Source organism: Pongo pygmaeus, chromosome X, assembly GCF_028885625.2.
Source record: "Pongo pygmaeus isolate AG05252 chromosome X, NHGRI_mPonPyg2-v2.0_pri, whole genome shotgun sequence".
NCBI lineage: Eukaryota > Metazoa > Chordata > Mammalia > Primates > Hominidae > Pongo > Pongo pygmaeus.
The window spans coordinates 151,662,365-151,950,722 of NC_072396.2; the positions used below are offsets into that span (position 1 = coordinate 151,662,365).

Genomic DNA, 288,358 nt, shown 5'->3' on the forward strand with positions numbered 1-288,358 from the left:
GGCAGTTTTTCATTTTTAAGGCATAATTATCTATGGATAATTAGCTGCAGGTGGCGAAATAATAGACACAGTTCACTACACATGAAATTAGCCAACTGTTGGCTTTCTGGGCTAGTTTACAGAGAAATTGACCACTTGAAAGTTATTTAGTGAGTTCAAGTAGCAAATTACACATAATTATTTGATGATCTAATTATTCCACATGCAGTTAATTTTGAACTGACAATTGTATGTGATTAATAGAATGGCTGTGTAAGCTCATTTATTATAAAGGTATCTTGTAAGCTTGCCTAGAACACTGAGGGGATAATGCAAGATCATGCAGATGTTACAAATCTTTCCAGACAGCCAGGAAGGTTTGGGAAATTAAAGAATCAGGGAACACATGTTAAGCACCTACTCTGTGCCAGGCACCATTCTTGGCACTGGGAATACAAAGAGAAACAAGATATAATCTTTGTTCTTTAGCCACTTTTACACAGATCTGTATAAAATCTGTCAGCCATTATGTTGTAATAGTTATGAAATTAAGTGCTATAGGAATTCTGATAAAAGTGACAACTTATTTTAAATCTGTCTACATACTCCATTTCTACTTTTAGTCTAAGTTACTGTAATTACATGTTCTAAATTTTTGCATGGCCAGCCACTCCTTAGTCATTTGGCTCTCTGCTCATATATTATATTTTCGGAGATACCCTGTTCGTCACTCATTTAAATGACGTCACCATTCTAATCCTTGGTCATTTGTTCTATTGTTTTATAGCTCTCATTATTACCTGACATTATTTTTTGTATTTAAATTTGTATTAACTATCTCCACAGAAGTCATTTGCAACAAATTGAATGGAACTGGAGATCATTATATTAAGTAAAATAAGCCAGGCACCGAAAGACAAACATTGCATGTTTTCACTTATTTGTGGAATCTAAGAATCAAAACAATTGAACTCATAGACATAGGGAGTAGAAGGATGGTTACCATAGTCTGGGAAGTGTAGTGTGATGCTGGGGATGGGGAATGGTTAATGTGTCCAAAAAAAAAAATAGAAAGAATGAATAAAACCTACTATGATAGCACAACAGCATGACTATAATCAATAATAAGTTAAAGAGTGTAATTGGATTGTTTGTAACTCAAAGGGTAAGTGCTTGAGGAGAAGGATACTCCATTTTTCCATGATGTGCTTATTTCACATTGCATACATGTATCAAAACATCTCATGTACCCCATAAACATATACACCTACTGTATACCTACAACAATAAAAATGTTTAAAAAATTGAAAAAAATTATTCCAACTGAAGAAGCATATTACAGCTGACTGAATGCAGAAATAGGAAAATCTAGTGTTTTCTATTTAGGCAGGCACCTAAGACTAGAAGTCCTCACTTCTAACTATTTTGAAATGTACAATACATCGTTTTTAAGTATAGTCAACCTACTCTACTCTCGAACATTAAAGCTTATTTCTTTTATCTACCTGTATGTTTGTAACCATTAACCAGTCAGTCTCTCTTTATCTCCCTCCACACACTCACATCCTCCTCTGCCTCTGGTAATTATCTTTCTAAAGTTTATAGGATAAACTTTTCCCTATTTTTTCTTATTAATGGCTTCACAAGGAACATATTTCAATTAAAACCTTTATTTCCTATTTGTGTAACTTCTTAGCAGAAATGGGCCATATTATGCCTCACTATTATGAATATACAAGATGAAATATGTAAAATTGCATAAGGCACAGGTGTACCAGTTAAAGAAGGCCACGGGTCTCAGGGAGAATTCCACGATCTGTATCCCCATATCCCATCCTGTATCAAACAAGATGATGGGCTGGTATTTCATGTAATGATTTTCAGTTTTAATCTCCTTAAGAGTTAAATATTGCTTCTTTCTACTTTACATTTTTTCTACTGTCATCTAATTTTTCTACTGAGTTTTAGCAAATTGAATGTGGATAGTCCCAGCTACTTGGTAGCCTGAGGTGGGAGGATCACTTGAGCCTGGGAGGTCAAGGCTGCAGTTGGCCGTCATCACGACACTGTACTCCAGCCTGGGCAACAGAGTGAGACCCTGTCTCAAAAAAAAAAAAAAATAGCAAACTGCAACTTTTATTTTAGACATGGGGGTACATGGGGGTACCCAGATTTGTCACATGTGTATATGGTACCCCGGTAGTGAGCATAGTACCCAGTAGCTAGTTTTTCAACCTAAGATTCCTGCCCCCTCCCCCTCTAGTAGTCCACAGTTTATTATTCCCATGTTTATGTCCATGTGTGATCAATGTTTAGTTCCCACTTATAAGAGAGTGTCTAAAGTAAGGGAGAGAATATTTTCTGAAAGCAGGCAAATGAAAAATCTTTTGAACCTGCCTTTTTCCTCTGCATGCCTGTTATATCTATGTTTATATGTGTCATGTGGAAGTGATATTTCACTATTATGCTATATGAAAGAGCTAATCAACTGACTTTAAGAAAAAAGGTAAGGGCTCATCAGACTGTTAGAAGCCAGCTCAGATACCTTTTGGTTGACATGACCTTGTTCTTCTTTGGTAAAATTTTAAGCTCAAAACTCTCTCTAGTAATTTCAAATCTTAAAGTCATGTTATGTTAAATTAAGTAATCTTTTTTTTTTCCCCTGAGAAATTGGGTTACTAAGTAAGTTAAAATAGTAGGCGTGTCAAAAGTCTTTTGGTAAAGTTATAAAACATAAAAATGTCAATTTTGCTTTAAAAATGTAGTTTTCTAGTAAAGAAAAAGAGTTGCTTTAAAATGAAGGAAAAATTATACAGATAAAACTAAATGGATTTTAAAAATTAGGCCACAGTATCAAGTTAGCTCTGAGAACTGTGGTTACCAAGAAGATAGTCGATGTGGGAGAAGGGCAAAACCAAGTAACTATTAAAACCAGAGAGTATAATGTAAAAGATTTGTTCCATTTTGTAGATTGGTATCATCAGCTTCTTGAGAAATCTTTACTATAATGGACTGTAAAGATAACCTCTTTAAAGACACAATTCTTAATTTTAAATACTGGAGAATAAAATAGTTTGGGTTGATGCAGAACCCGCAGCTCACTATTGAACAGTCACTGATGAGTATATGTGACCCAAATGCATGGGAGGTTATTCCTGAGAGAACAACCGGCCTAGTAGACCAGATAAACACCACTTTAATATCTGTTTGCCCTGAGAAGGGGACTGCCTGCCTCTTCCTATAAAATGCTAAGTGGAACACCCCAGATGAAGCAATGAATGTGCTTCATATGCAAGCCATGTGCAACTGACTTTATGATGACCACGATATTCTCCCACTGAATATGCCTGTAACCCAGGTCATGGTAAATTTTGGGGTTAAGGGGGCCCGTTTTACATGGGCACCCCTCCCATAGAATCATAGGACTGTCTGAGAAGACTTATCAAATTTGCCATCTCTCATGGATCTTACAGATGCAACTTTCTGCTGAGCGCCCAAACCCATTTTCACCAGAAAGGGTAAAATGGTCTGGGGATAGAAAAAAATAAGTTCCTGGGACCAGAACATAAAAACATACAGGTTAATAGAATTATTAAATTTACGATGTTTAAACAGGCTTTATGTAAGGTAGTTTTAACCCCTCTACCTAAATGTCTTGTGAAAATGGGTATTTGACAAGGGGAGGTTTTTCGTATCTAGTAGTATAAAACTGAAGGCATGTAAATCTTCTCTTTGAGAAATGTCAATTGGACACTCTGTGAACTAGTAAGATTGCCTGAGCTCACAGACTATAGGGTAAAAGCTAGATGGGTAGTGAGGACAAATCATCCACTTCATAGCCCTTTGTGGAGCATTTACTGGGGCTTATGGCAAAAGACTGCGAGCACTTCTCAGTGACAATTACCATACTAGAGAATTTTCACTTGAATGGCATTTACTGTCTTGCTATGGATTGTTAACTGAAGCTACCCTATGCTAATGGAAATAATGGTGCCCATAAGAGTTCCATGATAAAAATGGTTTATATAGGATCTTGCTACCTGGGGATACAAGGAGGAGATACCCATGACAGGAGGCCTTTTTTTTTCTCCCTAGGACTGACTCTAACTATGTGAGGAGCTGCTAAATTCTACAATACCTAATAGCTCCTATCTAACAAGAGCTGCTTAACATGTAAACGGCAGTCCCAAGGTGAACAAATGTCTTGTTTGGAAGGCTGCTATTCTGGTTAAAGGGTCAAGAAAATCATTTTCTTTTGAGTTATTTGGGTGAAGTATGTTTTTGTAAACAAATTTACCTTTCTCTCTGAGTTCTCCAAAATTTGGATTGTGATTTTATGAAAATATAGTTGTTACCAGAAAGGGGACCCAATCCAGACCCCCAAGAGAGGGTTCTTGGATCTCACAAGGATTCAGGGCGAGTCCATAGAGCTATAAAGTAAAAGTAAGTTTGTTAAGAAAGTAAAGGAATAAAAGAATGGCTACTCTATAGGCAGTGCAGAAGCTTGGGCTGCTGGACTAAGGATACTTATAATAATTTTGTGATTATACGCTAAACAAGGGGTGGATTATTCATGAGTTTTCTGAGAAATGGGTGGGCAATTCCCAGAACGGAGGGTTCCCCCCATTTTTAGAGCATATAGCGTAGCTTTCTGATGCTGCCATGGCATTTTGAAACTACCATGATGCTGATGGGAGTGTGTTTTAGCATGCTAATGCATTATAATTAGCATATAATGAGCAGTGAGGACCACCAGAGGTCACTTTCATCACCATCTTGGTTTCGGTGGGATTTGGCCAGCTTCTTTACCACAACCTGTTTTATCAGCAAGGCCTTTATGACCTGTATCTTGTGCCAAACTCTTCTCTCATCTTGTGACTTAAAATGGCTAACCTCCTGGGAATGCAGCCCCGTAGGTCCCAGCCTTATTTTACCCAGCCCCTTTTCAAGATGGAGTCGCTCTGGTTTAAACAACTCTGAAACAGTTATTTGCATAAGTTTAGTAAGAGTCTTTTAAAACAGAACAGTTGGAGACGCTGGTTATTTTATCAATATTTTGACTAAAATAGCATGTTTTTAGGTAAAGTTCCAGCAAAGCCAAATTAAAAGGAGTTTATATGGCTAATAAATTCTTGCTGCCTTTTATACAAATAATCAGGCCAAGTATGATAAGCTTATATTTATTTTGTACACAAATTGTTCTTACTATAATTTCTCTTTAATAGGATTGGAGGGCTCAAAAGAGAGAGAGAAATTGTTTCAATGAAAAAGTGTAATACTTGATACTAGATTACAGCCCTACCTTTCTTGTGTGTGTGTGTGTGTGTGTGTGTGTGTGTGTGTGTGTGTGTGTGTGTGTTTGAGTGCAGTTTGAATCACGAACTATTTCTTGGCTATAATCATCCTCTAAAGAGTACCAGGTTATAATTTTTCTTTGTATCTTTAGTTGGTGCCCTGATGGAATGTGTTCCTTTTTCTGTTCTAACATGCAAATATAAAAAATACTCTTTTCATTTTCAAAGTATTAATGTTATTTATTTCTTCTTGTTTTACTTCCAAGGAAACCAAAGTCGTGGTATTCTGAAGCCCAGATATGCAGATATTTCTCATTTAGCATCCCACTGGGACTGACCTGTTTTTTTGCTGCAAAGGCCTTGTTCATAAAACTATACAAACACCCTTCCTCTACGCCCAGGGAGTGTTTAAGAAGAGGTGAGCATTTGAAATTGTAAGGGCTGGTTTTGAGGGATAGAGTTAGGTTAAAGTCAGACCCTCTAAATCAAGGAGGGGTACAAAGATTCTTTGCCTTTGAAGCTATTATCTGTCACTTTTGCATCCATCCCAACCAAAAATAATTTTCTGCATCTTGTAAAATGAAAATAAAATATTTACTGACAGGATAAAGATACCTTGTTTAAAAAAAAAAAAACTCCTGGGTATAATACTTTCAGTTATGAGTTGTAAAGACAGAGATACATTTTTTAAATTATTTTTTAGAACAACACTTACGTTTTGTACAGCTAATTGCTGTATAAGTCTGTAACTACAACCAAGCTTATGCATAGAATTATGCAAGCTCAATGCATAGAATTTATAGATAAGTCACTTTTTGCCTTTGGTTTTTATTTGTTGGTTTTTTACTTAAAATAATAATAATTTTAATGGTTAATGAATGCCTGTCCACATCCATTCCTATCTGACCTAGAACATTTAATTGGCTGTACGTCTTTTGACTTTTAAGTCCCTCAGCCATACAGAGTCCCACCGAGGGACAGAATGGACATGGGGCAGGCAGCCATGCCACCTCAGCAATGCTATAAGACTGTAATACCTAACCTTGTTAGACTCTCCCTTAGCTACCTAACTTTGTTTTAATATGAAGAGACTCTCCCTTAGCTGAGAAAACCAGAGGGACTCCATTTGGCTCCTTCATTTGCAAGACATCAAGGACTCCTTACCCACCCCCTTCCTCAAGGAGTTAACTTGTGTAAACTGACTCTCAGCATATCAAAGAGTCCAATTAACTGATAAGGTACTGAGGCAAACTGGTGTCCGCAGTTCCCAACAATTTACTCAAAGATGGTACCATAAAGCCCCCGCATTTGTCCAGTAGATAACGCCCAGAGCCCCCTCACCTATCACTTTGTGATGAATTTAAAGCCCCTGCACCTGGAACTGTTTGTTTTCCTGTAACCATTTGTCTTTTTAGCTTTTTTGACTGTTTCTCTTCTGTAAAATTGCTACAGCTAGAATTCCCCTCCCCTCTCTAAACCAAAGTATCAAAGAAAATCTAGCCCCCTCTTCGGGCCAAGAGAATTTTGAGTGCCAGCCATCTCTCGGTTGCCGGCAAATAAAGGACTCCTGAATTTGTCTCAATGTGTGGCATTTCTCTCTAACTCGCTCGGGTACAACAAGACAAAATAGAGATTTGCTGTCTGTGGATGTTGCCTCTGGCAAATCTTGGCCAGAAGGGAGAGAGTGTAAACCAAAAATAAAATTCTAAGGCCCCCCAACTATCTGAATGGACTTCCTCATAGACCAGGGCATGCTAAAATTTAACCGGAAAGACTGGTTCAGACCATGACAGGAAGTAGGGGACCAACATGTCTCATTATAACTCTCTGGCATTAACATCAACAGAGACTTAAAGTCTGATAAACATTTACAATCTGTTTCCTCTGAAGCCTGCTACCTGGAGGTTTCATCTGCATGCTAAAACTTTGGTCTCCACAACCTCTCGTTGAAACCCAGATGTTTTTTTCTATTGATAATAACTCTTTCAATCAATTGCCATTTGAAAAATTTTTAAATCTCCCTGTAACAAGCAGCTCCTGCTTCAAGTTGACCCACCTTTCCAGACCAAACCAACGTGTATCTTAAATGTATTTGATTGGTGTCTCATGCCTCCCTACAGGCCACACACCAACCACTTTGGGCACATGTTCTCAGGATCTCCTGAGGGCTGTGTCCCAGGCCGTGGTCACCTATATTTTGGCTCAGAATAAATCTCTTCAAATATTTTACAGTTTGACTCTTTTCATCAACAGCCACTTGTATGTCTTTTTTTTGAGGAGTGTCTGTTCATGTTCTTCACTCATTTTTTAACAGGGTTGTTTCTTACTTGATTTGCTTAAGTTTCTTGGATATTGTGAATAGTAAATCTTTGTCAGATGGCATGGTTTGTGAGTATTCTCTCCCATTCTGTAGGTTATCTGTTTACTTTGTCAATAGTTTCTTTTGCTGTGCAGAAGGTCTTTAGTTTAACTAGGTTCCAGTTGTCCATTTGTTGTTGTTGTTGTTGCAATTGTTTTTAAGGAAATAGCCAAAAATCGGTTGCCAAGGCCAATGTTGGGAAGGTTATTTTCTAGGTTTCCTTCTAGGATTTTTACAGTTTGAGGTGTTACATTTAAAAATTTTAATCTTTGAGTTAATTTTGGTATATGATGAAAGGTAAGGGTCTAGTCTTATTCCGCTGAATATGACTAGCCAGTTATCCCAGCACCATGTATTGCATACAGAGTCCTTTCCCCATTGCTTGATTTTGTCAGCTTTGTCAAAGATCAGATAGTTACAGGTATGTGGCTTTAATTCTGAGGTGTGTTTTTTTTTTTTTTTTTAAGATGGAGTCTCACTCTGTTGCCCAGGCTGGAGTGCAGTGGTGCGATCTCAGCTCACTGCAATATCTGCCTCCCAGGTTCAAGCGATTGTTCTACCTCAGCCTCCAGAGTAGCTGGGACTACAGGCGCATGTTACCACACCTGGCTAATTTTGTATTTTTAGTAGATACAGGGTTTCACCATATTGGCCAGGCTGCTCTCGAACTCCTGACCTCGTGATCCGCCTGTCTCAGCCTCCCAAAGTGCTGGGATTACAGGGATGAGCCACCGTGTCCGGCCATTTCTGAGTTTTCTATTCTGCTCCATTGGTCTGTGTATCTTTTTTGTGTCAGTACCATGCCGTTTTGGTTATTGTAACCTTATAGAATAGTTTGAAGTTAGGTAGTGTGATGCCTCCAGCTTTTATTTCTATTTCCTTAGGATTACTTTGGCTATTTGGGCTCTTTTTTCGTTCCATGTAAATTTTAGAATAGTTTTTATTTTTATATTTCTGTGAAGAATGATGTAGGTAGTTTAATAAGAATAGTGTCAAATCTGTAAATTGCTCTGGGCAGTATGGCCATTTTAGCAATACTGATTCTTCCATTCCATAAGAATAGAATGTTTTTTCATTTATTTGTGTTATCTCTGATTTCTTTGAGCAGTATTTTTTAGTTCTCCTTTTAGATGCCTTTAACTTTCTTGGTTAGCTCTATTCCTAGGTATTTAGTTTTCTCTGCAGCTATCGTAAATGTTATCATGTTCTTTATTTGACTCTCAGCCTGTATGATGTTGATGTATATAAATGTTACTAGGTGTTTTACATTGATTGTGTATCCTGAAAGATTACTAAAGTTATTTATTAATTCTAGGAGCCTTTAGGATTTTCTAGGCATAGAATCATATTGACAATAAAGAGAGGTAGTTTGACTTCTTCTTTTATTTAGATGCATTTTGTTTCTTTCTCTTGCCTTACTGCTCTGGCTAGGACTTCTAGTAGTATATTGAATAGGAGTGGTGGGAGTGGGCATCCTTGTCTTGTTTCAGTTCTCAAGGGAAATGATTCTAGGTTTTACCTGTTCAGTATGATGTTGGCTGTGGGTTTGTCATAGATGGCTCTTATTATTTTGAGGTATATTTATTTGTTGCCTATTCTATTGAGGGTTTTTATCATGAAAGACTGTTGGATTTTATCAAATATTTTTTTCTGTATCTATTGAGATGATCATATGGTTTTCGCTTTTAATTATGTTTATATGGTTAACCATAGTTATTGACTTATGTATGTTGAGCCAACCTTGCATCCAAGGAATAAAGCCTACTTGATAGTGGTGAATTGAATTTTTGATTTGCTGCTGGATTCTATTTGCTAGTATTTTGTTGATGATTTTTGTGAATATATTCATTATGGATATTGGCCTGATATTGTATTTTTTATCATGTCTCTGCCAGATATTGGTATTAGGCTGATGCTGGCTTCATAGAATGTATTAGGGAGGGGTCCCTCCTCTCCATTTTTTGGAATAGTTTCAGTAGGATTGGTACCAGTTTTTCTTTATAAGACTGGTAGAATTTGGCTGTGAATTCATCTGACCCAGGGCTTTTTTGGGGTCAATAGGTATTTTATTGCTGATTCCATTTCAGAGTTTGATATTCATCTATTCAGGGCTTCAATCTCTTCCTGATTCAATCTTGAGAGATTGTGCGTTTGCAGGAATTTATCTATTTCCTCTATGCTGTCTAATTTGTGTGCAAAGAGTTGTTTATAGTATTCGCTGCAGATCTTTTGTATTACTGTGGGATCAGTTGTAATGTCATCTTCGTCATTTCTGGTTGTCCTTAGTTGGATCTTCTCTTTTTTTTTTCTTTGTTAATCGTGGTCTATTCATCTCGTTTAGTTTTTCAAACAGTCAACTTTGCTTTCAGTGATCTTCTGTGTGGATTTTTGTATCTCAAATTTATAAAGTTCTTCTCTAATTTTAGTCATTTATTTTCTTCTGCTAGCTTTGGGGTTGGTTTTGTTGTTTTTTTTTCCTAGTTGCTGTTGTCTTCTAGGTGTTATTCTTTTTATTTCATGTTTAGCACTCCTTTAAGGTCATCCTGTAAGGCTGGAATAAAAAATTCAGGTCATGTTTGTGAATAGTTTTGCATGATGTGTAGGTACCAACTCAAAGTGAACAGCTGCAACACTGCAGCCCCTTTCTGGGATATCCCTGAAGGACAATTGTAAAGGGGAATTCCCACAGTGGGCAGAAATTTGAGCAGCACACATGGTTGATCACTTTTCTTGAAAGGAGGAAGGGCCAGATACATAATTACGTATTAATTCATGGGCTGTGGCCAATGGTTTGGAACAACAATTGACCCATGTTCGTGGAATATGCTGGTCTTGCTATGTTTCTTCTTATCCTAAAATTTCTGGTTTGATAAAATGATAAAATGGCTTTTTGAAGGCTCGGTTACAGTGTCAGCTAGATGGCAATACTTTGCAAGATTCTCCAGAAGACTATCTATAATCTGAAGCAGCTTCCAATACAGGGTGTTATTTTTTTTTAATTGCCAGGATTTATTGGTTCAGGAATCAAGGGGTGAAAGAATGATTGGCACCACTCCGCATTACCCCTAGTCACCCACTGGCAGAAATTGTATTTCCTGTTCCCATGACTTCACGCTTTGCTAACATAGAGGTCTTAGTGCCAGAGGGAGAAACGCTTCCACCAGGAGACACAGCCAAGAGTCCACTGAACTAGAAGACTGACACCCAGCTATATTGGGCTCCTCATGTCTTTGAATCAATAGGCCAAGAAAGGAGTTATGGTGTTGGCTGAAGTGGCTGATCTTGACTAACAAGGGAAATTGCATTACTATTCCACAACGGAAGTAAGGAAGAATTTGTTTGGAATACAGGAGACCTCTTAAGGCATCTCTTAATATTACCATGCCCTGTGATTAAGGCCAATATAAAGCAGAACAACCCAACCCACGCAGGTCTATGAATGTCCCAGATCCTTTGGGAATAAAGATGTGGGTCACCCTGCCAGGTAATAAACCATGAACAGCTGATGTCCTTGCTGAAGGCAAAGGGAACACAGAATGAGTAGTAGAAAAAAGTAGGTATAAATACCAGCCATGGCCGGGTGCAGTGGCTCACGCCTGTAATCCCAGCATTTTGGGAGGCCAATGCAGGTGAATCACAAGGTCAGGAGTTCGAGACCATCCTGGCCAACATGGTGAAACCCTGTCTCTACTGAAAATACCAAAAAAAAAAAAAAATTTGCTGGTTGTGGTGGCAGGTGCCTGTAATCCCAGCTACTTGGGAGACTGAGGCAAGAGACTTGCTTTAACCCAGGAGGTGGAGGTTGCAGTGAGCCAAGATCGCACCACTGCACTCCAGCTCAGGCAACAGTGTGAGACTCCGTCTCTAAATAAATAAATAAGTAAATAGCAGCCACAACCATGTGATCAGTTACAGAATTGAGGACTATAATTGTCATGAGTGTTTCCTTTCTATTTGGCTAACAACCCGTTCTAATTGTGTGTGTGTGTGTGTGTGTGTGTGTGTGTGTAGCTATATATATATATATATATATATATATATATATATATGTATATATAGCAAATGTCCTTGTTTTCTTTACTCTTTTATTCCCTTGCCTCGTACCATAACATGTATTGACTTTATATGAATATTAAGGTATTGTTAATTTTGCGTCAGAGTATATAAATTATTGAATATCATGAAGAAAAGTAAATATCATTCAAGTACTTCACCTCCTCTTCTGAGATGGCTTTTATGCATTTTTATTTGTAGGGAAGATATTTGTTTTACCTTAGGCAGAATAACACCTTTGGAATAAGAAATACACATTGTTGTCATTTTATTTGGATAATTAAATATGGTTTAAGGAGATACGTATGAGTGCCAGTGTGACAAGGGATGGACTTAGGATAGTAGTCCAATTATACTCTTTTAGTTGTTTTATAAAGTACAATTACAGTACAATTAAATTATTATTTACTATAGTCATGCTGTTGTGCTATCAAATACTAGGTCTTATTCATTCTTCCCTTTTATTTTGTACCCATTAACTATTCACATTTTCTCCACTCCCTCCCACCCCCCATTATCCTTCCTAGCCTCTGGTAACCATCCTTCTACTCTCTATGAGTTCAATTGTTTTTATTTCTATCTTCCACAAATAAGTGAAAATATGCAAAACTTGTCTTTCTTTGCCTGGCTTATTTCACTTAACATAATGACCTCCAGTTCCATCCATGTTGTTGCAAATGATAGATTCTCATTGTTTTTCATTGTTGAATAGTGCCCCACAGTATATACGGACCATATTTTCTTTATCCATTCATCTGTTTATGAGTATTTAGATTGCTTCCAAACCCTGGCCTTTGTGAATAGTGCCGCAATAAACATGGGAATGCAGATATCTCTTTGATGTATTGATTTCGTTTCTTTTGGGTATATATGCAGTAGTGGGATTACTGGATCATACGATAGCTCTAGTTTTTTTTTTTTTTTAGGAACCTCCAAAGTGTTCTTCATAGAGGTTGTACTAATTTACATTGCTACCAACAGTGTGCAAGGATTCCCTTTTCTCCACATCCTTACCAGCAATCGTTATTGCCTGTCTTTTGGATATGAACCATTTTAACTATGGTGAGATGATACCTCATTGTAGTTTTGATTTGCATTTCTCTGATGTTCAGTGATCTTGAGTGCCTTTTCGTATACCTGTTTGCCATTTGTATGTCTTCCTTTCAGAAATGTCTATTCATCTTTTTACTCCATTTTTAAATGAGATTATTAGATTGTTTCCTATAGAGTTATTTGAGCTCTTTACATGTTCTGGTTATTTAGCCCATGGCAGATGGCTGGTTTGAAAACGGTTTTTTCTCATTGTCTGGGTTGTCCTGTCACATTATTGATTGTTTCCTTTGCTGTGCAGAAACTTTTTCACTTGACGGGATCCCATTTGTCAATTTTTGTTTTGGTTGCCTGTGCATGTGGGATATTACACAAGAAATCTTTGCACAGTCCAATTCCCCAATGGATTCTTTTTAGTAGTTTCATAATGTAAGAACTTAGACTTAAGTCTTTACTCCATTTCATTTGATTTTTATGTATGGTGAGAGAGAGAGGTCTAGTTTAGTTCTTTTTCATATGAATATTCAGTTCTCTCAGCACCATTTATTGAAGAAACACTCTTTTCCTCAGTGAATGCTTTGGCAACTTTGTTAAAAATGAATTCAGTGCTGATGTATGAATTTATTTCTGAGTTTTCTATTCTTTTCCATTGGACTGTGTTTCTGACTTTATGCAAGTGTCATGCTTTCTTGGTTACTATAGCTCTGCCGTTTAATTTGAGGTCAGGTAATGTGATTTTTTTCCAGTTTTGGTTTTTTGCTCAGGGGAATTTGGCTATTCCTGGTGTTTTGTGGTTCTATATCAATTTTAGAATTGTTTTTCTATTGCTGTGAATAATTTCATTGATATGTTGATAGGGATTGCAAGGAATCTGTAGATTGAACATTTTAATAATATTGATTCTTCCAATCCAAGAACACAATATATCTTTCCTTTTTTTTTGTCCTAATCTTTAGTTTCTTGCATCAGTGTTTTATAGTTTTCATTTTAGAAATCTCTTACTTATTTGGTTAATTTTTAGATATTTCATTGTATTTTGTTTGTTCACTGTTGGCATATAGAAATGCTGCTGATTTTTGTATGCTGATTTTGTGTCATGTAACTTTTCTGAATTTCTTTATCAGTTCTTATAGTGTTTTCTAGGTTATTTAGGCTTTTCTAAATATAAGAACATACCATCTGCAAACAATTATAATTTTACTTCTTCCATTCCAATTTGGATGCCCTTTAAATCTTTCTCTTGTCTGATTTATCTTGCTAGGTCTTCCAGTACTATGTTGAATAACACTAGTGACAGTGGGCATCCTTGTTGTGTTCCAGATCTTGGAGGAAGGGCTTTGAGTTTTTCTACATTCAGTATGGTCTGTCATATATGGCTTTTTAAAATATTTATGTACCTTCCCTCTAGCACCAATATTTTGATGGCTTTAATCATGAAGTGATGTTTAATTCTATCAAATGCTTTTTCCTAATCAGTTGAAATAATCATAGGGTTTTTACCCTTCACTCTGTTGATATGCTGTATCACATTGGTTGATTTGCATATATTGAATAATCCTTGCATCCCTAGGATAAATCTCGCTTGTTCATGAAGGATAATTTTTTTAATGTGTTGTTGAATTCAGTGTGCTAGTATTTTGTTGAGAATTTCTGCATCAATGTTCATCAGAGATATTGGCCTGTAGTTTTCTTTTTCTGGTTTGTCTTTGTCTCATTTTGATATCAGGGTAATAATGGCCTCATAGAATGAGTCAAAGTATTCCTTCCTGCTCTGTTTTCTGGAATAGTTTGAGAAGGATCGGTATTAGGTCTTCTCTAAATAATTGGTAGAAATTAAGAGTGAAGTCATCAGGTCCAGCTTTTCTTTGCTGGGAGACTTTTTATTATGGCTTTGATCTCATTACTTGCTATTGGTCTGTTCATGTTTTAGATTTCTTTATGATTTAATATTGATAGGTTTTAGGTATCTATAATTATATTTCTTTATTGTTGATTTTCTAATTTGTTAGCATATAGTAGCCACTAATGATCCTTTGAATTTTTGTGGTATCAATTATATTGTTTCCTTTTTCATCTCTGATTTTACTTATTTGGGTCTTTCTTTTTTCCTTAGTTTGTCTGGCTAAAGATTCATGAATTTTGTTTATCTTTTCAAAGATGCCCTACTTTTTTGTCCATTGTTCTTTTCTATTTATTTGTTTCAATTTAATTTATTTCTGCTTTGATACTTTAATTTCTTTTCTTCTACTAACGATGGGTATTTTTTGTGCTTGCTTTCCTAGTTCTGTAAGATGCATTGTTAGGTTATTTCTTTGACATTTTTCTTCTTTTTAATATAGGAATTTATAGCTATAAACTTCCCTTTCCATATCACTTTCATTGTATCCCATAGATTTTGTTATAATGTGTTTCCATATATCATTGTTTTCAAGAAATTATTCAATTTTCTTCTTAATTCATTGACCAACTAGTCACTCAGGAGCACATTGTTTAAATTTCATGTGTTTTTATGGTTTCCAAAGTTCATCTTATTATTGATTTCTACTTTTATGTCATTGTAATCAGATTAAGTGGTTGATATTATTTCAAGTTTTGAATGTTTTAAGACTTTTTTTTTTTTTCGCCTACCGTGGTCTTTCCTTTAAAGAAATCCATGTGCTGAGAAGCAAAAAAGTATGTTCTGTTGGTGATGAAAAACCGTAGTGTAACTATGTTTTGGGTACATTTGATCTACAGTGCAGATTAAGTGTGATGTTTCTTTGTCAATTTTCTCTCTGGATGATTTGGCTAATGCTAAAAGTAGGGTGCTGAAGTCTACAGCTGTTACTGTATTAGGGTCTATCTCTCACTATAGCTCTAATAATATTTATTATATATTATTTATAACATTATACTATACAAATCTATAGTAAATTAATATTGTATATATTATATAGTATATAAATTTATACATAGTAAGTTTATATTATGTACTTATAATATATGAATATTATATATAAATGATATATATAACAATATATGTACTATATGTAACACATAATACATTAATAATATATTATTTTAAATATATTTTTACCATATATATATTACTATATATATAAATATGTACCCAACCCTGGAGAAAATATATTTGTATGTTTGCTCTAGTGTTGGGTACATACATTTAAAATTGTTATATCCTCTTGTTGAGTTGACCCCTTTATCATTATATAATCACCTTCTTTGTATTTTATTACACTTTTTTTTCTTGAAATCTATTTTTTCTGATATAAGTATAGCTAATCTTGCTTTTGCTTTGGTTTCCATGTCATGGAATATATTTTTTCCATTCCTTCATTTTCAGTACATGTGTGTCTTTATAAGTGAAATGTGTTACTTGTAAGCAATCAGTCTTTGGATCTTGCTTTTATTATCCCTCAGCCACTCTGTGTCTTTTCTTTTTCTTTCTTTTTTTTTTTTTTTTTTGAGACAGAGTCTTGCTCTGTCACCAGGCTGGAGTGCAGTGGGATGATCTTGATTACTGCAACCTCCACCTCCTGGGTTCAAGTGATTCTTCTGCCTCAGCCTCCCACGTAGCTGGGACTACAGGCACAAGCCACCATACCTGACTAATTTTTATATTTTTGGTAGGGACGGGGTTTCACCATGTTGGCCAGGATGGTCTCGATCTCCTGACCTCATGATCTGCCCTCCTCAGCTTCCCAAAGTGTTGGGATTACAGGCGTGAGCCACCACACCCGGCCACTCTATGGCTTTTCATTGGAGGGTTTAGTCTATTTACATTCAATAATATTGATGATAAGTAAGGACTTAATATTGCTATTTTATTATTTGTTTTCTGGTTGTTTTGCTATATTCTCTTTTTTTTTTTCCTTCCTTCCTGTCTTCCTTTAAGTTAAAGTGATGTTCTTTTGTAGTATGACTTAGTGAATTTTTTTGTATGTTCATCCATTGGGATTTTGACTTGTGATTACTTTGAGGCTTGCAAATACTAACTTATAACTCATTGTTCTAAACTGATAACAACTTAACACTGACTGCCTAAACAACTGAATAAAAAAAAAAGAAAACTAATAAAAACTCTACAGTTTAAGTTCCCTCGCCATTTTTAACATTTTGTTCTTTCTATATATACTTTCTTCTATGTCTTGAAAAGTTGTCGTAGTTGTCATTATTCTTTGGTTTATCTTTTTGTCTTTCTACTTAAGAATAGTTTATACTCCCCAACTACAGTGTTATAATTGTCTGTATTTTTTGTGTGTACTTATTATAACTAGTGAATTTTGTACCCTCACATGATTTCTTATTGCTCATTAAAGTTTTTTTTTTCTGATTGAAGAATTCTCTTTAGCATTATTTTACGACGTCTGGAGTTGGTGTCTGGGAATGTTTTTATTTTATTTATGTTTGAAGGATATTTTCACTGGATATCCCTTTCTAGGATGTAAATTTTTTTCTTCAACACTATAAAGAGTTCATGCTGCTCTCTCCTGGCCTGTAAGCTTTCCACTGAAAAGTCTCATGCCGTACATATAGGAGTTCCATTGTGTGTTATTTAAGACTATTCACTTGCCATTGACTTATCACAGTTACCTGACAACCTAATTGTATACTAGAAAACCCTAAAGACTCTTCCAGAAGACTCCCAGATCTAATTAATGAATTCAGTAAAGTCTCAGGATACAAAATCAATGTATAGAAATCAGTAGCTTATACACTGTTGGTGGAAATGTAAATTGGTTCAACCATTGTGGAAGACAGTGTGGTAATTCCTTAAAGATCTAAAACAGAAATCCCATTCAACCCAGAAATCCCATTACTGGGTATATACCCAAAGGAATATAAATTGTTCTATTAAAAAAACACATGCCCACATATTTTCACTGAAGTACTATTTACAATAGCAAAGTCAAGGAATCAAAACCTAAATGCCCATCAATGGTAGACTAGATAATGAAAATGTGGTACATATACACCATGGATTACTATGCAGCTGTAAAAAAAAGAATGAGATTGTGTTCTTTGCTGGAACATGGATGGAGCTGGAGGCCATTATCCATAGCAAACTAACGCAGGAACAGAAAACCAAATACTGCATGTTCTTACTTATAAGTGGGAGCTAAATGATGAGAAAACATAGACATATAGAGGGGAACAACACACATTGGGTCCTATAAGAGGGTGGAGGATGGGAAAATAGAGAGGATTAGTAAAAATAACTAATAGGTACTAGGCTTGATACCTGGGTGACAAAATAATCCATGCAACAAACCCTCCCCCATGACACAAGTTTACCTATATAACAAACCTGGACATGTACCCCTGAACTTAAAAGTTAAATTTTTAAAAAAGAAATAGCATATCTATTCACCAATGACATTCAAACTGAGAACCAAATTAAGAACTAAGTCTCTTTTATAATAGCCACAAAAATATAAAATACCTGGGAATACATTTAACCAAAAAGATAAAGTATCCTTAAAAAAAGAACTACAAAACACTCATGAAAGAGACTGTAAATGACACAAATAAATGAGAAAACATTCGATGCTCATGGACTGGAAGACTCAATATCATTTAAATGACCATATTATCCAAATAAATCTGCACATTTAATACAATTTCTATCATATTATCAGTGTCATTTTCACAGAAATATTATAAAAAATTCTAAAGTTCATATGGAACCAAAAAAGCCTGAATATTCAAAGAAATCCTAAGCAAAAAAAAATAGCGCATCAGATTGCATGACTTCAAATTATACTATTAGGCTGCAATAACTAAAACAGCATGATACTGGTGCAAAAATAGTCACATAATTCAATGGTACAAATAGAGAACCCAGAAATAAAGCCACATACCTACAACCAACTGATCTTCAATAAAGTCATCAAAAATAAACAAATGGGATAAGACACTCTATGTCATAAATAGTACTGGGAAAACTGGCTAGACATATGCAGAAGAAAGAAATTGGACCTCTGTCCTTCAACATATAAAAAAAATTATCTCAAGTTGAATTAAAGACCTAAATTTAAAACCTGAAACTATAATAATACTAGAAAAAATTATTTTAGGGATCTTGTGGATATTGGCCTAGGCAACAAATCTATGACGAAGAATCAAAATACAAATGCAACAGAAACAAAAATAAATGGGACTTAATAAAACTAAAAAGTTTCTGCTCAGCAAAAGAAGTAATCAATAGGATAAACAGACAGCCTACAGAATGGAAGAAAACATTTATAAGTTATGCCTCCAACAAAGAATTAATATATAGTATCTACAAGGAACTCAAAACAACTCAATGACAATGAATGAACATAAATAATCTCATTAAAAAGTGGGTGAAGATTATTAACAGACATTTCTCAAGAGAAGAAATACAGGTAGTCAACAAACACATGAAAAAATGTTCAACATCACTAATAATCAGAGGAATGCAAATTAAAACCACACTACAATGACATTTCACACCAGTCTAAATGACTTTTATTAAAAAGTTAAAAACACAATAAATGTTAGTGTGGATGTGGAGAAAAGGGTATGCTCATACACTGTTGGTGGAAATGTAAATTAGTCCAACCTCTTTGAAAAACAGTATGGAAGGCCGGGCTCAGTGGCTCATGCCTGTAATCCCAGCAGTTTGGGAGGCCAAGGCAGGCAGATCATGAGGTCAAGAGATCAAGACCATCCTAGCCAACATGGTGAAACCCTGTCTCTACTAAAAATACAAAAATTAGCTGGGCATGGTGGCGCGTGCCTGTAGTCCTAGCTACTCAGGAGACTGAGGCAGGAGAATCGCCTGGAGGCAGGAGAATCGCCTGAACCCAGGAGGCGGAGGTTGCAGTCAGCCAAGATCGTGCCACTACAGCCTGGTGACAGAGCGAGATTCTGTCTCAAAAAAAAAAAAAAACAAACAAAAAAAAACAGTATGGAGATATCTTAAAGAACTAAAAGTAGGGCTACCATTTGATTGAGAAATCCAACTACTGGGTATCTACCCAAGGGAAAAGAACTTATTAAATAAAAAATGAACCTGCACTTATATGTTTATTGTGGCACTATTTACAATAGCAACATCATGGAACCTACCTAAATGTCCACCAAAAGTTGATTGGATAAAGAAAATATGGCACATGTACACCATGGAATACCATACAGCCATACAAAATAATGAAATCTAATGAAATCATGTCTCTTGCATCATCGTGGATGGAGTTGGAAGCCATTATCCAAAGTGAACTACCACAGAAGCAGAAAATAAAATATTACTTGTTCTCATTTCTAAGTGGGAGATAAACAAATGGTACACATGGACCTAAAAATGAAGAAAATAGACTCTGGGGGCTCCAAAGTTAGGGGACTGGGATAAGAGTTGAAAAATTACCTACTGTGTATATTTGGGTGATGGATACACTAGAAGCCCAATTCTCATTATTATGCAGGTAATACCTATGTAACAAAAAAATGTATCATTCTCCCTGAATCTACATTTGCAAAAAATTTGGAGTTTTATTATCAAATAAATTAATTGTCAAAACAGTATTCATTGTTAACCAGTAAGACTTACTTTTTCAGAAAATGCCTGAGTTGATTTTCTTCCAATTCAAATAAGTGTATTAATAGCATCTCCATGACTGCTTCTCACCTTTAAAATTTAAGATGGAAAATGCACAAGGCATTACCTTGAGTTTGTCACCTATCTGAAATAAAGCACCACCACTTTCCACATTTCTTAACAGTGTTCTATTTGTTTTGCTCTCACAAAATTCCACTGACCAGTGAATTCTTTGAAAATACTTGGGTTGTGAAGGTATAGTTCATTAAACAATATTTTTCTATCCTACCCCATGCCACAGTATATCTGAATTCGGAACATCCCCAGACAAGTCCACACACCATATTTCTACTGCCATTCTTTGTTTAAAGGAAGTTTTAATGATATTCCAAATTTCCTCTTTGCTTAGCACCTCGGGAGACTGTCAGTACAATCTAAGGCACTCAAGCAAGAATCCAGGTATGTTAGTTGGATGCCTTTTTTTTTTTGTAAATTGGAATAAGTATAATTTCGATTTTGAAGTGGACATGTGAAAGCAGAACCTGCACGAGGCCTGGACCAGAGGGGTATTCTGACAGGTGATCTTTAGAGAGTACATAAGGAAGCGGAGGATCAAATAACTAATGTTCTTAGATGTAGCATCTCTCTGGAACATTTGGAAATTTGTTACCTACAGGGGCATGTACTGTACATTAAAGGCCACTGGTTGAGCAGGCATTCACTGAACACCGCTGTGTTTAAAAACAGTAGGTTAAACATTGAGTTGTGGGAGGTTAGAGAGACTTCTGAGCTATAGTCTTTGTCCTGTCAGCTTAGACTGTATGCTCCAAGGGAGTAAAATCAAGGCACAGTGAATGTTCAGCTTGAGCAAAAAAATAAAAACAGACTTCTCTCAGGTTTCAAGAGGCAACACAAATACCATACTGTAAAGAGATTTTGCTCATTTATTTGTTTTATGGTTTTTCTTTTACTGGCCATATGTATGGTGGCACATCACTATTTAGGTCTTGTGCTGACTGCAGATATGGCAGCATTTTACGTATTCAAAATTATAAAATCTGACACTTTCCTCTTTCTCTGTGATACTCTGTCCCTTGACATTTTTTATTCCAATATATCCTTTTTATCAAACAATTTGTGATATAATTGATATACAAAAAAATTGTACATATTTAATGTATATAATTTAATGAGTTTGGATATGTGCATGTACCAATGAAACTGTCACCACAATCAAGGTAATAAATACATCCATTAGCTCCAAAGGTTTTCTTTTGCTTTTTTATGTTTTCTTGTTGTTGTTATTGTAAGAATACTTAATGTAAGATCTACTCTCTTAAAAATTGTTTAAGTGCACAACACAGTATTATTAACTATAGGCCCTATGTTGTATAGCAGATCTTTAAAACTTATGTATCTTGTATAACTGAAATTTTATACTCGTTAAACAACGTTGCATTCTCCACTTCCCTTAGTTCCCTTAGTTTCTTTCTTTTTTTTTTTTTTTTTTTTTTTTGAGATGGAGTTTCGCTATTTGTTGCCCAGGCGATCTCAGCTCACTGCAACCTCCACCTCCCAGGTTCAAGTGATTCTCCTGCCTCAGCCTCCCCAGTAGCTGGGATTACAGGCATGCGCCACCACACCTGGCTATTTTTGTATTTTTAGTGGAGACGTGGTTTCTCCATGTTGGTCAGGCTGGTCTCGAACTCCCGACCTCGGGTGATCCACCCGCCTCGGCTTCCCAAAGCGCTGGGATTACAGGCGTGAGCCACCACGCCCGGCCCACTTCCCTTAGTTTCTGATAGCCCCCACCACTTGCTTCTTATGTCCAATAAATGATTGTTTCACTCTAGAACAATGAGGGACCAGCTGTGTACAGCAGCAAAAGTGTGCTGCACGTTTCGTATTTGTAGAGCCCTGTGCTAGGTACATGGTCAGCTGAAAGGTAGAAGGCTTAGACACAAGAACATGGTAAATTCAACCCTAGTGGCATACACAATAATTACCATAAACTCTATGAGGTCTGAAGCCTGAGACCATCAAGGAAGCCTATTACAAGGAGGTAAAAATTGAACTGAGGAAACACATAATTTAAATAAGCAGAGAAAACTTAGAAAAGCACTCTAGGAAGAAGATCCTTTTTATGCCTGTGAGAGTCAATAGTTTTAAAGTAAAGAAACTCAAAAAGGGGAAGAATAGCCTGTAGATACCCAATAATAATTGGAGCAGAGGAATTAGTGCAGGTTTGGATGTTGACTTTACTAAATTTCTCATGACATGACTTGGGACCCAATGCTTATTTTATATTTCATTAACTTGGGAGACCCCAAATTTGCAAGTTTATCTTCATTTGCTACAGATGCCAAGGCCATATGTGCCTTTTGTTTTCGTTGTCTCACTTGAAGGCATCGATAAACATTCCTGTTAAATATTTGGAAAGTCACTAAAAATATGAACTTACATACAAAAACAACACTAATGAATGTTAATGAAAGCAATGAAGAGAATCTCCAGATCTTTCACATTCATCTTTGACATCTTTGACATAGGCTGTGAACATGTGTCAAGGAGATTGAATTTCCAGGTGATAAAATATTGGTAATGTGGAAACAAATATTTCCTCTCAGTGCCTATAATAAGGAGACATTTCTAGTTCTAAAATGTGTACTACCCACAATAAAGCAGAGGTTACTAATAACATTTTCTCTTCATTTAGTATCTCTTTGATTCCAGACAGTATTACACTTGCTTGTTTGTATGTGATTCATTTAATCATCAAAAGACACTCTCTCAGTTAGCTATTATCTCAATTTTATTAATGAAGAGACTGAAATGTTGACAACATAAATAACTTTGTGCACGGCTACTCAGGAAGTCAGTGGTGATGTAGTTTACAAACATAATGTTCGGCTCCAAAACCTGTTCTACTTCCATTAGGTTTTGCTTTCTCACAAATAGACAACCAGCACTGATAGCACATAATGCCTTTGGTAAAACTTGGTTGCTCTTCATGAAAGGCCATCGTGAGAGGCTCCTACTTTGTGTTTTTCGATTAATTAGACTTTGAAAGGGCCTCCAGGAAAGTGAATGTCTCTTAACAGTTTACATTTTGGTAGAATAGCTAAGAAGCAAAGGTTACTGCTTAGGCGAAACTAGACAAAGGTAGGATCTGATGCTTTCACTAGGTTTTGTTTTGTTTGTTTGTTTTTTATAAAGCAGAATTATTTTTGTTGAAGAGCCATAACCTGGTCTCAATATGCTCAGAGACACTAGATGAAGCAAAACAATTTCATTTATGACCTTGCTTTTGGAGACAAATTATGTTCATTGACTTAAGTGACCTTTTTTTGGTATATTGAATTTAAGTTCTAAGAGTTAATGGGATGTGGTGTGAGACATACCTTTTTCTTTTTTTATTCAAGTATTTCCCTGAGGATTTAGAAGGCTGAAGGCATGCAGCTTGAGCAAATACGCATTCAAATGTGTTCCTACTGTTACAAATATAGGTACAGAAAGGAAGATCAGTTAATAATAAAAAAAAAAACTCTTTTTAATCATAAAATACTCTAAGTTTTGTTATTACGGTTCGTCAACAAAAAGAGTCAGACTCTGTAAAATATTTGAAGAGATTTATTCTGAGCCAAATATGAGTGACTGTGGCCTGTGACATAGGTCTCAGGAGGTCCTGAGAACATGTGCCCAACGTAGTCAGGGCCCAGCTTGGTTTTATACATTTGAACAGGCATGAGACATCAATCAAATACATTTAAGAAATACACTGGTTTTGTCCAGAAAGGCAGGACAACTCAAAGCGGGGAGGGAGCTGGTGGGGGGGATCTTCCAGGCTATAGGTAAATTGAAACATTTTCTGCTTGGCAATTGTTTGAATTTGTCTGAAGACCTGGAATCAATAGAAAGGAAATGTTCAGGTTAAGATAAAAGATTGTGGAGACTGAGGTTCTTTTGAATCTTATAGCGGCTGCCCTCAGAGACAATAGATGACAAATGTTTTCTATTCAAATCTTTAAAAGGTGTTAGATTCTTACTTAATCTCTTTAGGATTGGAAGGGCCTGGAAGAAAAAGATCTGGCTATGTTAACAGAGATTCTTTAGGACAGCTTTGCAGGGCCATTTCAAGATAGAGAAAAGAAACATGATTTGGGGTAAAATATTTTGACTTTCTTCTTTGTCACATAATGTTGAGAGACAAGACTAGCTGGATTTCCTAGGCCGACTAAGAATCCCTAAGCCTAGCTGGGAAGGTGACTGCATCCACCTTTAAACACAGGGCTTGCAACTTAGCTCACACCCAACCAATCAGAGAGCTCACTAAAATGCTAATTAGGCAAAAACAGGAGGTAAAGAAATAGCCAATCATCTATTGCCTGAGAGCACAGTGGCAGGGACAAGGATCGGGGGATATAAACCCAGGCATTCGAGCCAGCAACGGCAACCCCCTTTGGGTCCCCTCCCTTTGTATGGGAGCTCTGTTTTCACTCTGTTTCACTCTATTGAATCTTGCAACTGTACTCTTCTGGTCCATGTTTGTTAAGGCTGAAGCTGAGCTTTCGCTTGCCGTCCACCACTGCTGTTTGCCGCTGTTGCAGACCTGCTGCTGACTCCCATCCCGCCGCTGACTCCCATCCCTCTGGATCCGGCAGGGTGTCCTCTGTGCTGCTGATCCAGTGAGACTCCCATTGCCACTCCCAATCATGCTAAAGGCTTGCCATTGTTCCTGCACGGCTAAATGCCTGGGTTCGTCCTAATCGAGCTGAACACTAGTCACTGGGTTCCATGGTTCTCTTCCATGACCCACGGCTTCTAATAGAGCTATAACACTCACCGCATGGCCCAAGATTCCATCCCTTGGAATCCGTGAGGCCAAGAACCCCAGGTCAGAGAACACGAGGCTTGCCACCATCTTGGAAGCGGCCGCCACCATCTTGGAAGTGGCTGGCCACCATCTTGGGAGCTCTATGATCAAGGAACCCCCCGGTAACAATGTTATGCCAGAGTCAGATTGGAAAGTAAGTCATGATATATAGGGTTAAATAAAACCCCTCTGATGAGAATTTATGGTTTGTAGTGCATGACTCTCCAGACCTCTCAGATAGGAATTTGGGCAAGATAAAAAACATCAGAGCTTAGTTCTCAGGTTGATGTTTAGAAATAGGTACTTTGTGACAACCACAAGGTAAAAGATGGAGAAAATATTTTTCCTGATACTCTAGATTCATAGTCCGTAACTAGTATTGTGGTAGAGTAGAAAGGGGGGATCTATTACTGGTTTTAGGTTTGCGACTGAAAATTATTTACCGATCAAAAAAAAAAATACAAGTATGATTCTTACCAAGCAAAAACTCTGACTGCAGCTGAAAACTTCAACTATGGAAAACTTTATAACCTATCCATGTAGTGCATTCCATTTTTTGGGTGACTGTAATCATTAGAGAGCTCTTGGAATAAATTTTCTGTCAGTACAGGGTACAGTGCATCATGACATGGATTTTTGTTTTACTGTATGCTTCTAGTAATGCAGTCCACATAGTAGTCCAAAAGACCTAGTGAGCCAAATCTCAACTCAGGTGTCACCATTTTATGCGATATAAGGGAATTCAAAAACTTTATGGAATAATGGAATTAAAAGATAAAAATGTAAACTCTGTTTCTCAACATAAGCTCCATCATGTTCAACACGTTCAAGACACTTTTTTTTTTTTTTTTTGAGATGGAGTCTCGCTCTGTCATCCAGCCTGGAGTGCAGTGGCGTGATGTCAGCTCACTGCAACCGCCACCTCCCAGGTTCAACCGATTCTTTAGTCTCAGCCTCACCAGTAGCTGGGATTACAGGTGCCCACCACCATGCTGGGCTCATTTTTCTATTTTTAGTAGAGATAGAGTTTCACCATGTTGGATGAGGCTGGTCTTGAACTCCTGACCTCAGGTGATCCACCCGCCTCGTCCTTCCAAAATGCTGGGATTACAGGCACGAGCCACCGCACCCATCAAGACACTTTTGAAAGCAATAATTCTAGCCATCTAGTCCATTCCTAAAGAACTGAAGTCCTGGAAATTTAACCATGCCAACGCAATCTTGCTTATAATATTAACTGATGAAAAATGAGTACCATTTAAAGATATATTAAGATTAGGAAACAAAAAGAAGTCAGAAGGATCCAAATCAGGATGTTAAGGTGTATGCCTAATGATTTCCCATCAAAACTCTTGCAAAATTGTCCTTGTTTGGGCCAAGCATGGTGGCTCATGCCTATAATCCAAGCATTTTGGGAGGCTGAGGTAGGATGATTACTTGACCCCAGCAGCTCGATACTACCCTGAGCAACATAGCAAGACCCTGTTCTGTTAAACTGAAAAAAAAAAAAAAAAAAAAAACTCTTGTTTAGTGACAGGAATGAGTAGGAGCACTGTGGTCAAGAAGGACTCTCTGGTGAAGCTTTCCAGGGTGATTTTCTGCAAAGCTTTAGCTAAGTTTAGCTAAGTTTCTCAAAACACTTTCATAATATATAGATGTTGTTGTTCTTTGGCCTTCCAAAAAGTATTCAAGCAAAATTGCTTGACCATCCCCAAAAAACTTTTGCCATGACCTTTGCTCTTAACTTGTTTTGCTTTGCCTACAGCACTTCTACCACTTAGTAGCCATTGCTTTGGGTCTGCTTTGTCTTCAGGATTGTACCGGTAAAGCCGTAGTTCATCTTTTTTACAGTTCTTTGAAGAAATGCTTCAGAATCTTGATCCCACTTGTTTAAAATCTCCATTGAAAACTCCACTCTTGTTTGCAACTGATTTGAGTGTGATGGTTTTGGTACCCACTGAGTAGAAAGTTTGTTCAACTTTGATTTTTCAGTCAGAATTGCGTAAGCTGAACCAGTTGAGATGCTATGGTGTTGGGTATTGTTTCTGCTGTTAATCATCAGTCCTATTCAGTTAGAGCATGAGCAAGATTAACTTTCCTAGCAAATTTTTGTGGAGAGTCTGCTGCTGTGGGCTTCATCTTCAACAATGCCTTGTCCCATCTTTAAACAAATTATCCATTTGTAAACTGCTAATTTTTTGAGCCATTGCCCCATAAACTTTTCATAAAACATCAATAATTTTACCATTCTTTTCCCTAAGCTTCACCATAAGTTTGATGTTTGTTCTTGCTTGAATTTTAGCAAAATTCATGTTGCTTTGATAGCTCTTTTCGAGCTAATATCTTACACTTCTTGGTACCTCAAACTGGATCCTATTCAGACATATAACAAGTTAGAACAGGTTTATTTTGTTGCAAAAAAATTTGAAATCCAGGCATAGTTTCTTCATAATATACATCATTGTTCATAAACTTTTTGAAGAGACACTGCCCAATTAACATTATGAATATATTTTGTGGCAAAGTACATACAAATTAAGAGGAAATATCAATTTGCACCCTAAAAAAATCAAATTTATGTTTTGAATCTTTACACTTGTCAAAGAAGAATTTCTGCTAGCTAAGAAAATTAGCATATAATACATGCTATTTCAACAATGTTAAATAAAACATCTAGATTTATGGATATTTTAAAACAAGAGACTGATGTTTCCACCTCATTACTTCAAATAGAAGAATAAAATACAGAAAATTTAACAATCTTATGGTCTTTGCCATTGCTCATTTGTTGAGTTTTGGATGCATTTTTCAAAGATTTACTGTACCATTAACTTTCATTCAAGATTTTCTTAAAACAAAAAGAATACTTGCCAAATATTTAATAATTCTGTGTTTTACATGTCCTCACTGATATGCCGTATCTTGATGAGCTAAAACTGAAGCTTCAAAAAAGAAAAAGCTTCTGACCTAGCTAGAAAGGTGCAAAGATTTATATGAAAATTGAAGCTTTTCATAATGAATATCAACAATAATGGAATCACACATTTTCCCATTATGAATCAGATGTGGAGGGTATTAATTTTAATTGACATCCCAGAAACTGTGAGCCAGTTTGGCAACGTGGATATCAATATTAAAGGAAAATGCTTTTTGGTGCCTGTTTTAATTATTAGAAAATATTTAAGTATGTCTGAGATAATTTGAATATATAAATCTGATTTTTCTATGGTAAATTGTACAAAATCTCAATGAAGATCAAGCATTCCTGAGGAAAATGGGCACCCAATTTGAGTTATGCTATAGGTGTAATATATATACCAGAGTTTGGAGACTTAGTGCAAAAAATGTAAAACTTGTCATAAATATTTTCTATTGATTACATCTTGAAATAAAAATCTGTTAGATATGTTGGGTTAAATTAAATGGTATTTTTAAAAATTGGATTTTTTTAATTTGACTTTTTATTTGAGATAACTGTAGATTCACACAAGCAGTAAGAAATAATAATGAAATTTTTCATGTACACTTTACCTAATTTTCCACAATAGTAACATCTTGCAAAATTATAATATTGCAACTAGAATATTGATATTGATAAAGTCAGGAAGCAGAACACTTTCATCATCCTTTATAGAAACATCTACTTCCATCTTGCCCTCACTTCCTTATTAAACCCTGGTAACCACTTAATCAGTTCTTCTTGTATCTAATTTTGTCATTTGAAGAATGTTATATAAATGAAATCATACAGTATTAAAACTTTTGTTATTGGCATTGGCATTTTTTCACCCAGAATATTTATCTAGATATCAGTAGTTTTTCTTTTCTTCTTTTCCCCTTTCCTTTCCTTTCTCCTTTCCTTTCCTTTCCTTTCCTTTCCTTTTTCTTTCTTCTTCTTTCTTCTTTCTTTTCCTTCCTTCCTTTCTTTCCTGCTGTGTAGTGCTTGATGGTATAGTGTGTATTTAAATATTCACCTATTAAGGGAAATCTGGGTTGTTTCCAGTTTTTGACTATCATGAATGTATCTGTTATAAACATTTATGTAGAGCTTTTTCAGTGAACGTGAATTCATTACTCTGTGATATGTGCTCAAGAGTACATTACTGAGTTGTATGATTTGTGTATGTTTAGTTGTGTGTTTTTTTTTTTTTTTTTTTTTTTAAAAAACAAACTTTTCCAGAGTGGTCATACCATTTTACATTTCCACCAGCAATGTATGTTTCCCAAGATCCATGCCAATATTTGGCGTTGTTGATAAGAGAGTTGTCACTATTTTTTATTCTAGTCATTCTGATAAATGTGTAGTATGTATCTTATTTTATGGTTTTGATTTGAATTTTCCTTATAATTATATCAAACACCTTTACATGTGCTTATATGCCATTTATATATCTTCTTCTGTGAAATATCTCCACATATCTTTTGCCTTTGTTCTAAGTGTTTCTGCTCCTTTTTTCCTAGTGTTGAATTTTGAAGTTCTTTATACAGCTTATATGTAGCTTTATATATAGCTTATACATTTAGTCTTTCGACAGGTCTTTCTCAGAGCCCGATTTTTAGATTTTGACAAAGTCAAATTTATCATTTTAAAAAATTTTATAAATTATGATTTTGGTGTCAAATCTAAAAACATTCTGGCTAATCCTACGTCCCAAAGATTTTCTCCTGTTTCTCCTAAAAGTTGTTACATTTAAGCCTGTTATTCAGTTTGAATTAATTTTGTTGAAGGCGTGAGACTTAGGCCTAGATTGTTTTTCTTTTATTTGCCTGTGGATGTCCAATTATTTCAACACTATTTGTTGAAAGGCTATATTTCCCTCCATTGAATTGCTTTTATACCTTTAAAAAATTAGTTGGACAGATTTGTGTACATATATTTTTGAGTTCTTAATTCTTTTCCATTGATCTATATGCTCATTTCTCCACAGATAACCACACACTCTTGATTACTGTAGCTATATCATGTCTTAAAATCTTCCTTTCTGATTTATATGTTTTATTGCCTTATTGCAGTAACTGGAACTCCTAGTACTGTTTAACTAAAAAATACTGGGAGTGAATGTCCTTGCCTTGTTTCCAGTCTTAGTGGGGCAAGTATCAAGTCTTTCACTATGAAGTTTAATGTTAGCTGCATGTTTTTCATAGATGTCCCTTATCATGTTGGAGAAGTTCCCATGTGTTTCTATATTCCTGAATGTTTTATTAAAAATATTAAACTGTGCCAAATAAGTTTCCTATGTCAATTAATATGATCTGGTGATTTTCTTTTTACTAGACTGCTACTATGGTGGATTACACTGACTGATTTTCAAATATTGACTCATCCTTGAATGCCTGGACCAAATCCCACATGGCATGGTGAATAATTATCGTTTTTATTTTGCTAGTATTTTGCTAAGGATTTTTCCATCTATAACCATGAAAGATATTGGTCTATAATTTTTTTGGTGCAGTCTTTAGCTTGTTTTTGTATCAGAGTAATATTACTTTCATAAAATGAATTAGAACATGTTCTGTCTTCTCTTCTTTGCATCGTATTATGTAGAATTGACGTCAGTTTCTTTTAAATGTTTGTTAGAATTCTCCAACAAAAATATATGAACTTAGAGATATTTCATGTTGGACTTTTTGAATTTTAAATTTAATTCCCTTAATAGTTTTAGAACAACTTAAATGATCTATTTTATATCAGTGAGTTTGGATAGTTTGCATTTTCTTTTGAGGATGGTGTGCAGTTTTTCTAAGTTGTTAATTGTGTGTATATAGAATTATATGTAGGATTCCCTCATATATTTTAGACGTCTTTAGAGTCTATAGTGATATTCCCTATTCCATTTTTCATATTGGTAATTTATGTCTTCCTTTTTTCTTTCTTTCTCATTCTTGCTGGAAATTTGTCCACTGTATTGCAGTTTTCAAAGACCAGTTCTTAGTTTCATTGATTTTCACTACAATTTTTGTTTCAATTTTATTGATTTCCACTGTAATCTTTACCTTCCTTATGTTTGCTTTGGGTTTATTTTGTTCTTCTTTTTTAAGTTTTTTTTTGGGGGGAGGATGGGGGGAGCTTACATTAATGATTTGAGATTTTAATTATTTTTTTAATGTACACATTTAGTGCTATAAATTTATCATCTGCATTGCTTTCACTATGATCTCATTGTTTTGTTTTTCTCTTTTTTAATCAATAAAAGGTTCCAATACTCCCTCTCTCACTCTACACACGTTTCCCCTATTATTAACATTTTACATTAGTGAAATGCACTTGTCACAGTTGATGAACCAACACTGACGCATGATTATAACTCAAAGTTCACAAAGTCCCCATTAAGGTTTGCTCTTGGTGTTGAACAGTTCTAAGATTTTTACAAATAAATGATGGCATGTATTTAGCATTACAGCATTATTCAGAATAGTTTCACTGCCCTAAAAATCCCTTGTACCCCACCTATTCTTCCCTTCCTTTCCCTGCAAGCCTGGAACCTGTTGCTATTTTTACAGTCTTCATAGTTTTCCTCTATCCAGAATGTCAGATTATTGGAATCGTCCAGTACATAGTCTTTTCAGATTGGGTTCTTTTACTTAGTGATATGTGTTTATAATATCTCCATGTCTTCTTATGGCTTGATAGCCTGTTTATTTTTTGTGCTGAATAATATTTTATTGCATGGACGGTACCAGTTTATTTATTATTTCACTTTTTGAAGGACATCTTGATTGTTTTCAATTTTGACAAATATGAATAAAACTGCTATAAACATCCAAGTGCTGATTTTTGTGTGAAGATAAGTTTTAATCATATTTGGGTAAATAACAAGAAGTATGAGTGTTGAATCATATGGTAAGATTAAATTTAGAGAGATTATAGATATTGCTGGATTAATATCAACCATTTTTGTATCTGTTTTCTATTTGTTCCTCTTATTCTTTTTTTCCTTGTTGTCTTCCATTTCTTTGCCTTTTCTGGTTTTGAGTATTTCATATGATTCTATTTTTTCTCACATTTTAACACATAAATTATACTTTTAAAAAACTTTTTAAGAGGTTTCTTGTAGTTCGCATTATACAAATCAAAGTCCACTTTCAAATAACTGTATACTGCTTCAAGTGTAGTGTGAGTACCTTATGACAGAATATTATTAATTTTATCCTTCCATCTTTTATAACATTACTGTCATTCATTTCTCTCAACCATATGGTAAAATTACCCAATATATTCTTGCTATTATGTTGAATATACTGTCATCTACTAGATCAGTAAGACAAAAAAATGAAATGTTTTATCTCCATTTATTCTTCATCTAATGCTCTACCTTTCTTTATGTGCATCTGAGTTTCTGACCTCTATTATTTCCCTTCTCTCCGAAGAACTTCTTTTGATATTTCTTCCAAGTCAGGTCTACTAGTGGCAAATTCCCTGCTTTTGTTTGATAAAGTCTTCGTTTCATTTTCATTGTCAAAGGTTCACTGGATACAGAATGCTAGGTTAATTGGGTTTTTCTTTCATGACTTTAAATGTTTCCCTCTTCCCTCTTATTGCTTCAATGGTTTCTGAAGAGAAGTCTGATATAATTCTTATCATTTTTACTTTATTATGCAGTGTTATCCCTCTACCTGACTTCTTTCAAAAAACTTTATTCTTATCTTTCGTTGGTCTTCTGCAGTTTGAATATAATATGCCTGACTGTATAATTTTTTGGCATTTATTTTGCCTGGTATTATCTGAGCTTACTGACTCTGTGGCTTGGTGTCTGTCATTAATTTTGTAAAATTCTCAGTCATTATTGCTTCAAATATTTAAATATTTCTTCTCTCTTTCCTTTTTTTCCTTGTGATATTCACATTATGCGTATGTTACCATTTCTGTTGGTTTCCAATTTGTTCACCTTTTTTTCATGTATTGTGGATGGAAGCAATGACTTTGAAGTGCCTTACATGCTGGGCCAGAAATCCTGACTTTCAAAAAATGTGCAGACATTAAGGTTTAGTCTTTGTGCTGTAACATTCTATGAGTTTTGACAAGAATGTGTGTCATGAATTCACTACTACAGTATCATACAGAATAGTTCCTTTGCCCTAACAAAATCTCTTTTGCTTCACCTACTCAACATTTAAACACCCTCTAAATCCTTGAAAAATCCTGATCTTTTTTATAGTCCTTGTATTTTTACCGTTTCTAAAATGTTTTATAATTGGAATAATAAAGCATGTTGCCTTTTCAGTCATGTTTCTTTCACTTAGCACTATGCCTTTGAGAGCCATCCATGTCTTTTTTGTTTGAAAGCTATTTTCTATGTATCACTGAATAACTTTCTGTTGTATGGATGTACCATAGTTTGTTTATCCATTCTCTTATTAAAGGACATCTTGGTTGCTTCAATTTTTTTTGCCATTATGAATAAAGGTACTATAAACATTCATATACAAATGTTTATATAAGCATAAGTTTTCAAATTAGTTGGGTAAATACCTAAAATCACAATTGCTCTTTTGCCTGATAAACTATGATTAGCTTTGTAAGAACCTAAAGTTGTGGTCAGAATGGTTGTACTAGTTTGCATTCTCTCCATAATGAATGAGAATTCTGGTTGCTTCACATCCTCACCAGCAATTGTTATTGTTCAGGTTTTTATTTTAACGATTCTAATAATAGTTAGTGGTAACTTGTTTTATTTTGCAATTTCATAGTGACATATAATGTTGAGTATCTTAACATGCTTATTTACCATCTGTGTACATCTATATATATTTTTTGATAAGGTGTCTGTTCAGATCATTTACCCTTTTCTTAATTAGGTTTATTTTCTTATTTCGAAATTTTAAAAGGTTTTTGTGTGTTTTGCATACAAGTCTTTTTTCAGATATTTGTTTTGTAAACATCTTATTCCAGTTTGGGGCTTGAAAGTTTTATTTCTTTAATTTTGATGAAGCCAAACTTATCAATTTTTTTCATTTATGGGTTGTGATTTTGGTGTTATATCTTAAAAACTCATTGCTAAGCTCAAGGCCATCCAGATTTCTCCTCTGTTTTCTACTAGAACTGTTATACTTTTGAATTTTACATTTGCATTTATAATTCAGTTTGAGTTATCTTTGTGAAAACTGTGAGCTGTGTGTATAGGTTTTCTTTCTTTCTTTATGTGGACATCCAATTGTGCCAGAACCCTTTGCTTAAAAAATTATTATTTCTCTATTAAATTGACTTGACTTTGATACTTTGTTCAACAGGATATTAATTATTCCAAAAATGCACTTTGGCAATGACCTGGCATGACTTCTCTGGAATCTTGGCATCATCCTCATGAAGCTCATTCTCACAGAGGTCAAAACTAGAGAACTTGATTAAAATTTGTCAGGCTAGTTCATGGCTGTGATTCATACTTTACTGAGGACTTTTTCTTTCTTTCTTTTTTTTTTTTTTTGTCATACATCAAGTAAATATTTATGTTTGCTTCTTTTTCTGGATACTGGTTTTTGTTCATTGGTCTGTTTATATCTCATGCAAGAAAACCGGGATTTCTTTTTTTTTTATTATTATTATACTTTAGGTTTTATGGTACATGTGCGCAATGTGCAGGTTAGTTACATATGTATACATGTGCCATGCTGGTGCGCTGCAAACACTAAATCGTCATCTAGCATTAGGTATATCTCCCAATGCTATCCCTCCCCCCTCCCCCCACCCCATAACAGTCCCCAGAGTGTGATGTTCCCCTTCCTGTGTCCATGTGTTCTCATTGTTCAGTTCCCACCTATGAGTGAGAATATGCGGTGTTAGGTTTTTTGTTCTTGCAATAGTTTACTGAGAATGATGATTTCCAATTTCATCCATGTCCCTACAAAGGACATGAACTCATCATTTTTTATGGCTGCATAGTGTTCCATGGTGTATATGTGCCACATTTTCTTAATCCAGTCTATCATTGTTGGACATTTGGGTTGGTTCCAAGTCTTTGCTATTGTGAATAATGCCGCAATAAACATACGTGTGCATGTGTCTTTATAGCAGCATGATTTATAGTCCTTTGAGTATATACCCAGTAATGGGATGGCTGGGTCAAATGGAATTTCTAGTTCTAGTTCCCTGAGGAATTGCCACACTGACTTCCACAATGGTTGAACTAGTTTACAGTCCCACCAACAGTGTAAAAGTGTTCCTATTTCTCCACATCCTCTCCAGCACCTGTTGTTTCCTGACTTTTTAATGATCACCATTCTAACTGGTGTGAGATGGTATCTCATTGTGGTTTTGATTTGCATTTCTCTGATGGCCGGTGATGGTGAGCATTTTTTCATGTGTTTTTTGGCTGCATAAATGTCTTCTTTTGAGAAGTGTCTGTTCATGTCCTTCGCCCACTTTTTGATGGGGTTGTTTGTTTTTTTCTTGTAAATTTGTTGGAGTTCATTGTAGATTCTGGATATCAGCCCTTTGTCAGATGAGTAGGTTGCGAAAATTTTCTCCCATTGTGTAGGTTGCCTGTTCACTCTGATGGTAGTTTCTTTTGCTGTGCAGAAGCTCTTTAGTTTAATTAGATCCCATTTGTCAATTTTGGCTTTTGTTGCCATTGCTTTTGGTGTTTTAGACATGAAGTCCTTGCCCATGCCTATGTCCTGAATGGTAATGCCTAGGTTTTCTTCTAGGGTTTTTATGGTTTTAGGTCTAACATTTAAGTCTTTAATCCATCTTGAATTGAAGAGAGAAGAATCAAATAGATGCAATCAAAAATGATAAAGGGGATATCATCACCGATCCCACAGAAATACAAACTACCAACAGAGAATACTACAAACACCTCTACGCAAATAAACTAGAAAATCTAGAAGAAATGGATAAATTCCTCAACACATACACCCTCCCAAGACTAAACCAGGAAGAAGTTGAATCTCTGAATAGACCAATAACAGGAGCTGAAATTGTGGCAATAATCAATAGCTTACCAACCAAAAAAAGTCCAGGACCAGATGGATTCACAGCCGAATTCTACCAGAGGTACAAGGAGGAACTGGTACCATTCCTTCTGAAACTATTCCAATCAAAAGGAAAAGAGGGAATCCTCCCTAACTCATTTTATGAGGCCAGCATCATCCTGATACCAAAGCCGGGCAGAGACACAACCAAAAAAGAGAATTTTAGACCAATATCCTTGATGAACATTGATGCAAAAATCCTCAATAAAATACTGGCAAACAGAATCCAGCAGCACATCAAAAAGCTTATCCACCATGATCAAGTGGGCTTCATCCCTGGGATGCAAGGCTGGTTCAATATACGCAAATCAATAAATGTAATCCAGCATATAAACAGAAGCAAAGACAAAAACCACGTGATTATCTCAATAGATGCAGAAAAGGCCTTTGACAAAATTCAACAACCCTTCATGCTAAAAAGTCTCAAGAAATTAGGTATTGATGGGACGTATCTCAAAATAATAAGAGCTATCTATGACAAACCCACAGCCAATATCATACTGAATGGGCAAAAACTGGAAGCATTCCCTTTGAAAAGTGGCACAAGACAGGGACGACCTCTCTCACCACTCCTATTCAACACAGTGTTGGAAGTTCTGGCCAGGGCAGTTAGGCAGGAGAAGGAAATCAAGGGTATTCAATTAGGAAAAGAGGAAGTCAAATTGTCCCTGTTTGCAGACGACATGATTGTATATCTAGAAAACCCCATCGTCTCAGCCCAAAATCTCCTTAAGCTGATAAGCAACTTCAGCAAAGTCTCAGGATACAAAATCAATGTACAAAAATCACAAGCATTCTTATATACCAATAACAGACAAACAGAGAGCCATATCATGAGTGAACTCCCATTCACAATTGCTTCAAAGAGAATAAAATACCTAGGAATCCAACTTACAAGGGATGTGAAGGACCTCTTCAAGGAGAACTACAAACCACTGCTCAAGGAAATAAAAGAGGATACAAACAAATGGAAGAACATTCCATGCTCATGGGTAGGAAGAATCAATATCATGAAAATGGCCATACTGCCCAAGGTAATTTATAGATTCAATGCCATCCCCATCAAGCTACCAATGACTTTCTTCACAGAATTGGAAAAAACTACTTTAAAGTTCATATGGAACCAAAAAAGAGCCCACATCGCCAAGTGAATCCTAAGCCAAAAGAACAAAGCTGGAGGCATCCCACTACCTGACTTCAAACTATACTACAAGGCTACAGTAACCAAAACAGCATGGTACTGGTACCAAAACAGAGATATAGATCAATGGAACAGAACAGAGCCGTCAGAAATAATGCCACATATCTACAACTATCTGATCTTTGACAAACCCGAGAAAAACAAGCAATGGGGAAAGTAGTCCCTATTTAATAAATGGTGCTGGGAAAACTGGCTAGCCATATGTAGAAAGCTGAAACTGGATCCCTTCCTGAGGACTTTTTCAACAACAAAAAACAAGATCATTGAATTACAATTGACATCAAATATATTACTTTCTTTGAATTTTTTTCTAAATGTTAATGTTGCCCTGTGAGTGATTTTTGCTATAGGTATGGTTTGAAACTTAGAATTAATCAGGAAAGTTGGGCCAGGCGTGGTGGTTCACGCCTGTAATCCCAGCACTTTGGGAGGCCGAGACCGGTGGGTCACCTGAGGTCAGGAGTTTGAGACCAGCCTGACCAACATGGAGAAACCCCATCTCTACTAAAAATACAAAATTAGCCAGCATGGTGGCGCATGCCTGTAATCCCAGCTACTCGGGAGGCTGAGGCAGGAGAATCGCTTGAACCCGGGAGGCGGAGGTTGCGGTGAGCCGAGATCGCACCATTGCATTCAGGCCTGGGCAGCAGGAGCAAAACTCTATCTCAAAATAATAATCAAAATAATAGTAGTTAGCAAAATCAAGTGTTAAATATGTTTTGACTTAATATGTCCTAGAAAGCCAAACTAAATTTTAGCTGGATAAATAGAATGGACATAGAAACCCATTTTTATTATCTTCTAGGTTCATTTTTCCCTCTCAGTTTTGTATTTATTATAAAATTTACAGTTGGAAACCCTTAAAACCTTGAAAACATGATATAAATGACAATAACATTGCCATTATTAAATCCGTTTGGGTTTTATTTTTCTTTTTGTATACTGTCTCTTCTTGAACAAGAGTTGTCCTATTAGTGGAATTTACAAATAGATTCAGTACAGGTAATTATGATTTCAGTGAAAATGCTCTTATGTGGAAATTGGTTAGTGGAACAGTACTTCATTTTAGTATAAATGAATAGATTCAATCACAATAGACTACATATCATAAACATCTCTAAAATGTATTTTGAATATCATCGTTAATTTAGGTTCAGTGATACTGAGCACTTAAACATCTGCATTCAGTCATAAATAATGGTGTTTTCCCCGACATCATTTTTATATTTTAAAAATAAACATCCTAGATTATTATTGGGATGAATTTGGCCATTTAACTGATAGAGGATTATTCCCTGTTGTCTTTCTCCTTCTATCCTCTACCACTTTGAAAGGCATGGGAAATTATTTTTTGAGGATGAACTCATTTTTCCTCCCAAATTCATATATGGAGTGAAACAGCAAGTAGAATCATTATGCTTGTAGAGCCTGGTAGGTCCACCTAAGGCATCAGGTTCTTTGAAATCTGCGTAACAGAGACAACCCAGAAGTCTTCCTCTCCTTGGAGTAAAATGAGAGTTGAGGGAGCAGCAACGGAAGAGGAGATTCACCTCTCTTTAGAGTTAAAACTCAAGGTTTCAGGGATTTTTAAAGAAGCCTCAGGCTATAAATTCCTCAAATAACATCTAAACTTCTATGTTTGACATTTTTTTTTTGTACATCGTATTGCAATTTTCATTTTGATCCCTGATGACACCAGTGAAATGAGTTTGGTAGGATTTTTCTGCACTGGGCGAATTGCTCTCAGTCCGTGAGGTTGACAGGGGCCTACAGCTATGCAAAAAGGCAGCCAGGTTTCAACATCAGAAAGAGGAGATCCAGGGGGCATGTATAGAAGGTGGTTCAAGAACAGTGCTCATGTCAGTGGTTGATTAGTATACAATAAAGCACATAAAAAGCCACTTTAACTATCTCCTTTTTGAATTCCACCATGCTGCCTTCACAGTGTTTTATCTAAAATTCTTAAGAGTTTTAAAAAAGATTGCATCAACTTACAGCCCATCATACATATTGAAAATAAAATTATTTTAAGGAATGTGCTCAAATGATCCTTTTCTTTTTAACTTCTAGATCTTAGTTTATATCTCCAAGAAACCTGGGAAAAGAACAGTAGCAATGTTTAATCCCCACTTCTTAGCAGGTTATCTAATAATTTGCCTATTCATGCAATGGTGACTCATAAAACCACTGCCTTCTACCACTAGATGGTGTTCCATTTCTAAATAAATAATAAATAAATAAATAAAATAAAAAACACACAAAAAGCTCTTACTTTTATGGATGCTGTGGGAAACACAAAACAATGCTTAAGTAATGAAAAATATAACTTACTTATAGGTTCTCAGTAACATGAGAGAAGAAATGCCATATAACCATAATACAGATGATCCCCATTTAAACAGATTAATGGAAGAGAGAGAAGTGAACTCTTAAAGGATGTGATTAGAATATATCAAACGTTTCTTTGGAACATAATTTTGAATTAAAAATTTCAATTGGCGAATTGAAAAGAAGATGATAAATATTGAAGACCGAAGTTAGTGGACTAAAAAATCAAGGAAAATCTCAAAATAGAACAAAAACACACAAATAAATCACTAAAAGAAAAATAAACTTAAAGGACAGATCTAGGGAAACAATTTCAGGAGAAGAAACTCAATCATATGAAAGAAATATATATAGCAAAAAAGAGAAGACATTTAGCTTCACCTAAAGACTTGAGTCTGGGAACATAAGCGTCTTGCTATGGTCTGACTGTGTCTTCATAAAATTTGTATATTGAAAGTTAATTACCAGTATGATAGGATTAGGAGGTGGGGCCCTTAAGAGGTTATTAAGTCATAAAATCTGAGCCCTTATGAATAGTATTAGTGCACCTACAAAATAAGTTGCAGGGAGGTGCCTTGTCTTTCTGCTCTCTCTTCTTTGGTGAAGCAAGCTACAGTAAGTTATCCAGAAGAAACAGCTAAGATACATGATTAGGGTGACTACACCAAAAAACAGATTCTCAATGTAGGCAAAATAGTATTCTTTTTGGAATACTATTTTTGGAATAGTGTTCTTTAGGAAGAACATGCCATCTAGGTCTTTTGTAGTTAGAGAGAAGACTTCAATGCCTGGCTTCAAATGAGCAAAGGGCAGGCTGACCCTTTTGTTAGAGGCTAGCACAGGGCTGGTGACTTTCAGTAGAAGCCAGTGCTCATTTACCATTCCAAAAATCCTAGGGCCCTTAAGAATTATGCTGAATTGTGACTCTGCCTGTGCTCTATAAATAGAAGAGCAAAGCCTGAATGAGAGCACATCTGTTTACAGCATGGTTTACTGAATATTTTAAGCCTACTCTTGAGATCTACTGCTCAGAAAAAAAGATTCCTTTTAAAATATTACTGCTTATTGACAATGCACCTAGTCATCCAAGAACTCTGATGAAGATGTACAAAAACAATGTGGCCCATGAATCAAGGAGTAATTTCAACATTCGATACGTATTATTTAAGAGATACGTTTTGGGCCAAGTGTGGTGGCTCACACCTATAATCCCAACACTTTGGGAGGCTGAGGCAGATTGCTTGAGCTCAGGAGTTCGAAGCTGGCCTGTGCAACATGGCAAATCCCCATCTGTATAAAAAACAGAAAAATTACCCAGTCCTGTAGTCTCAACTACTCAAGAGGCTGAGAGGGGGAGGATCACTTTAGCCCTAGAGCCAGAGGTTGCAGTGAGCCAAAATCACACCACTGCACTCAGCCTGGGTGACAGAGCAAGACCCTGTCTCAAAGAAAAAAAACAAAACACAACACAACAACAAAAAAAAAACAAAAACAAAACAGACATGTCATAAGGCTATAGCTGCCATAGATAGTGATTCCTCTGATATATCTGGACAAAGTCAAGTGGAAGCCTCTGGAAAGGATTCACCATTCTAGGTGCCATTTAGAGCATGTGATTCATAGGAGGAGTCAAAATATCAATATTAACAGGAGTTTGGAAGAAGATAATTCCAACCCTCGTGGATGAATTTTGAGATTTTTAAGAATTCAGACCTTTGTCTTTACCAAAATATACAAAATTTAGGTGGGTGTTGTGGCATGCACCTGGTTATTCTTTATACCACTCTTTACAATTACTTTAGAAATACTTCTTGTGGCTGCTTTGGAACTTACAATATGCATATTTGTTTACAGAATTTCATCATTGAAAAAAATTTTTTTCTTTATTTTTTCAGACTGAGTTGATTCAAAGAATCTATTTTGAGCTCTGAGATTCTTTTTTCAGCTTTGTCTATTATGCTGTTAATACTTCTGATTTTATTATATAATTATTGCAGTGAATTTTTCAGCTCTAGAATTTCAGTTTGATTTTTTCTTAAAATGGCCATTTTGTCTTTCAGCTCTTGGATTCTTTTTCTGGATTCTTTCGATTCCTTGGTTTCAGGTTCAAATTTCTGCTGAATCTTGCCATCTAGACTGCCATCTAAACTGGATTCTATGTCTGTCATTTCAATCACTTCAGACTGGTTAAGAAACATTGCTGGGAAGCTAGTGGACTTCTTTTGAGATAAGAGGACACTTTGGCTTTTACATTGCCAGAGTTCTTGTGCTGATTCTTTCTCATCTTTAAGGGTTGGTGTTCCTTTAACTGTGATGTAAGTTTAGTATAGTTAGTTGGCTTTATTTCTGGATTTTTTCAGAGGGCTAAGCCTCTGTGCAGGGTCTTTATTTGTGGCTGAATTCCTGCCATTGCTTTCTTAGGGGTGTATAATTGCAAAGTATTTTTGGTGTTTTAGTTTGGGCTGCAATCCAGTAGATTGTGCTTAAGAGTAGAGGCCAGTGGGTAGCCTCTTACTCAGCTGTGTCTCCTTTGTATTTCCTTGCTTTTATAGCCGTGCTCCTTGCTGTGGTAAGGAGGGAGGTGACTGGCTCACCACCTTCACTCCTGGGTCTCAGGAGAGCCCCCTCCCATCACGGGCACTGTGCTTTTATTTCTTTTGTTAAGTATCCTGAGCCACAGTTAATCCTCAGGAAGAAGACTCAATAGGGAGATAGGCCACAGCCTTTCTGGGCTGACCCTGAGGAGGGAGACATGCCTCGTTCCCACATCAGCCCACAAACCCACATGCCTCACCCCTTTCAGTGCTCAGGGAATGTGGGCTCCTCCCCTGCTTAAGTGCTGGCCACCAGTCTTGGCTGGGTAGTCCTGAAACTCAGAGTCAAGTTCTGGGTGTGCTGGGAGATTCAATGTGCTCCCAGTGAAATTGAGTGGAACAAAGCCCCCAAGCTGGGTAGTGGAGGCTGCACTGTGCAAATGCTTCTGCAGTGTATCTAAGAAGAGGCCCTGGTAGGGGCTGGTGTACAGGACTGTTTGCAAAACAGACATGCCCCAGGCCCTCTGGGAAGTTCACTCTGGTTTCTCCTGGCCTGATGATTAGCTGCAGCTACAGCTTCTGAGAGGAAGATGTGGAGTCCCCGGGGGATGTGTGTCTATGGCTGTGCTCTGCGAGAGTTGCCTCAGGCACAAAAGCCCCTGGCTGCACAGTAGATGAAGCCCTCTCTCTGCCTGCTCCCTAGGCAGTCCTCCTGCCAGCTCAAATGTCCGTGGAGGATGTGGGGTCCCCTGTAGCTAGGAACCCAAAGGTCCATGAGGAGAGTGGGCAGTCCCACCGTTCCTTCACTCACACCTTTCCCAGGAGCTGTTTGGGGCTGGGAACTAGCCCTAGCATTCAAATACCCAACACAGGGTTATGTGATTACTCTTTCTTACTCTTTAGCCTCAGTGTCTGTATCATGTCTCTACCCACTCTCAGTATTTTCTTTCCAATGATTTATTGAAATTATATTGGTTTATTTGAAATTTTTGTCTCAGTGGGAGCAGCACTTCCTGGCTATGTTTAGTTGGATACTTTGTCCTGCTCCTTTTTTCATTTTTACTAAAAAAAACTTTTAATGTAGAGAACAACGAGCCAGCTGTAGGTGACTGCACTCAAGTTAGGAGGTTTAAATTTTCTTTATAAGTTGGATTACTTGATAGGGATATTATATTTCATCCCATTCCAGTCTGTAAGACTTTGTTGTTTAGCAACATAATTTAAGCAAATTTTAGGCAAATTTTTATCAATATTTTTATCAAAATTCTGTAATTTTGTTTTATGAATGTAATTTTTATGCTTTTTTATTTCAAATATTTTGATTTTTTAACTTTTAATTTTTATAAGTACATAGTATGTGCACATATTAATGGGGTACACAAGACACTCTGAAACAGGCAAGCAATGCATGATAATTACATTAAGGAAAATGGGGTATCCATTTCCTCAATCATTTATCCTTTGCGTTGTAAATAATTTAATTGTACTATCTTAGTTATTTAAAAATGTACACCTAAATAATTATTCACTATAGTTACCTTGTTCTGCTATCATATGGTATGTCTTATTCTTTCTAATTATTTTTATTTTGTACCCACTAACCACCTCCACTTTCGTGCTAGCCCCTCAAAACCCTTCCAACCTCTGGTAACCACCCTTCTGCTCTCTATCTCCATGACATAAATGGTTTTGATTTTTAGCTCTCAGAAATAAGTGTGAACATATGATGCTTATCTTTCTTTCCCTGGCCTATTTCACTTAACATAATGACTTGCAGTTCCCTCCATGTTGAAAAATAACAGAATCTCAATCTTTTGAATGGCTGCATGGTACTCCATTGTGTATATGCATCAAATTCTCTTTATCCATTCGTTTGTTTTTGGGCACCCAGATTGCTATCAAATCTGGCCTATTGTGAACAGTGTTGCAACAAACATGGGAGTACTGATATCTTTTCAATATATTAATTTCCATCCTTTTGAGTATATACCCAGCAATGGGCTTGCTGGATCATATGGTAGCTCTATGTTAAGTTTTTTGAAGAACCTCCAAACTATTATCCATAGTGGTTGTAGTAATTTACATTTTTCACCAATAGTATATGAGAGTGCCCTTTTCTCCACATCCTCTCCAGTATTGTTACTGCCTGTCTTTTTTTTTTTTTTTTTTTTTTTTTGACACAGACTTTCACTTTTGTTGCCCAGGCTGGAGTGCAATGGCATGGTCTCGGCTCTCTGCAACCTCCGCCTTCTGGGTTCAAGCGATTCTCTTTCCTCAGCCTCCCAAGTATCTGGGATTACAGGCTCCCACCACCATGCCCAGCTAAATTGTGTATGTTTAGTAGAGATGGGGTTTCACCATGTTGGCCAGGCTGGTCTCGAACTCCAGACCTCAGGTGATCCACCCATCTCAGACTCCCAAAGTGCTGGGATTACAGGCGTGAGCCACCGTGCTTGGCCCTATCCTTTGCATATAAGCCATTTTAACTGGGCTAGGATGACATCTTATTGTAATTTAGTTTACATTTCTCTGATGATTCATGAATTTAAGCACCTTTTCATATGCCTGTTTGCCATAGGAATGTCTTCTTTTGAGAAATGTCTATGAAGATCTTTTGCCCATTTTTAATCAGATTATTAGATTTTTTATGGAGTGGTTTGAGCTTGTTATAGATCTTGGTTATTACTCCTTTGTTTGATGGGCACTTTGTAAATATTTTCTCCAATTCTGTAGATTGTCTCGTCACTAGCTGACAGTTCCCTTTGCTGTGGAGAAGTTTTTTTAACTTGAAGTGATTCTACTTGTTCATTTGTGCTTTGGTTGCCTGTTTTTCTGGGATATCAGTCAAGAAATTTTTGCCCAGACCAATGTCCTGGAGATTTTCCCCAATGTTTTCGTGCAGTAGTTTCATGGTTTTAAGTCTTATATTTAAGCCTTTAATACATTTTGTTTTGATTTTTGTATATGGTGAGAGGTGTGAGTCTCATTTCATTCCTTCTGCATACGGATATACAGTTTTCCCAACAGCATTTATTGAAGAAATTGTCTATTTCCCAGTATATGTTCTTGGCATATTTGTTGCAAATTAGTTCTCTGCAGGTGTATGAATTTGTTTCAGGGTTGTCTGTTCTGTTCCATTGGTCTATAGTACCATACCGTGTGGTTGTGTTTACAATAGTTCTGTAGTATAATTTGAAATCAAGTAATGTGATTCTCACAGTTTGTTTTTATTTTTGTTTATTATTCCCAGAATAGCTTTGGTTATTTGGGGCCTGCTATAATTCCATATAAATTTTAGGATTTTTTAATATTTCTGTGAAGAATGTCATACATATTTTAATAAGGATTGCATTGAATCTGTAGATTGCTGTGGGTAGTATGAACATTTCAACAATATAGATTTGGATGCCCTTTATTTATTTATTTTGTCTGATTGCTCTAGCTAGGACTTTCTGTAAAATGTTGAATAACACTGGTGATGGTGGGCATCCTTGTCATGTTCCAAATCTTAGAGAAAAAGGTTTCAGTTTTTCCTCATTCAGTATGATATTAGCTGTGGGTCTATGATATATGTCTTTTATTATGATGATGTATGTTTCTTATATAATCAGTTTTTGAGGGTCTTTATCATGAATGGATGTTGAATTATATCACATGCTATCAATTGAAATGATCATATGGCTTTTGTCCTTCATTTTGTTGATAAGATGTATCACATTGATTGATGTGATATGATGTGATATGATGATTTGTGTGATATGATGAATCATCCTTGCATCACATGGATAAATCCCACTTGGTCATGGGAAATGATCATTTTAATGTATTGTTGAATATGCTTAGCTACTATTTGTTGAAGATTTTTACATCAATATTCATCAGAGATACTGGCCTGCAGTTTTCTTTTTTGATGTATCTTTGACTGGGTTTTGATATTAGGGTAATATCGGCCTTGTAGAATGAGTTTGGAAGTATTCCCTCCTTCTCTACTTTTCAGAACAGTGTGAATAGAATTGGTATTAGTTTTTCATTAAATGTTTGGTAATATTCAGCAGTGAAGCTGAATATATATCATATATATCATATATATGATATATATTATATTAAATAATATATATCATATATATGATATATTATATTAAATAATATATCATATATATGATATATTATATTAAATAATATATCATATATATGATATATTATATTAAATAATATTATATATATTATATATTATATATATTATATATATTATATTAAATATATATATATTTAATATAATATATAAATATTATATATATAATATATATAAAATATTTAATAATATATAATAATAATATATATATAATATTTAAATATTATATAATTAATATTTATTTATATATATTTAATATATATTTAAATATTAAATATATAATATATAAATATATAATATATAAATATATATATAATATATATTTATATATTATATTAAATAATATATCATATATATGATATATTATATTAAATAATATATCATATATATGATATATTATATTAAATAATATATCATATATATGATATATTATATTAAATAATATATCATATATATGATATATTATATTAAATAATATATGATATATATCATATGATATATTATATTAAATAATATATGATATATATCATATGATATATTATATTAAATAATATATGATATATATCATATTATATAATATATTAAATAATATATGATATATATCATATTATATAATATATTAAATAATATATGATATATATCATATATTATATAATATATTAAATAATATATGATATATATATTATATATTCTATTAAATAACATATGATATATAGTATATATTATATTAAATAATATATTCTATATTCTATTAAATTATATATTCTATATGATATTAAATTATATATTCTATATGATATTAAATTATATATTCTATATGATATATGATATTAAATAATATATTCTATATGATATATGATATTAAATAATCTATTATATATGATATTAAATAATCTATTATATATGATATTAAATAACATATTATATATGATATTAAATAACATATTATATATGATATTAAATAATATATTATATATTAAATAATATATAATATATAATATATTATATATATATAATATATAATATATTATATATATTATATATATAATATATTATATATTATATATATATAATATATTATATATTATATATGATATTAAATTATATATTATATATTATATATGATATTAAATTATACATTATATATTATATATGATATTAAATTATACATTATATATTATATATGATATTAAATTATACATTATATATTATATATGATATTAAATTATATATAATATATTATATATGATATTAAATTATATATCATATATGATATTAAATTATATATCATATATGATATTAAATTATATATCATATATTATATTAAATTATATATCATATATTATATATTATATTTAATATATAATATATATTATTAAATTATATAATATATATTATATTAAATAAGATATTATATATTATATTAAATAATATATTATATTAAATAATATATTATATTAAATAATATATAATCTATATTATATTAAAGAATATATTATATTAAATAATATATAATCTATATTATATTAAAGAATATATTATATTAAATAATATATAATCTATATTATATTAAAGAATATATTATATTAAATAATATATAATCTATATTAAAGAATATATTATATTAAATAATATATAATCTATATTATATTAAAGAATATATTATATTAAATAATATAATCTATATTATATTAAAGAATATATTATATTAAATAATATATAATCTGTATTATATTAAAGAATATATTATATTAAATAATATATAATATGTATTATATTAAAGAATATATTATATTAAATAATATATAATATGTATTATATTAAATAATTAATATATAATATATATATATACACACATACATACACATACATACAATAATAGGGTTGCTAGGGCAATTGGTCTTTAGGTCTTTGAGGATTTGCCACTCTGTCCTCCACAATGGCTAAACTAATTTACACTCCCACCAACTGTGTGTAAGCGTTCCTTATTCTCCACAGCCTCACCAGCATCTGTTCCTTTTTTACTTTTTAATAGTAGCCATTCTGACTGGTGTTAGATGGTAGCTCATTGTGGTTTTGATTTGCATTTCTCTTATGATTAGTGATGTTGAGCTTTTTTTCACATAATTGTTGGCCTCATGTATATCTTCTTTTGAAAAGTGTCTGTTTAAGTCCTCTGCCCACTTTTTAATGGGGTTGTTTGTATTTTGTCTTGTAAATTTGTTAACATTCCTTATAAATGCTGAATATTAGACTTTTGTTAGATGTAAGTTTATAAAACTTTTCTGCCATTCAGTAGATGGTCTGTTTACTCTGGTGACAGGTTTTTTTTTTTTTTTTCCTGTGCAGAAGTCCTTTAGTTTAATTAGATCCCATTTGTCAATTTTTGCTTTTGTTGCAATTGCTTTTGGAATGTTTATCATAAAATCTTGGCCCATGTTTATGACCTGAATGGTATTTTCTAGGTTTTCTTCCCGGGTTTCTATAGCTTTGAGTTTTACATTGAAGTCTTTATTCCATCTAGTGTTAATTTTTATATATGCTTTAAGGAAGTAGTCCAGTTTCAATCTTCTGCATATGGCTGGCCAGTTATCCCAGCACCATTTATTGAATTGGGTACCCTTTCCCCATTGCTTCTTTTTGTCAAGTTTGTCAAAGATCAGATAGTTATAGGGGTGTGGTCTTATTTCTGGGTTCTCTATTCTGTTCCAGTGTTCTATGTGTCTGCTTTTGTACCAGTACTGTGGTGTTTTGGTTAGTGTCACCCTGTAGGATTGTTTGAAGTCGGGTAGCATGATGCCTTCAGCTTTGTTCTTTTTGCTGAGGATTGCCTTGGCTATTTGGGCTCTTTTTTGGTTTCATATGAATTTTAAAATAGTTTTTTCTAGTTATGCGAAGAATGTCAATGGTAGTTTAATGGGAATAGCATTGAATCTATAAATAGCTTTGGGCAGTATGGCCATTTTAATACTATTGATTCTTCCTATCCATGAGCATGGAAGGTTTTTCTGTTTATGTCACCTCTGATTTCTTTGAGCATTGTTTTGTAGTTTTCCTTGCAGGGATATTTTACCTCCCCAGTTAGCTGTATTTCTAGTCATTTTATTCATTTTGTGACAATTGTGAATGGGATTATAATCCTGATTTGGCTCTCAGCTAGACTTTTTTGGTGTATAAAAATGCTAGCAATTTTTGCACATTGATTTTGTATCCTGAGACATTGCTGAAGTTGCTTATCAGCTTAGGAAGCTTTTAGGGTGAGACTATTCTAGATATAGGATCAGGTCATCTGAAAATAGAGATAGCTTGACTTTCTCTCTTCCTATTTAGATGCTCTTTATTTCTCTTGCCTGAATGCCTTGCTCAGAACTTCCAATACTATGTTGACTAGGAATGTTGAGAGAAGACATCGTTATCTTGTGCTTGTTTTCGACGGGAATGCTTCCAGCTTTTGCCTATTCAGTATCATGTTGGCTGTTGGTTTGTCATAGATGGCTCTTATTATTTTGAGGTATGTTCCTTCAGTATTTAGTTTCTTGAGAGTTTTTAACATGGAGTGGTATTGAATTTTATTGAAAGCCTTTTCATCGTCTGTTGAGATAAGCATGTGGTTTTTGTCTTTAGTTCTTTACATGTGATCACATTTATTGATTTTTTTGTATGTTGAACCAACATTGTATCCTAGGAATGAAGCCTACTTAATTGTGGTAGATTAGCTTTTTGTTGTGCTGCTGAATCTGGTTTGCAAGTGTTTTGTGGAGGATTTTTCCCTAGATGTTCATCAAGGATACTGGCCTGACTTTTTTTTTATGTTGTTGTATCTCTGCCAGGTTTTGGTATCAGGATGATGCTGGACTCTTAAAATGAGTTATAGAGAAGTCCCTCCTTCTCAGTTTTTTGGAATTGTTTCAGTACTAAAGTTACCAGCTCTTTCTTTTTTTTTTTTTGATTTTTTTAAATTATTATTGTTATTATTATTATTATTATTATACTTTAGGCTCTATGGTACATGTGCGCAACGTGCAGGTAAGTTACATATGTATACATGTGCCATGCTGGTGTGCTGCACCCACCAACTCGTCATCTAGCATTAGGTATATCTCCCAATACTATCCCTCCCCCCTCCCCCCACCCCACAACAGTCCCCGAAGTGTGATGTTCCCCTTCCTGTGTCCATGTGTTCTCATTGTTCAATTCCCACCTATGAGTGAGAATATGCGGTGTTTGGTTTTTTGTTCTTGTGATAGTTTACTGAGAATGATGATTTCCAATTTCATCCATGTCCCTACAAAAGACATGAACTCATCATTTTTGATGGCTGCATAGTATTCCATGGTGTATATGTGCCACATTTTCTTAATCCAGTCTATCATTGTTGGACATTTGGGTTGGTTCCAAGTCTTTGCTATTGTGAATAATGCTGCAATAAACATACGTGTGCATGTGTCTTTATAGCAGCATGATTTATAGTCCTTTGGGTATATACCCAGTAATGGGATGGCTGGGTCAAATGGAATTTCTAGTTCTAGATCCCTGAGGAATCGCCACACTGACTTCCACAAGGGTTGAACTAGTTTACAGTCCCACCAACAGTGTCAAAGTGTTCCTATTTCTCCACATCCTCTCCAGCACCTGTTGTTTCCTGACTTTTTAATGATTGCCATTCTAACTGGTGTGAGATGGTATCTCATTGTGGTTTTGATTTGCATTTCTCTGATGGCCAGTGATGGTGAGCATTTTTTCATGTGTCTTTTGGCTGCATAAATGTCTTCTTTTGAGAAGTGTCTGTTCATGTCCTTCGCCCACTTTTTGATGGGGTTGTTTGTTTTTTTCTTGTAAATTTGTTGGAGTTCATTGTAGATTCTGGATATTAGCCTTTTGTCAGATGAGTAGGTTGCGAAAATTTTCTCCCATTGTGTAGGTTGCCTGTTCACTCTGATGGTAGTTTCCTTTGCTGTGCAGAAGCTCTTTAGTTTAATTAGATCCCATTTGTCAATTTTGGCTTTTGTTGCCATTGCTTTTGGTGTTTTAGACATGAAGTCCTTGCCCATGCCTAAGTCCTGAATAGTAATGCCTAGGTTTTCTTCTAGGGTTTTTATGGTTTTAGGTCTAACATTTAAGTCTTTAATCCATCTTGAATTGATTTTTGTATAAGGTGTAAGGAAGGGATCCAGTTTCAGCTTTCTACATATGGCTAGCCAGTTTTCCCAGCACCATTTATTAAATAGGGAATCCTTTCCCTATTTCTTGTTTTTCTCAGGTTTGTCAAAGATCAGATAGTTGTAGATATGTGGCATTATTTCTGAGGGCTCTGTTCTGTTCCATTGATCTATATCTCTGTTTTGGTACCAGTACCATGCTGTTTTGGTGACTGTAGCCTTGTAGTATAGTTTGAAGTCAGGTAGTGTGATGCCTCCAGCTTTGTTCTTTTGGCTTAGGATTGACTTGGCGATGCGGGCTCTTTTTTGGTTCCATATGAACTTTAAAGTAGTTTTTTCCAGTTCTGTGAAGAAAGTCATTGGTAACTTGATGGGGATGGCATTGAATCTGTAAATTACCTTGGGAAGGATGGCCATTTTCATGATATTGATTCTTCCTACCCATGAGCATGGAATGTTCTTCCATTTGTTTGTATCCTCTTTTATTTCCTTGAGCAGTGGTTTGTAGTTCTCCTTGAAGAGGTCCTTCACATCCCTAGTAAGTTGGATTCCTAGGTATTTTATTCTCTTTGAAGCAATTGTGAATGGGAGTTCACTCATGATTTGGCTCTCTGTTTGTCTGTTATTGATGTATAAGAATGCTTGTGATTTTTGTACATTGATTTTGTATCCTGAGACTTTGCTGAAGTTGCTTATCAGCTTAAGGAGATTTTGGGCTGAGACGATGGGGTTTTCTAGATATACTATCATGTTATCTGCAAACAGGGACAATTTGACTTCTTCTTTTCCTAATTGAATACCCTTGATTTCCTTCTCTTGCCTAATTGCCCTGGCCAGAACTTCCAACACTATGTTGAATAGAAGTGGTGAGAGAGGGCATCCCTGTCTTGTGCCAGTTTTCAAAGGGAATGCTTCCATCAGTGTGCTGTATTCAGGAAACCCATCTCACGTGCAGAGACACACATAGGCTCAGAATAAAAGGATGGAGGAAGATCTACCAAGCAAATGGAAAACAAAAAAAGGCATGGGTTGCAATCCTAGTCTCTGATAAAACAGACTTTAAACCAACAAAGATCAAAAGAGACAAAGAAGGCCATTACATAATGGTAAAGGGATTAATTCAACAAGAAGAGCTAACTATCCTAAATATATATGCACCCAATACAGGAGCACCCAGATTCATAAAGCAAGTCCTGAGTGACCTACAAAGAGACTTAGACTCCCACACATTAATAGTGGGAGACTTTAACACCCCACTGTCAACATTAGACAGATCAACGAGACAGAAAGTCAACAAGGATACCCAGGAATTGAACTCAGCTCTGCACCAAGCAGACTTAATAGACATCTACAGAACTCTCCACCCCAAATCAACAGAATACACATTTTTTTCAGCACCACACCACACCTATTCCAAAATTGACCATATACTTGGAAGTAAAGCTCTCCTCAATAAATGTAAAAGAACAGAAATTAGAACAAACTATCTCTCAGATCACAGTGCAATCAAGCTAGAACTCAGGATTAAGAATCTCACTCAAAACCGCTCAACTACGTGGAAACTGAACAACCTGCTCCTGAATGACTACTGGGTTCATAACGAAATGAAGGCAGAAATAAAGATGTTCTTTGAAACCAACGAGAACCAAGACACAACATACCAGAATCTCTGGGATGCATTCAAAGCAGTGTGTAGAGGGAAATTTATAGCACTAAATGCCCACAAGTGAAAGCAGGAAAGATCCAAAATTGACACCCTAACATCACAATTAAAAGAACTAGAAAAGCAAGAGCAAACACATTCAAAAGCTAGCAGAAGGCAAGAAATAACTAAAATCAGAGCAGAACTGAAGGAAATAGAGACACAAAAAACCCTTCAAAAAATAAATGAATCCAGGAGCTGGTTTTTTGAAAGGATCAAGAAAATTGATAGACCACTAGCAAGATTAATAAAGAAAAAAAGAGAGAAGAATCAAATAGATGCAATAAAAAATGATAAAGGGGATATCATCACCGATCCCACAGAAATACAAACTACCATCAGAGAATATTGCAAACACCTCTACACAAATAAACTAGAAAATCTAGAAGAAATGGATAAATTCCTCAACACATACACCCTCCCAAGACTAAACCAGGAAGAAGTTGAATCTCTGAATAGACCAATAACAGGAGCTGAAATTGTGGCAATAATCAATAGCTTACCAACCAAAAAAAGTCCAGGACCAGATGGGTTCACAGCCGAATTCTACCAGAGGTACAAGGAGGAGCTGGTACCATTCCTTCTGAAACTATTCCAATCAATAGAAAAAGAGGGAATCCTCCCTAACTCATTTGATGAGGCCAGCATCATCCTGATACCAAAGCCTGGCAGAGACACAACAAAAAAAGAGAATTTTAGACCAATATCCTTGATGAACATTGATGCAAAAATCCTCAATAAAATACTGGCAAACAGAATCCAGCAGCACATCAAAAAGCTTATCCACCATGATCAAGTGGGCTTCATCCCTGGGATGCAAGGCTGGTTCAATATACGCAAATCAATAAATGTAATCCAGCATATAAACAGAAGCAAAGACAAAAACCACGTGATTATCTCAATAGATGCAGAAAAGGCCTTTGACAAAATTCAACAACCCTTCATGCTAAAAACTCTCAAGAAATTAAGTATTGATGGGATGTATCTCAAAATAATAAGAGCTATCTATGACAAACCCACAGCCAATATCATACTGAATGGGTTACCAGCTCTTTCTTATACATCTGGAAAATTCAGCTGTGAATCCATCACGTCCTGGGTCCTTTTGGGTTGGTGGACTATTTATTACTGCCTCAATTTCAGAACTCATTTTTGATCTGTTCAGGGATTCAATTTTTCCTGGTTCCATCTTGGGAGGGTAAGAATTAATCCATTTCTTCTAGACTTTCCAGTTCATATGCATAGAGATGTTTATAATATTATCTGATGGTTGTATTTCTGTGGGATCAGTGGTAACATCCCCCTATTGTTTGTGAGTGCACTTATTTGAATCTTCCTCTGTTTTCCTTTATTAGTTTAGCAGTCTATCTATTTTATTGTTTTTCTCAAAAAAAAAGTCTTTGACTTATGGGTCTACTGAATGTTTTTTTTTATGTCTCTATCTCCTTCAGCTCAGCTCTGATTATTATTATTTTTTGTCTTCTGCTAGCTTTAGGATTTCTTTGCTCTTGGTTCTTCAGTTCTTTTAGTCAGTCCTTTTAGATGTTAGTTTGCTAACTTGAGATCTTTCTTACTTTTTTGATGTGGGCATTTAGTGTTAATAATTTCCCTCTTAACACTGCCATAGCTATGTCTCAGATATTCTGGTACATTTTATTTTTGTTCCTATTACTTTCAAGGAACGTCTTGATTTCTTCCTTAATTTCATTATATACTCAAAAGTCATTCAGGAACAGATTATTCAATTCCCATATAATGCTACGGTTTTGAGTGAATTTGTTAGTCCTGAGTTCTAATTTGATTGTGCTGTGGTCTGAGAGACTGTATGTTATGATTTCAGTTCTTTTGCATTTTCTCAGGATTGTTTTACTTCCAATTATATGATCAATTTTAGAATAAGTGCCATGTGATGATGAGAAGAATGTATATTCTGACGTTTTGGGTGGAGAGTTCTGTAGATATCTATGTTTATTTAATGCAGTGCAGAGTTCAAGTCCCAAATATCTTTGCTTACACAGAATTTAATGGCAAAATATTTCTTGGCAGACAAGAGTAGTCATACGAGTTAGAATAATCAGGATCAGAAATTTGGAAAAGTTTGACAACAACCTGTTATTAATCATTGCATGTTGAAGGAAATCCAAATAAATTATGAAGAACATAAGCAATGTAGAAGAATTAGTTTCCTACTTCAGTAGTACAAGTTTCTTTAAATAGGTTGCTGCATTCACAATTTCTGTTTTCTGTGGAAAATATTTAATTGTATATTTTAGGTATGTGGCTCACTTTCTGTATTCCTCAGTTGGCTATAAATACCAATATTTAAAATGTATTCATTATTTCAATTAACATTTCTATTATACATTTATATTATGAATTATATTTCTCCAATTTTAAGTATAATGTACATGCATTTAATTTTTTACATATGTTTTAATAACTAAGTAGTTAAAACTGTCTTTTCAATACTTTCGAGTATATACAAAACATAATTACCACCAATATCTCTTTGATTTACAGTAGCCTGATCTTCAATTATCTCTATTTTCATGATAATAACATCCAGGTCCAAACTTGTTACAGTATCATTTTTAATCTTTGATAGAGTATCTGTGTATAAGAAACAATTATTTTTTAAAAGTGTGATTGTATCCACAATCTAAGTGTACCCTCCCTCCCACACACACACAAAAGCCTAAGGAAGGACTCAAAGCAAAGCTCGTTTCTCCAGCATCACTCTTACATATAAGATTTTTTTTAATCAATCCAACACTGACATTGGGTTTAGAATACTAAGAATAATGATATTAAAGAAAATTTCAGTGTTGAAAATGAATTGCAATACATGTATTGCTTATATAATTTAATCAGCCTTTCTGGTCTTAGCAACTTTGCTGAAAAAAACTGGTAATGTTGTTGTAATACTAGTTAAAAAGCTATTATAATTAACCAAGTGATGGATGATTTTGGTAGCAATAGCAATAATTGAGAAATGGTGGGAATCTGTAAAAGTTTGGAAATCAGATCCAACAGGATTTGCTGTCAGTTTGAATTTGTGGTGTGGGTTACTCACCTTATTTGACACACCTATGATCATAAATAGGAATAGAACCAATAATAGTTTATCTGTGATGGGGTTATTTTTATGATTATGAGAGCTAGTACACTTAAAATGTTTCATATAATGATTGTAACATAGTGAGTGATCAACTAAAGTTTGATGTTCTAAAAGACTTTAAAAAGGAAACTTACAGACACAAAGACAGTAGTTTCATCAAATTCAATTCAATTCAATTATTTAACCGTCAAGAAGGCCAGAAGTTATTTTGACTTTGTAGCTATGATGCGGGTAAAATAAAATATCAGAACCTTTTCTTCAGTCTTTCCTTTTGCTTTGTCAGTGAGGCTTCATTCATGCTAAAAAAAAAAAAAAAAAAAAAAAAAATGCCATTTTACATCAGTGACATTTTGAGGTCAAGATCATTTCTTTGCCTTAGTAATACTGGCCTAAACTAGGGAGTGTAATTTCAAATATCTGGCTCATCGCTAAGATGTTTTGATTTTATATACTTAAGTGGCAGAACGCCACTAACAAGCTTCCCTTCCTGATTCCATTTAAAGAGACTTGAAGATAATAGAAGTGTATGCATCAGTACTAGTCATAAAAATAAGGTACTTTCTATGCATGATATGTACTTTTATATGCTTACTTTTCCCCATCAGTGCTAATAAAGTATTGCAGTTATGTGTAAACAGCCACATCTTTCTCTACTACTTCAGCCTCATTCATTCGGTGACATTGTAAAGTTTCATAATGGTCTGTCATATCACTTTTTCTTGCATGCATGTTCTTGTTTAAAAGTCCCCAAAGGCCCATAAAAGCTATATATTCTCAATATGTTTCACAGATATGTAAAATATAAAAATTCAGTCCTTGGCAATTGTCTGCAATTTCACTGCACCATTCTTATTGATGCCTTTGTTAAAAACCTCTTCTAACCAAGTGATTAGACGCATAATAAAATCCAACTTAGACTGTTCCACAAGAAATTAGCTTGAGTCTCTCATTCAGCAGTCCTTGATTTCCACCTAGCTTTCTGCTATCCTTTACTGACCACAGGCAACATGAGCCTACCTTGAAAACAAATTAATCCTTCGTATACTGGAAGCAATTGCCCAGAATAAGCCTCAGTGCTGCCTGGGCTTGTTGGTAGTGTGCATATGGATATGCATGTGCGTTTTGGGTGGGAGAATAATATTATTTCAAGGAAGAAGGGGAGAGGTTACTTTATAATATTCAATAATGAACAACATAACCTGTTCTTATACTTGAATCCTCTTAAAATTCATAGACAAAATTATGCTTTAGAAGAGAATCAATGTTTACTTAGTACAGTTTCTGAAAGCTTCACATAGAAAGTAAATGAAGACATTTAAGGTAGAAATGAAAAGAGTGTATATTGACAATATGAATTATTCTTTTTATCAAAAATAATTTGTACAAGAGTGCAAAAGTATAAAAGTCTCAACAAATATGATGCTGAATAGGCACATACATTTGCAAAACAAAAATCTCAAAAAGCAACATTGGAATCAAGATAATGTAGCCCTGAATTATAAATTATGAAGAAAATGCATTTTGAAATTGATGTGGTTTGGCTCTGTGTCCCCACCTAAATCTCATCTCAAATTGTAATCCTCACATGTCGAGGAAGGGAAGTCATTAGACTATGGGGATGTTTTCCCCACGTGCTGTTCTCATGACAGTGACTGAATCCTCATGAGATCTGATGGTTTTATAAATGCTAGTTTTTCCTGAATGCTCACACTCTCTCCTGCTGCCTTGTGAAGAAGGTGCCTGCTTCCCTTTTGCCTTCCACCATGATTGTAAGTTTCCTGAGGCCTCTCCAGCAATGCAGAACTGTGAGTCAATTAAACCTCTTTCCTTTATAAATTACCCAGTCTCAGGGAAGTTCTTTATAGCAGCGGGAAACAGACTAATACAGTAAATTGGTACTGGGAATGGGGCACTGTTATAAAGGTAACCTGAAAATGTGTAAGTAACTTTGGAACTGGGTAACAGGCAGAGGTTGGAACAGTTCGCAGGGCTCAAAAGAAGGCAGCAAGATGTGGGAAAATTTAGAACTTCCTAGAGACTTCTTGAATGGTTTTGACCAAAGTGCTGATGATGATTTGGACAATTAAGTCCAGGTTGAGGTGGTCTCAGATGGAGATGAGGAACTTCTTGGGAACTGGAGCAAAGGTCACTCTTGCTATGCTTTGGCAAAGACCCTGGCAGCATTTTGCCCCTGCCCTAGAGATCTGTGGAACTTTGAACTTGAGAGAGATGATCTGAAGTTAGAACTTATGTTTAAAAGGGAAGTATAGAATAAAAGCTTGGAACATTTGCAGCCTGACAATGTGATAGAAAAGAAAACCCCATTTTCTAGGGATAAATTCAACCTGGATGCAGAAATTTGCATAAGTAACAAGGAGCCAAATGTTAATCACCAAGACAATGGGGAAAATTTCTCCAGAGCATGTCAGAGACCTTGGCAGCAGCCCCTCCCATCACAGACCTGGAAGCCTAGGAGGAAAAGATGGTTTCATGGGCCCAGGGCCTTGCTGCTGTGTGTAGCCTTGGGACTTGCTGCCCTGCATCTCAGCCACTCCAGTCTAGCTGTGGCGAAAAAGCACCAAGGTACAGTTCAGGCAATTGCTTCAGAGGGTGAAAGCCCCAAATCTTGGACTTCCATATGGTGTTGGGCCTACAGGTGCACAGAAGTCAAGAATTGAAGTTTGGGAACCTCCACCAAGGTTTTGGAAGATGAAAGGAAATGCCTGGAAATCCAGGTAGAAGTCAGCTGCAGGGGCAGAGCCCTTATGAAAAACCTCTGCTAGGGCAATGCAAAAAGGTAATGTGGGGTTGGAGCCCCCACACAGTGTTCCCACTGTCACACTGTCTAGTGGAGCTCTGAGAAGAGGGCCACCATCCTCCAGACTCCAGAATGGTAGATCCACTAACAGCTTGCACTGTGAGGCTGGAAAGGCCACAAGCACGAAACACTGGCCTGTGAAAGAGGTGCTCAAGCCTGTTGGAGCTCACTCCTTGCATCAGCATGCCCCAGATATGAGACCATGGAGTCAGAGCAGATAATTACAAAGCTTTAAGATTTAATGACTGCCCTGTTGGATTTAAGACTTTTCTGGGGCCTGTAGACCCTTTGTTTGGGCCAATTTCTCCCATTTGGAATGGGAGCATTTATCCAATGCCAGTACTCGCATTGTATCTTTGAGGGATAACTTATTTTTTATTTTACAGGCTCATAGGTGAAAGGGATTTGCCTTGTCTCAGATGCAACTTTGAACTTGGACTTTTGAGTTAATACTGAAAAGAGTTAAGACTTTGGGGAACTTTTGGGAAGTCATGATTAGCTTGAAATGTAAAAAGGATATTAGATTTTGGAGGGGTCGGGTGGAATAATATGGTTTGGCTCTGTGTCCCACCTAAATCTCATCTCAAATTGTAATCTCCACATGTCAAGGGAGGGACCTGGTGGGAGGTGATTGGATCGCAGGGGCATTTTTCCCCCATGCTATTCTCATGATAGTGAGTTCTCACAAGATATGATGGTTTTATAAGTGTTTAACAGCTCCTCCTTTGCATGCTCTTTTTCCTGCCACCCTGTGAAGAAGGTGCCTGCTTCCCCTTTCACCATAATTGTAAGTTTCCTGAGGCCTCACGTGGAACTCTGAGTCAATTAAACCTCTTTCTTTTATAAATTACCCAGTGTCAGAAAAGTTATTTATAGCAGTGCGAAAATGGACTGATCCACAAACTGACCATGTCTCTGGCAGACATTCAAGGCCTGCTTAAAAGTGCGGGTCTGCCAGACGTTTTGACCTTGATGAGCCCTACGCTTTCCAGGGCTCACAGTGACTTCATACACTGACTTTCCCTGCAGGGGTCTTATAAACTCTCAGGGAAACTGAAAACAGACACTTCAGCTTATCTAATTCTTTAAAGTGGCAGTGTTACCCTTTTCTTACACAGGTAGATTTGTACTTTCTACTAATTTATTCAACAAAAAGCAAGTTATTATCTAGCAATACATACTCAAATTGCAGAAGTATGGAGGAAATCAAGAGAGAAAGCCATGACCCCACAGATCTTGCATTCTGTGTGCCTATATCATTGACACCATTAGATGGTACCAAGGATCACTGCTTGTGCTCTCTGGAAGGGTGGCCTGTGTCACACCTGGGTCCTTCTGTGCCACAGCTGAAGTGGGTAAGAAGTACTGCACAGGAATTCAGGCAGTAGATACTAGAAGTACCTTGAGCAGCAAGCCCCAAAGTCTCATGGGCACACTGGGGCTCTCTTTGGAAACCTTCTTTTCTCAAGGTCTGTGATGTGCATTAGAGCCTGAAAAATCTCTGAAATGCCTTCTGTGTTATTCTCCCATGTTCTTGAAGAATACCACCTGGCTTACTTATATCCATACTAATTTCCTCAGCAAATTGTCTCTTAGCCACACTCTTAGTTTCCTCTCAGAAACATGATTTTTATTCTTCAAATGGCCAGGTTTAGAATTTTCCAAATCTTTACATGCTGCTTACCTTTTGATTATAAATTCTGTCTTTGAATCATTTCTCACTCCTTGAATTTTACTATAAGCACTTAGGAGATGCCATGCAGTTCCCTGAACGATTGGCTGCTTAGAGATTTTGTCCACCGAATATATTAGTTTATCATTCTTAATTTTTTTCCTTCTACAAAGTCCTAGGGCACCGACATAATTCAACCAAATTCAAACAAAAATGGCCTTTCCCCCTGTTTTCAATACCTTGTTCCTGATTTCCCTCTGAGACCTCATCAGAATAATCTTCACTGTCATGACTACTTAAGATACCTCTAAAAAAAAATGAGGCTTTCTCTACAGCTTTTCTCTTCTTATCTCTCTCTAGAATCAGCTTTAACACTCCCTTCACAGCAATCTAATGTTTTTCCAGCATTCATTTCAAAACTGCTCCAGCCTCTACCCATTACCCAGTTCCAACCCAGCTTCCACATTTTTGGTTATCTGTTATAGCAACACTCTACTCTCTTGGCATTAATTTCTGCCTTAGTCTGTGCTGCTATGAAAAAGTTCTACAGACTTTAAAAGCAATATAAATATGTAAGCATTATGAATTGATTTTTTCACAGTTTGTGAGGTTGGGAGTCTAGGATCCAGTTGCTAGGCAGGTTCAATTGTTAGGTGAGGTTTGCTCTCTGGTTTCTAGATGGTGCCTTATTGCTGCATCCTCCCAAGGTGAGGAAGGCTGTGTCTTCACATGGCAGAAGGCAGAAGGGCAAGTGACCAAATGCAGCATAAGCTTCTTCTGTAAGGACATTAATCCCATTCACATGCGAGGAACCCTAGTGGCCTAATCATCTCTTAAAGGCCCCACCTTTTAATATAATCATATTAGCAACATCTGAATTTTGAAGGGGACACATTCAAACCATGGCAACAATTTTGTCTTATTGAAAAATTTTCATAAAGACATAATCACTAGGAATGGTTCAATTTAAATTCACAGTGTTCAGAGTAAAAATAAACATTCTGAAACTATTTAGCCGAATTGGGATTAAGGAATGACACATTTTCATTATTAAACAAAACAAAAAGTGTTCAAGATTTCCAAATCCTAGATTTAACTGCAATAAACCGAGCATATTATAAAATATTATTCAAAACTGAGTAAAACTCATTCCTATAAATTATCTACTGTTAGTATAATAAAGGCAAATTCTGATGTTTTCAAGATTCAATATGAAGAAATGCCATTTTGATAATGTGTTCAATATGAAAATGGGGGTTTGCATAATATTCATTGTTTCAGATTCAATTTCCCAACACCTACAACTGAAGAAATGCATTTATCATTACCTTCGTTAGAACTCCAAATAACAAAAAAACTTTATTCTGAACATATTCTCCACTTTTCTCTATTATTCTATTATCTTCCATTAAAAATATTTTATCTATTCAACTCAATTGTAACCATAAAGATGTATGAGTACCCATGAACATCTTTCTCAATTGCTTTGAAACATAAAAAAATACTAATTTCACTGTCCTCAATACTGCTATTATTAGAATTGCATGATGTTTAATATATGTTGCCTTCTGAAGCATTATTAAATTTTCTTTTTAAATAATCTCATTCATACAAGAATCTTACAACATAATTTGGAAATAAATGGTTCCTTCAGTGGGATCAGCAGGAATATTATTAAATAAGTGATTTTCTTTGGTTATAATTAATTGGTCTGGATGACACTCCATGTTCCAGAGAATTTTTTTTTACTGTTCTCATTTGTGATGACAGAAATCTCAAACTTAGTCGTACAGACATTGTGGGGAACAATTAAAGAGGATAAGAAATCTGCTCAGTGCATTTTGATATAGACTAAATCACAAATGAATTAAATGATGGTTCAGAGGTTTGTCAGTCAGTCTGTGGCTTTTGGAGGTTGCTGTTTTCCTACCACAGTAAACTTTATGCCCCTCCAGTGCTCCATAACCTAGGTACAAAGAAGAAATAGAATTCCCAAAAGTTAATGCTATTTTATGTTAGTTCTGCTGAACAATTAATCAACACCTTACCAGGACTAAGGACTACATTAGATACTAGGAATACAGAAACCTGGTCTTTGTCGTGGAGATTAAGAGAGTGCAGTCAGAAAAAAGAAAGTGGCCATTATGGAGGCTGAAAAATCTCACAATTTGCCATCTGCAAGCTGGAGATCTAGGGAAGCTGGACGTGCAGCTGTGAAAATCAGAGAGCTTGTGATATAAGTCCCGTTTGAGGGCAGGAGAAGGCTGATGTTTCAGTTCAAGCAATCAAGCGGAGAAAATTAATTTCTCCTTCTTCCACCATTTAGGACTTCAACAGATTAAATAATGCCCATCCATACTGGGGAGGGCAATGTGCTTTACTCAGTTCACAGATTTAAATGCTCATTTTATCATGAAATACTTTCACAGGCACATCCAGAAATAATGTTTAAGGACTTACTGTCCCAGTCAAGTTGACATAAACTTAACCATCCTAAGTTCACCCTGCATCAACTTAAATAATATAACATATTTATAATGTATATTATCTAAATATAAATAATGAATTGCAATTCAGCAATTAAACATAAAAACTATCTTTTGCTATAACGTGGAACAAACTGGAAGCCATTATCTGAAGTAAAGCAATTCAGAAACAAAGACAAATGCCACGTGTCCTCACTTATAAGAAGTAAATAATATGTATGTATAGACATAGAGTGTAGAATGATAGATATTAGAGACTCAGAAAGATGAAGCAGTCATAGGGAGTTGGATGATTACTAAATGGGTACAATAAATATTATTTGACTAATGGATACACTGAAAGCCCACACTTCACCACTATACAATATATCCATGTAACAGTGTTTCATTTGTACCCCTTAAATTTATACAAATCAAAATTAAAAATTTTTAAGAGAACAAAATGCCGTTCCTTTCATTATGGAAGTAGTCCAATATAATCAGCTTGTCACTAGGTAGCAGGCTGATCACCCCAGAAATAAATGTCATATCATGGATTCAGCGTTGGTCTGTCATGCTGGCAGATTAGACACTCAGCAGTGGCCATAGCCAGGTCAGCCTCAGTGAGTGTAAGTTCATGGTGGTGAGCTCATGCATAAGCCTCGTCCCTGCCACTATGGCCATTGTTTTCGTGAGCCCATTGGGCAATGACAGCAGTGACTGCAGAAAGAGGCTGAGTGCTAGCCACAAAACAAGTCATCCTTTCCACCTGACTATTAAAATCTTCTGAGATCACCCTTTTGTGAGAATTCATATGGAAGACAAAGATCTTCAAGGTAATTTTGCCCATTCAGAGAGATCTTTTCATATACCCCTTTCCTTATTTTCCTTTTTTCCAATTTTTCAATCACGTTCCTTGGCCACAGTCTGTGAATTGGTAATAATCACACATCTGGCCATTTTCATTCCAAGCAAAGTAAACAACCAGTTAACACTTCTCGAGATTCTGTCCACTGGAAAGATTTTTCTTCACTGCTGTCCTTTAGAAATATCCCAGAAAGAGGCTGAAGTGCTACAGCTGTCCACTTTATGATGGTGCCTGCATGTCATCCAGCACTGTATGTAAAACCATGCCTAAGTCTCTTCTTCCTCCGTCTCAAAAAAAAAAAAACAAAAACAAAAAAACAGCTAGGCATGGTGGTGTGTGCCTGTAATACCAGCTACAGGAGGCTGAGGTGGGAGGATCACTTAAGCCCGGGGGCAGAGGCTGCGGTGAGCCGAGATCATGCCACTGCACTGCACTGCACTCCAGCATGGGTGACGGAGAAAGACTCTGTCTCAAAAAAAAAAAAAAAAAAAAAAAAGGTACAAATACACCACAAAATTACTACGTAACCAAAGAAAGAATGAAATCATTTCCTTTGCAGCAATATGGATTCAGTTAGAGGCCATTATCCTAAGTGAATTAACACAGAGACAGAAAACCAAATATCACATGTCCTCACTTGTAAGTGGTAGCTAAACATTGAGAATACTCTTCATGAGGCCGTAGGTACAGGCTGGGAGAGAGAAGGCAGGGTAGCAGGAGTGGGGATCATAGGACCAGGAGTTGGGCCATTTCTTCATGTAACTTACTTGTACCTTTAGGGCTTGCTAAGGTGTGATCATGTGTGTGCTATTTCCATTTCGTGATGCAGTTTTGCTGTGTATACCTGATTTTTTTGCTTAATGTGCCAGAATCCTCAGTTTATCATGGGAAGCCCAGGTCACATGGTAACTTTTTGGCCCAAGGTTTAGCATTCAGTCTCTACTAAGATGCAGTAGCAGGCCAAGATCTGTTTCTTAAAACAATTAAAAAAGTAATTATTGTTACAGAATAATAAGACTTTGCTCCAAAATCCTAAGGGCCTGTGCTATGATCCAAAGGGGCCTGCTGTAGGCTCCAAAGTGCCATCCTATTTGACATTGACACTTCAAGCACCATTGGACATGCTGAATCGTATGACCCAAATGGCAGAGCAGATTGCACAACAGTCTGGATGTTTTGCAGAGCCTTCTCCTTTTCTGGATCGTATTCAAAACCAGCACCATTGGGGTCAGTCTGTATATGGGCTGGAATAACACACCCAAATGAGAAATATGTTGCCTACAAAATCCATAGAGGCCCACTAGGTGTTGTGCCATTGTTTTCGTTGTAGGAGGAGCCAAGTCCAGTACAATTACTTATTCTCCATCTTAAGAGAGTTGTCTCAATATGGTCCATGCCATTGGCCTCCTAGAAATTTCACTTGGGTAAGAAGGCCCCTGATTTTTTGTTGGATACATTATTGACCCTCGGCTTTGAAAATACCTGACCATAAGTCCAGAGTAGTTGTTATATCTTGCTCACTAGGTCCAATAAACATAACGCCATCAGTGTAATTGAGAAGTGAGTTTTCCTGTGGAAGGGAAAAGCAATCAAGATTTTTGAGAACTAAATTATGACATAGAGATAGAGAGTTGATATATCCTGAGATAGGACAGTGAAGATGTATTGCTGGTCTGGCCAGCTGAAAACAAATTGCTTCTGGCGAGCTTTATTAATAGGTATGAAGAAAAAACAATATCATTTGCCAGATCAGTAGCTGAATCTCTGGTACCAGGGAATGTGTTAATTTGCTCAAGCAAAGGAACCACCTTTGTTACAACAGCTACAATTTGAGTCACCTCCTCATTAAGCCTATAATAGTTTATCATCATTCTTCAAGATCCATCTGTCTTATACAAAATCCAAATAAGCAAGTTGAGTGAGGATATGGTGGAAACTATTACCCTGTGTTCTTCAAATTTTAATGGTGCCACTAATTTCTTTAAACCCTCCAGGAATATGGTATTACTTTTGGTTTATTGTTTTTCTAGGTAGAGTAATTTCTAATGACTTCTACTTGGCCTTTTCTGCCATAATGACCCGCAATCCACTGGTTAGAGAGTCAATGTAGAGATTCTGCCCCTTGCTGAGTATGGCTACTCCAATTATAGTGGGTAGGCTACTTCCACTGGAGGAGGAGAGGCAGATTCCACTGGTGGTTGGGAGACCTCTTCCCGTAACAAAAACTCATCAGAATATAGAGGTTCATTGACCCCACCTCGTCAATTTTATCTCACATGAGGAACCTGAGCTGACTCTTACAATCTTGCTCTCTTACTATGTGATGCATTCTGCCGTGTTGTGATGCAGGAATAAGGCCCTCAGCAGATACTGGAGCCATCCTCTTGGACCTCCTAGCTTTGAAAACTATGATCCAGGGCATGAGTTTGCCCAAGGCCTTGGGGGTTCACCCTCTACTCTAGTGTTCCAGAATGGAGCCAAAAGAAGACAATACCCAGCCTTAAGACTTAATGTTGTTTTCCCTGTTGGATTTTGGACTTACTTGTGACAAGTTCCCCTTTTTTTTCTTGCTTCTTTTCCTTTTTTTGGAATGGGAATCTTCTATCCTATTCCTGTCTCACCATTGTATTTTGAAAGTAGATAACTTATTAAATTACACAGATCACAGCTGGAGAGAAATCTACCTTGAGAGGAATCATGCCTTGATTGTCACCCATATCTGACTTAGACGAGACTCTGGACTTTGAAATTTTGAGTTGATGCTCAAGTGGGGCTGGGTGGAATGCTATAGTTTGAATTTTTTCCCCAAATTTCATGTGTTGAAAATGTAATTCCCAAATTCAAATATTGATTGACAGTGAGGCTTTGGGAGGTAAGTAGAATTAGATAAGGTCATCAAGGCGGGGCTTCAATGAGAGGACCAGTGACCTTATAAGATGAGGAAAGGAGGCCTGACTGACATGCATGCTCTTCCTCTCTTGCAATGTGACGTCCTCCTCCATGTGAGGATGCAGCAGTAAGGCCCTCACTAGATGCTGGTGCCATACTCTTAGATTTCCCAGCCTTCAAAACTGTAAGCCAAATAAATTCAGTTCTTTATCAATTACCCAGTCTCAGGGATTGAATTATAGCAACAGAAAATGGACTAAAACACAGTCCTGGGTATTTGCCTAAGGAAAATCAAAACATATGTAATTCAAAGGTGTACACACATGTTCATAACTTTATTTTTAACAATCAAAAACCTGAAATAGGCCAGGCATGGTAGCTCATACCTTTAATCTCAGCACTATGGGAGGCTGAGGAGGGAGGATCGCTTGACCCCAGGAGTTCAAGACCAGCCTGGGGCAACATGGTGAGCCTGGCAAGATCTCATCTCTATAAAAAATAAGACAAAATAAATTTGCTGGGCATGGTGACACACACCTGTGGTCCCAGCTACTCAGGAGGCGGAAGCGGGAGGATTGCTTGAACCCGGGAGGTAGAGGCAGCAGTGAGCCATGTTCATGCCATAGCACTCCAGCCTGGCTGACAGAGCAAGTACCCAAGTACCTGTCTCACAAACAAACAAACAAGGAAAAAAAAACTGGAAATAAATAAAATAAATATTTCTAATGTCTAACTTGGGAAATTGATAAACAAATTTTTACATATAGTTAACATTTGAATCTACTCGGCCATGAAAATGAATGAATTATTACTTAAAAGAATATGAATGGTCCTGAATGGCATTATCAAGTCAAACCAGACTCTAAAGGAGACACTTTTAACAAGATAAAACTACAGGGAAAGTAAAGAGATCAGTGGCTTCCGGGGCATGGGGCTGTGGGAAAATGTTTACAAGGAGAATATGGGAATCTTTTGAGTGCGGTCATAGTTACACAATGCATAATTATATCTATTTGGGAAAACTCACAAAAATGCACAACAGAACTAAAGTATACCTTCATAAAAATTCAGATAATATAGAACTGCCTGTACGTCTGGGGTATGAAAAAATACTAGTATATAGCCCTTATATCAAAATGTGAGGAATTTAGCTAAAATATTATTTTCCTCTTTCATCAGATTTTTGTTCCTCCAACGGTACTCCTCTGTTTAATTCAATCACTGTCTTTTTCCACCGAAATGGAAGTTTTATTTTATGAAATTCATACATCTGTTGTGTAAGACATTTTATGAGTATCATAAAATATTAATATTAATGTTTTCTAGAATAGTAATGCTGAGAAAACAGACTCACACATTAGACTAAGATACAGAAAATTTGTATTTTATTCCTGTCTCAGTAGCTATTTCACAGGTGATCTTGCCCAATCACCTTCCCTCTCAGAGCCCCATAAAGAAAGAACTTTGTAAAATGAGAAAGGAGGACTAGATGATCTCTAAGACCCCTTCAAATTTCAATGCTTTGTGATTCTATCTAGAAATCAGAATCAACATATTGAAAATTAACTAGCAGCTTCATAATTTCTAAAGTCATGTTTTCATCCAAGAATCCTGTTTTCTAATTCATTATTATGGATTATTCATGCAAATTAATTTTTTCAGACTTTTTTTTTTGGTTTTCATTAAGACTTTATTCAGAACTTTGATCTTTGTGAAAATAACCTTCTTTAGCAGAAAAGCTGTCTAAAGGCAGAGCCAGTTATTTGATGATAACTTCATAACAGCAAGTCATAAAGTTCATCTGAAAGTAGAATACTAATTTTTATGATAATACTTTCTACATTCAGTTTTCAATGTTGAGTTTAGCAAATGATTATTAAGCTCACTGTTTGCTTCACATCTATATACTGCAATTTTAACGTTATTTTTTGTGCACAGTAAAACTCATATTTCATTCATTAAATGGTTAATGAACTTCTACAATGTGCAAAGCTAGTAATTTACATTTTGGGAGGAAATAGACGCATTAAAATCCACTGCAATTTACTTTTTGCAAATTACAGAAATGCCCTCTTGCACAGAGATTCTGCTATGCTGTATAGCAGTAATTCCCAAACCATCTCATATCATGTTCCTCATAGAAAAATAGTAACTGTAAAGCCCACTGGGATCAACAGAAAAGGCAGCTCAGGGTACTGAACCGTCCTAGTACATCCAGTTGCTCTAGGTGTCAATCAGCTAACCTGGTTGATATCGCCATACACCTGTAACCCATTTGCAGCATCTCACTCTGCCCTGCACTTTCCTATCACCCACAGCTAACAGGTCACTATTATCTAATTATCATACCCCGGAGGTATATGAATATGGGTAAAAGATAAATAGCGTACTATAGTTAAAAGCAATATGCTGGGTTCTGAATATTACAAAGATAATTAAATGTAGCAGCTGCTTTAATCATGATTGTGGACTACTGGGAGAGAGGGTAAAGATATTATTTTTAGCATATAGTATGATTAGTACCATAAAAGCATGCACACTGTGTAATTGGAGCACACAGAGTATATTAGTTTAGGTCCTCTGAAAGCAGACGCCAAGAAATCTTTAGATTTGTAGGAGATCTGTTGGGGAACATGATCAAGTATAGGCGAGGAAGTTTCAGATGGCAAAGCAGGTATGACTTCTGTGAAGAAGGGGAAGGAAGAGTTTTATCCTGTGGTACATTTATAAGAAAGGTTTTTCTGGGCCAATGAGGAGTTCTCAAGCCAAAATGACCTATTAGAGGTATCCACAGGAATGGGCCAGCATTAATGCCCAGTTATTGGCTAGGAGCCAAAGACCTTAACTGCATCTGTAAAAAATGAGTGTCCAAGTAAGGTGAAATACAAGTTTTCTCATTTTGTTTTATTTGCCGTGGATCTCTGTTTATTTGTATGGCTCCATAACCAGGAAGAAAACTGCTCATTTCAGTAACTGAACATAATTATAGAGTATCAGGTTAACAGTGGATTTTTCATGTACTCCCTTTATCATGTTTAAGGAAGCTCACTACTATCCCTACTATGTTGAGTTTTTTTTAATCACAAAACCTTATTGGATTTCTTCAAGTGTTTTTCCTTGAATCAATTAAAATAATCATTTTTGTAGAAAATAGGTGATAGACTGGATTAAGAAAATGTGGCACATATACACCATGGAATACTATGCAGCCATAAAAAATGATGAGTTCACGTCCTTTGTAGGGACATGGATGAAATTGGAAATCATCATTCTCAGTAAACTATCGCAAGAACAAAAAACCAAACACCGCATATTCTCACTCATAGGTGGGAATTGAACAATGAGAACACATGGACACAGGAAGGGGAACATCACACTCTGGGGACTGTTGTGGGGTGGGGGGAGGGGGGAGGGATAGCATTGGGAGATATACCTAATGCTAGATGACGAGTTGGTGGGTGCAGCGCACCAGCATGGCACATGTATACATATGTAACTTACCTGCACATTGCGCACATGTACCATAAAACCTAAAGTATAATAATAATAATAATAAAAGAAAAAATAAAAATAAAAAAAATAAAAAAAAAAAGAAAATAGGTTTATTAAAAATGCTTGACATGGCTAATAATCAGGGAAAAATAAAACCACAATGAGGTATCACCTCATACTTGTTATAATGGCTATTATAAGAAAGGTTAAAGATAGTAAGTGTTTTCAAGGATGTAGAGAAAAGGGAACCCTTGCACACTGTGGGTAAAAATGTAAATTAGCAGAGCCATTATAGAAAACAGTATGGAAGTTCTTCAGAAAATTAAAAATACAACTACCATATAAACAGCAATCCCATTTCTGGGTGTGTGTGTGTGTGTGTGTGTGTATATGTGTATATATACATATGTGTGTGTATATATACATATATACACATAAATGTACATCTATACATATATGTACATTATACATATATACACATATATGTACATATATACATATGTGTGTGTATATACATATATACACATAAATATATATGTATATATATTTATGTGTATACTGATATATATACATACATACTGATTTCAATTACATATATAATATATATAAAATATATATATAAAAATATATATAAAATTGAAATCAGTATGTGAAAGAGATATCTGCACTTTTATGTTCATTACAGTATTATTTACAATAGCCAAGATATGGACTCAACCTAAGTGTCCATTAATGGATGATTGATGAAGAAAATATATGGTACATATCCATAATGGAATACTACTCAGCCTGAAAAAAGAAAATTCTGTCATTTGTGACAACATGACAACATGGATGAACATGAAGGACATATAATGCTAAGTGAAGTAAGCCAGGCATAGAAAGGCAAATACTACATTATCTCTTACATGTGGAATCTCAAAAAAGTCAAACTTATAGAAGCAGAGGGTAGAGGGTAAAATAGTTGTTGACAGAGACTAAAAATCCAGTGGGGAATGGTGAAATGTTTGCCAAAGAATAAAAAGTTTCATTTATTCAATGTCTATTGCACATCACTATCATTATTCATTATTAACAATGGTTAATAATAATGAATCATATATTTCAAAATTACTAAAAAATATTAAACATTCTCACTATAATAGTAAGTACTGAGGTGATAGATACATTATTTATCTCGATATAATCATTTTACAATTATACATATATCAAAACATCACATTTTACCCCATAAATACATACAATTATTTGTCAAAAATAAAAATTTAAATGGAAATAATTATTTGTGCTTTTTCTTCTTGATTCTGTTAACCTGGTGTATTATTTCGATTACTTTTCATATATTGATCCACCACTGCATTGTTGGGATAAATCCCATTTAGCTATGTTGAATAATCCTTTGAATATACTGCTGAATTTGGCTTGCTAGTATTTTCTTGAGGATTACTTTATCTATATTTATAAGGATTATTGGTCTATCATTTTCTTGTGTATGTGTGGTACTTTTCCTTGTTATGGAACCAGGGTATTGATGACCTCATGGAATTATTTAGTAGGTATTTCCTCATCTTATATTCTTTTAAGAGTTTGAGAAAAATTGGTGTTTATTCTTCATTTGTTTGGTAGAATTCACCCAGTGGAGGCATCTGGTCCTGGGCTTTATTTGATGGGAAGTTTTTGATTACTGACTCAATATTTTTACTTGTTATAGGTCTCTTCAGATTTTCTACTTTCTCGTGATTCTGTGTTGGTAGTTTGTGTGCTTTTAGTAATTTTTTTTGTCAAATAAATTGTTGATATACAATTGTTCACAATATTCTCTTATGATCCATGGATTTCTGTAAGGTCTGTAGTAATTTCCTGACTCTCTGAATTTAGTAATTTCAGTCTTCTTTTATTCTGAGTTATTCTAGATCAAAGTTTGTCAATTTTCTTTGTCTTCAAGAAACCAATATTTTTAAAAAAATATCTATTGTTTTTGTATTCTTTACCTTGAATACTGTGCTCTTTACTATGCTCTTTTTGAAATGTGTATCAATTTAAGGGGTACAAGTTAAATTTTGTTACATGGATATATTGCATACAGTCCTTCAAGGTCAGCAGAAGTTAAAAGAATAGGGCCATCGCAGGTTTTTCTTGTACATGTGCAGAGCTCTCAGCATGTATGTGACCTTGTAGATTCCTAGGAATATATTTGATCTTTTCAAAGCTCTTGGGGATATCTCACTTCACACCCTTTCCTCCCAAGGTTTTTTATTAGTGTATTATTTTACCCAACTGTTATCTGCCACCTCATGCAACAGCAACCTAAAATATTAGCTTATAAATGTGCTTGACAAATACTCCTGGGAAGCAACATCAGCATTAGACCAATTCCCAGTTAAGTGAAATAAAGATGTACTTTTCGAACAGCTCTTCCAAGGAGTCACCAGAGAAGTCAGAACAAATAATTACAATTCTTTGTGAATGATGTCTGTTTTGCTCCCTCCAGTACTGGGCACTAGTACCTGGAATGCAGGCTGTTATTTTCATGGTTATGGCTGATATGGGGAACAGAGGATGAAACTTGTATAAATTAAAATGTCACAAATTTTACTGTTCTTATGAATAATGAGCTTTTTTCGAATAAGCATTTCCAACGTCATGACAAGCCATTTGTCAGTTGCCAGAGCTTGGAAGAAGTTGATTCTGATAGTTTTTGTGTGTTCTTTTTTTCTCTTAGGGAAGAGTGGAATTCATAGTTCCTCACTCTGCCAATTTGACTGATGTCACTCTATAATTTGTATACGTTTGTTTTGTATTCTGCAATGTTGCAAAACTCAGGTATTCTAACAATATTTTAGTAGATTCCTTGAAGTTTTCTATATACAAATTTATGTAATATTTGAAAACAGATAGTCTTACTTTCTTTACAATCTGAGTGACTTTACCCTTTTTTTTCTTGCATAATTTCCCTGGCAAGAACCTGCAGTATAATTGTAACTGCCCAATAGGTTCACCTTGCCTGCTGCCTAGACTCAGCCGATTTATCAAGACGGAGGAATTGCAGTGGAGAAATAGTAATTCACGCAGAGCTGGCTGTGCAGAAGACTGGAGTTTTATTGTTACTCAAATCAGTCTCCCTAAGCATTTGTGGATCAGAGTTTTTAAAAATAATTTGGTAGGTAGGGGCTTGGGAAGTGGGGAGTGATGATTGGTCAGGTTGGAGATGGAATTATAGGAGGTCAAAGTGAGTTTTTCTTGCTGGCGTCCGTTCCTGGGTGGGATGGCAGGATTGGTTGGGCCACATTACTGGACTGTGTGGTGTCAGACGATCCATCAAGTACAGGGTCTGAAAAATATATCAAGTACTGATATTAGGTTTTACAATAGTAATGTCATCCACAGGAGCAATCTGGGGAGGTTCAGACCCTTGGAGTCAGAGGCTTCATGATCCCTAAACTGTAGTTTCTAATCTTGTAGCTAATTTGTTAGTCCTGCAAAGGCAGACTGGTCCCCAGGCAAGAAGGGAACCTTTTTGGGAAAGGGCTATTATCAGTTCTGTTTCAGAGTCAAACCATGAACTGAATTCCTTCCCAAAGTTTGTTCAGCTTATGCCCAAGTATGAACAGACAGCTTAAAAGTTAGAAGCAAGATGGAGTCGGTTAGGTCTGATCTCTTTCACTGTCATAATTTCCTCAGTAATTTTGCAAAGGCAGTTTCACAATGTAAAGTAGAAGTGTTGGGAGTGGACATCCTTGTTCTGTTCCAAAACTTACGGGGAAAGCATTTAGTCTTCCACCATTTAGAATGATGTCAGATGTGGAATTTTCATAGATGCCATTTAACAGCCTGAAGAATATTTTTTTTCTATTCCTGGTTTATTGAGTAATTTTTATCATTAAAATATGTTAGATTTTGTTAAATACTCTTTCTGCAACCATCAGAATAATCATGAGTCTTTTTTCTCTTTGTTGTATTAATGGGGGTATATTATGGTAATTGATTTCAGTATGTTACAACAAATTTGCATTTCTAGTCCAGATAGCATTTTATAAACATTTATGATCATTTTTGTATGTTGTTGTATTTTATTTGCCAGTATTTTTGTTAAGGAATTTTGCAGGTATTTTACCGTAATCTTTATTATTTCCTTGCTCATGCTTGCTTTGTCTTTAGTTTGCTCCATTTTCCAGTTTCTTTTGTTGGAAAGTTACAGTAATGATTTGGAATGTTTTTCTTTTTAAAGATAGATTTAAAAATGCTAACTTTTTTTCTGTAAGCATTACTTTGACTTAATCTCCTATATTTTGGTATGTTATTTTAAAAAATTCATATCAAAGTATTTTTAAATTCTCCTCTTCATTACTTCTCTGATTGGTTATTTAAAAGTATGCTACTTAATTTCCACATTTTTTTAATTTTACAAATTTCATTATCTTGCTTGTTTCTAATTTAACTTCAGTGTCTTCAGAGAACATTCTATTATCTCAGCTCTTTAAATCTACTGGTGCTTATTTTATGTTGTAACATGTAGTCCATTTTGAAGAATGTTTCGTGTGCATTCGAGATGAATCTGTATCCTCCCGTGGTTGCATGGAATGTTCTGTAAATATCTTTTATGTCTGATAGGTTTATGGTTTTATTTGTCTTTTAAACATTTGTCTATCTTCTCCCTATTTGTCTTATACATTATTGAAAGAGGTTTATTCATATTTTTTGTTTTGTTGTTTAATTTTCTATTTTTCATTTCAATTCCATAATTTTAATATATTTAATTATGACCTTTAAATACCTTCCTTTGCTTCTGGATTTGTGTTTACTTTGGGGAACACATTCCAATTCAGGCAGTTAATAAATCTGTTCTGGCTTTTACTTAGTGTGTGCTCAAAGTCTCTCACTTATTCAAAAATAACTATCTGGTTAGAGTCTTCTCTAGTCTTTCCTGGGCATGCACAGTCTTGCACAAGTGTGAAGGCTTCTAGATCCCTGAGTATATTCTAAAGTTTATCAAGGCCCATCCTACCTGTCTTGATTCATGTAATTCCTATTTAATTTTTGGCTTATTTCCATGTGTACTGTGCTTGCCTTAGCCAAGATTTCATCTTCAGTCTTGCCATGATGTTGGACTTCTCGGATAGTTTGCTATTGTTCCTGGATTGTCCTGCTATTGTTGTCAACAACATGCATCAGCAGCAAGCCTCACTTCTACCCCAAGCTCTGGCCCATATTAAACATGTGCCTTCTTATAAGAAAATTAAACATCCTCATAGCCTGTCCCATCCTGGTTGAACTACTATACTATGGAGATGGGCTCCATGATGAAAGCATTTCCAGTCTAAAATGCCACAGTCTTCCACTGTTCCTACTGAGTTTCAGTAGATTTTTTTTTCCATGAAAAAGCACTTGTCAAATTTTTGTATGACTTTGTTGAATTTCTCGAGTCAGAAGTCTAGAAGTAATTGTCTTTGACATTTTTATTGAGTTGTATTATTATTTGTCTTGAGGGAGAGCACTTGCCAAGCTCCTCACTTGTGTGTTCTGTAAGTGAGATCTGGAGTATTCCAATGCTTTCTTACAGGTTATACTTCCACTCTCAAAGGCAATGTACAAAGGTTCTGTTTTCTCCACCCCTTCATTAAATGTCAAATCTGGACATGTTCCTTCCCTGATTTACAAGGCTTCATTGTGCCCCAGCCCACCCTGAGTTTATTTTATAATTCATTTCATGATCGGATCTGGGTTTCCTTGCTATTGCTACCCTCTATCCCACACTTAGCCTTTACAATTTCTAAAATGTGACATGTTTCATTATGCCTCCAGGCTTTTGTTCATATTACTCCATCAGCTTGGAGTATTCTTCCACCTGGATAATGTCTCTTAGTCTCTAAAGACCTAACATAAAAATCACCACACCTAGGAAGGCGCACTCTACTAACTTAGGCAGCTTTGGTGACAGTCACCATTGCTCTAATAGCATACCTATTATTGCATATAAATTTTGCATTGAAATAACCTGTTTCATATTATTAATTTTCCCAATTGACCATGACTTACTTTGAAAAAAAGAGAACTACTCGTTGTTTTAATTCCAATGTCTAGAAGAGTGGTTAGCACATAGTAAGCAATAAATAACTACTGAATTGAAATAAACTTTAAATGAATCAATGGGAAACAGAGACAGATGATTGCAAATCCAGAAGTCATAGAAATTACTTTCCATTGAGAATAATATATACCTGATTATGTGCAAATAACAATAATAAAGCCATCAGCAATAACAACAGCTTCCTTTTATTGAGTTGCCAAAATGAGTCAGGTGTAGAATAAATGATTTATGTGTATTCTCATTTTATCTGCACAACAATTATAAGAAATGCCAGCATTTTTATCTCTTTCAGTTTGGGATCAAGGCCATCTGAATATGAGATTTAATCAGCATGCATTTTATACTTACTAATATGATTTTCACTCATTTTTTTCTAATTTCTATTCATGTTATGCTTTGGATAGACTCTCCAAGCACATTTGCTTGCCAGTGCCTTCATAATCCTCCTATAGTTCTCATCCTTTACAGGTTTAATGAAGTAGGTAGATTTTTCCCTTAATTAGTAGATGAGAAAATGGGTAAATTGTTTAAATTTACATGTTTTAGGCAGGTAATATGTTTTATCAAAACTGTTTAGAGATAATTGGTAGAAGATTTAATTTCCTTCATTTTGAAGTGCAAAATATTCTTTCTACGAATTCTAATGTTTTAAAAGGGAAAAAACACCCTGCCCTTTCACTTATATATAGAAGACTGTTCTAGCTTTAGTTCTTCACTAATTTACTATATTTTATTAGAAACTGCTTCCATTTTTGGCCTAAGTTTGCTCAGCTTGACAACTAAGTCATTGAACTAAGTATTCTAAGATTGAGGTTCGGTATTCTGTGAGTGTCTAACACACAACAAATATATGTGTTGAAAAAATGAATGTATGACTTTATTACCAAGGCTCCCAAAATTTTATCTTGTAAACATCTTATCTTAGTCCCTTTTGTGTTGCTATAAAGGAATACCTGAGAATGAGTAGTTTATGTAGAAAAGAAGGTTTATGTGGCTTTTGATTCTGATGGCTAGAAAGTTCGAGATTTGGCATCTGCTTCTGGTGAGTGCCTCAAGCTGCTTGCATTTATGACAGAGGGCAAAAGGGAAGGTGCAGTGTGTGGAGATCACATGGAGAGACGAAGCAAGAGAGAAAGATGGGAGAGGCCATGTTTTTTTTTTTTTAACAACAAACTCTTGTGGGAACCAATAGAGTGAGAACTCACTCATCTCCTCCCCCAGGCTGAGCATTTATTTATGAAGGATCTGCCTGCCCCATGACCCAAACACTTCCCCCCAGGCCCTAATCGTAACATTGAGAATTAAATTTCAATATGAAGTTTGTAGCAGACAGAACTCCAAATCGCAGCACATCTTTTGAACCTCCTTTCTCTTCTTTTTTTAACTACCATTTTTGAAACCAGACTTGAACAATTGCAATGGTCTTTGAAATAGTTTTGCTGCCTCCAGTCTCACAGTGCTCCAAAGTTTTTCCGTGTACCAGTGTACCACTCCCTTAATAAAAACTCCTCAGAAGAAACCTACATGATTTAGAAAAAGTTGAAAACTACTCATCATGGACTAAAAGACCTTTCATGACCTGGTTTCAAGCAATGCTCAATAGAGCGTTATTTAACATTCCATGAAAGTATAAATTTTATACGCTAGAACTTTTGTACACCTTAATTCTAATTTCTGGATCGATCCCTCTCTCTCATTCTCTCTCTCTCTATCTCACCCCACTCCTCTAAGCCCAAGGAGACACTGAATATCTCAATTTGTATCAACTATCTACCTCCACAAAAAACACTATGATCATAAGCATAGTGATACACAGCAAACATATTGTTGTTAAAAATCATCCTTATTAGTCAAGTAGGCAATCCTCAGAAGAGAGGGGCTATGCAAATAATTCAAATGAGTGTCTATTATATTTATGATTTCAGACTATGAGTGATCATTATGTATGAGAAACAGCTTTAATAATACTGCTCCAAGCCCCCAATTTGGGGAATTTTTATCAAGACTATAAGTAAATAATACCCTCTTCCCTGACCAAGTTATGAGCCAATTAAGAGACAAGACAAATAATTCACAGAAGCTGGCCAAAATATCACCTTCATTATTAGTAAAGCTCTTATTAGATAATGTACCTTATATCTGCAGTAAAAAAGACTACTTAATCCTAAATCCCATAACTAGGCAGATTTGTCTACCCTGTCATTGGCAGCAGTAAATTAGGAAAGGTATTCCAATGAGGGGAGCAAATTCCCCATTGTATTAGTCTGTTCTCACGTGGCTATAGAGTACCCAAGCGTTGGTAATTTATAAAGGAAAGGGGCTTAATTGACTCACAGTTCCGCATGGCTGAGGAGGCCTAAGGAAACTTACAATCGTGGTGGAAGGGGAAGCAGGCACCTTTTTCACAAGGCGGCAGGAGAGAGAGTGTGCAGGAGAAAAAAAAAAAAACACCATTTATAAAACCATCAGTTCTTGTGAGAATTCACTATCGTCAGAACAGCATGGGGAAGAATGTCCACATAATCCAATCCCTTCCCTTCTTCAGCACATGGGGATTACAATTTGAGATGAGATTTGGGTGGGTGCACAGAGCCAAACCTTATCATTCGTTAAGATTTACAATATAAAAGGAACACATGAAAATAGATGCTTCCCGTAAAATACTCTTCAGAGAGACTGGAGAGGAAGGGGCAGGGCTATTCATGTCCAGTTCCCCGTCTGACTCATTCATTAGTAGACAGGAAATACATTTACAAAGACTGAGTAAGTTTCCTCTACATGAAAACAGCATCAGGAGAGAGAATAAATCCATAAGTGTTTCCCCATAATGCCACCAAAAACTTACTAAATCACTGAGTAATTTACAGGAAACTGTCTTTTCAAAGCCTCAGAAACGTCAGTTGCTCCTAACGCACAGGCAGGTTTGGGAAATTCTATACTGCCTCATGGAATTAAGTTTGTATTGTATTCCGAGAGAACCCTGAAAAACTCTTAAGGGTCTTGATTAATTGAATAACAAAATTTTATTTTGTAAAGGATCAATGTACATTTGTGTGAAAAACCTGTATCAACGATATTAAGTGCCTATGATCTATTGTCATGGTTTTTAAACTTTTCCACATCTCAGTAAACATAGAAAATGTTAATAATTAGTGTAAAATAGTAGAGCAAATAGATATAGCTGCCACAGACTAGATGGACCACCGTAAGCACAAAATGGATTACATCGTGTCAGTTATAATGACCTGTTAACACAGAAGTTAAGGGTGTCTTACGTAATGCAAGTTTTGGTAAACTGGGATAAAAGTAAATACTTGCAGCAGTGCCGCTCCTGACAGAAAGCATTCAGGTTACTTTAAAGGGTTATGTCATTGCTATTGTAGCATTGATCCATGTAAATCAGAACTTTTTGTTTTAACGGCTATGAGTATGGAATCTAACAGAGATTCTTCAATAATATATGAGGTAACATGACATTCTTTCAAACAGAGATTTGATTATCAGGTTTCTTATAAATCAGAAGATTTATATGGGTCAGTGCTTTATATGGGTCAGTGCTGGAATATCAATGACATAAACCCTCAAGATTACAGTTAGAAACTACAGACGTTAAAATCAATATTGTATAAATAAATAAATAAAATTATTGTAATCACTAAAAAGAAAAGGTCAAGTGCACAAATATGGCATGGTAGATAACCCGATATATATGAATATATGCTAGTCAAGCAAAAATGAAAGGAAAATGTGCCAGACTCCAATAAACAGCATTTGTAAAAAATCTGAGATAAGAACTTAACCAGTTTGAGCAACTAAGAAATGTCTCATGTGATTTAACTATTGAGAATGGAGAGGACTCACATAAAACGAAGGTAAGAAAGACAAGGGCCAGGCCATGCAAAGCCTTATAGGCAAAGTTAAAGAGTTTGAGTTTTGTCCTAAACCCAATGGAAAGCCATCAGAGGACGTTAAGAAGATGAGTGGCATGGTATAATTTACATGTATTAAAGAATCGCTCTTTGGTAGTGTTGACTGGCCAGGCCAAGAGTGCTAGTAAGAATTTCAATTAGAAGGCAGTTGCAGTTATCCAGATGAGACATCATATTAATTGGGCAATAATATTACAGGAGAAGGTAGAGCAATAGTGACACTAAATATATATTTTGTTGGTAAAATGTATAGAATTTTACAAGATATTGTTTGTGGTGGTAACAATGAGTTAGTCATGTAGTTTACGGGAAAAGCGACAACACAGAAAGTGGTTGTAAATTTCCTTTAATGTCTATGATATGGAAGGTAACAGAGATTCTTCATTAATATATGAGGTAACCTGGCATTCTCTCAGACAGAGATTTGATTATCAGGTTTTTGAAATTTTCTCATAAATGTATACAGTTATAAATCATAACATGTGTATACATATGTATACACACACACAGACACACACACAAAGAATTATCTTATGTGATTCTGGGTGATGGCCTGGCCCCAGGTAGAATTTCTTCTCTCTTAGAGGATCCTCAGCCTGGCTTTTGAGGCCTTCCAAATTATCCAGTTAGGCCCACACAAATCATGCAGAATAATCCTCCTTCCTTATGGTAAACTGATTAGAGGCTTTAATTGCATCAGCAATTTTTTTTTTCCCCAGTATCACCTAGATTACCATTTGACAGAGTAACTGGGGACTATAGCATGGCCAAATTCACCCATCAAAAATACCATTATTGTACCTGCAAAATCATTGTTGCTTGAAACATTTTATTTGTGGCTCTTAACTTGTGGGAAATCTACAACCCTACAATTGATGTTATCTGTCATGAGAGTGATATAATTGACATTTCAGCCCACAGACTGGGCAATTAAAAGATCTCACTGAATTTTCTGCAGAGTTCTCTGGCTAAACATCTATACCTTGTCTTTAGGCACCTGCTTTCTTTTTATTTTTATATTTTCTCAATTAAATTTTGAAATTTAAACTTTAAGGGAAGGTAATAACCTGAATGGAAGTGGAGGGAGAAGAAAATATGGAGGGATAAGAAGATATGCAACATTTATCTCAAGAAATTTAAAAGTAAACTCAAGAAAATTGTAAAACACTGGCTGAGTGGTGATAAGCAACTTTCTGAAGTTGCACTAATTGTATTCAGGCTCCAAAGTAGTTGACATCCATAACTCCATTTTATCTCATTGAATTCTCACATACCCTAAGGGTGGTCATTTTACCCCATTTTATAGGGGGTCTGAATGTTAAAATTATAGATCTAGAACTAGAAATTCCATTCGACCCAGCCATCCCATTACTGGGTATATACCCAAAGGACTATAAATCATGCTGCTATAAAGACACATGCACACGTATGTTTATTGCGGCATTATTCACAATAGCAAAGACTTGGAACCAACCCAAATGTCCAACAATGATAGACTGGATTAAGAAAATGTGGCACATATACACCATGGAATACTATGCAGCCATAAAAAATGATGAGTTCACGTCCTTTGTAGGGACATGGATGAAATTGGAAATCATCATTCTCAGTAAACTATCGCAAGAACAAAAAACCAAACACCGCATGTTCTCACTCATAGGTGGGAATTGAACAATGAGAACACATGGACACAGGAAGGGGAACATCACACTCTGGGGACTGTTGTGGGGTGGGGGGAGGGGGGAGGGATAGCATTGGAAGATATACCTAATGCTAGATGACGAGTTGGTGGGTGCAGCGCACCAGCATGGCACATGTATACATATGTAACTTACCTGCACATTGCGCACATGTACCATAAAACCTAAAGTATAATAATAAGAATAAGAATAATAATAAAAGAAAAAAAAAAGTGAAAAGAAAAAAAAAAAATTATTTCTCTAAAGTCACAGTATTTTCAACTTAAACTCACCTTTGATTCTCCGTCCAATTGCTTCAACTCTGTAAATTCTCAACTGGGCTTTGTGGAGCGTTAGAAATTCTGTGGAGACATGTCAGTAACCACTATGGAGAAGGAATATGGGGAAGGCTGAGCAGTTTTTCTCTCACTTATTTTGCATATTGGGCTCTTCCATTTGGCCTGTGTAAACCCTCTCATGTACTTTTGAAAATTGCCTCCTACTCCGTCCGTCGAGTCATTATAGTGCTGTCATGTTAGTAGCACATGATTATAGTCGCGTGTCACTGTTGCAGGACTTCCTCTTTAGTTCAGCTAAAAACAGTCCTTGTCAAATGACCAGGAAGGATTAGGTTCGCAGACACATAGAAGGGTGAGAAAAATGGAATTTATTGGGTGAAAAGGAAAAAAACTCAGGAAAGCGACATAGATTAGTATTAACAGTCCCCCATCTCACAGATTGAATTCCAGGTTACTACCCTGGAACGGGAGAGACCAGGCTCCTCCCCGCTGAAAAATGAGGAAAATCATGGAAAATGTTTTTCCATGGCTACACCCCAGTGTGCATTTCTCCCAGTGCACAGGCCAGTGGGAGGTTCTGCAGGGACTCTTTTATACTTGACTGTCTCATCCCTTAACAATAAATTTAGCTTCTGACAAATGTGGCTGGGTGTGGTGGCTCATGTCTATAATCCCAGCACTTTGGGAGGCCAAGGTGGGTGGATCACTTGAAGTCAAGGGTTCGAGATCAGCCTGGCCAACATGGCAAAACCCCGTTTCTATTAAAAACACAAAAATTAGCTGGGCGTGTTGGCACACACCTGCAGTCCCAGTTACTTGACAGGCTGAGGCATGAGAATTGCTTGAACCCGGGAGGTGGAGGTTGCAGTGAGCTGAGATCACACCACTGCACTCCAGCCTGGGCAACAGAGCGAGACTCTGTCTCAAAAATAAAAAAAACAAATTCTTCAAAATGTAACATTCGGTCTAAATTTTGTCATTGGGTGAACATTATGGAGCATATTTACACAAGCCTAGATGGGGTAGCCTACCACACACCTAGGGCATATAGTTAGCCTATTGCTAGTAGGCTACAAACCTGTAGCCTGTTACTGTACTGAATATTGTAGGCAACGATAACACAGTGGTAAGTATCTGTGCATCTAAACAGAAAATATACGGTAAAAATGTGATATGAAAGAGAAAAGTTCATACACCTGTAGAGGGCACTTACCATGAATGGAGCTTGCAGAACTGGGAGTTTTGTTGCACTGGTGAGTAAGTGGTGATGAGTGTGAAAGCCTGGGACATTACTGCACACTACTGCAGACTTTATAAACACTGTACACTTAGGCTACACTAAACTTATAAAAAGTATTTGTCAATAATAAATTAACCTTAGCTTACTGCAACTTTTTTATTTTATAAACTTTTTAATTTTTTTAACTTTTTGCTCCTCACATTTAGCTTAACACATACATTGTATAGCTGCTCAAAATATTTTCTATCTTTATATTTTTATTTTATAAACTTTGTTCTATTTTCATTTGTTTTTACTTTTTAAACTTTTTTTTTGTTAAAAACTAAGGCACAAATGCACACATTAACCCAGGGCTACACGGGGTCAGGGCCATCAGTACGACTCTCTTCCACCTTTACATCTTCTTCCACTGGAAGTTCTTCTGGGGCATTAACGTACATGGAGCTGTCTTCCCCTATGATAACAATGCCTTCTGGAATATCTCCTGAAGGACTCATCTGAGGTTCTTTTTCATCAATGTTTTAAGAATACATAAATGGAAGTTCGCTTCAGTTATCTATTTTTTCGTCATAGATTTGCTTGTAAGCAAATAATGCACGATGCATATTCCTCTCTATTAATGAAAGCATTTTGATGTTGGGGTCCATGTTTTCAAACTTTTTAAGAAGGTTGTTGAGGTCTGCAAACTTTCTGTTAAACCCTTCACTGTGATTTTTCCTGGGGATTCTTCTTTTTGTTCCTTTGAAGTTTTCTTTTCCCTTGTCTCTTCTTCAGCTAGGCATTCCTGTTCCAAGAAATCATTAGTCAACTACTTAGGAACCATCTCTAGGGGCTTCTCATTGTCATTTTCATTCACACCCAGGTATAAGTTGCTTGCTCTCTCAACTACAGCCTTCTAGACTTTTGCAAACTCCATCGCATATGTGGTCTGGACTGTTGCTGACCAAACTTTGTTATGCAGTGCATGACTGTATACCCGTGGCCAGTTTATAGTACCAAAGGTGCGTACCAACCATACCTGTCCAAACACTTTTTTCCTTAGTTCTTCATGCAATTGAAAATAATAGATTTGTTCAGTGGTGCAGTCATTTCTCCTATAATGTGCAAATCAAATGTCTTTATCAGATAATTTTGATTTGAAGTTGATGGAATCAAGTTTTATTTTTTAGACACTGGGACTCTGGAATACGAGGAGCCTGAGTAGCAAAGGGTGGTCATTCACCTCACAAAGTGAAGCAGTCAGAATTAAGCAAGAAAAAAGACTGAACGTTCTGATACCATTTCTGCCCTGAGTTACGGCTGTGGCCAGGGGATGATTGCATTATTGTCCTTGGTTTCTATGATACGACCCCCAGGTTTCCTTTATAAGCTATTTTTTTTTCCTTAAGCTACTTCATGACAAGTTTGTAATAATTACAAGTTTCTAAGCAAATGTTCTCTGTAATAAAAAGAATCAATTTATCTATCATCTATCCATTTAAAATTTTAAAATCACTGAACTTCATAGAACTCCATATAAAATAATCCAATATTTCTAAAGCTTTATGTATTCGAACACTGTAGCCACTGAATATAAATTCAGATTTCCAGGCTCCACCTGCAGATGGGGGATAGAGAAAAATAAATTTTAATCAACTACCTAATTCAATGGTGGTAAATGACTTAATTTTGAAATAAACACTGCCATTATTTCTTTCTTGAATTTTGTGCAATATATTCAATATTTTCAACAGCATTTGCCTTATATTATTTATTTGATTGTTATAACAAAATTGGTCAGCATTTCTCAAAGTTTATTCTGTATAACATTAGTTCCCTGCAATGTTCTACAAAATTATAGTAAGATGAAAAGATCTCATGGCCAAATACATTGGGAAATGCTGCACATTTATATTTCTTTAATGGACAGTCACAATACATTTTGTACTTTAAGAGTATAGGAACCCCTGAGGCAAATAAGCCTATTTATTTTTGCTTAGTTTAGCATTTTTAAAAATTCAGTTGATCACTTAACACACTTTAGCAAATGCTGGAAGAATATTAACACACAGATTTAGTGAGCAGAAATCAATCATAAATCACTATCCTTTGAGCCTCTGCATATAATAGCTGAAGGTACCGTAGTTTCTCATGGTCACTGGGAGCTCATCTAAAAAAATGTGTAGGTTATAACATTGTGCTAAGAAGCAGAAAATACCTGATTTAGCTCTGGAAATGGAACAGAACTGAGAGTCTACAAACTGCCTTAACATATATGTGAGGACTTGAGATCAAAACCATGTTTTCGTGAGTCTAATTTGTACAATTTTTGGATTTAAACTGCACAGAAATAGTGATTTTTTATATGTTCAATGGCATGCCATTGACAATTATGTTTTTTGTTTTTCTCTCTTAATAGTACTTCCCTGAAATAAAGTACCTATATCAAAGCCTTTCTGTCATACTCTGTTTTATGTTTTCTTGGATGGGGAGTTGGAGAAGGGACCTAAGCTTAGAAATATCTGAAACAGAAGATAGGGAAAGATTGGAGATGATTTTTAGAATCTGAATGATAGGTATTATGATGATTAATCTTAAGTGTCAACTTGACTAACCTAAAAGCTTCCCAGATAGCTGGTAAAACATTATTCTTGGGTATGTCTTCGAGGTTCTTTCAGAAGAAGATTAGCAGTTGAATCAATAGACTGTATAAAGAAAATCCCCCTCACCAAAACAGGTGGCCATCCAATCCATTGGGACCAGAATAGAGCAAAAAAGTGGAAAAGTGGAAGAAGGGTGAGTTCCTTCTCTCTGTTTGAACTGAGACATCCATGTTCTCCTGCACTTGGACATCAGTGTTCCTGCTTTTTCAGGCTTTTGGATTCCATCCAGGACTTACACCATCAGCTTCCCAGGTTCTCAGGTCATGGTACTTTGTCAAGAACTTACACCATCGCTGTCCCTGTTTCTGAGGCCTTGACTCTGACTGAATTATACCACAGGTTTTCCTAGTTTTCTTACTTACTGCCATTAGATTGTGCAGCTTCTATACTTCAATAATCACATGAGCTAATTCCCATAATAAATGTCATCATATCGGTATCTATCAATTTATCTAGATACATAGATACATGCTAGATAGATAGATAGACAGACAGACAGACAGATATCTCCTGTTGGTTCTGTTTTTCCAGAGAACCTTGTTACAGGTACATCATTTTATTTTGTCTAGTGAGGAAAATGCTCACTTAACCTCTTTGTATTAATATTCATCCAGCATTTGCTAAAGTGTGTTCAGTGATCAAATACGTTTAAAAATGCCAAGCTAAGCAAAAATAAATAGGTTTATTTGCCTTAGGAGATACTGTACTCTTAGAGTAACAATTATTGATTGTGAAAATACATGAAAGAAATGTAAGTGTGCAGCATTTCACAATATATTTTGCCGTGGGTGGGATTTTTTTTTCTTACAATTTTACAGAACATTGAAGTAAACCAATGTCCTATAGAACATATTTTAAGAAACTCTGAGTAATACAGTTATCTCTACCATTTTGTATGTTTAAAATATTTCACGTATCTCACAAAAAATAAAAATGAACTTAATACTCTATAACTCTGAACCTAATAGTAGAGGTTCTGGAGTCAGGTTGCCTTGGTTTAAGTTAGTTCTGCTATTTATCAACTATGTAAACTGATAATTAAATTAACTTCTCTGACTCTGTCACATATAAAAATTGAGATTATAGTAGATAATACTCACATAGCGTTTATTATGTGCCAGACCCTGTTTAAGACTTTTATATATGTTGTAACCAAATCAATCCTCATAATTCTACCAGGTAGGTACAATTACAAGCATAGTCCATTGTTTAAAGACAAGGACATTGAAGTTAAAGGAGTTCAGTCACACATCAAGGAAGTAACCCAGAAAAGACTTAACCCAGTCTGGCTCCAGAGTCTATGCTCTTAAGCACCATACACTATGCTACATTTCTAATTAAAAAAAAAAACAACAAATAATTCACGTAATACTCCATAAAGTATGCAATTATTGTTTGCCATTTTTAAAAAGAACTCGAATCAAAGATTCCTTAAATTTACTAAACGAGATAATACTCATTAAAGCACTTAGAAATGTTGGCACATTAACACTCACTAAATAAATTTCACTATTTGTCATTATTACTGTTTTTTTTTTTTTTTCTTGAGACAGAGTCTCACTCTGTTGCCCAGGCTGGAGTGCAGTGGTGCAATCTCAGCTCACTGCAACCTCTGCCTCCCATGTTCAAGTGATTCTCCTACCTCAGCCTCCCAAGTAGCTGGGACCACAGGCGTGCACCACCATGTCTGGCTAATTTTTGTATTTTTAGTAGAGACAGGGTTTCACTATGTTGGCCAGGCTGGTCTAAAATTCCTGAACTTGAGAACTGCCCGCCTTGGCCCCACAAAGTGCTGGGATTACAGGCTTGAGCCATGGCATCCAGCTTTATTACTGTTTTTATTGTTACTATTATTTATGCTGACCAGAAGCAAGTACACTACCTCATGAATATAATGAGTTTGGGGAATCAGTTGAAAGTACAAGGAGCAATATATTCGTTTTCCGCTTTAAGCGTAGAGTGCTCCTTTTCAGTAGTTTGGATGAAAATATGATGACAGGACATTGATTTATTGAATATTCTCATAAGCATGTTCATGGAACATTCTTCAAAATGCACTCTGCACAATTTTAGCAATTATCTTACGTATTTACTACCAAAGAGTAATCTTGGAGTTAGGCAATTTAAGTGTACCTGGAAGTAGTAAATTGCATTGCTGTAGAAATGAATTTTTCTCGAATTTGCAGCCATGGAGTTAGTTGAAATATATGCTGTAATTATCAAACTATGTATGATGTTTGGAGATAACTTGAAAGAGAGAGAATTATAATTTCTCACCACAGGAAACAACTTCGGCTTTGATTGCTCACTCGCTCATTTTGATTGCCACATATCTTCTCAGAGCATTATTTTGTACAATAACATGGGCAGCTAAAGTAATTATCCGTGATCACTTCTTTTTCCGTTCAACGTCACTTTATGCTTTAATCGTTCCTAGTAAGGAGTTGAAAATATTTTCAAAATAATAATCTTGTTTATTGTATTGTATCTCTTTCCCTGAGCTACGTGGGATATACATTTTAGTGTGTGTGTGTGCATGTGTGTGTACACACACAGATGTGTATTACAGTGCACATTCTCCATCCTTAACTCAGTTGTAACTCTCAATATGTATGGTGCACACATTCATGTAAGCATGTCCGTGTGTGTGTGCATGTGTGTGTGCGTGTGTGTCAGTGTGTGTGCATGTGTGTGTGCGTGCGCGCATGTGTGTGTGTTTTAAGGAGAAAGGTGGCATGCAACAGGGTAGTTGTTAGCTAATCTGTTTTCGATTGCTGCCATTTGCAGATAAACTAGGATCCTGAAAGGGCTTACATTATTTCTGTTTCAACTACTGTTTTTTGTTGTTGTTGTTGTTGTGTTGGGCTTATTTGTTTTTGTTTTTGTTTGTCCAAAATATGCTTAGACTAAATAGAACAAGGACCATGGGCAGATTGCTGAGTAAATATACCTTTTAATTTTAAGACCATTGTTATTGTCAAAGAAAATCACTCTAGGTTTCTTTAGGGTTAGAATAGAAGAACCTCAGTTACCTGCAGAACCAATCTCTTACAAATTCCACTTTGTTATAAATACATGACCAATCCTTCAGTCATTCATTTGGTTTTATTGTCATTGTTCTAAATGGTTGATATTTAGTCTCTCCAGTATGAGATAAAAATTTCAAAACAGATGAGTAAGCATTATTTTAAGGTCTTTATATCGGTTATTAATTATAGCATGTAAAGCATATTAATGTCTGGAATCAGAGAACAAGAAGGAAGTTTGGATTTCTGATACAATAATTACTAATGTGGGTGCTCATTAAAATCACCTGTAGGACTTCTTAAAACTGTGCAGATCCTAGTTTCAAACCTCCCAAAACCTACTAAATTAGGATCTCTGAGGAGACAAGGCTTGGGAATCTGCATTTAAAATACAGTCCTCCAGATGATTCTCCCAGTCTCCTTGGTAAAGAACCTTTGATCTTGACAAATCCCTTTATAACATAGGTGAGGAGACTGAGGCTCAGAGCAATTAATTCCCTGGTCTAATGTTATACGGTGAGTTAATGACAGAGATGAACTAAAATTTAGCTCTCTTGTTTCTGGACCTCTCTCCTGCACTTTCTCTACTCTGATATATTCCTGTTTCAGCAATGAGAGCTCTGCTTCCTTTACAACGCATATGTAAGCATGACATTAATATTGATTTTCTAAACTGCTGAAATTTTACAGAACTACTTGTACAGGACAAGTGTTGAAAGATAATTAATTTGTAAATAATTTTATAAACCTAATTTATTTTTAACAGCCCTCAAACTCTTGGAGGATATAGATTATGATTTTTCACTTCTAGAACTATTTTCACAACCAGATCGTGTTATTTATGCATTATTTTTTATTTAAGTAGGTCGCATTGTACGAATCTTATTGTTCTATTATTTGAAAAGTTTTGCAAACTAAAAAATACTTATTATTGTGCTCTTCTAACCAAAGGAATAATACAGTGCATTTGGGGACGTATAAAATATACAAAGATAATGAAAACCAATATAGTGTATACATAGAAGAGGAGAAACAGATCACCCTTGAAGTATTCACTATGCACAATTTCAATACGTCACTTAGTATATACAAAGAATATGGTAGGTGCTGGGGTTGCAGAGCTTACCTAAAACAATCTTATCATCTTGGTTGTGGGGCAGACAAGCACATGTATGAATACTAATAATATAAAATATGTCTAACAGTGTCTTAAAGTAAGTCACACTGAGGTAGCACTATTTTAAGGTAGCACTGTTACATAGTTGAAAGGGCATGAGCCTTGGAGATGAAACACTAGATTTTATCTCCAGAGAGTTGCAAATGAACAACTTAGATTCTAATCAATAATAGGTTATTTTAAGTCTGTGTATTTTGTATCTTGTTTAAAGAAGCTTTTGCTACCTCAGGGTCTAATATATCTTTACTATATTTTTTACTAAGAGTTAGAAGTTTTTTGATAATTACGTCTGTAATCCATCTGGAATTTTTTTATATAGTGTGAGCAAATAATCCAATTTAAGGGGGGTCTCCCCATGCAAAATTATTTTGTCCAGTTCAGTTTGTTGAACAATCCATTTTGCCCCCGCTGACATGACAAGCCAAATATTAATACCCCATCCCACCACATACCTTAATCATCTTGGTATTCTTTAGGTCTGAAAAAGCAAGACCTTCAAACTAATATTGGTGTACAGCCTCACACACAAAAAAGGTTTTACATAGATCATTTCATCCTATAATCATACTATAACAATAATGATGACTTATTTTTTGTTTTTGATATTTCCCAAGATATAGATGGATATAATCAGAAAAAGATTTGGAAAAGGAGAACAAGATAAAAGTTAATTTATAACAAGATTTTTAATAAGATTTTGCATTCTCAAAGCAGATTAATGAGAAGTGAGGTGAGTCTGAATCTAAACTCATGAAGGAAAGTTATTCAGAAAATTGGGCTAAAATCCCAAATAAATAGTTCATATGGGAAGCTCTGCAGATATGTTCAATAGAATTCTGTGAAACATGTTTGATAATAAATGGCAAATAACTTTCATTTCTTCTGATAAGAGATCTGTAATTGCTTTTTTTGGGTTCTTTACACTCATGATAAGAGTCCTAAGACCTTGCAGTTCACCCAAGGAAAGAGAGTGATGGTTATGTAGCAATGATTACTGATATTGTTTGGATATGTGTCCCTTTCCAAATCTTATGTTGAATTGTAATCCCTAGTGTTGGAGGAGGAGACTGGTGGGAGGTGATTGAATCATGGAGGCAAATTTCTCCTTTGCTGTTCTTGTGATAGTGAATGACTTCTCACTAGATCCGGTTGTTTAAAAGTGTATTACCTCCCACTTCTCTCTCTCTTTCTCTTTCTCCAGCCATGTAAGACATGCCTTCTTCCTCTTTACCTTTTGCCATGATTGTATGTTTCCTGAGGCCTCTCCAGCGTGCTTCCTTTATAGCCTGTGGAATCATGAGTCAATTAAACCTCTTTTCTTTATGAATTACTAAGTCTCGGTGAGTTATTTATAGCATTGTGAAAACAGACTAATACATTTGGGAGCAGAGAAGTGGGGCATTGCTATAAAGATAACTAAAAATGTGGAAGCAACTTTGCAACTGGGCGGTGGGCAGAGGTTGGAAAGCTTGAAGGTCTCGTAAGGTAGGAAGATGAGGGAGAGTTTGAAACTTCCTAGAGACTTGTTGAATGGTTGTGACCCAAGTGCTGATAGTCATGTGGACAGTGAAGTCCAGGCTGAGGTAGTCTCAGGTGGAGATGGGAAACTTACTGGGAACTGGAGTAAATGTCACTCTTGCTGTGTTTTGGTATCGAGACTGACAACATTGCTCCCCTGCTCTTTGGGATCTTTGAACTTGAGAGAGATAATTTAGGGTATGTGGTGGAAGAAATTTCTAAGCGGCAAAACGTTCAAGACACGGCCTGGCTGCTCCTTACAGCGTCAGCTCCTATTCGTGAGCAAAGAGATTTTCTGAACCTGGAACTAACATTTAAAAATGAAGCAGAGCATAAAAATTTGGAAAATATCAAGCTTAACCATGTGGTAGAAAAGAAAACCCAATTTTCTGGGAAAGAATTCAAGGCTGCAGAAATTTGCATAAGTAAAGAGAAACTGAAGGTTCATAGTTAAGACAATGGAGAAAATGTCTCCAGGGCATTTCAGTGACCTTTGTAGCAAACCCTCCCATCACAGGACTGGAAGCCTAGGAGGGAAAAAATGATTTTCTGGGCCAGACCCAGGGCCCTGCTGCTCCGTACAGCCTCAGGACATGGCGCTTTGCATCCCAGCTGCTTTAGCTTTAGCTGTGGCTAAAAAGGACCAAGCTACAGTTTGGTCCCTGGCTTCAGAGGCTGCAAGCCCCAAGCCTTGGCTGCTTCCATGTAGATTAAGCCTGTGGGTGTGCAGTGGACAAGAGTTGAGACTTGGGAGCCTCCCCATAGATTTCAGAGGATGTATGGAAATGCCTGGATGTCCAGACTGAAGTCTGCTTCAGAGGTAGAGCCCTCATGGAGAACCTCTACTTGGGCAGTGCATAGGGGAAATGTGAGGTTGGATCCCCCACACAGTTTCCACTGAGACACTGCCTAGTGGAGTTGTGAGAAAAAGACCACTGTCCTCAGAACCTAGAATGGTAAAACCACAGACAGCTTGCACCATGCACCTGGAAGGGCTGCAGACACTCAACACCAGCCTGTGAAAGCAGATACAGGGTTTGTACCCTGCAGAGCCACAGGGGCTGAGCTGCCCAAGGCCATGGGGAGCCCTTCCTTCTTTGTATCAGTGTGCCCTGGATAGGAGTCCTAGTGTCAAAGAAGGTTATTTGGGAGCTTTAAGATATAATGACTGCCCTGCTGAGTTTCAGACTTGCACGGGGTCTGTAGCCCCTTTATTTTGGCCAATTTATCCCTTTTAGAAAGGGACTATTTATCCAACGCCCATATCCTTATTGTATCCTGCAAATAACTAACTTGTTTTCTATTTTACAGGCTTATAGGCATAAGGGACTAGTCTTTTCTCAGATGAGACTTTGGACATTAACTTTTGAGTTAATCCTGAGATAAATTAAGACTCAGAGGACTGTTGAGAAGGAAGAATTGTATTTTGCAATATGAGAATAACATGAGGTTTGGCAGGGGCCGGGGTGGAATAATATGATTTGAATTTGTTTCCCCACCTGAATCTCATGTTGAATTGCCATCCCTAGTGTTAGAGGAGGGTCCTGGTGGGAGATAATTGGATCATGGGGGTGGATTTTCCTGTTGCTTTTCTTATGATAGTGAGTGATTTCTCATGAGATCTGTTTATTTAAAAGTATACCTCCTTCTTCACTCTCTCTTCCTCCTTATCTGGCCATGTAAGATGTGCCTCCTTCCTTTTTGCCTTCTGCTGTAAGTTTCCCAAGGCCTCTCCAGCCATGCTTCCTGTACAGACTGTGGAACCATGAACCAATTAAACCTTCTTTCTTTATAAAATACCCAGTCTCAAGTACTTGTTTATAGCAGTGTGAGAATGGACTAATGAAATTACCATGAGCATGGGAAATGGTGGTAGAGCTGAAATGTTAGGTATTCTGGCTGATGGAAAAAGCATACATATGAAGCTCTCAGTTTATATCTTTAACAATATGAAGAATGACACACTATATCTTTGATAATCTTAGTTCCATACTTTAGAAATATCACTTCAATTTGTGTTAAACTTAGAACCTATTTCAGGACAATAAGACATCAGAAGCATGTAACAGAAATAGAGGTTAGGGTAAACTGTGCCTACAATGTTTCTAAAAGTTCTCAAACCAATGAAAACAGCTGGAATGCTAAAATTAGGAATTATAATGCTAATAATTTCTTTAATAATCACTGCTATCACTAGAGATATTACAATTCATAGTGAAGGTAACAGAGTATAGCAGTTAGGAGAGGGTTGATTAACGCAGAGTGTCTGTGTTCAAATCCTAGTGTTTTAAATGACTGCCTGTGTCACTGTGGGCAAGTTATTTAACACCTCTTCATCTCAGATTTTTTAAATCTGAAAAAATGTGGATGTTGATACCAGACCCTCAAAGCTGTGAGGATTAAATAAGATACATGAAGAGTAATCAATATCGAGCACTTAGTAAGAATGCTGCTACTACCAGTGTTATTGTTGTTATTGCTTTTCTTATTATTATAATTACTATTAGGGAAGGCTGATGCAAAGAAGAAATAAAATGTTAGCTAAACTGGGAGTTAAGAATATGTGTGGTTATAGGGAAGCTAAATTTAAAGTACCAAGTGAATTGTTAATGGTCCGTTTAAAACAAAACAGAAAGCAATGTTAGAACCATTTGGCATTCCAAGTTTTCCTGGTATATGAGTGATGAGCAAGGAATCAATTATGCTAGCACAGTTAGTATTGAGACTAGGAAATAAGTGTCTAGGATTTTGTGGCTAGCAAGTAACAGGCACTTAGTAACTTTTTAAAAATGAATTGAAGAACAAGTAAGCAAAACAAAAAATGAAGTAAGACTACTCAAACATAAATGCCCATTTTGAGGAGTAGTGAAAAAATTAGTGAATATGAACTCTATTTGAAACCAGAGCAAGAGAAAGAAATAAAAGGCATCCAAATAGGAAAATAAGAAGTCAAACCATTTTTCTTCACTGATGATGTAATTCTTTACTTAGAAAACTCTAAAGACTCTGCCAGAAGTCTACTAGAACTGATAAATGATTTTAACAAGGTTTCAGGATACAAAATCAGTGTACAAAAATCAGTATAATTTCTTATTTAAATTTTATTTTTATTTTTAATTTTTGTGGGTACGTAGTAAATGCACACATTTATAGGGTACATGGGATGTTTTTATACAGGCATGCAATGTGAAATAAGTGCATTGTGAAGAATGGGCTATCCATTCATCAATCATTTATCCATTGAGTTGCAAACAATCTAATTACACATTTTAAGTTATTTTAAAATGTACAGTTAAGTAATTATTGTGTATAGTCACCATATTGTGCTATAAAATAGTAGACCTCATTTATTTTTTCTATTTTTTGTACCTGTTAACTATCCCCACCTCCTGCATAAGCCCCCCAATACCATTTCTATGCACTAATAACATCCAGACTGAGAGTCAAGTTAAGAACACAATTTCATTTGCACTAGACACAAAGAAAATACCTAGGAATACAGCTGATCAAAAAGATAAAAGATGTCTACAAGGAGAACTATAAAACACTGCTAAACCTTAACTCCATGACCTCACTTTTTAAATCTTGTTGTTTTTAATTATATCTTATTGCACTGACTGTGTCTTGGAAAGTTGTAGCTATTATTTTGGATTGGTTCATCTTTTAGTCTTTCTAATTTGGATATCAGCAGTTTACAAACCACTGTTATAGTTACTATATTGTGTTTTTTGGTGTATTTATTATTACCAGTGAGTTTTGTACTTTCAAGTGATTATTTATTGTTCATTAACGTCCTTTTCTTTGTGGTCGAAGTACTCTCTATAGCATTTCTTATAGGACAGGTTTGGTGTTGATGAAATTCCTTAGGTTTTGTTTGTCTGGGAAAGTTTTTATTTATCCTTCATATTTTAAGGATATTTTCACCAGATATAGTATTCTAGGGTAAAAGCTTTTTATTCTTCCGTATTTTAATCATGTCATGCCACTCTCTGCTGGCCTGTAAAGTTTCCACTGAAAGTCTGCTGCCAGACATATTGGAGCTCTATTTTATGTTATTTGTTTATTTTCTCTTGCTGCTTTTAGAATATTTTCTTTATCATTAACCTTTGGGAGCTTTATTATTAAATGCCTTGAGGTAGTCTTCTTTCTGTTAAATCTGCCTGGTGTTCTATAACTTTCTTGTACTTGGATATTGATATCTTTCTTTAGGTTTGGGAATTTCTCTGTTATTATCCCATTGAATAAGCTTTCTACCCTATCTTTTTCTCTGCTTCCTCTTTAAGGCCAATAACTCGCCCATTTACTTGCTTGAGGCTATTTTTCTAGAGTCTTCAGGTATGCTTTCCTTTTTTTTTCTTTTCTTTTCTCTGACTGTGTATTTTCATATAGCCTGTCCTCAAGCTCACTAATTCTTTCCTGTACTTGATCAATTCTAGTATGAAAGGGCTGTGATGCATTCTTCAGTATGCCTATTGCATTTTTCAGCTCTAGAATTTCTGCTTGATTCTTCTTAAAAATATTTTGATCTCTTTGTTAAATTTAACTGTAGAATGTGGAATTCCAGAACTTGGTCTTCTCCTTCAAGGCAGTGCGTTTTCTTCTGGCCCAGGGTGTGTCCCGAAACATTGTCCAGGAGGTAGGGCCTGCAAATTATTGTCTGAGAGCTAGGGCCCCATGGGGGCCTCGTGACTCTCATAAGTGCCCTATCCTGCTGTGACTGAGCTGGTAACTTATTTGCAAGACAAAGTCGTCCTCACTCTTTCATCTCCTTCCCTCAAGGTAAAAAAAAAAAGGGGTCTCTTTTGGATTCGCAGGCTGTGCATCCTGAGAGTCGTGATGCCAGTACTCCCTTGGCTGCCCCAGCTGGCTAGTGTCTCAGCATGTCTGTCCTATGCCTACTCAGTCCACTGTCTCTGGGCCTAGTTTAGCACTAGGAATAGCCTAAGAATTGCAGTCCTTATGGGCTAGACTGCCTTTCAAGTTTAATTGAAGACACATGTTGATGTAGCCCTCAGTGTCAAGGTTTGCAGACACTCAAGTTTAGACTGGATTTAGAAAGTTTATCAAAAAATGCAGAGACTCATGATCACCTAGCTAAAGACTGCTGTTATGCCTGGAGAAGAGGAGTTAATGGGCCAGAGAAAATTACACAAGGGTCTCCACTGAATCAATAACATTTTATTTCTAAATAGTAAAACAAGATAAAATAAAAATTTTAGTCAATTATGGCTAAATGACAATATATATCAAAAGTGTGGGAAGAGGATGAATGCTCATTAAAATATTATCTATGTCCCCTGTATGTCTCAAGTCGTTTATTACTATGGAAACTAATTTTTTTAATATAAAAAATCTACATTATCATTTTAATTAAAAAAAATTAAACATTATTGACTGTGCTATGGACTGAATTGTGTCTCCTTGCTCAAATTCACATGTTGAGGCTGTAACCTCCCCCTCCATTCCACCCATGAAACTATATTGGAGGTAGGGCCTTTAAGGATGTTAAAGGAAGTTTTAAGGGTAGAGCACAAATCCAGTGGAACTGGTGCCCTTATGAAAAGAGGAAGAGACACCAGAGATCTCTCTCCATTATATGAGGACACAGCAAGAAGGTAGTAAGTCAGGAAGAGGATCCTCACCCAAACCCAACCTTGCTAATACCCTGGTTTGGGACTTCCAGCCTCCAGAACTGCTTCAGAACTGTGAGGAATCAATTTTTGTTGCTTAAAACATCTGGTATGTGATACTTTGTTATGGCAGCCTGAGCCAACTAAAACAGACTGTATGGCCACTATATATATATATACGTATATATATATATATACGTATATATATATATACATATGTATATATATATACATATGTATATATATATATGTATATGTATATGTATATATATGTATATATATGTATATGCATGGCACAGGTATAGATATTTGTGTTGATATGCTTGAACACATACAGGTACTTCTGCATGCTTTTCTGCATCTGTATATATGCGCATGTGCGCACACACATATATTCAACTGTAGTACTATATAAAAATACTGTACACACACACACACACACACACACACAGATATTGGTTAAATCTGGTATAAGAAATTTTCTGGAGTAGAATGTGTTAGTATTTCCTTACACCATCATGATTATTTCACATTCTCTCCAATGAATGCATATTGGTTTTATAAATCAGAATAACTTTTTAAAAATTATCAATTTACTGATATGGATATTTTGCTTATACTAACTAAACATTCAGATAGCAATGGCAAATAAGAAACTGAGCTCACCTAGTTACTGAAGTGACAAAAATTATAAAAGATCAACTGGATATTAAGTAGCTATGGATTCAGTTTGTGGATAATGATTATACTTATGAACCTTAGTAAGGAGTGAAAATGAGACTTTTTTTTTTCTCCCTAAGGAAAGAGGATAGATGATTGTTTGCATGAAAAAAATCCTCTGAAACTTTTTGCATTAAATAATGAAAGCATTATTTCTGGGATTTAGCAAGCAAATTAGAAAGCCTATTACATAAATGCCTTTCTCTGATAAGGCAAATATAATAATCTTCTTTATGAGAATGGCTCATCCTGAGCTTGATTTCCAAAGACAATATCAGAAAGAATTCCCAAGGGCTAGACGCTTTTTATTTTGTAGGTTGACCTTCCTACCTACTCGTGTGTGCTCTGGAATCTCTGCTAAAGTAAGCATCTCTATTAATAAACTTAATTTCCAATTAATATAGCCGACTGAGCTGACACAGAAAGTGATCCTCACCCTATTACTGAAAGGACAGAAAAATGCAGAATAAATTATTATATTAAATAGTAATCAGCAGATCCTGAAAGGAAAGGACATATCTGTGTGCCAGGAGAAAGGAAAAAAAAAAAATTAAAGCCAAAGTGTTGATTCCAAAGTGGTGAACCCTAGCTAAAAGTGGAAAGTCTGCATCAGATTAGAATGATTTTTTTCAGTACAGGTTTGAGGTCGTGACACCCTTGTCATGACCAAGGTAGGGAATGCTCTGGAGGCTGTAGGTCCAGGTTCTGGAGATCTGGAATTGTGCTCTCTGCATAAAACCTTGAGCTAGGCAGGGCTGCCCTGTGAAATGTAAAACAAAACTTTAACCAGATGGCCTTTGGATACAGGAAAGCGACTGATTGCCCTTAGTTATTAATGTGGAAAGGGTAATTTATTAGTAGTCAAAATCACAAACCTCTCCCATACACAAGCAATGAGGTCCAAATACTCACTACCCACGAAGTGTGAGAACTCAAAGACTATAAGATCAAAACCAGTCCATAATAAGTGAAATCTGTTCAGGCCCAGAGAAGCAAATATGGAACTGTCTCATACAGTTGCCTCCCTAGCTAGGGCAGGAAATATTCCAATCGAAAACAACTCCCACTGAAATACAACTCAGAATTTTAAAAATGCAAAGGAAAGCTGGGCATGGCGGCTGGTGCCTGTAATCTCAGTTACTCTGGAGGCTGAGGTGGGAGGTTCCCTTGAGTCCAGGAGTTCCAGACCAGCCTGAGCAACATAGTAAAACCCCATCTCTCTCAAAAAAATATTAAATTTCAATTTAAAAAATACAAAGGGAAAAAAATCGCCATTAGAGTTAGTGGAGAAAACCCACAGGAGAGTTCACATGCTGGGAAACAGACGTTAGTGTTCTATGAAAGATACTAAAACACTCAAAGAGATAAATAAAAAAAAGATTTAGTTTAACTGACTAAAGATTTTTTAATATGAAACACTCTATTTACACTTGTGTCTGCACCAGGTGATATAAAAGGTTTTGTCTTTTTTATTTTTATTTTTAACCTGAGATATAGTCACAGACAGTAAGACACTTAAAATTTACTGAAGGAAAAAAATAACTCATATATCTGAAATGTATTAAAGTTTTCTCTATGTATCTTATCTAACTATTCACAACATATGTACAAATATGTGTAAGTAAAAATGTATGTGTGTACAGTGTGAAATTATATGTGTCTATTTCTATCTATCTTTATTAACCTCTATGTATCTTTGTGTCTACCTATGAATCTATTGATCTCTCTGTCTGCGGGATATAGTTATACTGGGGAAGAGAGAGTGTGAGACAGAGAAATAGGAAGACAAAAAGGAGATAGAGATGAGATGCAAAAAAAGCAGGAATAAAAATACAGAGAAAGTAAGACATAAGTGTGAAAGGAGGGAGGGAAAGTAAAATATTTAATTTTGTCTAATTAAAACAAGAACAAAATCATAAATCATGAAAGTGTGCAATATTACTCAGCTAGTCTACTCATATGGAAAATAAGAAGCCATTTTCTTTAGATTAGGCAGTACACTATGTTTCGCGTAAATAAATAGAACTTCATACACAAGAAATATGTGACGTTACTAGCGGTATTCATTCAGCATACCATCTTTCTTCTTTCTCTCATTCAAGATTACTGTCATATCAGATGGACTTCCACCAATAAAATATCAATTTCTCTTTCCCTCTTTTGTATTTCTTGCTCCAGTTCTTGAATTGTAGTTGACAGAATCAGGTCTCCGAGCAATATAGAAAAATTACAATGGAATAAAAATCACATTACATGCTGATAAGATGTTTATACTAATTTTTAAAAAAGAATTCTAAAGCATTTAGAAATGATCACTATTTGTATTTTTTTTTTTTTTTTTTTTTACTAACAGAATGGTTAACTTTGCTTAGACATTTTGTACTTGCATGGTTGCATGTCTATCAACATAAGGGAATACATTTTAAAAGAAGCTGATAACATTAAACAGTAAATGTTGTTATTTAAAAGCAACTGCAAGTTGGGTGTGGTGGCTCATACCTGTAATGCTAGCACTTTAGAAGGCTGAGATGGGAGGATTGCTTGAGGCCAGGAGCTAGAGACGAGCTTGGGCAACATAGCAAGCCTTTGTCTACACAAAATTAAAATTAATTAATTGGACATGTTGTCCTGAACCTGTAGTCCAGGTGCTAGGGAGGCTAAGAAGGGAGGATCACTCAAGACCAGGAGTTCAAGGCTGCTGTGAACTATGATCAGGCCGCTTCACTTCAATCTGGGTGACAGAGCAAGACTCCGTCTCAAAAAAAAGCAATTTCAAAATGAGACTGTGAGTGATTGATTATATTTTGATAGATTTCCAAGTTAAAACATAAGTATCCTATTTTTAAAATAGCACACTACTAGTGTTGGCATCTAAACAAGACAGTAGTTTTATGATACAATTTTTATATTTTTATAAATTAGTAGATTAATAAATATGTCCAGTAATTATAAAATAAAAGATATAACTAGAAACAATGGTTCAGTAAGCCATCTGGTTAAAAATATTTTGTCATCTTTATTACAATTTTGAATATACCCTATCTTTTTCTGGAAATGGGAAAATGCGATTTCTAGAAGAGGACCACCTATAAAATGAAGTACCATAACTTCCTCTTTTCTCAATGTCTTTTTTCTTAATTCAAGGGCAAAAAGAAATTTTATAAGCAATATGTTTCACCATCCACTTTCAGCCATTTCATTTAAACTATGAGCTTCTGATTTTTATTCATTAAAGAAAAAGGATATGTCCAGAGGAATACAGCCAAAAAAAAAAAAATCGGAACTTAATTGTCTATGTTTCCTTTTAAAGTATTGTTTTATCTTTTAAAGTGAAAAGGTGTTTTATATAAGGAATACTCCAGATGTGAGACAAAGAGCAGAGTAAATATCAGGGGAGGAATATACTAATATAGATTTCGCATTTAGGATTGTTTGAAACCCATTCTACAGGCAGAAGGAAAGGCCACTTAGCTACAAGATGCTCCAGCATATTAGGTGTGTACGTTTATAGAATTAGAAGCATATGATGAAGAGTGTGGAATCATTTGGGCAACTTCTCTGTACCCTTAGTTCAAGATTGAGTGTAGAGAAGCAGCTATGTGAGTGGAGAAAACCTGGCCTGCCAATGAGTAAATATTCAATAACTCTTCTCAATTTCACCTTAATCAGGTGCAATGTAGTATTTCATAAAAGTCTCTTTCTACACAGTTTCTGTACAGATAAACTTTCCAAGCAAACAAAAGAAGGAGGAATAGAAGAAGGCAGAAATATGCTCAAAAAATACCACCCTGGATTTCTTTTTAAAAAATGTGTGTGTGTGTGTACATGTGTGTATTATATTACAGCCTTCCACTTTTTAGGAAGAAATCCAGGATGGTATTCCGGGGCTAAGAATATCTATATATATCTATATATATCTATCTGTCTATCTATCTGTGTGTGTGTGTGTGTGTGTGTGTGTGTGTGTGTGTGTTTTCCTTGGCTTAATATTATGGCACAAAGATTACTCTTGGCTTAACGTACCAGGTCCATATATTATATATAATATATATGTGTATGTGTTTATATATATATATATAATATCTATATATATCAGGTCTATATATATATATATAATATCTATATATATCAGGTCTATATATATATATCAGGTCCATATATATATATATATGGACCCAAGATATATTCCCAAGAAAAGATGGGGTATATTCAAAATGTAATAAAGATGACAAAACATATTTTTTAACAAGACAGCTTACTGAAATTTTATATTATGTGTTTATATATATATATATTCTATATTCTATATATGTATTCTATATTTATATATATATATATATATTCTATATTATACTTATTTAGGATCATCCCAATAAAGTCTACAAGGACGAGGTCAGATAAGGAGACATATTATCAGGTTAAAGTACACAGACACACACACATACACACACACACCAACACATACATACACGCAAAGAAAGTGAATCAATGCTTTGAGATAACATAAAATAACTCAGCATTATTCAATATTTTATCATCTCTGCTCTTTCCCCCAGTATTTCAGTCCTTGTGACAGAGTACTTACTTGGTAGGCAGGGAAAAAAGAGGTAATATCTTATTTCTGTCATCTGGTGATTAAGCAGTTAAGAAAATTTTTCAATTAATCGATTGAACATTAATTATATGTGAATCTTGCAGATTCATTGGTTAGTTCTGTTTTACCAAACATGTACAAAATAGGAAAACAAAGAACAATAAAACATCAAGGTAGCCAGTTAATCACTTTACTTATCCATTCAGAAACTATTGAGAATTTCAACTGTGGTGTTCAAAACATGGTCCTAGGATCTTTGTGGTTGTAAATGGAAAACACTGATAATTTAAGCAGGATATAATGTGTCACATGTGTATGTAGGATCATTCTGTCTGCTGTGTGGTGGATGGGTTGATGAGTACCAATGTGTGTGACAGAGAAAGAATGGATGTAGGAAACTGATTAAGAGGTAGTCATACTTGTGAAAATAAGAAATAACCCTAACTTGTATTAGAATAGCTTTTCTAACATAAACACTATTGACATATTGAGCCAGGTAATTCTTTGCTGTGGGAGGTTATACTGTCCATTGCAGGATGTTTAGTAGCAACACTGGCCTTCATTAAAGGGCATTACTTGCCAGTAACACCCTCTCCACATGTGACAACCAAACAATGTTTCCAGATTTTGTTAAATATTCCCTGAATGGGGGCAAAAACATGTCTTAGGTGACAGCCACTGGATGAAAATAATGACAGTGGGATGCCATAAAAGTGAATGGATTCTGCGTGAGATTTGATGATAGAACTGATAGGATTTTCTAATTAATTATATATAAGAGTAAGGAAAATAAAGAAATTAAATTTAAGACAACTTGGGTTTTTGGCCTGGGCAACTGGACAAAGGAATATTCTATTTAATAAGAGGAAAAAGTGGGGAATGGTAGACAAGGTTTAGCACTTACCAAATTATACTGAAATGATATGTCTGCACTTCTCAATGGACTAAGTTTCCTGAGAGAATTTTTATATAGCATTCTAATGATCAAAACAGCACCTAGTGTCAGCATGACTTCCAGATGTATTGCACATGGTAAAAAAGAAAGATTATTCAATTTTTAACTTGGGATATTGAGTGATGGTTATGTTTCCTAAGATGGAGCCAACTAGAAGTAAACCATATTTGGGATTACGGATTGATGAGTTCAGTATTACACATGTTGATTTGGAGGTTCCTCTTTTTCATATATTGAAAATGTTTAATATGCAAATAGATGTGTTTGAAGTTCAGAAAAAAAGACGTCAGCTAAGAATAGATCTGAGAGTCATCGGCAATTAAATTCTAATTAAATCTATTTGAATAACTGAGGTACCCCTGAGAGAGTATAGAGAAGAGAGTAAAAAAAGTAGTCCTAGAGAATACAGACTTTTAAAAGATGCATAAATGTTGTCCTTAGAAGGAAACTAAGAAGAGACAGAGAAGAATAAATGTATATGTGAATGTGTGCATGCATGCATACACACACACTGTAATGAGATACAGTAGAATAATATTATTATCATGGAAAATATTCATTGAGTACATGTTATATGTCAAGAGGGCTCTTTATATGCATTACCTCATTAAATCTTTCCTGATAACCCTAAGAGTTGGATAGGTACTATTTTCTCCATTTAACAGATACGGACAATGAAATGCAAAAAGGTTAATTAATTTGCCCAAGGTTATCTTAAGTGAAAGCCTGAATTCAAATGGAGTAACTTAGAAGCCTATTCTCTTAACCACGGTGCTCTGGACAAGTTAAAAGAAAAGAGTGTCTTGGAGGAGGAAGTGTTCAATAGTGTTTAGTGCTAAGAATGTAAGTTACATGAGAACTAAAAAGTGCTCACAAGACTTAGCAAAAGGAGCTCTTTAGTGAGACTGCTGTTGGACTTACAAAGGTGCTATATAAACAGAGTGAGCTTGGAGTTCATTCAGGTTAAATGAAAGATGAGGAACTTGAGTTAGTGACCGAGGAAAAGTTCTTCAAGAAGCTTTACTGAGAAGGTAAGGGAAGAGAAATGGGGTGGGAGACAGATTCCTCAAGATGGAAGGGAATTAAGCATGTTTACTTGTCAATGAGAAAAGAGTCAGGAAAAAGGTAAAAAGTTGAGGAAAAAAAAGTAAATGAAAGATTCAGAAAGTCCTCCAAGAGTTAATTTAATCTTCTGTTGCCAGAAGACAGGGACCCCACATGGAGGGACTGGCTGAAGCCGTGGCAGAAGAACATAAATTGTGAAGATTTCATGGACATTTATTAGTTCCCCAAATTAATACTTTTATAATTTCTTACGCCTGTCTTTACTGCAGTCTCTGAACATAAATTGTGAAGATTTCATGGACATTTATCACTTCCCCAATCAATACTCTTGTGATTTCCTATGCTTGTCTTTACTTTAATCTCTTAATCCCATCATCTTCGTAAGCTGAGGGTGTACGTCACCTCAGGACCCTGTGATGATTGCATTAACTGCACAAATTGTTTAAACAATATGAAATCTGGGCACCTTGAAAAAAGAACAAGATAACAGCGATGTTCAGGGAACAAGGGAGATAACCATTAGGTATGGCTGCCTGAGAGCCAGGCGGAAAGAGCCATATTTCTCTTCTTTCAAAAGCAAATAGGAGAAATGTCACTGAATTCTTTTTCTCAGCAAGGAACATCCCTGAGAAAGAGAATGTGTTCCTAGGGGTAGGCCTCTAAAATGGCTGCTCTGGGGACGTCTGTCTTTTATGGTTGTAGATAAGGGATGAAACAAGCCCTGGTCTCCTGTAGTGCTCCCAGGCTTATTAGGACGAGGAAATTCCCGCCCAATAAATTTTGGTCAGACTGGTTTTCTGCTCTCAAACCCTGTCTCCTGATAAGATGTTATCAATGACAATGCGTGCCCGAAACTTCATTAGCAATTTAATTTTAATTTCACCCCAGTCCTGTGGTCCTGTGATCTTGCTCTGCCTCCATTTGCCTTGTGACATTCTATTACCTTGTGAAGCACGTGATCTCTGTGACCCACACCCTATTCGTACACTCCCTCCCCTTTTCAAAATCACTAATCAAAACTTGCTGGTTTTGCAGCTTGGGGGCATCATGGAACCTGCTGACATGTGACATCTCTCCCGGACACCCAGCTTTACAATTTCTCTCTCTTGTACTCTTTCCCTTTATTTCTCAGACCAGCCAACACTTAGGGAAATAGAAAAGAACTCACATTGAATCATTGGGAGTGGGTTCCCCCGATAATCTTCAACAGGAGGAACTTTTTCTTATGTTTCTTTGAAAGTGTCAGGTTGATGTTGTTTCTCCTAAACACCCACTGCCCTTTTCTAAATCTTTGGTCTTCAGTCTCACCTCCATTTGCCAGACAGAGAGAGACAGAAGGACACATATGTATCCTCTCTCCCACCCACACAAAATCTCTGTTGGAAGATAAAGTATTTCTTTTTTCATTGGGGCACATGGAGGTGGAGACGAATAAACATTTGGGTCTCTAACTCTCTGCTCAACTAAGCATTAAATAATGAGGTGTTTCTACCCTTAAGGGTGGTTATAATCATGGCCTTCACTTCTTTCAGAGGCCCTTAGAAACTTTCAGCTAGTATGTGTTTGCAGTGAGCAAGCAATCCAATTTTTTAGGAAGAACAATAAACAAAGTCATCACTTTCCTGATCATTTTGTCACAAAATATAGTATGAGATAAACTCAGAATGAAATGTGACATTTGTTTAGTAACCAGTGGGATGAGTTTCACCTTTTGTATAATCCTTGAATAGAGGAAGGGGCAACAGTAGCTACACAGTCCATCAAAGATTCATGAAAATTAGATGTCAAACCTGCTTAGGGGAAGCCATGGAACAACATTGCTATGGGTCACTAGAACAATGCAGTATCTATCTCAAAAGATAAGCTTTTTCTTTATCATAAAGAGACAGATTTATTTTCATAGAGCATAGGAGAATTTAGATCTCAAAGCAATCCATGCCCATAGTAGAGTGACTGAAACTTCCAAGTTTAATAGCTGAAGGTCATAAGCTTCAGTCATGAAAGAAAACGGCCAGGTCTTTCTCACTAAGTGCTCAAAGAAATTACTGCCTCAATCCTGCATGAAAATGGTAAAAGGAATCTAGCAAATTCAATAATTTAAATTATCTATTGTTTAGGTCACTTGCGGACATCTTATAATAAAGGCACATTAGCTGAACTGAAGAATACTGAGACATGAAAAAGCATTCCAAAGATCAACAAATCCAGGAGCTGGTTTTCTGAAAAAAATTAATAAAGAGATGGACTCCTAGCTAGAATATAAAAGAAGAGAGAAGATTCAAATAAACACAATTAGAAATGACAAGGTAGATATTACCACTGACCCACGGAAATACAAACAACTATCAGAGAATATTACGAACACCACTATGCCCATACTAGAAAATCTATGGCCGGGTGTGGTGGCTCACACCTGTAATCCCAGCACTTTGGGAGGCCAAGGCAGGCAGATCACGAGGTCAGGAGATCAAGACCATCCTGGCTAACACAGTGAAACCCCGTCTCTACTAAAAAAAATGCAAAAAAAATTAGCTGGGCGCAGTGGCAGGTACCTGTAGTCCCAGCTACTTAGGATACTGAGGCAGGAGAATGGCGTGAACCTGGGAGGTGGAGCTTGCAGTGAGCTGAGATAGCACCACTGCAGTCTGGCCTGGGCGAAAGGGCGAGACTCCATCTCAAAAAAAAAAAAGAAAAAAGAAAATCTATTAGAAATACATAAATTCCTGAACACATACACTCGTGCAAGACTGAGCCAGGAAAAAATTGAATCCCAAAACAAACCAACAATGAGCTCTGAAATTGAGTCACTAATAAATAGCTGATATGAGTTCACTAAAATCTCATGTCAAATTGTAATTTCCAGTGCTGGAGGAGGTACCTAGTGGGAGGTGATTGTGTCATGGGGGTGGACTTCTCCCTTGCTGTTCTCGTGATAGAGTTCTCATAAGATCTGGTTGTTTGAAAGTGTGCAGTTCGTTCCTTTGTGTTCTCTCTCTCTCTCTCTCTCTCTCTCTCTCTCTCTCTCTCTCTCGGCAGATCCACTGACAGCTTGCACTGTGGATCTAGAAAAGCCACAGGCACTAAACACCAGCCCATGAAAGCATGCAGAGCCACAGGGGCAGAGCTTCCCAAGGCCTTGGGAGCTGACCACTTCGATCAGTGTGCCCTGGATGCCAGACAAGGATTCAAAGGAGATAATTTTGGACCTTTCAAATATAATGACTGCCGTGCTGGGCTTCAGACTTGCATGAGGCCTGTAGCTCCTTTGTTTTGGCCAATTTATTCCTTTTGGAATGGGAGGATTTACCTAATCCCTGAATCCTCATTGTGTCTTGGAAGTACCTACCTTGGTTTTATTTTATAGGCTCATAGGCAGAAGGTACTTGTGTTGTCTCAGATGAGACTTTGGACTTGGAATTTTGAGTTAATGTTGGAATGAGTTAAGACTTTGGGGGACTCTTTGGAAGGCATGATTTTGGTTTGAAATGTGAGAAGGACGTGAGACTTGAGAGGGTCCAGGGTAAAAATGATATGTTTTGGTTCCGTGTCCCCATCCAAATCTCATGTCGAATTGTAATTCCCAGTGCTGCAAGAGGGTCTGGTGGGAGATCATTCTATCATGGGACAGAGTTCACCTAGGCAAAAATCTGTTTGTTTGAAAATGTAGAATCTCTGGCTTCTGTCTCTTCTGCTGGCCATGTGCAGACATACTTGCTTCCCCTTTACCTGCCACCATGATTGTAAGTTTTCTGAGGCCTCCCCAGAAGCAGAAGCCTGTACATTTACAGAATTGTGGGCAAATTAAACCTCTTTTCTTTATAAATTACTCAGTCTCAGCTATGTCTTTATTGCACTGTGAGAATGAATGAATACAATAACTTACCAACCAAAAAAAGTTCAGGACCAGATGGAGCCACAGCTGAATTCTACCAGATGTAGAAAGAACTGGTACAGTCCTGCTGAAACTATTTGAAACAATTCAGAAGTAGGGCCTTCTCCCCAACTCATTCTATGAAGCCATCATCATCTTCATACCAAACCCTGGCAAAGAACAACAAAAACATTTCAGACCAGTATTCTTGATAAACCTCAGTGCAAAAATCCTCAACAAAACACTGGCAAACCAAATGCGACAGCGCATCAAAAAGCTTATCTACGTGATCAGCTGGGCTTTATCCTTGGGATGCAAGGTTGGTTCAAGTTACCTAAATTAATAAATGTGGTTGATCACCTAAACAGAACTAAAGACAAAAAAAACACAAGATCATCTCAATAGATGCAGAAAAGGCTTTTCATAAAATTCAAGATGCCTTCATATTAAAAACTCAATGAACTATGTATTGAAGGGACACACCTTAAAATAATGAGAGACGTCTATGACAAACCCACAGCCAACATCATACTGAATGGGCAAAAGCTGGAAGCATTCCCCTTGAAAATCGGCACAACACAAGAATACCCTGTCATATAACTCATATTCAATGTACTGCTGGAAGTCCTGGCCAGGGGCAATCAGGGAATAGAAGGAAATAAAGGCATTCAAATAGGAAGTGAGGATTCAAACTATCACTGTTTGCAGACCACATGATCCTACGTCTAGAAAGCCCCACACTCTCTTCTCAAAAGATTCTTAAGCTGATAAACAACTTCAGCAAAGTCTCAGAATACAAAATAAGTGTGCAGTAATTACTAGCATTCCTATGCACCAATAACACTCAAGATGAGAGCTAAACCAGGAATCCCACTTACAATTGCCACAAAAAGAGTAAAATACCTAGGAATACAGTTAACCAGGGAGGTGAACGATCTCTACAAAAAGAACTACAAAACAATGCTCAAAGAAATCAGAGATGAAACAAACAAATGGAAAAACCTTCCATGCTCACTGATAGAAATAATCAATATTGTTAAAATGGTCATACTGCCCAAAGTGATTTATAGTCAATGCTATTCCTATTAAACTAATATTAACATTCTTCACAGAACTAGAAAAATCTATTTTAAAATTCATATGAAACAAAAAAAAAATGGCACAAATAGCCAAGGCAAAGGTAAGCAAAAAGAACAATGCTGAAGGCATCACACTATCCAACTTCAAATTATACTACAGGGCTACAGTAACCAAAACAACATGGCACTGGTACAAAAACAGCCACATAGACCAATGGAACAGAATTAAGAACCCAGACATAAGGCCCCACACCTACACCTATCTGATCTTCAACAAAACTGAAAAAAGCAAGCTATGAGCAAAGGATTCCCCATGCAATAATTGTTGCTGGGAGAATTGGCTAGCCATATGCAGAAGATTGAAACTGGACCCTTTCTTACACCATACAAAAATTAACTTGAGATGGATTAAAATCCTACACATAAATAAAATCCCTGAAAGACAATCTAGGCAATACCATCTTGGACATAGGCACAAGCAAAGATTTCATGACGAAGACACTAAAAGTAATTGGAACAAAAGAAAAAATTGACAAATGGGCTATAACTAAAGAGCTTCTGTACAGCAAAAGAGTGAACAGACAACCTACAGAATCAGAGAAAAGTTTTGCAAACTATGCATCTGACCAAGGCCTGATATCTAGAATCTATAAGAAACTTTAACAAATTTACAAGTAAAAAACAAACAACCCTATTCAAAAGTGGGCAAAGGACGTGAACAGAATCTTTTCAAAAGAAGACATGCACACGGCCAAAAATCAGATGATGAAATGCTTAACATCATTGATCATTAGAGAAATCCAAATCAAAATTGCAGTGAGATACTATCACACACTGGTCAGAATGGCTATTTATAAGAAGTAAAATAATAATAGATGCTGGCAAGGTTGTGGAGTAAAAGGATAACTTATACACTGTTACTGGGAATGTAAATTAGTTCAACCATTGTGTAAGACAGAATGGTGATTTCTCAAAAAGCTAAAAACAGAAACACCATTGAACACAGCAATCCCATCACAGTGTACATACCCAAATAAATATTATTATAAGGACACATGCATTTGGATGTTCATTGCAGCACGATTCCCAATAGCAAAGACATGGAATCAACCTAAATGCCCATCAATGGTAGGCTGGATAAAGAAAATGTGGTACATACACACCATAGAAAACTATGCAGCCATAAAAAAGAATGAGATTATGTTATCTGCAGGAACATCAATGGAGCTGCAGGCCATTATCCTTAGCAAACTAATGTAGGATCAGAAAACCAAATACCACGTATTCTCACTTATAAGGGGAAGCTACATGATGAGAATACATGGACCCATAGAGGGAAACAACACACAATGGGGCTTATTGGAGGGTGGATGTTGGGAGGAGGGAGAGGATCAGGAAAAATATCTGATGTGTACCAGGCTTAATACCTGAGTGACAAAATATTCTGTACAGTAAACCCCCATGACACAAGTGTACCTATATAACAAACCTGCACGTGTCCCCTGAACTTAAAAGAAGCACATTATTTTGCGAAGACAATAGACACAACAGTGAAAACAGTAAAATGACATAGGACTCTGGGGGAGAGAAAAGGCATTTTTAGAAATTCATAAAATGTCAGAAGAAAACCAAGTCATAATGTAAGTGGTGCTTTGGAGGTTGTATGATTAATTTCTTTTGATAGAGTTGTCACAAACATGTGCCTACTAATAAAAAAAAAAATTTGAATAGGGAAATGTGGAAACTTTGGCATGAAAGTCATTCCAAAACTGAAGCAGTGTGACAATCCACAGGGGTCAGCTATTAAGATAATTGAGTTAAAATTTTGAGATGAATACAACAAAAAGGAGGGAAAACAGGCTGATATAAAGAGTTGATTTTATGGCAAATGAGAATCTTTGAAGGGACATATGGGTTAGAATTACTAATCTTAGAAAATAAAAGTAACAAATGAAATATAAATGTGTTGCAGACCACCTGATCAAAGACAATGTGATTTAAAAAGTAAAATCTTGTTAAAAGCAAAGAGTATTTGCCATTAATAATTATAATAGTCAAGTGGAAAGAATAAAATAGCAGATTTTTGGTGCTGGTATAGCATTCTTAAAATCACCAAACACAGAAAGTACAGGTTTTCACAAATCATATCAAATACTATGCATGTTACCTTTACAAGCATAAAATAGGTGAACATCTGGACAACTATACAAATTTTTGGCACTGGCTTTGCCAATCAATGGATATTTAGACTTTAAATTTTTCATTAAAAAATCTGTCCCTACACCATTACCTAACAAAATTGAAATATCTTTCCAAATTAGGAATATATATCTAAATGTGAAACTTTACACTGTATTCTACAAGTGATAATGCATATCTCCTGTCTTCGATACCATCTGCCTCTTACACTGATATTTACTGATGAAGAAAACAGGATCCTGCTGGGCATGGTGGCACATGCCTATAGTCCCGGCTACTTAGGAGTCCGAGGCAAGAGGATTCATTGAGCCCAGAAGATTGAGACTGTAGTGCACTAAAATCGATCATGCCTGTGAATAGCCTCTGCACTACAGATCGGGCAACATAGTTGTTAAAAAACAACAACAACAACAACCCAGGCTCACTGATAATTGGTAATATATCTGTCATCTGGGTTTAGATGCAACTGTTTCCCCTGACTTCCTGTTATCAGGAAAGGAAAATAATATGCCTTTGTCAGTCTTAAATTAATCCAGGCTAATGTCATCATTCTCATACTTTTGCCACAGTTTTTGGTGAAAGCTTATTAAAATGTCAAGCTAATTAGTTTTCAGTACTATTACCTAAAGCCTCTTGATTTCCCAATACTCATTATAAAGTCGTGATTCATGATGTACTGAGAAAAACTTACAGGCAACCTTTTCTCTGATAGATTTCCCATCATATCCTGAGCAGACACGTCTATCATTCTATCACAAATTCCCCCTATAGTCATACTTAAGCAAGTTAACTTCTGGCAGCTGATAAAATGTTGCATGTGATTTTACATTTTTCACAAGTGGCATTGCATTTTATATTGAGCAATCTTCCTTTAATGGTTTGATGGTTTAGATGGTTGTTAAGCTAGTGAGTGAACTGTCCATTTTCCCCAAAGCTAGTAATAGAAAATTTATCGTAGTTTGTGCTGTGTGTGTGTGTGTATGTGTGTGTGTGTGTGTGTGTGTAAAATTAAATAAGAATGTATATTGCAATCATTCCCAGTCTGGCTAGAGGTTTCTCTAGAACAGTATTTTGGTTTCATTAATTGTCTCTATTGCTTTTCTGTTTTGATCATGACTATTTCCTTTCTTCTGCTAACTTGGGGTTTATTTTTTAAAGGTTTTTTTAAGGTGGAAATTTTGATCACTGACTGAAGGCCCTTCTAGTTTTCTAATACAAAAATTTAGTGCTGTAAATTTTTCCCACTAACTATTGCTTTGGTGGCTGATACGGTTTGGCTGTGTCGCCACCTAAATTTCATCTTGAACTGTAGCTCCCATAATACCTGTGTGTCATGGTGGGACGGACCCAGTGGGAGGTAACTGAATCGTGGGGCGGGTCTTTCCCATGCTGTTCTCATGACAGTGAATAAGTCTCACAAGATCTGATGGTTTTATAAAGGGGAGTTCCTCTACATAAGCTCTCTTGCTTACCACCATGTAAGATGTGACTTTGCTCCTCATTTGCCTTCAGCCATGATGGTGAGGCCTTCCCAGCCATGTGGAACTGTGAGTCAATGAAACCTCTTTCCTTTAAAAATTACCCAGTCTCAAATATGTCTTTATCAGCAGCATGTGAATAGACTAATACAGTGGCATTCCGCAAATTCAAATAAATTGTGTTTTTATTTTTTCATTGCTAAATACATTGGAATTTTAGTTGATTTTGTCTTTGACCCATGGATTATTTAGAAGTATATTCTTTATTTTTCAAATATTTAGTGATTTTTCTAGATAAATTCATATTGCTGATTTCTAATTTAATTCTATTGTGGGGATATAACATGAAAAGGATATGCATTCTGCTATTGTTCAGAGTGTTCTGTAAATATCAATTATGTCAAGTTGGTCAATACTGTTAACCAAATATGCAATTTTTTGATGATTTTCTGACTACTTGCTTTATCAGTTATTAACAGTATTTAGATTTCCAATGTAATTCTGATTTTTGTCTATATCTTTTGGATTTCTGTCAGTATTTTCTTCCAGTGTTTAGAAGTTCTGTGTTTAGGGGCAGTGTTGATAAAAATTAAGATTGTTATGTTCTCTTGATGAGTGTACTTCTTAATAATTATACAATGACCTCTATTATCTGTGGCAGTATTCTATGATATTAGTATGGCCTCCTATCTTTCTTTTAACTAGTTAGCATGGTATCACTTTTACTATGATTTTACTTGTAACCTATCTATCTGTGTCTTTTAAATTTATCTGCATTTATTGTAGATGGCATATACCTCCTTTATTTGCTTATTTTTTCCACTTTGTTATATTTTTAACTATACTTTTGTTTTCATTGTAATTTTAATGCTGACTTTCAGTTTATAGCATACATTTTTAACTTTGATCTATTTTCATCATATTACGCAACTTCACATATAGTATAAAATCTCACAATAGTATACTTTCATTTCTTCCCTCCTGAGGAGAAACACACACACACACGCACTCACACACATACACACACATACGCATATACTCCTACAGCACATTCTTATTGTTGTTTAATCAAACAATTATTATTTAAACAGATTGAAATAATGATTAAAAACCTCACATATTTATGTATTCTGTTAGCATTTTATCCGTATAGGTGCCACTTCTGATGTTCCTCCTGCCTTCCTACCAGATTTCTATGGGGTACTGTTTCCTTTCTCCTTGAAAGACTTCTGTATCATATCTTCTAACATAGCTTGTTGCTGATGCATTCTTTCCACTTTTGTTTGTAAAATTCTTTATTTCAACTTGGAATTTGAAAGATGTTATTGTTGGGTATGATTTTCTAGGTTTACATTGCTTTTTTTTTGTACTTTAAGTATTCTATAGATGTCACTCCATCATCTTCTGTCTTGCAATGTTTCTGCTGGCAAAACTGTTGCAATACTTATCTCTGTTCCTCTATACATAACAGGTCCTTTGTCCTTTTGCTACATTCAAGATATTCTTTTTAGTTTTTGAAAATTTGATTATGATATGCCTTCGTGTCATTTTCTTCATGATTCTTGTGCTTGTGGTTCTTTGAGGTTCTTGAATGTGTGGTACTATAGTTTTTATCGCATTTTTGGAAAAAAATAGTTATTATTCTTTCAATATTTTTCTGTCCCCTCCCTTGTTTACAGGACACAAAACACATTTACATTGAGCCCATTAGAACTGTTCCACAGCTGACTAATATTCTTCATTTTTAAAAATTACATTTTTCCTCCTTCATTTTATATATATTTTTTTGTGTTAGATGTACTCAGTACCATAGTGACATATATAGTATGCCATCTTGTGTTTCTTTTTTTTTTTTTTTTTTTTTTCCTTTAATGTTTTTATTTATTTTTTTTTTTTAATTTTATTTTTTTTTTATTTTTTTTTTCTTTTATTATTATTTATTATTATTAAACTTTAGGTTTTATGGTACATGTGCGCAATGTGCAGGTAAGTTACATATGTATACATGTGCCATGCTGGTGCGCTGCACCCACCAACTCGTCATCTAGCATTAGGTATATCTCCCAGTGCTATCCCTCCCCCCTCCCCCCACCCCACAACAGTCCCCAGAGTGTGATGTTCCCCTTCCTGTGTCCATGTGTTCTCATTGTTCAATTCCCACCTATGAGTGAGAATATGTGGTGTTTGGTTTTTTGTTCTTGCGATAGTTTACTGAGAATGATGATTTCCAATTTCATCCATGTCCCTACAAAGGACGTGAACTCATCATTTTTTATGGCTGCATAGTATTCCATGGTGTATATGTGCCACATTTTCTTAATCCAGTCTATCATTGTTGGACATTTGGGTTGGTTCCAAGTCTTTGCTATTGTGAATAATGCCGCAATAAACATACGTGTGCATGTGTCTTTATAGCAGCATGATTCATAGTCCTTTGGGTATATACCCAGTAATGGGATGGCTGGGTCGAATGGAATTTCTAGTTCTAGATCCCTGAGGAATCGCCACACTGACTTCCACAAGGGTTGAATTAGTTTACAGTCCCACCAACAGTGTAAAAGTGTTCCTATTTCTCCACATCCTCTCCAGCACCTGTTGTTTCCTGACTTTTTAATGATTGCCATTCTAACTGGTGTGAGATGGTATCTCATTGTGGTTTTGATTTGCATTTCTCTGATGGCCAGTGATGGTGAGCATTTTTTCATGTGTTTTTTGGCTGCATAAATGTCTTCTTTTGAGAAGTGTCTGTTCATGTCCTTCGCCCACTTTTTGATGGGGTTGTTTGTTTTTTTCTTGTAAATTTGTTGGAGTTCATTGTAGATTCTGGATATTAGCCCTTTGTCAGATGAGTAGGTTGCGAAAATTTTCTCCCATTTTGTAGGTTGCCTGTTCACTCTGATGGTAGTTTCTTTTGCTGTGCAGAAGCTCTTTAGTTTAATTAGATCCCATTTGTCAATTTTGGCTTTTGTTGCCATTGCTTTTGGTGTTTTAGACATGAAGTCCTTGCCCATGCCTATGTCCTGAATGGTAATGCCTAGGTTTTCTTCTAGGGTTTTTATGGTTTTAGGTCTAACATTTAAGTCTTTAATCCATCTTGAATTGATTTTTGTATAAGGTGTAAGGAAGGGATCCAGTTTCAGCTTTCTACATATGGCTAGCCAGTTTTCCCAGCACCATTTATTAAATAGGGAATCCTTTCCCCATTTCTTGTTTTTGTCAGGTTTGTCAAAGATCAAATACTTGTAGATATGTGGCATTATTTCTGACGGCTCTGTTCTGTTCCATTGATCTATATCTCTGTTTTGGTACCAGTACCATGCTGTTTTGGTTACTGTAGCCTTGTAGTATAGTTTGAAGTCAGGTAGTGTGATGCCTCCAGCTTTGTTCTTTTGGCTTAGGATTGACTTGGTGATGCGGGCTCTTTTTTGGTTCCATATGAACTTTAAAGTAGTTTTTTCCAATTCTGTGAAGAAAGTCATTGGTAGCTTGATGGGGATGGCATTGAATCTGTAAATTACCTTGGGAAGGATGGCCATTTTCATGATATTGATTCTTCCTACCCATGAGCATCTTTTGAAGTGTTTTTGCTGTTATTGGCTCCCTGTTGTTTTAATAGTAACTTGTCAAGTTCCACAAGAATACCTATTGGAAGTTTTGATTATACTCTTACTAAATATTTAGTTTAATGAAGGAATAATTAAAAATTTATAGGTTTGATTCTTTCAGCTATTTTACTACATTTTTAATACACTCAGATCTTCCTTCATGATTTTAAATAAAATTTTGTTATATTATCCATAAAAATCTTGTAAATCTTGTTATTTTTTAAAAAGGTACCTGTAGTTATTGTTTACCAAAAATGAAATTACTTCATTCTATTTTACCTTGTAATCACTTTGTTTTTGTTTTTGTATTGAAAGAATGTCATATTTCTACATTTTTTGTATCTAGCATCTTTGCTGAATTGCCTTTCTAGTGTTAATAATCATTTTTATATTCTCATGGATTTGCTATGTAGACAATTACATCATCCACAAATAAAGGCTATGTTGTTTATTCTTGCATTTTTTATTTATATTATCGCCCTAATGTATCGGCTAGGGCTTCTATTACATAATTAAATGGAGTAAGAAATAATGAGCTTCTTTGTCTCATGTCTTACTTTAGTAGGATTGGTTCTAAAATCTTCCCAATCATCTCTTTTTCTGGCTGGATTATCATAATGCATTGCAGTCTGTTACATGTTCTTTCCCTTGATTTTTTTTGTAGTACAAAATAGAACTGTTTGTCTTTTAAGCTATCAATGCAAAGAAAACCCATATTATTTAATAAGGCAGTAAATATTTAGAATAACTTAATCTTTAAAACCTCCAAAAGTGCCAACTTGCCCAGAAAACCCGTTTATATTCTCCTAAAAATCTGTATCTATAGTCTCATCATCCTGTAAATTGACTCATTTATCTTTCTATACCAAGCTAAATGAAATACTGGTTTATTATTTGTTTTACAATTTGAATTAAATGCTAGAATTGCAAGCTTTTAAAAAATACTTAAGATAAATATATAAATATATTTCAATGAACATATAGGTTAAATATATTTTCAAAGATAACTGTGTAAGAAACTTATCATTTAGAAGATTATTTCTAAAGGAAAATGCCGTATCTCCAAACAAGTAATGTACAAGTTAGCATTTAGAACTCAACCACTTTGTAAATAGGGTAATGTGTGTTGTCAGTACTGCAGAGACCTGAGGTCTAGTTAAGTAGGTCATTTAACAAGGTCAAGTGCCATCAGCTGATATATACCCAGATTGCAGAAGAAATTTTTAAATAACCAGGTTTTGAAGGGTATGTGTACCACAGAGCCACCCAACTATTTCTATGATTTTTTAAAAGAAAACATGGACCCAGTAAAGAAACCAGCATTTTCCTACCACAGTGCAAGGACACATACTCTTAGGTACATAGAAGCCTGAGACATGCTTTGCAGTAAGATTTATTGCTCTCTAAGCTATGATAACAAAGAATATATAAATGTAAAATATTCTTCTGAGAGCTACATGAGATAAAGAACAGATATAATTTTGACAAGTGATTGAAGTTTTCCTATTCTTATTTTTTCTGAAAGCTGTATTTACAATATTCTTAGAAAAAAATTTTTTAAAGTTTCTCATTAAAGCTTTCAACAGTCCCCATTTCTACAATAGTTAGACATTCCGTCCTCTGTGCTTCCATAACATCATGTAGATGTCTGATTAGAATAGGATCTGCTATGGCTAGTCCAACCTGAGCACTCGTTGGTCTGTTGGCCTCCCCGGGCCCCAGTCTGACCACGCTTGCTTACAAGGCAGTCTCGGGTACCCTGGGGCTCACACCATAGCTTCTGTTCCTGACTGATGGAGAGCTCCAGCAAGACAGCTCTTACTGCCATTCCCTAGCCTGCACGTTCCCTCCCCGTACTGCAGATTCCCATGAGCCCACAACAAGCTCCCACATCACTTTGCTGGTGCAGGTCTGCATGGATGGGTTGGTTATGCTTTACTTGCCAATCCAGCACGTGGAAATGCAGTATTCCCCCCGACCCCTGCCGACTGCCATTGCAGACAGAGCCTTGGCAGGCACAGAGCCTGAAAGCCCCACCCCCACCAGCACCCCATCCTTATGCTAACCCTATGAAGAGAATAGGAGATCCTCTCACACCCTGAGTTAGCACTCCTTCTTGCAGGACACAGAGAAGGCACCCAGACATGAACCCATCAGAATCCCACCCCAAGCTAACACCAGCTCCAGTGCAACAGCACGCACAGTCTCCAGCAGGGACACACCACTCTCTCCACCCAGCTGCTTTGCCCCCACCACTGTGGTGAATGCCCACAGGGAAGCAGCCACCCCTGTATCCACTAGAACTCTGTTGTAGCTGCTGCACCTAAGCCCCCGCAGTGCAGTGGACTCCAAATCCTGAGGGGACGGAGAAAAACACTGGGGCCCAATTCAAGTCCCCCAGAGTTAGAATACAGTCTTGGAGTTGGGAGCTGAGCATTGGTTCCTAAAACCTCCCAGAAACAAAGACAGTTGGCTGAATCCACCTTATACCATAACCAAACCCTCAAGGTCATCAAATACGATAAAAGAAACCACCCCTCCACGCACACACACACGCCCACACACAGACCAGCAACCTCAAAGTTTGAAGGTAGATAAGCCCACAATGATGAGAAAGATTCAGCACAAGAACAATGAAAATTCAAAAAGTTGGAGTGTCTTTCCTCCAAATGACCACATCAAATATCCAGCAAGGGTTCAGAAATGGCTGAGGCTGACATAGCTGAAATGACAGAAACAGAATTCAAACTATGGATAGGAACAAATGTAACTGAGCTACAGGAGTACGTTGTAACCCCATGCAAGAAAGCTAAAAATTACGATAAAATATTGTAGGACCTGACAGAAAAAATAGCCAGTATATAGAAGAATGTAACTGACCTAATAGAGCTGAAAAACATACTGCAAGTATTCTACAATGCAATTACAGGTATTAACAACAGAATAGATGAGGCAGAGAAAATCATCTCAGATCTTGAAGGCTGGCTTTCAGAAAAAAAAGATAGGCAGACAAGAAAACGTTCATGAAAATGAACAAACAACCTCTGATAAATATGGGATTACATAAAGAGACAAATACTAGGACTGACTGGTGTCCATGAAAGAGATGAGGAGAGTGGAACCAATGTGGAAAACATATTTCAGGATATCATCCATGAGAACTTCCCCAGCCTAGCTAGAGAGGCCAATGGTCAAATTCAGGAAATGCAGAGAACCCCAGTAAGATACTTCACAAGAAGATTATCCCCAAGACACAGAATCATCAGATTCTCCAAGGTCAAAATGAAAGAAAAATTTTTTAAAAAGCCCACCAGACTAACAGTGGACCTCTCAGCTGAAAGCCTACAAGCCAGAAAAGATTGGGGGCAAATATTTAAAATTCTTAAAGAAAAGAAATTCCAACCCAGAATTTCATATCTGGCCAAAGTAAGCTTTATAAGCAAAGGAGAAATAAGATCCTTTTCAGACAAGCAAATGTTGATTGAATTCATTACCAACAGACCTGCCTTACAAGAACTCCTGAAGGAAGTACTAAATATAAAAAGGAAAGACTATTACCAGCCACTACACAAACACACTGAAGGATACAGACCAGTGACACTATGAAGCAACCACATGAAAAAGTCTGCAAAATAACCAGCTAACTACATGATGACAGGATTATATCCACATGTATCAATACTCACCTTAAATGTGAATGGGCTGAAAGCCCCAATTAAAAGACACAGAATGGAAAGCTGAATGGAGAACCAAGACCAATTGGTATGCTGTCTTCAAGGCACATATCTCACATGCAATAGTATACATATGCTCAAAATGCAGAGATGGAGAAAAATCTACCAAGCAAATGGAAAAGAGAAAAAAAGCAGGAATTGCAATCCTACAGTAGTAGTGGGAGACTTTAACATCCCACTGACAAGACAGATCAGGACAGAAAATTAACAAAGATATTTAGGACCTGAACTCAGCACTGGATCAAATGGACCTGATAGGTATCTACAGTACTCTACACTCAAAAACAACAAAATACATATTCTTCTCACTTCCACATGGAACATACTCTAAATTTGATCACATAATTGGAAGTAAAACACTCCTCAGAAAATGTAAAAGTGCTGAAATTATAACAGTCTTTCAGACCACAGCACACAAAAAAATAGAATTCAACACACAAAAATTCACTCAAAACCATACAATTACACGGAAATTAAACAACATGCTCTGAAATGACTTCTCTATAAACAATAAAATTAAGGTAGAACTCAAGAAGTTCTTTGAAACTAATGAGAACAAAAATACAGCATACCAGAATCTCTGGGACACAGCTAAGGCATTATTAATAGGAAAATTTATTGCACTAAATGCCCACATCAAAAAGTGACAAAGATTACAAGTTAACAACCTAACATGGCAACCAAAAGAACTAGAGAACCAAGAGCAAACAAATACCTCAGCTAGCAGAGGACAAGAAATAACCAAACTCAGAGCTGAACTGAAGAAGATTGACACACACACACACACACACACACACACACACACACACACACACACACAACATTCAGAAGATCAACAAATACAGGAGATGGCTTCTTGAAAAAATAAATAACATAGATAGACCACTAACTAGACCAATAAAGTTAAAAGGAGAGAAGATTCAACTAAACACAATCAGAAATGAGAAGGGTATCATCACTGATATCATAGAAATACAAACAACCATCAAAGAATATTACAAACACCTCTATGCACATAAACTAGAAAATAGAGAAGAAATGAACAAATTCCTGGACACATACACCTCCCAAGAATGAACCAGGAAGAAATTGAATCCCTGAACAGACCAATAATAAGCTCTGAAATTGAGTCAGTCATAAATAGCCTACCAACCAAAAGAAGCTCAGACCAGATGGATTCACAGCAGAATTCTACCAGATGTACAAAGAAGAGCTGGTACTTTTCTTTCTGAAACTATTCCAAAATATTGAGTTGAAGAGGAAGAACTCCTCCTTAACTCACTATGAGGACAGCATCATCTTGATACCAAAACCTGGAAGAGATACAGCAAAGAAAGACAATTTCAGTCCAATATCTTTGACGAACAGCAATGCAAAAACCCTCAATGAAATACTGAGAAATCGAATCCAGCAGCACATAAAAAGGCTTATCCAACACGATCTAGTGGGCTTTTTCTCTGGGATGCAAAGTTGGTTCAATATATGCAAATCAATAAATGTGATTCATCACATAAACAGAACTGAAGAAAAAAAGCATATGATTATTTCAATAGATGCAGAAAAGACGTTTGATAAAATTCAACATCCATTCATTTTAAAAAACTCTCAAGAAACTAGTAATTGAAGGAACATACCACAAAATAATAAGAGCCAACTATGACAACCCCACAGCCAACAACATACTGAACGGGCAAAAGCTGGAAGCATTCTCGTTAAAAACCCGCAAAAGACAAGGATGCCTTCTCTCACCACTCCTACTCAACATAGCATTGGAAGTCCTGGCCAGGGAAATCAGGCAAGAGAAAGAAAAAATAGGCATCCAAATAGCAAGAGAGGAGCTGAAACTGTCCCTGTTTGCAGATGGCATAATCCTCTAGCTGGAAAACCCTACAGTCTCAGCCCCCAATATTCTTAAGCTTATAAGCAATTTCAGCAAAGTCTTGGGATACAAAAATCAATGTGCAAAAGTCACTGACATTCCTATACACGAACAACAGTCTAGCTGAGAGCCAAATCAGGAAGATAATCCCATTTACAATTTCCATAAAAAGAATAAAATACCTAGAAATACAGCTAACTATGGAGATGAAAGTTCTATACAAGGAAAACTACAAAACACACTGCTCAAAGTCATCAGAGATTACACAAATAAATGGAAAAACCTCCCATGCTCATGCATATGATGAATCAATATCTTTAAAATGGCTATACTTCCCAAAGCAATTAATAGATTCAATGCTATTCTCATTAAGCTTCCACTGATATTCTTCCCAGAACAAGAAAAAACTATTTAAAAATTCATATGGAACCATATAAAAGCCCAAATAGCCAAGGCAATCCTAAGCAAAAAGAACAAAGCTGGAAGCTTGTTGCCTGACTTTAAAATATATTACAGGGCTACAGTAACCTAAACAGGATGGCACTGGTACAAAAACAGTCACATAGACCAAAGGAACACAGTTGAGAACCCAGAAATAAGATCCCACATCTACAAATATCTGATCTTCGACAAACCTGACAAAAAAACAAACAATGGGGAAAGGATTCCCCATTCAATAAATGGTGCTGGGATAACTGGCTAGCCATATGCAGAAGATTAAATCTAGACTCCTTCCTTACAACATGTACAAAAATGAACTCAAGATGAATTAAAGACTTAAATGTAAAACCCAAAACTATAAAAGCCCTGGAAGACAACCTAGGCAATACTATTCAGGACATAGGCATGGGCAAAGATTTTATGATAAAGACACCTAAAGCAATTACAACAAAAGCAAAAATTGATAAATGGGATCTAATTAAAAGAGACTCTGTACAGGCAAGGACACTATCAACAAAGTAAACAGACAGTCTACAGAATGGAAGAACAATTTTGAAAACTATGCATTCAACAAAGGTCTAATATCCATCACCTACAAGGAACTTAAATTTACAAGAAGGTAAAAAAACAATCCTGTTAAAATGTGGGCAAAGGACACGAACAGGCACTTTTCAAAAGAAGACACACGTGCAGCCAACAATCAGTTGACAAAATGCTGAACATCACTGATCATTAGAGAAATGCAAATCAAAACTGAAATGAGATACCAGTTCACACCAGTCAGAAAGGCTATTAATAAGAAGTCAAAAAGTAACAGATGCTGGCAATGTTGTAGAAAAAAAGATCACTTATACACTGTTAGTGGGAGTGTAAATTAGTTCAACCATTGTGGAGGACAGTATGGAAACTTCTCAAAGAGCTAAGAACAGAAATACCATTCAACCCAGGCATCCCATCACTGGATGTATATCCAAAGGGATATAAATCTTTCTATTATAAAGACATATGCTTGTGTATGTTTATTGCGGCACTGTTCCCAATAGCAAAGACATGGTATCAACCTAAATCCTCATCAGTGGTAGACTGGATAAAGAAAATGTAGTAAATATACACCATGGAATACTATGCAGCCATAAAAAAACAAAATCATGTTCTTTGCAGGGACATGGATGGAGCTGGAGGCTGTTATTCTTAGCAAATTAATTCAGCAACAGAAAACCGAATGCTGCATGTTCTCACTTATAATTTGGAGCTAAATGATGAGAACATATGGAAACAGAAGGGAGCAACACACACTGGGGCCTATTGGAGAGTGGGGTGAAGGGTGGGAGGTAGAGGATTAGGAAAAATAACTAGTGGGTACTAGGCTTAATACCTGGGTGGTGAAATAATCTGTACAACAAAGCCTCATGACACAAATTTACCTATGGAACAAACCTGCACATATACTCTCCTGAACTTAAAAGTTAAAAAAAATAAAAGAATAGGATCTGCATCAATAATTTGATGACTTCATTTTTAAGGAATAAAAATTGCTTCACTTGACTGTCTATTTTTCCTGAAACGTTTACATTTTACCTAATCTCTTAATATTTCCTTTGACTCAATATATAACTAGGTTGTTAAATAATAATTGGCCCAAAGAGAGTATATACCAGGATGTCAGAAGCATAAAGAATAATGGTTTTGTTTAATTGTTTATCCACATATATATCTGTGATGTTTGTATTTTGAGATCTAGTCTGTTCACCTAACTGTAGTTGGTAGCATGGTTATTGTCATGACTCACAATTGCACAGAATTGATTATGACCTTAACACCTAAGCATTAAATCTTTTCTTCTCCCATGTATCAAACATGGATGTTCCATCTTCACCTCATACAACATTATCAATTATTAAACTCTTTTATCATTATTCCTTAGTTATCATTTCCATGCAAGTATTTACAGAATGTTTAAGAGGCTTAATACAATCTCTTCATTTTACAGAAGGAAAAACAAACCTCAAAGTGAATGTGACTTGCTTAGGTTTACATACGTAGTTAGTGAAGGAACCAGACAAGAGTCAACTGGTGTTTTTCTCACTATACAATTTCTGTCTATGGCATTTTTATTCATCCTTCATTTCAACCTTCTATTCATTTCTATGGATCTAAAATATTATAAAAGTTTTTCATTAATTGAATAATTTTTGAAGCATAGTTTTTTCTCAGCTACTACTAACATCACCCCAACCTAGGTTCCACATTATCTTATGTCTGAAGAAATGCGATAGTTTTTTAACTGATCACCTTGAAGACAGTTTATTTATGCACCCCCACTGTGACAAACATAAAGATTTAAAGATTGTTTTTGTGGAATGTCATGCATTATTCTTCACTCTACTTTAAGACCTATAATAGCTACAAATAAAATTAAACTTCCTCATGCTTTTAAGCATAAGATTGATTATACTTTGCTAAGCTAGCTTTACCTACCCCACCCAATCTCAGATTCTGCCACTCCCCAGCATGTGCCCAGTATTCCTGGAAACATCATCTGCTAATTCCTAATGCCTGTGACATTTACTCTTGCTTTTACCTCTTGGCACTTCTTATCTCCTTAACTGGAAATACTCTTTCCATCTTTGCAAAGATGATCATGTCAGTTTCCATACCTTTCCATGAATTGTTTTTTTCTCCTTCCTGTTCAACCCATAAACTTTTTAAAAAATACTTTTGATATTTTACTATATCAAAGTTAGCACTTAAATATTATGCAATGTTGATCACTTTTCATTTAGCACGGGTCATTCTTTTTATACTCACTATATAACATCAAAGTTTATGGCTCATTCCTCTTTTATATCTGAAGAGCACTACAGTGGCATTCAATAACGGTAAATATTCAAGATACACTGCCTTAAACACATTTCTTTCTGATGCTCAGACAGAAAACATGATGTAGCTAACTTATAAAGATTTTCTCTCTAAAACATGTCATACTGCTAGGAAAATTTTTGAAAAGTTAGTGTTTTAGATAAATAAGTAGAAATGCAAGGCTAAACATCCACTCTGTGACTATACATCTATGAAAATATTTACTGATTATTTTTTACATCTAGTTTTCCTGATTGTAGTAGGAATACAATATTTCCTTTTAACATTATAGGCTGAGTTAATTTTAAAATAAAAACTTCTTGAGATAAGTAAAATAATGCATTTAAATTACCCAACACAGTTTCTGGCACAATGGAGGGTACTCAAGAAATGATAGTTTCTTCTCTGCTCTCAAGTGAAGTAAAGAAAAAAGAAACAGCATTCAAAATGTGATATATTTTTCCAAATCTGTGTATACTTAACACGTACTACTAAAGTGTATTTTTTTCTGCCTCTGTTTAAATCTGTATATTTTATATAAAATGATTCTGCTTGTTTTCCGATTTTTGTCTTTTATGAGATGCTTAAGAGGCTACTTGGTTTCTGATATATTTTGCAAAATTTAAGTTGAAGGTACTGTTCCTTTTAGGTACCAGAGTCTTTTCATGATATTCAAAATTTTCACTTTATTTTATTGTCCTATGGTTACACTAAATCCGTGTTTATTGTAACTTTTGGCACACTGAAATGTTTTGGAGATAAAGAATGTCTTTTAAGATTTCCACTGAGTCTTTCTATAAAGTTTTCTCATTTATGGTAATCCTTCTTTTAGATTACATGGAAGGGATTTGCAGTGCATTGTTTGAACAGAATAAATATAAGAGTCTTGTTCTTTGCAAGTCAGCTTAATCCGTCTAAAGCTGACATTTTGATGCAACTCATAAAATGTCTGTTGAGATATACACACACACACACACACACACACACACATCTATCTATATAGTTAGATACATTAGAGGTAAAGTACTGGCCACATTTTGTCATTGAGAATATCCTACCTCAATTATCTTAAGTGTTGAAACAAAACAATCATTAAACAGTTTCCATATTTTGCATTAAAATATATTTCTAAAAACATATTTCCTTACCCTTTTGTGCAAAAGTTTTACCTGCCTATTCATTGAAGAAAATAAATGCTATTGACCAATATGTAAAGGCATTTTTCAAACTTGTTTTACCCAATAACCTGGACCTCTGCAGCTGCATATAAATATTTGAGGGCCTATTAAAAATCTCAAATTTTAATTTCCCCCAAATTACTGGCGCATCAAAACATAACCAAATTTTAAATGTACGAATCTGATTCAAAGTAATATTTGTTGCCTACACTGATTTTACATGCACTGAAATTATCTAAACCAAAAAAGACCATCAAAAGTGCCTCGTTGACACTCTAAATTTGCCTCATCCTACTGTTACTAAGAATTAGAAGCAGCACAAGAAAATGCTGACAATTTTTTTTTTTTTTTGCATATTTGGCTATCTTCACATCAAGTAAAATCTGCTAAAAAAAAAAAAAAAACTCCCAAAGCCAAGTGTTAGCTATGAGCTTTAAATGTGTGAGGACTCATCTTCTATCTAATAAAGAAAAATACAGTGGAGGTAGCCCTGCATCTACAGTACACGTTAACACACAAAAAAAAAACGCTCAAAATTCCAATTGATTTGTTTATATTAATTTTAGTCAAATACAATTGTAGAAAATCATCAAATTGACAGAGGGCTCTCTTCCAATCAAGATTTTCTGGATATTTTCCTCATTTCCCTTTTCTAATTATTCAGTCACGTCTATAAATCTAGAATGTACAAAAGCAAGGAAAAAAAAATCCTGAAAGAAGGAAGTCTGTTAATTTATTTTTATTCTTACCATTTTTTCATTTATAATATTTTATAAGTCTCCAGGTAATTTGGAAAACGTCTTTCTTATTGAGATATCTTTTAAAATATTACTTAGATAAAGATGACCATTAGTTATGAGTTTTCTTTGTCTATGCAGATTAAATATAAGTCCCTTGTCCTAAATAAGGCCATGACCTGTACATAGGAATTTTAGAAGCTGTACTGATTGTTAAATGTTTAGCTCATGGATTGATTTTGACCATGTAATCAAATCAAGAACTTCGATTTTGAGAGTTAGTAATCAACACAGTAGTCTCAGGAACTACTCAGATTATATCTTCACTTGAATTATTTAAATTTATTATGTTACAAGAAAAAAACCACAAAGAACATTTTAGAAAATTTGATTAAGTCATCAGATCCTCTCTCTCTCTGTCTTTCTTTCTCTCTCTAACCCACTCACATGCACACAATGCACAATGAATGTATAAGTTTGAGGTAATATTTAGTTAATGAAGGCCCTCCCTGTAAAAATCTTATTTTTTCTATTCAAGATGCTTTTACAATATGTATTGTTTGTTTCAAAACACACCATATTTTAAAGAGAAATATGAAACTTTCTCAGGAACAGCCAGATCTATATGATGAGTGAGTGTCCTAGAAAATAAAGGAGTTGATAAGTAATAAATACAGAAAATATTTATACTAGATATGAAAGAACAGGAATGAAAACAGATGGAACTTGGCCCTGTCTTTCTGGAAGATATAAACAGTTGCAACAAAACAGTTGCTGTCATTATAACAATGAGAGCAAGAAAGATAAACTACAAAGTAAAGATATTTTTAAAACTAGTTAGGGGGAGGCAGAGCAAGATGGTGGTAAGTCACATAAGTTAAAAGAGCTCCTGGACGAGGTGGACAGTTCTTTCAAAGGGCTTATCAAAACACTAGATACAGAACAGTAAATAATGAAGTTGAAGACAGATAAATGCAGAAAACATGTTTGATAAAATCTAATATTAATCGCAGATAGAAACGTCTCAGCAAACTACAAATAGAAATAAGCTGGTAAAGGTTATATACCAAAAAATGCATAGCTTGCATTATACTTTATGATTAAGGAATGAATACTTTCTCTCTTAGATCAGGAAAAATGCAAGGATGTTTCCTGTTATCTATCAGTTTAACATTTTACTGGAGGTCCTATACGATGTAATAAACTAAAAAAAAAACAAAAAACGAATTCATATGAGAAACAAGTAAAACTGGCTTTTTTCCTTGATCCTTTATGTAGATAATTAAATAAAATATCAATAGAATAAATAAAATGTCAAAACTTACTAAATTGTATACTTACAATATGTGCAGTGGACTGTATGCTAATCATACATTGGTAAGGTAGTTTTAAAAAATTAAAGAATTGAAAATTAAAACAACAGTATGTAAAAGAAACAATTAAATTTAAAAACAATCAGAAATCACTAACACTGGAAGTGAACAAGATCCACTAAATAAGTCGCATTCATTGTCTATTGTTATGTAACAAACCATTCAAAAATCTAGTGGCTTAAAACAACACATATTTATCATCTTGTAATGTCTGTGGGTCAGCAATCTGGACATGGTTTATCTGGGTCCTCTGCTTCAAAGCCCTTCAGAAGGCCACAACCAAGCTGTCAAGCCAGGTTCTGTAATCTCTCAAATCTGAAGGGTCAGTTGAGAAAGTATTTGCTTCCAAGCTTGCACATGTGGTTGATAGCAGGATTCAGTTTCTTGAGGAATATTAGACTGAGGGACTCAGTCTCTTGCTGATTGTTGGCTGAAAGCTCCTCCTTGCCAGGAAGCCCTCTCTATAACAGCAAACATAGAAGACTCAGAGAGAGAGAATACCAGCAAGAGAGAGGTGAAAATCTTTTTAATCTAATTACAGAAGAAACATTCCATCATTCCTGCCATATTCTATGCATTAGAAGAAAGTTACTAGCTCTAGCCTACAATAGTGGAATGAGAATACCACAGGGATATGAATACCAAGAAGCAGGGGTCATTGAAAGCCACGTGCGGAATATCCAAATTATCAAAATTGACACAATAAATAAAAATTTAGAATAGCCATGTAGCCACTTAAAAATGCTTTACTGTTGAATTCTAAATGTTTAAGAAAGAAATAGCATCAATCTTTTGAAAATCTTTCCAAAATAGAAAAGATTACTTTCCTACTCATTTTATGAGGAAATTATTATTCTGAAACTAAAACCAAAGATATTCTAAGAAATTATATATATATATATATGTAATCAGCCTGTATTCCTCACTAATATGCAGGAAAAACTCATTAATAAAATAACACCAAATTTACTGCAACTAGATATAAAATTATCTCATCACCAAGTATGGCTAACTATAGGGATGCAAGTTTGTGTTAATATAGGAAAATCAATTACTCATGTAATATTTATTAAAATACTCCCGTGTCATTAAATAGTCCTCAATAGTTATGAAAGAATGAATGAAGAGTATCTCTTTATATGAATATAATATGACCAAACCCATATTTATGCATATTTTTTGACATCTCAAATTTATGGTAGTGTGAAATAACCTTGTGATTCACTCTCCATACCTATTTTTTTATTAAATACTGCTTTATTTTCAGAATTTAAGTGAGTACAAATAGTTCCCAAACTCAACTGAATGCATGTTTTATGTCTTGATAAAAAAAAAAAAAGTTTATAAAAATTTGGCCTAGATGATACTATATATCCAAATTTGAAATGCTTCTGCTGATCAAAACAATGAGCAAATCTCTAAAAATTATATAACATTAAAAGACATATACTCAAAAAGAAAATTAAAATCTCTATAAAATGGAAATTAAACATAAATACAAAGTGGTAAGGAAGATAGGATGAGAACTTTATGAGATTAGTGAAGGGGAACAAGTCAAGACAACCAGACATTTAAGTACTAAGAGATAGCAGAGGCTAATAGTGCAGCAAACATGTGCTGGGACTAATGCTTGTTCAACCAAAAATATAGGCAAGAATCAACCACCCATGAAAGGATACCAAGAAAAAGCTATAAGCTCATACTGAAGCTAGGGTTTAACAGGGGATGCTGGAACTGAGAAGCCTATCCTTGCGGCTAGGAGCTTGGCTAAGCTGCCTGCTGGCTTAGAGACTGCATCTGTGACAAGAAATCAATGTATGATAATATTTTCCTTTGTGGTTCTGTTCTAGGGATCAAACTAAAGCAATATCAAGTCCATTTGTCAGGGAGATTTGAGCACATGAAAAAATAAGGAAATAAAATAGTACTACTATAAATAAATCAGCAAACCAACTTGCAAACAGTTAAGAAAAGTTAACATTAAAAACACCATAAAGTGAAAAATATAGAAAATGTGTTAACTTCGGAAGAAATGGAAATTATAAATAAATCCAACATCATTTTTAACTTAAAGATGACTACAAGGTTCAAGAAGATAAATGAAAAAATTTTATGCATAAAACAAAAATGAGCCGTGTGCAGTGGCTCACGCCTGTAATCCCAGCACTTTGGGAGGCCGATTTTAATTTTCGGGTGGATCACCTGAGGTCAGGAGTTCGAGACTAGTCTGACCAACATGCAGAAACCCCGACTTTACTAAAAATACAGAATTAACCTGGCATGGTGGTGCATGCCTGTAATCCCAGCTACTCAGGAGGCTGTGGCAGGAGAATCACTTGAACCTGGGAGGTGGAGGTTGCAGTGGGCTGAGAGTGCGCCATTGCACTCCTTTGGGTTAAAAATCAGCATGAATTGAAATGGGAAGTGGTGCATACGAAAAATTAGAAATTCTTGAAATTAAATGCATGTTCATTAGGAATGTTTTAAAAGTCAGTGGACAAGTTGTAGATAAGACACAGCAGAAAAGAGTACAATGAAAGGAAGAAACAGTTTTTTCCTAATAATTTTTAAAAAGTGTACAAGTTTTAGATTTACAGAAAATTGCAAACATAGTACAGAGTTTCCTTACAAAGTACAGAATTCCCATACAGTTTTCATTATTTTTAATAGCTCACATTAACGTGGTACGTTTGTTACTGTTAATGAACTATAATAATAATGACATTATTAACTAAATTCTACTTTTCATTTAGGTTTACTTAGGTTTTAACTTAGTGTCCTTTTGCTATTCCAGGATATCATCCAGGGTATATATTATTAAATGTAGTGATGTCTCCCTAGACTCATCTGGACTCAGAGTTACTTAAAGATTCTTTTTGTTTTTGGATCACCCTGATAATTTTGAGGAGTACGGGAGAGATATTTTATTGAATTCCCTTCAGTTGAAATGTATCTAATGTTTTCTTAGGTTGGAGATGGGATAATCTTCTTTTGGGAAAAAGACTAAAGAGGTAAAGTGCCATTTTCATCACATAGTATAAGAGTACATACTTACGTGACTTATCACTGTTGATATTAACTTTGGTCACCTGAAGTAATTTTTTTCAGGTTCTTCCAATGGAAAGTCATGCTTATTTATTTTTTTCTTTCTTTCAATGTTATATCCTTTTAAAGGAAGTGACCATATGTAGCCAAAACTTAAAAAGTGGGGAGTTATGTTCTACCATCTTGATAGTGGAATATCTACATAAATTACATGAAATCATTCTGCAGGAAGATTTCTCTTCTATCTATTTACTTATCGAATATTTTGTTTATAGTAGGATGGACTCATTGATATTTATTTTATACTTTGAGTTCTAATTCAGTAGTACTTTATTGTTCAATATGTTCCCCCTCTGTCTATTGGGAGCTGTTTCAGTCTATACTTGTACCCATTTGACATACCCTTATCAATTTAGATTTTTTTGTTTTGTTGTGTTGTGTTTTTCTTTTGCATTTGCTTATTTTATTGTATTACAAGACGCTCCAGGATTATCTTGTATGTTTTCCGATTCATTCCTAGAATCATCCATTTTTCCGAGGAGCCCCAGGTCCTTATGCTGGAGAGTGGTTTTGGAAACGAAGATGTGGGCTAGCTAAATTTATATGTTTTTTTAATTTCAACTTTTATATTAGATACAGGGTATACATGTGCAGGTTTGTTACATGGGTATATTGCACCCAGGTAGTGAGCATAGTACCCAATAGGTAGTTTTTTAACATATGCTCCCCTCCTTCCCTCCCCGCTCTAGTAATATGCAGTATCTGTTGTTCCTATGTTTATTTCCATATGTGCTCATCATTTAGCTTCCACTTATAAATGAGAACATATGATATATTCTTTAGTACAAAAGTATTATTGATTCTAGGTGGTCATAGCTAATAGAAGAAGGACATAAATAGGTGTATACTAACCAATATATACACACATACTATAGTTGGTTGTTTGTCTCACCAAACCTCATTTCAAAACCTGATCCTCAATGTTGGAGGTGGAGTCTAATGGGAGGTGTTTTGGTTATAGGGGCAGATCCCTCATGAATAAATTGATGCCCTCCCTGATGGGGAGGGAGGGAGTGAGTTTTTGCTCTGTCAGTTCCTGGAAGAGCTGGTTGTTAAAAAAAAAAAGAAAAAAAAAAGCCTAGCACCTCTCCTCTCTCTCTCTTACTTCCTCTCTTCCCATGTGATCTATTCACAATGGCCCCCCTTTGCCTTCCATCGTGACTAGAAGCAACCTGAAGCCCTCAACAGATGCAGACTTGGGCACGATAGTTTTTGTACAGCCTGTGAAACTGTGAACCAAATAAGCCTCTTTTCTTTATAAATTATCCAGCCTCAGTTATTCCTTTATAGCAACACAACATATATCTTTAAATATTTCTTTATGTAATCATTTGTCTCTCTATTAAGCTAAATATGTGTTCATACTGATGTCACCAACTTCAGTGCACTACCATAGGAGCCATTCTAGTCTTATCTCTCGTTTGTCTGTAAACACCCACTGTAACAATGAGAAAACTGGCTCCTACCATTCCCTATGCATTTACCTAACTGGTCAATCCTGGTATATATTTAGAGTGGTTTTCAGAATTGTTAGCCTCTACTCTCACAGGAAACAACTTTCTCAACTAAAGTATAGTACTTTTCTCTGGTTCATTTTTGTCTTTATTTTTTACAGATTCCACTTACTTTCAAAGTTACTTTGCTCAACACTCTTCTCTCTCACTTCTTCCATGAGGTTGGTTCATACATTTGTAATACAGAGTAGTCAGGTTATTTTATCAGATTTGCCATTACATCCCCAAATCTCCTGACCTCCCGAAAGGTAATTTTGTAATGTGCATACACTGTTTCCCTCTTTTTTTTTGTAACGTCCAGTGGATTTTGACAAATGCCTAGTGTCAAATGTTTACTATTACAGAATCATAGAGAATAGTTTCACTGCCCTCAAATATTCTATTTACATCACCTATTCAACCCACTCATGGTCTCCGAGCCCCTGACAACACTGATGTATTTACCATCTTCAGAATTTTGCCTTTTTTCAGAATGTACTATAATTGGAATCATCCAGTACACAGCCTTTTCAGACTGGCTTCCTTCCACTGAGCACTAAACATACACATAAGTTCCCTCCATAATTTGACATAGCTTGATTGTTAATGCGTTCTTTCCTTTAAAGAGTATTTCATTGTATGGATATACTACAGTTTATTTGTCTGTTCACCTACTGAGGGACATTTTGGCTATTTCCAAGTTTCAGCAATTATGATTAAAGCTACTATAATAATCATCCACCTGCAGGCTTTTGTATTGGCCTAATTGTCTAAATCAAACGAATACGTAGGAACATGATTGCTGGTAAGACTATGTTTGACTTGAGAAGAAAATACCAAACTGTCTTCCAAAGTGGCAGAACTGTTTAAGATTCCCATCAGCAATGAATGAGAGCTCTTGTTACCCCATCTGCTCACCAACATTTAATATTTTCAGAGATTTAAAAAATTATGTTAGAGCCAGGCACAGTGGCCCACCCCAGTAATCCCAGCGCTTTGGGAGCCGGAGGCAGGCAGATCACTTGAGGTCAGGAGTTTGAGACCATCTTGGCCAACGTGGTGAAACCCTATCTTTACTAAAAATACAAAAAATTAGCCAAGTGTTGTGGCACATTTCTGTAATCCCGTCTATTCGGGATGCTGAAGGACGAGAATCACTTGAACCTGGGAGGTTGAGGTTGAAGTAAGCCGAGATATCATGCCACTACATTGCAGCCTGGGTGACAGAGTGAGTCAGTCTGTCTGTCTATCTGTCTGTCTCTCTCTCTATATATACATACGTATATATATATATGCCATTCTAAGAGTAGGGGTGTCTTATTGTTCTTTCAATTTGATTTTCCCTACTTAGAAAGAATGTTGATTGTTTTCATATGCTTATTTTATACTTGTATATCTTCTTTGGTAAAATATCTGCTGAGATATTTGCTCATTCTTTCATTGGTTGGTTTGTTTTGTTATTGCTGAATATTGAGTGTTCTTTGTATATTTTGGATAAAAGTCTTTTCACAGATAGATGTTTGACGGATATTTTCTCCCAGTCTATGGCTTGTCTTTTCGTTATTTATTTATTTATTTCTATTGATACATAATAATTGTACATATGTATAGGGTACATGGGATATTTTGATACATGCATATAATATCTAATGTTCAAATTAGGATATTTAGGATAGCCATCACCTCAAACATTTATCATTTCTTTGGGTTGAAAACAATCCAAATCTTTTCTTTAGCTATTTTTGAATACATAATAAATCATTGTTAAATATAGTCACTCTACTCTGCTATCAACCATACAGTTAGATAAAATAAATATCTTCTTTATTCTAACAGTCTTTCACAAAGCAGGAGTTTTTAATTGCTATAGTTTAGCTTATCAATTTTTCTTTCATCATTTTTTATTGTTGTATGTAAATATTTATCACCAAGCTCACTTATAGTTCCTTTCATGTTTTCTTGTAGAAGATTCATACTGTCATATTTAGATTCGTAATCTATTTTAAAGTACTCTTGTGAAAGCCATAACTTCTGTGTCTAGCAGAACAATTAGTTGAAATAACTATCCTTTCTCCATTGAATATTATTTTTGCTCCTTTGTCAAAGATCAATTGGCTATATTTGTGTGGGTCTATGTCTGGACTCTTTATATATATATATGTAATATTATATATATATTATATATAAATTTATATTATATATTATATATAATAAATATATTATATAAAAATTTATATTATATATTATATATAATAAATATATAATAAATATATTTATATTATATCTAATGAATATATTTATATTATATATAATAAATATGAATATATTATATATAATAAATATGAATATATTATATATAATAAATATATTTATATTATATATAATAAATATGAATGTATTTATATATAATAAATATGAATATATTTATATATAATAAATATAAATATATTTATATATATATTTATATATATATTTATATATTTATATATATATTTATATATTTATATATATTTATATATATTTATATATATTTATATATATTTATATTTATATATATATATTTATATATATTTATATTTATACATATATTTATATATATTTATATTTATATATATATTTACATATATTTATATATAAATATATATATTTATATATATTTATATGTATTTATATATAAATATATATTTATATATATTTATATATATTTATATATATATAAATATATGTATATATACATATATAAATATATACGTATATATACATATATACGTATATATACATATATACGTATATATGTATATATACGTATATACATATATATACATATATGTATATATACGTATATACATATATATATGTATATACATATATATAAATATATGTATATATACATATATTTATATATAAATATATATGAATATTTATATGTATTTATATAAATATTTATATATATTTTATATATATATAAATATTATATATATATATTTTATATATATATAAATATTATATATATATATTTATGTATATAAATATTATATATATATATTTATATATATAAATATTATATATATATACACACTTAAGTTCTGGACTACATATGCAGAATGTGCAGGTTTGTTACATATGTATACACGTGCCATGGTGGTTTGCTGCACCCATCAACCCGTCATCTACATTAGGTATTTCTCCTAATGCTATCCCTCCCCTAGCCCCCCACCCCTGGACAGGCTCCAGTGTGTGATGTTCCCCTGCCTGTGTCCATGTGTTCTCACTGTTCAACTGTCACTTCTGAGTGAGAACATGCAGTGTTTGGTTTTCTGTTCTTGTGTCAGTTTGCTGAGAATGATGGTTTCCAGCTTCATCCATGTCCCTGCAAAGAACATGAACTCATCCTTTTTTATGGCTGCATAGTATTCCATGGTGTATATGTGCCACATTTTCTTTATCCAGTCTATCATTGATGGGCATTTGAGTTGGTTCCAAGTCTTTGCTATTGTAAACAGTGCTGCAGTAAAAATACATGTGCATGTGTCTTGGGTTTCAAGCACAAAACTGGGTGGTCATTTGGGCAGACACTGAGCTAGTTGCAGGAGTTATTTTTCATAGCCCAGTGGCACCTGGAATGCCAACAAGACAGAACCTGGGACACTCGAGCTTGGTGGGGGGGAGGGGAGTCCACCATTACTGAGGCTTGGACTCTTTATTTTGTTCCATTGCCCTATGTATCTGTACTTTCACCAATATCACACTGCTCTAATTACTGAAGATTTATAATAATCCTTGAAATCGGCTAGTGACAGTCTTCCAACTTTATTGCTTTTAAGTTCCTTTTAAGTAATGTGACGCCATTTAAGGTCTTTTGCTTCTTGGTATAAGCTTTAGAATCAGTTTGTAATGTCTTTACTTGGTTTTATCATTATGGTTATCCTGGCCTCATATAATGAATTAGAAGATATTTCCTCTGGTTCTCTTTTTTGGAAGATGTGGTGGAGAAAAGATAACATTTCTTTCTAATATATTTGGTAGAATTTACCAGTGAAAACGTACTGGACTGGTGCTTTTGTTCTTGTAAGTTTTTACTTATTCAATGTTTTAATACTTATATAAGTCTATTCATATTATTTATTTTTACTTGTGTGCATTTTGGTAGTTTATGCCTTTTAAATAATTTCATTTCACCTATGTTATGAAATTTGCAAGCAAAGAGTTGTTTTAATATTGATATGTTATTATCCCTTTAGTGACCATGGGATCAATAGTGATAACCCAAACATAATTTCTCATATTGGTAATTGTGTCTTCTCTCTTTTTTACTTGGTTTGCTTTTCTTTGAGAAGATTTTTATTAATCAATAAAAATCTGTTCAAGAAAAAGATCTTTATCTTTATCCTCCAGCTCCATCCATGTTCCTGCAAAGAACATGGCCTCATTCTTTTTTATGGCTGCATAGTATTCCATGGTGTATGTGTACTACATTTTCTTTATTCAGATTTATTAATAAAGAGCTTTTAAAAGAACTGTTCTTTTGATATCATTTATAGTGTCTATTGTTTTGTGGTTTTGATTTCATTGATTTCTGTTGTAATTTTTATTTATTTTCTTCAGCATACTTTAAGCTTAAATTTAACTTCTTTTTAGGATTATTATAAGGTGGAAACTTGGAATATTGACTTTAGGTATTTCATTCATTCTGACACCTGCCCTTAATGCTACTGACTTCCATTTAATCACTTAATACTACACAGTTTGAAAAGTTATATTTTCCTTTTAACTAACTACAAAATATTTTAAAAATTTCTTTTAAGACTTCTTATTTGGTTCGTGTGGTATTTAGAAATGTGTTCATTAATTTTCAAATATTTCAATAATTTTCAGCCATCTTTCTGTTATTGATTTCTAGTTTAATTTAAATGTGATTTCAGAACACATTTGACTTATTTCTATTTTTTAACCTAACTTTTATTTTACGTTTTGGGTACATGGGCAGGTTTGCTAAATAGGTAAACTTACATCACGGAGGTTTGTTGTACAGGTTATTTCATCACCCAGGTATTAAGCCATTAGTTAACCCATTAGTTATTTCTCCTGATTGTCTTCCTCCTCTAGCCTTTACCTTCAATAGGTCTCACTGTGTGTTATTCCCCTCTGTGTAGCCATGTGTTCTCATCATTTAGCTCTCAATTATAACTGAGAACATGTGGTATTTGGTTTTCTGTTCCTGCATGAGTTTGCTAAGGATAATGGCCTCCAATTCCATTCATGTCCCTGCAAAGGACATGGCCTTATTCTTTCTTATGGCTGCATAATATTCGTGGTATATAGGTACAACATTTTCTTTATCCATTCTATGATTGATGGGCATTTGGGCTGATTCCATGTCTTTGCTGTCATGAGTAGTGTTGAAATGAACATACGTGTGCATGTGCCTTTGTAATAGAAAGATCTATATTCCTGTGGGTATATACCCATTGATGGGACTGCTGAGTTGAATGGTATTTCTTTAATGAATGGCTCTTTTGGGAATTGCCACACTGTCTTACAAAATGGTTGAACTAATTTACATTCCCACCAACAGTGTATAAGTATTCCTTTTCTCCACAATCTTGCCAGCATCTACTATTTTTTTTTTTTGACTTTTTAATAATAGCCATTCTGACTTGTGTGAGATGGTATCTCATTGTGGTTTTGATTTTCATTTATATAATGATCAGTGATGTTATGCTTTTTTTTTCATATGGTTGGTGACTATATGTATTCATTTGAAAAGTGTCTTTTTATGTGTTTTGCCCACTTTTTCATGTGGCTGTTTCTTTGTTATTGTAAATTTGTTTAAGTTCCTTATAGATACTGAATATTAGACCTTTGTCAGGTACATAGTTTGCAAAATTATTCTCTCATTCTGTAGATTGTTTACTGTTAGTGTCATTTGCTGTACAGAAGCTGTTTAGTTTAATTAGATCCTATTTGTCAATTTTTGCTTTTGTTGCAATTGCTTTTGACATCTTTTTTAATGAATTGTTTCCTGTTCCTATGTCCAGAACAATTCAAATTAGGTATTGTCATATATTGATTGATGTTTCATGTCTCCCTAAAATGTATAAAACTAGGCTGCACCCCAACCACCTTGGGCACATGTCTTCAGAACTTCCTGAGGCTGTGTCAAGGATGTGCATCCTCAGCTTTGGTAATATAAACTTTCTAAATTAACTGAGACCTGTATCAGATTTTCTGGGCTTACATTTTGTTAACCATGGGGGGATGCTGAGTGGAGATGCCCCGACCTTTGACAAATCTCCTATTGGTGCTTGGTTCCAGCATTAGCTAACTTTATGGCTCGAATCAATAGGACAATTTGCTGAGGTCTGAGAGCACCCCCTCCAGAGATACCTGATCTCCCAAAATTTGGTTGAGATCTAGTTTATTATGCTACACAACTCTATTTTTGGAGTTCTACTTGCTTCCAACACAAGGAAGGCAAGATTTTCCTGCTTTCATGATGATGGAAGACATGTAACTCCTTTATGGAGTTTGAACTCTCTTCCAACAGGGAAGATGAGGTGGTTTTTTTGTTTGTTTGTTTTTGTTGTTGTTGTTGTTGTTTTTTCTGCTTCTAGGATGGTAGAGAGAAGTCTACAGCCTGAGACCCATCACTAGCTAAGAAACTGGTTAGGGATTTTGTCTTGCAAATTCTTTTTAAATGACTAAAGTTAGCATTAACAACCAGCTGGTGTTAATTTCTGCTTTCACTTAGAGTGCTCAGAAATTGTACAATTTGTGTGATCATTGTTTAGCAGCATTTTGTCCTAGCTGAAATATGGTAATAAGATTAAAAAAAAAAATTTTTTTAAGGCACTCAGTGGTTAAAAGTCAGCTTAATTAAATGGCTAACATCCAAGATGTGTGTGAGTGTATGTGTGCATGTTTGTATTCAAAAGGCCTTCATCTTTTTTGTTTTGTTTGTTTGTTTGTTTGTTTTTCTCTCCTAAGACCTTGTCTTTTTTTTTTTTTTGAGCAAAAGTTTTATTTTCTTTTTCTTCTCAGTTGACTGAATTCTGTTTTTACTTGATTTTCTTTTTGACCAAAATAGTTATTGCAAGAGAGACTACTTCTTGGGGTTTTAAGGAAGAGTGTAGTTTAATTTTATGTTTAATTTGGCTCAAATAAAAATAAAGGTGTCTCCCTCTAGCACCACCAGACTTTTTCTCTTTGTACCTTATGATGTAAATTTTGCTATTTGATTTTCACCTTAGTTGTTTCCTTTAATGTGCAAATTTGAGGCTATTTGGCTGACAACTGCCTTGAGTTGTGAAACAGGTTATTAAGAATCTGAAAGTCTAAGTTAGGAAACAAAAAGAGGGTGGTTTTTATAAATCTATAAAATGTACTTCCGTTGGCATGCCTAATATGCCTTTATATGTATTTATGTGTTGTGTACAAAATGTTTCACTACTAAAAGTATATAAAAGAGCTCTAGTTAACTGGCTTAAAAAAATAAAAGTGCTTAAATCAGATACTAAAAAAAACTACTCAAATGCTTTGTTGAGTTTATGTAACTTAAGTAAAATCTTTAGTAAATAAGCTAGCTTTAAAATTATTGGTAAAGTAATATTAGAAATGTCTTAAGAACTGCCAGCATACATTTTTGTTTGCATTTATTAATCAAGCAAATTTCATACTTGTCCCTGTCAAATACTATAAGGTGTCAAAATTTGGCATAGGGGTTACAAAACTATAAAGTGAGCCCCAAACAGAATGATCTCTGCTTGTGTAATTTTTAATCAGTAAGACATTGATATAGGTTTAATGAAAATAGCTGCATCTTGAATTTAGTAAGATTACTATAACTTCTAATCTTATGGCTTTAGGCAGTCTGGTCCACAGAAAATAAGGAGGTTTATTTTGAGAAAAGACTGTTACCATCTTTGTTTCAAAGCAAAACTGTAAACTAAGTTTCTCCCAAAGTTAGTTTGGCATATGTCAAGGAATGAACAAGGACAGGTTGGAGGTTAAGAGCAAGATGGAGTGAGTTAGGTCAAATCTTTTTTCACTGTCTCAGTTATAATTTTGCAATGACGGCTTCATAACTACTATCACAGTTTTCATAAATAATCTAGGTAAACAATTAAAATAATTAGGTAAATGTAATGGGATAAATACTTGTAGACTGGTCATAATTTAGAATATAAAGTTAAATTAAATAATAGATATTTCATTATTTGTGTATTTTCCAATAAATATGTATTGTAGATTTCACTCATGTCCCTGTGAAGAGACCACCCATCAGGCTTCGTGTGAGCAACAAGGCTGTTTATTTCACCTGGGAGCAGGTGGGCTGAGTCCACAAAGAGAGTCAGCGAAGGGAGATAGGGGTGGGGCCATTTTATAGGATTTGGGTAGGTAGTGGAAAATTACAGTCAAAGGGGGTTGTTCTCTGGGCGGCAGGGGCGGGGGACACAAGGTGCTTAGTAGGGGAGCTTTTGAGCCAGGATGAGCCAGAAGAAATTTCACAAGGTAATGTCATCAGTTAAGACAGGAACAGGCCATTTTAACTTCTTTTGTGATTCTTTAGTTACTTCAGGCCATCTGGATGTATACCTGCAGGTTACAGGGGACATGCTGGCTTAGCTTGGGCTCAGAGGCCTGACATTCCTGTCTTCTTATATTAATAAGAAAAATAACATAAAATAGTGTTGAAGTGTTGCGGCAGCAAAAACTTTTGGGGGTGGTATGCAGAGATAATGGGCGATGTTTCTCAGGACTGCTTCGAGCGGGATTAGGGACAGTGTGGGAACCTAGAGTGGGAGAGATTAAGCTGAAGGAAGATTTTGTGGTAAGAGACAATATTGTGGGGTTGTTAAAAGGAGCATTTGTCATATAGAATGATTGATAATGACCTGGATGTGGTTTTGTATGAATTGAGAAACTAAATGGAAGACACAAGGTCTGAATAAGAGAAGGAGAAAAACAGGTATTAAAGGACTAATAATTGGGAGGACCTAGGATATCCAACTAGAGAGTGTCCAAGGGGGTTCAGTGTAATTACTTGTTTGGTTGGTGAGTTTTGGGGCTCTATTCTTGACAGAGTCCTTTTGCAAGAGCAAGGACTCAAGTGAAGGAAAAACAGGTATTAAAGGACTAAGAATTGGGAGGACCCAGGACATCCAATTAGAGAGTGTCCAAAGGGGTTCAGTGTAATTACTTGTTTGGTTGGTGAGTTTTGGGGCTCTATTCTTGACAGAGTCCTTTTGCAAGAGTGAGGGCTCGAGTTAAGGCAATGAGTTTGGCTTGTCGAGAGGTAGTGGAGCGGGGCAGAGCCATAGCCTCAATGATAGGTGTGGAAGATACTATAGCATAGCCTGCCTTTGCTGGTGAGTGGTGATTAGGCCTGGTGGAGCTGCCATCAATAAACCAAATGTGTTCAGGGTGAGGAACAGGAAAGAAGGAAATATGGGGAGATGGAGTGAGTGTCAGGTGGATCAGAGAGATACAGTCATGGGGGTCAGGTGTGGTATCCAGAGTAATATGGGAGGCTGGATTCAAGTCTGGGCCAGGAACAATGGTAACTGGGAGACTCAACAAAGAGTGAGTATAGCTGAAGGAGCCAGGGAGCAGAAAGTATATGCATCAGGTGGGAGGAAGAAAATAGATTTTGGAAGTTATGAGAGCTTGAGGGAAGAGAGAGACCTTCCCGTATTGTTTTATATTGTTTAATACTCAGTACCTGTTTTAAGAAAAAACAACAAGGAAGTAAAACCAAAGACAGGCAGCCCAGCGCCAGGCCCAAAACCAGGCTTGGGCCTGCCTGGCCTAAACCCAGTAGTTAAAAATCAACTCATAACTTAGAAACCAATGCTATTCATAGATTCCAGACATTGTATAAAAGAACATTGTGGGACCTGGCTCGGCCTGGCGAGGAGCAGCCTGGGGAGGAGGGGAGAGGTCAGATGGGTCTGTAGAAGAGGAAGATTGGAAAGACTCAGCAACACTTGGGGTTGGGACTGAGGAGACAGGCAGGAGGGAAAGAAGCAAGATTTGGGACAAGTTGCATTGGGAACAGAGACTAGGGAGGGACCAATGTGTAAAAGAATGCCTGGACGTCAGGCACCTCAGACCCATTTGCCCATTTTTTGACAAAAATCATCCAGGTCCTCTAGGATGGAAAAATTGAAAGTGCCATTTTCTGGCTATTTGGAACCATTGTCGAGTTTGTATTGGAGTTAAGCGGCATTGCAGAAGAAAATAAGGCATTTAGGTTTTGGGTCAGGTGTGAGTTGAAGAGGTTTTAAGTTTTTGAGAACACAGGCTAAGGGAGAAGAGGGAGGAATGGAGGGTGGAAGTTTGCCCATAGTGAAGGAGGCACAAGGTGGGAGGTTCTTGCCCCCCAGGAAAGTGGAAAAGGGGTAGGAGGTGCTTGCCCCCCAGGAAAGTGGAAAAGGGGTGGGTAGAGACACGGGGAGAAGGGGTTCGGTGAGCAGCCCTGGGCTGCAATGCGGGTGAGCAGCCAAAGCAGGCGTCCCCGCAATTGACTTGCCACCAAGGGAATGTGGGTGAATGACCAAGGCAGGCATCCCCGTGGTGATCAGACACCAATGAAATGTGGGTGAATAATCAGGCAGGCGTCCTCACGTGATTAAACACCAAGGGAAGACTGTCTTCCCGAGTCCGTGACTGGCGCCAGAGTTTTGGGTCCACGGATAAAACACGTCTCCTTTGTCTCTACCAGAAAAGGAAAGGAACTGAAATTAAGAGATGGGAAAGACTGAATTTAAGAGAAGGGAGAGATTGAAGTGTGGTGCCAAGATTGAAAGGAGAAAGAGGTTGAGGGATAGTGAGAGAGGTTGGAGAGGAGAGTAAAAAGGGGCCGCTTACTGGATTTAAAATTGGTGAGATGTTCCTTGGGCTGGTTCTGAGGACCAGAGGTTGTAGGTGGATCTTTCCCATGGAACAAAGAGCAGGAGGACAGGGAATTGATCTCCCAAGGGAGGTCCCCCGATCCGAGTCACGGAACCAAATTTCACTCATGTCCATGTGAAGAGACCACCAAACAGGGTTTGTCTGAGCAACAAGACTGTTTATTTCACCTGGGTGCAGGTGGGCTGAGTCCGAAAAGAAAGTCAGTAAAAGGAGATAGGGGTGGGGCCATTTTATAGGATTTGGGTAGGTATTGAAAAATTACAGTCAAAGGGGGTTTTTCTCTGGTGGGCAGGGGCAGGGGACACAAGGTGCCCAGTGGGGGAGCTTTTGAGCCAGGATGAGCCAGGAGAAGGAATTTCACAAGGTAATGTCATCAGTTAAGGCAGGAACAGGCCATTTTAACTTCTTTTGTGATTCTTCAGTTACTTCAGGCCATCTGGATGCATACCTGCAGGTCACAGGGTATATGATGGCTTAGCTTGGGCTCAGAGGCCTGACAGTAGGAAAACATTCTTGCTAAAGAGAAAAAAACTGTGTGTGTGTGTGTGTGTGTGTGTGTGTGTGTGTGTGTGTTTAAAGGTGAACAAGTTTTGTCTGATTCAAAGCTTATTTAAGGTTATACATAAAACAAGGTAAAAGGAACTAGGAATAAAAAAGATGTAAAGAAAGTCAAAAGTATAAAGAGGTTTTTTTTTTTGAGGTAAAAAGGCTTACAGAGAAACAATTTTAAATAAGAAAGAATCTTGTATGGTAAATTTCATCCTAAAATAAAATAACTGGTTGTTTAAAAAGGAGGGATGTTCAGGACAAACCAGAAAGTCTGAGCATGTCATGAACAGTCGGTGTAAGACACAATAAGAGGATTTATATATTAAAAAAAAACTATGATCGAACATACGCAAATCAATAAACGTAATCCTTCACATAAACACAACCAAAGACAAAAACCACATGATTATCTCAATAGATGCAGAAAAAGGCCTTTGCTAAAATTTAACATGCCTTCATGTTAAAAACTCTCAATAAACTAGGTATTGATGGAACATGTCTCAGAGTAATAAGAGCTATTTATGACAAGCCAACAGCCAATATCATAGTGAATGGGCAAAAGCTGGAAGCAAATGATACAAGACAAGGATGCCCTCTCACCACTCCTATTCAACATAGTATTAGAAGTTCTGTCCAGGGCAAAGAGCCAAGGGAAAAAAAAGAAAGTATATTCAAATAGGAAGAGAGGAAGTCAAATTGTCTCTGTAGATGACATAATTCTATATTTAGACAACCCCGTATCTCAGCCCCAAAACTCCTTAAGCTGAAAGCAACTACAGCAAAGTCTCAGGATACAAAATCAACATGCAAAAATCACAAGCATTTCTTTACACCAACAATAGACAAGCAGAGAGCCAAATCATAAATGAACTCCCATTCACAATTCCTACAAAAAGAATAAAATACCTAAGAATACAGCTAACAAGGGATGTGAAGGACCTTTTCAAGGAGAACTATAAACCACTGCTCGAGGAAATAAGAGAGGACACAAACAAGTGGAAAAAAATTCCATGTTCATGGATAGGAAGAATCAATATTGTGAAAATAGCCATACTGCCCAAGGTAATTTATAGATTCAATGCTGTTCCCATCAAACTACCACTACATTCTTCACAGAATTAGAAAAATCTACTTTAAATTTCATATGGAATCAAAGAAGACCCTATATAGCCATGACAATCCTAAGCAAAAAGAACAAAGCTGGAGGCATCATGCTACCTGGTTTCAAATTATACTACAAGGCTACAGTAACCAAAACAGCATGGTACTGCTACCAAAACAGACACAGAGTAATGGAACAGAACAGAGACCTCAGAAATAACACCACAAATCTACAACCGTCTGATCTTTGACAGACCTGACAAAAACAAACAATGGGGAAATGATCTCCTATTTGATAAATGGTGCCAGGAAAACTGGCTAGCCATATGCAGAAAACTGAAGCTGTACCCCTTCCTTATACCTTATACATAAATTAACTTTAGATGGATTAAATACTTGAATGTAAGTCCCAAAACCATAAAAACCCTAGAAGGAAACCTAGGCAATACCATTCAGGACATAGGCATGGGCAAAGACTTCATGACAAAAACTCCAAAAGCAATTCAACAAAAGACAAAATTGATGAATGTGATCTAATTAAACTAAAGAGCTTCTGCACAGCAAAAGAAACTAGCATCAGAGTGAACAGGCAACCTACAGAATGGGAGAAAATATTTGCAGTCTACCCATCTGACAGAGGTCTAATATCCAGAATTTACAAGGAATTTAAACAAATTTACAAGAAAAAACGCCATGAAACAGTGGGCAAAGGATATGAACAGATACTTTTCAAAAGAAGACATTTACATGGCCAAGAAATATATTTAAAAAAAAAAACTCAACCTCACTGATCATTAGAGAAATGCGAATCAAAACCACAATTAGATGCTATCACATGGCAGTCGGAATGGCAATTATTAAAAAGTCAAGAAACAACAGATGATGGCGAGGCTGTGGAGAAATAGGAAAGCTTTTACGCTGTTGGTGGGAATATAAATTAGTTCAACCATTGTGGAAGATAGTATGATGATATCTCAAGGATCTAGAACCAGAAATACCGTTTGACCCAGCAATCCCATTACTGGGTATATACCCAAGGGAATATAAATTATTCTGCTATAAAGACACATGCACACGTATGTTTATTGCAGCACTATTTACAATAGCAAAGTCAGGGAACCAGTCCAAATACTCATCAATGATAGACTGGATAAAGAAAATGTGTTGCATATACACCATGGAATACTATGCAGCCATGAAAAGAAATGAGATCATATCCTTTGCAGGAACATGGGGGAAGCTGGAAGCCATCATCCTCAGCAAACTAGCACAGGAACAGAAAACCAAACACTACATGTTCTCACTCGTAAGTGAGAGTTGAACAATGAGAACACATGGACACAGGGAGGGGAACAGCACATACCAGGGCCTGTTGCGGGGTGGGGGACCAGGGGAGGGAACTTAGAGGACAAGTCAATAGGTGCAGCAAACCACCATGGCACAAGTATACCTACGTAACAAACCTGCACGTTCTGCACATATATCCCAGAACTTAAAGGAAAATAAAAATAAAATAAAATAAAATAAAAGGGCTTGTTAAAGGGAGCTTATTTCTTTTTGCCCTTCTGTCTTCTGCCATGGGAGGACACAGTGTTCCCACCCTCCAGAGAGTGCGGTGTTTAAGATACCATCTTGCAAGCAGAGAGCAGCCCTCACCTGACACTGAACCTGCCAGCACCTTGATTTTCGACTTCCCAATCTCCAGGCCAGTAAGAAATAAATTTCTGTTCTTTAAAATTTACTTAGTCTCAAATAGTGTGTTATATAGCAGTACGAAATAAGCTAAGACAATGGAAGTGATGCTTCTATAGCCAAAGAACACAGAAAACTACAGCAAACCACCAGAATCTGGGAGAAGGGAATGGAATAGGTTCTTCCTTACAACCCTCAGAAGAAACCAACCTGCTGGTACCTTTATCTCGGACTTCTAGCATCCGGAACTAAAAGGCAATACATTTCTGTTATTTAGGTCAGCCAACTTGTGGTGCTTTGTTCTGAGAGCACTAATACAGTTGGGGGAAATGGACTATCAATAAATGGTGCTGAAATAAGTAGCTGATCATTTGGATAAATTAATCAGGTATTTACCTCGAAGAAGAAGAAGAAGAAAAAATAAAGAAGAAAGAAGAAGAGGAAGTGTCAGGCCTCTGAGCCCAAGCTAAGCCATCATATACCCTGTGACCTGCACGTACACATCCAGATGGCCGGTTCCTGCCTTAACTGATGACATTCCACCACAAAAGAAGTGAAAATGGTCTGCTCCTGCCTTAACTGATGACATTACCTTGTGAAATTCCTTCTCCTGGTTCTTCCTGGCTCAAAAGCTCCCCCACTGAGGACCTTGTGACCCCCACCCTTGCCCGCCAGAGGACAACCCCCCTTTGACTGTAATTTTCCTTTGCCTACCCAAAGCTTATAAAACGGCCCCATCCCATCTCCCTTCGCTGACTCTCTTTTAGGACTCAGCCCGCCTGCACCCAGATGAAATAAACAGCCTTGTTGCTCACACAAAGCCTGTTTGGTGGTCTCTTCACACGGACACGAGTGACACAAGTGAAAGGAAGAGGAAGAGGAGGAGAAGGAGGAGGAAGAGGAAGAGGAAACAACTATTAGGGTTATTGCAGGTAAATCCCATGAAATCAATAGTTTTCCTAGAAACATAGGAGTTTCTTACTCTCAAGAGTCCACACTCAGCCTCCAGAAATGCAGCAAAATCACAGTTGAAGTGTTTCTGACAGTGTATCACTTCAGCAGTTTCTGCTTCAGGTAGCCATATCTCAGTTGTTATTCTGGATTCACTTCTCTCTCCAAACATTGGAGTGGCGCTTTGCCCTGCAACTTCAGTTCTGGATGGATCTGAGTAGTAATAGATTTTTAGTTTGTTCAGTTTTTTTCTTGTACAGATGGTGGTAACAACTTCCAATCTCTTCGCATGTCAAAGATAAAACCAGAATATTAATATTTTATGCAGGTCTATGGTTTCCTATTGTGTAAAAGATCATGTCAAAACTGAGTGGCATTTAAAAAAATATATTGTATTTGTTACAGTTTTATGGGTTGTGTGCTCAGGAATGAGAGAGCAAGATGGCTCATCTCTGCTCTACAATGATTGTGGCCTAAGCTGAGGTGGTTCAGATGACTGGAGATGGCTAGCAGAACTTCACTGAGACCACATATCTCAGGCCTCAGTTTTAGACATTGGCTAGTGTCCTTACTTTTTTTTCAAGTCATGTCTGCTGGGTCTGGAGTGACTTTGATGTTTTTTTTTCACTCACAATTCTGGTGCCTGAGCTAGACTGGCTGGATGATAGATCTGTCCGGGATTTTCTCTCTCTCTCACTCCATCACCTCTTCACACGATTCATTTGAAATTCCTAACAGCATAATAGTCTCAATGCATTTGGACCTCTTACATCCCGGTGGCCAGGTTCCCCAAGAGAAAATCTCCCAAGAGATCTAGAGAGTTATAAATATTCTCATTGCTTAGCCTTGGATGCCCCACAGTGTGATAGTATGTGGTCTAGATTCAAGGGGAAGAGCATTAGTCTCTATTTCTCAATAGAAAAAGTAGCAAAGAATTTGGGACTTTGTGTAATTAGAATCCAGAACAGAGAGATAAATATGTGAAAAAATTGTTCAGTGATATAGACAGTAAGTTGAGTGACAAAACCATGTTTGCAACTGAAGTTTCAGGAGCAAATTTAAAAGAGCTAATGATTCATAGTTTTTTAGAATTTAAAAACTGAGCATTTTTACTGAAAATATACAAATATTAAGGTATATAAAAATAAATATAAATTTATACCTTAGCCCATTACAGTGAAACTCCAAATTGCCAGGAATAAAGAAAAATTTTCAATGACCAGACACAAAAGACAACCTACAAAAAATGTTAAATTGCAATAAACATGGATGTGCAGATATCTCTTCAATATATTGATTTACTTTCTTTTGGATACATATCCAGTAGTGGGATTGCTGAATCACATAGTAGTTCTATTTTTAGTTTTTTTGAGGAGCTTCCATATTGTTCTCCGTAGTAGCTGTATTAATTTTCATTGCCACCAACAATGTATGAGGATTCCCCTTTCTCCTTTTTTTGCATCCATTATTGCCTGTCTTTTTGATAAAAAACATTTCAACTCAGGTGAGATGATACACATTTTGAGTTTGATTTGCATTTCTCTGATGATTAATAATTTTGAGGATTTTTTCATATACGCATTGGCCATTTGTATGTCTTCTTTTAAGAAATGTCTATTCAGATCTTTTGCCCAATTTTTTATCAGTTATTTTTTTCCTATTCTTTGAGCTCCTTATATATTCTGCTTATTAATCCCTTGTCAGATGAGTAGTTTGCAAATATTTTCTTCTAGTCTGTAGGTTATCTTTCTACCTTGTTGATTGTTTTCAGTACTATGAAAAACCTTTTTTGCTTGATGCAATCCTATTTTTTCATTTTTGCTTTGGTTGCCTGTGGTTTTGAGGTTATACTCAAAAACTTTACAATTATTTTATCGTCTTGTTGAATTTATCCTGTTATTACTATATAAGAACTTTGTCTCTTTATAGTTTTTATCTTGAAATCTAAGTATAGCTATCCCTGCTTTTTTTCTGTTTATATTTGCAGAGAGTATTTTTTCCATCCCTTTGTTTTCAGTCTATGTGTGTCTTTATAGGTGGAGTCAGTTTGATACAATTCTTTATTTATTGTTTCATGTAATTACTTTTAAAATCTGTTAATAAATGAAAGAATAAGAAATATGCAATTGTACCATATTTAAATTTACCTACATAATTACCATTACTGGTGTTCTTTATTGTTTCATGAAGATTTTAATCACTGTCTGGTGTGACTTGCTTTCAGCCTCAAGAACTTTCTTTAGTATTTATTGTAAATAGATGTCTGCTAGCAACACATTCTCTCTCTTTCTGTATCTGGAAACGTATTTATTTGACCTTCATTTTTCCAGAATAGTTTTGCTGAATATAGAAACATTGATTTAAAATCTTTTTCTTTCACACTTGAATATATTATCTCACTGCCTTCTACCCATCATGGTTTCGGATGAGATGTCAGTATTAATCTTATTAAGGTTTTCTTGTGCATGACAAGTAGTTTTCCTCTTGCTGCTTTCATGATTATCCTTGCTATTTCAGAGATTGACTATTATGTATCTAGTTGGGTATCTTCTTCATTCAATATTTCTTGGGGTTCTTAAGCTTCTTGGATATCTAGACAGTGTTTTTCATCAATTTAGGAAGTTGTCAACCATTGTTCCCTCAAATATTATTTTTCCCCTTTTCCCCTTTCTTCTCTTTCTAGTATTCTTATTATACATATGTATGTGCACTTAATGGTACTTTACATTTCTCTGTTCATTATTCTTTGTTTTCTTCAGATTGCATATGTTCTATTATCTTTGATTTGCTTTCCTTTAGTTCTGGGAGCATATTTATAGTAGCTGCTATGAAATCTGTTTTATAAACCAAACATTTATGCCCCTCAAAAGCAGTTTCTGTTGTCTGCTCTTCTTGTGTGCGTAGATCACATTCTCCTCTTTCCTTTAATCTCTCATACCTGTTTATTAAAAAGAGGACCTCTCAGGTAATATATTGTAGAAACTCTGGATACTTAACTCTTTCCACCTGGGAAGATAATATCGTTGGTTTTTTGTGCTTGGTGATTTATTTATTTATTTAGTGACGGCTGAGTTAATTCTGCGAAGCCTATTTTCTTTACAGTGTGCAATCTGCTGTTTGTGCTCAGATTTTCCTCCCTCATTTTTGAATTTTAGCCTAGTTTCCTAGGGGTTGTCCCTGGGCTGGTATAGGTCACTTAAAGTCAAAGTTTGCATTAAGCACTCTTGGCCAGTTAGATTATTTTTTATTTTCTACCATCACATGCATATTTGTTTTTGTTGCTACTGTCACTGTCAGGGAGTTTATGTTATTACCTCCCATTAAACCAGGAAAAAGTATCTTGTACTTTCTCTCATCACTCCTAAGAGAGCATAGCTTTGGGCATGGACACAGTCCTCCACACTGCCAGAGATGTATGTGACTTTAATTTTAAGCCCGGCTTCCTAGGAGCTGCCTTGAGTCAGTGTAGCTTTTACTCTATAAAATAGCACCCTGTGTTGTAAAACTTAATGGGAAGCTATTGATGCTTAGATTAAATTACTATGACATTAGCTTGTGTTTATACACTATTTTTGTTTTCTATAGCAAGGGAAAATAGAGAGATTATTAAACTAAATTACTTAAAAGGTTCCGGCGTTGTTAAAATATAAACAAAAGATTTATGTTATATAAAGTTTGTTTAAACATTTTACTCCCCACAAGTACCCACGCAAACGTTTTGTATAATGTTAAGGAAAAAAGAGGGAAATCCTTTAGGGAATGAAAACAAATGCACTTTATTTCACAACACTAATTCAGGGCCTTGTTTCCTAACTTCTTTAGAAGAATGCATTTGACCATATTTCACTTATATTTTATTATCGAATCAAAGAGTCATAGTAAGACTTTCTGTAAAAGCTTAGAAATATATGTGCATAAAATCTAGGTACAATACATTTGCCAGTATATGAGAACAACTTTTAAATATTTTACTTTAGGTAAAACAGCTTGTTTCTTTCATGGATTAGAAACACAGCAAAAGTAATTTTAACTTCTACATTTATATGCTGAAAAGCAAAGAATGATAAGATATTAAGCAGAAGAGCTTTTTATGAGTAAGAAAGTTAGCCTTCAGTACCAGTTAGGAAAATAATGAACACTTTCTTCTTGAAGAGCTTGCAAACAATGCTTTATATTTTCTCAACTGTTAATAACACCCCAAAAATGTAACAATTAACATTTATGAAGTACTTACAATGTACCTCGGACTAAGGTAGATAAGCAATATACATAGGCTTTGCTCTCAAGTTGTTAATAGAGGAGGGGAAACTAACTTGTTATAGGAATATTAGGAAATAATTTATTGAGAAAATAGTGCTTAAGCAGGAGTTTAGTAAATAGTTCAATTGTATGCATATCTTATTTACGCATTCATCAGCTGTTGGACATTTGGGTTACTTCCACTTTTTAGCTCTTATAAATTTGCTGATTCTATAAACATTTGTGTACAAATTTTTGTATGGTTATGTGTTTTCAGTTCTTTTCAGTAGATACCTAGGAGTGGAATTGCTGTGCCATATGGTAACTTCATTTTGAATCTTTTGAGTGACTGCCAATTTATTTCCAAAGTGGCTACACTATATGACATTCCCACCAGTAATGTGTAAGGGTTTACATTTCTACAAATTTTTTGCTGCTTATTTTTTTTTTTACAGTATTTGTTGCCACTATTTTTGCCAATACAGTATTTTCTGTCTTTTTGTCATAGCCACTTTAGTGTCTCTGAAATGATGTCTCATTCTTAGGGTAGTTCTCTCCCAGCCTTCATTAAAACAAAAGTCATCAGAAAAAGCTATGAATATGCCAACTGTCTAAGACAGTTTGGATTGATATAGCAAAATATCATAAATGGAGTGGGTTATAAATAACGGGGATTTATTTTTAACAGTTCTGGATGTTGGTTGTTTGAGATCAGGGGGCCAGCATGGTCATGTTTTGGCAGGGGTGCTCTTTCAGGCTGCAGACAAGTGTGACTTTTTCTTGTATCTTCACATGATGGGGAAAAACCTAGCTATCTCTCATACCTTTTTATATAAGGGAACATACCATTGATGAAGGCTGCACCCTTATGACCTAATTGTCTCCTAAAGGACCCACTTCCAAATACCATTACACTGGGATTAGGGTTTTAACATAGGAATTTTGGGGGCACACAAACATTTAGTACATGGCACTAGCCAATTAAATAACTGAGATTAAATTGACACATTTATAGAAATACACATGTAAAGTGAACTTAATGAAATTAAAAATTGTGTGCTACAAATGATATCCTTAAGAAAGTACAAAGATTACCCACAAAATGGAAGAAATGTTCATCAGTGATATATTTGTAAGGGACTCTTTTTTTTTTTTTTTTTTTTTTTTGAGATGGAGTTTTGCTTGTGTCACCCAGGCTGGAGTGCAATAGCGCAATCTCGGCTCACTGCAACCTCCGCCTCCTGGGTTCAAGCAATTCTCCTGCCTTAGCCTCTCAAGTAGCTGGGATTACAAGCATGTGCCACCACTCCCGGCTAGTTTTTTTGTATTTTTAGTAGAGACGGGGTTTCACCTTGTTGGCCAGGCTGGTCTCGAACTCCTGACCTCAAGTGATCCACCCTCTTTGGCCTCCCAAAATGTTGGGATTACACACGCAAGCCATCAAGCCTAGCCTGTAAGGGACTCTTATACAGAATACATAAAGGACCTTATAACTCAATAATAAAAAGACAAACACCCCAATTGAACATTAGCAGAGGATCTGAATAGACATTTCTACAAAGAAGATAAGAAAAGCCAGTAAGCACATGAAGAGATGCTCAACATAATTAATCATTAGGGAAATAAAATTCAAACCCAAATGAGATAACACATTACTCTTACTAAGATGGATATATTTTTAAAACAAAAATACATTGCTGGTGAGAATTTAAAATCATGTAAACCAACACATGCACATAAACGTCAGGATTCCTTGCATACGTCAGGGATGTCAAAAGGCTCTCTAGATCTTTCTTTTTTAAGTTTTTGGCCTGGCTCTTGATCACCCTAACTAACTATTATTTCAGGTTCAGGCAGCTGTGATGTTTAACTGAGTCAGTAAAAAAAAAAAAAAAATACCCTGCTAATAGAGTTTTTCTAGGGAGCTGCAAGACAGGTCAAATGGGAACAATGATCTGTAGAAGGTACGTTCTGTGGAGTTCCAAACTTCGTCTTTCTCCTCTGGTAGTTGTTATACTGCTGATTTTCTAAGCTACTACAGAGCTTAGAAAGAAGAATGTGAGTATGTCAAGTTTAATTTTACCAAGGCATAGCAGAATTTCTTTGATTTTCTTGAATACTTGGATAAGTATTCATCACATTGTTGTAAGTCTTCGGTTAACTTTCAAAACTATAAAAAAGTTGATCTTGTCAATTTTTTCAGTGTTTTTATTATCTTCATGGAAGAGATGATTTACTGATTTCTTCAGTCTACCATTAGGCCACCTAGTTCATGTTGCATGTGATGCGTAGTCCATATATAGAAGAAAAGGCCATCTGGGAACCTATTTATTATATAATTTGATGAAACCTGATGAATGAACTCTGTTTTTTCAGCAATTATCCACTTTGAAGATTTTTGTGTGTGCTGACTTGATAGCTTTTTTTTTCCACTCAAAGAGCAAACTGCACTCCATTTTACATATCATAATAGCTAACTAATGGCTAAGGTTTTTACATTGCCCATTTACAAATTCTCACAGAGACTTTCATAAAGTGGGTAAAAACAAATAATTCAGAAGATTATTGGAGTATAAGTTTATTCTACTATTAAGTTTCTCTGAACCTATGCATCCAAAAGAGTCCAAAAATCCTTCAAAGCATGGAAACTAAACATACTCACACTATACTACCAAACCACAAACATTTTACTCCATTTTGTTTAAAGGCACCTAGCTTTTTCCTATTTCAGTCAAAATTATTCTAGTCACCTTAACTACCATAGTTTAGCAAAACCTGGAAACCAATTGGTCTTTGGACACTTATAAAAATTAACTCCAACATTATATTATGAAGGCTTGGTATCGTTAATGCTATGTGAAAAATAATGTGGTAAATTCAAAAAGGAATTATTAAGAAAAAATTCCATGAAAGACTTGACTTCTAGCAGCATAATGAAAATAATAATAAATATTCCTATGGAGATGGTTTTGAGTAACTTCACTCACTAAACGTTTTATATATATATATATATATGTATACATATATATGTATACATACACATATATACACACATATACACATATATACATATATACATATACACATATATACATATACACATATATACGTATATATACACACATATATGTATATACACACATATATACACATATATAAACACATATATGTATATACACACACATATATACACATATATATACACAGATATACATATATACATACATATATAATCTATTGCTCTGCTAATTAAAAATTCATTATTTAATCGTCTTAACTATGAGAAACAGCCACAATAAAGTGACCTATCACTGCAAAATTATAATTTCTTTGAAATTCTTGCTGTAGTTATAATTCCATCTTTTTGTCCTTATATACATATATCTCTATATCCAACTTATCAAAAGTAATTATTTGATTCCCCAAACCAAAACTGGACTACAAAATTTACAGCATAGTAAGTCTTAAAGTAGCAAATATTCTTAAATTGCCAATATTGAACTTATATGTTTTAAATACAGTTTTACAGTTAGTACTTGAATTTTCTTTCTGAACTTCTCTCTCCGTGGAGTAAGATAAGTACAACTTTAAAAGATAGTTTATTTAAGTAACATGTAACAACTTCCAGAAGGCTTGTTTTTTGTACGTTTGGTTACTTTTATCATCTAAATTATAGAAATGTCATTGTTTATATTAGCGGAGATTCTCTAAGCCCTGGAAATTAAAGTTTCACATGGGTGGCAGGAAAGTCTAGAGACACATAGGCCACCAAAAGATAAAAAGAACTGGAGTTTTGTAACCCTTTGATTTACTCAATTTCCTGAGTACACAGAGATAATTAAGCTTCATAATAGCTACCTCATGATTAAGCCCTCTTATCATTAATAGTTCTATTTTAAAGAATTACTTTAAAGAGGCATAGAAAGCCTAATGATCAAAAGTTGGCTTTATTTTTAGGACTGCCAATGGGCATCAGCAAGTGTTTCTAAAATTTCTCAACAAAAATGTTCTTACTATATTTGAAATATATAATAGTATTATATAAGAATATCTAAATATAAAGACATACATACACATATGAATTTTATATATATATATATATATATATATATACATATATAACCATATAGAGGCATTGAGTTGTTTCATAAAAATGCAGAATCCAGAAAAAACAAGAATGATTTCTGAAAGTTAACCTACCAAAATCCACTTACTACACACTTTGTGAGAATCAACAAGATGTGTCTAAAATATACAAAACAGAACTGTGGCAGTACCCCTGAAATTCTTTCATGCTGTTATTGGTGTAATCTCAGTGAGAACTAATTATTTTTTATTTTAGTTAGAAGAAACCTAATTAAGAGGCACTGTACAAGTTTGGATCATGATGATGATAAATGATGGTGATAAAAACAATAATGAATTTTTGAGTGCTATGTGCTAGGCACTGAATTCATAGTTTAATTCTGGAATAATAGCTCTCCTTATACAACTGTGTCTTTCTATATAAAAATGTATTTCTATTATTAACCATTTATTTTTTGTTTCTTAGTAGATACTAAAAATTAACTTTATATACATTATACACATCATACATTCATAGGTGCTTGCTTCATGAGGTTTTGCCATTAATCTTACTTTTAATAGATGAATACTACATGATTAGTCATGGAACATGTTCATAAATATATGAGACACATCTTCTATAGACTTTTGAAATACATGGAGATAATTTTGCAGGGATGCTGCTTGGCCTTTAGCACTACCATGAAAATGATGAGCCAGCTAATATGGGTCACAAGCAAGTACTCAGAATCATTTAGTCATAAATGACTACTTCTAATATGAAGCCAGTTTAACATGATCATCTACAAATGCTAAAGGCTGTAGTTATCTAATTCATTTTTTGGTCAGATCAATTTGTGACTAGTCCTCCACAAAATAAATGGAATGAAAATATCTAATGAGTGTTACAGTTTGTCAACTGTGATAATTCCAGGGAAGTTCATTTCTTTTCTGCGCATCGTAGAATCAGAAGAAATGATGGTAGAAATGAGCACTTCAAAGGAAGCAGTCATGTTTTACCTAATTTAGACTGTATATACAAAAACATTTTTTAAGAAATCTTTCTTTTGTAGTTATTCTGTTGATTTCACTTTTCATATAGAAAGTAGTAGAGGCTTTACATAAAAATTTCCAGAATGCAACTGTGCTAACTGAAAAGAAAAATTGTGTAAGAAAAACGAAGTCAATGATAAAAACATATTTAGTTGTTGAAAGTCAAGCTAAATAATAGTATTTAAAAGCATAGTTTTTTAAAAAATAAAACAGTCTTAAGACTTCTGTCTCCCAAAATTAGCTTTGTGACTTTGACAAATTTACTTCCATGATTTCATTTCTCGATGCTGATCTTTAAAATGTATAATAGTACCAAACTCATAGAGTGGTTACAGTGATAGATAATGTAATGCATGTGAAGCATAATGATTAGCACATAGTGAGTATTCAATAACTCCTGTTGTTATTGTTATACTATTATACACAAGTAATATAATAGTATACACAATATACTATTGGCATTTATTCATTTTAATAACACCAAAGTGTGTCAGAATTGAGAGGTTAGAAATTGTAGGTGAGTTATTTGGGAATGTTTTCTCAATATACAAGTAAAGTCTTCTGCATAGGTTGAATTCCATACAGGGCATGAGATATTTGAATATGTTGTAGAAATTCTATGGGAATATTTGCATTTTAATAGCTAATTTTAAAATTGTTGGTGATGCCAGCAAGATGGCAGAGTAAAAGGCCTTGGACTCTTATTTCTTTCACATACACATCAATTCAGCAACAATTCAGAGACAAATTCCCTTGTGAGAAATCAGAAACCAGTAGAAAATCTCCTGCACTCCGGGAGAATGTGAAGTCAGACTCCCTGTATTAAGTCAGGGTTCTCTAGAGGGCCAGAACTAATAGGATAGATATATATACACAAGGGAGTTTATTAAGGAGAATTGACTCACACGATCACAAGGTGAAGTCCCACAATAGGCCATCTGCAAGTTGAGGAGCAAGAAAACCAGTAATGGCTCAGTCTGAGTCCAAAAACCTCAAAAGTAGGGAAGCCAACAGTGCAGCCTTCAGTCTGTAGCCAAAGGCCCAAGAGCCCCTGGCAAACCACTGGTGTTAAGTTCAAAAGTCCAAAAGCTGAAGAACTTGCAGTCTGATGTTCGAGGGCAGGAAGCATCCAGAACAGGAGAAAGATGAAGGCTGGAAGACTCAGAAGTCTGGCTGCTTTTTCTAGCCATGCTGGCAGCCAATTTGATGGTGCCCACCCAGATTGAGGGTGCGCCTGTCTTTCCCTGTCCGCTGACTCAAATGTTAATCTCTTCTGGTAGCACCCTCAAAGACACACCCAAGACTCCACGAGGCTCTGTCTGTCAGACTGAAGGCCTTGGTGGAGTGGGTTTATGAGGAGATCTTCTGACCTGAGGATTGCAAAGATCCATGGAAGAAGTATGGGTTTCTAGGGTCACGCATTCAATCACAGCCTTCCTGGGTGGGGGAGGTTCCCCTGGCTCAGAGTGACAAGCTGGATAAAAAAGCAAGATCCAATGGTATGCTGCCTTTCAGAGACCTATCTCACATGTAATGACACTCAATGACTCAAAATACAGGGATGGAGGAAAATCTACCAAGCAAATGGAAAACATAAAAAAGCAGCGGTTGCAATCCCAGTTTCAGAAAAAACATATTTCAAACCAACAAAGGTCAAAAAAGACAAAGAAGGGCATTACATAATGTTAAAGGGTTCAATTCAACAAGAAGACCTAACTATTCTTAATATCTCTGCACCCAGCACAGGAGTACCCAGATTCATAAAGCAGGTTCGTAGAGACCAACAAAAACACATAGACTCCCACACAATAATAGTGGGGGTGACAGTATTAGATTATTGAGGCAGAAAATTCACAAAGATATTCAGGACCTGAACTCAATACTGGACCAAATGAATCAGATAGACCTCTACAGTATTCCTCATCCAAAGGCAACAGAATATGCAGTTGTCTCATCATCACATGGCACATACTCTAAAATCAACCACATAATTGAACATAAAACAATCCTCTACAAATTCAAAAGAAACAAAATTGTATCACATATACTGTCAGATGACAGCACAATAAAAATAAAAGTCAAGAATAAGAAAATTGCTCAAAACCATGCAATTAGATGAAAATTATACAACATGTTCCTGAATGACTTTTGTTAATAATGAAATTAAGGCAGAAATCAAGAAGTTCTTTGAAACTAATGAGAACAAAGATACAACATACAAGAATCTCTGAGACACAACGAGGCATTGTTAATAGAAAAATTCATAGCACTAAATGCCCACATCAAAAAGTTAGAAAAATCTAAAATTAACAATCTAATTTTACAAGTAAAAGAATTAGAGAAGCAAGAACAAATCAACCCCAAAGCTACTAGAAGACAAGAAATAACCAAAATCAGAGCTGAACTGAAGGAAATCAAGATATGAAAAACTATTGGAAAGATCAACAAATCCAGGAGTTTTTTTTTTTTTTTAATTTAATAACAGATAGACCTCTAGCTAGACTAAGAAAAGAGAGAATATCCAACTAAACGCTATTAGAAATGATTAAGAAAATGTTACCACTGACCCCACAGAAATAAAAACAAACCCCAGAAACTACTACTAACACCTCTATGCACACAAACTAGAAAACCTAGAAGAGATGAATAAATTTATGGACACATACACCCTCCCAAGACTGAGCCAGGAAGAAATTGATTCCCTGAACAGACCAATAACAAGCTATGAAATTAAATCAGTCATAAATAGCCTACTAACAACAATAACAACAAAAACTTAGAACCTCAAGGATTCACAGCTGAATTCTAAAACATGTAAAAAGAAGAGCTGGTAACATCCTTACAGAAACTATTCCAAAATGTTGAGGTGGGGGGACTCCTCTGCAACTCATTTTTTAAGGCCAGTATCATCTTGCTATTGAAACCCAACAGAGACATGACACAAAAGAAAACTTCAGGCTAATATCCTGGACGAACACTGATGCAAAAATTCTCAACAAAATACTTGCAAACTGACTTCAGCAGCACATCAAAAAGCTAATCCACCATGATCAAGCAGGCTACATCACCAGAATGCAAGGTTGGTTCAACATACACAAATCAATAAATGTAATTCACCACATAAACAGAACTAAAGACAAAAACCACATGATTATCTCTATAAATAAATAAAAGGCTTTCAATAAAATTCCACAACCCTTCATGTTAAAAACTCCAAATAAACTAGGTATTGAAGAAAAATACCTCACCCACAGCCAATATTATACTGAATGGGCAAAAGCTGAAAGAATTACCCATAAAAACTGGCACAAGACAAGGATGCCCTCTTTCACCACTTCTATTCAACATAGAAGTGAAAGTCCTAGCCAGAGCAATCAGGCAAGAGAAAGAAATAAAGGCATTCAAATAGGAAGAGAGGAAGTCAAATTATTTCTATTTGCAGATCATATAATTCTGTGTCTGGAAAACCCCAAACTTTTGGCCCAAAAGCTCCTTCCACTAATAAAAAACAATTCAGCAGTTTCAGGATACAAAATCAATTTACAAAGATCACTAGCATTCCTATACACCAACAACAGCCAATCTGAGTGCCAAATAAAAAAGGTAATCCCATTCATAATTGCCACAAAAAGAATAAAATAGCTGGGAATACAGCTTACTGGGGAGGTGAATGATATCTACAATGAGAATTGCAAAACACTGCTCAAAAAAATCATAGAAGACACACAAAAAATGGAACAACATCCAATGCTTGTGGATAGAAAGAATGAACATCATTAAATGGCTATATTGCCCAAAGCAGTTTATAGATTCAATGCTATTCCTATTAAACTACCGACCACATTCTTCACAGAAGTAGAAAAAACTATTTTAAAATTCATACGGAAACAAAAAAGACCCCGAATAGCCAAGGCAATTCTATGCATAAAGAACAAAGCTGGAGGCATCATGTTACCAAACTTCAAACTACCATATAGGCCTACAGTAACCAAAACAGCATGGTACTGGTACAAAAACAGGTACATAGACCAATGGAACAGAATCGAGAGCCCAGAAATAAGGCTGTACACCTATGACCTCCTCATCTTCAACAATAAAAAGAGGACATTTATGTGGCCAACAAACATACGAAAAAAAGCTCATCATCACTGGTCATTAGAGAAATGCAAATCAAAACTGCAATTAGATACCATCTCATGCCAGTTAGAATGGCAATCATTAAAATGTCTGGAAACAACAGATGCTGGTGAGGATGTGAAGAAACAGGAACACTTTTACACTGTTGATGGGAGTGTAAATTAGTTCAACCATTGTGGAAGACAGTGTGGCGATTCCTCAAGGATCTAGAACCAGAAATTCCACTTGACCCAAAGGATTATAAATCATTCTACTATAAAGACACATGCACGTGTATGTTTATTGCAGCACTATTTACAATAGCAGACTTGGAACCAACCCAAATGTCCATCAGTGATAGACTGGATAAAGAAAACGTGGCACGTATACACCATGGAATACTATGCAGCCATAAAAAAGGATGAGTTCATGTCCTTTGCAGGGACAGGGATGAAGCTGGAAATCATCATCCTCAGCAAACTAACACAGGAACAGAAAACCAAACACCGCATGTTCTCACTCATAAGTGGGAGTTGAACAAGGAGAACACGTGGACACAGAGAGGGGAACATCACACACTGGACACACACTGCAACAACTCAGACAATACTGCACATGTCAACCTTTTTACATTTAATTTTATTCTAAGGAAGGCAAAATATTTAAATACTCTCAAAGTTTATAAAACACGTTCAGCAAAATCTAACTTCTATCAATGCTCTCTTCCCCTTTTTTCTCTCTCCTTCTACAGATAATACTTTTCTTAATTTTATGTTTTATTCTTACATTTTGGGGATATTTTATCGATATAACTGTACATGTATATGGGGTACATGTGATATTTTGATACATGTATATGATGTGTAATAATCAAATCAGTGTAACTGGGACATTTCTCACCTCAAATATTTATCTTTTCTTTGTGTTGGGAAAATTACAATTCTTCTCTTCTAGCTTTTTTGAATACATAATGAATTATTGCGAACTATATTTTCCCTAATGTACTATTGAGTACTCAAACTTGTTCCTTCTATATAACTGTATTTCTTCACCCATTAACCAACTTCTCTGTATTCTTTCTTTCTGCTTCCATTTCCAGCCTCTAATAACCACGATTCTACTCTCTACCACCATGAGAACCACTATTTTAGCTCCCACATATGAGTGAGAACATGTAATATCTGTCTTTCTGTGCCTGGTTTACTTCACTTTACATAATAAACTCCAGTTCTATCTATTTTGATGGAAACGACAATTTATTTTTTACGGCTGAATAATATTCCGTTATGTATATATACCACACTTTCTTTATCCATCCATCCATTGATGGATGCTTAGGTTTCTTCCATGTTTGGCTATTGTTAACGGTGCTGCAATAAACATGGGAGTGCAGATATGCCTTCAAAATACTAATCTCCTTTCTTTGGGCTATATAACCAACAGTGGAATTATTGAATTATATGGTAATTGTACTTGTAGTTTCTTCTGAGAAATCACCATACTCTTTTCCTTAATGGCTGTATTGTTTTACATTTCAACCAACAAGGTACAAATGTTCCTTTCTTTGCATACTCTCCAGCATGTGTTAGTTTTGTCTTTTTGATAATAGCCATTCTATCTGGGTAAGATAATATCTCATTGTGGTTTTAATTTGCAATTCCCTGATGATTACTAATATTGAGCATCTGTTCATATACTTGACGTCTATTCATATGTCTTCATTTGATAAATGTCTATTCAGGTCTTTTGCCCATTTTCTTGTTAAATTATTTGGGGCTTTTTGCTATTGAGTTATTTGACATCCTCATATAATATAGTTATTAATCTCCTGTCAGATGGATAGTCTGCAAATAATTTTCCCATTTTGTAGGTTGTCTCTTCACTTTGTTAATTGTTTTCTTTGCTGTGCAGAAGCTTTTTAGCTTGATATAATCCCCCTTGTCTACTTTTGCTTTTGTTGCCTGGGCTTTTGAGGTCTTAGTCATAAAATATTTGCTCTGACCAATGTCCTGGAGCATTTTTCCAGTGTTTTCTTTTAATCATATAATAGTTTTAGGATCTTACGTGTAAGTGCTTAATTCATTTTGAGTTTAATTTTTTTAGGGTGAAAAGATGAAGATCTAGTTTTATTCTTCTATATATGGATATCTAGTTTTTTTTTTCTGTGTCACTTCCTAAGGGGACTTCATTTCCCATTATATGTTCTTGGTGCCTGTGTTGAAAACCAATTGGCTGTATGTGTGTGGATTTATTTCTGGGTTCTCTATTCTGTTCCATTGGTCTATATGTCTGTTTTAATGCCAGTGCCATCCTGTTTGTTTTGGTTACTACAGCTTCATAGTACAATTTAAATCCAGTTAGTGTTGATGTCTCCAGACGTATTCTTTTTGATAAGGATTGCTTTAGCTATTAAGGGTATTTTTTGGTTCTATATGCATTTTAGGATTTTAAAATTTTTTTGAAGAATGTCACTGGTATTTTAATAGAGATTACATTTAATCTGTAGATCAGTTTGTGCAGTATAAATATTTTAACAGTATTCTTCCAATCCATGAGTGTGGGATATTTTTTCATTTTTTGTGTCTTCTTCAATTTCTTTCTTGAGGGTTTTACCATTTTTCCTATAAGGATCTCTCATTTCTTTGGTTAAATATATACTTAGGTATTTTATTTTTATAGCCATAGTAAATGGAATTGCTTTTATGATTCCTTTTTTGGATTGGTTGCTCTAAACATGTAAAAACACTACTGATTTTTGTATGTTTCTTTTGTATCCTGCAACTTTAGTGAATGAATTTATGAATTTAAAGAGTTTTTTGGTGGAGACTGGGGTTTTCTAAATAAAATATTATATCATCTGAAAACCAGGATAATTCGAATTCCGTCTTTCTAATTTGGTCTTTTTTTCTCTCTTTTGAGTAATTGCTCTGGTTACAACTTCCATTACTGTGTCAAATAAAAGTGGTACAAGTGAGCATGCTTATCTTGCTCGAGATCTTAGTGGTTAGGCTTCAGGTTTTTTTTTTTTTTTTTTTTTTTTTCATTCACTATGATGTTAGCTGTGGACTTGTCATATATAGCCTTTATTATTTTGAGTAAAGTTTCTTCTATTTCTAGTTTATCGAGAGTTTTTCTCATGAAGGGGTGTTTAATTTTATTAAATGCATTTTCAGCATCTGTTGATATAATTATACAATTTTGCTCTTGATTCTGTTGGTGTGATGTATCACATTTAGTAATTTGTATATGTTGAACCATCCTGGCATCCCTGCTAAGCATCCCAATTGATCATGGTGAATAATATTCTTAACATGTTGCTGGATTTGGCTTGCTAGTATTTTGTTGAGGATTTTTATGTTCATATTTATCAGAGTTATTGGTCTGTAGTTTTCTTTTTTTGTGCTATTTTTGTCTGGTGTTGGTATCAGGGTAATGCTGGTCTCATAGAATCAGTTAGAAAATGTTTTGTCCTCTTCAGTTTTTTTGAAATAGAGTGGAATTAGTGTTCTTCTTTTAATACTTGGTAGAATTCAGCAGTTAATCCATTAGGCCTTTGCTTTTCTTTAATGGGATATTTTAAAATTACTGCTTTCTTCTTATTGCTCATTATTGGCCTGTTTACATTTCCTATTTCTTCATGTTTCAATCTTAGTTGGTTTAATATGTCCAGGAATTTATGAATTTCTTCTAGATTTTCAATTTTTTTAGCTTACAGTTTTTTACATTATTCCCTAATGATTTTTTTTTTTTTTTGCATTACTGTGGTATCAGTTGTAATGTTGCATTTTTTAATTTTGTTTTGGTCTTCCATTTTGTTTATTTGGGTCCTCTCTTTTTTCCTAGTCTGGCTAAAGGTTTGTCATTTTGTTTATGTTTTTAAAAAACCAAATTCCTATTTTGCTGATGTATTAAGTATCGTTTAGTTTATTTCTTTTCCAGCATTATTTATTTTCTTCTACTAATTTTAGAATCAATTTGTTCTTGCTTTTATTGTTACTTGAGTTGCATCAGACTGTTTATTTGGAGTCTATTTTTTGATGTAGGTATTTACTGATATATAAACTTTCAGCTTAGTACAGCTTTTGCAGTTTCCCATAGGTTCTGATAGGTTGTGTTCCCATTTATATTGATTTTAAGACATTTTTGAAATTTCTCTATAACTTCTTTATTGACTGGTCATTTAGGAGCAAGTTTAATTTCGATGTGCACAGATATCAAAACTCCTCTTCTTATGGATTTTGCATTTTATTTTATTGTGATCAGAAAATATTCTTGATATAACTTCAACATTTTTGGCTTTGTTGAGACTTGTTTTTAGGCCTAACATATGGGTCTATCCTGGAGAATGTTCTTTGTGCTGATGAGAAAGAATTGCATATTCTTTAGAAGTTGGATGAAATCTTTATTTCAGTGTCTGTTAGGCTCATTTGTTCAAGCGTATAGCTTAACTTTGATGTTTCTTTGTTGATATTCTGCCTGGATGATATTTCCATTGCTGAAAGTATATTGCTGAGAGTGGTGTTTTGAGGTCTCTTTCTATTATTATGTTGCAGTCTATCTCTCTTTTAGATATATTAATATTTGCTTTATATATTTGATTGCTTTGCCATTGGGTGCATATATCTATCTAGCCATAGATAGATAGATATATTTATAATCCTTATATCTTCTTGCTAAATTGACCACTTTATCATTATATAATAATCTTCTTTGTCTCTTTTTACAGTTTTGACTTAAAGTCTATTTTTATCTGATGTAAGTATAGCTACTTCTGCTCTTTTTTTGGTTTTCATTTGTATGGAATCACTTTTTCCATCTGTTCATTTTCAATCTATGTGTGTCTTTATAGTGGAAGTTTCTTATAGGCAGCATATAGTTGGGTCTTGTTTTTTAATCCATTCCTCTCTATGACTTTTAATTGGAAAATTTTGTCCATTTACAATGTTATTTTTAGTAACTAAGGACTTACTCATGTTATTGTTCTACTTATTTTCTAATTGTTTAAGTTGTTTTATTTTCTCTTCCTTTTGAACTGTCTTCTGTGGTTATGTAATTTTCTAGAAGTATGTTTTAATCCACTGCTTTTTATTTTGGGTATATGTATTATAGGTTTTGTTTTGTGGTTACCATGAGACTTAAACAAAATATCCTATAGTTATAGGATATTTTTTAAACTGATGAAAATTTATTCTGGTTACCAATCAAGAAAATAAACAAACCAAAAAATACTTTACACATTAATTTCCTTCTCCCCTGAAATTCTGAATTTTTAATGTAAGAATTTACATCTCTTAACAAATCATTGTAGTTATTAATATTTTCATAGTTTTATTTTTTAGTCTTCTTACTAAAGATACATGTGGTTTAAACATCATGGTTACAATATAAATAAACAATCACATTAGCATCTTTTTTCAGTTTAAATCATTCCCTTTATCATTTCTTGTAGGACAGGTCTTATAGTCATCAAGTCCTTCAGCATCTGTTTGTCTGGGAGTCTTTTTATCTCCTTTATTTCTGTAGGATAACTGTGCTGGGTACAGTATTGTTGTTTGTCAATTTGTTTTTTTTTCCTTCTGCACTCTCTATATTTTGTTCCACCACTTCCTGGTATGTAGGATTTCTGCTGATAAGCCTGATGCCAGTCATATTGGATCTCCCTTATATGTTATTTTCTTATTTTCTCTCTCTCCTCTCAGCATACTTTCTCTATCTTTGACTTTTGAAAGTTTGATTATGACATGTTTCAAAGTATTTTTATTTGGGTTGAAAATATTTGGTGACTTTTGACCTTTCTATACCTGGATATGTATGTATTCCTCCAGGTTTGGACCGTTTTATGTTATTATTTATTTTGAAAGACTTTTTACCGGTTTGTCTTTCTCACTTTCCTCCTTTACTTAACAACTCAACTGTTTGCTCTTTTTATGTCATCCTATAGATCCTGTAAACTTTGTTCATTCCTTTTCGTTGTTTTTATTTCTCCTCTGATTTTTATTTTCTAAGATTTTCTTCAGGCTCACTGATTCTTTATTCTGTTTGATCAGTCCTGATGTTCGTGTTTTCTGTTACATTTTTTATTTCATTATATTTTTCACCTTCAAAATTTCTGTTTGATTTTTTAAATTATTTTATTCTTTGTGTTAATGTTTTCATGTGCATGTCTGAATTAATTCTCTGTGTTTTCTTGAAGTTTGGTGAGCTTCCTTGTAATAGCTACTTTGAATTCTTTGTTTAAAATACACATCTCCACCACTTTATCATAAGACCTTATTGTATCCCTTTGATGAGGTCACATTTCTTTCAATGTCGATGCTATGGAAGTTTGATGATGTCTACTTATTGAGGAATTCGATTTTCTTTTCAGTCTGGCTCTGTTTATGCCTGTCCTTCTTCAGAGGACCTTCCAGGGATTCTAAGCCAACTGGCTTTTTGTGTCCTGAGTCTGTGACCACCTCAGCCATCTCAGAACTAGAAGAGGCTTTAAGCCCAGACTTGCCATGAATCTTGTTAGGGCTCCAAGTTTATGTGGCTTCCCAGTGCTGATGGATGTGGGGAAGATCCAGTGAGGATCCTGGGGTTATGTGGAAATGCTGGCCAGGGGCTTGAGTCCAGAAGACTGTCCCCATGGCCCAGATGAGTATACATCTTAGAAGGTCTCTGCACAGGTGTGATGGGTCCATGATTGCAAGGAGAGGAGCCGGAATTGAGATTGGGCCCCTTCAGCATCTGCTGTGGGAGGGGGGCTGATGGGCCTGCATCATTGGCTTAGATTGGCACGTGTCACACAACAGATCCCTATGAAAGTGTGGTAGTTCTTTGATTAAAACAGGAGGGGCCAGAGCTGAGACTGGGCTTTCTTAGGATATGATTTATGATGGAGGCTGGTGTGCCTCTCATATTAGCTCAGCTGGATGCACATTTCCTAATCGTTCTTCATATAGATAGGATAGTTTCCAACTGCAGCAGGAGAGGCTGGAGTTTAGACTTGAATCCCAAGGGAACCAAGTATTGGGATCTACTGTGTGAACAGAGGTTGAAGAGTCTGGTCTCCACTCAGGGGTGGACATTACTGCAGTGGGAGGAGCTGTAGCTGAGACTGAGCCCCTTTAGGATCTGTCGTGGGACAGAGATCATCAATCCTGTTAGACAGGCTCAGATTCCCAGGCTGTGAGATACTGGTGAGTCTCCCTATTGATTCATATGTATGCTGCTCTGACCGAGGATCTAAGCTGAGGAAAGCTGGAGTAGTGCCTCAAAGCAACTTTCAGGTTCTCTGCTGGATTATTGTCAGCAGGCAGGTGAACATTTCTGCCAAGGCACTACTATGTGCAATTCCTTCTGGACTCCTTGGCCGATAGTTTTGTTTGCAGGCTCAAGGCCCAGTTGGGCTGTGACCAAGTTCCTTGGGAAACTAGGCTATTTCCCACCTTAAACCCAGAGGCAAGCTTGGTGGGGTAGATCGGCCAATTGGTTGTCAGTCTTCACTCTCAAAAAGATGCTCCTAGGTCTTGGGCTCTACCAGGGTTTCACAAGCATCTATTCCAATTCTGAGTCTCCCATAGAGACAGTTTTGACTGTGAATGCATGCAATATTCTTGTTGTGGGGAGATATGAGAGGGTTATCTTCTATTTTGACATCATGGTGACATTATTCTCTTTATTCTTCTATTATTTTTAATATAAGTGTATAGATATATGATAGATTTATAGACTGATCAATAGATGCATATATGCATATCTACTCATTATCTATCTGCCCTACACACGTTCACAAATACAAATCGTGTGCTAAATACACTGCAGTGGCATATATACATTTTTATCTACCTTATTTTTTAATTTAAAATTATGTATTCTAGTGATCACTGAATAGTAACATGTATATATGTTTGAGATGTTTAGCTCCAATAATGTAATAAATTTTATTATATGGATTTTGTACAAAATGCCTCAGTATATTTTTGATATTTAAGAATGTTTTATTTTTAATTGTTAACTATATATTAATATCCTTTTATTATATCTCTAGTCTATTTTTTGGCTCTTCTTAATTGGCTTTCTAATATGGCCAACACTGAAATTGCCTAGTTACCTCCTATTTTCTCAGCACTCTCTCCCATTCAGCATTTCATTGAAAGTATAACCCTTTTCCTACTATCAGTGAATAACAGTATGTCAATTAGTTATCTTATACTTTTCATATACACTCCCGTTTATACCCAGTTTTAATGGTTGTTCTATATATACATTATTAAACAAAATGGTCATTATATTGTATTCTGTGATGTGGTTTGGATTGCTGCTCCTTCCTAAATCTCATGTCAAATTGTAATCCCCAGTGTTGGAGAAGGGGCCTGGTGGGAGGCGATTCGATCATGGGGGCAGATTTTTCCCTTGCTCTTCTCATGATAGTAAGTGAGTTATCATGAGACATGGTTGTTTAAAAGTGTGTAGCACCTCCCCCTTTGATCTCTTCCTCCTGTTCCAGCCATGTAGGACATGCCTGCTTCCCCTTTGCCTTCCACCGTGATTGTAATTTTCCTGAGGCCTGTCTAGCCATGCTTCTTGTAAAGCCTGCAGAACCATGAGCCAATTAAACCTTTTTTCTTTATAAATTACCCAGTCTCAGTTCTTTATAGCAGTGTGAGAATGGACTAATATATTCTGTACCTTAGTTTTACAGGTAAAATTGAATGATCACCAACAATCCATAAACCAATATCTCTCCAGTAATTTTCCCTTTCTGAATTTCTTCTTTGTTCCTTAAGAAGTTTACAGAGAAGTTCTCAAGATGACACTTGATCTCACTGTACTTCATAGCCAGAAAATTATCAATAAATGTTGGCATCATTTTAAAGGGATTTAGGAGCAAACTTGAGGAATCTCCCATTGCTCAAATATGATACGATTTAAATGCCAATAAAGTAATAACTATGATACATATATACCTCAATATGTTTAATTCTATGAACTAAAAATGATACTCAAAAAAATCCATCATTGGTGAACTTAGGAAGATGCTAGTTATTTTAAGCTGGCTTGGTGTATTTTTTTTCTATATTTTTATTTTAAACAACTATAATATTATATTTAAAGTTTATTTCTTTTAAATATAGTTATATCATTTAAAAATAATTCTGCCAATCTCTGCTTTTTAACTGGTATGTTTAAGCTATTTATAATGTAATTATTTGTATATTAGGACCTAGGTCTGCCATTTTTGTTTGCTTTGTGTTTGATCCCTTCGTGTTGCATTCCTCAGTTTCACATTTCACTTCTTCCTCTAAGTGCCTTGAATATTTTTTAGAGTTCCCTTTTGTCTCATCTGTTTGTTTAAGATTTTTTAATAGTATTTTAGTGGCTTCTTCAGATATTGCATTATACATATATAATTTACGATCTGCTAGTGTAAGCTTTTCAGCAGCCTAAGACAAATGTAGACAATTTATCTCCACTTCAATCCCTTTATCTTCATGTATTCAGCATATAAATTTTTTTAAATGTGTTTCTCTACATAGATTGAAAAACTGCATTAGACAGTGTTAAAAGCTTTTGCTTCAACTTTTTAACATAAAACTCAAAAGAAGGAAAGTATATTGTATATGATACAGACAGGAGACAGGGAAATACTGGATAGGAGAGGCTGGTTCCCTGGCAAAGGCCCCACCCTCAAGCCTGGAAACCCACAGCCCTAAATGGGAACAGGCATTCACATCGACTTTTGGCCTGCTGCGCCCCCTCCCCTGTACCCATAGGAACCCCAGCTCCAAGAGCAGATAAGCAGATGAACAGAAGAGCAGAATGGCAGAGAAGGAGAGAAGAGAAGGAGTGTCTGAATGTCAAGAGGAGTTCGGCTGGGGACGGTCGGAGAGGAGATTGGCTGTGTAACGGCCAAACTCCAGGGGAAGATCATCTTCCCACTCCATCTCCTTTCCAGCTCCCCATCCATCCTGTGGAGAGCCATCTCCATCACCCAATAAAATCCCCACATTCACCATCCTTCAAGTCCATGTGTTACCTGATTCTTCCTGGATGCCAGACAAGAACCTGGGTACCAAGAGGGCACTGAGCTGGTTAACACTTAAGCTGTCTGTAGATAGCAGAGCTAAAACAGCACTGTAGCATGCCCAGTGAGGCTTTGGGAACCACAGGCACACACCCCTAGATGCCACTGTGGGGCCGGAGCCCAAAAGCGCTCGCTCCGGCTCCTGCACCTGCTTGTCTGCATGCTTGCCATCTGGTAGGGGGTTTAAGCAGCCATGATGGCCAAACAGACAAGCCACACCCCTGTCACATGTCCTGTGAGGATGGTCTGGGAACTCTCTTGTTTCATATATACAGATACTATTGATGTTTTCATTGTTCTTTCTTTCTTCCTGATACCCCATGATCCCTTCTGTAATATTTCTTTTTTGTTCGAAGAACTTTTATTAGACATTTAACCACTCTTTATTTTCTCCTTCTGTGACAGCAATGACACAGATGCTAGCTCTTTTGTTACTGTTTTACAAGTATGTGAGGCTCTGTAATTTTTTCATTCTATTTCCTATATGATGTTTAGATTTGTAAAGTCTAGTTCTTGCAGTCTATTATTCTCAAAGGCTATCTTTAGGTTCACTTTTTATTGCCTCTGTCATTTCCAATCATTGTTGAGCCCAAGTAGTAAGGTTTTTAAAATTATTTTGGTTTTTACATGTTTCATAATTCTAATTTGATTTTGGTTCTTTTTTATAATTTCTATTTATTAGGTAAAATTTTCTTTGTTTACTAATTCAAGATAATTCATAATTGATTTACTGGGTATTTTTATTATGGCTGATTTAAAATTCTTGTCAGATAATTGTAGTATCTGATTCATCTCAGTGTTAGCATCTGTTTATTTATTTATTTATTTATTATTATACTTTAGGTTTTAGGGTACATGTGTGCAATGTGCGGGTTAGTTACATATGTATACATGTGCCATGCTGGTGCGCCGCACCCACTAACTCATCATCTAGCATTAGGTATATCTCCCAATGCTATCCCTCCCCCCTCCCCCCACCCCACAACAGTCCCCAGAGTGTGATGTCCCCTTCCTATGTCCATGTGTTCTCATTGTTCAATTCCCACCTATGAGTGAGAATATGCGATTTTTGGTTTTTTGTTCTTGCAATAGTTTACTGAGAATGATGATTTCCAATTTCATCCATGTCCCTACAAAGGACATGAACTCATCATTTTTTATGGCTGCATAGTATTCCATGGTGTATATGTGCCACATTTTCTTAATCCAGTCTATCATTGTTGGACATTTGGGTTGGTTCCAAGTCTTTGCTATTGTGAATAATGCCGCAATAAACATACGTGTGCATGTGTCTTTATAGCAGCATGATTTATAGTCCTTTGGGTATATACCCAGTAATGGGATGGCTGGGTCAAATGGTATTTCTAGTTCTAGATCCCTGAGGAATCGCCACACTGACTTCCACAATGGTTGAACTAGTTTACAGTCCCAGCAACAGTGTAAAAGTGTTCCTATTTCTCCACATCCTCTCCAGCACCTGTTGTTTCCTGACTTTTTAATGATTGCCATTCTAACTGGTGTGAGATGGTATCTCATTGTGGTTTTGATTTGCATTTCTCTGATGGCCAGTGATGGTGAGCATTTTTTTCCATTTGTTTTTTGGCTGCATAAATGTCTTCTTTTGAGAAGTGTCTGTTCATGTCCTTCGCCCACTTTTTGATGGGGTTGTTTGTTTTTTTCTTGTAAATTTGTTGGAATTCATTGTAGATTCTGGATATTAGCCCTTTGTCAGATGAGCAGGTTGCGAAAATTTTCTCCCATTTTGTAGGTTGCCTGTTCACTCTGATGGTAGTTTCTTTTGCTGTGCAGAAGCTCTTTAGTTTAATTAGATCCCATTTGTCAATTTTGGCTTTTGTTGCCATTGCTTTTGGTGTTTTAGACATGAAGTCCTTGCCCATCCCTATGTCCTGAATGGTAATGCCTAGGTTTTCTTCTAGGGTTTTTATGGTTTTAGGTCTGACGTTTAAGTCTTTAATCCATCTTGAATTGATTTTTATCTAAGGTGTAAGGAAGGGATCCAGTTTCAGCATTCTCCATATGGCTAGCCAGTTTTCCCAGCACCATTTATTAAATAGGGAATCCTTTCCCCATTGCTTGTTTTTCTCAGGTTTGTCAAAGATCAGATAGTTGTAGATATGCAGCGTTATTTCTGAGGGCTCTGTTCTGTTCCATTGATCTATATCTCTGTTTTGATACCAGTACCATGCTGTTTCGGTGACTGTAGCCTTGTAGTATAGTTTGAAGTCAGGTAGCATGATGCCTCCAGTTTTGTTCTTTTGGCTTAGGATTGACTTGGCGATGCGGGCTCTTTTTTGGTTCCATGTGAACTTTAAAGTAGTTTTTTCCAATTCTGTGAGGAAAGTCATTGGTAGCTTGATGGGGATGGCATTGAATCTGTAAATTACCTTGGGCAGTATGGCCATTTTCACGATATTGATTCTTCCTACCCATGAGCATGGAATGTCCTTCCATTTGTTTGTATCCTCTTTTATTTCCTTAAGCAGTTGTTTGTAGTTCTCCTTGAAGAGGTCCTTCACGTCCCTTGTAAGTTGGGATGCAAGGCTGGTTCAATATACACAAATCAATAAATGTAATCCAGCATATAAACAGAACCAAAGACAAAAACCACATGATTATCTCAATAGATTCAGAAAAGGCCTTTGACAAAATTCAACAACCCTTCATGCTAAAAACTCTCAATAAATTAGGTATTGATGGGACATATCTCAAAATAATAAGAGCTATCTATGACAAACCCACAGCCAATATCATACTGAATGGGCAAAAACTGGAAGCATTCCCTTTGAAAACTGGCACAAGACAGGGATACCCTCTCTCACCACTCCTATTCAACATAGTGTTGGAAGTTCTGGCCAGGGCAATTAGGCAGGAGAAGTAAATAAAGGGTATTCAATTAGGAAAAGAGGAAGTCAAATTGTCCCTGTTTGCAGACGACATTATTGTATATCCAGAAAACCCCATTGTCTCAGCCCAAAATCTCCTTAAGCTGATAAGCAACTTCAGCAAAGTCTCAGGATACAAAATCAATGTACAAAAATCACAAGCATTCTTATACACCAACAACAGACAAACAGAGAGCCAAATCGTGCGTGAACTCCCATTCACAATTGCTTCAAAGAGAATAAAAATACCTAGCATCTGTTAATCACTTTTTTTTCATTCATGTTTTGATTTTACTTGTTTGTGGTATGATTTTTTTTTTTTTTTTTTGTATCTGGACATTTGGGGTATGATGTTAGGAGACTCTAGATCCTTTTTACATCATCTATTTAGCAGGCAGTCACCCAGTTTAGGTTTGGCAAATGGGGCCTGGCCTAGTTTTGTGGGCTGTGGTTCAAATGGCATTTAGTTTTGAGAGCCCCTTCAGTGCTATTTTGGTATGATTTCATTTTATGCTGCATAGAGGCCACTCTGAAAACCTGGGTGGTATTCCAAACTTTGGTTCAGTTATAAAACTTTTTGGCATATTTTCTTCTAGTAGCTATTACGTGTGAATTGGTCAGGGGTCTTCTTAGTGTTTTACTTAAAGTTTAAACAATTCCTTTATTTGTTCAGCTCTTCCTTTCTGGGATTTTCTTCTCCTTGTATTTGGGCAGGTGGTGGGTACTGCCTCCCATTCATTTTGGGGTGAGAAGTGGCTAAATTTAGATACCTTGCTCTGTTTTTGCTATAATCGCTGGCAATGGAGCAAAGTGTTTCTGTGGGCTGACTTCTTACACTGACTGAAAGTCGAGGGTCCAAATTCCCCATTTTGTCTGTACTGACATCGTGGAGGGAATAGAAACCCTCCCCAGGCCATCTTATATTCGGTCCCTGATTACATGGTGTTTGAAACAAAGGAATATTTTAGTTCATATTCTGTTCCTATAATGGAATATCATAGACTGGGTAATTTAGTAACAGAAGAGATTTATTTGGTTCATTGTTCTGGAGGCTGAGAAGTGCAAGATCATGGGGCTGAGGGCCTCCTCCTGATATCTCATCATACCACAGATTACATAATATGGTGGAAGGCATTACATGGTGAGAGAGTGAATGAGAAAAAGAAAACTAGGTTGAACTCCTCCTTTCATCAGGAGCCTACTCCTGTGATAAGTAACCCACTTCCACAATTATGAAATTTCTCCATTCATGAGGTAAGAGCCCTCATGACCTAATCAGTTCTTAAAGGTTGCATAGTAACAGCAATTAAATTTTAAAGTTAGTTTTGGAGGAGACATTTAAACCATATCAAGAAAAGTGACTTTCTGAGCTACCTTCTGCTGCTGGATTGGAGTTGGAGATCACGTTTTCTATTAGGTCTCCACTGACACCAGCAGTGAAGTAGGAAGGCTCATCTCTGGACCGCCTGCCTGCTGCTAGCATGTCTACAGGGGTTTCAGGAGGACATCAGTCATAGTCAGTCTCCCACTGACACCTCTGGGATGCAGAAGTTGCCCATGGTGTTTAGGGGTGGTAGCGTGGGTATTTAAAAAAAAAGAGTTTCCATCCTGTTGAGCTGCTACTTTCTTAGTTGTTAACTCCCATTTATAACTCGTCTTTGAACATATGCCTTAACCACTGAGCTTGTCTTCATGTTTACTGAGGACAGACTTTAAATCTGAGTGACCAGATTTTAGAGAAGTAAATACAATTGTTTAATAAATGTGAGTATCTTGGGTGTCACCACTCTGTGGCCCAACTTCACATAACCAGCTGCTGATTTGACTCCAGTTGATCAAATCAACCAGCTGATTAACTCCAGTTAATTCAGCCTGCTTCTGAGTTCTAACACTGCCATTGCACATACCTGCTCTGTGATGCCTACTTAGCCTTCCCCCACACACAAACCCAGGCACTATATCTCAGGCACAGGAATGTCTGTATTATTATCGTGCCTTGGCCCAAGACTTTTATCCACTTGTTTGGCTTCCCTGACACCAAAAGCAATGTGATCACTCTCTCTTTAGTAATGCTAATGGAAAATGCTCATTGAATGAGCAGCTGTCCTGAGACACAGCCTATTCAGCTATCCCTGTTTCTTCGCGAAGTTCAGTTCTTAATGGTTTGTAATTCTTTAAGTTTGCTTTCAGCACACATCCAGTGTGAAATTCCTATGGTAATGTATAATACATGTAACCTATATTAAAAGAGTAGATGCTAAACAGTGATAGCACAGTGATTTGAAAGACAAAACAAATGATGTTAGTTAATTCTGTCATTCAATGTGATGTTATATTGTTTTCATATCTAAGTAAGCGAATGTATTTGTCTGTGAAGCAGTCTCTTACCACTTTAAAAATTTCTCTTATTTTTTTTCTCCTTTGCCATTTTTTATTTGCTTATATTTGCTAGTTCTCCTTTCTTTCTTCATAATGGTAGGTTGTGGCTTGTTTATATTTGGGTTTTTTTTTAGATGTTTCTTTTGTGTAAAGCATATAATTCAGCCTTGATTTGTGGGTAAATATGAAAAAATATTTTTATTTTTAGAGATGTGTTAACCTTATTTATATTTAATAACATGACTAATATATTTGGTCTTATATTTGTCAAATATTTATAATTAAGTATATTTTAATATCTTTATGAGGTGTATATTATTTGCTTTTTTGGTAGTCAATGATTTATTCATTTATCTAAGAGGTTGTATTTTGTTGTAGTGGATATCTTTTTTTCTTATAACTTTCTAATGTACTATTTTCTTATTTAAACTTTATTATCTGGATTGTGAATCACTAATCATGATGTTTAATACCTATTTATAGCTATAAAATGATGAGTTCATCTTGTTTTTTTCCTTTCTTCTCATTTAAAAAATTTCATTATTTTTTAATTATCATAACCTGTAACAATTGTACTTTATTATTCCACCTCTGCTCACGTTTGCTTTAGTCTTAGGTTTATAATTGTAAATATTAAAACACTCACTATTAGGTTTTTTGGTGGAATTTCCTTGGTCTTCTCTTGTGTGGATGAAGCTCATGCTCTAATAAAAGCCTCAAAAAGGTTTCATGAGTACAGAAATCAAAAGTTCTTGTATGTTGAAAGCTCTATTACTAAGGCCTTGATATTTGAGTGATAGTTTGGCTGAATATATAATCTCACACTCAATTTATTTCTTAGATTTTAAAATGTAATTCTGTTTCTTTATTCTTTGCTTTATTTATTGTAAAGCCTAATGCTAGGGTTGATGAAAAGTGTCAAACTCTGTAAAATATTTGAAGAGATTTATTCTGAGCCAAACATGAGTTACCATGACCCATGACACAGCCCTCAAGAGATCTCGAGAACATATGCCCAAGGTGGTCGGGGTGCAGCTTGCTTTTATACAGGTTAGGGAGATAGAAAGGCATCACAACTTGAGGGTGGGGATCCAGTTTATAGGCAGATTTAAAAATTTTCTGGTTGACAATAGAAAGGAATATCTGGGTTATGATAAGAGATTAAGGAGATCAAAGTTTTATCACGTACATGAAGCCTCCAGGTAGCAGGCTTCAGAGAGAATAGGTTGAAAAATGTTTGTTATCAGACTTAAAGTCTGTGTTGATGTTAATGCCAGAAAGGTATAATGAGGCATGTCTGACCCCCACTTCCCATCATGGCATGAACCAGTCTTTCAGGTTAAATTTTTAAAAGAGCCATGGCTAAGGAGGAAGTTCATTCAGATGGTTGGAGGCCTTAACATTTTATTTTTGGTTTACAGTAGGAAAGACTCCTTAACATTTTAATTTTTCTTTCACCTGGAGGATTTGAAGATATTTTTTCTTCTTTTCTATTTGTTTTACTATGCGAGGTCTTAGATTCTATATTATTTAAAGTTAATTTACCCAAATAATAGGCAATCACTCTCATTATATATTTTGAGATTTTATTTTGGAAAGTTTGAAAATTCTATTTTGGAAATTAATTTACTCCTCTTGATTGTTTTATTCTTTTTATTCAAGGACTTCAATCATATGAATATTCTCCCTTCCTTGTTTATTTCTATTTCCACCATTTTCTCTCAGACCATTTTTTCTTTTAATCTCCTTTTCATTTTTCATTGTCTTATTTTTGTTATGACGTTGTCATTTGATCTTAAATTTCATTGAACACGTTGTGATTTTTGTTTTTGTTTATTATTATTATTGAGAAGGGACTCTTGCTTTGTTGCCCGGGGTGGAGTACAGTGGCAGAATCATGGCTCACTGCATCCTGGAACTCCAGGGCTCAAGTGATCCTCTTGAAGCAGGAGATGCGAGGGGAAAAACAAATTTTCTTTCTTTTCTTTGGTATGAACAGCTTCCCTCGTGAATCCCTCCCCCGCTCCGTGCAATTGTGCCCTGCTCTGAAAGTTTTTTTGAGTTTATAGATTCCTGTTTTCGGTAACTAGTGTCTGTAAGTCTCTGTAGCACCACTGAGATCATGAGACGTGCTTGAGCAAGCTTAGATTGCAGCCATCTGGGCACCATAGCGAAGGACACGAGATAAAACTGTGCAGGCATCTTGAGCAAAGCTAGATAACAGCAACCTGGCCCACATAGCTAGAGTCACATGAAAGCCTGAGTTATGAGCCTGTCACTGTTTGATAAACTGCCTTTGTTCTGCTTCTGTAAAACCTGCTTTCACGCCACTGCAAGCTTGTTTCAAACTAGCCAACCACCCTTCAGATGCATGTATAAAAGTCAAGCCCTGTCTTTGTTCAGGGCTCAGCCTCTGGATATTAAGCCGCTGGCTTGGTGGCCACCTAAATACAATCCTCCTGTTCCACCCATTGGCTTCTCCAGTTCCTTGTTTCCCACAACACTCTGACCTTAGCCCCCAAGTATCTATGATTACAGACATGTGCCACCTCACCTGGCTAATTTTATTTATTTATTTATTTTTATTTATTTATTTTTGATACAGAGGAGTCTCACTCTGTTGGCATGATCTTGGCTCACTGCAACCTCCACCTCCCGGGCTTAAGTGATTTTCCTGCCTTAGCCTCCTAAGTAGCTGGGACCACAGGCGCCCACCACTACACCCAGCTAATTTTTTGTATTTAGTAGAGACAGGGTTTCACCGTGTTAGTCAGGCTGGTCTCGAACTACTGACCTTGTGATTTGCCCACCTCAGCCTCCCAAAGTGCTGGGATTACAGGCATGAGCCACCGTGCCCAGCGTATTTATTTATTTTTGTAGAGATGGGACCTCCCAATGTTGCCTAGGCAGATCTCAAACTCCTGGCATCAAGTGATCCTCCCTCATTGCTCTGCACCTTGTGATTTAATGTTTAATTCTGTAATAATGTTGTAGGAAAATACGGGTTCTTGTCACGTGACAAAAAAAAGATTAGGTATGCAGACAGTTTGAATGGGGGCAGGGCAGGGTTTATTGGATGAAAAGGAAAAAAAACAAACAAAAAGGAAACAGGGACTGTCAGCAAAAATGATAGTCCTGCTAGTAGGATTCCTGCTTCTTCACATACTGAATCCCTGGTTACCACCCAAGAACAGGAGAAGCCAGGCTCCTCCCCACTGCAAGTGGCAGGAACTTCCCAAGGCTCCACCCCATCCTCCCACTGAACAGGCCAGTTTGAGATTCTCTGGTACTGGCAGTCTGGTTTTTCAGCCTTCAGGCTGTTTTAGGCTTAAAGGAGGAGTTTCGCTGGGGGATGTTTGGCTGCCTCTTGTCTCTATCAATAATTTTGTCTTTTTCATCATTTTTATTGAGTTCAAGCAAATCTCTTTTCATTGGTCACAGTTTTTGTATATATCTATTCTTAGATACTGAATTTCAGAATCAAGGAAGTTTTTTTTTTCATATACCCAAGTGTTTGAGTATATTTAGTTCACTTGAAGACGTTATCGTACAGGTTTTTACTGCTTTATGGTTGTTTTGTTGAGAGAGGTTGCTTCTTAGTTTAAATTGAATCAAATATCAGCTTTTTGAGTTTAAAAATAAGTTTATATTGATTTATTCAACTATATATAGTGTGTATGTGTGTGTGTGTGAGTGAGAGAGAGAGAGAGTGTGTGTGTTTATAGGACCATGTTCTATCAGCACAGCAAAATCCAAGTTCTGTTCTGAATTTTTGGAGATTTGTTGTGCTTCTTTCATTTATTCTCTTGCTTATATTTAGCTAGCATGATCCTAAATTTCTCCTTTTTAAGTAAGTATTTTTCCTTTTCCAATGCACTTGTCAAAAGGCACCTCTTTCTTCCTTTTTGCTGTTTGCTCTCTCAAAATGTAAGTCTTTCCAAGACTGAAAATTCATATTACATACCTCTTTTACTCTCTTCCATATAGTTGATATTCTACCCAAACAAAACACTTTTTTAGTATTTTATCTGGCAGTATAAACTTATTTTTTCAGGCTATAGATCTTAATAAATTTTAGCTCTGTCACTAGTACTCCTTTTTCTTCATCCTCACAGCTTTGTGGGTTTTTTTTCCCGGACCATCCTCACTTATAAGATAGGTTTACAGTCTAGGATTTTATGTGTTTTTTGCCTGTTTGCTTGCTTAATATTATTCCAAACTATGAGAAATCTGTATCTCAAATTATCCTGACAAGATTGGTTTGGGGCTAGTTTTATTTCTTTGTTTTTTTGATTGCCACTAAAGTTTAGCAAATAATGGTAGAAGTAAAATTCTATATTGTCTTTAACTTCCCAATCCAACTAATTATCTTTCTTTAATTTGACTTAAACCGTACACCTTGCATGGCTTCAATTCTTCCATCCCTTCAAATAATAGAACACAGACTCTTGAGACAAGGATGTATTCACTTGCCCTTGATAGGCAATCAGTTTACAATGTGTTGTTGATTCTCTTCATAGTGGTCCATAATTATTAGTATTTATGTTCATTATACTTTCATATCATTTTTGTTACTTCTTTGTAGTGTAAACCAAAATGTATCGGAGACTGGTCTCAATCACTTTGGATGTTTGTTTTGCCAAGGTTAAGGAAAAAAACCAGGAGAAAAATACACAATCACAGAAACAGTCTGTTGTCTGTGCCTTTCTCCAAAGATGAACTGAGGACTTCAATATTTAAAGAGGAAAAGCATGCTGGAGGGGAAAGAGGAAGGGTGTGGTAATCCACATGTTGCAAGAGAAAATGAGCAGGTACGGGAATAGTCATATTCATCTCATGCTCAGTAAATTAGCACTTTACATGCAATGAGGTGAAGATAGAGTAGCTACCTGTGGGAAATTTTAACATTTCATCTTTATTAAAAATCAGAATAACAACTTTTGATCAGAACTTGTCTAAATATATTTATTCAAACTAATATATAGATAGATAGATATATAAATAGATTTAATCTAGGTTTTGTAAAATAGTTCTGACTCAATGCTAAACATAAAAAAATTAAACTACATTTAGCCAGGTTTGGTGGCTCATGCCTATAATCGCAGCACTTTGGGAGGCCGAGGCGGGTGGATCACCTGAGGTCAGGAATTCAAAACCAGCCTGGACAACATGGTGAAACCCGTCTCTATTAAAAATACAAAAATTAGGCATGGCGGCGTGCGCCTGTAATCCCAGCAACCCAGGAGACTGAGGCAGCAGAATCATTGGAACCTGGGAGGCAGAGACTGCAGTGAGCTGAGATTGCGCCACTGAACTCCACCCTGGGTGGAAAAAAAAAAGATCAAAGTACATTTACCACTATATGTTTAGGTTTTACTTACATCTGGTATCTAAGGTGAACTCTTTCTGTGAATGCTCACACTCAGACTCAATGACTATATTCATGAAGCACTTTCATTAGACATACACTGATATAATTTTTACAGTCTGCCTCACAAAAGTGGTTTTTCTATCAATTGTTCATAGAGCACATATCTTTTAGAAACACGAACTTTGACATTTATAAGACCTAAATCTTAGTTCTTGGAGAAGAATAAGACCGTGATTTTACCTTTAAATTGCCAAGAACTGTAAGCTACAATATGTTTAAACCATATTGTTACAGGTAGTTACGCATTAACGGAGCAGGAGAAGGCTCTCCCCACACCCAATAGAAGTTACTGGTGATTTCAGGCAATTATTGCATTGCCTCTCTAAAAATAATAATTGGGCAGCACCAGGGAGAGGCCAGTCCCTGGTGGTCCACACCTGTTAACATCAAAATGTTAACTGAATGCAGGCCCCAGGGAGAAGCAACTTCCTGAGCATGCATATTAAGAGACAAAAAGGGTGAACTATGATCTTGGGCAGGGGAGGGCTCTCCCCCAACACTCATGCCTAACTACCTGTAACAATATAAAGACCAACTTTTTTTTGTAAGACACATTACTGAGAAGTAATTTATGGAATATAAAATCAGCAATTTAAAGTGCAATTCAACAATGTTTAGTATATTCGTGGACTTATGCAAACATCCATAGAATATAAATATAGAAGATTTTACTCAACTCATAAAATCACCCCAAATAGGGCTGGGAGCGGTGGCTCATAACTGTAATCCCAGCACTTTGGGAGGCTGAGGCAGGCAGATCACCTGAGGTCAGGAGTTCGAGACCAGTCTGACCAAAATGGAGAAACCCAGTCTCTACTAAAAATACGAAATTAGCCGGGTGCATGCTTGTAATCCCAGCTACTCAGGAGGCTGAGGCCGGAGAATGGCGTGAACCCGGGAGGCGGAGCTTGCAGTGAACCGAGATCGCGCCACTGCACTCCAACCTGGGCAACAAGAGCGAAACTCCGTCTCAAAAAAAAAAAAAAATTTATCAGTCTATTCTCAATCACCTCAACACAATCCTCCAGTCCTAGAAATACACTAATGTAGTTTCGGTCTCTACATATTTGTCAATTCTGGACATTTTCTATGCATGAAATGATACAATATGTGACCTTTTGCATCTTTCATTTACCATAATGTGGAAGACACAGCAACAAACTAAAAAGGATTATTCTAAGACCTCAAGTTCTAATGGAATTTGCCTTGGTTAGTTTAGGACTTGCTTGGAACCCACTGCCCCTTCCTTCCCTACTAGTTCTCATTTTCAGGATGGAAATGTCTATCACATACATGTCCCATGATTGTATGCTGGAAGCACACATGTTGTCTGGCTTGACAGGTTCACAGCTGGAGAGGAAATTTGTCTCAGGATGAATCATACCTCAAGTCTCACCCACATCTAACTTAAATATTATTTACATGAGCCTTTGGATTTTAGACTTTGGAGTTGATGATAGAAAAAGTTAAGACTCTTGGTGTTGTTGGGATGGATTGGATGTATTTAGCCTGCAAGAAGGACATACATTTTGAGGGGTCAGGCAGAATGCTACAGACCAAATCCTGTATGATTAAAATTCATCTGTTGAAGCCTTAATCTTCATCGTGATTTTATTGGATGTGGGACCTTGGGAGATAATTAGGTATATATGAGGTCACAAGGGTGGGGCCCTGGTGATGGGATTAGTGGCCTCATAAGAACAGACACCAGAAAGCTTGCTGCTTGTCTCTCCATGCCTTGTAAGAACATGGAAGCGGGCAGCAATCTATAAGCCAGGAAGAGTGCTCTCATCAGAAAGAGACAATGCTGGAACCTTGATCATAGACTTCTAGACTCCATAACTGTGAGGTAATAAACTTTTGTCATTGAAGCCAACTAGTCTATGGGATTTTGTTGTGGCAGCCTAAGCTGACTAAGATACACTATGAGAGCAATAATTACACTCCTGGTTATATAACCAACAGAAGTGAGTGTTTACATATGTACAGTACCACATCCAGCTGATTTTTTAATGTTTTCATAGAGATAGAGTCTCTCTATGTTTCCCAGGCTGGTCTCGAACTCTTAGCCTCAAGTGATTCTCCCACCTTGGCCTTCCAAAGCAAGAAATGAGTGTTTGCATTCAACAAAACACATGTACAAGAATGTCAATTTCACATTTACTCGTAATGGCTAAAATCTGCAATGAACTAAAAGTACACCAAGTTTTGAATGAATAATTTCTGCTATATTCATATAATAAAACACTACAGAGCAATGAACAAGAGCAGACTACTGTTACATACAACAACTTATAACAACGTGTAACATATCACAGACAATGTAGCGAGAGAGACTCAAAAAAGTATCTAGTGTGTGGTTCCATTTATATGAATGTCAAAAGCAGGTAAACTATCCTGATAGGGTTCAGAATAATGGTTAATTTTGGAATATATTAGCTTGGAGAGAGGCATGAAGTTACCTTCTTTGGTGTTGGAAGTACTCTGAGTACAATTAACATTTATGCACACTGCTATAAATATGTTTAATTCAATAAAAAATAAGGAAACTAAGGCCTATCAGGATCCACCCATCCCCAGCCAGTGGCTCACTTCATATGAACAAGTAATATTTTCCCATAATGCCCTATGAGAATGAATGCGCAGCACCTAGCACAGTCCCTTTTCTAGAGAGAACGGGGCATTCAGTATTGGTTGAATGAGCGACACCGTCCAGCCTTGCCTTTGAAACCTTTCACCTTCCCATTCCCCACTTCCACAGTTCCAGCTGATCTCTAGCTTGTGTGATACAAGCACCAAGGAATGTGGAGAAGCCTGAAGTTGAGGATTGGGCGGCACAAATGGAGAACAAGTGGGCAGACAGCAGACGACCTGAGAAATGAGGGGGAGAGGAAGAGGAAAGGAGGGAATAGCCTGCTCTAGAGGGAAGTGGGAGTCCCTTCATGCCCCTCTTAAGGGGTTGACATGGTGGTCGGAAATGCTGCTGAGATTGTGCCGCCCATTTCAGAAGAGCTCTCTGGGCGGAATGTCAGCTGCATTAAAGCGGCTTCTACATCAATCCCTCTTTAGGACGTGGTAATCATCTCCTTAGTACATCTTTCTCCCATTTTCTTACGTGTTACCTGGTTATATTTTTCTATGACACAGAAAAGGAGGCAGGCACATTGTAATGAAAAGGTCCTCTTGATGAATAGACCTCTGAAAGAAAATCTGCATCAAGAAGAAAGGGGCTCCCTTCGCTTCAGGACACCCTCGATGGTAGCTGTGCCACCTGAGGGAATATGCTTCAATCTCTTCTGGGAGTTAAGAGGTTGGGGCCAGGCGCGGTGGCTCACGCCTGTGATCCCAGCGCTTTGGGAGGCTGAGGTGGGTGGATCACCTGAGGTTAGGAGTTTGAGACCAGCCTGGCCAACATGGAGAAACCTCATCTCTACTAAAAAAATGCAAAAATTAGCTGGGCATGATGGCATGTGCCTGTAATCCCAGCTACTCTGGAGGCTGAGGCAGGAGAATCGCTTGAATCCAGGGGGTGGAGGTGGCAGTGAGCTGAGATCCTGCCACTGCACTCCAGCCTGGGCAACAGAGCAAGATCCTGTTTCAAAAAACAAACACACAAAGAAACAACAACAACAACAACAACAAAAGAGGGAAGTTGGTGTGAATTCCCTGAGAAAACTATCCAGTGTAGATGCATCTTTCCCCCAAACCACTGAAGGTGACTCAGTTTGGCTGTTTTCTCTGTGGGTGTCTAAAGGAAGATGTAACGTCCTGTAACACTTGTCTTCTGTCTTCAGGTATCTGCACAGCTTCGCAGAAGATTATCTGGATCTGGAGAAGAGGTGGGTGTTTCTGGGAAAGAAGCAGAGAGGTGAGTGGCACAGAGGCTGTGGTGAGTGAATCTGAGGGTTTGTATAATCTCTTAGGCCTGAACACCAATGCCTTCACCTCAACACAGGAAGGGCGTGCTCACCGAGCAGCGGAGGAGGAAGGGCAAAGGGGAGGGTGAAGTCCAAGTTACTGCACAAAAGGCTGTAACCACTCCCAGGCTGATCATCCCTGGGGCTGGGAGGAAAGTTATTTGCAGAGGAGAACAAGCTCAGGACTCTTCCTAACAAAGGCTGAGTAAGAAACATAATTGTGTGAAGGAATGAAAGGAGGAGAGACAGGTCAGCCTTAGTGAGAATGGAGAAATGCCATTTGACTTTCCTTTTTCAACTGTTTTTGTGTGCCTTTCCTTACACAGGGAAGAGAGAGAGAGCGAGAGAGAGAGAGAGAGAGAGAGAGAGAGAGAGAGAGAGAAAGATACAAGTACAGGATGTGCAGACATTCTGCTAAATAGCAATAGCAGTCCTTTGTGTCTGGGCACAGATGATACATTTTACATCCTTGAGTTTTGAATGGGGGGTTATCCTGATTCCTCCTACTCAGGTGAGTTTCCTTATAACATGTCAGGGAATTTCATGGGTAAATGGTGTTTAGGGAGTTTTATTGCCAATCTCAAAATAGCTACACACCTCCCCAACTCCAGCCTCAAAATGTGTTTTTACAACCTGAGAAAAGGAAATGGCTCTGGGTTGTGTCCTTACATATCTAGCTATATCCAGCATTTGTTTACCTTTCATGGGGTCTGCTCACATCTTGCTTGAGCTCTGAGCCTTTCCCGTTTTAGAAAACCAGTTCAGGCCATGTAGCTATTACGTGTCAGTGTGAGAACTCCGACCAAAGCCACTGTCCCTAGGAACTGTGTTCTTTTAACTCATATGCTTTATGGCCTCACCAGGTGAGGCCTGCCAGGAGAATAGGCAGTTGCAGAGGCTGGATCCTTTTTGTCATATAGCCACCTTCTTGGGACCTCAGTCAGCTGATGGAAGCAATCTAAAACTTCAGATTTCCTAAAGAGTGTGGGTAGGGTAATCTGATGGCCTAGGATAGTTGGAGAAGGCTCAGGAGCCTCAGGGTCTCCCAAGAACTGTGCAGGTAATTGAGTTTCATAAAATGTGGTATCATTTGTTCAGAGATGAAAAGTCTTTTTAAAATAGGCCTGACTGTTGCATGTTTGTTTGTACTGGGTTCATTGGGATGAGGCCCCTCTCACTGAGTTTTGCTGGATCTGGATTTAGAACGCCAAATTCCCTGCTCCCTTCAGGCAGAATTTCCACCCAGAAAAAAGCACCATCTCAGAACCAAACAGTAGTGATCAAGGCATGAAAGCAGGTAAAGGGAAGTTGATTCTGAGTGCAGAAGGAAGGAAGTGTGAGCTGGTCAAGTGGGACGCACGGCTTCCCTTTCCCCAGGCCCAGAGGTTTCATGGTTTTAATAAGTGACATGAACACACTATCCATACACGAAAATCATGGGTTTGCAATAGCATTTTACGCTATTTCCTGTGATTATAGATGTTTCATTTATCCATAATTTATGTTATTTAGGAGTTCTTAGTATTTTGGGGGGAGCTACCCTCCAGACATTTTTTATTTTCTTCACTTTGGGCATTTAGCAATAGTTTCCTCCAGAGGCAGCCCAGGTATTTGGAGGGCGTGATGATCCCCACAGGCTTTATTTTCATTTTTGGTGTAATGATAGATATTACTTAAGGAAAGGCATGGATCATAGGCCAGTCTGTTTATACTCTGCAAAAAAACACACACAGCTTCTTTTGTAGCAGGACTGGTCACAGCAAAACCTCTCGGACACCAGTTTTAGGAAGGAAGAGGCTTTAATCAGCTGGGAGCATCAGTAGACTCGCATCTCAAGGTCTGAGCTCCCCAAAGTAAAGATTCCTGTCCCTTTTAAGGGCTCACAACTCTAAGGGGTCCACGTGAAAGGGTCGTGATACATTGTGCAAGTGGGGGCTACGGGATTGAGGGCTACATGCATCAGTGATGGGGGCCAGCAGAACAGAAGAGAAAGTTTCACAGCGCTTCCTCATACAATGTCTGGAATCTACAGATAACACAAGCGGTTGGGTTAGGAGTTGATGTTTAACTACCAGGCCTGGTTTTTGGTGCCAAGCCGTCTGGCTATTGATCTCACTTCTGCTTCTTTTTAACTTTCTGCTTCCTTTCTGAAACAGGAGACAAATGGGAGAGGTGGTCTCCTTCCTTATTTTCACATGTATAATGAGCATTATAGCCTAGTGTCTGGCTAGGATTGAGACAAGCGGGGCATCAGTGTCCTTTATAGATGCTTTCGCTCATTCACAGGAATTTGATACAGGCCTGTAAGGTGCAGGAATTGTGACTGTGATGCAGATGTAAAGCTGACAAGCAGGAGGACCATGCATTCAGGGCACATGCAGTCAGGTAGGGGACGGAGAGGATAGTAAACAAATGGGCAATGAGAGGAGAACATGGCAGAGAGGGAGTTAAGAGTTCCTCCCCTTCCCACCCAAGAGGGTGCATGTGAATGGGGATCTCTGGACTTCAGGCCCTGGCTTCTCAACAAGATGAAGTGAAAACCACACCACTCTCTTTCTGTCTTTAGTCACCTGTTGCACCTGTGAAAAATAGTCAGGTCTTTATTTTTCTTCTTCCTTGCAGGAGGCAGGGGACACAGGGCTTGGCTCAAAAGTGTTGACGTCCCTTCCTTCTCAGTGGCAAGGATAGTAGTGTGTCTCATAGACCAGGGTGTCTGGGCTGCAGTGAGAAGTGGGCATCCTGGGGCAGCCCTGAGTGGGCCTCGGGCCCTTCCCTCCCAGACCTGGGAAGGGCACCACCGGAAGAATCAAAACAGGTGAAGAGGCAGAAAGGACCCCTATAGGAACAAGAGGGAGACCAGCCCAGAGAACAAAGGAGTTATCTGGAAGAAAGGGTTGGTGGATGCTGGGCCCTGACTGCCCAGTGTTCCTCTGGTGCTTATCTCATCCCCTCCTGGTTCTCAAAGCAATCTCGCCATCAAGGAGTTTCCATGGTGACGGCAGTCATTCTTGATCCCTCCCATCGTCCAGTTGATTTTCGGAGGCACCTGGTGAGAGTGGGGCAGGGGAGTCAGAAAAGAATAACGCGTTGGTTTTTTGCAACCCTCTGTCTCTTGGCGTCCTTCTGAGGGGGACAGAGCAGGGGCAAGGCTGGCAGTGGTGTAGGCTGGGATAGGGGACGAAGGCATGTGTGATACCCTTCCCCTCCTGTGTTCTCCTGAGTCCCATGACTAGCACGGCAGCCGATTATTCTTACTACGCATTCCTGATTGTCTTTTTGTTCTTTTCCTTCCCATTGTTTAAGCCTCTGTTCTGAAATGTGCCCTCTGATGCAGGCTGCAGGGAGGAGATGTCTCAGAGCAGCCAGGAAGTTGCTACAAGGTTTGAGTCAGGCAGCTCAGGCTCCTCTCCTCAACACCATTCCAACTCCAAATTTGTCAATAAAAGGAAACCTGACAATTGTGGTTAATGACGGGAGCCTTAGTTGCTTTGTTCCTCTCTACCCGTGAAGGTCACAGAGAACAGGGAGAGATTGGACCAGATGGTTCACAGGACAAGTGGTCTCTCTTGACCCAGAATGGGCACACATAAAGGAATCTCTCAGTGTTTCCAAGCAATCAGCAGTCTCTTGACCCAGAATGGGTACACATAAATGAACAATTCCATGTTCCCAGTCAGCTCTGAAGTATCTCAGGAATCTAGCACTACTGGGTCAGCAAACCACCTGGGCTCCTTCCAACTCTAAGCAAAAAATGTGCCTAAAGAAGTGAAACATATCACTTGTGCCAGTGATGTTAAAGGTGCTCCATCCAGGCTAACTCAAGTACAAAAATTCTTAATAATTCTTGGTGTTTGTCAGAGAGCTCCCATCTTTTATCAATGTAACCCTGTGAAGTTTCACTTTACAAATAACAACAAAGACATATCCTGTAAACTAGAATGAAAATACCGTGTAGATGTTGTGTGCGCTTTAATAACAATGACTTCCAATGAGTCAGGTGTTCCTGTGAAAACACCATTTTGCAATGAGACTTTTTGCCTCTCTCCTTTCAGGGTTTGAATTCATTTCCCTGTGCGGTGATGTTGGCTGGTTTTTTAACTTATTTTGATAAGTGAAATGTTTCTGATGTGACATTGCTCACCTTCCTAGGCTGAGTCCTAAGATGCTTCACAGTTTCTGTCTTCGCCCTTTTGGAGTCTTGAGCTCCCCACGCTGAGAACAATTCCAGAGTGAAAGACCAGCTGGAGGGAGAGGCCCAGCCATGCTAGCTGTTCCTGCCATTCCAGTTGGAACTGCATCCTTGTGAGGGGGCATCCTAGACCACCCCAGAGTAGCTGTCTGTAGTTCCATGTTTGAGCCCAGGTGAGCCTAGCAGAAGAAATTCCCAGTGAACTCACTGAATCATAGAAAACTGTAATCACTGTTTTCAGGCACTGTGGTTCAGGATGGAATGCAGCCATAGGTTGAGTATCAGCTTTGATCCTCTTTAGTCTTGCGGTAGTAAGTATCCTTTCGTGTTACAGTATAACCCTAGGATCAGACTATGGACTTGGTTCATAGCATTAAACAACTTATTTAACTTCTTTAAACTTCATTCTTTATCTGTAAATTCATGATAAAAATAAATACTGCCTTCTGAGGGTTTTGAGTGGATTAAATGTGATAATACATGTATGTTCTTAATGAAAAAAATTATGGAACAAAATCTAAGAAAAAGAAAACACTTTAAAATGGAATATTTTTGTAAATCTGATAGAAAGTAGAAAACACTTAGAAAACTTTTAAAATATTTAAAATTCTATTAAAGCAAGTCAGAAATCAATCAGAAAAAATTATATGATGGAATGAGACATGGCACATAAAACCATGTTTCAGGATTATTTACTAGGCTACTCAGTGTTTTTAAAAATATATTCATGATGCATTATTTGAAATCATTTATAAGAAAAATCACACAAAATTGTTGACCCCAACCTAAAACCTAAGTATAAATACAGATAAATATGTGGAAAGATCCACATCTAAATTTTATCCAACACTGTATCCACGTTATGATGTTACTGGAATTATTTCATTACTGCTATTCATGTTTTTCACACCTTGTATGTGTTTTCCACATTGTTCTGTAATGAATAGGAATTATCCTCATGGTCTGAAAAAGAAATATATCAATAAAAATGTAGTTTTCTTTGGCAGAATTCTGATATAACTCGGAAAGATGTAAAAGTTGTTTTTGGCAATTATTTTTCCTCTTTTGAGCCTCCTAAATCTATATATACTCAGCCTGTTCAGTTAGAGTTCTTGCCTTTCCATGTTCCTGACTCCTAAGTCGAATACGTTTTAATTTATTATCAATTATGAGGATAAACTAATATATTCACATTAACGAGGTGATGAAATTATAGTATAGCAAGGAAGGTGCAGAATGAATACATAAACATTAAACCAGGTTTTTTCGTGTGCTAGGAGTACAACACAGATCAAAACAGCTTCAACACATGCTAACAGAACTGACATTTTAAAACACAGATAATTAATTTTTAAAAAGTAACTGGGAAAATACTTAGTATACACAGGAGTGCTAAGTTATATGTAGTTATTTATACTGGATATAGGTTATATGTAATTCAATTATGTGATAAATATTTTTATTCTGTAATTTGCCTTTTTATTATCTCAGTGGTCTTATTTGAAGACAAGTCTTAATTTTTTCAAAGTCTATTTTATCAATTTATTTTTAATAAATTTTATTTTTATATTTTGATATCATATGTAATAATTTAATGGTCAAAGATATTTTCTCTCATTTTTTCATGCAATTTGATAGTTTGACATTTTGGCTTAAGATTGTGTTAATTTCTGCATGTGGTTTAAAATATGATCAAGGTTCATATTTTTTATATATCTCACATTTCCCAGCATCTTATTGTTTCAATACTATCATTTCTTCATTAGATTGACTTTACAGCTCAGTCAAAATGAATTGGTGACATATATGGATATTTCTGGTCCTTTTATTTGTCCATCCTTTCTTCAGTACCACAGTACATTGGGTAATCTAATTAGACAGTAAATCTGGAAATTACAAGTGTAAATTTTCCAGCTTTGTGATTCTCTTTCAGATTGTTTTGGATATTCTAGTTTATTCACCTTTTATATCAGTTTTAGAATCATCTTGCTAATGTCTACAAATATTTTTCTGGGACATTGGTTGGAATTGTATTACTTCTAGAGATTAATAGAAGTCTAAAAGTCTATAGATTTGAATCCTTCAGTCCATAAATATGATAGTCCTCGCCACTTAATTAGTAATTTTTTTTAGTGTATTTACAGTTTTACCATACAGATGTTTTGGGGTTTCGATTGATACTGTAATAAATTGCCAGAGATTTAGTTGTTTACAAGAATACAAATTTATTTTATTAGAGTCTAAAGGTCAGAAATCTAAATTAGGTTTCTCTTGGCTAAAATGAAGGCATTGGCAGGGCTTTGTTCCTTCTGTTGGCTCTAGAGGAGAATCCACTTGATTGTCTTTAAAAGATTCTACTTGCTTTCTCCATTCTTTGGCTCATGGCCTTTACCTCCACCTCTAGTCAATACTATAGTATTTTCCAATGTTTCTCTTATTCTAACCACCTTCCCCAACTTATAAGGGCCCTTGTGATAATGTTGGGCTCACCTAGATAATCCAGGATAATCCCAATCTCCAAATATTTAATAACATCTACAAATTTTCTTCTACAATAAAATATGATGCTTACGAGTTCAGGGGTTACATTGTGAACATTGTTTGGGCGGGGGCTGTTACTCTGCCTACCACAGAGATCTTGTAATTTTTTCTTAGAGTTTCACCTAAATATTTTATGTTCATATTTTATCTTTCAATTAGCTTGACTTAATAATTGCATAAGGTACACATATATCAAAACATCATGTTGTACACCTTAAATATGATTTTTATGTCAGTTAAACCTTAATAAATTGGAAGAAAAAAGGCTGAGTAATACAAAACAGTATTTCACTGAAAAAAAACACAAATACCAGTAAATATACTATTCTTTTAAGAAATCATAAAAGAGGTATGATAACAACTAAATTCTCTTTTCTTTCATTTTAAGATATCACTTAAAGTTATATAAGTAAACATGCATCACTATAATACAGTTTTAGAAATTATATGCTAAAAACAGTTATCACTTTGGAAAATTCTATATACACACAGTATTGCAAAGTGACAAATTTTTTTTTACTGTTCAGAATGCTGCCCCCACCCCAAAAAGATTGTATGTATTCTATTATTATTACAATGGTTTTCATTATGGAAAAGATACTTCAACTGTTTTTTTTTTTTTTTTTACTTTCAGACATTAATGGTCTTATACATATTCATACATTCTGAATCTAAAAAAACATAAACTAAAATCCTGCCTGTAACCATATAGTAATTGTTTTTTTATAGTCTTTCCCTTTCGGTGTTTATGCTGTAGCCTCTGTTTCAGCTGGAATCAAAATTGTATTAATCACTTACTATTTATAACATTTTTTACACATTTCCACAATATAAGTAGCTTATTTATAACCTACTTCCCAAACGTGTATACTAGATTAATGCTGCAGATGGCCTTACATAGTCTGGTGCTTGTCTTTCTCTTGCATGCTCGCTCTCGCTCTCTCTCTCTCTCTCTCTCTCTGTGTGTGTGTGTGTGTGTGTGTTTATTTCCTTCTGTTTCTCTCCATTAGGTTAAGAGTTAAGCGTCACCAAAAGAAAATGGGGAGAGAAGCCTAGGAGATATCTCTTGAGTATCAATTCTGTCGTACCCTTCCATTCTTCAAATATACTTTTAAAAAATGGGGAAAAAAAGATAATTAAAAAGGGTGAAATATTCTTGGGTGGACTATGCTTAACCCTTCATAAATTGGTGACTTAAGGCTTTGAAAGGTATTTTAAAAGTCAATGAGAAAATGTTTTAGTCTTTGACAGAAAATGGACACTGTGGATCAGCAATGAAGGGACCTGAGAGGCAGGAGAGTCTTTTGGGAGCTCTAAAGGAGAATCCTTGCAAATGATGACTAGTCGACAGGTGAAAAGAGTTTAGAGAATTTAGGACTCTTGAGTAAAATGTCTCAGCTGACAAAGAATGGCTGTGGCCTCTATACAATGTATTTCTTATTTGAGTCAAGCCTCATTTGGCAAAAGTAGATAAATTCTTAAGGAACCAAAGTGCATGCGTTTTCTCAGGAGTCCACAGTTCTTATGTGTAGTCTTCTAGAAGGCACAAAAAGTTCCTTGAAGTGTAGCCCAGCACTGAAGAGTGGGTGCACAGGATCCAAAACAGGCATCACCATGCTTGCAGCTACAACCCCATCCCTAGGGACACCACATATGCAGTGCATGCTGTACATTACTCTTCTCAAAAAGGTGACATTTATATTTTAGTTCACATAAACGACACCTCCTTGTGAAAGGCACTGCACACTGAATGGCTGAATGTGGCATCCCAGACCAAATGCTCCCTATTCATGCTGTTTTTATTCAAGACCCTATAGGTGTATGCCTTCGCATGGCCACCAAGATTTATGCCAAGGAACAATGCAACTTCTAGCCCCTAGCGTTCCCCTTTTCACCCTGCCCTGAGTGAGATTTTAACATGCAGATTTTTGTTTTGTTTTGTTTTTGTTTTTGTTTTGAGATGGAGTCTGGCCCAGACTGGCATGCACTTGTGTGATCTTGGCTCACTGCCACCTCCGCCTCCCGGGTTCAAGGGATTCTGCCTCAGCCTCCCGAGTAGCTGGGATTAAAGCTGTGCACCACCATGAACAGCTAATTAACATGCCGATTTTTAGGCTGAGCAATAATAGAGCTTTTCACTTCACCTCTTTTTCAGAGGTGAGTTATCCTTGTCTGAATTATCCCATTGGTTTTCCTGTTATTTTGCTTGTCTCATTAAAAATCCTCAAAGTCAGGCTAGGCTCGGTGACTCACGCCTGTAATCCCAGCAATTTGGGAGGCCAAGGTGGGCAGATCTTCTGAGGTTAGGAGTTCGAGACCATTCTGGACAACATGGGAAAACTCCCATCTCTACTACAAATACAAAAAATTAGCCCGGTGTAGTGGTGGGTGCCTGTAATCCTAGCTACTCTGGAGGCTGAGGCAGAAGAATCACTTGAACCCAAGAGGCAAAGGTTGTAGTGAGCCGAGCTTGCGCCATTGCACTCCAGCCCGGGCAACAAGAGTGAAAATCTGCCTCAAAAAAAAAAAAAAAAAAAAAAAATCTTCAGACTCGGCCGGGCATGGTGGCTCATGACTGAAATCCCAGCTTTTAGGGTGGCCCAGGTGGGGAGATCACTTGAAGCCAGAAGTTTGAGACAATCCTGACCAACATGGTCAAACAAACATGGTAAAACACCATCTCTACTAGAAATACAAAAGTAGCCAGGTGTAGTGGCTCGCACCTGTAATCACAGCTACTCTAGGCTGAGGCAGGAGAATCACTTGAACCAGGAGGGCAGAGGTTGCAGTGAGCAGAGATGGCGCCAATGTACTCTAGCCTGGGTTACAGAGCGAGACCCTGTCTCAAAAAAACAAAAACAAACAAACAGAAAGCCCTTAAAATTACAGTTAAGTACAAAGGACCAACCAGTCACTAAAGCTTTCTGTTGTCCTAAAACTCCAGCTGTGCTGCACACACCTAAATTCCAACAGAAAAACCACAGAATACAACCACCTGGATGCAGAGAAGTGGAGAAGAGTCAGAGAAAACTAGGTTGGAGAGAGCAGAAATTTAATTTCTTCTTCAGGCTATGCAGTGGGAAGAACCCATAGAAATTAATACGAGAGAGAGACAAGACAGATAATGGGCTGGAAGACAGGAAATGCTTTTCTATTTCTCTTAGCTCCATGGTTCTTTATAGTTCATTTATTTGGATGCTCTCTCTCTCTCTCTCTCTCTCTCTCTGTGTGTGTGTGTGTGTGTGTGTGTGTGTGTGTGTGTGGGCGGGGTGGTGTTGTTAACAATTAATAACTAAGATTTTTTAGCTTTAATATTTAGTGTTTGCATTAATATATTTTCCATCCTTTTACTTTTACCCAACTTTCACATAGGTCTTCATATTTAAAATGGGTTTGTTTTACATAGTATATTAGTGGTTTCTTATTTTTATGTACTTTGACAATCTCTCTCTTAATAGAAGCATTTATATCATTTATATTAATACAATTATTTATATACGTGCATTTAAATCTACTGGTTTTCTAGTTGTTTTCTACGTTTCATCCTTTTCTAATTCCTATTTTCCTGTTTTTCTGCCTGATGGTAGACTTGGTATTTTTATCATTCAGTTATATTTTCTGTACTCTTGGCTTATTAGTTGGTCACTTAAAAAAAGATAGTGGTTGCTCTGGAGTTTCCAGTGTTCATATTTAATTCATCCCAGTCTATCTTCAAAGAATATTATACTACTTTTTGTATAGTTTAAAAATCTTATGATGGTATACTTACAATTCACCCCATCCTTTGTAATATATATGTTAATTACTTTCATTAATGTTCTAATTCCCACACACATATTTATTTACACTGTTATCTGTTACTGACTGATGATTGAAAATAATAAAATAACCCCTGTATGAACCCCCAAAATTTGAGACAGGTCTCAGTTAATTTAGAAAGTTAATTTTTCCAAGGTTGAAGATGCACACCCGTGATCCAGCCTCAGGAGCTCCTGCTGGCATGTGCCCAAGGTGATCAGAGCACAGTTTGGTTTTATATATTTTAAGGAGAAATGAGACAACGATAAAAATGTGTAAAATGAACGTTGGTTTGGTCTGGTCCGAAAAGGTGGGACAACTCGAAGTAAAAGTGGGACAACTCAAAGTAGGGAAGAGGCTTCCAGGTCACAAGTAGGTGAGAGACAAACGGTTGCATTCTTCTGACTTACTAACTAACCTTTCCAAAGGAGGCACTCAGATACACATTTATCTCAGTGAGCAGAGGGGTGACTATGAGTAAAATGGGAAGCAGGTTTGTCCTAAGCAGTTCCCAGCTTGAATTTTCCCTTTAACTTAGTGATTTTGGGGCCTGAGATATTTCTGTTTCACATCCATATCTTCATCTTTATCATTTTCTGGGTTTTTAGTTTGTTCGTGTGGATTCATGTTTCTGCCTGGTATTTCTTTCTGCCTGAGGAAATGTGTTAACATGTCACGTGACGCATTTCTACTGGGGTGAATAATCTAAATGTTCTTTGTCTGAAAAAAATTGTCATTTTTTTGTGTTTATTATAGAGATAATGTGAGTCCATCAAAATAAGTATTTATCTCTCAAAATAGTTTGTTTGCTTTTTTCTAACTAACTGTAAATTTCTAAGAAATTTACACTTCCTATCTCTGCGCTAAAATTCCTCATTTGCTCATCCATGATGTCTACTTTTTCCAATAGCGATGTGATTTGGATCTGTGCTCCTGCCTAAATCTCATGTTGAATTATAATCCCTAATGTTGGAGGTGGGGCCTGGTGGGAGATGTTTGGATCATGGGGGTGAAATTCTCATGAGTGGTCTAGCACCATCCCTTTGGTGCTGTTCTCATGATAGTGAGTTCTCACGAGGTCTGGTTGTTAAAACGTGTGTAGCACCTCCCCAACCTCTCTCTTCCTCCTGTTCTGGCCATGTGAGGTGCTAGCTCCTCCTTTGAATCTGCCATAGTTGAAAGTTTCCTGAGGCCTCCCAGCCATGCTTCCTATACAGCCTAAAGAAGCATGAGCCAAATAAAGGTACCTAAAAATGTGGAAACAGCTTTTGCATTGGGTAACAGGCAGAAGTTGAAACAGTTTGGAGGGCTCCGAGGAAGACAGGAAGATGAAGGAAAAGTTGAAATTTCCTAAATACTTGTTAAATGGTTGTCATTAAATTGCTGATAGTGATACGGACACTGAGGGCCAGGCTGAGGAGGTCTCAGATGGAAATGAGGAACTTGTGGGGAAGTGGAGTAAAGGTCACCTTTGTTATGGATTAGCAAAGAAACTAGTGGAATTGTGCCCCTGCCCTAGGGATCTGTGGAACTTTTGAATTTGAGAGTGATGAGTCAGGGTTTCTGGTAGAAGAAATTTCTAAGCAGTATGGCATTCAAGATGGGGCCTGGTTCCTTCTAATAACCTATGCTCATGTGTGTCAACAAAAAAAGATATAAAACTGGCACTTATATTTAAAAGGAAAGCAGAGTGTAAAGCTTTTGAAAATTTGCAGCCTGGACAAATGGTAGAAAATAAAAACCCATTTTCAGGGGAGGAATTCAAGCCAGCTGCAGAAATCTGCTTAAGTAAGTAAGTTACAAGGAACTGAATGTTAATAGCCAAGACAATGGGGAGGCCTCAAAGGCATTTCAGACCCCGCTACAGTAACCCCTCCTCCCATCACAGTCTGAGAGGTTTGGAGGGGAGAATGCTTTCGTGGGTCACACCCAGGGCCCCACTGCCCTATGCAATGTCTGGACACTGCTCCCGATAGCCTGGGTGCTCCAGTGCCAGCCTCTGCCCAAAGGGCGCCCAATACAGCTTGAGCCACTGGTTCAGAGGGTGCAAACCATGAGCCCTGGTGGTTTCCACTTGGTGTTAAGCCTGTGGGTGCACAGAGCAAGAGTTGAGTCTTGGGAGCCTTGGCCTAGATTTCAAAGGATGTATGAAAAAGCATGGAAGTCCAGGCAGAAGCCTGCTGCAGGGGTGGAGTCCTCATGGAGAACCTTTACTAGGGCAGTTCAGAGGGGAAATGTGGGGTTGGAGCCCCCATGCAGAGTCCACACTGAAGTACTGCCTAGTGGAGCTGTGAGAAGAGGGCCACCATCCTCCAGACCCCAGAATGGTAGATCCACTGACAGCTTGTAATAGGGCCTGGAAAAAGCATAGGTACTCAATGCCAGCCCATTGGGGGTTGAACCCTTCAGAGTCACAGGGTTTGAGCTGCCCAAGGCTTTGGGAGCACTCCCCTTCTGCCAGTGTGCCCTGGATGTGGGACATGAATTGAAGGAGATTATTTTGGAGTTTTGAGATTTAGTGACTTCCTTGCTGGGTTTCAGACTTGCACAGGACCTGTAGCCCCTTTCTTTTGGCTGATTTCTCCCAAGTATTTACCCAATGCTCATACCTCCATTGTATCTTAGAAGAAATTAACTTGTTTTTTATTTTACAGGCCCAGAGGCAGAAGGAATTAGCCTTGTCTCAGATGAGACTTTGTACTGTGGGCTTTTGAGTTAATGCTTCAGTGAGTTAACACTTTGGGGGAATGCTGAGATTGTAGTTTGCAAAGTGAGAAGGACATAAGATTTGGGGGAGGGAAGGGCAGTATTATAAGGTTTGGATCTGTGTCCCCACCACAATCTCAGGTTGAACTCTAATCTCCAGTGTTGGAGGTGGAGCATGGTGGGAGGTAATTGGATCATGGAGGTGGAATTCTGGTGGAAATAAATAGCAAAAAAGCCCACTATTTAAAATGGAATATTGTAGTAAATCTGAGAGAAAGTAGACAAGACTTAGAAAACATTTAAAATATTTAAAATGCTATAAAAGCAATTCAGAAATCAATCAGAAAAAAAATTGTATGACAGAATGAAACACGGCATATAAAATGATTTTTCAAAATTATTTACCTGGTAACTCAATGTTTTTATAAAATATTCATGATGCATTACAAAATTGTGGACCCCAACCTGAAACCTAAGTGTAAATACAGATAAATGTGTGGAAAGATCTATATCTATCTAAATTTTATCAACAACTGTATCCATATTATGATGCTACCGGTATTATGGTATTATTTCATTACTGCTATTCAAGTTTTTCATACCTTTTATGTGTTTTCCAAGTTGTTCTGCAATAAACAGGAATTGTGCTCATGGTCCAAAAAGGAAAGAAAGATATCAATAAAAATGTAGTTTTCTTTGACAGAATTCTGATATAAGAATAACTTGGAAAAACGTAAAATTTGTTTTTGGCAGTTACTTTCCCTCTTTTGAGCTCCCTAAATCTATATATACTCAGCCTATTCAGTTAGAGTTCTTGCCTTTCCATGTTCCTGACTCCTAACTCTAATAAACATTAACTCATTATAAATTATGAGGATAAACTAATATATTCACATTAATGATGTGACAAAATTATAGTATAGCAAGGAAGGTCCAGAATGAATACGTAGCCATTAAACCAGGTTTTTCCATGTGCTAGGACTACAACACAGATCAAAACAGCCTTAAGACATCCTCATAGAACTGACATTTTATTGAAAAACACAGATAATTTTTAAAAAGCAACTAGTAAAATTCTTGGTATACACAGGAGTGTTAAATTATATGTAGTTATTTATGCTGGATATATGTTATTTATCACATTATTAAATTACATATATTTTTAGTATTCTGTAGACTGCCTTTTTATTATCTCAGTGGTCTGATTTGAAGACAAATTTTAATTTTTTCAAAGTCTATTTTATCAACTTATTTTTAATTTTATTTTTATATTTTGATATCATATATAATAATTGATAGGATGCCTATGGTATATTATCAGGGGAAAAAAGTTACTGAAAGGTAAAGAAGATTAAAAATAAATATCTATAGAAATAAAAATATATATATATATTCTGCCTTTTATTCATGAAATTTTATAGTTTGACATTTTGGCCTAAGATTGTGTTATTTTCCGTATATGGTTTGAAATATGGATCAAGGTTCATATTTTTCATATATATATCACATTTTCCAGCATCTTGTTGTTTAAATACTATTATTTCTTCATTAGACTGACTTTACAGCTTAGTCTAAATGAATTGGTGACATATATGGATATTTCTGGTCCTTCCATTCTATTTGTCCATCCTTTCTTCAGTACCACACTATATTGGCTAATCTAGTTAGACAGTAAATCTGGAAATTACAAGTGTAAATTCTCCAACTTTGTGATTCTCTTTCAGATTGTTTTGGATATCCTAATTTATTTGCCTTTTATATCAGTTTTAGAATCATCATGGTAATGTCTACAAATATTTTTCTGGGACATTGGTTGGAATTGCATTACCTCTAGAGATCAATAGAACTCTGTAAGTCTATAGATTTGAATCCTTCGATCCATAAATATGATACTCCTCTCCACTTAATTAGTAATTATTTGATTTCCTAGTGTATTTACACTTTTAGCATACAGATGTTTTTGGTTTTCTATTGATACTGAATCAAATTGCCACAAATTTAGTTGTTTACAACACAAATTGATTATATTAGGGTCTAAAGGTCAGAAATCTAAATTAGGTTTCTCTTGGCTAAAATGAAGGCATTGGCAGGGCTTCGTTCCTTCTGGTGGCTCTAGAGGAGAATCTACTTGATTGATTGTCTTTAGAAGATTCTACTTGCTTTCTCCATTCTTTGGCTCATGAACTTTACCTCCACCTCTAGTCAATACTGTAGCATTTTCCAATGTTTCTCTTATTCTAACCGCCTTTCTCCTACTTATAAGGACCCTTGTGATAATGTTGGGCTCACCTAGACAATCTAGGATAATCCCAATCTCAAAAGATTTAATTTAATCACATGTGCAGATTTTCTTCTACAACGAAATGTGTTGTTTACAAGTTCAGGGGTTACTCTGTAAACATGGTTTTGAGGGGGCTGTTATTCTGCATACCACAGAGATCTTGTAATTTTTTCTTAGAATTTCACCTAAATATTTTATGTTCATATTATTTTATTTTTCAATTAGCTTGATTTAATCATTTCCTAATGTACACATATATCAAAACATCATGTTGTATACCTTAAACATATACAACTTTTATGTCAGTTAAACCTTAATAAATTCGTAGAAACATGGATGAATAATACAAAACAGAATTTCTCTGAAAAAAAACATAAATACCAGTGAATATACTATTCTTTTTGAGTAAATCATAAAAGAGATGATATGATAACAACTAAATTTTCTTACTTTCATTTAGGATATCACTTAAAGTTCTATAAGTAACATGCTTTCACTATAACACAGTTTTAGAAACTATATACTAAAAGGAGTTATCACTTTGGAAAATTCTACGTACATACAGTATTTCAAACTGACAGAATTTTTTTACTGTTCGGAATGATCCCCCCCCCCCCACACACACACATACAAAGATTCTTTGTATTCTGTTAGTACAATTGTTTCATTATGGAAAAGATACATCAACAGATTTTTTTTTTTTTACTTTCAGATACTAATGGTCTTACACATATTCATCCATTCTGACTCTAAAAAAACATAAACTAAAATCCTCCCCGTAACCATATAGTAATTTTTTATAGTTTTTCCCTTTCAGTGTATATGCTGTAGCCTCTATTTCAGTTGGAATCAAAATTGTATTAATCACTTACTATTTATAACATTTTTTACACATTTCCACAATATAAGTAGCTTATTTATAACCTACTTCCCAAACGTGCATACTAGTTTCATGCTGCAGATGGCATCACACAGTCTGGTGCTTGTCTCTCTCTCTCTCTCTCTCTCTCTCTCTCTCTCTCTGTGTGTGTGTGTGTGTGTGTGTGTGTATTTATTTCCCTCTCTCTCTCTCCATTGGGTTAAAAGTTAAGAAGTGTCACCACAAGAAAATGGAGAGAGAAGCCTGGGAGACATCTCCTGAGTATCAGTTCTGTCACACCCTTTCATTCTTCAAATGTATTCTTTAAAAATGGGGAAAAAAGATAATGAAAAAGAGTGAAATATTCTTGGATGGACTATGTTTAACCCATTGTAAACTAGTGACATATAGCTTTGAAAGGTAATTTAAAAGTCAATGAAAAATGTTTTAGTCTTTGAGAGACAAATGGACACTGTGGATCAACAATGAAGGGACCTGAGAGGCAGGAGAGTCTTTTGGGAGCTCTAAAGGAGAAGCCTTGCAAATGATGACTAGTTGACAAGAGAGAAAAGTTTAGAGAATTTAGGAATCTGGAGTACAACCTTCCAGCTGACGAAGAATGGCTGTGGCCTCTATACAATGTATTTCTTATTTGAGCCAAGCCTCATTTGGCAAAAACAGTTAAATTCTTAAAGAACTTAAGTGCATGCGTTTTCTCAGGAGTCCACAGTTCCTGTGTATAGTCGTCTAGAAGGCACAAAAAGTTCCTTGAAGTAGCCCAGCACTGAAGAGTGGGTGCACAGGATCCAAAACAGGCATCACGACGCTCGCAGCTATAGCCCCATCCCTAGGGACACCACATATGCAGTGCATGCTGTACATTACTCTTCTCAAAAAGGTGACATTTACATTTTAGTTCACATAAATGACACCTCCTTGTGAAAGGCACTGTACACTGAATGGCTGAATGTGGCATCCCAGACCAAATGTTCCCTATTCATGCCGTTTTTATTCAAGTCCCTGTATAGGTGTATACATTAGCATGGCCACCAAGATTTATGCCAAGGAATTATGCAAATGCTAGCCCCCAGTGCTCCCCTTTCATCCTGCCCTGAGTGAGATTTTAACATGCAGATTTTTGTTTTATTTTGTTTTGTTTTGTTATAATCCCAGCCACCCAGGAGCTGAGGCAGGAGTACACCTTGATCCTGGGAGTCAGGTTTCAGTGAGAGGAGATCAGGCCTCTGTACTCCAGCTTGGGTTACAGAGTGAGACCATGTCTCAAAACAAAAACAAAATGTAATAGAAAAAAAAAAACCAAAAAACTTAAAATTACTGGTTAAGTAGAAAGGACCAACCACTCACCAAAGCTTTCTGTTGTCCTAAACTCCAGCTGTGCTGCACACACCTAAAGTCCAACAGAAAAACCACAGAATACAACAACCTGGATGCAAAGAAGTGGAGAAGAGTCAGAGGGTACCAGGTTGGAGAGAGTAGAAATTTCATTTCTTCTTCAGGCTATGGAGCAGGAAGAACCCATAGAAATTAATACAAGATACACACAAGACAGATAATGGGCTGGAAGACAGAAAATGCTATTTTATTTCTCTTAGCTCCATGGTTCTTTATAGTTCATTTATTTGAGTGCCTGCTCACTCGCTCTGTGTGTGTGTTATTAAATAGTAATAGCTGTAAGATTTTTAGTTCTAAGATTGTTTGCATTAATATATTTTCCATCCTTTTACTTTTACCCAACTTTCACATAGGTCTTCATATTTAAAATGGGTTTGTTTTAGAAAGTATATAGTCGTTTCTTATTTTTATATAAATTGACAGTATCTGTCTTAATAGAAGCATTTATATCATTTATATTAATACAATTATTTATATACGTGCATTTAAATCTACTGGCTTTCCGATTGTTTTCTATGTTTCATCCTTTTCTTATTCCAGATTTTCCTGTTTTCTGCCTGATGGTGGATTTAGTATTTTTAGCATTCAGTTATATTTTCTCTAATCTTGGCTTATTAGTTAGGTCACTTTAAAAAATATAGTGGTTGCTCTAGGGTTTACAAAGTTCATATTTAATTCATCACAGTCTATCTTCAAAGAATATTATACTACTTTTTGGCTGAATAGGAACAGCTCCAGTCTGCAGCTCCCAGTGTGATCAATGCAGAAGATGGGTGATTTCTGCATTTCCAACTGAGGTACCTGGTTCATCTCATTGGGACTGGTTGGACAGTGGCTGCAGCCAGCAGAGGGTGAGCTGAAGCAGGGTGGGGCGTCACCTTACCCAGGAAACACAAGGGTTTGGGGGATTTCCCTTTTCTAGCGAAGGGAAGCCGTGACAGACTACCTGGAAAAACGGACACTCCCGCCTAAATACTGTGATTTTCCCAAGGTCTTAGCAATCGGCAGACAACACTGCTAGCACAGCAATCTGAGATCGATCTGTGAGGTGGCAGCCTGGCTTGGGGAGGCATATCTGCCATTGCTGAGGCTTGAGTAGGTAAACAAAGCAGCCAGGAAGCTCAAACTAGGTGGAGCCCACAGCAGATCGACAAGGCCTACTGCCTCTAAACTCCACCTCTGTGGACTGGGCATAGCTGAACAAAAGGCAGCAGACAACTTCTGCAGACTTAAACGTCCCTGTCTGACAGCTCTGAAGAGAGCAGTGGTTCTCCCAGCATGGCGTTTGAGCTCTGAGAAAGGACAGATTGCCTCCTCAAGTGGGTCCCTGACCCCCATGTAGCCTAACTGGGAGACACCTCCCAGTAGGGGCCAATGGACACCTCATATAGGCGGCTGCCCCTCTGGGACGAAGCTTCCAGAGGAAGGATCAGGCAGCAATATTTGCTGTTCTGCAGTATTTGCTATTTGCAGCCTCCACTGGTGATACCCAGGCAAACATGGTCTGTAGTGGAACTCCAGCAAACTCCAACAGATCTGCAGCTGAGGGACCTGACTGTTATAAGGAAAACTAACAAACAGAAAGAAATAGCATCAACATCAACAAAAAAGGTCATCTGCACCAAAACCCCATCTGTAGATCACCAACATCAAAGACCAAAGGTAGATAAAACCACAAAGATGGGGAGAAACCAGAGCACCTCTTCTGCTCCAAAGGATCGCAGCTCCTCACCAGCAACAGAACAAAGCTGGATGGAGAATGACTCTGATGAGTTGACAGAAGTAGGCTTCAGAAGGTCGGTAATAACAAACTACTCCAAGCTAAAGAATGATGTTTGAACCCATCGCAAGGAAGCTAAAAACCTTGAAAAAATATTAGACGAATGGCTAACTAGAATAAACAGTGTAGAGAAGACTTAAATGACCTGATGGAGCTGAAAACCATGGAACGAGAACTATGTGATGCATGCACAAGCTTCAGTAGCCAATTCGATCAAGTGGAAGAAAGGGTATCAGTGATGGAAGATCAAATTAATGAAATAAAGCAAGAAGACAAGGTTAGAGAAAGAAGAGTAAAAAGAAACAAACAAAGCGTCCAAGAAATATGGGACTATGTGAATAGACCAAATCTACACTTGATCGGTGTACCTGAAAGTGATGGGGAGAATGGAACCAAGTTGGAAAACACTCTTCAGGATATTAGCCAGGAGAACTTCCCCAACATAGCAAGGCAGGCCAACATTCAAATTCAGGAAATACAGAGAAGGCCACAAAGATATGCCTCGAAAAGAGCAACCACAAGACACATAATTGTCAGATTCACCTAGGTTGAAATGAAGGAAAAAGTGTTAAGGGCAGCCAGAGAGGAAGGTCGAGTTACCCACAAAGGGAAGCCCATGAGACTAACAGCGGATCTCTCAGCAGAAACCCTACAAGCCAGAAGGGAGTGGGGGCCAATATTCAATATTCTTAAAGAAAAGAATTTTCAACCCAGAATTTCATATCCAGCCAAACTAAGCTTCATAAGTGAAGGAGAAATAAAATCCTTTACAGACAAGCAAATGCTGAGAGATTTTGTCACCACCAGGCCTGCCTTACAAGAGCTCCTGAAGGAAGCACTAAACACGGAAAGATACAACTGGTACCAGCCACAGCAAAAGCATGCCTAATTGTAAAGACCATCGATGCTATCAAGAAGCTGCATCTATTAATGGGCAAAATAACCAGCTAACATCATAATGACAGGATCAAATTCACACATAACAATATTAAGCTTAAATGTAAATGGACTAAATGACCCAATTAAAAGACACAGACTGGCAAATTGGATAAAGAGTCAAGACCCATCAGTGTGCTGTATTCAGGAGACCCATCTCATGTGCAAAGACACACACAGGCTCAAAATAAAGGACTGGAGGAAGATCTACCAAGCAAAAAAAAAAAAAAAAAAAAAAAAACAGGGGTTGCAATCCTAGTCTCTGAGAAAACAGAGTTCTTTAAACCAACAAAGATCAAAAGAGACAAAGAAGGCCATTACATAGTGGTAAAGGGATCAATTCAACAAGAAGAGCTAACTGTCCTAAATATATATGCACCCAATACAGGAGCACCCAGATTCATAAAACAAGTACTGAGAGACTACAAAGAGACTTAGACTCCCACACAATAATAATGGGAGACTTTAACACCCCACTGTCAATATTAGACAGATCAATGAGACAGAAAGTTAACAAGGATATCCAGGACTTGAACTCAGCTCTGCAACAAGGAGACCTAATAGACATCTACAAAACTCTCCACCTCAAATAAACAGAATATACATTTTTCTCAGCACCACATTGCACTTATTCTAAAATTGACCACATAATTGGAAGTAAAGCACTCCTCAGCAAATGTAAAAGAACAGAAATCACAACAAACTGTCTCTCAGAACACAGTGCAATCAAATTAGAACTTAGGATTAAGAAACTCACTCAAAAGTGCACAAGTACATGGAAACTGAACAACTTGCTCCTGAATGACAACTGGGTAAATAACAAAATGAAGGCAGAAATAAAGATGTTCTTTGAAACCAATAAGAACAAAACACAATGTACCAGAATCTCTGGGACACATTTAAACCAGTGTGTAGAGGGAAATTTATAGCACTAAAAGACCATAAGAGAAAGCAGGAAAGATCTAAAATTGACACCCTAACATCACAATTAAAAGAACTAGAGAAGCAAGAGCAAACACATTCAAAAGCTAGCAGAAGGCAAGAGATAACTAAGATCAGAGCAGAACTGAAAGAGATAGAGACACAAAAACCCCTTCAAAAAATCAATGAATCCAGGAGCTGCTTTTTTGAAAAGATCAGCAAAGTTGATAGACCACTAGCAAGACTAATAAAGAAGAAAAGATAGAAGAATCAAATAGACACAATAAAAAATGATAAAGGGGATATCACCACCGATCCTACAGAAATACAAACCACTATTAGAGAATACTATAAACACCGCTACGCAAATAAACTAGAAAATCTAGAAGAAATGGATAAATTCCGGGACACATACACCCTCCCAAGACTAAACCAGGAAGAAGTTGAACCTCTGAGTAGACCAATAACAGGCTCTGAAATTGAGGCAATAATTAATAGCCTACCAACCAAAAAATGTCCAGGACCAGATGGATTCACAGCCGAATTCTACCGGAGGTACAAACAGGAGCTGGTACCGTTCCTTCTGAAAGTATTCCAATCAATAGAAAAAGAGGGAATCCTCCCTAACTCATTTTATGAGGCCAGTGTCATCCTGATACCAAAGCCTGGCAGAGACACACACAAAAAGAGAATTTTAGACCAATATCCCTGATGAACATCAATGCGAAAATCCTCAATAAAATACTGGTAAACTAAATCCATCAGCACATCAGAAAGCTTATCCAACAAAATCAAGTCAGCTTCATCCCTGGGATGCAAGGCTTGTTCAACATACGCAAATCAATAAAAGTAATAACCACATAAACAGAACCAACAACAAAAACCATACGATTATCTGAATAGATGCAGAAAAGGCCTTCAATAAAATTCAACAGCCCTCCATGCTAAAAAAAAACACTCAATAAACTAGGTATTGATGGAACATATCTCAAAATAATAAGAGCTATTTATGACAAACCCACAGCCAATATCATACTGAATGGGCAAAAACTGGAAGCATTCCCTTTGACAACTGGCACAAGACAAGGATGCCCACTCTCACCACTCCTGTTCAACATAGTGTTGGAAGTTCTGGTCAGGGCATTCAGATAAGAGAAAGAAATAAAGGGTATTCAATTAGGAAATGAGGAAGTCAAACTGTCCCTGTTTGCAGACGACATGATTGTCTATCTAGAAAACCCTGTCGTCTCAACCCCAAATCTCTTTAAGCTGATAAGCAACTTCAGCAAAGTCTCAGGATACAAAATCAATGTGCAAAAATCACAACCATTCCTATACACCAATAACAGACAGAGAGCCAAATCATGAGTGAACTCCCATTCACAATTGCTACAAAGGGAATAAAATACCTAGGAATCCAACTTACAAGGGATGTGAAGGACCTCTGCAAGTAGGACTACAAACCACTGCTCAAAGAAATAAAAGAGGACACAAACAAATGGAAGAATATTCCATGCTCACGGATAGGAAGAATCAATATCGTGAAAATGGCCATACTGCCCAAGGTAATTTATGGATTCAATGCCATCCCCATCAAGCTACCAATGACTTTCTTCACAGAATTGGGAAAAACTACTTTAAAGTTCATATGGAACCAAAAAAGAGCCCACATTGCCAAGACAATCCTAAGCCAAAAGAACAAAGCTGGAGGCATCACGCTACCTGACTTCAAACAATACTATAAGGCTACAGCAACCAAAACAGAGTGGTACTGGTACCAAAACAGGGATATAGACCAATGGAACAGAGCAGAGGCCTCAGAAATAACACCACACATCTACAACCATCTGATCTTTGACAAACCTGACAAAAACCATAAATGGGGAAAGGATTCCCTATTTAATAATGGTGCTGGGAAAACTGGCTAGCCATATATAGAAAGCTGAAACTGGATCCCTTCCTTACACCTTATACAAAAATTAATTCAAGATGGATTAAAGACTTAAGTTTTAGACCTAAAACCATGAAAACCCTAGAAGAAAACCTAGGCAATACCATTCAGGATATAGGCATGGGCAAGGACTTTGTGACTAAAACACTAAAAGCAATGGCAACAAAAGCCAAAATAGACAAACGGGATCTTATTAAACTAAAGAGCTTCTGCACGGCAAAAGAAACTACCATCAGAGTGAACAGGCAACCTACAGAGTGGGAGAAAATTTCTGCAATCTACTCATCTGACAAAGGGCTAATATCCAGAATCTACAAAGAACTCAAACAAGTTTACAAGAAAAAAACAACCGCATCAAAAAGTGGGCAAAGGATATGAACAGACACTTCTCAAAAGAAGACATTTATGCAGCCAACAGACACATGAAAAAATGCTCATCATCACTGTTCATCAGAGAAATGCAAATCAAAACCACAATGAGATACCATCTCAGGCCACTGAGAATGGTGATCATTAAAAAGTCCATCCCACGCCAGTTAGAATGGCAATCATTAAAAAGTCAGGAAACAACAGATGCTGGAGAGGTTGTGGAGAAATAGGAATGCTTTTACGCTGTTGGTGGGAGTGTAAATTAGTTCAACCATTGTGGAAGACAGTGTGGTGAATCCTCAAGGATCTAGAACTAGAAATACCATTTGACCCAGCCATCCCATTACTGGGTATATACCCAAAGGATTATAAATCATGCCACTATAAAGATACATGCACATCTATGTTTATTGTGGCACTATTCACAATAGCAAAGACTTGGAACCAACCCAAATGTCCATCAATGATAGACTGAATTGAGAAAATGTGGGACATATATACCATGGAATACCATGCAGCCCTAAAAAAGGATGAGTTCATGTCCTTCGCAGGGACATGGATGAAGCTGGAAACCATCATTCTCAGCAAACTATCACAAGGATAGAAAACCAAACACCTCATGTTCTCACTCATAGGTGGGAATTGAACAATGAGATCACTTGGACACATGGCAGGGAACATCACACACCAGGGCCTGTCAGGGGTTGGGGTGCTGGGGGAAGGATAGCATTAGGAGAAATACCTCATGTAAATGATGAGTTGATGTGTGCAGCAAACCAACATGGCACATGTATACCTGTGTATCAAAGCTGCACATTGTGCACATGTACCATAGAACTTAAAGTATAATAAAAAAAAATACAATGAAAAAACAAAAAAAACCTCATTGATTGTAGTGTCTTGTGTGTGCGTTCCAAAAAAAAAAAGAATATTATACTACTTTATGTACAGTTTAAAAATCTTATAGTATGCATACAATTCACCCCATCCTTTGTCATATTTTTGTTAATTACATTTATTAATGTTCTAATCCCCACACACGTATTTGTTTACACTGTTATTATTTACTGATTAATAAAATAATAAAATGCCCTCTGTGCGAAGCCCCAAAATTTGAGACAGGTCTCAGGTAATTTAAAAAGTTAATTTTGCCAAGGTTGAGGATGTGCATCCATGACACAGACTCAGGAGATCCTGGTGACATGTGTCCAAGGTGGTGAGAGCACAGGATGGTTTTATACATTTGGGGAGACATGATACGTCGGTCAACATATGTAATATGAACATTTGTTCAGTCTGGTCCAGAAAGGAGGAACAACTCAAAGCAAAAGTGGGACAACTCAAAGTGGGGAGGAGGCTTCCAGGCCACAGGTAGGTGAGAGACAAACGATTGCATTCTTTTGAGTTACTGATTGACCTTTCCAAAGGAGGCAGTCAGATACGCATTTGTCTCTGAGCAGAGGGATGACTATGAATAGAATGGGAGGCAGGTTTGCCCTAAGCAGTGCCCAGCTTGAATATTTCCTTTAGCTTAGTGTTTTTCGGGCCCTGAGATATTTCCTTGTCACATCCTTATCTTCATCTTTACCATTTTCTGGATTTTTGTTTGTGCAGATTCATGTTTCTGCTTGGCATTTTCTCTGCCTGAGGAAATGTGTTATGTCTTGTAATGCATCTTTACTGGGATGAATAATCTAAATGTTCTTTGTCTGAAAAAATTATGTCATTTTTGTGTTTATTATAGAGACAATTGTGAGCCCATTAAAAGAAAAATTCATCTCTCAAAATAGTTATAAAACCTGAAGTATAATAATAATAATAAAAAAATAGTTTGCTGTTTTCTAACACAACCATTTCTTACAGTTCCTATCTCTGTGCTAAAATTCCTCATTTGATCATCCGTGATGTCTACTTTTTCCAGTAGTGATATTGTTTGGATCTGTGTTCCCACCCAAATCTCAAGTTGAATTGTAATCCTCAGTATTGGAGGTGGGCCCCAGTGGGAGGTGATTGGATCATGGGGGTGGAACATTCATGAATGGTCTAGCACCATCCCTTTGGTGCTGTTCTCATGATAGTGAGTTCTCAGGAGATGTGGTTGTTAAAAAGAATGTAGCACCTCCCCCATCTCTCTTCCTCTTGTATTGGCCATGTGAGGAGCTAGATTCTCCCTTGCCTATTCGATGATTGAAAGTTTTCTAAGGCCGCCTAGCTATGCTTCCTGTACAGCCTAGAGAACCATGAGCCATTTAAAGTTACCTAAAAATGTGCAACCAGCTTTTGCACTGGGTAACAGGCAGAGGTTGAAACAGTTTGGAAGGCTCAAAGGAAGACAGGAAGATGAAGGAAGAGTTAAAATTTCCTAAATAAGTGTTTAATGGGTTGTCACTAGATTGCTGATAGTGATATGGACACTGAAGACCAGGTTGAGGAGGTCTCAGATGGAAATGAGGAACTTATGGGGAAGCGGAGTAAAGGTCACCTTTGTTACGGATTAGCAAAAAACCGGTGGCATTGTGCCCCTGCTCTAGGGATCTGTGGAACTTTTGAAATTGAGAGTGCTGGTTTAGGATTTTTAGTAGAAGAAATTTCTAAGCATCATAGCATTCAAGATGGGGCATGGTGGCTTCTAATAGCCTATGCTCATGTGTGTCAACAACAAAAAAATCATGTAAAACTGCCCCTTATATTTAAAAGAAAGAAAAGCAGAGTATAAAAGTTTTGAAAATTTGTAGCCTGGCCACATGGTAGAAAATAAAAACTCCTCATTTTCTGGTGAGGAATTCAAGCCAGCTGTGCAAATCTGCTTAAGCAACAAGGAGCTGAATGTTAATATCCAAGACAATGCGGAGGCCTCAAAGGCATCTCAGAGACCTCTGCAGTAATCCCTCCTCCCATCACAGGCCGAGAAGACTAGGAGGGGAGAATGCTTTCGTGGACCACACCCAGGGCCCCACTGCCCTGTGCAGTGTCTGGACACTGCTCCCGATAGCCTGGGTGCTCCAGTGCCAGCCTTGGCCCAAGGGACCCCAATATAGCTTGAGCCACTGGTTCAGAGGGTGCAAACCATGAGCTTTGGTGGCTTCCACTTGGTGTTAAGCCTGTGGGTGCACAGAGAAAGTGTTGAGGCCTCGGAACCTCGGCCTAGATTTCAGAGGATGTATAAAAAAGCATAGATGTCCAGGCAGAAGCCTGCTGCAGGGCTGGAGTCCTCATGGAGAACCTTTACTAGGGCAGTGCAGAGGGGAAATGTGTGATTGGCACTCCCACACAGAGTCCACACTGGAGCACTGCCTAGTGGAGCTCTGAGAAGAGTGCCACCATCCTCCAGACCCCAGAATCATAGATCCACTGATAGCTTGTAATTGGGCCTGGAAAAGGCATAAGCACTAATGCCAGCCCATTGGGGACTAAACCATGTAAAGTCACAGGGTTGGAGCTGCCCAAGGCCCTGGGAGCCCAACCCTTGCCCCAGTGTGCCCTGGATGTGGGACGTGAAATCGAAGGAAATCATTTTGGAGCTTTAAGATTGAATGACTTCCCTGCTGAGTTTCAGACTTGCACAGGACCTGTAGCCCCTTTCTATTGCTGATTTCTCCCAAATATTTACCCAAAACTTATGCCTCCATTGTATTTTAGAAGTAATTAACTGTTTTTTTTTTTTTTTTTTTTTTTATTTTACATGCTGATGATAGGCAGAAGGGATTAGCCTTGTCTCAGATGAGACTTTGGATTGCGGACTTTTGGGTTAATGCTTCAATGACTTAAGACTTTGGGGGACTGTTGGGATTGTATTTTGCAACGTAAGAAGGACATGAGATTTGGGAGGGGCCAGGGCAGAATTATAAGGTTTGGATCTGTGTCCCCACCCCAATGTCAGGTTGGATTGTTCCCCAATGTTGGAGGTAAGGCCTGGTGGGAGGTGATTGGCTCATGGGGGTGGAATTAAATAGTGGGAAACAATGACTATTGAAAATGGAATATTTTAGTAAATCTGAGAGAAAGTAGAAAACACTTAGAAAACATTTCAAATATTTAAAATGCTATAAAAGCAAGTCAAAAATCAGAAACAAATTGTATGCTAGAATGAAACGTGGCATGTAAAATTATGTTTCAAAATTATTTACTAGGCTACTGCATGTTTTTACAAAATATTCATGATCCATTATTTGAAATCATTTATAAGAAAATGGCACAAAATTGTTGACCTCAGCCTAAAACCTAAGTATAAATACAGATAAACGTGTGGAAAGATCCACATATAAATTTTATCAAGTATTGCATCCACATTATGATGTTACTGGTATTATGGTATTATTTATTTCATTACTGCTATTCAAGTTTTTCATACCTTTTATGTGTTTTCCAAGTTATTCTGCAATAAACAGGCATTATGCTCATGGTCAGAAAAAAAAAAGATATCAACAAAAATGTATTTTTCTTTGGCAGAATTCTGATAAAAGAATAACTTGGAAAAGTGTAAAATTTGTTTTTGGCGGTAACTTTTCCTCTTTTGACTCCCTAAATCTACATATGCTCAGCCTGTTCAGTTACAATTCTTGCCTTTCCATGTTCCTGACTACTAACCATAATAAATGTTAATTTATTATAAATTATGAGGATAAACAGATATATTCACATTAACGATGTGACAGATTATAGTGTAGCAAGGAAGGTCCAGAATGAATACATAAGCATTAAATGAGATTTTTTCATGTGCAGGGACTACAATACAGATGAAAACAGCCTCAACACATGCTAACAAACAGAACTGACATTTTATTGAAAAACACAGATAAGTTTTTAAAAGTAACTAGTAAAATTCTTAGTATACACAGGAGTGCTAAATTATATGTATTTATGCTGATACATGTTATTTATTACATTATATATTAAATGTTATTTACCATATTATTAAATAACATTTTTAGTATTCTATAGATTGACTTTTATTATCTCAATGGTCTTATTTGAAGACCAATTTTAATTTTTTCAAAGTCTATTTTATCAACTTATTTTTAATCAATTTTATGTTTATATTTATTTTGATATATATAATTGAATGGTCAAAAATATTTCCTGTCATTTTTTTCATAAAATTTTATAGTTTGACATTTTGGCCTAAGAGTGTGTTAATTTCTGTATATGGTTTGAAATATGGATCAAAGTTCATGTTTTTCATATGTGTGTCACATTTTCCCAGCATCATATTGTTTAAATACTATTATTTCTTCATTAGATTGACTTTACAATTTAGTCAAAATGAATTGGTGACATGTATGGGTAATTCTGGTTCTTCTATTTCTATTCGTCTATCCTTTCTTGAGAATCACACTACACTGGCTAAACTAGTTACAGAGTAAATCTGGAAATTACCAGTGTAGATTCTCCAACTTTATGATTCTCTTTCAGATTGTTTTGCATATTCTAGTTTATTCACCTTTTATATTAGCTTTAGAATCATCATGCTAATGTCTACAAATATTTTTCTGGGACATTGGCTGGAATTGCATTAACTCTATAGATTGCTAAGACTCTATAAATCTATAGATTTGAATCCTTCAATCCGTAAATATGATACTCCTCTCCACTTAATAATTATTTACTTTTTAAGTGTGTTTACTTGCACTCTTAGCATACGGATATTTTTGGTTTTTAATTGATAACTGTAACAAACTGCCACAAATTAGTTGTTTACAACAACACAAATTTATTATATTAGAGTCTAAAGGTCAGAAATCTAAATTAGGTTTATGTCAGCTAAAATGAAGGCATCGGCAGGGCTTTGTTCCTTCTGTTGGTTCTAGAGGAGAATCTACTTGATTGTCTGTAGAAGATTCTGCTTTCTTTCTCCATTCTTTGGCTCATGGCCTTTACCTCCACCTCTAGTCAATACTGTAGCATTTTCCAATGTTTCTCTTATTCTAACCACCTTCCTTCTACTTATAAGGACCCTTGTGATTATGTTGGACTCACCTAGATAATCTAGGATAATCCCAATCTCAAAATATTTAATCATATCTGCAAATTTCCTTCTACCATAAAATGTGATGTTTTTGAGTTCAGGGGTTACTCTGTAAACATCTTTTGGAGGGGGACTGTTATTCTGCATACCACAGAGATCTTATAATTTGTATTTAGAGTTTCACCTAAGTATGTTATGTTTATATTATTTTATGTTTTAATTAGCTTGATCTAATCATTGTATAATATATACATATATCCAAACAACATGTTGTACACCTTAAATATATACAATTTTTATGTCAGTTAAACCTTAATAAATTGGTAGAAACACGGATGAATGATACAAAAAAGTATTTCACTGAAAGAAAAACCATAAATAACAGTGAATATAGTACTCTTTGGAGAAATCATAAAAGAGATATGATAATAACTAAATTCTCTTACTTTTCTTTCATTTTAGGATATGACTTAAAATTATATAAGTACACATGCATTCACTACAATACAGTTTTAGAAATTATATACTAAAAAGTGTTATCACTTTGGAAATTTCTATGTACACACAATATTTCCAACTGAGAGAATTTTTTTACTGTTCAGAATGTTCCCTCGCCCCCAATGAAAAAGAATCTATGTATTCTATTAGTACAAGTGTTTTAATATTGAAAAAGATACTTCAACTGATTGTTTTTTTACTTCCAGACATTAATGGTCTTATACGTAGTCATCCATTCTGAACATAACAAAACAAACTAAAATCCTGCCTGTAACCATATAATAATTGTTTTTTATACTTTCTCCCTTTTGATGTATATGCTATAACCTCTATTTCCATTGGAATCAAATTTGTATCAATAACTTACTATTTATAACATTTTTAACACATTTCTGCAATATAAGTAGCTTATTTATAACCTACTTCTCAAAAATGCATACTAGCTTCATGCTGCAGATGGCGTCACATCATCCGGCACTTGTCTTACTCTTTTGCTCTCTCTCTCTTTGTTTGTGTGTTGTTTGTGTGTGTGTGTATTTCCCTCTATCTCTCTCCATTAGGTTAAGAGTTAAGAAGTGTCAACACAAGAAAATGGGACCAGGCGTGGTGGCTCACGCCTGTAATCTCAGCCATTTGGGAGGCTTAGGTGGGTGGATCAGGAGGTCAGCAGTTCGAGACCAGCCTGATCAACATGGTGAAATCCCGTCTCTACTAAAAATACAAAAATTAGCCAAGTGTGTTTGTGCGCACCTGTAATCCCAACTACTCGGGAGGCTGAGGAAGGAGAATCCCTTGAACCTGGGAGATAGATAGAGGTTGCAGTGAGCCCAGATCACACCACTGCACTCCAGCATGGGCGAAAGAGCAAGACTCTGTCACACACACACACACACACACACACACACACACACACACAAAGAAAATGGGGCGAGAAGACTAGGAGATACCTCTTGAGTATCAATTCTATCATACCCTTCCATTGTTCATATATTCTTAAAAAACGGGGAAAAAAGATAATTAAAAAGGGTGAAATATTCTTAGGTGGATTATGCTTAATCCTTCATAAATTGGTGACTTAAGGCTTTGAAAGGTATTTTAAAAGTCAACGAGAAAATGTTTTCGTCTTTGACAGAAAATGGACACGGACACTGTGGATCAGCATTGAAGGGACCTGAGAGGCAGGAGAGTCTTTTGGGAGCTCTAAAGGAGAATCCTTGCAAATGACGACTAGTTGATAAGTGAGAAAACTTTAGAGAATTTAGGAATCTGGAGTAAAGCCTTCCAGCTGACAAAGAATGGCTGTGGCCTCTATACCTCTATACAATGTATTTCTTATTTGAGCCAAGCCTCATTTGGCAAAAATAAATTCTTAAGGAACCTAAGTGCATGCGTTTTCTCAGGAGTCCACAGTTCCTATGTATAGTCGTCTAGAAGGCACAAAAAGTTCCTTGAAGTGTAGCCCAGCACCGAGGAGTGGGTGCACAGGATGCAAAACAGGCATCACCATGCTCGCAGCTACAACCCCATCCCTAGGGACACCACATATGCAGTGCATGCTGTACATTACTCTTCTCAGAAAGGTGAGATTTATATTTTAGTTCACATAAATGACACCTCCCTGTGAAAGGCACTGTACACTGAATGGCTGAATGTGGCATCCCAGACCAAATGCTCCCTTTTCATGCCGTTTTTATTCAAGTCCCTGTAGGTGTATGCCTTTGCATGGCCACCAAGATTTATGCCAAGGGACAATGCAACTTGTAACCCCCAGCACTCCCCTTTTCATCCTGCCCCGAGTGAGATTTTAACATGCAGATTTTTGTTTTATTTTTGTTTTCAGATGAAGTCTGGCTCTGTCACCCAGACTGGCATGCATTGGCGTGATCTCGGCTCACTGCAACCCCCGCTTCCTGGGTTCAAGCACTTCTCCTGCCTCAGCCTCCCGAGTAGCTTAGGTTAAAGGCACAGACCACCTCGAATGGCTAATTAACACGCAGATTTTTAGGCTGATCAAGAATAGAGCTTTTCACTTCATCTCTTCCCCAAAGGTGAGTAATCCTTGTCTGGATTATCCCATTAGTTTTCACGTTAATTTGCTTGTCTCATTAAAAATCCTCAAAATCAGGCCAGGCACAGTGGCTCATGCCTGTTATCCCAGCATTTTGGTAGGCCAAGGCTGGCAGATCATCTGAGGTCAGGAGTTTGAGACCAGCCTGGACAACGTGGTGAAACTCCGTCTCAACTACAAATACAAAAAATTAGCTGGGTGTGGTGGTGGGTGACTGTAACCCCAGCTAATCTGGATGCTGAGGCAGGCGAATCATTTGAACCCAGGAGACAGAGGTTGTAGTGAGCCGAGGTCGTGCCATTGTACTCCAGCCTGGGCAACAAAAGTGAAAATCCATCTAAAAAAAAAAAAAAAAATCTTCAGAGTCGGCCAGGCATGGTGGCTCATGCCTGTAATCCCAGTACTTTAGGTGGTCCAGGTGTGCAAATCACTTAAGGCCAGCAGTTTGAGACTACCCTGGCCAACATGGTCAAACACCATCTCTACTAACAATACAAACTTAGCCGGGTGTGGTGGCTCGCACCTGTAATCACAGCTACTCAGGAGGATCACTTGAACCTGGGAGGCAGAGGTTGCAGTGAGCGGAGATGGCGCCAATATACTCCAGCCTGGGTTACGGAGTGAGACCCTGTCTCAAAAACAACAACAACAAACAAACAAAAAACCCCAAAAACTTTAAAAATTACAGTTAAGTAGACAGGGCCAACCACTCACCAAAGCTCTCTATTGTCCTAAAACGCCAGCTGTGCTGCACAGACCCTAATTCCAACAGAAAAACCAGAGAATACAACAACCTGGATCCAAACTACTAGAGAAGAGTCAGACGGTACCAGGTTAGAGAGAGCAGAAATTTAATTTCTTCTTCAGGCTATGCAGTGGGAAGAACCCATAGAAATTAATACGAGAGACAGACAAGACAGATAATGGGCTGGAAGACAAGAAATGCTATTTAATTTTTCTTAGTTCCATGGTTCTTTATAGTTCATTTATTTGGGCTCGGTCTCTCTCTCTCTCTCTCTCTCTCTGTGATTAACAATTAATAGCGCTAGGATTTTTTAGCTTTAATATTTAGTGTTTGCATTAATATATTTTCCATCCTTTTACCCAACTTTCACATAGGTCTTCATATTTAAAATGGTTTCGTCTTAGAAAGTATACAGCTGTTTCTTATTTTTACGTAATTTGACAGTCTCTCAATTGAAGCATTTATATAATTTATTATAATTATTTATATACGTGCATTTAAATCTACTGGTTTTCTAGTTGTTTTCTGTACTTCATCCTTTTCTAATTCCTAATTTTCCTGTTTTTCTGCCTGATGGTAGATTTAGTATTTTTATCATTCAGTTATATTTTCTGCACTCTTGGCTTATTAGTTGGTCACTTTAAAAGAATAGCGGTTGCTCTGGAGTTTTCAGTGCTCATATTTAATTCATCACAGTCTATCTTCAAAGAATATTATACTAGTTTATGTATAGTTTAAAAACCTTATGATAGTATACTTACAATTCATCCCATCCTTTGTAATATATTTGTTAATTACTTTTATTAACGCACACACATATTTGTTTACACTGTTATTATTTACACTGTTATTTGTTATTGACTGATTTAAAAATGTTAAAATGTCCCCTGCGTGAACTCTGAAAATTTGAGACAGGTCTCAGTTAATTTCAAAAGTTAATTTTTCCAAGGTTGAGGCTGCGCACCCGTTACCCAGCCTCAGGAGGTCCTGATGGCATGTGCCCAAGGTGGTCAGAGCACAGTTTGGTTTTAAATATTTTAGGGAGACATGAGACATCAGTCAAAATATGTAAAATGAATGTTGGTTTGGTCTGGTCCGAAAAGGTGGGACAATTCAAAGTAGGGAGGAGGCTTCCAGGTCACAGGTAGATGAGAGAGAAATGGTTGCATTCTTTTGAGTTACTGATGAAGCTTTCCAAAGGAGGCAATCAATCAGATACACATTTATCTCAGTGAGCAGAGGGATGACTCTGAATAAAATGGGAGGCAGCTTGAATTTTCCCTTTAACTTAGCGATTTTGGCACTGAGATATTTCCCTTTCACATCCATATCTTCATCTTTACCATTTTCTGGGTTTCGAATTTGTATGTGGCGATTCACGTTTCTGCCTGGTGTTTTATCTGCCTGAGGAAATGTGTTTCCATATGTTGTATTTATAATGGGGTGAATAATCTAAATTTTCTCTGTCCGAAAAAATTATCTTGTCATTTTTGTGTTTATTATAGAGATAATTGTGAGCCCATCAAATGAAATATTTATCTCTCAAAATAGTTTGTTTTGCTTTTTTCTAATTGTAAATTTCTAAGAAATTTACAGTTCCTATCTCTGTGCTAAATTTCCTCATTTGCTTGTAATTGACTAATGTTTGAAGTGGCGCCTTGTGGGAGTTGTTTGGATCATGGGGGTGAAATTCTCATGAGTGGTCTAGCACCATCCCTTTGGTGCTGTTCTCATGATAGTGAGTTCTCACGAGATCTGGTTGTTAAAAACTGTAACGGCCGGGTGCAGTGGGCCACGCCTGTAATCCCAGCACTTTGGGAGGCCAAGGCAGGCAGATCACGAGGTCAGAAGATCGAGACCATCCTGACCAACATGTTGAAACCCCGTCTCTACTAAAAATACCAAAAATATTACCTGGGCGTGATGGTGTGCACCTGTAGTCCCAGCTACTCAGGAGCCTGAGGCAGGAGAATCGCTTGAGCCTGGGAGGTGGAGATTGCAGTGAGCCGAGATCACACCACTGCACTCCAGCCTGGCAACAGAGTGAGATTCCGTCTCAAAAAAAAAAAAAAAAAAGTGTGTAGCAACTACCCAACCTCTATCTTGCTCCCATTCTAGCCATGTGAGGTGTTAGGTCCTCTTTTGAATCTGCCATGGTTGAAAGTTTCCTGAGGCCTCCCAGCCATGCTTCCTGTACAGCCTAAAGAAGTATGAGCCAAATAAAGATACCTAAAAATGTGGAAACAGCTTTTGAATTGGGTAACGGGCAAAAGTTGACACAGTTTGGAAGGCCCGGAGGGACACAGGAAGATGAAGGAAAAGTTGAAATTTCCTAAAGAATTGTTAAATGGCAGTCATTAAATTGCTGCTGGTGATATGGTCACTAAAGGCCAGGCTGAGGAGGTCTCAGATGGAAATGAGGAACTTGTTGGGAAGTGGATTAAAGATCACCTCTGTTATGGATTAGCCAAGAAACTGGTGGCATTGTGCCCCTGCCCTAGGGATCGGTGGAACTTTTGAACTTGAGAGTGATAATTTAGGGTTTCTGGTAGAAGAAATTTCTAAGCAGCATAGCATTCAAGATGAGGCCTAGTTCCTTCTAATAGCCTATGCTCAAGTGTTTCAACAAAAAAAATGATGTAAAACTGGCACTCAAATTTAAAAGGAAAGCAGAGTGTAAAGCTTTTGAAAATTTGCAGCCTGGCCACATGGTAGAAAATAAATAAAAACTCATTTTCCTGTGAGGCATTGGAGCCAGCTGCAGAAATCTGCATAAGTAACAAAGAGCTGAATGTTAATACCCAGGACAATGGGGAAGTCACTGAGGCATTTTAGAGAACTCTGTGGTAGCCTTTCCTCTCATCACAGGGCGATAAGCCTTGGAGGGGAAAATGCTTTCGTGGGACACACCCAGGGCCCCACTGCCCTGTGTAACCTCTGAACACTGCTCCCCATATCCTGGGTGCTCAAGCGCCAGCCTCGGCCCAAAGTGTCCCCGACACAGCTTCAGCCACTAGTTCGGAGGGTGCCAACCGTGAGCCTTGGTGGCTTCCACCTGGTGTTAAGCCTGCGGTGCACAGTAAAGAGTTGAGACTTGGGAGCCTCGGCCTAGATTTTAGAGGATGTATGAAAAAGCATGGATGTCCAGGCAGAGACCTGCTGCAGAGGTGAAGCCCTCATGGAGAACCTTCACTAGGGCAGTGCAGAGGGGAAATGTGGGGTTGGAGCCCCCACACTGAGTCCACACTGGAGCACTGCCTAGTGGAACTGTGAGAAGAGGGACACCGTCCTCTAGACCCCAGAAGGGTAGGTCCACTGACAGCTTGTAATTGGGCCTGGAAAAAGCATAGGAACTCAATGCCAGCCCATTGAGGGCTGAACCCTGCAAAGTGACAGGATTGGAGCTGCCCAAGGCTTTGGGAGCCCACTCCTTGTGCCAGTATGCCCTGGATGTGGGACATGAAATCAAAGGAGATCATTTTGGAGCTTTAAGATTTAATGACTTCCCTGCTGGGTTTCAGACTTGCACAGGACCTGTAGCCCCTTTCTATTGGCTGATTTCTCCCGATTATTTAACCAGTGCTTATAACTACGTTGTGTCTTAGAAATAATTAACTGTTTTTTTTTTGTTGTCGTTGTTGTTGTTTTACAGGCCCATAGACAGAAGGGATTAGCCTTATCTCAGATGAGATTTTGGACTTGGACTTTTGAGTTAATCCTTCAATGAGTGAGTTAAAGCTTTGAGGGACTTTTGGGATTGTATTTTGCAATGTGAGAAGGACATGAGATTTGGGAGAGGCCAGGGCATTATTATAAGGTTTGGCTCTGTGTCCCCACCCAAATCTCAGGTTGAATTGTAATCCCCAGTGTTGGAGGTGGGGCCTGGTAGGAGGTGGTTGCACCAAGGGGGTGGAATTCTGGTGGAATTAAATACTGGAAAAACAAAAAAACACTAAAATAGAATTGTTTAGTCAATCTGAGAGAAAGTAGAAAAGACTTAGAAAACATTTAAAATATTTAAAAGTCAGAAATCAATCAGAAAAAATTGTATGATATAATGAAACATGATACATAAAATCATTTTTCATAAAATATTCATGATGCATTATTTGAAATCATTTATAGGAAAATAGCACAAAATTGTTGACCACACCTAAAACGTAAGTATAAATACAGATAAATATGTGGAAAGATACACATCTTAATTTTATCAAACACTGTATCCACATTATGATGTTACTGGTATTAGGCTATTATTTCATTACTGCTTTTCCTACCTTGTTTGTGTTTTCCAAGTTGTTCTGCAATAAATAGGAATTACCCTTATGATCAGAAAAAGAAAGACATCAATAAAAATGTAATTTTCTTTGATAGAATTCTCATATAAGAATAACTTGGTTTCTTTGATAGAATTCTCATATAAGAATAACTTGGGGCCAGGCGTGGTGGCTCACGCCTGTAATCCCAGCATTTTGGGAAGCCGAGGCGGGTGAATGACAAGGTCAGGAGATCGAGACCATCCTGGCTAACGTGGTGAAACCCCGTCTCTACTAAAAATACAAAAAATTAGCCAGGTGCGATGGCGGGCGCCTGTAGTCCCAGCTACTCGGGAGACTGAGGCAGGAGAATGGCATGAACCCAGGAGGCGGAGCTTGCAGTGAGCCGAGATAGCGCCACTGCAGTCCAGCCTGGGCGAAGGAGCAAGACTCCGCCTTGAAAAATATATATAACTAACTAACTTGGGAAGATGTAAAATTTGTTTTTGGCAGTTATTTTTCCTCTTTTGAGCTCCCTAAATCTTTATATACTCAGCCTGCCTGTTCAGTTACAGTTCTTGCCTTTCCATGTTCCTGACTACTAACCATAATAAATGTTAACTTATTATAAATTACGAGGATAAACAATATATTCACATTAACGATGTGACACAATTATAGTATAGTAAGGAAGGTCCAGAATAAATACGTAAGCATTAAACCAGATTTTTTAATGTGCCACGTCTACAACACAGATCAAAAACAGCCTCAACGCTGATAGAACTGACATTTTATTAAAAATCACAGATAATTTTTTTAAAAGTAACTAGTAAACTTCTTTTAGTATACACAAAGTGTTAAATTATATGTAGTTATTTATGCTGATATGTTATTACATTACATATATTTTTAGCATTCTGTAGTTTGAATTTTCATTATCTCAATGGTCTTATTTGAAGACAAATTTTAACTTTTTTAAAGTATTTTATCAATTTATTTTTAATCAATTTTATTTTTGTATTTTGATATCATATATAATAATTTAATGCTCAAAAATATTTTCTCATTTTTTTTTAATTTGATAGTTTGACATTTTGGCCTAAGATTGTATTAATTTCTGTATGTGGTTTGAAATATGGATCAAGGTTCATATTTTCTCATATGTATATCACATTTCCCAGCATCTAATATTATTATTTCTTCATTAGATTGACTTTACAGCTTAGTCTAAATGAATTGGTGACATATATAGATATTTCTGGTCTTTCCATTCAATTTGTCCATCCTTTCTTCAGTACCACACTACATTGGCTAATCTAGTTAGACAGTAAATCTGAAAATTACAAGTGTAAATTCTCCAGCTTTGTGATTCTCTTTCAGATTGTTTTGGATATTCTAGTTTATTCGCTTTTATATCAGTTTTAGAATCATCATGCTAATGTCTACAAATATTCTTCTAGGACATTGGTTGGAATTTCATTAACTCTATAGAGCAATAGAACTCTGTAAATTTATAGATTTGAATCCTTCAATCCATAAATATGATACTCTTCTCCACTTAATAATTATTTGATTTCCTTAGTGTATTTACAGATGTTTTTGGTTTTCCATTGATACTGTAACAAATTGCGATAAATTTAGTTGTTTACAACAATACAAATTTATTAGAGTCTAAAGGTCAGAAATCTAAATTAGCTTTATCTCGGCTAAAAGGAAGGCATTGGCAGGGCTTTGTTCCTTCTGTTGGTTCTAGAGGAGAATCTGCTTGATTGGCTTTAGAAGATTCTACTTGCTTCCTCCATTCTTTGGCTCATGGCCTTTACCTCCACCCCCTAGTCAATACTAATAGCCTTTTCCAATGTTTCTCTTATTCTAACCACCTTCCTTCTACTTATAAGGAACCCTGTGATTATGTTGGGCTCACCTAGATAATCTAGGATAGTCCCAATCTCAAAATATTTAATCATATCTGCAAATTTCTTTCTAGCATAAAATATGATGTTTACGAGTTCAGGGGTTACTCTGTAAACATCTTTTGGAGGGGGACTGTTATTCTGCATACCACAGAGATCTTGTAATTTGTATTTAGAGTTTCACCTAAGTATGTTATGTTTATATTATGTTTTAATTAGCTTGATCTAATCCTTGTATAATATATACGTATATCCAAACATCATGTTGTACACCTTAAATACATACAATTTTTATGTCAGTTAAACCTTAATAAATTGGTAGAAACATGGATGAATGATACAAAAAAGTATTTCACTGAAAGAAAAACCATAAATAAAAATCATAAAAGAGATATAATAACTAAATAATTGTCTTTCTTTCATTTTAGGATTATCACTTAAAGTTATATAAGTACACATGAATTCTCTCTAATACAGTTTTAGAAATTATATACTAAAAAGAGTTATCACTTTGGAAATTTCTATGTACATACAGTATTTCCAACTGACAGAATTTTTTTTACCATTCAGAATGCCCCCCGCCCCCAATGAAAAAGATCCTATGTATTCTATTAGCACAATTGTTTTAATATTGAAAAAGATATTTCAACTGATTTTTCACTTCCAGACATTAATGGTCTTTCTTATACATATTCATCCATTCTGAACCTAAAAAAAATCATAAACTAAAATCCTGCCTGTAACCATATAGTAATTGTTTTTTATAGTTTCTCTCTTTCAGTGCACATGCCATAACCTCTATTTCCATTGGAATCAAAATTGTATTAATCGCTTACTATTTATAACATTTTTTAACACATTTCCCCAATATAAGTAGCTTATTTATATATAACCTACTTCTCAAAAATGCATACTAGTTTCATGCTGCAGATGGCCTCACACCATCCGGCACTTGTCTTACTTTTGTGCACGTGTGTATTTCCCTCTCTCTCTCCCCATTAGGTTGAATTAAGAAGTGTCAACACAAGAAAATGGGGCCGGGTGTGGTGGCTCACACCTGTAATGCCAGCAGTTTGGGAGGGTGAGGTGGGTGGATCACGAGGTCAGCAGTTCGACACCAGCGTGACCAACATGGTGAAACCCCGTCTCTACTAAAAATACAAAAATTAGCCAGGTGTGTTGGCACACGCCTGTAATCCCAGCTACTCGGGAGGCTGAGGCAGGAGAATCGCTTGAACCCGGGAGACAGAGGTTGCAGTGAGCTGAGATGGAGTCTTGCTCTTTCACACAGGCTGGAGTGCAGTGGCGCCATCTCAAAAAAAAAAAAAGAAGGAAAGAAAATGTGGGGAGAGAAGACTAGGAGATATCTCTTGAGTATCAATTCTATCATACCCTTCCATTGTTCAAACATAAAAAAAAAACAGGGAAAAAAGAAAGATAAGATAATTAATTAAAAAGGGTGAAATATTCTTGGGTGGACTATGCTTAACTCTTCATAAATTGGTGACTTAAGGCTTTGAAAGGTATTTTAAAAGTCAATGAGAAAATGTTTTCGTCTTTGACAGAAAATGGACACTGTGGATCAGCAATGAAGGGACCTGAGAGGCAGGAGAGTCTTTTGGGAGCTCTAAAGGAGAAGCCTTGCAAATGATGACTAGTTGATAAGTGAGAAAAGTTTATGAATCTGGAGTAAAGCCTTCCAGCTGACAAAGAATGGCTGTGGCCTCTATACAATGTATTTCTTATTTGAGCCAAGCCTCATTTGGCAAAAATAAATTCTTAAGGAACCAAAGTGCATGCGTTTTCTCAGGAGTCCACAGTTCCTATGTATAGTCGTCTAGAAGGCACAAAAAGTTCCTTGAAGTGTAGCCCAGCACTGAAGAGTGGGTGCACAGGATCCAAAACAGGCATCACCATGCTCGCAGCTACAACCCCATCCCCAGGGACACCACATACGCAGTGCATGCTGTACATTACCCTTCTCAGAAAGGTGAAATTTATATTTTAGTTCACATAAATGACACCTCCCTGTGAAAGGCACTGCACACTGAATGGCTGAATGTGGCATCCAAAAACAAATGCTCCCTATTCATGCCGTTTTTATTCAAGACCCTATAGGTGTATGCCTTTGCATGGCCACCAAGATTTATGCCAAGGGACAATGCAACTTGTAGCCCCCAGCACTCCCCTTTTCATCCTCCCCCGAGTGAGATTTTTAACATGCAGATTTTTGTTTTCTTTTTGTTTTTGTTTTTGTTTTCAGATGAAGTCTGGCTCTGTCACCCAGACTGGCATGCATTGGTGTGATCTCGGCTCACTGCAACCTCCCCCTTCTGTGTCTAAGCACTTCTCCTGCCTCAGCCTCCCAGGTAGCTGGGATTAAAGGCACACACCACAGCGAATGGCTAATTAACACAAAAATTTTTAGGCTTAGCCAGAATATAACATTTCACTTCATCTCTTCCCCAGAGATGAGTAATCCTTGTCTGGATTATCCCATTAGTTTTCATGTTAATTTGCTTGTCTCATTAAAAAAATCCTCAAAATCAGGCCAGGTGCAGTGGCTCACACATATAATCTCATCACTCTGGTAGGCTGAGGCTGGCGGATCATCTGAGGTCAGGATTTTGAGACCAGCCTGGACAACGTGGTGAAATTCCATCTCTACTACAAATACAAAAAATTAGCTGGGTGTGGTGGTGGGCAACTGTAACCGCAGCTGCTGAGGCAGGAGAATCACTTGAACCCGGGAGGTGGAGGTTGCAGTGAACCGAGATCATGCCACTGCACTCCAGCCTGGGCAACAGAGTTAGTTAGTTAGACTCTTTTTCAAAAAAAAAAAAATTATATATGTATATATATATATATATATATATATGAGAATATGTGTATATATATATATGTGTGTGTGTGTATGTACACAAATAATGATGAGCTAAGGCAAATTAAAAGACCTGGATTCTTCTAGCTCTGGCCCTTAATAGCAAGTAGAAGTCAGACCACATGATCATCAAGACCAAGTGTTTCTATGTACCATTCTCATTCATCTACTAAACATAACCCCTGAAAGACAGAGAAGCACATAGCTCAGTGTTAGTGCTGAGTCACGGTCAACGAACCAAAGTTCACTGAACAGAATGATTCTAAATATCTCAAGCCTTTTATTGAATTTTTTGAATTCCATGAAAAGCAACCAAAGTTAGATTCTACAGAAATATTTATATATATCAATTTCACTTTTCTCTTAAGTATTTGGGCCCTTGAGCTATCTCCCCAAAAAGTTCTCAAGGGGAAAAAAATACACAGACACAACACAATACTCCCTCCTTCAAACACCAGTACAAGTACTACTTCTCTTCCTCTGCGTCACCCACCCCTCAGTAGCTTCAAAGGAGTCTTTCCAGCAACCTGGCACATAGCGGGAGATTCTAAGACCCACTGCTCCATGAAACCACATACACAGACACATATATGCCCAAGTAAACAATATTGAAAAGAATGAGAATACAACAAAATATAAATACAAAAAAACTAACCATAAACAGAATTGATAAGCCATCAAAAGAACTCTAGCAATACACAATGCAAAGTTCCAACAACATATGCACAAATTAATATGCAAATAAAAATATAACAGAAATCACACAGTGAAATCCAAATAACAACAAAAAGAAAATACAAAATTCCAAGCAAGCAATGTACATAAAGAAATACCAATCAAAACACCAATGACCAAGAGCATGGCAAATCTGAAAACAAATTCAAACACATCATATAATCCCAAAGGAGCCAAAGTCAAACAAAGCAAAACCATACACCTGAAACAAACTGATAAGAATAGCAAAAGCAAAACAAAAACAAAACAGAGATCCAACTTCAAACAAAAACAACATAACAAAATCCTCATGCTACATGCCCCATGCACACACAAATGTATGGGCGCATATACCAAAGTGCACACAGATACATGTATTACTTCCCCCATCACCATATAAACACAAACAAATGTGCCAGAACAAATGTTACAAAGTCACAATCACCAACAAATATATCAGGGTATCTGAGACTCAAAGCCCATGGAAATCCTATGAGTGCAAGAAGGATGGAAATAGATACGACGAAGGGTAGCCACATGTAGTTGAATGGTAATACTATTTATTAGGAAAGAAAGTAGAGTAGTTTTCTTCTATTTCATTATAACCTACATTTCCCATCAAGTTCTTGAGGTGGGGAGGGGCATGTGGTTGTTTGGAGATGGGAAACAAATTCAAATTACACAATCCATATTTGCCAACACTTGACTATAATTTGATAGAGTTTACCTGGAAGGAGGCATCAAGCTAGCTCTCTCACATTTTTCAGCACAGAAGTGTAAAAGACTTACTTACTGCTCCAGTCGTGTCTCTCTGTCTCTGTCTCTTTCAGTCTGTCTCTGATTGTCTTTCTCTTTCTCTCGTAACAGCCATAGTTTAAGAAGAGATATCTTGAAAACATGGAAAGAGAAAAGTCAATACAATATTTCCTAATTTTTTAAGAGGTCAGAGAAGGGAGTTACTGTGTGGCCCGGGGCAGGTGATTCTGACTACCAAGGGAAAATTGGAGTACTACTCCACAATGGAGGTAAGGAAGACTATTTCTGAAATACAGAAGATGTCTCTTAGTATTACTATGCCTTGTGATTAAGGTCAATAGAAAACTACAACAACCCAATCCTGGCAGGACTACTAATGGCCCAGACCCTTCAGAAATGAAAGTTTGGGTCACTCTACCAGGTAAAATATAATGGCTGAGATGCTTGCTGAAGGCAAAGGGAATACAAAATGGGTAGTGAAGAAAAGTAGTTGTAAATACCAGCTACCACCCAGATGACAGTTACAGAAATGAGAATTGTAGTTCTCATGAGTATTTTCTACTTATATTTTTATTAATATATTTCTGTGTTTTCTTGTCTCTCTTATCCCCTTATCATGTAACATAAGATGTACTGATATAATATCGTAGTTATTAACCGTTGTTAACTTTAAATAATCATAGTATTGATGTTATGGAATACCAAGGAGAAGAGTAAACAACACTCCAGGACTTGATCTCCTCTTCTGGTGAAGTGGTTCATGAATTCTGGGTTGTATAAATGGTAGTTGTATCGTATTAAATGAAATTATGACCTTGGTATTTTTCTCATTTGATGATTAAATATAATTTAAGGAGATGTGTATAAGTGACAACATGACAAGGAGTGAACTTGCGATGATTAATTCTATATTTCAACCTGACTGGGTCACGGAGTGCCCAGACATTTGGTCAGTCATTATTCTGGGTGTTTCTGTGAAGGTCTTTTTGGATGAGATTAGCATTTAAATCAGTAGAATGAGTAGAGCAGACCACCCTCCCTAATGTGGATGGGCCTGCACCAATCAATCAGATGAAGGTTTAAATGGAACAAAAAGGCTGACTCTCCCCTGAGTTAGAGAGAATTCCTCCTGCCTGACTGCCTTTAAACTGGGGCATCTCATTTTTTTCTGGCGTTGTACTCAAAACATTAGCTCTTCCTGGGTCTCAAGCCTGCTGGCCTTTGGACTGGAACTACAAAATGGTTTGTTCTACTGCTTCTTTGGCTTCTGGACTTGGACTGCAACTATACCATCAATCAGTTCTCCTGGCTCCCCAGCTTGCTGACCCATCCCCCTGCAGATCTAGGAACTCACCAGCCTCCATAATTGCCTGAGGTTATTCCTTGCAGTATCCTTATAATAAATATCTTAAGGGATTTATTTTAAAAATAGACTTCTATAATTATATACATATATATTTGCTCAGTCATTGTTCTGGGTGTTTCTTTGAAGGTTTTATAAGACCTGATCCAGAATGTGAGGGTGCCTGGGGTACCTGTGAAAAGTATGTCCTGTAGGTTTTTTAAGCATTTATTCCGTTTTCTCCACAAAAGGACTACAACACTGGGAACAAGATTTGAGGTAGGAACATGATCCTTTTTCTGCATCCTTTTCCTTTTTCTGTGAATGTCATATGTATATGTGTGTGTGTGTGTGTGTGTGTGTGTGTGTGTGTGTGTGTGTGTATATGTATATATATAAAGGGATATATAAATCCCTTTGTATATATAAAGTTTCCACAAGTATATGTACACACATGTTCATACATATATGTTCTCATCACTTCATCCATTCACATAATAGTTAAGACCAGCTAAAAACATATAAATAGTTCAAATGAAAGCAAATTTGGGGTATCATATCAAACTCTACTGATATGAGAATATCATCACGGATACACAGGAATATTAAAGGGAATTTGAGAGTATCTAAGCCTTGAGGAGATCACTTCATAAGACGGTTCATGGAGTTTGGAGTTCAGCAGGGAAGGGCAGGAGGGTATTTGTGCTCCCTAAAAAGAAGGCTTAAATGTTGTGAGGAAAGAAGATCAGTGTAAACTTTTCAGGGGTTTATAAGGCAAGAAGTGCATTTGGGTTGTATAGAGAGAAAAGACTAAGAGGTACAAGAGAAAAAGTATCATGTTCCTACCTCAAATCTTGTTTCCAGTGTAGTCAGTCATTTTGTGGAGAAAAAGCAATAAATAATTGAAAAACCTACATGAGAGACTTTTCCCAGGCACCCTCAGATTCTGGACCAGATCTCTCAAGAGGTACTTCAGAGAGTACCTGGAAATGGCTCATCACTGAAGGTTGGGTACCAAGGCTCAAGGGAGGGCAGTATTGTCACTGAAATTCCACTCATCATTACCGATGCCACCACAAATGTTGTCCATGTTGCACATTACTCTACTCAGAAGGGTGCCTTACAAATATTAATCTATTAAGTAACACCTTCCTGAATAAGGCACTACACATAGCATAGCTGATGGTGGTGGCGCTGACCATCTTAATAGTAACATGGGGAAACTACAGATGAGGCTATTCCCAGAGAACCTCATTCTCTAGGTTTTACCCCACAGAATTCTCTTTAAAGGGTTGTATGAGTTGACCCATCGCTGAGTGGGTAGTTCTGACTTGTACCTGTTGTGCATTATTTCACTCCAAAAGGTGCAAAACATATTTCTAGACACATGCATGGCACTTCTTGAAGTGAAGCACTACACACAGCACAGCGGAAAATGTCCCTCACTCCGCCATTTCAGTCAGAATCCCAACACTCTCAGTCCATTAGGAATAAGCAGAATATACTCAATAGATTAACATAAAAAGAACTCTTTTTCCTCTCCCTTTTGTCTCCTATGTCTTTCGCTGAATGATTTTATTACTTTACCTGCTGCACATTTAATGATACAGATTTTAGGACAGAGAAAATTTTCCCTCTTCCTCTCAGACTTAGCATACATGACTAAATTGTTCTGCTAATTTTCAATTTAATATAGTTGGCACATGAACAACTACTTTGTATGCCTCAAAAGCCAGTCATTACGTAGAAAGGACCACTCAAGTTACTCATCATACCTAGCGATTGCAGGCCAGACAGAGCTCAGTTGAAACAGTGCTGGAGAGTTCTCTTCTTTCCAATTTGAATCTTCTTTATATCATTTGGGCCTTGGCTTGGCATCCTCTGTTCAGAGATGAACGCCTACAGCAGCAGAAGCAGTAATCACCACAGTCATGCACTTGCAAACCAGTGTTTAGACCAAGAAATATCTGCAACACATGTGAACACATGCATGCCACACATGCAAATAAACATGTGAACAATGAAACAACCCCAAAACGAATGCACACAAAATAGGGCAATGCAAACACAAAGACAAACACTGCATGATCTGACTCATATGCAGAGTCTAAGAAAGTTGATCTCATAGGAGTAGAGAGTAGAATGATGGTTACCAGAGTCTGGGCAAGGGAAGGGAAAGGGGGGTTGGGGAAAAATTGGTTTATGGGTACAGAATCACAGTTAGGAGGGATAAGTTCTGATGTGTTATTGTGCAGAAGAGTGATTATAGTTAGTTAGTTAACAATATTTTATGGTATATTCCAAAATCACTAGAAGAGAGCGTTTTGAATGTTCTCCCCACGAAGAAATGATGGACGTTTGAGGTAATGAAAATGCTAAATCCCTGATTTGATTATTACACAATGTATGTATGTATCAAAATATCTCACTATATCTCATCAATATTTACAAATTATTACGTGTCAACTAAAAAAACAATAAAAGAGTAACTTTTTTTTTTTTTTTTTTGAGACAGAGTTTTGCTCTTGTTGCCCAGGCTGGAGGGCAATGGCACAATCTCAGCTCACTGCAACCTCTGCCTCCCGGGTTCAAGTGATTCTCCTGCCTCAGCCTCCCAAGTAGCTGGGATTACAGGCATGTGCCTCCAGGCCCAGCTAATTTTCTGTATTTTTAGTAGAGGCAGGGTTTCACCATGTTGACCAGGCTGGTCTTGAACTCCTGGCCTCAGGTGATCCACTGGCCTTGGCCTCCCAAAGTGCTGGGATTACAGGCATGAGCCACTGTGCCCAGCCGGGAGTAACAATTTTTAAGAATGTAAAAATACTACTGAAAATTCTAATTAACACACATTTAAAAACACCATTCAAAATCGGAATTAAAAAAAACACACAAAATATACAAAACACATCCAAATATACAAAATTCTACAGGAAACAGAAACCCAAAAAAAGCAAAAACAAGCGAAACAATAACAAAAAACAAAAGGAAGAACACACACAATACAAAACCCCCCAAAACATAAAAACAAATACACTAAAGTACAACTTTACTCTCCAATAATCCCAAACAAAACAGAGAACGAAGTTCAAAGTTCAAACAGAGAACAAAGTTCAAAGGAAATCTAGCACATATCAGGGATAGACGACACTGCACTGAGAAATGCTGCGAGAGCAGGAAGGAGAGCGGTGGACACTGAGAAGTAAACAGATGAGGTATCATAATAAACAATGATAGAAAACAAAGTAGAACAGTTTCCCACCTCTTCACCACAGCCTGTATTTCCTCATGGCTTTGGGTGAAGTGAGGTATTTGGCCACTTCAAAAACAAAATCCACACACATCAGTTGCCAACTAGACACCAAGACATGATTTGAAAGAGCTTTCCTGGGAGATGATAATGCAGCAGCAGACTATCAAATTCTATCCCATCCTCTGATATGGACATGTAACGTTTACACCTTGCTTCCCAGGTCGTGCTTCCTGTGGGCTCCGGGAATTGGTTCTCCCTCCCCCTCTACTTTCTCCTCCCCCTCCCTCCCCTTCTTCTTCTCTCTCTCTCTTCCACCCTCTCCCTTCTCCCCTTTCGCTTCTTCCCCTCCCCTCTCTTTCTCCTTCTCTCCTTCTGCCTCTCCATACAGACATTTTTATATCAAGGTTCATAGCTACTTCTTTTCTAGTAGTCAAAGCCAAAATAGATATAAACTGGAGACAAATGGCCATTAACAGGTGAATGCATTTTTAAAAAACTGGAATATCCATACAGTGGAATACTACTCATCCATAAAAACAAATAAATTATTGATGCAAATAACAATGTGGACGAATTTCAAAATAATTATGCCAGGAGAAATAAGCTAGTCCAAAATAAACAGTATATACAGTATGATTCCATTTTAATAAAAATTTTGGCCAGGCATTGTGGCTCATGCCTGTAATCCCAGCGCTTTGGGAGGCTGAGGTGGGAGGATCAGTTGAGGTCAGGAGTTTGAGACCAGCCTGGCCAACATGGTGAAATCTCGTCTCTACTAAGAATACAAAAATTAGCTCAGCATGGTGGTGCGCACCTGTAGTCCCAGGTACTCGGGAGGCTGAGGTAGGAGAATTGCTTGAACCTGGGATGCAGAATTTACAGTGAGCCGAAATCGCCCCACTACACTCCAGCCTGAGTGACAGAGAGAGACACCGTCTCCAAAAATAAAAAATAAGAATCTGGAAAATAAAATCTAATCCATAGTGAATAAAAGCAGATTAGTGGCTGCATGGCTCTGTGGTTATGTGCAGAAGACCGAAAATGAGGATCACAAAGGGGCAGGAGGAATCTTTCAGGGAGGATGTATAATAAATATTCCCTATTTTGATTTAGGGGATGATTTCATGGGTGTATAAACAGAATATGTCAAAGCGCAAACTTTATGTCAGTCATATATCAACAACGCTTTTTAAGAACTAAAGCTATCAAAATACAAAAATCTCAAAATAACTAACACATGCTCATACACACAATTCAAAAAAACCTTATGAGCTAAAAAAAAAAAATCGATCAACAAATAATGCAAATTATCCCTAACAAAAGAAATTTTAGCCTTATGTACCAAAACTTCTATAAATGATTTTTTAAAAAGTAATGAATCAGAAAAACAGGGTGCAAATAAATAAAAACTAAGTAAACCAATAATATATTTTTAAACCCCTATCAACAATCATCCCAAATTAGAACAGCTCAACAAAGAAGATTAAAATAAATAAATAAATCAACTACAACAAATTCCAAACAGAATCAATACATGAACTTATCAATTAGAAAGCATGTTGCAAATACCAAACCATGTAAACATACACACAGATAGTGAGGCAAAACATTTAAAATCCAAGCAAACTCCCACAACTTAAAAAAAACACATCCCCAATAAAGCGCACATATATATGAAAGACAAAACTTTCTGAGCCCCACACAATTAAAGGGGAAAAAATAACTACAGCAACAAAACAAAATTCATACAAACTTAAATATCCCAAAACACAAGGAAAATGAAGAACCTCCCCCCCCCCAAACACACACACAAAATAAAACAATAAACACAAACCGAAACTAAAAATACATGGAAAATAACAAAATACCTTAAAAAAGTCAACATCATTCAAAAATAAAACAATCACAGCAATGCATGCATACACACCCACATCCATCCACCCACCCACCCACTCAGATATACACACACAAAAAGTCAAGCTGAAAAGCAAACAGAAATACACTAGAGAATAAAACAAAGAAAGATCTAGCAAAACAGCAGGAAAGAAACAAACATGTCTAAATACACAAAGGAAACTACAACTAAAACTCCCAAGCACCTCTCAGTACAAATCAAACCAAACACATAAATTAAAACCAAATCAAAACCAAAGAAGAAAACTCAGATTGGAACCAAAAACTAATAATTAAATCATGACAGCCCCCCTCTCCCTGAAACAGGAATAAAACATTTGCTGAAACACAAACCACAATTTTAACTTAAAACAAAAAAAAAAACTTCAAATATGCAATGAAACAACAACGAGCAGAGGTGCCATGAACACTGAATTGCAAACAATAAAAAATCACACTGTACCCCCAAAATATGTACGATTATGTGTCAGTTAAAAATAATAATACAAGCAAACAAAATAAACAAATAAACCTAAAAAGCAAGAACCAACTTCGAAAAATAAATGCACAGAGACTTCGGAAATGAAAGGACAATTATAAACAAACTAATATCACAAAAAATAAAAACAAAACAAAACCAAAATCAGGTACCAATGTCTGGATAAACAATATTACTAAGCAAAAACAATTTGAAAAGTCCCACCAAACCCAACCACAATATGCACATGAACAATCAACTAACTAAATTAACTCATTTGTAAAAACCAGCACACACATACTCACACACAAACTCACACCTTCTCAAAAATAAGCACAAATTTGAGAACAATTTGCAGTGGTGCCACTGTCACTGCCCCAGACACACATCTAGGGTGGTGAGACTTTCTGCCCAGGAAAACTCTTAGAGCTCATGAAATAGGGAAGAAGATACCATGAGCAGTAGACACTGGTTGTACACAGGCGATAATGTAGTAGTATTAGTGATATAAGAGAAGAATACCCTTCCTCTTGATTACAATCTAAATTTTTGCCAAGATTTGGAATGGAGTGAGACATGTCACTGACTCGAGATGACAACAAAATTCCATAAACTTCAACTTGCCCACTTAAGGTGCTTTATGAGAATTAATCCGGAAGGGGTCACCAGGATGATTACCCTCTAACCCCACTCCACCTCCATTTTTCCAGCACTGTAGTGTGTACAACCTGCTTCCTAGTCACTGCTCCAGTCCTGAAGATGTTCTCCAGGGATCCGGCGCTGGCCATCTTTTGTCTGTGATTCTCAAGTTTTCTTTCTGAAGACCTTAGGTTAAGAAGGAGCAACTGAAGGAAAGTGGAAGGGAAAAGACAGATATATATGTTATCATTCTCAATAATCTGAGATGAATACCTTCACTTCTTTTTACTCCTTCACATAATTTTAAAAATAAAATGTTAAATAGAATTCAAAGAAAACTAACAAAACAAATATTCTAGGCAACTTCTTAACCTTTTATAGATATGTTGAATTTAGAAAGGACTGATATACACATATTTTCAATAAATATTTTAAAAAAATATATATATATATTTCAATATATAAATATTTATATATTTAAATATACATATATTTATATGTAAATATTTTTAAAATATATATATAAATATTTTATATATATATATATATTTTTTTTTAACCAACAGATAATTTTAGAAATAATGTATTTTTCCAAATAAGGAAGAACATACAAACTCTTAAGGAGAGACTTGCCTTCAATCCTGAAAGAGCAAGAGCTTTTTGGTGCGGAGGGATGCTTCTGAGGCAGGAGGGAATTTGAAGAGCCCCTTGGGAAATGAAAAGGCTTGGAAGCTAAAAGAAATGTTGTGAGGAAAAATAGGTTGGAGGTTTTTCGAGGCAAAATGAGCAGTTGAGCTCTGTAGCAGTAGAAGCTCTGAATATACAAAGAGGAAAAGCCAAATCCTCACTACAAATTTTCTTACCTGTGTGGGCATGCCTCCTCTGGACAAGGGTATATAAATCCCTGGAAAGCCTACATGTGTGATTTTTCCTGGGAGCCCTCAGTCCCTAGGATTTGCCTTTCAAGACCTGCCTATGGGAGTCAATTGAGTTAGCCCAGCAAGGGGAGAGTGGTGCTTGGACACAAGGGAGGGCAGCTCTGTGCATGCGGCTGTAAACACTCACACTCATGGCCACCAAATATGCCTTACGTGATGTGTATTACTCTACTCAAAAAGGCTACAATCATGTTTTAGTTTACGTGAGTGACGCCCTCTGGAGTAGGGCACTACACTCAGCTGAAGGTGGTGGCCCTGCCCAAATATATACGTGAAGTTTAGATACGATGAAGAATTTCTAGTATGTTCGCCACTCCACTCCCATTCTCTAACCATCCTTTAGTGAGGATACTCTTACTTGCTGCATATTTCACGTGCTGATTTTGAGGCCTTTTTCTCTTCAGTCGGCAACAAATAATCTCACCAACATTTTCCTATTTATTTTCAAGTCATTAGGAATGGCATATTAAAAAGGATTTGTGTTCCACCAATGTTAAAGGTCTCCCCACCCTCTGTGCCCCAAACTTCCCAGTCCCTTGGTTCAGAGTTATTTAACTTAACACCAAAACAACAGAGAGAACAAGGTAAACATGCAGAGAACTCAAGCGAAAGAGATAGATCATTTAGGCGGTGCCAGGATTCATAGGACAAAAATCTCATTTTCTCCACCATTCCTGGGGATTATACAGATCATTTACCTTGCCTGGAATCATTTCCAAGAGATCAATTGGCTTAGAACCTAGATATATATTATTCTTCCTTCTCAGCTCTGGACTTTCTCATCATTTCCTAGAGTTCTTGTCAAGAGGCTCTCTTTCAAAATTTTCATTTGGAGACACAGGCCTCCCAGGAATCTATTTTTTTCCTTTAAATACTGAGGCTGAAGAAAGGTAGAAGCAAGTAGGAGTAAGAGATCCACAGACCCCAAACTAGTTATATTTTAAGAGCTAGGAAGCCAAGTTAAACAAAAGACTGTAAAGCGAGAGGGAGGTGTACTGAATAAATTAAAGGATTAGCTAAATTACTTGCCATGGAGCAAGAGAAAGGGAGACTATGGTGTGGGACATTTAATCTGGACATGTCCAAGTCTCCCAGCATTCAGGAACCTCCACCAGTGTCAATAGTCCAAAATGGTCCAAGTCTACATCTATACACCAATAAATCAAAACTTAAACAAAAATATCTCTAAAATCAATTCTACCTCATAAATAAGTGAAACAATGCTCAATATCACTAATTAGGGAAATGCAACCAAAACCACAATGTGATACCACTTCACACCCATTAGAATCAATATTATCAACAAGCAAACACACAGAAAATTACAAGTGTTGACAAGTGAAGAAATTATAACCCCGTGCATTGCTGGTAGGAAAGTAAAATGGCACAGTCACTACAGAAAACAGTATGGTGGTTCTTCAAAAAATTAAAGATAGATAGAATTACCATATTTCAGCAATTCCAGTACTGGGTATATACCCAAAAGAACTGAAATCAGTATTTCGAAGGGACATAGTGCCCCCAGGTTCAAAGCAGCGTTATTTATAATAGACAAAAGATAGAAGCAATACAAGTGTTCATCAACAGATAAAGTGATATGCAAACTGTGGTATATGCATACAAGGAAGTGTTATTTGCTCTACAAAAGGAAATAATTTTCTTTTAAACTGGGTTTCCTTATGTTGTTCAGGCTAGAATCTAACTCTTGGACTCAAGCAATCTTCCTGCCTCAGCCTCCTGAGTAGCTGGGACTACAGGCATGTGCATCCATGTCCAGCTTAGAAATAAAATTCTGACACATGCTATAACATGGATTAACCTTGAAGACATTATGCTGAGTAAAATAAACCAGTCACAAAAGGAAAACTACTGTATGATTTTATTCTATTCAGTCCCTGGAACAGGCAAACTAGGAGAGACAGAAAGTAGAATAGAGGTTACCAAAAGCTGGGAATGGGGAGTCAGTGTTTAATGGTTACAGAGGTTTAGTTTGGGATAATGAATCATTTCTGGAGATGGATTGTGGTGATCATTGCACACCACTGTGGATTTACTTAATTCCACTGAATTTTACACTTAAAATGATTAAAATGGTAAATTTTATGTTATATACATTTTATAATTTAAAAAAAATTAACCTCCAAATAATTCCAAATACCTCTGAAAATATAAGAACCCACCCCCAGAACAGATATCAAAACTAAAACAATCAGTAATAAAGCAAAAAAATACAGCCACGAAGCAAAATAAAACCACTCTAAGTAGATACATGTTGTATGGTGTTAGCAACACTAGTAGATAAAATAGAAGATATTTCCTTTTCTTGATATTAACCTAAATTCCCATTTAAGGTGGGCAACAAATTTCCTTTAAAAGAAGTTATCAAGTAAACCCCCTGGTGTGGATTAAAAGAAGAGATGCATCAGAAAGCCCCATTTCCTAACACAGAAAGGTAAAATATATAACCCGATTCCCAGACAAGGTTCCTATCTTGCTTATGGTCATCAGGCCTCTGAGACTTAAAGCTTACAGCTCTCTTTTGTGCTCTTTGTACTCTCTCTCTCGCTCTCTCTCTCTTCTCCTTTCTGTCCCATCCACGAGGTTAAGTGGAGACATCAAACGGAAAATGTGATACAAAAACTCACTTAGCACTTCATCATTATAAGACTCTCTAAGGACTGATCCCACCTTGACATTATTCTTTTCACGTATAAACCTGAGGGAAAAAGTAATAAAAGTACAAGTGTCAGAAAAGAATAACCATTTTGGGAAAATTGAATTATTTGGTAATATCGTATAAGAACCAAAGTACATCCAAAGGAACTGAACACTTGTAGGTCTATGAAGAAAGAAGTAAGAAAGAAGTGGCTTCAACCCAGAGATTCAATAAAATTTTTAAAACAACAACTTTATTGCAGCATCACTGATAGATTGAAAACTGTATATATTTAATATATACAGTTGATAAGTTTGGACACACCGATGAAACCATCACTACAATCAAGGTAATAGATACACTCATCATCTCCAAAAGTTTCCTTCTTTCCCTTTGATTTTGATTTTGTTTTTCCGTGGTAAGAATATAACATGAGATCTACACCTTAACATAATTTTAAGAACACAATACAATATAATTAATTATAGGTCCTGTGTTATACAGCAGATTTCTATAACTTTTTTTATCTTGCATAAGCAAAACTCTATATCCATTGAAAAACAATTACTCATTTCCCTCTTCTCCCAGTGTCTGGCAACCACCATTCTATTCTCTATTTCTATGTGCTTGACTATTTTAGATGCCTCATATAAGTGGAATCATACAGTACTTGTCCATCTGTGACTGGCTTAATAAGTTGATTCAAAAATGGACAAGGTACGTGAATAGAAATTTCTCCAAAAAAGACACACAAATGTCCAACAGGTATATGAAAACATACTCAGTAATCATTAGGGAATGCAAATCAAAACGATAATGACAAATCATACTGCACCTGTTAAAATGGCTGTAATTCAAAAAAGACAGATAAATGTTGGTGGGTATGGAGAAAAAGTAATCCTTGTTGTGTTAGTCCATTTTCATACTGCTATAAAGAACTGCCCGAACTAGGTAATGTATGAAAGAAAGAGGTTTAATTGACTAAAAGGTCCACATGGCTGGGGAGGCTGTTTCCACTTTGCCTTCCACAATTATGGTGGAAGGCGAAGGGGAAGCGAGGCACGTTCTTCACAAGACAGCAAGAAGGAGAATGAATGCACGAGGAACTACCAAACACTTACAACACCAGCAGATCTCCTGAGAACTATCATGAGAACAGCATGGGGGAAACCACCCCCATGATTAAATTACCCCTTCCCGGTCTCCCCTTGACACAGTGGGATTACGGGGATTATAATTCAAGATGATATTTGGGTGGCGACACAAAGCCTAACCATATCACTTGTACACTGTTGGTGGTAATGTAAATTAGTATAGTCATTTTAAAAAACACTATGGAAGTTCTTAAAAAAATTAAAAACAGTGCTACTATACCAACCAACCAACGATCCAGCTCCTAGGTATAGATCCAAAATAATTAAAATCAGAATCTTGAAGAGATGTTTGCATTCTCATATTTATTACAGCATCATTAACAATAGGCAAAATATAAAAACAACCCAAATTTCCATCAACAGATGAGCAGATAAAGAAAATGTGGTACATACATACGAATTAAATATTATTCAGCCGTAGTAAACAAATCAGTTCTACCATTTGCAACTACATGAATGAATCTGGAGGATATTAGGCTATATGAAATAATTCAGAGTTTTGGTGTAGATGTGGAGGAAGCTGAGCAGCTGGGGAGAATTTAGAAAGAAAGGAAAGTTTTGAAAAGAGTGAAAGGAATTGTCGGGTGACAAATGGTTAAGAGTTTGGGGGGAAAGAGAAAATTGGGTTCTACAGAGGAGAAAAACAGTGATAAAACAGGGGAGCTATGTTCTCCTAGCAAGTCTTTTTTCTTTCTTTCTTTTTTAAGGGACAGGGTCTTGCTCTGTCACCCAGGATGGAGGGAGTGGCGTGATCATAGCTCACTGCAGATTCAAACTCCTCGGCTCAAGTGATCCTCTCATCTTAGCCTACCAAGTAGCAGGGATGACAGACATGTGCGCCATGACTGGCTGATTTTTATTTTTATTTTATTTTTTTTGTAGAGGTGGGGGTCTCACTATGTTGCCCACGCTGGCCACAAACTCCTGGCCTCAAGTGATCCTCTAGCCTCAGCTTCCCAAAGCGCTGGGATTACAGGCATGACCCATCATGACTGGCCCCCTTAATGAGTTTTTTTTTTTTTTTTTTTTTTGAGATGGAGTTTCACTCTTGTCACCCAGGCTGGGGTGCAGTGGCGTGATCTCAGCTCACTGCAACCTCAGCCTCCTGGGTTCAAGCGATTCTCCCGCCTCAGCCTCCCAAGTACCTGGGATTACAGGAGCCCACCACTACACCCAGCTAATGTTTGTATTTTTAGTAGAGACAGGGTTTCACCATGTTGGCCAGGCTGGTCTCAAACTCCTGACCTCAGGTGATCCACCCACCTTGGCCTCCAGGCGTGGGCCACCGCACCTGGCCATAACAAGTCTTATTTCTATTTGGTCAGGCCATTTTTGAAGAAAGAAATGTAAATCACCAAATCACCTACTTCGGAGGCTTCACCTATGGGATCTTAGTCTTGATGTTTTGCATCTTAGAAGGCACTTAAGAAAGCGTTTTGAGCTAGACCAGTATTGAAGTGGAAGAAGGATGCCTAGGCTGCAAAGAAAGCAGCTCTCCGCATGCTAATAAACACCACCCAGTCTCAGTGCTACCATCCATGTGTATTTGTCGTGCATTTACAGCCAAAACGGGGTTATAGGAAACTAATTATCCTCAGACCTGAACCAATTAAAAAACTGACAAAATATAGGAAACAACAGTCTATAAGACTTTACCAGAAATCAGGCGTGAAGGACAGTAATTCCTGAGAGATGGAAAATAAACTATAAATATTATTTGTACATATTAGCAATGAACAATTGTAATAATTTTTAAATAATACCAAAAATTACATAGTTAGCTATAAATAAATGGAGAAACATACTGTGCTTATGGATTGGAAGAAACAGTATTGTAATATATCAAATCTTCCCACAGGGATCCAGAGATTCAGCACAATGTTAATCAAATTCTAACTAGAAATGTTTGTAAATAACAACTTTATTCGAAAATTTATTTATTTTTTATTATGTAAGTTTAAGGTATAATTAAAATGTTTTGGGGTATATATATATATATAGATAGATAGATATATCTAAAGTGAAATGATTACCACATGCAAACAATTTATAATATCTATCTCACATGGTTGGTTTTTTGTGGCAAGAACACTCTAAAATGTTTATGGAAAGACAAAAAAAATAAGAATAGCCTAATCAATTTAAGAAATAGGTACAAGGCCGGGTGCAGTGGCTCACACCTGTAATCCCAGCACTTTGGGAGGCCGAGGCGGGCGGATCACAAGCTCAGGAGATGGAGACCATCCTGGCTAATACAGTGAAACCCCCATCTCTACTAAAAATATTAAAAATTAGCCAGACTTGGTGGCGGGAGCCTGTAGTCCCAGTTACTCGGGAGGCTGAGGCAGGAGAATTGCGTGAACCCGGGAGGCAGACCTTGCAGTGAGCTGAGATTGCGCCACCGCACTCCAGCCTGGGCGAGAGTGCGAGACTCCGTCTAAAAAAAAAAAAAAAAAAAAGAAATAGGTACAAAGTTGGACTAATATTTTGATTCAAGACTTAGCTATAGTAATCAAGACAATGTGGTATTGGAAAAAGGAGAGAGAGAGAGAGAAAGAGATTAATGGAACAGAATAAGGAGTCCAGATATAGACTCACAAAAATACAGTGAAAATGTAGGTTGTGGATTAGCTAGAGATATCACATATTTCCAGAGTGTGAAATAGTACAGCCACTTTGAATATCTGACAGCTTCTAATAAAATTCAACATACATCTATGTAAGGCACAGCAATCCCACTCCCAGGTATTTACCCTAGAGAAATAAAAATGTGTGTTCACACAAAAAACTGTACTCAAATGTTAATAACAGTTACATTTTTGATTGCTACATATTGGAAGCAATGCAAGTATCCTTCACCTGGTGAATAGATAAACAACACTTGTGATACATCCATATAATGGAATACTATATAGTAATAAAAAGAAGCCCACACAACTTCATGAATATCAAGTGCATTATGCTATGTGAAAGCCAAATATAAAAAGACTACATTCTATATGATTTCACTTGTCTGAAGTTATTGAAAAAAAAACTGTATGGGTAGAATGCAGATCAGTGGTTTCTAAGGTCTAAAGGTGAGAGAAGGCAATTGAATGCGAATGGACATAAAGGAATTTGGGGGGGGGGTGGCAGAAATATTGAAGTGTAAGCTACATTATTAAATATGTTTGTAAAAGCTCATTAAATTGTACAAATAATTATGATGAACTTTGCCATATGTAAGTTGTACTTCCAAAAGCTGATTTTAAAAAAACTCTTCACAGGAGAATAATGGCAAAAACACGCAAAAATATTACTCTGCTTCAACCATCCCAAGCCCAAATATCCTTCCTTCTTCTTTTTCACCATCCTCTCTTTTAGTAACCTCAAAGTATTCATTTTAACAGCTTTATAGATTTCCAGTATATCTGAGACTCACTGCTGAGCAAAACCCTAAAGAAAATACTCACAAACAAGCAAACAACAAGAAAAATCAACAATAAAAAGAATAAAAGCAAACTCAAGCCAAAGAATCCCCAAAACATATAAAGAAAATTTAAAAAATATAAAAACAAATGACTCAGAGAATCTCTCTCTCTCTCTTTCACACACACACACGCACACACACACACAGTAAACCCAAACAATTATAACTACAACAAGAAAAAAAATACTGAAAATTCTAAACAATATAAAACCCTACATCAGTGAAAACAAAATAGCAAACCAACAAAAGCTGAACACACAAAGTGAGACAAGTGGCTGGTAATAAACAGGAAAAGTGACAAACATCAGTTGCCAACTCAATGCTCTTTTGTGATTTAAAGGCTGGGTACATCAGGATATACCTAATTTCCCAGTATGGGAACACACAATACACAAAGTACTTCCCACTAACTTCTTCAATCCTGCAATGGTGTCCAGGACAGCGAAATGTTTGCTGTCTGTTATCTGTGTTTTTCTCTCTTTGCTAGTCTCTTAGAGGAAGCTGAATTAAGATAGGATTCCTTAAGAAGAGAAATAAAAGTCTATGAAATATTTATTCAGTTCCAAAAGTCTGAGAAGTAAAACCTCTCATCACTTCAACAAATTATGTTTGACACAAAATGTACTCAAAAAAAGTTAACACAATAGAGAACTCAGAAATAACTCAGCACACCTACAACTATCTGATCTTCGACAAACCTGACAAAAACAGCAATGGGGAAAGGATTCCCTATTTAGTAAATGGTGCTGGGAGAACTGGCTAGCCATATGCAGAAAATTAAAACTGGACCCCTACCTTACACCATATACAGAAATTAACTCCAGATAGTTTAAAGACTTAAATGTAAAACCCAAAACTATAAAAACCTTAGAAGAAATTCTAGGCAATACCATTTGGGACATAGGTACAGGCAAAGATTTCATGATGAAGATGCCAGAAGCAATTGCAACAAAAGCAAAAATTAACAAATGGGATCTAATTAAACTAAGGAGCTTTGGCAAAGCAAAAGAAACTATCACCGAGTGAACAGACAGCCTACAGAATGGAAGAAACTTTCTGCAATCTATACATCTGACAAAGGTCTAATATCCAGAGAGTCTACAAGGAACTTAAATAAATTCACAAGAAAAAAACAACCCCATTAAGAAGTGGCCAAAGGACATGAACAGACACTTCTCAAAAGAGGACATACACGTGGCCAACAGACATATGAAAAAAAGCTCAACATCACCCATCATTCAAAAAATGCATATCAAAACCACAATGAGACACCATTTCACACCAGTCAGAATGGCTATTACTAAAAAGTCAAAAAATAACAGATGCTGGCAAGGTTGCAGAGAAAAAGGAATGCTTCTACACTGTTGGTGGGAGTGTAAATTAGTTCAACCATTGTGGAAGACAGTGTGGTGATTCCTCAAAGATCTAGAGGCAGAAATACCATTTGACCCAGCAATCCCAATACTGGGTATATACCCAAAGGAATATATTCATATAAATCATTCTATTATAAAGACACATGCACTCGTATGTTCACTGCAGCACTATTCACAATAGCAAAGACATGGAATCAACCTAAATGCCTATCAATGATAGACTGAATAAAGAAAATGTGGTACATATACACCATGGAATACTATGCAGTCATAAAAAGGAATGAGATCATGTCCTTTTCAGGGACATGGATGGAGCTGGAAGCCGTTATCCTCAGCAAACTAACACAGTGAAAGAAAACCAAACAAAAAAAAACATATTTTTTGGACAAAAAAAAAAAATGAATCCTGAAACACCTAGAGGGATTAGAGGGGCCCTCAAATCCTAGGTCTGGACTCTCCAAAGGCACTCAAGAGTCTTCTGCAAGGATAGCAATTTGGCCAAAATGAGTACATCTATGGGTAGACAGCCACACCACCTCCCCACAGGGCCACCACATGTAGTTGTTTATGTTGTGAATTAAAGTGACTATCATATTTTAGTACACCTGATAGCACCTTTTGGAGTGGAGTACTGCACAAAGCAGGATTAAATGTAGCAGCCCTGCCCAGATGCTCCCCAATCATATTACTTTCATACAGTTGCTTTATGCTTCCAGCACATATGTAGCCCTTCAGATTACATAAAAGACCTATGAAACATACACCCCTGTTACCCTCACTCTGTCATCCCTCCCTGCATTAGTATCTCCTCACCTGCTACATACATGATTGATTTGCAGATTTTCAGGTTGAGAGAGAATAATTATTTTTTCTTCTCTCACTCAGATTAGGTATATTCTCATCTGTGTTAATCTGTTGAATTTCATTATAAGGGATATTTATGTATTATTTACTTTCCTCCAAAGTTGAAAGGACTCATCAACATACCTACATCATCCTCTATTCCAAACTTCCACCTGAAATTTCCAAGCCCTTTTGTGAAAGGCAGAGTTCTAAGATAGTCCTGAAGATGAGCCCCATGCACAAGCCCTGTATAATCTCCCCTTTAGGGAGAGCAGGAGCTTTGACTTTCACAGAATATCACTCCCATGATTATGTTATGCTGTACAGCCAATGGAAAGTTACAGATGTAATTAAGGTCACTGGTCTTCTGAATTAGATTTAATCAAAGACAGAGTATCTTGAGTGGCCCTGACCTAATCAAATAAGTTGTTTAAAGGAGGATATGGAGACCAGTGATAAGAAAAAGCAGGCTTGAAGAATCAAACTGCCATATTGTGGATAGAGTGACATGGTAAGCAATGGCAAGTGGCATTCTTGGAGCTGAGAGCCTCGGTCTTAGAGCTGCAAAGAAATACCTTTTTGCCAATTTTGAAGAAGTCCTTGAGCCCCAGATGAGATCACAACCCTAGTTGAAATCTTGATTTCAGTCTCTTAAGACCCTAAGCCAAGGACCCTGCTAAACTACGTACAGACCCCTGACTCATGGCAACTGTGGGATGATAAATGTGTACTGTTTTAAGCTGCTTAAATTTGGAGTAATTTGTTATGCATATATTGAAAATTAATACACCCTTGGAGTTTCGCACCTTAATGAAAGAACAAACTGCTAAGAAGCATAGAAAACGTGCAGGAATCTCACGTGAGAGAAGTAGTAGTCAGGAGTTGCCAACAGATAAAGGGCAGAGACCCCTGTACCTCTTCCTTCTCTAGAAAGGAAACAAAATATAAAGCTTACTTGGATTGATCTTCAAAAGAGAAAATGGGCTGACAGCCTAGAGATGTCCTGTTTCTCCTCTCACCCTGGATTTTTAAGCCTTTTTTCAGAGGTCTGGTTATAGAGAGAATCTATCCAACTATTCATTCTGAGCCACAGGCCTTCATGTGTTTTTAGTTTTCTGGCCTTGACAAATGCCCCCAGATAACATGGAAGGAAGAAAGTAAACTGATTCCAAGACCAAAAAACATTCTTGGTTTAAGAACACAAAAACCAGATTATGGAAAATTTTGTGGTTTGTGAAGTTGGGAAATTTGGAAAAAGATGTACCTCTCCAAGTTACGCACGGTGAAGAATGTTTAAGAGGTCAGTGGCACTTCAACTGGACTTCCCTAAGTTCTCCAGAATTCAGGGTCCTATCTTGCCTCTAGTAACCTAAAATATGAGTCAAGTCTGCATCTCACAGAACTATAAGAAGTCTCACGTCATCCACAAATAGAGAAGACTCTAAATATTTACATTCACCAAATCATCTTTGGTCCTCAAATCGACTCCCCTTTGAGGTCATAGTCCCTCATCCTTTATTTCCAGTAGGAATATTAACAGGAAAAACAGAGTAGACAAGAAATTTCTCCAGTATCTATAGACATTTCAGATCTGAAAGAGCTGGTAGGTAGAGAATTTGACATCAGCCCTTCCCACCCATCCCCACTCAACCCTTCTTTACATTCTACATATAAGCATAGCTTATTCATCTAATTTGTTAGGAACAGGGATGGATATTTACATTAAAAAAGATAAAACATGGCAAAAACTGGATTTATCTTTATCCATCATCAAATACATAAGTAATGGCACAATGATGGTGGTTTCAATAACTAATACCTATGTATAGCTTTCATCACTGACTGTAAAAGGAAAGAAGGCAGGCCTCCCTCTCTAGCAATGTAGAGAAAGGTGGGGTTTTCCTATTTTTTGAGATAAGGACTGCTACTTAATGTCAATCAACAACTAGAACGTTATGCTGGTTTTAACCCTCATAATAACGTAACCATGTAAAGATGGGGATATACTTTAGTCTCAAACCTGGATGTGGTCCAGTAAATGAAAATAATTTAAGTATCTATATGCACGTACAAAAATTTAAACCTGCTGTCTAATTTTATCATACCCAATGGCTCAACCTCAAGGAGACATTAGTAGACAAACATAACCAGACATCGTGACGTCCTCTGATGAGGGCTGAAGATCCTGGATGCAAGTGCAGTGGATTCCAATCCAGATCCTTTTCACCCTTCCGATGTGAATACTTGTGTGTTTTGTCAGAGCCCCTTTGTTTTGTGAGCAGGGCCATTATCAAAGCTCTACATAAGGAATTGTGAGCTGTGAGCTGAATCAAATGTTTAATACATTCTAGTGCTGGATTTAGAAGAAAAGAAACTAAGGGAGGGCAGTGAGTTGATGTAAAAAAGGGGACACTGTAGAGTGGCTGCCTGGGTTCAAATACAAGCTCTGCTTCTTGATAGCTGTGTGATCGTAAGGCATTCATTAAAATTATTTTTCTTGTCTTATTAGTAAAATGAGAGTGGATATAACAGCTCCTACTGCATAAGGTTCTTGTAAAGATTCACTGAATTCCTGTGCACTAAGAGCTTAGAATTCATCACATAAAGAGAATAAAAACAAAAACTACATGAACGCTTCTACACTTCTGGTGGGAGTGTAAATTAGTTCAACCATTGTGGAAGACAGTGTGGCAATTCCTCAGAGACCTAGAACCAGAAATAGCATTTGACCCAGCAATCTCATTATTGGGTATATACCCAAAGGAATATCAACTGTTCTATTATAAAGATACATGCACGAGTATGTTCACTGCAGCACTAGTCACAGTGGCAAAGACATGGAATTCACCTAAATGCCCATAAATGGTAGACTGGATAAAGAAAATGTGGTACATACGCACCATGAAACACTATGCAGCCATAAAAAAAGAATGAGATCATGTCCTTTACAGGGAAATAGATGGAGCTGGAGACCATTATCTTCAGTAAACTAGCACAGAACCAGAAAACCAAATATGGCATGTTCTCATGCATAAGTGGGAGGTAAATGATGAGAACACATGGACACATAGAGGGGAACAACACACACTGGGGCCTATCAAAGGGTGGAAGGTGGGAGGAAGGGTAGGATCTGGAAAAATAACTAATGGATACTAGGCTTAATACCTGGGTGATAAAATAATCTGTACAACAAACCTGCATGACACATGTTTACCTATATAAGAAACCTGCACATCCTGCATATGTACAACTGAATTTAAAATAAAAGTTAAAAAAAAAAAGACCAGAAAAGACCAGAAATAATTACCCCCAAAAAAAGGAGCTTTAATACCTGGGAGAAAAAAAAAATACTTTGGTCTTTAGTAGGGTAAGGATCTGAGAAGAGAGGGAACTGATGGATGCCTAAGTGGAAAATCTTAAAAATGAAGAGGAATGTCGATAGGTGATAAGAGATTTGCAGGCTATGGTTGGGAATAGGTTCTTACAAAAGAAAAAACACTTTATAGGTGACAGGAACACCATGAAGACACTGAAAGGCTTGTTACCATTTTGGTCAAGCAACTTTGGCAAAAGGGATCTGAATCTCAGAAGAAACTCAATGGGAAGTTTTTCCTCAGACTTTCAGTTTCAAGGTCTCACGTCTGATAATTAATTTAGAGAATTAACTGAGCTAGTCCATAACAGGAAGGGTGTCAGTAGAAATGTCTGCACTCTAGGGAAAGTATTATACTGCTTGCAACTTAACACCCCCCATGTATCCACCGTGCCATGTCATATGATGTATATATCATGTGTTACTCCACTCACAGAGGTGTCAATCATATCTAATTACACATGATTGCCTCCCTCTTGAGAAGAGTACCACATGAAGAATAGAACATTTGAGGATAGCAGCCCAGCCTAATCACTGATTCATTCACCTTTCTTTTTATATTTTAAAATATGTAATTGACAAAATTTGTATATATTCAAGGTGTGCAATGTGATGATTTGATATATATATATATATATATACATTGTGTACTGATTACCATAGTAAAATTAATTAACACATCATTCATCACCCTTAGTTACCATTTGTGTGTGTGGTGTGTCTGTTGTGGGGGTGTGGTGAGGACACTTAAAATCTGCTCTCTTATCAAATTTCCAGTAAACAATTACAGCATTATTATGACTATGCTATACATTTGATAGCCAGAGCTTATTTATTACGTAACTCAAAGTTTGTACTCTTTGACCAACATGCATCTTTCAAAAACGCATCACTGTTTTCAATCTGATTGGTGACTGGTGTTCATAAAAAGGGCCTCTGTAGCATGCACTACACTGTCTTTCTTCATCCATCCTTTCCTGTGTTGTCCAATCATGGTTTGGAGTTATGACATGGCAATTTTCAGAACTATGAACCATTAAGCTTTTCTGCTAGACTCTCTTGTGCATGGAAGAAAAATCCTTGCATGTCTTATCCTGTTTATTTTTCCATTATTATAAAGTGTTAGAAAGCAGTTTACATTCCTCAGGTCTAACAGGAATTAGGTCTCAGGTCTAATTCCTCAGGTCTAATTCTAATTAGGAATTCCTCAGGTCTAACATTCCTTAGTTAACAGGAAAATATGTCATCTATGCTTGTCACCTGAAGATGAGTCCCTCCACCTGAGTTACATCCCTCAACTCCTGAACCACAGAATAAGCAGTGAAAACACACAAGATTCTAGGATAGGATGGTAATCACTGATGTGATGGAGGGTAGAAATGTCTGTTTCTCCTTAAATCCTAGAGCAAAAATAAAAATATTTTACTTACCAGGAATGAACTGCAAAACAGAAAATGTTCTTGGCATCTATGGATGCCACTAAACTTCTTCCAGTTTGTGAGATTTCTGAGTCTTTCCCTTGAGCGTGGTCTTTTCAAGCATTTTTGTTTGCATTTTTCTCCATTTGGAAACATGCAACTATGTATCTTCATTTTCCTGGATGAACTAAATCTGGGACACCAAAATATAGTAACACAAATATGGTAAATGGATGTCAGAGAACTGGGATGGAAGAAAGAGGTGATTGTAAGTAGCCTAAAATGTGAAGTTGCTACCAGTAAAAAATTATGGTATCTTAATGGAAGAAACAAGTTCCCAGCCTTTGTCATGTACCCTACCCCTAATTTTGTGTTGCTGTGGCTAAGCAACAGGTGCAGATGTTAGGGGCACTGTTCGTACACTCAGCTCACTTTCGTTGGGTGGAGGCTTTAGTGTGGTTTTGGCAGGTTGAGAATATGGGGTCTCTGATCATCCTCACCCCAGCATAATTATAAAACAGAGTTTCAACCCTGGAATGAGCAGGCTGAGAAGACCAAAATCTACGACTACCAATCTTCACTCTATATATAAAGCAGGAGTGTTGTGAAAGAAGCAGGTCGCTGTACCTACCCAAAGCTTGAGAGCAGTGAGTCAGAGATTCTTTTCCCAGCGTGAGAAGTGAGTTTGAATAAAAGATGGTATTATAGCTCTTCTAAAAAAAAAAAATAGGACTTTATTTATAGCAGAGTCAGGGAAAGCTCAGGCTTAACGGTGCTCCAGATAACAACACAGATCATGGAGGTAAGTAAGTAAGACAGAGTTGGTCGCTGTATGAGAGCAACAAGCTAAACCACAGGCCAGCTTATTTACCAGAGTATCCGATAAACTGACAGCTAATAAGAGCCTTCCTGTATCAGAACACACCTGAAAGACTTGCCTTTAAAACAATGTGTTCAAAGTGGCTCAAATTATTTTGATCAAACTCTGATACGTTTTTCCCTTAAAATTAAAAAAAAAAAGATAGAGAAAATCAGCATTCAGTGAGAAAACCTAACATCTCTGTGTGACACACAGAGATCACTAGCTGGACAGAATGATCAGGAAAAGAAACAAAAAGAATGCTACTAAAATCGCTGTCATCTTAGAGTTACTATGTGCATACATAGGCTGTGCTATAAGAAAATTCACAGCAGATAAGTAAATAAGCTCCAGCCAATTCAATAAACAAATTAAAAACAGACAACAACAGCAATAAAAGCCGGGTGCGGTGGCTCACGTCTGTAAATCCCAGCACTTTGGGAGGCTGAGGTGGGTAGATCACCAGGTCAAGAGACTGAGACCATCCTGGCCAACATGGTAAAACCCCGTCTCTACTAAAAATACAAAAATCAGCTGGGCGCGGTGGCGGGCGCCTGTAGTCCCAGGTACTCAGGAGGCTGAGGCAGGAGAATCGCTTGAACCCAGGAGGCAGAGGTTGCAGTGAGCCGCGATCACGCCACTGCACTCCAACCTGGGTGACAGAGCGAGACTCCATCTCAAAAACAAAACAAACAAAAAATATATAATTCCTCAGAGGGAGTAGTTATTATCCAGAATACAATATTTGATCTTAACTATCCTGTTTTACAGAAAATCATAATATGTACAAAAAAACAATAATGTAGTCTTTACAGATAATAAAAAAAAACAAACCAGAAATCATGCTAACAGATAAAGACTTTATCGCAACAATTAAAGATTTCAAAGAAATAAAAAAAAATAGACGTAAAGGAAGTTATGATGGCAATGTCTCATCTAAAGTTTATAATAATAAAAATGTAGAAAACACTTTTTTTTTTTTTTGAGATGGTGTCTCCTCTGTCGCCCAGGCTGGAGTGCAATGGTGCGATCTCGACTCACTACAACCTCCACCTCCCACGTTCAAGCGATTCTCCTGCCTCAGCCTTCCAAGTAGCTAGGACTACAGGCACCTGCCATCATGCCCGGCTAATTTTTTGTACTTTTGTAGAGATGGGGTTTCGCTATGTTGGCCAGGCTGGTCTTGAACTCCTGACCTCAGATGATCTGCCTATCTCGGCCTCCCAAAGTGCTGGGGAAAACACTTATTAAAAAGGAAAATATGGATTTTAAAAGTACAATAACTTAAAAAGTTCAACAGAGAATCTCTACAGTATATTTCAACTATGAGAATAAATAATACGTTGCACATTAATAGTACTAATGCCTTATGAAGAACACAGAGTAAAATGAATGAGGGAAAATGAACAGAGCATCAAGGAAGTAAAACACCAGAAAGGGCAAAAGATTTGCATTATGTAATTACCAGAATAAGAAGAGAGAGAGAAGGAAAAAAGAAACCTGCTCAAATAAATATTCTTAGGAAGGAACACTTCCTAAATTTGATGAAAAATGTTACACATCCAAGAAGTAAAACAAATTTCAAGTAGAACAAATACAAAGAAACTCAGATTAACAGACATTATATGCAATCTGTTGATACCTATGGAAAATAGTTAATATTGACAGCTGCAGGAGAAAAGCAACTCATTGCATACAGGGATTTTTGTAAGATTAATAGCTGACTTTTCATAAGAAAGTATACAGACCCGAAAGCAGTGGGAGGTTATATTCAATATGCTAAAATAAAAACATAGTCAAACAAGAATAATATATTTAAGGCTAACAGCTGTTCACTATAGCACTAAAAGCACAACTCATAACATAAATATATCAATAAATTGCACTTTATTAAAATTGAAAACACTTGCTTTGTATGAAACAGTTAAGAGAATGAAAAAACAGACTGTGGATTGAGCTATGCATGCAAATCACATTTTTAAAGGAGCTGTATTCAGAACATATAAAAATCATTATCATTAATAATATCATTAATAATATTCTAAATATAATAATGATCTTAATATTAATAATAATAATAATGATCTTAAATATCATTAATAATAACGCAGTGCAATAAAATTTGTAAAAATTCCTCAATGGATGCTTCATTAAGAAGATGTATGGCTGGGGAGCCAAGATGGCCGAATAGGAACAGCTCCGGTCTACAGCTCCCAGCGTGAGCGACGCAGAAGACAGGTGATTTCTGCATTTCCATCTGAGGTACCGTGTTCATCTCACTAGGGAGTGCCAGACAGTGGGCGCAGGTCAGTGGGTGAGTGCACCCTGCGCCAGCCGAAGCAGGGGCGAGGCATTGCCTCACTCAGGAAGCGCAAGGGGTCAGGGAGTTCCCTTTCCAGGGGTGACAGACGGCACCTGGAAAATTGGGCCACTCCCACCCGAATACTGTGCTTTTCCGACGGGCTTAGGAAACGGTGCCCCAGGAGATTATAGCCCGCACCTGCCTCAGAGGGTCCTACGCCCACGGAGTCTCGCTGATTGCTAGCACAGCAGTCTGAGATCAAACAGCAAGGTGGCAGCGAGGCTGGGGGAGGGGCGCCCGCCATTGCCCAGGCTCGCTTAGGTAAACAAAGCAACCAGGAAGCTTGAACTGGGTGGAGCCCACCACAGCTCAAGGAGGCCTGCCTGCCTCTGTAGGCTCCACCTCTGGGGGCAGGGCACAGACAGACAAAAAGACAGCAGTAACCTCTGCAGACTTAAATGTCCCTGTCTGACAGCTTTGAGGAGAGCAGTGGTTCTGCCAGAACGCAGCTGGAGATCTGAGAACGGGCAGACTGCCTCCTCAAGTGGGTCCCTGACTCCTGACCCCTGAGCAGCCTAACTGGGAGGCACCCCCCAGCAGGGGCAGACTGACACCTCACACGGCCGGCCAGGTACTCCAACAGACCTGCAGCTGAGGGTCCTGTCTGTTAGAAGGAAAACTAACAGAAAGGACATCCACACCAAAAACCCATCTGTACATCACCATCATCAAAGACCAAAAGTAGATAAAACCACAAAGATGGGGAAAAAACAGAGCAGAAAAACTGGAAACTCTAAAAACAGAGTACCTCTCCTCCTCCAAAGGAACGCAGTTCCTCACCAGCAATGGAAAAAAGCTGGACGGAGAATGACTTTGACGAGCTGAGAGAAGAAGGCTTCAGACGATCAAATTACTCCGAGCTATGGGAGGATATTCAAACCAAAGGCAAAGAAGTTGAAAACTTTGAAAAAAATTTAGAAGAACGTATAACTAGAATAACCAATACAGAGAAGTGCTTAAAGGAGCTGATGGAGCTGAAAACCAAGGCTTGAGAACTACGTGAAGAATGCAGAAGCCTCAGGAGCCGATGCGATCAAATGGAAGAAAGGATATCAGCCCTGGAAGATGAAATGAATGAAATGAAGCGAGAAGGGAAGTTTAGAGAAAAAAGAATAAAAAGAAACGAGCAAAGCCTCCAAGAAATGTGGGACTATGTGAAAAGACCAAATCTGCGTCTGATTGGTGTACCTGAAAGTGACGGGGAGAATGGAACCAAGTTGGAAAACACTCTGCAGGATATTATCCAGGAGAACTTCCCCAATCTAGCAAGGCAGGCCAACATTCAGATTCAGGAAATACAGAGAACGCCACAAAGATACTCCTTGAGAAGAGCAACTCCAAGACACATCATTGTCAGATTCACCAAAGTTGAAATGAAGGAAAAAATGTGAAGGGCAGCCAGAGAGAAAGGTCGGGTTACCCTCAAAGGGAAGCCCATCAGACTAATAGCAGATCTCTCAGCAGAAACCCTACAAGCCAGAAGAGAGTGGGGGCCAATATTCAACATTCTTAAAGAAAAGAATTTTCAACCCAGAATTTCATATCCTGCCAAACTAAGCTTCATAAGTGAAGGAGAAATAAAATACTTTACAGACAAGCAAATGCTGAGAGATTTTGTCACCACCAGGCCTGCCCTAAAAGAGCTCCTGAAGGAAGCGCTAAACATGGAAAGGCACAACCAGTACCAGCCACTGCAAAATCATGCCAAAATGTAAAGACCATCGAGACTAGGAAGAGACTGCATCAACTAACGAGCAAAATAACCAGCTAGCATCATAATGACAGGATCAAATTCACACATAACAATATTAACTTTAAATGTAAATGGACTAAATGCTCCAATTAAAAGACACAGACTGGCAAATTGGATAAAGACTCAAGACCCATCAGTGTGCTGTATTCAGGAAACCCATCTCACGTGCAGAGACACACACAGGCTCAAAATAAAAGGATGGAGGAAGATCTACCAAGCAAATGGAAAACAAAAAAAGGCAGGGGTTGCAATCCTAGTCTGTGATAAAACAGACTTTAAATCAACAAAGATCAAAAGAGACAAAGAAGGACATTACATAATGGTAAAGGGATCAATTCAACAAGAAGAGCTAACTATCCTAAATATATATGCACCCAATACAGGAGCACCCAGATTCATAAAGCAAGTCCTGAGTGACCTACAAAGAGACTTAGACTCCCACACATTAATAATGGGAGACTTTGACACCCCACTGTCAACATTAGACAGATCAACCAGACAGAAAGTCAACAAGGATACCTAGGAATTCAACTCAGCTCTGCACCAAGCGGACCTAATAGACATCTACGGAACTCTCCACCCCAAATCAACATAATATACATTTTTTTCAGCACCACACCACACCTATTCCAAAATTGACCACATACTTGGAAGTAAAGCTCTCCTCAATAAATGTAAAAGAACAGAAATTAGAACAAACTATCTCTCAGATCACAGTGCAATCAAGCTAGAACTCAGGATTAAGAATCTCACTCAAAACCGCTCAACTACATGGAAACTGAACAACCTGCTCCTGAATGACTACTGGGTACATAACGAAATGAAGGCAGAAATAAAGATGTTCTTTGAAACCAACGAGAACCAAGACACAACATACCACAATCTCTGGGACACATTCAAAGCAGTGTGTAGAGGGAAATTTATAGCACTAAATGCCCACAAGAGAAAGCAGGAAAGATCCAAAACTGACACGCTAACATCACAATTAAAAGAACTAGAAAAGCAAGAGCAAACACATTCAAAAGCTAGCAGAAGGCAAGAAATAACTAAAATCAGAGCAGAACTGAAGGAAATAGAGACACAAAAAACCCTTCAAAAAATTAATGAATCCAGGAGCTGGTTTTTTGAAAGGATCAACAAAATTGATAGACCGCTAGCAAGATTAATAAAGAAAAAAAGAGAGAAGAATCAAATAGATGCAATAAAAAATGATAAAGGGGATATCACCACCGATCCCACAGAAATACAAACTACCATCAGAGAATACTACAAACACCTCTACGCAAATAAACTAGAAAATCTAGAAGCAATGGATAAATTCCTCAACACATACACCCTCCCAAGACTAAACCAGGAAGAAGTTGAATCTCTGAATAGACCAATAACAGGAGCTGAAATTGTGGCAATAATCAATAGCTCACCAACCAAAAAAAGTCCAGGACCAGATGGGTTCACAGCCGAATTCTACCAGAGGTACAAGGAGGAACTGGTACCATTCCTTCTGAAACTATTCCAATCAATAGAAAAAGAGGGAATCCTCCCTAACTCATTTTATGAGGCCAGCATCATCCTGATACCAAAGCCTGGCAGAGACACAACAAAAAAAGAGAATTTTAGACCAATATCCTTGATGAACATTGATGCAAAAATCCTCAATAAGATACTGGCAAACAGAATCCAGCAGCACATCAAAAAGCTTATCCACCATGATCAAGTGGGCTTCATCCCTGGGATGCAAGGCTGGTTCAATGTATGCAAATCAATAAATGTAATCCAGCATATAAACAGAACCAAAGACAAAAACCACATGATTATCTCAATAGATGCAGAAAAGGCCTTTGACAAAATTCAACAACCCTTCATGCTAAAAACTCTCAAGAAATTAGGTATTGATGGGACGTATCTCAAAATAATAAGAGCTATCTATGACAAACCCACAGCCAATATCATACTGAATGGGCAAAAACTGGAAGCATTCCCTTTGAAAACTGGCACAAGACAGGGATGCCCTCTCTCACCACTTCTATTCAACATAGTGTTGGAAGTTCTGGCCAGGGCAATTAGGCAGGAGAAGGAAATAAAGGGTATTCAATTAGGAAAAGAGGAAGTCAAATTGTCCCTGTTTGCAGATGACATGATTGTATATCTAGAAAACCCCATTGTCTCAGCCCAAAATCTCCTTAAGCTGATAAGCAACTTCAGCAAAGTCTCAGGATACAAAATCAATGTACAAAAATCACAAGCATTCTTATACATCAATAACAGACAAACAGAGAGCCAAATCATGAGTGAACTCCCATTCACAATTGCTTCAAAGAGAATAAAATACCTAGGAATCCAACTTACAAAGGATGTGAAGGACCTCTTCAAGGAGAACTACAAACCACTGCTCAAGGAAATAAAAGAGGATACAAACAAATGGAAGAACATTCCATGCTCATGGGTAGGAAGAATCAATATCGTGAAAACGGCCATCCTGCCCAAGGTAATTTACAGATTCAATGCCATCCCCATCAAGCTACCAATGACTTTCTTCACAGAATTGGAAAAAACTACTTTAAAGTTCATATGGAACCAAAAAAGAGCCCGCATCGCCAAGTCAATCCTAAGCCAAAAGAACAAAGCTGGAGGCATCACACTACCTGACTTCAAACTATACTACAAGGCTACAGTAACCAAAACAGCATGGTACTGGTACCAAAACAGAGATATAGATCAATGGAACAGAACAGAGCCGTCAGAAATAATGCCACATATCTACAACTATCTGATCTTTGACAAACCTGAGAAAAACAAGCAATGGGGAAAGGATTCCCTATTTAATAAATGGTGCTGGGAAATCTGGCTAGCCATATGTAGAAAGCTGAAACTGGATCCCTTCCTTACACCTTATACAAAAATCAATCCGAGATGGATTAAAGACTTAAATGTTAGACCTAAAACCATAAAAACCCTAGAAGAAAACCTAGGCATTACCATTCCGGACATAGGCATGGGCAAGGACTTCATGTCAAAAACACCAAAAGCAATGGCAACAAAAGCCAAAATTGACAAATGGGATCTAATTAAACTAAAGAGCTTCTGCACAGCAAAAGAAACTACCATCAGAGTGAACAGGCAACCTAGAAAATGGGAGAAAATTTTCGCAACCTACTCATCTGACAAAGGGCTAATATCCAGAATCTACAATGAACTCCAACAAATTTACAAGAAAAAAACAAACAACCCCATCAAAAAGTGGGCGAAGGACATGAACAGACACTTCTCAAAAGAAGACATTTATGCAGCCAAAAAACACATGAAAAAATGCTCACCATCACTGGCCATCAGAGAAATGCAAATCAAAACCACAATGAGATACCATCTCACACCAGTTAGAATGGCAATCATTAAAAAGTCAGGAAACAACAGGTGCTGGAGAGGATGTGGAGAAATAGGAACACTTTTACACTATTGGTGGGACTGTAAACTAGTTCAACCCTTGTGGAAGTCAGTGTGGCGATTCCTCAGGGATCTAGAACTAGAAATTCCATTTGACCCAGCCATCCCATTACTGGGTATATACCCAAAGGACTATAAATCATGGTGCTATAAAGACACATGCACACGTATGTTTATTGCGGCATTATTCACAATAGCAAAGACTTGGAACCAAGCCAAATGTCCAACAGTGATAGACTGGATTAAGAAAATGTGGCACATATACACCATGGAATACTATGCAGCCATAAAAAATGATGAGTTCGTGTCCTTTGTAGGAACATGGATGAAATTGGAAATCATCATTCTCAGTAAACTATCACAAGAACAAAAAACCAAACACCGCATATTCTCACTCATAGGTGGGAATTGAACAATGAGAACACATGGACACAGGAAGGGGAACATCACACTCTGGGGACTGTTGTGGGGTGGGGGGAGGGGGGAGGGATAGCATTGGGAGATATACCTAATGCTAGATGACGAGTTGGTGGGTGCAGCACACCAGCATGGCACATGTGTACATATGTAACTTACCTGCACATTGTGCACATGTACCATAAAACCTAAAGTATAATAATAATAATAATAATAATAAAAGAAACAAACAAACAAAAAAAAAAGAAAATCATTTTCTGCCCTCTTATGGAGAAACATATCAATAAAATATTGGTTGATTTAAAAAAAAAAAAAGATGTATGAATGGCAAATAAATATATTAAGAGACACTCAATACTTGTAGTCAATATGAATGTGCAAATTAAAACTACAATGATAAAAATCTATACAAATATTACAGTGGCTAATAAAAACACAAAACAACACAAAAATTGCCAATAAAATACACTGATAAGAATATGAGTAACTGGAGATGTTGGACATTTCTCATGGCAGCAAAAAATTTTAAAGCAGTTCTGGAATAAGTTATTTTTCTATTGCTTTTAAATTTAAAATTACATTTACCATAAGACCTACAAGTTTACACAAGTAAAATAAAACTTGTGTTTACACACATATCTGTATGCAACTGTGCACGGTACAATTATTGAAAAAAAAAAAAAAACAACTTGAAAAAAAAACAAGATTATCCATCACCTGACTTGTACCCAACTCAGTTCTAAAAACACTGAAGCAACTGAGTCTTGTCTCCTTTTCTTGCATTCTCTCTCCCTGTCTCTGTTTCTCTCTCTGTGTGTGTCTTTTTTTCACACTCACTCTCTCACTCATCAGTGTTAGGAAGTGACACCACGTGAAAAATAAAAGGAAAATGAAAGATATGTAAGTTAAAATAAATGGTAATAGCAAAACAAAATGAAACAAATCAAAGAGTACAAGTTTCTGTGTGCTCTGCACAACCTCTTATAAATTGGTGGTTTATAAAGGATTGAAATGCTTTTCAAAGAATGAGTACCTCTTCAGCCAATGAAGAAAAAAATGAGCTTTCATATTTGAGACAGAAAATAGGTTGTCAGCAGGTTGGGATCTGAGTAGTAGGAGGGGATTTGGAAAGGCCTAAAAAGAAGGCTTGAAAATGAGGAGGGGGGAATAATAAATAATAACTTGTAAACTGATATAAGCATCAAGAAAGAAAAAGGTTCTGTAAAAACTTAATACTCTGCAGCAGAGAATAAAAACATAGACACACTGAAAACCTGGTTTTCATTTTTGTCAGGCAGCTTTGTAAAAATAGATATCAATCCCAGGAAAAGATATCCCAGGAAAAAATAAAAACAAGAAAAGGCGTTTTTCCAGGACCTTTAGTTCCTAGGACTTGCCTCTGCAAATGTACATAAGATGATTCCATGAGATGGCCCAGCAGGGTGGCGGAGACGTGTGAACAGCATAGATGTACTCTATGGAAAACAGCTCTCTGAATGCAACTAATCTTCCCTCAAGTGCACCCATAGTTATATTACATATGCTGCATATGTCGTGTGTTACACTACTCGTAGAGGTTTCAATCATATGTGATTACCATATGTGACTGCTACTCTCTCGAGTAAGGCACCACAGACAGCATGTCTAAGGATGGAAGCCCTGCTTAAACACCCGTTCGTATACCTTTTAAAAAGCTACTCAATGTTTTCAGGCTGTGAGTGCCTACCACTATTGGTTCAAAGTACCTCTACAGTGAACATTCCACTGTTTTTTTCCTCATCCATTCTTCCCTGAAGTGTTGTCGACTTGCATGTTGAAGTTTTCACATGGTAGTTTTCAGAACTGAGGAGCAATAAGCCTCTTTGTTTGTTTGTTTGTTTGTCTGAGACGGAGTCTCACTCTGTTGCCCAAGCTGGAATGTGGTGGTGCAATCTTGGCCCACAGCAACCTCCGCCTCCCAGGTTCAAGCAATTCTCCTGCCTCAGCCTCCCGAGTGGCTGGGATTACAGGTTCCCACCACCACACCCAGCTAATTTTTGTATTTTTAGTAGAGACGGGGTTTCACTATGTTGGCTAGGCTGGTGTCCAACTCCTGACCTCAAGTGGTCTCCCGCCTTGGCTTCCCAAAGTGCTGGGGATCATTAAGCCTTTCTCTTTTGTTCTCTTGCATATATAAGAGGTACCCCTGTGTGTCTTGTCTTGTTTTTTTAATCCATTATTATATATAAAGCATTAACAAATCATTTGTCTTCTTTAGACCCAATAATTAAGCAGTAAATACACTCCATCTCACCACTCTTGCTTTGTCACCCAAAGATCTGAGTCCTTTTATCTGAGTTATGTTCCTCAGTTTCTGAATCACAAAATGAGCAGATAAAAAAAGACCAGATCGGCGGGGAGCGGTGGCTCACGCCTGTAATCCCAGCACTTCAGAAGGCCGAGGTGGGCGGATCACGTGGTCAGGAGATCGAGACCATCCTGGCTAACACGGTGAAACCCAGTCTCTACTAAAAATACAAAAAAATGAGCCGGGCGTGGTGGGGGGCACCTGCAGTCCCAGCTACTCAGGAAGCTCAGGCAGGAGAATGCTGTCAACCCAGGAGGTGGAGCTTGCAGTCAGCCGAGATCGTGCCACTGCACTCCAGCCTGGGTGACAGAGCGAGACTCAGTCTCAAAAAAAAAAAAAAAAAAAAAAAATTAGTGTGGTGGCAGCTACCTGTAGTCCCAGCTGCTGGGGAGGCTGAGGCAGGAGAATGGCGTGAACCCAGGAGGTGGAGCTTGCAGTGAGCCAAGATCGCGCCACTGTACTCTAGACTGGGTGACAGAGCAAGACTTCGTCTCAAAAAAATGGGGGGAAAAAAAAAAAAAAGACCAGATCAACTAAGTAAATAACAAGATAATAATCAGTAGGTTCAGTAGGTAGCAGAATGGAAAGAGTAAAAACTCATTTTTCTTTCCAGACTCTGGAATTGAAAAAGCTCATTTTACATACCAGCAGTGATCAAAGAGACAGAAAATGGTCTTGGTATCTTGGGATGTTCTTATATTTCTTTTTGTTCCTGAGTTTTCTGAGCATTTTCCTGGAACAAGATAGTTTAAAGCTTTTTTTGTTTTGTTTTGTTTTTTACACTTTTCCATTGAGTAACATAGCATGAGCAGGGCCTCAGAAAGGTGAAACACCAGAGTCATACCAAAATATGCCTAATGGAAATAGCATTAGGACAGGAGAGAGAAAACCAGAAAAAAATAGTGTTAAAAGAAATAATGCTAAAAACTTCAAATTTCATAAAAAACTCAAATTTACACATCAAAAAAGTGAGATAAGCATGAAGATATCCAGACTTAAAGACACTGTATTCAATCTGTTAATGGAGAGAGAGAGAGAGAGAGAGAGAGAGAATGTGTACAAGAAAGAATACCTTTATAGCTGCAAGAGAAAGGGAGCATATTTCATACCAGTGATTCTTAACAAGATTTAACACTGACTTTTTTTGAGAAACCATGGAAGCTGGAATCAGTTGTAGAACATATTCAAAATGCTGAAAGAAAAACATAGTTAACCATGAATCTCACATCTAAGGCTAAAAGTTGTTAGATGCAGCATTAAAAGCATAATGCATAAATTGAAAAATGATTAAGTCGTACTTTATCAAAATTGAAAACATTTGCTCTGCACAAAACACTGTTGAAAATGAAAAAAACAAAACAGATTGAGAGATAATATATGTAAATCATAATTCTGGCCAAGAAATTGTATGCAGTATACCTATATATCTCTATCTATATGTATATAGTAAACCTCAAAGATAAGTGAAAAACTCAATAAAGGTGAGAAAAATCCCAAAGGCACTTCACCAAAGAAGATACATGAATGGTAAGTAAGTACATGTACAGGTGCTCAACATTTTCCGTCAATAAGGTGATGCAAATTAAAACCACAACTGACAAGGGAACTATACACATATTAAAATTGCCAATAAAAACAAAACAAAAGCTTTTCAATACAAAATGCTGATGAAGAGTTGGGTAATTGGATCACTAATACATTGCTTAACGCAGCAGAAAATGGTAAAACCATTCTGGAAATTATTTTTTAATAAATTTTAAATTTAAACTTACACTAGCCATATGACCTTCAAATCCTACTAGTAGCAGTTTACACAAGGAAAGTGAAACATGTTTTCATATGTACATCTGTATATAAATATACAAAGTAGCTTTATTTTTAGCCATGAATAACTGGAATAAAACCTAGATGTCCACCTGTGAATTCCACCCTACTTGATTAAAAAAAAAAAAAAAAACACCTACAGATCATTCTTCCTCTTGATCTTGCTCTAATTTTGACTCTCATTCTCTCCTTTTCCCACTTTCTGCTTCCATCCACCCTCTCTCATCACTGAATGAGAAAGAAACAACATAAAGGAAGTAAATGAAAAACTAGAGATACAAAAATATTTTTAAGTAAATGCAAAAAAATCAAACAATAAAAAATTCTCAGTATTATTCACAACTCCTGATATATTAGTTACTAATAATAGATGAAAATATATTTACAAAAGAACGAATATGTACTTTATTCGCACATAAAGAAAGAAGACATTCTATATCTGAAATAGAATATATTTTGATTTTCAGAGGGTTAAGTGTTTAAGAAGCAGGAGGGAATTTTGGAAAGCTTAAGAAGACTTGAAAATGAGAAAGGAAGCTAACAGTTAACAGATTTGGATGTTGGAGTAGGAAATCGTTTCTGCAAAAAGAATAATACTCTTAAGGCAGAAAGAAACTGTAAAATGGCAAGATAAACCTTGATTCAATCAGGCAACATCATAGAAATGGAAATCAATCTCAGAAGAACTCAATGGGAGGCTTGTTGCGAGGACCTTAAATTCCTAGACCATGTGTCTGGTCAGGAACCTGAGAGAGTTTTCTGAGGTACTCCAGCATGGAAGTGGAGGGTTTGTGAAGTTAAAATACCTGCACTATAAGGAAACCATCCCTCTGCATGCAACTAAATGCCTCCAACACACACAGAGTGTCATCATGTATGTTGCATGTGTCATGCAGTACTCTACCCGCAAACGTACCAATCATTTTTAATTGTACATGATTGCCACTGTCTGCAGTAGGGTACCACACACAGCACGTCTGAGGATGCCAGCCTTGCCTTAATACCCATCCATTCGCCTTTGAAACAACCATTCAATATTTACAAGCTGTGAGTGGCCATTGAAATTTGGACAAAGGACTTCGGTAGAATCCAATCCACTATTTTTCCTTACATTTCCCGCTTTGAGTGCTGTCCACTCCCATGTTGCATCTTTCACATGGAAGTTTTCAGAACTGAGAAATATTAAACATTTCTGCTAGGTTCTGTTACTCAGAGAAGAAATATCCTTGCATGTCTTATCCTGTTCCTTATAATAGATTAAAATATATTTACAAAAGAATGAAAATGTACTTTATTAGCACATGAAGAAAGAGGACTTTGTATATCTGAGATAGAAAATATTTTGATTTTCAGAAAAGATAAGTGTTTAAGAAGCAGGAGAGAATTTTGGAAGGCTTAAGAAGACTTGAAAATGAGAAAGGAAGCTAACCGTTAATAGATTTGGATGTTGGAGTAGGAAATAGTTTCTGCAAAAAGAATAATACTCTTAAGGCAGAAAGAAACTGTATGATGGCAAGATAAACCTTGATTCAATCAGGCAACATCATGGAAATGGAAATCAATCTCAGAAAAACTCAATGGGAGACTTGTCGCGAGGACCTTCAATTCCTAGATCATGCATCTGATTAGGCACCTGGGAGAGTTTTCTCAGGTAGTCCAGCATGGAAGTGGAGGGTTTTCCAGGGTAAAATACCTGCACTATAAGGAAAGCATCCCTCTGCATGCAACTAAATGCCTCCAACACACACAGAGTATCATCATGTATGTTGCATGTGTCATGCAGTACTCTACCCGCAGACGTACCAATCATTTTTAATCATACATGATTGCCACTGCCTGCAGTAGGGTACCACACACAGCATGTCTGAGGATGGCAGCCTTGCCTTAATACCCACCCATTCGCCTTTGAAACAACCATTCAATATTTACAAGCTGTGAGTGACCATTGGAATTTGGACAAAGGACTTCTGTAGAATCCAATCCACTGTCTTTCCTTATATTTCCCGCTTTGAGTGCTGTCCACTCCCATGTTGCATCTTTCACATGACAGTTTTCAGAACTGGGAAATATTAAACATTTCTGCTAGGTTCTGTTACTCACAGAAGAAATATCCTTGCATGTCTTATCCTGTTCCTTATAATAGATTAAAATATATTTACAAAAGAACGAATATGTACTTTATTAGCACATGAAGAAAGAGGACTTTGTATATCTGAAATAGAAAATATTTTGATTCTCAGAAAGTTAAGTGTTTAAGAAGCAGGAGGGAATTTTGGAAAGCTTAAGAAGACTTGAAATTTAGAAAGGAAGCTAACCGTTAATAGATTTGGATGTTGGAGTAGGAAATAGTTTCTGCAAAAAGAATAATACTCTTAAGGCAGAAAGAAACTGTATAATGGCAAGATAAACCTTGATTCAATGAGGCATCATCATAGAAATGGAAATCAATCTCAGAAGAACTCAATGGGAGGCTTGTTGGGAGTACCTTAAATTCCTAGATCATGCGTCTGATTAGGCACCTGAGAGAGTTTTCTGAGGTAGTCCAGCATGGAAGTGGAGGGTTTGCCAGGGTAAAATACCTGCACTATAAGGAAAGCATCCCTCTGCATGCAACTAAATGCCTCCAACACACACACAGTGTCATCATGTATGTTGCATGTGTCATGCAGTACTCTACCCGCAGACGTACCAATCATTTTTAATTATACATGATTGCCACTGTCTGCAGTAGGGTACCACACACAGCATGTCTGAGGATGGCAGCCTTGCCTTAATACCCACCCATTCACCTCTGAAACAACCATTCAATATTTGCAAGCTGTGAGTGGCCATTGGAATTTGGACAAAGGACTTCTGTAGAATCCAATCCACTATCTTTCCTTATATTTCTCACTTTGAGTGCTGTCCACTCCCACGTTGCATCTTTCACATGACAGTTTTCAGAACTGAGAAATATTAAACATTTCTGTTAGGTTCTGTTAGTCACAGAAGAAATATCCTTGCATGTCTTATCCTGTTCCTTATAACAGATTAAAATGTATTTACAAAAGAACGAACATGTACTTTATTAGCACATGAAGGAAGAGGACTCTGTATATCAGAGATAGAAAATATTTTGATTTTCAGAAAAGTTAAGTGTTTAAGAAGCAGGAGAGAATTTTGGAAGGCTTAAGAAGACTTGAAAATGAGAAAGGAAGCTAACCGTTAATAGATTTGGATGTTGGAGTAGGAAATAGTTTCTGCAAAAAGAATAATACTCTTAAGGCAGAAAGAAACTGTATAATGGCAAGATAAACCTTGATTCAATCAGGCAACATCATAGAAATGCAAATCAATCTCAGAAGAACTCAATGGGAGGCTTGTTGGGAGGACCTTTAATTCCTAGATCATGCGTCTGATTAGGCACCTGAGAGAGTTTTCTGAGGTAGTCCAGCATGGAAGTGGAGGGTTTGCCAGGGTAAAATACCTGCACTATAAGGAAAGCATCCCTCTGCATGCAACTAAATGCCTCCAACACACACAGAGTATCATCATGTATGTTGCATGTGTCATGCAGTACTCTACCCGCAGACGTACCAATCATTTTTAATCATACATGATTGCCACTGCCTGCAGTAGGGTACCACACACAGCATGTCTGAGGATGGCAGCCTTGCCTTAATACCCACCCATTCGCCTTTGAAACAACCATTCAATATTTACAAGCTGTGAGTGACCATTGGAATTTGGACAAAGGACTTCTGTAGAATCCAATCCACTGTCTTTCCTTATATTTCCCGCTTTGAGTGCTGTCCACTCCCATGTTGCATCTTTCACATGACAGTTTTCAGAACTGGGAAATATTAAACATTTCTGCTAGGTTCTGTTACTCACAGAAGAAATATCCTTGCATGTCTTATCCTGTTCCTTATAATAGATTAAAATATATTTACAAAAGAACGAATATGTACTTTATTAGCACATGAAGAAAGAGGACTTTGTATATCTGAAATAGAAAATATTTTGATTCTCAGAAAGTTAAGTGTTTAAGAAGCAGGAGGGAATTTTGGAAAGCTTAAGAAGACTTGAAATTTAGAAAGGAAGCTAACCGTTAATAGATTTGGATGTTGGAGTAGGAAATAGTTTCTGCAAAAAGAATAATACTCTTAAGGCAGAAAGAAACTGTATAATGGCAAGATAAACCTTGATTCAATGAGGCATCATCATAGAAATGGAAATCAATCTCAGAAGAACTCAATGGGAGGCTTGTTGGGAGTACCTTAAATTCCTAGATCATGCGTCTGATTAGGCACCTGAGAGAGTTTTCTGAGGTAGTCCAGCATGGAAGTGGAGGGTTTGCCAGGGTAAAATACCTGCACTATAAGGAAAGCATCCCTCTGCATGCAACTAAATGCCTCCAACACACACACAGTGTCATCATGTATGTTGCATGTGTCATGCAGTACTCTACCCGCAGACGTACCAATCATTTTTAATTATACATGATTGCCACTGTCTGCAGTAGGGTACCACACACAGCATGTCTGAGGATGGCAGCCTTGCCTTAATACCCACCCATTCACCTCTGAAACAACCATTCAATATTTGCAAGCTGTGAGTGGCCATTGGAATTTGGACAAAGGACTTCTGTAGAATCCAATCCACTATCTTTCCTTATATTTCTCACTTTGAGTGCTGTCCACTCCCACGTTGCATCTTTCACATGACAGTTTTCAGAACTGAGAAATATTAAACATTTCTGTTAGGTTCTGTTAGTCACAGAAGAAATATCCTTGCATGTCTTATCCTGTTCCTTATAACAGATTAAAATGTATTTACAAAAGAACGAACATGTACTTTATTAGCACATGAAGGAAGAGGACTCTGTATATCAGAGATAGAAAATATTTTGATTTTCAGAAAAGTTAAGTGTTTAAGAAGCAGGAGAGAATTTTGGAAGGCTTAAGAAGACTTGAAAATGAGAAAGGAAGCTAACCGTTAATAGATTTGGATGTTGGAGTAGGAAATAGTTTCTGCAAAAAGAATAATACTCTTAAGGCAGAAAGAAACTGTATAATGGCAAGATAAACCTTGATTCAATCAGGCAACATCATAGAAATGCAAATCAATCTCAGAAGAACTCAATGGGAGGCTTGTTGGGAGGACCTTTAATTCCTAGATCATGCGTCTGATTAGGCACCTGAGAGAGTTTTCTGAGGTAGTCCAGCATGGAAGTGGAGGGTTTGCCAGGGTAAAATACCTGCACTATAAGGAAAGCATCCCTCTGCATGCAACTAAATGCCTCCAACACACACAGAGTGTCATCATGCATGTTGCATGTGTCATGCAGTACTCTACCCGCAGACGTACCAATCATTTTTAATCATACATGATTGCCACTGTCTGCAGTAGGGTACCACACACAGCATGTCTGAGGATGGCAGCCTTGCCTTAATACCCACCCATTCGCCTTTGAAACAACCATTCAATATTTACAAGCTGTGAGTGACCATTGGAATTTGGACAAAGGACTTCTGTAGAATCCAATCCACTGTCTTTCCTTATATTTCCCGCTTTGAGTGCTTTCCACTCCCATGTTGCATCTTTCACATGACAGTTTTCAGAACTGGGAAATATTAAACATTTCTGCTAGGTTCTGTTACTCACAGAAGAAATATCCTTGCATGTCTTATCCTGTCCCTTATAATAGATTAAAATATATTTACAAAAGAACGAATATGTACTTTATTAGCACATGAAGAAAGAGGACTTTGTATATCTGAAATAGAAAATATTTTGATTCTCAGAAAGTTAAGTGTTTAAGAAGCAGGAGGGAATTTTGGAAAGCTTAAGAAGACTTGAAATTTAGGAAGGAAGCTAACCGTTAATAGATTTGGATGTTGGAGTAGGAAATAGTTTCTGCAAAAAGAATAATACTCTTAAGGCAGAAAGAAACTGTATAATGGCAAGATAAACCTTGATTCAATCAGGCAACATCATAGAAATGGAAATCAATCTCAGAAGAACTCAATGGGAGGCTTGTTGGGAGGACCTTAAATTCCTAGATCATGCATCTGATTAGGCACCTGAGAGAGTTTTCTGAGGTAGTCCAGCATGGAAGTGGAGGGTTTGCCAGGGTAAAATACCTGCACTATAAGGTAAGCATCCCTCTGCATGCAACTAAATGCCTCCAACACACACACAGTATCATCATGTATGTTGCATGTGTCATGCAGTACTCTACCCGCAGACGTACCAATCATTTTTAATGATACATGATTGCCACTGTCTGCAGTAGGGTACCACACACAGCATGTCTGAGGATGGCAGCCTTGCCTTAATACCCACCCATTCACCTTTGAAACAACCATTCAATATTTACAAGCTGTGAGTGGCCATTGGAATTTGGACAAAGGACTTCTGTAGAATCCAATCCACTATCTTTCCTTATATTTCTCACTTTGAGTGCTGTCCACTCCCACGTTGCATCTTTCACATGACAGTTTTCAGAACTGGGAAATATTAAACATTTCTGTTAGGTTCTGTTACTCACAGAAGAAATATCCTTGCATGTCTTATCCTGTTCCTTATAACAGATTAAAATGTATTTACAAAAGAACGAACACGTACTTTATTAGCACATGAAGGAAGAGGACTCTGTATATCCGAGATAGAAAATATTTTGATTTTCAGAAAAGTTAAGTGTTTAAGAAGCAGGAGAGAATTTTGGAAGGCTTAAGAAGACTTGAAAATGAGAAAGGAAGCTAACCGTTAATAGATTTGGATGTTGGAGTAGGAAATAGTTTCTGCAAAAAGAATAATACTCTTAAGGCAGAAAGAAACTGTATAATGGCAAGATAAACCTTGATTCAATCAGGCAACATCATAGAAATGCAAATCAATCTCAGAAGAACTCAATGGGAGGCTTGTTGGGAGGACCTTTAATTCCTAGATCATGCGTCTGATTAGGCACCTGAGAGAGTTTTCTGAGGTAGTCCAGCATGGAAGTGGAGGGTTTGCCAGGGTAAAATACCTGCACTATAAGGAAAGCATCCCTCTGCATGCAACTAAATGCCTCCAACACACACAGAGTGTCATCATGCATGTTGCATGTGTCATGCAGTACTCTACCCGCAGACGTACCAATCATTTTTAATCATACATGATTGCCACTGTCTGCAGTAGGGTACCACACACAGCATGTCTGAGGATGGCAGCCTTGCCTTACTACCCACCCATTCGCCTTTGAAACAACCATTCAATATTTACAAGCTGTGAGTGACCATTGGAATTTGGACAAAGGACTTCTGTAGAATCCAATCCACTGTCTTTCCTTATATTTCCCGCTTTGAGTGCTTTCCACTCTCATGTTGCATCTTTCACATGACAGTTTTCAGAACTGGGAAATATTAAACATTTCTGCTAGGTTCTGTTACTCACAGAAGAAATATCCTTGCATGTCTTATCCTGTTCCTTATAATAGATTAAAATATATTTACAAAAGAACGAATATGTACTTTATTAGCACATGAAGAAAGAGGACTTTGTATATCTGAAATAGAAAATATTTTGATTCTCAGAAAGTTAAGTGTTTAAGAAGCAGGAGGGAATTTTGGAAAGCTTAAGAAGACTTGAAATTTAGGAAGGAAGCTAACCGTTAATAGATTTGGATGTTGGAGTAGGAAATAGTTTCTGCAAAAAGAATAATACTCTTAAGGCAGAAAGAAACTGTATAATGGCAAGATAAACCTTGATTCAATCAGGCAACATCATAGAAATGGAAATCAATCTCAGAAGAACTCAATGGGAGGCTTGTTGGGAGGACCTTAAATTCCTAGATCATGCATCTGATTAGGCACCTGAGAGAGTTTTCTGAGGTAGTCCAGCATGGAAGTGGAGGGTTTGCCAGGGTAAAATACCTGCACTATAAGGAAAGCATCCCTCTGCATGCAACTAAATGCCTCCAACACACACACATGCATGTGTCATGCAGTACTCTACCCGCAGACGTACCAATCATTTTTAATGATACATGATTGCCACTGTCTGCAGTAGGGTACCACACACAGCATGTCTGAGGATGGCAGCCTTGCCTTAATACCCACCCATTCACCTTTGAAACAACCATTCAATATTTACAAGCTGTGAGTGGCCATTGGAATTTGGACAAAGGACTTCTGTAGAATCCAATCCACTATCTTTCCTTATATTTCTCACTTTGAGTGCTGTCCACTCCCACGTTGCATCTTTCACATGACAGTTTTCAGAACTGAGAAATATTAAACATTTCTGTTAGGTTCTGTTACTCACAGAAGAAATATCCTTGCATGTCTTATCCTGTTCCTTATAACAGATTAAAATGCATTTACAAAAGAACGAACATGTACTTTATTAGCACATGAAGGAAGAGGACTTTGTATATCTGAGATAGAAAGTATTTTGATTTTCAGAAAAGTTAAGTGTTTAAGAAGCAGGAGAGAATTTTGGAAGGCTTAAGAAGACTTGAAAATGAGAAAGGAAGCTAACCGTTAATAGATTTGGATGTTGGAGTAGGAAATAGTTTCTGCAAAAAGAATAATACTCTTAAGGCAGAAAGAAACTGTATAATGGCAAGATAAACCTTGATTCAATCAGGCAACATCATAGAAATGGAAATCAATCTCAGAAGAACTCAATGGGGGGCTTGTTGCGAGGACCTTAAATTGCTAGATCATGCGTCTGATTAGGCCCATGAGAGAGTTTTCTGAGGTAGTCCAGCATGGAAGTGGAGGGTTTGCCAGGGTAAAATACCTGCACTATAAGGAAAGCATCCCTCTGCATGCAACTAAATGCCTCCAACACACACAGAGTGTCATCATGTATGTTGCATGTGTCATGCAGTACTCTACCTGCAGACGTACCAATCATTTTTAATCATACATGATTGCCACTGCCTGCAGTAGGGTACCACACACAGCATTTCTGAGGATGGCAGCCTTGCCTTAATACCCACCCATTCACCTTTGAAACAACCATTCAATATTTACAAACTGTGAGTGGCCATTGGAATTTGGACAAAGGACTTCTGTAGAATCCAATCCACTGTCTTTCCTTATATTTCTCACTTTGAGTGCTGTCCACTCCCACGTTGCATCTTTCACATGACAGTTTTCAGAACTGGGAAATATTAAACATTTCTGCTAGGTTCTGTTACTCACAGAAGAAATATCCTTGCATGTCTTATCCTGTTCCTTATAATAGATTAAAATATATTTACAAAAGAACAAATATGTACTTTATTAGCACATGAAGAAAGTGGACTTTGTATATCTGAAATAGAAAATATTTTGATTTTCAGAAAGTTAAGTGTTTAAGAAGCAGGAGGGAATTTTGGAAAGCTTAAGAAGACTTGAAATTTAGGAAGGAAGCTAACCGTTAATAGATTTGGATGTTGGAGTAGGAAATAGTTTCTGCAAAAAGAATAATACTCTTAAGGCAGAAAGAAACTGTATAATGGCAAGATAAACCTTGATTCAATCAGGCAACATCATAGAAATGGAAATCAATCTCAGAAGAACTCAATGGGAGGCTTGTTGGGAGGACCTTAAATTCCTAGATCATGCATCTGATTAGGCACCTGAGAGAGTTTTCTGAGGTAGTCCAGCATGGAATTGGAGGGTTTTCCAGGGTAAAATACCTGCACTATAAGGAAAGCATCCCTCTGCATGCAACTAAATGCCTCCAACACACACACAGTATCATCATGTATGTTGCATGTGTCATGCAGTACTCTACCCGCAGAAGTACGAATCATTTTTAATGATACATGATTGCCACTGCCTGCAGTAGGGTACCACACACAGCATGTCTGAGGATGGCAGCCTTGCCTTAATACCCACCCATTCACCTTTGAAACAACCATTCAATATTTACAAGCTGTGAGTGGCCATTGGAATTTGGACAAAGGACTTCTGTAGAATCCAATCCACTATCTTTCCTTATATTTCTCACTTTGAGTGCTGTCCACTCCCACGTTGCATCTTTCACATGACAGTTTTCAGAACTGAGAAATATTAAACATTTCTGTTAGGTTCTGTTACTCACAGGAGAAATATCCTTGCATGTCTTATCCTGTCCCTTATAGCAGATTAAAATGTATTTACAAAAGAACGAACATGTACTTTATTAGCAGATGAAGGAAGAGGACTTTGTATATCTGAGATAGAAACTATTTTGATTTTCAGAAAAGTTAGGTGTTTAAGAAGCAGGAGAGAATTTTGGAAGGCTTCAGAAGACTTGAAAATGAAAAAGGAAGCTAACCGTTAATAGATTTGGATGTTGGGGTAGGAAATAATTTCTGCAAAAAGAATAATACTCTTAAGGCAGAAAGAAACTGTATAATGGCAAGATAAACCTTGATTCAATCAGGCAACATCATAGAAATGGAAATCAATCTCAGAAGAACTCAATGGGAGGCTTGTTGCGAGGACCTTAAATTCCTAGATCATGCGTCTGATTAGGCACCTGAGAGAGTTTTCTGAGGTAGTCCAGCATGGAAGTGGAGGGTTTGCCAGGGTAAAATACCTGCACTATAAGGAAAGCATCCCTCTGCATGCAACTAAATGCCTCCAACACACACAGAGTGTCATCATGTATGTTTCATGTGTCATGCAGTACTCTACCCGCAGACGTACCAATCATTTTTAATGATACATGATTGCCACTGTCTGCAGTAGGGTACCACACACAGCATGTCTGAGGATGGCAGCCTTGCCTTAATACCCACCCATTCGCCTTTGAAACAACCATTCAATATTTACAAGCTGAGTGACCATTAGAATTTGGACAAAGGACTTCTGTAGAATCCAATCCACTGTCTTTCCTTATATTTCCCGCTTTGAGTGCTGTCCGCTCCCATGTTGCATCTTTCACGTGACAGTTTTCAGAACTGGGAAATATTAAACATTTCTGCTAGTTTCTGTTACTCACAGAAGAAATATCCTTGCATGTCTTATCCTGTTCCTTATAATAGATTAAAATACATTTAGAAAAGAACAAATATGTACTTTATTAGCAAATGAAGAAAGAGGACTTTGTATATCTGAAATAGAAAATGTTTTGATTTTCAGAAAGTTAAGTGTTTAAGAAGCAGGAGGGAATTTTGGAAAGCTTAAGAAGACTTGAAATTTAGAAAGGAAGCTAACCGTTAATAGATTTGAATGTTGGAGTAGGAAATAGTTTCTGCAAAATGAATAATACTCTTAAGGCAGAAAGAAACTGTATAATGGCAAGATAAACCTTGATTCAATCAGGCAACATCATGGAAATGGAAATCAATCTCAGAAGAACTCAATGGGAGGCTTGTTGCGAGGACCTTAAATTCCTAGATCATGCGTCTGATTAGGCACCTGAGAGAGTTTTCTGAGGTAGTCCAGCATGGAAGTGGAGGGTTTGCCAGGGTAAAATACCTGCACTATAAGGAAAGCATCCCTCTGCATGCAACTAAATGCCTCCAACACACCCACAGTATCATCATGTATGTTGCATGTGTCATGCAGTACTCTACCCGCAGACGTACCAATCATTTTTAATTATACATGATTGCCACTGCCTGCAGTAGGGTACCACACACAGCATGTCTGAGGATGGCAGCCTTGCCTTAATACCCACCCATTCACCTTTGAAACAACCATTCAATATTTGCAAGCTGTGAGTGGCCATTGGAATTTGGACAAAGGACTTCTGTAGAATCCAATCCACTATCTTTCCTTATATTTCTCACTTTGAGTGCTGTCCACTCCCACGTTGCATCTTTCACATGACAGTTTTCAGAACTGAGAAATATTAAACATTTCTGTTAGGTTCTGTTACTCACAGGAGAAATATCCTTGCATGTCTTATCCTGTTCCTTATAGCAGATTAAAATGCATTTACAAAAGAACGAACATGTACTTTATTAGCACGAGAAGGAAGAGGACTTTGTATATCTGAGATAGAAAATATTTTGATTTTCAGAAAAGTTAAGTGTTTAAGAAGCAGGAGAGAATTTTGGAAGGCTTCAGAAGACTTGAAAATGAAAAAGGAAGCTAACCGTTAATAGATTTGGATGTTGAAGTAGGAAACAGTTTCTGCAAAAAGAATAATACTCTTAAGGCAGAAAGAAACTGTATAATGGCAAGATAAACCTTGATTCAATCAGGCAACATCATAGAAATGGAAATCAATCTCAGAAGAACTCAATGGGAGGCTTGTTGCGAGGACCTTAAATTCCTAGATCATGCGTCTGATTAGGCACCTGAGAGAGTTTTCTGAGGTAGTCCAGCATGGAAGTGGAGGGTTTGCCAGGGTAAAATACCTGCACTATAAGGAAAGCATCCCTCTGCATGCAATTAAATGCCTCCAACACACACAGAGTGTCATCATGTATGTTTCATGTGTCATGCAGTACTCTACCCGCAGACGTACCAATCATTTTTAATGATACATGATTGCCACTGTCTGCAGTAGGGTACCACACACAGCATGTCTGAGGATGGCAGCCTTGCCTTAATACCCACCCATTCGCCTTTGAAACAACCATTCAATATTTACAAGCTGTGAGTGGCCATTGGAATTTGGACAAAGGACTTCTGTAGAATCCAATCCACTATCTTTCCTTATATTTCCCGTTTTGAGTGCTGTCCACTCCCATGTTGCATCTTTCACATGACAATTTTCAGAAGAGAGTAATATTAAACATTTCTTCTAGGTTCTGTTACTCATGGAAGAAATATTCCTGCATGTCTTATCCTGTTCCTTTTCACATTGCTACTTGCAAAGCATTAACTACCAGTTTGCATTCTCCATATCCATTAATTAAGTAGTAAAGAATCCTCCATCTCATCAATCTCATATGATAAGATCTGGCTCTGTGTCCCCACCTAAATTTCATCTTGTAGCTCCCATGATTCCCATATGCTGTTGGAGGGACCCAGTGGAAGATGACTGAATCATGGGGGCAGGTCTTTACTGTGCTATTCTCATAATAGTGACTAAGTCTCATGAGATCTGATGTTTTTAAATATGGGAGTTTTCCTGCACAAGCTCTCTATCTTTGCCTGTCGTCATCCATGTAAGATGTGACATGCTCCTCCTTGCCTTCTAACATGATTGTAAGGCTTCCCCAGCCACATGGAACTATGAGTTTTCCATTAAACCTCTTTCCTTTGTAAATTGCCCGGTCTTGGGTATGTCTTTATCAGCAATGTGAAAATGGACTAATACAGTAAATTGGTACCAGTAGAGTGGGACACTGCTGAAAAGATACCTGAAAATGTGGAAGCGACTTTCGAACTGGGTAACAGGCACGGGTTGAAACACTTTGGAGAGCTCAGAAGAAGACAGGAAAATGTAGGAAAGTTTGCAGCTCCCTAGAGACTTGTTGAATGGCTTTGCCCAAGATGCTGATAATGATATGGACAATGAAATTCAGGTTGAGGTAGTCTCAGATGGAGATGAGGAACTTGTTGGAAACTGGAGCAAAAGTGACTCTTGTTACGTTTTAGCAAAGAGACTGGCAGCATCTTGCCCCTGCCCTAGAGATCTGTGGAACTTTGAACTTGAGAGAAATGATTTAGGGTACCTGGCAGAAGAAATTTCTAAGCAGCAAAGCATTCAAGAGGTAACTTGCATGCAGTTAAAGGCATTCCATTTTATAAGAGAGGCAGAGCATAAAAGTTTGGAAAATGTGCAGCCTGACAATGCAATAGAAAAGAAAAACCCACTTTCTGAGGAAAATCCAAGCCAGCTGCAGAAATTTGCATAAGTAATGAAGAGCCAAATGTTAATCCCCAAGACAATGGGGAAAGTATCTCCATGGCACGTTAAAGGTCTTCCTGGCAGCCCCTCCCATCACAGGCCAGGAGGCCTAGGGGGAAAAAGTTGCTTTGAGGGCCAGGCCCAGAGTTCCGGTGCTGTGTACAGTCTAGGGACTTGGTGCCCTGTGTCCCATCCACTCCAACTGTGGCTAAAAGGGGTCAAGGTATAGCTCAGGCTGTGGCTTTGGAGGGTGCAAGCCCCAAGCCTTGGCAGCTTCCATAAGCTGTTGAGCCTGTGGGTTCACAGAAGTCAAGAATTGAGGTTTGGGAACCTCCACCTAGATTTCAGAGGATGAATAGAAATGCCTGGATCTCCAGGCAGAAGTTTGCTGGAGAGGCAAGGATCTCACAGAGAACCTCTGCTAGGGCAGTGCAGAAGGGAAATGTGAGATCACAGCCCCGACACAGAGTCCCTACTGAGGCACTGCCTAGTAGAGCTGTGAGAAGGCCACCATCCACCAGACCCCAGAATGGTAGATCCACTGACAGCTTGCATTGTGTGCCTAGAAAAGCCACAGACCCTCAACACTGGCCCATGAAGACAGCCAAGAAGGAGGCTGTACCCTGCAAAGCCACAGGGGAAGAGTTGCCCAAGACCTTGGGAACCTACCTCTTGCATCAGCATGACCTGGATGTGAGAAATGGAGTCAAAGGAGATCACTTTGGAGCTTTAAGATTTGACTGCCCCACCAGATTTTGGACTTGCATGGGGCCTGTATCCCCTTTATTTTGGCCAATTTCTTCCATTTGGATTGGCTGTATCTTCCCAATGCCTGTACCCCCAACTATATCTAGGAAGTAACTAACCTGCTTTTGATTTTACAGGCTCATAGGTTGAAGGGACTTGCCTTGTCTCAGACAAGACCTTGGATCGTGGACTTTTTAGTTAATGCTGAAATGAGTTAAGACTTTGGGGGACTGTTGGGGAGGAATGATTGTGTTTTGAAATATGAGAACATGAGATTTTGGAGGGGCCGGAGCGGAATGATATGGTTTGGCTCTGTGTCCCCACCCAGATCTCATCTTGTAGCTCCCATGATTCCCATGTGTTGTGGGAGGGACCCAGTGGAAGATTGAATCATGGGGGCGGGTCTTCCCTGTGCTGTTCTTGTGATTGTGACTAAGTTTTACAAGATCTGATGTTTTTAAAAATGGGATCATTCTAGGGCAAGCTGTCTCTCTCTTGGCCTGCCACCATCCATGTAAGATGTGACTTGCTCCTCCTTGCCTTCTTCCATGATTATGAGGTTCCCCCAGCCACATGGAACTGTGAGTTCTCCATTAAACCTCTTGCCTTTGTAAATTGCTTAGTCTTGGGTATGTCTTTATCAGCGGTGTGAAAACTGACTAATACACCATATCTGTCACCTGAAGATATGAGTCCCTCTAAGTCTTGAGTTATGCACCTCAACTACTGAGACACAGAATAAACAAGAAAAACACACATGATCCTGGAATTAAAGAATAGGAGAATAATCAGTGAATGATGAGATAAAGAGAGCAGAAATTTCCTTTCTTCCTCAGCAAGTAATGTGTGAAAAGCCCATTTTACTTATCAGGAGTAATCTACAAGATTAAAACTATACCTGTTGCCTAAGGATGCCCTCAAATTCTTTCCTAGGTTTTCAGGGTCTTTTCTTGGAACAAGTTTGTTTTGAGCATACTATTGTATTTTTCCATTCTGAGATACACTACATAGCGTATGCCTCTCCCTGGAAAAACTGAACCTGGTACATGAAGCTATGGGTATACAAATATGATGAATGAATGCCAGAGGATGAGGACTGAGGAGTTTAGGTGACTGTGGCCTACAAAAGGAATTTCCTTTCCAGCACTCAATAAGTGCTATGGTATATTCATGGAAGTTATAGGCCTTCGGCATTTCTCAACCATCCCACACACCCAGCTTAATGGCTCGGAGACAAAACACCATGTGCATGTGGTAAGAAGTCAGGGGCACTCTTCCAATGCTCAGACCACTATTCTAGAGTGTACTGCAGATGCAGCATATGAAAACGTGGTCTACAACCACTGATAAGCAACATGCTCTTAAAGCAGAAGTGTCACTGTGAGGGAAGCAAGCCACTGCCCTTAATGCCAGCTCCAGCTCAGTGATTCTAAGATTTTGCCTAGTGTGAGATGCTGGCCTAATATAGAATATTAAAGCTCTCCCTAAAGTAGGGGTCCCCAACCCCTAGGCTGTGGACCAGTACCAGTCCATGACCTGTTAGGAACCAGGCCACACAGCAGGAGGTGAGTGGTGGGCAAGCAAGCCAGCATTACTGCCTGAGCGCCACCTACTGTCAGTTCAGTGGTAGCATTAGATTCTCATAGAAGCAAGAACCCTATTGTGACCGGCCCATGTGAAAGATCTAGGTTGCATGCTGCTTATGAGAATCTAATGCCTGATGATCCGAGATGAAACAGTCTCATCCCAAAACCATCCCCTCCAACCTGGTCTGTGGAAAAATTGTCTTCCATGAAACCAGTCCCTGGTGCCAGGAAGGTTGGCAACCACTGCCCTAAAGAATCTGACTTTGTTTGTAACAGAGTATGGGAAAGGTCAATCCTAATACATTCTCAAAAGCAATGTAGATTTTGGTGATTAGCAAATAAGGTGATGCTCCCCGAGAGCAAGAAACCAGAGCGAACCAGGGAAAGAGATAAATAATGAAAGCCCTCTTGGTATCCGTAAAAACTTAAAAACATTCCTCAAAAACTACCTATGGAAAAGCACCTAAATTATTTGAATAAAACTCTGGAACAGTTTTTGTCCATAGCATTTAAGAAATATATAATAATTATCTAAAATTAGGGAGTCTAAGGGCTCTGTGTAATACACCCAAAGGCAGACAGCCTGACAAAGAGAGCAGGAACAAAAACAGTCAAAAAGAACCCCAATAAAACTACTGTCTTTGGCTGGGCATGATGGCTCTCACCTATAATCCCAGTACATTGAGAGGCTGAGGTGGGAGGATTGCTTGAGGCTAGGAGTTCAAGACCAGCCTGGGAAACACAGTAAGGCCCCATCTCTACAAAATAAATACACACAAAAAAGCAAACGAAAAACCCCTGCTGTCTTCTTTGAATGACTAAGTGCATACTGAAGGCTATGCCCTATGAAGAGCAACCTAAGAGGCTTCATACTGCAGACAAATCTTTACTAGTATAGTATTTTAAATTTAATATGCCATTAAACAAAAGACAAAAACAAAACAATCTCTAGGAGGGGAGAACATTATCTGGAATTGCTACAGTAAATAATCTAAAATGTCTAGCTTTCAATAAAATTTCTGAGACATGAAAAGAAAAGGAAAATGTATCCTATAGACAGGAGAAAAACAGACACTAGAATCCAAAGTATTCCTGTGAGAAGGTCCAAATATCACAGTCATGGATAAATACGTTAAAGCAAGTATAAATATTTACAAAGATATAAACCATTATTTGAGAAGTAAAGGAAGTTATTGTGACAATGTCTCATCAGACACATATATCAAAAAAGAGGTAGAAAATGTTTTAAATAGAATATTCTGGAGTTTAAAAGCACAATATCTGAAATGAAAAAAAATCAACAAAGAGGTTCAACAGTAGATTTGAACTAGCAGAAGAAAGACTAGAAAACAGATTGATAATGATTATTCTTTACAAAGAATATACAGTAAAATGAATGAGAGTAAAAAGCAGAGCCTTAGATAAAAGTGAAACAGGAGAAGAAACAATAAAATATGTATTGGGAGTAAGAGAAGGAGAGAGAAAAGGAAAAAGAGCAGTGAAAAATCTTTAAAATAATGGTTAAAAATTTCCCAAATGTAATAAAAAACAATAACCTACACATCAAAGACATGCAACAAATTCAAAGTAGAATAAACATAAGGAGGTCCAAATGGACAGATATTACATTTAATCTGCAGGTGATGATAAAAAGAATTTTGAAAGCTACAACAGAAAAACAGTTCATTGCATAAAATAAATCCTCACTAAGATTAACACTGAACATTTCATCAGAAACCATGGAGGCCAGAAGACAGTGAGATGACAGATTCAAAGTGCTGAAAAAATAATATGTCAACAAAGATTCTTATATCTAAGACTAAAAGCTCTTAGATGGGACATTAAAAGCACAATTCAGAAAGGAAAAGGAATTACTAATTACAGTATATCAAAATAAATATAATAACCTTTGTTCTGTGTAGCACAATGCTAATAGACTGAAAAACAAAGACACCCTGTGAAAATATATGCTATTGACATTTCTGTAAAATGATTGAAAGCATGAATACAATAAAAACTCTTAAACTCAATAATAGTAAATCAAACAACTCAATAAAAATGGAAAAAGTATCCACATCTCCACAGACAGTTTGCCAGAGAAGATATGTGAATGGCAAGTAAGTATATGAGGCAATTTCCAACATTTTCAGACAATGAGGAGATGCAAACTAAAACCACGACTGTGTGTACTAAAACATCTAATAAAAAATAAGCCACAAAACTGCTGATACCAAGTGCTGGCAGGGATTTGGTTAACTGGAACTCTGCTACATTGTTCATGGCAGCATAAAATATTAAAGCCATTCTGGAAAACAGTTCTTATAAATGTCTTTTTTTCCCTTTCTTTTGTATTTGGTTGTCTTTAAAACTAGTAGATAAAATGGTATGTACTTATCATGTACAACATGATGTTTTGAAGAATATATACATAGTGCAATAGTTAAATCTAGCTAATTAACAAATGTGTTACCTCACATAGTTATCTTTTTTTGTAGTGAGAACACTAAACATTTACCATCTTTAGATTTTTCAAGAATACAATATATCATTATTAATTATAGTCACCATGCTGTGCAATAGATCTCTTGAACTTATCACTACTATCTCTCTCTAATTATGTATTATTTGACCAACATTTCCTTATCCTTTCATTCACCCTGAACACCTCAGCCTCTGGTAATCCCCATTCTACTCTCTATTTCTATGAGATCAACATTTTTAGATTCCACATATGAGTGAGATCATGAAATACTGATGAAAGAAATTGAAAAAGACACAAATAAATGGAAAGACATCCCATGTTCATGAATTTTAAAAAATACATTGTTTTTGCATGTGGTGGCTCATGCCTGTAGTCCCAGCACTTTGGGAGGCTGAGGTGGGTGAATTACTTGCACTCACAAGTATGAGACCAGCCTGGGCAACAAAGTGAGACCCCATCACATCACTACAAAAAACATTAATACAAATTTAGCTGCATGTAGTGGCGTGCACCTGTAGTCCCAGCAACTCATGAGGCTGAAGTGGGAGCATGGCTTGAGCCTGGGAGGCAGAAGTTGCAGTAAGCTGAGATTGCCCCACTGCACTACAGCTTGGGCAACAGAACCAGACTCTGTCTCAATAAATATATATTTAACATTTCCATGCTTCCCAAAACAATTTACAGGTTCCATGCAATCCTTATCAAAATGCCAATGACATTCTTCATATAAATCCAAAAACAGGTGGATCACACTTTTGTAGCACTTTGGGAGGCAGAGGCCTGAGGACTGCTTGAGCCCAAAAGTTTGAGACCAGCCTGGGCAACATCAGGAGACTTCTGCTTTACCAAAAAAAAAAAAAAAAAAAAAAATTTAAAAAATTAGCCAGGCATGGTGGCTCATGCCTGTAGTCCCAGCTACTTGTGAGGCTGAGGTGGGAGGATCACTTGAGCCCAGGAGGTCAAGGCTTCGGTGAACTATGATTGCACTACTGCATTCCATCCTGGATGACAGAGTGAGACCCTGCCTCACTCTAAAACAAAAGGAAATAGAAAAAATGATCTTAAAATTCATATGGAAATACAAATGACCTCAGATAGCCAGAGTAAACTTTAGCAAAAAGAATGAAGCTGGAGGCACAGCACTACCTCATTACAAAATATACTACAAAGTAATAGGAATTAAAATAGCATGGTACTGGAATAAAAACAGAAGTATAGACTAGTAAAACAGAATAGAGAGACCAGAAATAAATCCACATATCCATACCCAACTGATTTCTAACAAAGGTGTCAAGAAGACACAATGGGTTAAAGACAGACTCTTCAATAGTAGTAGGAAAACTGAATACCTACATGCAGAGGAATGAAATTGGACCCTTATTTCATGCCATATACAAAAATCAACTCAAAATCGATTAAAGGCTTAAAGATAAGACCCCAAACTATGAAACTACTAGAAGAAAGCATAGAGGGAAAGCTCCATTACGTTGTTTTGGGCAAAAACATATTTAGATATCACCTCAAAAGCATGGGCAGCAAAAGCAGAAATAGACAAATGAGATTACATCAAAATAAAAAGTTTCTGCACAGCAAAGGAAACAATCAACTGGGCAAAAACACAACTGAAGAATGAGAAAACTATTTTCCTAAAGAATGAATACCTTCTAGGTCAGTGAATAAAAGAAAGGCCTTCAATAAATGAGAGTAAAACATTTGAAATTCATTATGGTAAGAGATTTAGGAGGGTATTTGAGAAGGCCTAATGAAGAAGCCTTGAAAATGGTGAGAGGAGCTAATATGTGAGAACGTTTTATCACATTTGGAGTTTGGGGTAAGGTAAGTGTGGGAGATCAGTCAGAATGGTGGGAGATCAGTCAGAATGGTGGGAGAAGGTATAGGGAAAGGAGCAGGCCTTCTGAAAGATCAGAAGGGTCTGTATAGCTTCAGGAATGAATAAGCTGAAGGCAGCTGTTCTCTAACCCTGAGGCAGAAGGCAAGGAGTAGGTACAAGGAAGTGTAGGGGAATTTGGCATAAACAGGCTGGTTTACTTATGTTGTCTGGAACCGACCTTTGATCATCAGGGCAGGAGACTGCTCTCTGAAACTGGGAACAATGTTAATTACCCACAGACTGTGTTGGCTCCAGGCTTTCATTATTTTGTCTGTACTGAATAAAAGCAAGCAGCTCCAGCTGTTCGAGACTGCTCACTCTTCAGCCATTAGTGTCGGGCAGTCCCTAGCTGTTCTTACACTGCATACCTGTGTCTGAGTACTCCTTTCATCGGTCGCTTGGCCAGGGTCTGCAGGATGGACCCAGCAGCGGGCACCCTGTGTGAGGAATGCTGCAACGGATTGCGACAGAACCCTCGAAAACGAAGGTGAAGAGACTGTGCAGTCAATAAGACATTGGTGCCCCCTCAGGATTTCCAAGTTCGAGGGAATTTTCAAGCTAGGGTTTCATCATGGGACAACAGTTATCTACTCAACAGTATATAAAAGTATTGAAACAGCTGCTTAAAGCTAGCAGAGCCTTGGTTTCACAGGCTCAGTTAAGGGACCTAATGCAAACTGTTGCTTCCCATAACCCATGGTACCCAGAAGAAGGCACACTAGACATAGAGCTCTGGGAACAAGTTGGGGGAAATCATAAACAACATCATGCACAAGGGCAACGGGTCCCAGTAACATCTTTAACATTACGGGCCTTAGTCAGGGCTGCTTTGGCCCCTCTCTGCACAGAAGAGCCTAAAAAGGGAAGGGAGGAGGAACCATCACCTACCTTACCGCCTCCTCCTCCTCCCTCAGTCCCACTATTACCAGGTAAAGGTGCCAGAGAGGAGACAGAGATTTTTCCTGAGCACCCCCCACCCCCCCGCCCCAATAAATTGGAAAAAAGACAAGGGATACACTACAGTCCTAGGCAAGCGGC

At 36.9% G+C, this 288,358-nt stretch overlaps 1 long non-coding RNA gene across 1 annotated transcript; it reads right to left on the reverse strand.

Annotated features, from left to right (window-relative positions):
• Positions 1-189,267: 189,267 nt before the first annotated feature.
• On the reverse strand, positions 189,268-193,155 carry LOC129024609 (uncharacterized). Its single transcript, XR_008497108.1, has 2 exons — positions 191,629-193,155; positions 189,268-190,533 (listed from the first exon to the last, which is right to left on the reverse strand). It is a non-coding gene; the product is annotated as an uncharacterized LOC129024609 (long non-coding RNA).
• Between the last annotated feature and the right edge of the window lie 95,203 nt (positions 193,156-288,358).